The sequence below is a fragment of the Notolabrus celidotus genome, chromosome 8 (genome assembly GCF_009762535.1).
Source record: "Notolabrus celidotus isolate fNotCel1 chromosome 8, fNotCel1.pri, whole genome shotgun sequence".
NCBI classification, from domain to species: domain Eukaryota; kingdom Metazoa; phylum Chordata; class Actinopteri; order Labriformes; family Labridae; genus Notolabrus; species Notolabrus celidotus.
In genome coordinates, this window is record NC_048279.1 from 20,454,558 (window position 1) to 20,709,499 (window position 254,942).

The 254,942-nt window shown below is 42.1% G+C and overlaps 39 protein-coding genes across 58 annotated transcripts; all 39 read right to left on the reverse strand.

The window, feature by feature from the left end:
* Positions 1-4,268: 4,268 nt before the first annotated feature.
* On the reverse strand, positions 4,269-167,533 carry LOC117818002 (protocadherin gamma-C5-like). 20 transcript variants are annotated; one of them, XM_034690851.1, is made up of 5 exons: positions 111,708-114,092; positions 11,983-12,041; positions 10,986-11,039; positions 8,589-8,686; positions 4,269-6,923 (listed from the first exon to the last, which is right to left on the reverse strand). In XM_034690851.1, exons 1-5 carry the CDS (start codon positions 114,090-114,092, stop codon positions 6,643-6,645), a joined length of 2,877 nt encoding a protein of 958 aa, XP_034546742.1. In that variant the 3' UTR covers positions 4,269-6,642. The 20 variants fall into 20 exon arrangements, with proteins under 20 accessions (XP_034546742.1, XP_034546741.1, XP_034546734.1 ...); XM_034690850.1 differs by lacking the exon at positions 111,708-114,092 and adding an exon at positions 101,143-103,543 and having other exon boundaries at positions 4,269-6,926; XM_034690843.1 differs by lacking the exon at positions 111,708-114,092 and adding an exon at positions 75,947-78,361 and having other exon boundaries at positions 4,269-6,926.
* LOC117817515 (protocadherin gamma-C5-like) lies at positions 23,907-26,456 on the reverse strand. Its single transcript, XM_034690255.1, has one exon. It carries the CDS (start codon positions 26,448-26,450, stop codon positions 23,907-23,909), a length of 2,544 nt encoding a protein of 847 aa, XP_034546146.1. The 5' UTR covers positions 26,451-26,456.
* On the reverse strand, positions 27,498-29,972 carry LOC117817516 (protocadherin gamma-C5-like). Its single transcript, XM_034690256.1, has one exon. The coding sequence runs from the start codon at positions 29,961-29,963 to the stop codon at positions 27,498-27,500; it is 2,466 nt and encodes an 821-aa protein (XP_034546147.1). The 5' UTR covers positions 29,964-29,972.
* On the reverse strand, positions 31,035-33,512 carry LOC117817518 (protocadherin gamma-C5-like). Its single transcript, XM_034690259.1, has one exon. The coding sequence runs from the start codon at positions 33,504-33,506 to the stop codon at positions 31,035-31,037; it is 2,472 nt and encodes an 823-aa protein (XP_034546150.1). The 5' UTR covers positions 33,507-33,512.
* Positions 35,070-37,571, reverse strand: LOC117817519 (protocadherin gamma-C5-like). Its single transcript, XM_034690260.1, has one exon. It carries the CDS (start codon positions 37,569-37,571, stop codon positions 35,070-35,072), a length of 2,502 nt encoding a protein of 833 aa, XP_034546151.1.
* On the reverse strand, positions 45,595-63,153 carry LOC117817520. The gene is made up of 3 exons (XM_034690261.1): positions 60,740-63,153; positions 57,947-58,704; positions 45,595-48,080 (listed from the first exon to the last, which is right to left on the reverse strand). The coding sequence occupies exons 1-3, from the start codon at positions 63,151-63,153 to the stop codon at positions 45,595-45,597; spliced, it is 5,658 nt and encodes a 1,885-aa protein (XP_034546152.1).
* Positions 69,515-72,109, reverse strand: LOC117817521 (protocadherin beta-16-like). Its single transcript, XM_034690262.1, has 3 exons — positions 71,765-72,109; positions 69,728-70,480; positions 69,515-69,523 (listed from the first exon to the last, which is right to left on the reverse strand). The coding sequence occupies exons 1-3, from the start codon at positions 72,107-72,109 to the stop codon at positions 69,515-69,517; spliced, it is 1,107 nt and encodes a 368-aa protein (XP_034546153.1).
* LOC117817523 (protocadherin beta-16-like) lies at positions 72,654-75,147 on the reverse strand. The gene is made up of 2 exons (XM_034690263.1): positions 72,763-75,147; positions 72,654-72,677 (listed from the first exon to the last, which is right to left on the reverse strand). The coding sequence occupies exons 1-2, from the start codon at positions 75,145-75,147 to the stop codon at positions 72,654-72,656; spliced, it is 2,409 nt and encodes an 802-aa protein (XP_034546154.1).
* On the reverse strand, positions 82,288-84,869 carry LOC117817524 (protocadherin beta-16-like). The gene is made up of 2 exons (XM_034690264.1): positions 82,455-84,869; positions 82,288-82,308 (listed from the first exon to the last, which is right to left on the reverse strand). The coding sequence occupies exons 1-2, from the start codon at positions 84,867-84,869 to the stop codon at positions 82,288-82,290; spliced, it is 2,436 nt and encodes an 811-aa protein (XP_034546155.1).
* Positions 85,833-88,262, reverse strand: LOC117818010 (protocadherin beta-16-like). Its single transcript, XM_034690865.1, has one exon. The coding sequence runs from the start codon at positions 88,260-88,262 to the stop codon at positions 85,833-85,835; it is 2,430 nt and encodes an 809-aa protein (XP_034546756.1).
* Positions 93,912-96,320, reverse strand: LOC117818021 (protocadherin gamma-A2-like). Its single transcript, XM_034690874.1, has one exon. The coding sequence runs from the start codon at positions 96,309-96,311 to the stop codon at positions 93,912-93,914; it is 2,400 nt and encodes a 799-aa protein (XP_034546765.1). The 5' UTR covers positions 96,312-96,320.
* LOC117818016 (protocadherin gamma-A2-like) lies at positions 97,518-99,932 on the reverse strand. Its single transcript, XM_034690870.1, has one exon. The coding sequence runs from the start codon at positions 99,915-99,917 to the stop codon at positions 97,518-97,520; it is 2,400 nt and encodes a 799-aa protein (XP_034546761.1). The 5' UTR covers positions 99,918-99,932.
* Positions 104,773-107,183, reverse strand: LOC117818022 (protocadherin beta-16-like). Its single transcript, XM_034690875.1, has one exon. It carries the CDS (start codon positions 107,175-107,177, stop codon positions 104,778-104,780), a length of 2,400 nt encoding a protein of 799 aa, XP_034546766.1. The 5' UTR covers positions 107,178-107,183; the 3' UTR covers positions 104,773-104,777.
* Positions 107,383-110,660, reverse strand: LOC117818007 (protocadherin beta-16-like). Its single transcript, XM_034690862.1, has 2 exons — positions 108,282-110,660; positions 107,383-107,473 (listed from the first exon to the last, which is right to left on the reverse strand). Exons 1-2 carry the CDS (start codon positions 110,658-110,660, stop codon positions 107,399-107,401), a joined length of 2,454 nt encoding a protein of 817 aa, XP_034546753.1. The 3' UTR covers positions 107,383-107,398.
* LOC117818011 (protocadherin gamma-A2-like) lies at positions 115,499-118,053 on the reverse strand. The gene has a single exon (XM_034690866.1). The coding sequence runs from the start codon at positions 118,051-118,053 to the stop codon at positions 115,624-115,626; it is 2,430 nt and encodes an 809-aa protein (XP_034546757.1). The 3' UTR covers positions 115,499-115,623.
* LOC117817525 (protocadherin gamma-B5-like) lies at positions 119,410-125,250 on the reverse strand. Its single transcript, XM_034690265.1, has 5 exons — positions 124,563-125,250; positions 122,818-123,683; positions 121,832-121,893; positions 121,459-121,750; positions 119,410-120,174 (listed from the first exon to the last, which is right to left on the reverse strand). Exons 1-5 carry the CDS (start codon positions 125,248-125,250, stop codon positions 119,410-119,412), a joined length of 2,673 nt encoding a protein of 890 aa, XP_034546156.1.
* On the reverse strand, positions 125,971-128,403 carry LOC117817526 (protocadherin gamma-A5-like). The gene has a single exon (XM_034690266.1). The coding sequence runs from the start codon at positions 128,401-128,403 to the stop codon at positions 125,971-125,973; it is 2,433 nt and encodes an 810-aa protein (XP_034546157.1).
* Positions 129,247-131,705, reverse strand: LOC117818006 (protocadherin beta-16-like). Its single transcript, XM_034690861.1, has one exon. The coding sequence runs from the start codon at positions 131,703-131,705 to the stop codon at positions 129,249-129,251; it is 2,457 nt and encodes an 818-aa protein (XP_034546752.1). The 3' UTR covers positions 129,247-129,248.
* On the reverse strand, positions 132,457-138,383 carry LOC117817527. Its single transcript, XM_034690267.1, has 2 exons — positions 135,999-138,383; positions 132,457-134,982 (listed from the first exon to the last, which is right to left on the reverse strand). The coding sequence occupies exons 1-2, from the start codon at positions 138,381-138,383 to the stop codon at positions 132,457-132,459; spliced, it is 4,911 nt and encodes a 1,636-aa protein (XP_034546158.1).
* Positions 139,521-141,899, reverse strand: LOC117817530 (protocadherin gamma-A7-like). Its single transcript, XM_034690269.1, has 2 exons — positions 141,579-141,899; positions 139,521-140,297 (listed from the first exon to the last, which is right to left on the reverse strand). Exons 1-2 carry the CDS (start codon positions 141,897-141,899, stop codon positions 139,521-139,523), a joined length of 1,098 nt encoding a protein of 365 aa, XP_034546160.1.
* Positions 142,610-145,134, reverse strand: LOC117818009 (protocadherin beta-4-like). Its single transcript, XM_034690864.1, has one exon. It carries the CDS (start codon positions 145,132-145,134, stop codon positions 142,690-142,692), a length of 2,445 nt encoding a protein of 814 aa, XP_034546755.1. The 3' UTR covers positions 142,610-142,689.
* Positions 145,712-148,485, reverse strand: LOC117817531 (protocadherin beta-16-like). Its single transcript, XM_034690270.1, has 2 exons — positions 146,023-148,485; positions 145,712-145,729 (listed from the first exon to the last, which is right to left on the reverse strand). Exons 1-2 carry the CDS (start codon positions 148,483-148,485, stop codon positions 145,712-145,714), a joined length of 2,481 nt encoding a protein of 826 aa, XP_034546161.1.
* LOC117817532 (protocadherin beta-16-like) lies at positions 149,076-151,853 on the reverse strand. Its single transcript, XM_034690271.1, has 3 exons — positions 151,464-151,853; positions 149,403-150,170; positions 149,076-149,084 (listed from the first exon to the last, which is right to left on the reverse strand). The coding sequence occupies exons 1-3, from the start codon at positions 151,851-151,853 to the stop codon at positions 149,076-149,078; spliced, it is 1,167 nt and encodes a 388-aa protein (XP_034546162.1).
* LOC117817533 (protocadherin beta-16-like) lies at positions 153,151-155,736 on the reverse strand. The gene is made up of 3 exons (XM_034690273.1): positions 155,330-155,736; positions 153,269-154,036; positions 153,151-153,186 (listed from the first exon to the last, which is right to left on the reverse strand). Exons 1-3 carry the CDS (start codon positions 155,720-155,722, stop codon positions 153,151-153,153), a joined length of 1,197 nt encoding a protein of 398 aa, XP_034546164.1. The 5' UTR covers positions 155,723-155,736.
* Positions 157,289-159,676, reverse strand: LOC117817534 (protocadherin gamma-C3-like). The gene is made up of 2 exons (XM_034690274.1): positions 159,392-159,676; positions 157,289-158,098 (listed from the first exon to the last, which is right to left on the reverse strand). Exons 1-2 carry the CDS (start codon positions 159,674-159,676, stop codon positions 157,289-157,291), a joined length of 1,095 nt encoding a protein of 364 aa, XP_034546165.1.
* LOC117817536 (protocadherin beta-16-like) lies at positions 159,969-163,546 on the reverse strand. Its single transcript, XM_034690276.1, has 3 exons — positions 163,262-163,546; positions 161,201-161,968; positions 159,969-159,983 (listed from the first exon to the last, which is right to left on the reverse strand). Exons 1-3 carry the CDS (start codon positions 163,544-163,546, stop codon positions 159,969-159,971), a joined length of 1,068 nt encoding a protein of 355 aa, XP_034546167.1.
* A 172-nt stretch (positions 167,534-167,705) lies between the features above and the next one.
* LOC117817609 (protocadherin beta-16-like) lies at positions 167,706-171,277 on the reverse strand. The gene is made up of 3 exons (XM_034690360.1): positions 170,987-171,277; positions 168,932-169,699; positions 167,706-167,720 (listed from the first exon to the last, which is right to left on the reverse strand). Exons 1-3 carry the CDS (start codon positions 171,275-171,277, stop codon positions 167,706-167,708), a joined length of 1,074 nt encoding a protein of 357 aa, XP_034546251.1.
* Positions 171,278-172,780: 1,503 nt separating this feature from the next.
* Positions 172,781-175,349, reverse strand: LOC117817611 (protocadherin beta-16-like). Its single transcript, XM_034690361.1, has 2 exons — positions 172,938-175,349; positions 172,781-172,846 (listed from the first exon to the last, which is right to left on the reverse strand). The coding sequence occupies exons 1-2, from the start codon at positions 175,347-175,349 to the stop codon at positions 172,781-172,783; spliced, it is 2,478 nt and encodes an 825-aa protein (XP_034546252.1).
* Positions 175,350-179,090: 3,741 nt separating this feature from the next.
* LOC117818005 (protocadherin beta-16) lies at positions 179,091-182,610 on the reverse strand. The gene has a single exon (XM_034690860.1). It carries the CDS (start codon positions 182,606-182,608, stop codon positions 180,143-180,145), a length of 2,466 nt encoding a protein of 821 aa, XP_034546751.1. The 5' UTR covers positions 182,609-182,610; the 3' UTR covers positions 179,091-180,142.
* Positions 182,611-184,688: 2,078 nt separating this feature from the next.
* Positions 184,689-186,929, reverse strand: LOC117817612 (protocadherin gamma-A11-like). Its single transcript, XM_034690362.1, has one exon. The coding sequence runs from the start codon at positions 186,927-186,929 to the stop codon at positions 184,689-184,691; it is 2,241 nt and encodes a 746-aa protein (XP_034546253.1).
* Positions 186,930-191,525: 4,596 nt separating this feature from the next.
* On the reverse strand, positions 191,526-203,686 carry LOC117817613 (protocadherin gamma-A11-like). The gene is made up of 2 exons (XM_034690363.1): positions 201,320-203,686; positions 191,526-191,660 (listed from the first exon to the last, which is right to left on the reverse strand). The coding sequence occupies exons 1-2, from the start codon at positions 203,684-203,686 to the stop codon at positions 191,634-191,636; spliced, it is 2,394 nt and encodes a 797-aa protein (XP_034546254.1). The 3' UTR covers positions 191,526-191,633.
* Positions 196,058-198,451, reverse strand: LOC117817537 (protocadherin gamma-A11-like). Its single transcript, XM_034690277.1, has one exon. It carries the CDS (start codon positions 198,449-198,451, stop codon positions 196,058-196,060), a length of 2,394 nt encoding a protein of 797 aa, XP_034546168.1.
* A 2,730-nt stretch (positions 203,687-206,416) lies between the features above and the next one.
* On the reverse strand, positions 206,417-208,970 carry LOC117818015 (protocadherin gamma-A11-like). Its single transcript, XM_034690869.1, has one exon. It carries the CDS (start codon positions 208,850-208,852, stop codon positions 206,441-206,443), a length of 2,412 nt encoding a protein of 803 aa, XP_034546760.1. The 5' UTR covers positions 208,853-208,970; the 3' UTR covers positions 206,417-206,440.
* Positions 208,971-211,546: 2,576 nt separating this feature from the next.
* On the reverse strand, positions 211,547-215,027 carry LOC117818019 (protocadherin gamma-A11-like). The gene has a single exon (XM_034690873.1). The coding sequence runs from the start codon at positions 214,900-214,902 to the stop codon at positions 212,515-212,517; it is 2,388 nt and encodes a 795-aa protein (XP_034546764.1). The 5' UTR covers positions 214,903-215,027; the 3' UTR covers positions 211,547-212,514.
* A 2,743-nt stretch (positions 215,028-217,770) lies between these two features.
* LOC117817614 (protocadherin beta-15-like) lies at positions 217,771-220,218 on the reverse strand. Its single transcript, XM_034690365.1, has one exon. The coding sequence runs from the start codon at positions 220,216-220,218 to the stop codon at positions 217,771-217,773; it is 2,448 nt and encodes an 815-aa protein (XP_034546256.1).
* A 1,452-nt stretch (positions 220,219-221,670) lies between these two features.
* Positions 221,671-224,225, reverse strand: LOC117818008 (protocadherin beta-15-like). The gene has a single exon (XM_034690863.1). It carries the CDS (start codon positions 224,223-224,225, stop codon positions 221,778-221,780), a length of 2,448 nt encoding a protein of 815 aa, XP_034546754.1. The 3' UTR covers positions 221,671-221,777.
* Positions 224,226-226,502: 2,277 nt separating this feature from the next.
* Positions 226,503-229,362, reverse strand: LOC117818013 (protocadherin beta-15-like). Its single transcript, XM_034690867.1, has one exon. The coding sequence runs from the start codon at positions 229,344-229,346 to the stop codon at positions 226,926-226,928; it is 2,421 nt and encodes an 806-aa protein (XP_034546758.1). The 5' UTR covers positions 229,347-229,362; the 3' UTR covers positions 226,503-226,925.
* Positions 229,363-232,100: 2,738 nt separating this feature from the next.
* LOC117817618 (protocadherin beta-15-like) lies at positions 232,101-234,536 on the reverse strand. The gene has a single exon (XM_034690373.1). It carries the CDS (start codon positions 234,534-234,536, stop codon positions 232,101-232,103), a length of 2,436 nt encoding a protein of 811 aa, XP_034546264.1.
* A 2,836-nt stretch (positions 234,537-237,372) lies between these two features.
* Positions 237,373-253,751, reverse strand: LOC117817620 (protocadherin Fat 3-like). Its single transcript, XM_034690374.1, has 4 exons — positions 251,196-253,751; positions 246,249-248,694; positions 241,663-244,090; positions 237,373-239,813 (listed from the first exon to the last, which is right to left on the reverse strand). Exons 1-4 carry the CDS (start codon positions 253,621-253,623, stop codon positions 237,381-237,383), a joined length of 9,735 nt encoding a protein of 3,244 aa, XP_034546265.1. The 5' UTR covers positions 253,624-253,751; the 3' UTR covers positions 237,373-237,380.
* Between the last annotated feature and the right edge of the window lie 1,191 nt (positions 253,752-254,942).

The window sequence follows — 254,942 nt, forward strand, 5'->3', positions numbered from 1 at the left end:
TGCCCGCTCCCTGCTCTCCCCTTTTCCTCATCACTCAGATGGGGAATTTTGCGTTTCCATGACAACCACAGTGGTGGAGGAAAAGGATTAGACACTCTGCACTGTCTGTGCTGGGGGTGTGGTAACTGCATGTCCCTGTTGTTGCTTTATTGGGGGAGGTTATGGGCTTATGGGGTGTACAGCTTTTACATTTATGTGTTTGTGTGTGTTGGAGAGTGTAGAGACGGGGTGGGGGCAGGAGATGCCCTCAAACCACATTGCACCAGATGGTAGCTTTTTATCCCCTCAAAACACACACACCCACACACACACACACACACCCCCACACACACGTTTGAGTCTGCTGCTTTATTTTATACGCTTGACCCTTTCTGTACTTGCTACCTGTTAAAGCGGCTCCTGATAAGACATGCATGCATGAGGGGACTCTGCTTCTTCTCATCTTCTCTCCCTACAGCCTCACTTCAGCACAGTCACAGCAAAGAAATTAACCCTGCTTCTTTACCCGCCAATCTGACTCTCACTATTCCTCACTCTGCCTTTCCCCCCTCATTCCTGTCTCCCTCAGTCTCCCCTCTGTCTGATTTCCATCCTCCCAGCTGAGAAAACAGGCGCGAGAGCTCTTGGCAGAGGAGATGAGGCGAGAGAGAGAGAGAGAGAGAGTGGAGAGAGGGGCCTTTTCAGATGAAAAGAAAAAGGGTTTGCTGCTTTGAAAGGGAGCATTGTGTTCTTCTTCCACGTTGCTACAGCTCCATCTCTGTGATTTAGTCGAGCTAGCAGCCAGCACATTACTGTGTCTCTTTAAATCAGGCTACTGTTAGCCTTAGCAACGCTTAGGCTACAGTGCTACGGCTCAATGGCCGCCTCCCTTTCTTTCAGCCATAGACCTCTGAGCTCCCTGTTAACTCTGCGTGATAGGCACATTCCTCTGTGCTGAAATGTCAACAGGCTTGTGGGAAATTATGTCAGAAAAATGGAAAATGTAATTTGTTAAGCAGAGCAAAAAGAGGATGATTAGTAATCAAATACAATAATAGAACGTGTTCTCTTTTCTTGTCTGTGTTTATCAGTGCATTAGTAGGTATGACTTGATATTTGTTCCGCAGGATAGCAGGGTTTATTTTTAGAGCTGAGTGCAAACACGCACACAAGATTTCATTCCTTTCTCCCCCCTTAAATTTTTATTAGGAACATCCGTCCAAAAAGGCAGCAGAGTCTCATTCTCTATGCGCTGCAGTCTGTTTCTGGGTCTCTGAAACTTTCATGTCTTATCCTCACTAAGTGTGTCAGTGGGATTCAGGCCCTACTTAACCTCACTGAAAATATATACATTTCATCCTGGACTTATTCCCCAGTAAAGTCCACACTAAGCTGCTCTTTATCTCTACTGTGTCCATATCCACAGAGCAGTGCTCTGTCCTCCAACATGTGGTGACCCTACACAGAGCACAGACAGCTGCAGCATGAGGAAGGAGGGGGGGTGAAGGGAAGGAAGAAGAGAGGAAGTCAGAGGGGGAGGATCAGGGTGAAGGTTCCTGCCTTTTGCTGGACAACTGAGGAGAGGGAAAAAAAAGTGAAAGAGGCGCGGGAACTCACTTCCTATCCCGCCACAAGCAGCCGTTACATCACTTCCTGCTCTGACCTCACATGTGAGGCTCCCTGGTCTGAAATTAGATCCCCTTTTCCTCTCCCAATAAGTTGCTCTGTTTTACTTTGTGCTCAGCTGGATGATAAGTTAGACACATTACTGATTACATTGTATCTGTTGGTTTTCTGTCTGTCTTTCTCTTTCTGCCTCTTGCTCTGTCCCACTTTCTCAGTCAAGCCAGTTACAGCATGGCCAACGAGTCTAGTTCTGCTTGAGTTTTCTGCCTGTTTGAAGAAAGTTTAGCTTTGCCACTCTTTGCCACAATGCTTGGTCATGGTGAATTACTGTTGAGTCACTGTAAATGAAAAAACAGCTACTCTTTATGTGTAAGTTTTAACAGATAACTTTTTTTAAATATGGTGCTTTATGAATAAAAATACTTTGATTGAACTGAGTTTAACAGTGCGTCTGTGGGCTGCCCTCTGACATGTTAATGTGTCACATTCAGGACGTGATGATTCCTGTTAGTCTCTCTTGTGTCCTGGTCCTCTGACTAATGATATTACGTGCACAGGCAGTCCATTGTCAAATCCCAGTCTGCATCTGCTTCCCCTCCGTGGACATCACTGCTATACATCATTGGGTTGAAGTTTTGGGCCTGTGAGTGTGTCACTCTTTTGTGTACATCTCTGTGTGTCTATAATAAGTAGGAATGTGCTTAATTAGGCGAGATTGGGTGGGGGGGCCTAAAGAGGGCAATAAAAGAACAATCTCCCCATTCTGCTGGGTCTCCCCTCTGGGAAGTGGATGACAGCATGGGGACAGAGAAGACAGCAGGAGTCTCTGTGAGTCACAGGATGATAAACATAGCTGACAAAGACACTCTGAAACCACTTTAATGCCTAATGGTGTATGTTCTTATTATACCCACATGAATAATACTTGAATTTCCTTTGATTGTACACAGAGTCTGAAAAGCTTTCAAATGGTGGCTCATCCTGCCGCTCTCCCCTGAATCAAACTGGGACAAACTCGCAGTGGGTTATTATCTCTGACTCATGTGTTAGTGTGTGTGTGTGTGTGTGTGATATCCCCCCTGCTCAGCTCTGCCATGTTTCCTGCGTATGTCTCTCTCAGAGTTGCCAGGTTTGACTAATGGATGAATGTTTGTCTTCCTGCAGGTCATTCAACTCAACCAGGCCTGGTCATGTTCAGACACAATAATGGCTGCTGCTCAGGTATGTGATGAAGATGTGGAGACGAAGGGAGGGGAAAACATCCAGCGCTGGGACTGACAGTTGCTGTGGCAACTGCATAAAACACTGAGGGAAGTGTGAGAGGAGTCGGCCATTTTGGGCATGAATCTGTAGCTTTTGATGTGGAACGCGGCTGTTTGAACAACCAGATTGCCTCATTTATGGTTTTATATAATGGCTTTATTTTAACAGGTTTGTGATTGATAATTTTTTAATGTTTTGTCTTACACAAAAAAAACATGTGTAGTTGAAAACAAATGGAAATCTATTTTTAAACCAGGGGTCAGGATTTTTTTGAAAAATGAAGACTTTACATCCATGTGTTGGGGTTTTGTATAATTTTCTGGCAGTCTTGAGAATAAACATCACGCCTGATATGCTAACAACACTCACATCTTCTCTGCTCTTCCAGCCCCTCACACTCTCTCTATCCATCCCCCAACATCTGCAGCACAGAACCAAAGAGCCTGCTCCTTTTGTTTTGCGCTGTGACATCACATGGGCTATTTATAGGGACGTATGTTATTGTGTAAGAGCTTGTGTAAGGCATAAAGAGTCCGAGCAGGCTGCCATGTTCCCTGCATTGGCCCCAGGATCTTTGAGTGAAAAGCTACAGAACACGTGGCTCTACTGTGATGAGCTAGAAGAGGAGACAGAGAGTGGAGGAAGTAAATAGATGTTCTTCCCTTTGTCCTCATTTTCTTTTTATCATTCATCTGTTTTCTGTATTGAGCCAACAGCTGAAACATATGTTGTATCCATTTTTTAATCATCATATTATTACGCTTGTTTAGAGTAAACATCAGTGAGGAGCACACGTTTGAATCTCTGCCGTACTCGGTTTTCATCAGAAAATTATAATATTAAATCATATTAATCAATATTATATAGAAATTAAATAGTAATAACAGTCTTTTATCATGTTATTCGTGATTGGAATCAAAATTGTTCTTACATTACCTCCTACATAACTCATGTTTCATATCAGTTACAGTCCTGTTTGTAGATTTGATAAGATAAGATAAGATATACTTTATTTGTCCCTTGTTGGGGGAAATTCTTTTGTTGTTTGTTGTTTTGATGGTTACGGTCATAAATAATTTTAACTGAGACTTAACGTGTAAGGGTATTTAATGGTCTCCGATTTTGTATTCATTTTATGCTGTTTTCACAGCATAGTTTTTTATGCTGCTTCCACACAGGCCGAAATAACGCCTGAATTGGAGCAGGATGCAGCAAAGCTTCCTTAGGAGAGCTGCAGTACTGCTGAATGTGGGTCACACAAAAAAGCCTGAAGAAAGATTGTAGTTAATGCGTACACTGGAAAATCTTGTGAAGTTACAGTGTAAGTGATGCACAAAGTTAACTCATTGCAGTCTTTATAAAAATCCATATATTACAAAAGAAGAAACCACACAAACAAGTGTTTTTATATGATTTCTTTTTATTTGAAATGTCAGTGTTCAAGAGAAAATAAAACAGCAATATAAATATTAGCATAAAAATAAGAGTAACACAGGGGTAAAGCGTGGGGGCTAAGCATTTGATAAGAAAGATAATACAGCAGAATAGAGTAGTATTAATTCAGCAGCGGACGGACTTACACATATATATTTATAATCATTTGTTCATATGGACAGAAAGAGAATGAGAGGCATTCTTTCACAAATGCACAAGAGAAAATCACCGCAAAAGAACATCAGGAGGTTACAGAAGGATAGAAACATTTCCATATTTTTTTTGTTTTCTTTCTTTAGAGGGTGATAAAAGATAGTAGAGAGAAAATGAACACAAAAATATGCGCAACACATATCACAAGTTAACTAGTCTACGTGTGTCACTTTGTTTACTTATCTAAAGTTATCTTTAATTCTTTATTTACACTGAAGAGTTAGTTGGCTTCCATGGTGCTTAGTTACTACATTGCAACACAAACTGTTGAAGAACATCTCAGGTTTTATTCATTATTGATTTTTTTCAACTGTGGTTTTCTTAATTTTCTTGAAAAACAAAATGCAACACATTCCAGTAGTAGGCAGCGCCTTGTGAAGAGGGACTCTTATTTTGAAAATGTTGGACATGGTCCCTACTGTACAAACTGGCTCATACCATTGACAGGACTTGTGTTTATTTACAGTGGGGGAGAGCCTCGCAGGAACAGGGGGTGAGGGGGGAGGTGAGTGGTAGACAGGCTGAGGTTTCCCATTGGTTTACATGGAGGAGGGATGTTTCAGAGGGCTCTCGAGTGGTTTGTCCTCACCAGCAGGGACAGCTGTGTCGCCCTCTACCTGGGTCAGTGCATTAGAGAAAGGTGAAGGGATGGGCGGGTCAACAGTGGTTCCTCTGTACATTCAGTGGGTAGAGCCAGGGTTGTTTCCCACCCCTCTAGTGGACATAACCTCAGTTTGTTTACCACTCACCATACTCCTTTCAACCCACTGACCCAGCCTGCAAGCTGCCTTTTCTCATGCAGTTGTTTCTGGCCAAAGGCCTTACGGACAGATGGACGGCAAAGTAAAGACTTCATATCTTAAACAAACAACTCCCCTATGCTATCAACTCTTTATCTCCCAAAGAACAAAAAACATGTAACTGTGTCACATCAAGGAGTTTCTTCAGCACTTCAGGACAGTGAGGGGGAATACTCTGGTGTCTAGAAACTCCTCAAACACTTAAGTTTATCACATCTAAGACCCAAGTGATTACTACCCCTACTATCTAATCCTCAGCATATGGACAGTGCATTTCTCTTTGTTAGGCTCTCATTTGGGTAGTGAGTGCAGGAAGGACACAAGCTTGGTGAGAGGAGGGGGGAGGGTGGAGGATGCAGGGCAGCAGGACGTGTTTGTGCCCATCTGGAGATTGTTTTTACAAAAAGCTGGTCCCTGCTGCTTTCCCACCTGCATGGACAGCACAGCTCGAGACTCCTTGACAACAAGCCATGACACCCCACCCTCTGCCAGCCACCCCCTCTGGGTGCATGCTCAGGTCATTCAATTATCAGGAGAGTCAACTTTTTTTTAAAACTATGATTACAAAAGTAAATTTCATTTTGCGTCAAGTAAATGCTACATGTGCATTTTGTTGACCTGCGATTGGAGGGAGGATAACAGATTCAAGATTTCCTCCTCTTTGCTTTTGCAATGCATAGTTTGCAACTCTAAACTAGTATATGTGTTTTGAACCTTAAAGAGCATGCAGAAGAGCTTTTATACCTGTTTACCAGCAGCCTTATATGCACAGGACTTATGCTTTAAGACCCTGCAAGGCTGACCCTATATAAGAATCTAATGAATGGCGACTAGCGTACTTTACAATAGCGGACTTTCCTCCTCAGGGAAAGAGCACAATAAATCCAACATGAAAGACATTAACATTTCATCTCTGAATACATCACTGCGTATAGCCTTGGCATCCCAGCAAGGTTCCTTACACTGAATCTCTTAGTCCAAGTCCATTTGATTTTCCCAAAAACAAACAAACAAAAAAGAATCATTAAAACCCCCCATACCCTGCCAAAACAATCTACAAAGGCTACTTGAGCAATACACGACCTTTAGCACAGCACGGTTATCAACACCAGGTACAGCCTTCAGCACTTTCAGATTCCTTAGGATACTCTTTCAAAGACACATCAACATCGTCCATGTGGTCAAAGTGGTTTGCTGTCGTAATTTAGACCGTGGCTAGCATGAGTGACAGCAGAGCAGAGAGATACTTAATGGGGGGGTATGGGGGGTTGAATTTCTCATCAGGTCAGGCCGGGTTTGTCATTCCTCCACCTCTCTCTGTCCAGCTTTACTTCTTCTCCTTCTTGGTGGACTTCTTCTTGGAGGCGGGGGTCTGGGCGGCCTTTGGGGGCTCGGGTTGGGCCGAGACCTGGGGTGGGGGTAGTGCCTGTTGGGCGGCCTGCTGGGCGGTGGCCTGCTGCTGCTGGGGGTTGGAGGTGAGGGTGGCCGTGCTTCCGGGGATGTAGACGTTTTGACGGTAGTCAGGCACGTGCTGCAGGGTGAACTGGGGGCTGTAGCGGGTGCTCAAGCCCATGGTGCCGGGCCCCAGGGTGCCTGTAGCCTCACTCACTTCTAGGGGGAAGAGAGACAGAGTGGGGGAATCAGGGATGAGGAGGGAGAGGAGAGAGGGGTGAAACTTGTTAGACAACAGGAATCTGAAAGTTTTAGTGAGACAGTGTTATACTACAGTAAATGGAAAGAGGTCAAAAAAGAGAGCAAAGCAATTAATTTTTCTAAGCTTCCTACAGGGATTATGAGTTTGATTGAAGGAAGACTTCATTTACATGAAAACACAAAGTTGCAATGAGCTACGTTATCAGGATGAATAGACAAAGTATGAACAGCAGAGGCACCAAAGCTGTAAACACGGTTGACAGTGTGCAGTTATTTTTGTTTTTGTTATTAGGGATGGAGAAAATGTGTTTCTAATTTTCTATCACTCTGCCCTGACTGTGCATGCGCATGACAGAGCTGCTCCTCTCATAATTCTCTCACAGCCCCTGCATTGCAGGGCCAGAGACACAAACGCTCCCTCCCCCATCCCGTAGCTCTTCTCAGCCTATATAAACACACATATGCAGGCAGAACTGTCACTCTGACTGCACTGGTTTCCAGCCAAAGCACCGACTCGAGTCATAATTTTTCCATCCTGTCTGCTCTCACACTGCGCTCGATTCAGTTTTTTGCTCTTTTGTTGTGCTTCTAAACACATCACTTTTAGAAGCGAGACAATCCTTTGCATTTATCACATGCTCCATTAGTTCTGTCCTTCCTGATGGCACCAAATGTTGATTCTGTCTAACTCAGTGCTGACATGCAGGTCACCGCTATGCAGAGTACAGAGCCTTTCCTCTCTTAAACTCTTGGTTCACTCCAATGGAAAAATATCACACCATGTCCTGTGCAGCATCCAAGATGGGGGAGGGTTAGTGCGTGTGTGTGTGTGTGTGTGTGTGTGTGTGTGTGTGTGTGAGTGTGTGTGTGTGTGTGTGTGTGTGTAGAGGGAGGGAGGGAGGGAGGGAGATGTAATGTGTCAGTGGTTACGAAAACAGTGGAAACAATGACCAAGGTCTCTTTGGCAATAAATCCTGATCAGTTCGACCCCCCCATGATGTTTTTGAGTGTCACTTCATACAGTGTTAAGCAGCTTTGCGCTCAAGATAAAATGTGAGTGTATTTTTCCAAAAGATTACTAAGGTTTCCATTGCGACAGCCTGAGGATGAATCACTGTGGGTTTCCCTACAAATGCAGGAAACAGATAAAGGAAGGTAGTGGTGTTATGAAATATGGGAAGCATATGCATGAACCTGCAGGTTGTGTATCATTATATGACTGTTCTTATGTTTCCATTGGCCTCTGCTTATGATAACACACTGCATGTAATCAGTGTGTACAGTGGAAACATGCATCTGTCATTTAATTGACCCCAAAACATAAATCGGACTGTTTATATGAGAAACTGCGAGAGTATCGTCCACTGTCTAAATATCATCCCAGGCTTCCTCTGGATATTCATCACCACTCAACCTCTTCATGGAAACATCAATGTGGGCTCAGAGAACTACATCAATGAGCGAGTCTGGCTTGTTGCCCTCCAACTAAATGAGAACCTGAATAAACTGTACCTACCCACGCACACTCGATAAGCGTGAGAAGAGATAGTAACTGGTTTGGAAAAGAGAAGGTGCACTGACAGACAAATGGCAAAAAAGATGAGGAGGTATGGGACTCACCGTTGGCTGCTGCCATCAGGGCCTGGAGCTGTTCAGCCTCAGTTGGGGGCTGGGGCCAAGGGCCAGTTCCCATGGCAACCTCAGGTCCTCCGGCAGCCCTGTAGCAAAAACGAGGAAAGAGCACGTGTAAATAACTAGGACATCATCTTCTCCAGTATGTGTGTGTGTGTTTTTTGTGTGTGTTTAGCTGACTGGTTTGACAGTTGGTGGTTTATGGTGTAAAGGCAAAGCAGCTGACGGTGAAGTACACAGCCTGTGGGCAGCAAGGATAACAAGGAGGATGTATAGTTTACAAAACAGGGTGTGTCTCAAACAAACGCACACCTCTTGATACACTCTTTTTAAGGCATGTACAAATGTGCCTGCACACAGACACACAGTGGAAAGCGTGTTCGGCATTCACACACAGCAAACAGTGTACAACAGTCACACTCTCTGCAGTATAGCCATGAGCAGGTCTACTAAATATCACTAAATATTTAACCATCCCCCTGTAAAGGAAATACCTGTCTGTATAGTCACACACAGTGCTTGCTGAGCGCTGAACATTTCCATCTGGGAAAACTTCACCTTCAAAGGCGTGTTTATTTAAAGTTCGCAATTTGCATGCGGGAGAACAGAGGAGAAAGCAGACCTGGGATCTATTATGCTCACTAACTTATTTCCATTCCCACACCTGTAACAAACCAGCACAAGCTCTACAACTGAAAACTAGATCACCAAGCTTCAATCCTGGCTCTTCTTCTGTTCCCCAAAGTGATAATAAACCTCAATCTCTGGGTTTAAGAGAGCACTTTTCATACATAATGAAACTACAGTAAGGTATCTACATCATACGACTATTAACAATGACACTTTACTGCATTAAGACCTGCAACAGTCACAAAACAACCTCTAACGTCACACACAGTTTTCACTTCTCTCTAAACCACCTGATGCGTGTGTGTGTGTGTGTGTGTGTGTGTGTGTGTGTGTGTGTGTGTGTGTGTGTGTGTGTGTGTGTGTGTGTGCAATACAGGGATCACTTGACTGTTTAGGGCAATAACAAACCACCTGAGGTATCTGATGTAGGATCATTAGCCTACGGGGACATGGGTAAAAGCTTCTACTGGAGTGCTTTGCTCCAAAGAGGACAGTCAACAACACATCAGGGATTTAAAGAACACAGAGGCATCAAGTCCTCCTTTTAAGACAGTAGTGATTATATAAGGAAAGAAGCACTCACTGTACAGAGATAGAGGGTAAGGCTCTTTTCTATTTAAAAAGAACAAAAAATGGTCTTCTCCATAGAAATGAGGGAGTAAAAGACACAAGGGGAAGAGTGAGATAGGACTTTTAACAGAAAATGGGGATTTGTTGAAGAGCATGTAGCCAGACCTCACTGCCAAATCTCTAAATTGGTTTTGAGTTCAGTGCCAGAGAGACACTGACAGAGAAAAACATGTACATCCTGAGCAGGACAACCAACAAGAACCAGGCGTTCTCAGAGCAGCGACGGTACAGGCAGGGTAGCCATTTTGTGCCTTAACATATAGCTTAAGATAAAAAGAATGCCTCATTTGTGCTAAATTAGCATGTCTCTGTACTTATCACATCCTGTGGTTGTGTTAAGCCCTTCCTGTGGTCAGGATTATCACTTCCTGTGGGCAAGATTGCGAACTGTGGTCCAGAGAGATGTGCTTGGTTGGCTAGACTGAATTATCAGTTTTCCTCTGCAACCTTACATGACATGTTTTCTTCACAGATGGCTCTCCTTGCTGCTTTGCTAGACCTAAACTTCAAACTTCAAACTGTGCACATGCTGACATCTGTCTCATATTGATGTTGACCTCAAGAATAATAGAACTTTATAACCTCTGACAGGCATTTTTTAAGAACACACTGCCTGTCTTGTTCCTTCTTTGTCGTCACTCAGTGGATAAATCACATGAAAAAGCCATATGTGGTGATGTTGAGCTACAACCATCACAGACAAACATCGAAGGCAGCACTGTATGGTAAGGCAGTCTGTAGAAGGAGAGAAAGCAAGATCTCTCTGCCTATAATGACTTCATGTACAGCGATAGCACACATACAAGGCAGAACAAATCTACAAAAACACTGCACGCAAAATCAAAAGTGTAACAGTCCTGTCTATGCCACAGCAAGCATTGTGGCCTATGCACATCGATCAACAAACCCCATCAAACCTTCAGGGAGACTAACAGAAGCTATGGGTTAGGTACATCTACACACAGCACAGCACTCAACTGCAGTGCACTACCTAAAATATTCACAGCACTCTCTGCTCTTATCCGCTGATCTGTGATCAGACTCTTCTCTTTTCTGAAAAACTGAACACAGACCAGCAGCTAAGAACAGAAAGTGATCATACAGCGGCTAGGTCTAAGTATGTACCTTGTCCCATTCTTCGGCGTCCATCGTATGTGTGTACCGTATGGCATGTGGGGACTAAAAGCACAACAAGTTATACAGATTGAATGGAGTCATTTTGTTTTTGATTGAAATGTTGAGACATTGTGCTTGAATCTCAGCTGAAAACATGTGATGTTGTCTTTTTCCTGCACCACTAACATCAATTATATCCAATGTAGACATGATCTAAGGATTCTATTACAGCAGCGATGTGTGTTTGTATGTTCCTCTCTGCCCCAGCTGGTATTTTTCAGGGTGAAGCTTTGACTCACAGAATGTGTAGTGCAATCATTGTTGTGAAATCTCTTACTGCACGCACTAATTTTAAACCACACAATATGAGCATAGCAAACATAAACCATCGACACAAACGCTCACTAAAACACACGACTTAATCTATTGTGTGTCAATAATCCAGTCACTTGTGTCAGAATCATGTATAAAAAAACGGTGTGTACAATCTCCCCATGGCAAAACGTGAAGAGAGAGTGCAAGGATAAAAACAGTGTCCCATCCCCCCACTAGCTGTGGTCCCCGTCCCTCATCAGTAGTACTGAGTGATGGTGCACAGGCTCAGAGAGCGCAGAGAGGAGAGGAGCAGAGGGGGAGGGGGAGGGGAGGCTGCGGCAGCCATTTTATAAAGCAGCCTGCAACCAGGCAGAGATGCTCATTCAGGAGTGAAAAGCAAGATTCTGACTTCAGTGAGAGGTGTCATGGAGCAACATGCAGCCATACACAAAATCTGGACTACAGTTTATTTTAAAGTCAGACCCAGATGGTGATATTGTGTCTTTGATGTCATCTGTCATTTGTATTCAGCCTCCTGCAGGCAATGAATTCCTACAGCTACCACCCCCCTCCCCTTACTCCTCTTCCTCATCCTTCATCACTCCCGCTGTCTTCAAATCAGCTAGCCTTGTGCAGTACAACATTGCTGGGAGTTTAATCAGTATGTGTGTGTGATGCTCAATTTACTCACCCGCTAGGTCCGGGTCTCTGTCCTTGGGTGAAGCGCCAGTCATTGTTTGGGGGCTTTTGCTGTGAAGAGAAAAGAAGATGCAACATGAATGTTCTGTTTCAACAAAACTACAGCTGGAAGTGTCTCAGGTGTCCAGAGGATGTTGGTTTGATGCTAACACGTGTGTGTTTGGGTGTGTGTTATGATGTATGATTGTGATGTAGAAAACCTTTTCTCAACAAATATCACAGCTGGCAACAGATATGTGTGTGCTCAGGCATCCATGTTGTTTCCAACAGTGGAGCATAAATGCTGCAGAGGAGGAGCACACACATGCACACACACAAACAACTGGGGCTCTACTCATTAAATTAAATAAGACTCCAAAAAACACAAGAAGGAAAAGCAGCTATTATGAGGAAAAGGAATTAGATGTTCAAATAGCTGAACTGGCTTTATTAAAATGGTGTCATATGCCCTCAAAATCAACTATTTCAGCCAGTAGTGAAATCAGACATCCCAAAGAGAGAGAGAATTTGTACCTTTTAATGACTAACTCAACACATTAGGCAAACCTTGTTATACTTTTTGTTGAACAGATATCTTCAAAAAATATTTGCATAGATGCAGAGAGAGAAACAGTAAAGACAGTAAATGTCATTTTGAGCTACAAAGCTACCACTGTGGCTCCACAGCGATAAAAGCCACCCTCCTGTCTCTACATGTCTCTGCATCTCTCTATGAATGTCTCCAAGCCTATTGCAGTCTTGTCCCTCTCTACCTCACTGGCCATGCCACCACGTCTTTTCCATCTCTGTGGCTCATTCCCTCTCTCTCAGCCTCTCTTGTTGTGCAGTGATGCGGTGAATAGACCCCTGGCTTGGCTCCAGATTCTACCACCTAATCGACACAAGAGCTCCCCGGAGAGAGAGGCTAGCAGGACGAAGTGCTGCATTATTAAAAGAGCTGTTCTACCCGAGGGAATGGTGGGATGAAGCGAGAGAGCAGCACAGACAACCAGAAGAGAAAATTCCTTTTAAAATACTGACACAGGAGCAGGATTGTTTGTGACCATATCTGATGAGGCATCTTTTAAAACACAGATAAATGAGGAACACATGCACCAGGAAAAGGTGACTTGTTGAAGACAGTTTGTTGAAACACTGAAAAGGGGGAACAGAGTTCAGCATCTTTGTAAAAAACATAGTGGCATCAAAGAGACTCAAAAGAGGACTGACGACAGGAATTGTGCAATTTTTTTGCTGTACTGAGGACATGTGAAGGACACTACAAAATCTGAAAGACAGAGTGATGATAGCGTAAACAGGAGTTGCGTTGTTGTCAGTGCTTTTTTAACAATACAACACAAGTTTTAAGTATTAAGTAAGTATTAAGTGTTGAGTGGAAAAGCCTCCAGTGGATTGAATTCAGAGTCATCCCCCAAAAAGGTCTGTTTCACTCGAGTGGTCACTTAACACCATCAGTAGAGTCTTCAACACCCCGGGAGGAAGAAACAGAGTCAGATAAAGAGAAGACAAGTCTACTCAGTTATGTCCACATAACAAAAAGCAATGCCAGAACTCACAACTTTTTCATTACTACAATATTAAACTGTTACAGAAGACAAGAGGCAGGCATGTTTGACCTCTTATCAGAACAGAGCGTGGTTGATGTTGATCTAAAAATGGACTCAGAGATGTTTACATGTGCGTGGGCAAGTAAGTCTGTCTGAGCTTCAGTGAGGAGCCAAAAAGATCAGCACTGAGTGCAGGCAAACATCCACAGAGAGGCCCAGCATTCCAGCTGTGTGACTCGCTCTTACCACACTACCACTCACAGACACACGCTAGTCATTTCCAAGGTCAGGTCCCACTCCCGGCATGTGGAATAAAGGGTAACTGACTCTGAGATAGAATATTGGGCTCTACACCTCATGTGCTGTAATGCTGTAATTCTAAAAATGCATGCCTTTTTGCGTAGTGCAAGTTCATCTGAAAGTCGGAACATAGAGAGAGAGAGAGGTCAAGTAGACTACGGGTGAAGACTAGGCCAGTGGTGAGAGATGAAGGGATTACAGCTTTGTGGGTCTGAATCTCGGCCAATAGGAGTATTTTTATTCCACCCTGTACGCTTTAAATACTCAGTCTGCCTTCCTCATCTACAAAGTGAACCACCAAGTTTAGAGGGCTTGCCCGGTGAACTAAACCAGACTGAGGACACAACACATTTATCAGTTGAAGTACTATCATCGTACATGGTGAGATTAATACTTATTATGCAAGTACTTGATACAGCATCAGGTTTAAGCTGGACTGATCAACATGTGGGCATAGTTGGACTTTGTCTATCATGTTTCAAAGCAGCTGCTAAAAACACCTGGTTTACCGGTTCACATCTTCTCTATCATGATAAACAAGGATTTTTACAAGTTTACAAAATTGAATAAATGGTGTCTTGTTCCCCTCTCACCCTAACAGGAGTAAAAATACCTAAAGCACATGCAAACACTTCCTACACAAACAAAGGTCCATCTGGTGCTCGATGAGGAAGATTCAGTTTCCTAACTTGCACACAAATTGTACTGGTGTTAAGAGATCTGTGGCTGGACAGCACCTGGTGCTCTGTCTGAAAAAAGGAAGTGGTGCCTGTTCTGTTGTTCTGATAACCTTCAGTGTACACACACACACACACACACACACACACACACACACACACACACACACACACACACACACACACACACACACACACACACACACACACACACACACACAAACACACACCATATGAAATTCAGCACACATTCACTCCCTCATTACAGCTGTCCTACACTGTTTTTTAGAGATTCTTCAATGTTAAGCAACAATTACAACAGAGGAAATCTAAAAAGAAAAGGAAAAGCAGTATGTGAAATGTATAGAATGTCAATCAATAACACTGAAGAATCATTATAAAGGTAAAGTGTATCCCTTAGATGCTTGGTTTAAAAATTCCTCTCCTTTTAATTAACATCATAACTCAATTGAGAATAACCTCAAGGCTGGTGTTACTGAACTGCAGGAGCTAGTTTTTTGCATGTGCAGTTTTATCATCTATAAAAAGTATATCAACAAAACACTCTGCCGAAATCAGTGCATGTGCCAATCCTTATAACTTCCCGCTGACTCAGAGGCTGATTGACAAACACATGGTGATGGAAATACTCATGTGTCTAATGTGTCAAACTTATGATATCAGGATAACATGACATGTTTGTCCACTGAGGAAAAAATGTTTTTGGATTCAAACAGTTACATGTCCCTGACCAATTGTATGACAGCAAAAAATCCACTTCTGATTACATTTTTCTTCCTGTTTCAAACAGTATGTTAGAGTGTGCCAGAACGTCAAACTGCAAATGAATAGAGGATACAAAGAAGGCCAGTGGGAAGTGACAGATAATCGGGGCTAAGGCCCCTGGGTCCTGCTAGAATTACACACTACTAGAGAACTCCTTGTGCCCGATGTTTTGTAGACACAATCTCACACGCAAGCACATAAACACCCAGAGTGATGACTGCTGCCCTAAAGCCTTTATAGCCTGAGCCGTCTGTCGCTGTGGCACACGTGCGTAAAGCCATCCTTCCTGTCCCTTTATCCATCACTCGCTTTCTATTCCTCTGTTGTCCTCGTTGCACACGTGTCACTAGAGCAGAGAGACAGATGGTACCTCTGCTGACCTCAGGGACGACCTAATCCAGTGCACAGAGAGAGTTTCTGTGCAATACAGAGGCATGGGGATCCTTCTCTTACTAAAGACACACAAGGATAAAGAGAAAATTCCCCTTTTTTCACTCAATTCCCCTAAATGAATCATCCTTGTCAGAGCGTTTCCAGCCCTTCTCTATTCCTCACTGTGCTCATGTTGTATCAAACATGAAATAGGTTGTCAGTGTCTCTTGCATGTAATTATCTGATTTGCTTTTCTTCACACCACAGTATAAACACATGGAAAGGGGGGGGCATTCAAGGTCTAGGATCTAAGAGTGAAAATTAAAAATAACTGTTCTGAATAGATACACACAGCACAGCCTCACTCGTGGGATGTCCAGAGTCCTGGAACCAATCACCAAAGGTTCAGAGGACAGCAGGAAGTCAGGGGTCAGGCCACTGACCCTATGAATTCCTGTTTTTCAGCCACTGCTTTATTCTTTGACTCCTTCCCTTCTCCCCTCACAACATTTTGTTTCCTCAGCCCTTTTCCTCTCCTTCGCCCCACATCTCTCTCTTTCTCTGTGTCACCCTGTTCCCTTCTCTCTCCCAGCAATTTCCCTGAGCCAACACTGCAGGACACATTTTCATCTGTTTGTCTCCTCCCCTCCATCTGTTATAACCTTTTCTGTTGCTCCATTCCTCCTGTACTAAGCCAAACATTTAGTTTTCTCCAGCACCTTTGTTGCTGCATGACTCTTTATCTGTATCTTTTTTTAATCAGTTTATTTCTGCCATTTAGTTTCTGGAAGTTAGAGATAGTAACCACATTTCCTAGCCTCAGGTCAGATTAAATATGAAACCAAATCTTTGAAGTAGGACAACAAAGTTGTGAGAGTTTTCTTACCACACCGAGAGGGAGCATCCTGCTAAAACAACAGTGATCCCTGATAAAAACTGCAGAGCTAGGTAAATGAGGATATCTAGTTTTGACTCGTTCATTTTACCCTTAGACAATCACAACATCTGAGCAATTTTTTGAGATACCTTTTTTTGCATTTCTGAAACCTGTCTATAGATATTGAAACACCTGTGTTGGGCTTATCCTGCCATGGCATAGCCCACCATGCCATGCTTAATCTCTCACTTAATCCCTCACCTCACTGATTGAGTTCATAAGGTGCTTCCTGCTGAGTGTCATGTTGAGTGTGTTGTTGTGACTCAGCATGGGTGTCTTCATAAATACAAAGTCACTCCGGCTGGATAGGGTGGAGTAGCAGGGCCTGTAGGTGCGTGTGTGGGGCTCCTGAGTGCCTCCCACTACCTCCATGTAGCGAATTGGTCCATCAGTATTGAGCTGCAGGTGCAGATCTTTGCTGGGTCTCTGATGGTAGCGGCTGGACCTGTGGCGTCCATAGCAGCAGCAGTCAGAGTCTCCCAGCCCTGGCTCACGGTGCCTGAGGCAGCGTACCATGAGAACAACAAAAGTGATGAAGGACACCGCTGATACACAAGCTAGAGAGATGATGAGGTACAGGGTAATATCCGACATCCCTGTGCGGTGGTAGAAGGGTGTGTGGCGAGGGCGAGCAGGAGCATCAATGGTCAAGCCCTTCTCATCCACTGTTACTGTAATGTTCACAGAAGTGGACTTAGGTGGGTCGCCATTGTCCTGAATAATAACCATGATATCATATGTTGAGCCCACCTCCTCCTCGGCCAACTGGCGTGCTATGCGGACATCACCACTATGAGGTTCAATACGGAACATGCCAGCATTTGGTCCAGGGGCAATGGAGTAAAACAGCCATGCATTGTGCCCGCTGTCTGCATCCACCACTACAAGTTTAATTATGAGGTACCCTGGGCGGGCGGATGGGGGCACAGAGATCTCCAATCTTTTGTCTTTTGGGTATGAGGGGTGTACAAGCGCTGGTGCATTGTCATTCACATCCACCACAAACACATGCACAGTGACATTTGTTGTCCGAGGGGGCACCCCAGCGTCCCTGGCCTGCACCTCAATACGGAATGCCTTAAGCTGTTCATGATCCAGAGAGCGCATGCTGAAGATTTGGCCGCTCTCTGGATTTATGTAGACATAGGATGAGATGGGAGAGCCCTGCACCATGCTGGGGAGGACGGAGTAGGAGATACGAGCATTGTCACCTAGGTCTGGATCAGTGGCTGAAACAGCAGCAATGGGGGCACTGGGAGCATTGTTTTCAGGGACATCCACAGAGTATGAAGGCTGTGAGAAAATGGGGGCATTGTCATTTACATCAGAGAGTTTCACTACAAAAGTTGTTTGTGATGAAAGGGGAGGGGATCCAGCATCAGTGGCCTTGATAACCACTGTATACTCAGGGACAGTCTCACGGTCCAGGTTTCCAGCAGTGGTGAGGCTGTAATGCATGCCAAAAGCTGAGTTTAATTTGAATGGCAAACCTGGTTGGACCGATAGTTTAACCTCCCCATTCACCCCAGAGTCTAGGTCCCGGGCACTGATGAGGGCTATTACAGTCTCTGGAGCTGAGTCCTCCCTGATGGGACTTGTCAGTGACGTCAGTGTCACCTCAGGAGCGTTGTCATTTGCATCAATGATGTCCACTATGACGTTGCAGGAGCCCTCCATAGCTGGAGAGCCACCATCTCTGGCCTGCACTGTGATGTGGTAACTTGCGGCCTTCTCATAATCCACATCCCCCTTCACACGAATCTCCCCGCTTTTAGAATCCACACTGAAAAGGCTGAGGACGCGTTCCGGCGTGTATTTACTAAACAAGAAAGATATTTCGCCATTGTTACCCGCGTCCGCGTCAGACGCGTTTAATTTCGTTACTAAAGTGCCCCGTGCAACATTTTCTGAAAGCCGTACATTCATCACCGGTTCATCAAAGACAGGCGCATTGTCATTTACATCCAGAATTTTAATGAGCAGAAGTGTTGAGCCAGACTTCTCAGGCTGACCGCCATCAACAGCGGTGAGCAACAGGCGAAACGAGGCCTGCGTCTCCCTGTCCAAAGATTTATCCACTAATAGTTCTGGAAACTTGCTTCCATCACTTTTAGCTTCCACATTCAAAGTAAAAAAGTCATTTGCTGCGAGATGGTAAGTGCGTAACGAGTTAGTCCCAACATCTGGGTCGTGTGCGCTCTCCAGACGGAACCTTGTACCCGGCGCAGCAGCCTCTGATATCTCCAAAGAAATGTTGCTTGTTGAAAACTGCGGTGCGTTATCATTCACATCCAGAATGTCCACTACAATACGTTGACTGTCCAAAGGATCCTCCAAAACTATTTGAAGGTGTAGTGAACACGCTGAATTTAATTCGCACAGTTGCTCCCTGTCAATTTTTTCTTTAATAACTAACTCGCCGGTTGCTTGCTTTACCTCAAAATACTGCGTTGAGGGTTCGGAGACCACCCGCAACCTCCTCTGAACCAACCGCTGAGCAGTGAGACCCAAATCCTTTGCAATATTCCCGACAACAGAACCTGGGCTCAGTTCTTCCGATACAGAGTAGCTGAGCTGAGCTGACGCAGAGGAGAGGCAAGCCAGATAGAAGCAGAGCCTCCACAGCCTCCCTCCTCCGGGGCGCTTCCTCTGTCTCGAGTCCATTGTGCTGCTCTCCGGAGATCGGAGAATGGAAAAGTTTTCAACTCCTCTTTTCACCGTAACGTATCCATAGTAAAGTTAAAACGAGGCTGCCCGACTCGATGGAAAACATTTCCGTTTTAAAAACAGAGCGATAGGAAGTTTTGATGTGACCATGACTGCGTTTTTTTACGAGAAAACGAGACGAAAATCAAAGTATTTTCTGCCTCCTGTGAAACTCTGAGCTCTGTGTCCTCCGCCTCACTCCCCCCGTGGGCGGGGAAGTACCATGGAGGCCTTCCCTCTCATTGGAAGACAGGGCTGGACCAGCTCTCTCACACAGAGCTCACTCACTCACACACGTACACATACACTCACACACTATGAAAACTTTCCAGTGACTCCACTTCCACTGACAGGCAAATATCAACTCCACTCCCATGGCAAAACTTAGAGAGGAGAGAGATAGCGGAATGACGCAGGAGTTTTTTTGTTACGACTGGAAAAATATATTTTCAGCATGATTTTAAAAATGATCAATCTATTTTTTTAAGATCCTTAAAAATCAAGTCACGTGCTCCCATTGAAAAACCCCTCACACTCAAAACATAGCCACTAATGAAGCAGCTGTTATTTATAGCAGTACTATTTGTATCCGCAGGGGGGCGGGGTTTCCAAACTGCTTTCCCCATTCACTAATTCTGAAAGTTGATTTTTACAAAGGGCTCCATTATGAAATAAAGGGATTATACAAATGTCAAACAAGAAACAGAAAAGACGAAAATAGCATTTGGCCGAATAAACTTCAGATACAATGTACTGTTGCAAACATTAGATAATAATGTAAGGCAGATAAATAGTGATGAAATTGTGATGATTTGGTTTACATGACAAGGAAACAGTTGTCTACAACAATATCGCACACGGAACCAAAATATGGAGCATTTTGTCCCAATAAAGAGTAAAATAATAATAATAAAATACTTGTGGTTTCTATCAAGCCATAGTTTTTGTGATTCTAATAGCAGAGAGTGACGAATAAGCAATATGATGGTATCAAATTACAATATGTATTTAATAGGTCTGAATCCCTGAAAGGAAATATAAAAAACTACAGACAAAAAGCGTTAAAAAAACACAAAGAAATAACTGACTCATTACGATTTGGACAGTAAAACACGCCTGATTTAGATAGTCCATACACCTTGCAAAAATAATGTCCAGCTATACTACATAGCGGGAAGGTCGACTATGGTTTTTCTGCTCACCTGCTGGCTCTCAAAGGTCCAGGTGCTGTCAGGTAAAGACGCATCCAGGACACTGATGACCTCCTTAAAGTCAGTGGTGCTGCTGGGTTTGATCAGAGTGAAATCACTGTACTCTGACATGGGAGACATACAGGACCTGAACGACTGACTCTGAGACAACATGTCTCCTCCCAGGACCTCCACGTACTTTATAGGTCCATCAGTGTTCAGCTGAATCTGCAGGTTTCTGTTGGGGTTCTTGTAATCGTCACAGTCGCTCCGACTCGTGCAGCAACTAGCGCTGCTTCTGCTGTTCCTGATGCATTTCACCGCTAAGATGAGAAAAGTCACCACAGACAGCACGGACACCGAGGCCAGAGAGAGGATCAAATAAAGGGTGATTCTGCCGTTTTTCTTGCTGGGCTCGGACACTTTATGTCGCAGGTCTAAAATGGGCTCATGCAGGCCGTCCTCCATCAGGATGGACACCGTGACGGTGGTGGACTGGACTGGTTCCCCGTCGTCCTTGATCTCTATGAGCAGCCTCTGAGAGGAGTCGTCGTGCTCGTACACAGCGCGTTTAGTCCTCACCTCCCCTGTGTACAGATTGACAGTGAACAGAGAGGCGTCTGTGGCCTCCGCCACTTTGTACGAGATCCACGCGTTATGGCCCGAGTCTGCGTCCACGGCCGTCACTTTAGTAACCAGGTGACCCGCTTTTGCGGAGCGGGGCATCCTCTGATGAGAGAGGGAGCCCATGGCAGCGGAGGAGGGGTAAATAACAGCGGGGGCATTGTCGTTCTGGTCCAGGATAAAAACATGGACAGTGGCGTTGCTGCTGAGAGACGGAGAGCCCTGATCCTTTGCCTGAACCTGAATCTGAAACACCTTCAGTTTCTCATAGTCAAACGAGTGCATGCTGTAGATGCTGCCATTGTCTGAGTTAATGTAAACATAAGAGGACACAGACACGTCCTGCACTTTGGAGTCCAGTATAGAGTAAGAGATTTTGGCGTTTTCACCAAAATCCAGATCAGATGCTGATACTGAGAACAGTATAGAGCCAGCTCTTCCATTCTCTTTTAAATACACATTATAGGAGGGCTGAGTGAATACAGGAGGGTTGTCATTCACGTCAGTGATACTGACAGGTATAGTTTTCTTACTGGACAAAGGAGGAGAGCCTGAATCAGTGGCTGTTATCTCAATATTATACTGAGAGAAGTTTTCTCGATCTAAAACACCGCTGGTAACAAGAGCATAATTATTAGAAAATGAAGGCTTCAGAGAAAATGGGGAGCCAGTGGGAAGCTGTAATGTCACCTTACCGTTAACATCGGAGTCAAGGTCCCGTGCACTGATTAAAGCAACTACAGTACCACTCGGTGCGTCCTCGCGCACAGGCTTTGGTTGAGAAGTAAGGACAATTTCTGGAGCATTGTCATTAAAATCAATTACCTCAACTTGCACGCGACAATGACCCTCCATTTCAGGGCTACCTTTATCTTTTGCGGTTACATCAATGTCATAAGACCTGGTCGTTTCATAGTCTAACTCACCTTTAAGAGAGATTTCACCTGTTAATGGATTTATATCAAAGATTGACAGTAGTGAATCTGATGTCCGGGAGCCAAATGAAAATTGAATTTCTCCATTCAGACCTTCATCAGCATCTGTTGCTTTTGGCTTAAGAATAACAGATCCTATAATACTTTTTTCACCGAGAGATACTTTATAAACGTTTTTCTCAAACACTGGGAAGTTATCATTGTTGTCAAGCACGGTTACTGTTATTTGGGATGTCCCGGATCTTACTGGATTCCCACCATCTAATGCTGTCAGTAGTATACTGTGAACTCCCTTTTTCTCTCGATCAAGGGCCCTCTCTAAAACAAGTTCCGGAACAGTCTTACCCCCTTCAATTTCTTTTATTTTGAGTGAAAAACAATCGTTTTTACTTAGAGTATATGATTTGAGTGAATTGGTTCCTACGTCTGGATCCTCGGCACTCTCCAAAGGAAAGCGTGTACCAACCGCTGCTGACTCGGCTAATTTCAGAGATAATTCACTCGAAAGGAAATTTGGAGAATTATCGTTAATATCTCTTATTTCAACCTCTATTCGGTGCAACTGTAACGGGTCCTCAATAACAACCTGCAGAGCTAAAACACAGCTGGTGCGTTGTGCACATAGAGCCTCTCTGTCTATTCTGTCATTCACCACCAACTCGCCCTTCCCCGCATCCACACTGAAATACTGCTTGCCAGCCTCAGAGGCGACACGCAGCTTGCGCTCAAAAATGTCTGACAATCCCAAACCAAGATCTTTGGCTAGATTTCCTACCACAGAGCCCTGTTTCAGCTCCTCTGGGATGCTGTAACGAGTCTGTCCTTCTATTGTAATCCACAGGAGAAAGAAATGAAGCCACCAAAGCGCCAGCCATCTCCAGTCTCGGTATCCCATTCTCTTTGTCATCCTTGATTCAGTAAAATGCTTCACATCCAATCCACAAGAACGAAGAACATAATGTCAAAACCAATATTCCAAGTATGTGATATATTCCGTAAAAACGACGTCTGTGCATGGTCAAAAAATCGAATCGAGATAGCCAAATTTTCAGACTATATGAACCATACTCTCTTCCACTCAGAGCATTGTGATTTGGTGCTGAAGCTGCATGGGGGAGGGAGTAGATCTCTTTGTACAGTGCTGAATGCTATTGGTGCACAGCATCCACCTCATATCCAATAACAGACTAAGCAGCGCACTTAAAGACACACTTACCATTGAGCACAATCATCATAAAGGAATGCATACACTACCAGAGCAAGGCTTGTATTTCAATGATTAATAAGAAAATAAGTAAATATTTGAGAACATGGACTAAATCAATAAAAGACATGAAAGTATCATTGTAAACCTTAAACTTGAGAAGGAGAACTTTGTCTTTGGCTAACATATAATAGGCCTAATAGCCATTAATGAATTTTATATAAAGATCCAATGGTCCAATAAAATATACTCTATGTATAAATTAAGAGTCTCGTTTTTAAACAACAAAGAATGTAATTTGTTATTCGTTGAGAAAAGAGCACCACTATTAGACCATTAAAATGCCATCCTTATGTCTCAGGGTAAAAGTCGCTGTCCATCCCCCTGGTGCTGAAACGCTCAGCCCGAGATGCTATAATGTAGAACATAAACCCCATGTGAAATGATAAGGTTAAAGTTTATATGAGAGCTTAGCAGTTTTAATTCAGACTATTATTATATATATATATATATATATATATATATATATATATATATATATATATATATATATATATATATATATATATATATATTTGAAATGATACAATCAACAGTTAAAAACATGAAGATATGTAACACGCTTGCTGTGGTATTTTCTATTTGTGTTGATAAATGCTGTTATTGCTTTTATGGTAAGGTTCAAAACTGTGCATCTTATTATGTTTTAAACTCGATTTCGGGCTCACCTGCTGGCTCTCAAAGGTCCAGGTGCTGTCAGGTAAAGACGCATCCAGGACACTGATGACCTCCTTAAAGTCAGTGGTGCTGCTGGGTTTGATCAGAGTGAAATCACTGTACTCTGACATGGGAGACATACAGGACCTGAACGACTGACTCTGAGACAACATGTCTCCTCCCAGGACCTCCACGTACTTTATAGGTCCATCAGTGTTCAGCTGAATCTGCAGGTTTCTGTTGGGGTTCTTGTAATCGTCACAGTCGCTCCGACTCGTGCAGCAACTAGCGCTGCTTCTGCTGTTCCTGATGCATTTCACCGCTAAGATGAGAAAAGTCACCACAGACAGCACGGACACCGAGGCCAGAGAGAGGATCAAATAAAGGGCGATTCTGCCATTTTTCTTGCTGGGCTCGGACACTTTCTGTCGCAGGTCTAAGATGGGCTCATGCAGGCCGTCCTCCATCAGAATGGACACCGTGACGGTGGTGGACTGGACCGGTTCCCCGTTGTCCTTGATCTCTATGAGCAGCCTCTGAGAGGAGTCGTCGTGCTCGTACACAGCGCGTTTAGTCCTCACCTCCCCTGTGTACAGATTTACAGTGAACAGAGAGGCGTCTGTGGCCTCCGCCACTTTGTACGAGATCCACGCGTTATGGCCCGAGTCTGCGTCCACGGCCGTCACTTTGGTAACCAGGTGACCCGCTTTTGCGGAGCGGGGCATCCTCTGATGAGAGAGGGAGCCCATGGCAGCGGAGGAGGGGTAAATAACAGCGGGGGCATTGTCGTTCTGGTCCAGGATAAAAACATGGACAGTGGCGTTGCTGCTGAGAGACGGAGAGCCCTGATCCTTTGCCTGAACCTGAATCTGGAACACCTTCAGTTTCTCATAGTCAAACGAGTGCATGCTGTAGATGCTGCCGTTGTCTGAGTTAATATAAACATAAGAGGACACAGATACGTCCTGCACTTTAGAGTCCAGTATAGTGTAAGAGATTTGGGCGTTTTCACCAAAATCCAGATCAGATGCTGATACTGAGTACAGTATAGAGCCTGCTACTCCATTCTCTTTCAAATACACATTATAGGAGGACTGAGTGAATACAGGAGGATTATCATTCACATCAGTTATACTGACAGGTATAGTTTTCTCACTGGACAGGGGAGGAGAGCCTGAATCAGTGGCTGTTATCTCAATATTATACTGAGGCAAAGTTTCTCTGTCTAAAGGACCACTGGTGACTAGTGCATAATTATTAGAAAATGAAGGTTTGAGGTTAAATGGAGAACCCTTTGGTAGCTGTAATGTCACTCTACCACTATTACCGGAGTCCAGGTCTCGTGCTCTGATTAAAGCGACAACCGTTCCCTTCGGTGCGTTCTCGGGTACGGGACTTGGGTTTGAAGTTAAAACTATTTCTGGAGCATTATCATTTATGTCGATTACTGCAACTTGCACACGGCAGTGTCCCTCCATTTCAGGAACTCCTTTATCTTTTGCAGTTATGTCTAGTTCATGCAATGCACTTATTTCATAGTCCAACTGTCCTACTAAAGAAATTTCACCTGTACCTGAATCCAACTGAAAAATAGATAACAGAGACTGAGGTGTGTGCTCGGCAAAAGCATATTCAATTTCGCCATTAACACCCTCGTCTGCATCTGTTGCTTCAACCTTCACAATAACAGAACCAGTGACACTATTTTCAGGCACTGTAACATTATACAAAGGCCTTTTGAAAACAGGGACATTATCGTTGATGTCTAGAACAGTAATTATTATTTTTGTGGTTCCTGTTTTGACAGGATTTCCTCCGTCTAATGCTGTTAACAAAAACTGGTGGACACTTTGTGTTTCTCTGTCTAATGATTTCTCTAGAACTAGTTCCGGAACTTTTCTATTTCCAGGCAAATCTTTGATGCTTAAAGTAAAACAGTCATTTTTACTTAGTAGATAGGATTTTACTGAGTTACTACCAACGTCCAGATCTTGTGCTGTTTCTAGAGGGAACCGTATGCCTGTGGCAGTGGATTCTGCTATCTTTAAAGACTTCTCTTCCGTTAAAAATATTGGGAAATTGTCATTGATGTCCTTTATTTCCACTTCAATTCGGTGAAGCTGTAGTGGATTCTCTGTAACAACTTGTAAAGGCAAGACACAGCTCACGCTTTGTCCACATAGAGCCTCTCTGTCTATTCTGTCATTCACCACCAGCTCGCCCTTCCCCGCATCCACACTGAAATACTGCTTACCAGCCTCAGAGTCGACACGCAGTTTACGGTCAAAAATGTCTGACAATCCCAAACCCAGATCTTTGGCTAGATTTCCTACCACAGAGCCCTGTTTCAGCTCCTCCGGGATGCTGTACCGAGTCTGTCCGTCTATTGTAATCCACAAGAGAAAGAAATGAAGCCACCAAAGCGCCAGCCATCTCCAGTCTCGGTATCCTATTGTCTTTGTCATTCCTGGTCCGTTAGAAGAGGTTATTTTCCATCGAGATATTTGTCAACACAACCCAACACCTAAAGCCATTTCTGGAAAGGTATTCAAATAAAAACGTATCCTTTGAATAGTGAAAAATAAAATAGACTCCAGACGCTTTGTAAATCGCACATCTCCTCTCAGCTCTGTGCACTAAGAGCTATCGCACAGAGCCTGCATGGGGGGATGGAGTAGATCTCTTTGTACAGTCTCGCATGCTATTGGTTCACAGCATCCATCTCTGCTATCCAATCACAAAGACCTAACCCGGCAGATATAGCTGGTGTACTGCCTCAGTCACAATGCTTTGTGACACACGCAACGCTAAAGAAAGTCCAATTAACATGGTATGAGGGGGGAAAGGGCCAGTGAAACATCGTAGAGTAATCATTTAAGCTCTTTAAATCAGAAAGATGGATTTTTATATTGAAAAAAATTACAATTATTCACAATTTGTTTTGAAAAATCGGTTTTGCAACCTTATGAACACGCCATGAAATTGGGGGCGTCATATAAAAATAGATAATCATCACAAATGTAAATATATGCAGAATACATCATTCTGAAAGCAAGAAATTGTGATGGTTACAAACGGTCACCTATAGTTATTGTCTAAGTGCAACGTTTAAAAATAAAAATCGTTGATGTAGGCATTTGGACAACCTTGTTTCTTAAGAGAAAGCTACTCAAACGAAAAATAATGAACCTTCTGAAAAAGTCCATCATAGAAATAATTCTTCAATTACATAAAATGCGTTGTGTCTTTAATCACCAATTGCTATAGTAATGGCGATCAAAGAAAAAACAGTGTCTTTACATATCCAAAAACGTTGTCTTCAGTTTTTTTTTCTATTCTGTTGAGGCAAATAAGGGAACATGTATCCTGAATATTTAAGCTACCCAAAATATGATCACTTTTCCTTTGGATGCAGACAAAAAGGTTTGAAGCTAAATCCCATATACGAGTTCATAAATGTTGCATATTTCATTTGGAATGTAAAATGACAAAAACAAGTCATGAACCAGTGTTTAACTGCTCACCTGCTGGCTCTCAAAGGTCCAGGTGCTGTCAGGTAAAGACGCATCCAGGACACTGATGACCTCCTTAAAGTCAGTGGTGCTGCTGGGTTTGATCAGAGTGAAATCACTGTACTCTGACATGGGAGACATACAGGACCTGAACGACTGACTCTGAGACAACATGTCTCCTCCCAGGACCTCCACGTACTTTATAGGTCCATCAGTGTTCAGCTGAATCTGCAGGTTTCTGTTGGGGTTCTTGTAATCGTCACAGTCGCTCCGACTCGTGCAGCAACTAGCGCTGCTTCTGCTGTTCCTGATGCATTTCACCGCTAAGATGAGAAAAGTCACCACAGACAGCACGGACACCGAGGCCAGAGAGAGGATCAGATACAGGGCGATTCTGCCGTTTTTCTTGCTGGGCTCGGACACTTTCTGTCGCAGGTCTAAGATCGGCTCATGCAGGCCGTCCTCAATCAGGATGGACACCGTGACGGTGGTGGACTGGACCGGTTCCCCGTCGTCCTTGATCTCTATGAGCAGCCTCTGAGATGAGTCGTCGTGCTCGTACACAGCGCGTTTAGTCCTCACCTCCCCTGTGTACAGATTGACAGTGAACAGAGAGGCATCTGTGGCCTCGGCCACTTTGTACGAGATCCACGCGTTATGGCCCGAGTCTGCGTCCACGGCCGTCACTTTGGTAACCAGGTGACCCGCTTTTGCGGAGCGGGGCATCCTCTGATGAGAGAGGGAGCCCATGGCAGCGGAGGAGGGGTAAATAACAGCGGGGGCATTGTCGTTCTGGTCCAGGATAAAAACATGGACAGTGGCGTTGCTGCTGAGAGATGGAGAGCCCTGATCCTTTGCCTGAACCTGAATCTGAAACACCTTCAGTTTCTCATAGTCAAACGAGTGCATGCTGTAGATGCTGCCGTTGTCTGAGTTAATGTAAACATAAGAGGACACAGACACGTCCTGCACTTTGGAGTCCAGTATAGAGTAAGAGATTTTGGCGTTTTCACCAAAATCCAGATCAGATGCTGATACTGAGTACAGTATAGAGCCAGCTCTTCCATTCTCTTTTAAATACACATTATAGGAGGGCTGAGTGAATACAGGAGGGTTATCATTCACATCAGTTACACTGACAGTTATAGTTTTCTCACTGGACAGGGGAGGAGAGCCTGAATCAGTGGCTGTTATCTTAATATTATATTCAGGGAAACTTTCCCTGTCTAAAGGACCACTGGTGACTAGTGCATAATTATCAGAAAATGATGGTTTGAGGTTAAATGGGGAACCTTTTGGCAGCTGTAATGTCACCTTACCGTTATCATCAGAGTCAAGGTCTCGAGCACTGATTAAAGCCACTACAGTATCACTGGGAGCGTCCTCAGGCACAGGGTTTGGCTGGGAGGTCAGAAATATATTTGGAACATTATCATTTATATCTAAAACCTCAATATGGACAGTGCAATGTCCCTCCATCCTCGGAATTCCCTTGTCTCTTGCAAAGACGTCAATTTCATAATTTGAATTTGTTTCGAAATCTAATGTCCCTTTGAGGCGTATTTCTCCGATTACTGAATCAATATCAAAAACAGAAATGATTTTGTCTGGTGTGCGTGTTCCAAATGAATATTCAACTTCTCCATTTGGACCTTCATCAGTGTCGTTCGCGATAAGTTTAAGTATATATGCACCTTGTACACTATTTTCGCTTATGGAAACTTTGTAAATATTTTTCTCAAAAACCGGGAAATTGTCGTTATTATCAAGCACATTTATGGTTATCTGAGAAGTCCCAGTTTTTACTGGATTTCCCCCGTCCAGAGCTGTTAGTTGCAGACTATGTCTGGCCTTTTTTTCTCTGTCGAGAGATTTAGTCAGGACTAGTTCAGGAACTTTCCTGCCCCCGGAAACATCTTTAACCTTAAGAGTAAAAAAATCATCTTTACTTAGTGTATATGACCTTACAGAATTCACGCCAACATCAAGATCTTGCGCCGTCTCCAGAGGAAAACGTGCCCCTGCCGCTGTGGACTCTGCTATATCTAACGTTATATCTTGCGGAGGAAATTTTGGCGAATTATCATTAATATCTTGTATTTCCACCTCCACCCGGTGCAGTTGCAGTGGTTTATCAATGACAACTTGCAGAGTCAATACACAGCTCGCGCTCTGTCCACATAGAGCCTCTCTGTCTATTCTGTCATCCACCACCAGCTCGCCCTTCCCCGCATCCACACTGAAATACTGCTTGCCAGCCTCAGAGGCGACACGCAGCTTACGCTCAAATATATCAGAGAGTCCCAAACCCAGATCTTTGGCTAGATTTCCTACCACAGAGCCCTGTTTCAGCTCCTCCGGGATGCTGTAACGAGTCTGTCCGTCTATTGTAATCCACAAGAGAAAGAAATGAAGCCACCAAAGCGCCAGCCATCTCCAGTCTCGGTATCCTATTGTCTTTGTCATCCCCGGTCGGTTAAAAATATTTTCCACATAGGTTTCTGAAAAGATGATTATCACCATCCATTGTCTTAAGGCATCAAATTAAAACAAAGATCCAACATTTTTGCAAATCCACAAAAAAAGGTCGTTTCTTCTTCAACCCAGATAAAAGCATCCCTCTCTCTCACCCAGCTACTTGCAGTGCAAGTGTTAATGGTGGTGAGACTGCATGGGGGAGGGAGTAGATCTCTTTGTACAGTCCTACATTTCATTGGTGCACAACACACATCTCTGTCACCCAATAAGAATAGGCTAGGCAGTGCTTCTACATACACAGCAGCTCTTTAAAATATCAGCAGGCGTAGATTCAGAGTGAAGAAAAACGAAATAAATCAGCTGTAAAGACGTCGCCATCGATGTTATTACTCACAATTATAATTTGACGTAAAATCCCCCCACACCCACCCATTATGGTTTTTCAGTGACTCGGGAAAATGTAACTATTTGTACGATTTAAAACAAACAAGTGACGGTATTGTGCAGTTTCCCTGTTGTATGAGAGCCTCCTGCAAGTGTCGCTGTCCAGCTATGTGGTGCTGAACCTCAATGGATTTATTGCAAACACATGAAGCAATCCAAGAATCATAGTATCAATAAATTAGTGCTTGAGGAAAAAGTAACACCTTGTCACAATGTGAGTCCATGTAGCAGAAACAGATATATAATAAATAGGTTTAAAAATAACCCTGGCTAAAACAAACAAAAAATGGAATGTACATGAGCAAAAGTGTCGACTCGGAGAGGAAAGGAGATTACTGGGTTAAAATAAGGTCGTAGTGGTTAATAACACACTTCATTTGATGGTTTTAAAAGGACAGTAACGATTGAAAAATATATAATGATATCACAATATGTATTTGATAAACGTAACCCCGCGATAACAATATTCCGAGAACAGACATGAGAAATCACACAATAAGACACAATAAAAATACTGACTCATTGAGTTGAAAAACAATAACAAATCCAAGTTCCGTTATTGTTTAGAATTTCCAAAAATAATTTCCAGCGAGATTAAATTAAATAGAATGTCTTCTAAAGTGTTAAGCTCACCTGCTGGCTCTCAAAGGTCCAGGTGCTGTCAGGTAAAGACGCATCCAGGACACTGATGACCTCCTTAAAGTCAGTGGTGCTGCTGGGTTTGATCAGAGTGAAATCACTGTACTCTGACATGGGAGACATACAGGACCTGAACGACTGACTCTGAGACAACATGTCTCCTCCCAGGACCTCCACGTACTTTATAGGTCCATCAGTGTTCAGCTGAATCTGCAGGTTTCTGTTGGGGTTCTTGTAATCGTCACAGTCGCTCCGACTCGTGCAGCAACTAGCGCTGCTTCTGCTGTTCCTGATGCATTTCACCGTTAAGATGAGAAAAGTCACCACAGACAGCACGGACACCGAGGCCAGAGAGAGGATCAAATAAAGGGCGATTCTGCCGTTTTTCTTGCTGGGCTCGGACACTTTATGTCGCAGGTCTAAGATGGGCTCATGCAGACCGTCCTCAATCAGAATGGACACCGTGACTGTGGTGGACTGGACCGGTTCCCCGTCATCCTTAATCTCTATGAGTAGCCTCTGAGATGAGTCGTCGTGCTCGTACACAGCGCGTTTAGTCCTCACCTCCCCTGTGTACAGATTGACAGTGAAGATAGAGGCGTCTGTGGCCTCGGCCACTCTGTACGAGATCCACGCGTTATGGCCCGAGTCTGCGTCCACGGCCGTCACTTTGGTAACCAGGTGACCCGCTTTTGCGGAGCGGGGCATCCTCTGATGAGAGAGGGAGCCCATGGCAGCGGAGGAGGGGTAAATAACAGCGGGGGCATTGTCGTTCTGGTCCAGGATAAAAACATGGACAGTGGCGTTGCTGCTGAGAGACGGAGAGCCCTGATCCTTTGCCTGAACCTGAATCTGAAACACCTTCAGTTTCTCATAGTCAAACGAGTGCATGCTGTAGATGCTGCCGTTGTCTGAGTTAATATAAATATAAGAGGACACAGACACGTCCTGCACTTTGGAGTCCAGTATCGAGTAAGAGATTTTGGCGTTGTCCCCAAAGTCCAGATCAGATGCTGATACTGAGTACAGTATAGAGCCTGCTACCCCATTCTCTTTCAAATAAACATTATAGGAGGGCTGAGTGAATACAGGAGGGTTATCATTCACATCCGTGATTCTGACAGGTATAGTCTTCTTACTGGACAGAGGAGGAGAGCCTGAATCAGTGGCTGTTATCTCAATATTATATTCAGGGAAAGTTTCTCTGTCTAAAGGACCACTGGTAACTAGTGCATAATTATTAGAAAATGAAGGCTTCAGTGTAAATGGAGAACGTTTGGGGATTTCCAGCGTTACTTTACCATTATCACCAGAATCAAGGTCTCGGATGCTGAGTAAAGCAACGACTGTCCCACTACGAGAATCTTCGGGGACAGAAGTAGGCTCCGAAGTTAGAACAATTTCTGGAGCATTATCATTTACGTCTAAAACATCCACCTGTACACTGCAATGACCCTCCATTTTAGGGACTCCTTTATCTTTTGCACTTATATCTATTCGATATGAGGCTTGAGTTTCGTGGTCAAGTTTGTTCTTCAAATATATATCCCCTGTTAGAGGATCTATATGAAATAATGTCAGCACTGATCGCGGAGTATGAATACCAAGCGAGTACTCAATTTCTCCATTTGGACCTTCATCTATATCGGTGGCTTTTGTTGTTAGTACGAATGAGCCGTTTGCACTATTTTCTTGAACAGAAACTTTATAAAAGTTTTTTTCAAATAATGGAACGTTATCGTTATTATCAAGTACATTTACGATTATTTTTGAAGTTCCAGACTTCACCGGATTGCCTCCGTCCAAAGCAGTAAGAAATAAATTGTGAATAGCCTTTTTCTCTCGATCCAAGGATTTGTTTAATACTAATTCCGGTATTTTTCGTCCATTGTCAATTTCTTTAACTTTTAAAGTAAAGCATTCATCTTTACTTAGTGTGTAGGTCTTCAGCCCATTACCACCAACATCCGGATCCTCTGCACTCTCTAAGGGAAAACGCACACCTACAACAGTGGACTCAGCTATTTCTATTACATGCTCGTTTTTGAGAAAACTAGGAGCATTGTCATTGACGTCTTTTACTTCCACTTCAATTCGGTGTAATTGAAGTGGATTTTCTATTACAACCTGCAGAGGTAATACACAGCTCGCGCTCTGTCCACATAGAGCCTCTCTGTCTATTCTGTCATTCACCAAAAGCTCGCCCTTCCCCGCATCCACACTGAAATACTGCTTACCAGCCTCAGAGGCGACACGCAGCTTACGCTCAAATACCTCAGATAGTCCCAAACCCAGATCTTTGGCTAGATTTCCAACCATAGAGCCCTGTTCCAGCTCCTCCGGGATGCTGTAACGAGTCTGTCCGTCTATTGTAATCCACAAGAGAAAGAAATGAAGCCACCAAAGCGCCTGCCATCTCCAGTCTCGGTATCCTATTGTCTTTGTCATCCCCAGTCCGTTACAATTCGACCTTATTTCCCATCGAAATACAGTTCACAACAAGAAAATATGATGCGAAAGTCCAACAACAAAGACTTGGTAGTGCTCCAAGAACTCCAAACGTTAAACATCATAGATGCAAGTCCAATGTATTTCATTTAACCTGAGTGTTCAGACGCATCCTCCTCTCAGCTCGAGCACTATGCAATGTACTGGCTACAGTGGCGAGGATAGGTGGGGGAGGGAGTAGATCTCTTTGTACACCTCCTCATGCTATTGGTGCGCAGCATCAACCCTGCATCCAATGATCGTTACAAAGCAATGTGCTCCATACACAGCACTGCAAGTCACAAGGGGATGAAACTGCTCAGTTGTCGCGCTTATATCAACAACCATTTACACGAGAATGGACGAGTAGAATACTAAAAGACACATGCCTTTAATCGTTACTGAGATTTAAGTATATTGCCATTTGTGTCACTACAGTTATTCTTGTGGTGTTTTTTTAAAACAAAATCGAGAAATAAAAAATTGAAATAAATAGATGGAAGACCTTCATATTGGTACAATTTAACTGATAATTAAAATAGATACAATACGGTGAATACCTAGCATATCACTAAAATGATATCATATTTACTTATTAATTTGTCCTGGCAGTTTTAATTAAACTGCTATCTAGTCACCTCTATAAGACAGGCCCTCAAAGCAATTAAAAGCATATCCATGTAACTCTAGAAAACATTATGTGCAAAGCATCATCTGGCATTTATCAAGCTTAAAACACATTCCAAGGCAATGGACAAAAACAATTCATCAAATATTGAGAAGTGGTTTCTGATTCGTTTCTGACTCGTGTACTTTTATGTGCTTAAGCCAGCTGTTTCTGAAAGCGCAGATGTTTGTCATTGTGCAAGTGCTAAATTGTGTTACGCCTGTGAAGAAAAATAATTATAACCCATAATCCGAAGCAAAAGTCGTTGATGGGCACTTCTCTCAAGTAGAGAGTGGACACAGACAAAATAGGGACTACTGTTAAATTGTGCAAACAAAAGAATGATATATACTCAGTTCAACTGCTGGCTCTCAAAGGTCCACGTGTAGGTTAGTGTATACATTCGATATGTAATGCCTTAATGTCCGAATTTCTATTTAAATAGTAAGTCATGAAGTCTTAAAATGCAAAAGAAGAAGTTAAAAAATATGTTATTATTATAGATCTTTGCTGTTGTAAGTCATTAAATAAACACCATCAACATAGACTCAGTATCAAGAACTGTACACAGCTCATTTGTTTGAGTCGCTGTCCAATCCTGTGGTGCTGAAACACTCTGCTCGAAACGCCAATCCACATCCTGGACACACCTCAGGTCAAAAGATAGTGCTATTTTCCAAGAAAGTTAAGCATATGTATTGCGAGAAAAGATGTCGATTTCAAATTTGACAATTACTAAAGGTTAAAATATCTAGAAATTGACATAGTTGTCATTTATTTGTGATGTATAATTGTGCAAGCAAATGTGTGCTTCCATAAACGATAACTAAAGTTTCAGTGAAAAAAACAAGGGCAAGTCATTGTTTGTCTGACTCTCTGCTCACCTGCTGGCTCTCAAAGGTCCAGGTGCTGTCGGGTAAAGACGCATCCAGGACACTGATGACCTCCTTAAAGTCAGTGGTGCTGCTGGGTTTGATCAGAGTGAAATCACTGTACTCTGACATGGGAGACATACAGGACCTGAACGACTGACTCTGAGACAACATGTCTCCTCCCAGGACCTCCACGTACTTTATAGGTCCATCAGTGTTCAGCTGAATCTGCAGGTTTCTGTTGGGGTTCTTGTAATCGTCACAGTCGCTCCGACTCGTGCAGCAACTAGCGCTGCTTCTGCTGTTCCTGATACATTTCACCGCTAAGATGAGAAAAGTCACAACAGACAGCACGGACACCGAGGCCAGAGAGAGGATCAAATAAAGGGCGATTCTGCCGTTTTTCTTGCTGGGCTCGGAGACTTTATGTCGCAGGTCTAAGATGGGCTCATGCAGGCCGTCCTCAATCAGGATGGACACCGTGACGGTGGTGGACTGGACCGGTTCCCCGTCGTCCTTGATCTCTATGAGCAGCCTCTGAGAGGAGTCGTCGTGCTCGTACACAGCGCGTTTAGTCCTCACCTCCCCTGTGTACAGATTGACAGTGAACAGAGAGGCGTCTGTGGCCTCCGCCACTTTGTACGAGATCCACGCGTTATGGCCCGAGTCTGCGTCCACGGCAGTGACCTTGGTAACCAGGTGGCCCGCTTTTGCGGAGCGGGGCATCCTCTGATGAGAGAGGGAGCCCATGGCAGCGGAGGAGGGGTAAATAACAGCGGGGGCATTGTCGTTTTGGTCCAGGATAAAAACATGGACAGTGGCGTTGCTGCTGAGAGACGGAGAGCCCTGATCCTTTGCCTGAACCTGAATCTGAAACACCTTCAGTTTCTCATAGTCAAACGAGTGCATGCTGTAGATGCTGCCGTTGTCTGAGTTAATATAAACATAAGAGGACACAGACACGTCCTGTACTTTAGAGTCCAGTATCGAGTAAGAGATTTTGGAGTTTTCACCAAAATCCAGATCAGATACTGATACTGAGTACAGTATAGAGCCTGCTACTCCATTCTCTTTTAAATACACATTATAGGAGGGCTGAGTGAATACAGGAGGGTTATCATTCACATCAGTGATGCTGACAGGTATAGTTTTCTTACTGGACAGAGGAGGAGAGCCTGAATCAGTGGCTGTTATCTCAATATTATACTCAGGGAAACTTTCTCTGTCTAAAGGACCACTTGTAACCAGTTCGTAATTATTTGAAAACGAGGGCTTCAGAGTAAAGGGAGAACCCTTGGGAAGTCGTAAAGTCACCTTACCATTATCACCGGAATCAAGGTCTCGTGCACTTATCAAAGCCACCACAGTGCCACTTGGAGCGTCTTCACGTACAGGACTGGGTTTGGAAGTGAGGACAATTTCTGGTGCATTATCATTTATGTCCTCAACATCCAATTGTACACGACAGTCACCTTCCATTTCTGGAGTTCCTTTGTCTTTTGCAGTAATGTCAACCAGGAAGGATTTAGAACTCTCATAATCCAATGTTCCCTTTAAAATGATTTCTCCTGTAATTTCATTGATTTCAAATGTTGACAACACAAATGCTGGGGTGCGAGATCCAAAAGAATATTTTATCTCCCCATTAAGACCCTCGTCGGCATCTGTAGCTGTAAGTTTGATTACAAAGATTCCTTTGGTGCTGTTTTCCTTTAAAGAAACTTTGTACTCGTTTTCAGTAAATACTGGAAAATTGTCGTTAATATCAAGTACACTGATAATAATTTTGCAAGTTCCAGATTTGACTGGGTTTCCCCCATCTATTGCCGTTAACAGCAGTTGATGCTGTGCGTTTTTTTCACGGTCCAATTGCTTATCTAAAACTAATTCTGGCACAGCTTTACCATTTTTAGTGTCTTTAAATTTGAGAGAAAAATAATCGTTTTTGCTTAAAGAGTAGGTTTTCAAAGAATTACTCCCTACGTCAGGATCCTCTGCACCCTCCAAAGTAAAACGTTTGCCAAGCGCAACTGATTCTGGTATTTTCAGATTAACCTCCTTGGTTAGAAAAATGGGGGAGTTGTCATTTATGTCTCTGATTTCCACTTCAATTCGATGTGACTGCAAAGGATTTTCTACAACGACTTGCAGAGGTAGAATACAGCTGGTGCTTTGACCACAGAGAGCCTCTCTGTCTATTCTGTCATCCACCACCAGCTCGCCCTTCCCCGCATCCACACTGAAATACTGCTTACCAGCCTCAGAGGCGACACGCAGCTTACGCTCAAAAATCTCAGATAGTCCCAAACCCAGATCTTTGGCTAGATTTCCTACCACAGAACCCTGTTTTAGCTCCTCCGGGATGCTGTACCGAGTCTGTCCCTCTATTGTAATCCACAAGAGAAAGAAATGAAGCCACCAAAGCGCCTGCCATCTCCAGTCTCTGAATCCTATTGTCTTTGTCATCCTCGGTCCGCTATAATACATCTTTTCCAATAGACATCCTGTAACGAACAGTTATAAAATCCATTGCTGCAGATGGTATTCCAAACATAATGTACCAAAGTCAATGCACTTGGCCGTGGTAGTAATTACAAGTTCTCCTCATGACAAATACGAGCTCATTGTTATGTCTCTCCCCTTCCTTCGTGTATCGTTCGTGGTATAGCACTAAGGCTGCATGGGGGCAGGGAGAAGATTGCTTTGTACAGTTTTGATTCCTATTGGAGGACAGACTCAGCCTCCATCAGCCAATGAGAAGAGAACTGATCGACACTCTTAAAGCGGCAGTATCTATTCCATCTGGGAGCTTTCACTTTGTGTGATTTGAACAAAAATCACTGAATATCAAACACTGAGGAAAACTGAATCCTTACCAAACATAAAAACATACAAAGAGCCTCCTAAAAGCCATGTCTTAAAAAACAGCTGCAAATTTATGTTTTGCAAAAAAAGGTATAAAACTTGAATGTTATTTACAATGATAAAACCTATATAGACTAAATACATTAATTCCGGTTGAACGTCACATTATCCTTAGTTTTTTACTCAGTCGCTGAACACTATCGTGGTGCTGAATAGTGCAAATGGAATTGTCACATTGACAATACATTTGAAACGAAAATTGAGCTGCCTTTCAAACATTCAATGCATTAAATTATCTGAATTTGAAGTTCAATTTTACAAAAAATATGGAAAAGGTCGGTAGAGAAAATACTGGGCTTAACGGAGGGAACACACCTCCAATGACGTAGACACACCATGAGATTATTTTCAAAAAGCAGATAGATACATAGATAGATAGCTTTTTCACTGATAGTGACTTTCATTAAAAATTATGATCATGTCAAACCTGTTCTAAATAAACTATAAACGTTTTTTTTTTCATCAAAAAGTTACCATTAAATTATTTGGTGCTCACCTGCTGGCTCTCAAAGGTCCAGGTGCTGTCAGGTAAAGACGCATCCAGGACACTGATGACCTCCTTAAAGTCAGTGGTGCTGCTGGGTTTGATCAGAGTGAAATCACTGTACTCTGACATGGGAGACATACAGGACCTGAACGACTGACTCTGAGACAACATGTCTCCTCCCAGGACCTCCACGTACTTTATAGGTCCATCAGTGTTCAGCTGAATCTGCAGGTTTCTGTTGGGGTTCTTGTAATCGTCACAGTCGCTCCGACTCGTGCAGCAACTAGCGCTGCTTCTGCTGTTCCTGATGCATTTCACCGTTAAGATGAGAAAAGTCACCACAGACAGCACGGACACCGAGGCCAGAGAGAGGATCAAATAAAGGGCGATTCTGCCGTTTTTCTTGCTGGGCTCGGAGACTTTATGTCGCAGGTCTAATATGGGCTCATGCAGGCCGTCCTCCATCAGAATGGATACCGTGACGGTGGTAGACTGGACCGGTTCCCCGTCATCCTTGATCTCTATGAGCAGCCTCTGAGAGGAGTCGTCGTGCTCGTACACAGCGCGTTTAGTCCTCACCTCCCCTGTGTACAGATTGACAGTGAACAGAGAGGCGTCTGTGGCCTGCGCCACTTTGTACGAGATCCACGCGTTGTGGCCCGAGTCTGCGTCCACGGCAGTGACCTTGGTAACCAGGTGACCCGCTTTTGCGGAGCGGGGCATCCTCTGATGAGAGAGGGAGCCCATGGCAGCGGAGGAGGGGTAAATGACAGCCGGGGCATTGTCGTTCTGGTCCAGGATAAAAACATGGACAGTGGCGTTGCTGCTGAGAGACGGAGAGCCCTGATCCTTTGCCTGAACCTGAATCTGAAACACCTTCAGTTTCTCATAGTCAAACGAGTGCATGCTGTAGATGCTGCCATTGTCTGAGTTAATGTAAACATAAGAGGACACAGACACGTCCTGCACTTTGGAGTCCAGTATAGAGTAAGAGATTTTGGCGTTTTCACCAAAATCCAGATCAGATGCTGATACTGAGAACAGTATAGAGCCTGCTACTCCATTCTCTTTTAAATACACATTATAGGAGGGCTGAGTGAATACAGGAGGGTTATCATTCACATCAGTGATCTTGACAGGTATAGTTTTCTTACTGGACAGGGGTGGAGAGCCCGAATCAGTGGCTGTTATCTCAATATTATACTCAGGGAAACTTTCTCTGTCTAAAGGACCACTTGTAAGCAGTTCGTAATTATTTGAAAACGAGGGCTTAAGAGTAAAGGGAGAACCCTTGGGAAGTCGTAAGTTCACTTTACCATTATCACTGGAATCAAGGTCTCGTGCACTTATCAAAGCCACGACCGTGCCACTTGGAGCGTCCTCACGCACAGGACTGGGTTCGGAAGTAAGGACAATTTCTGGCGCATTATCATTTATGTCCTCAACATCCAATTGTAAACGACAGTGTCCCTCCATTTCTGGAGTTCCTTTGTCTTTTGCAGTAATGTCAATCAGGAAGGATTTAGAAATCTCATAATTTAATGTTCCTTTTAAAGTAATCTCTCCTGTAATTTCATTGATATCAAATGTTGATAACACAAAGTCTGGGGTGCGAGATCCAAAATAATATTTTACCTCCCCATTAAGACCCTCGTCGGCATCTGTAGCTGTAAGTTTGACTACAAAGATTCCTTTGGTGCTGTTTTCCTTTAAAGAAACTTTGTACTCGTTTTCGGTAAATACTGGAAAATTGTCGTTAATATCAAGTACAGTGATAATAATTTTGCAAGTTCCAGATTTGACTGGGTTTCCCCCATCTATTGCCGTAAGCATCAATTGATGCTGTGCATTCTTTTCACGGTCCAATTGCTTCTCTAAAACTAATTCTGGCACAGCTTTACCATTTTTAGAGTTTTTAAATTTGAGAGAAAAATAATCGTTTTTGCTTAATGAGTAGGTTTTCAAAGAATTACTCCCTACGTCAGGATCCTCCGCGCTCTCCAAAGGAAAACGGGTACCAACAGCTGCTGATTCTGCTATTTTTAAAGTTAGTTCGTTGGAAAGAAAACTTGGAGAATTGTCATTTATGTCTCTGATTTCCACTTCAAGTCGATGCGACTGCAAAGGATTTTCTACGACGACTTGTAGAGGTAGAATACAGCTGGTGCTTTGTCCACATAGAGCCTCTCTGTTTATTCTGTCATTCACCACCAGCTCGCCCTTCCCCGCATCCACACTGAAATACTGCTTACCAGCCTCAGAGGCGATACGCAGCTTACGCTCAAAAATCTCAGATAGTCCCAAACCCAGATCTTTGGCTAGATTTCCTACCACAGAGCCCTGTTTCAGCTCCTCCGGGATGCTGTACCGAGTCTGTCCCTCTATTGTAATCCACAAGAGAAAGAAATGAAGCCACCAAAGCGCCTGCCATCTCCAGTCTCTGAATCCTATTGTCTTTGTCATCCTCGGTCCGCTATAATACATCTATTCCAATCGAGATCTGGTTTGTAATAATGTTAGAATCCACGAGAGTAGGAAACACATCCAAAAAAAGATTGCCCCACGGTAGGAGCATGGCTAGTTAGGTAAAGGTAATTTTTTTCTTAAAAAATACGAGCTCAAGCTGTCTCTGTGCTCAAGCCCTTTCACGAGTGTTATAGCACTGAGGCTGCATGGGGGCAGGGACTAGATTGCTTTGTACAGTTCTGATTTCTATTGGTGCACAGCATCTATATCCCCTATCCAATGAGAGGCAGGCTGATCGACAGTCTTAAAGTAGCAGCATCCACTCTGTGTTTGAGCTCTCACCATAGATGGTGGGTAAAAGTACTATGGTTTTCAGACACTATAAAAAGCAGACACTGCGTAAATTAGCTTAAGCTAGGCTGGTATAATAGCTCAAATGGCTAATCTTATGATTACTATTGTATAGGGTCCCTTCACAAATAAATAGATTAAATTATTAAATTAAGAGAGAGAAAGCGTAGTTGAAAATGTGTTGCATGAAATGTCCAAAGGTAAATATAAAAACACGAAAGTGACCTAAGGTTATTTTCATTGTACCGAGTAAATAAATCAGCATAGTTAAATTACACAACATGATCCTGACAGCTCTTCACAGTCGCTGTCCACCATCGTGGTGCTGAATAGTGAAAACGTCAGGGTGTGAACAAAATATGAACTGACAGCAGATTAGAAATGTCAGACAGAAACTATAGATAGACAGATAGATAGATAGATAGATAGATAGATAGATAGATAGATAGATAGATAGATAGATAGATAGATAGATAGATAGATAGATAGATAGATAGATAGATAGATAGATAGATAGATAGATAGATAGATTTTTCACTGGTGATGACTTTCTTCGAAAACTAGGATAATGTGAAACCTGTTCTGAACAATAAAGAATTGCTTTCCTTTTTTAAAAATCAATAATGAACATACGAGTTCATAAATGTTGCATATTTCATTTGGAATGTAAAATGACAAAAACAAGTCATGAACCAGTGTTTAACTGCTCACCTGCTGGCTCTCAAAGGTCCAAGTGCTGTCAGGTAAAGACGCATCCAGGACACTGATGACCTCCTTAAAGTCAGTGGTGCTGCTGGGTTTGATCAGAGTGAAATCACTGTACTCTGACATGGGAGACATGCACGAGGTGAACGACTGACTCTGAGACAACATGTCTCCTCCCAGGACTTCCACGTACTTTATAGGTCCATCAGTGTTCAGCTGAATCTGCAGGTTTCTGTTGGGGTTCTTGTAATCGTCACAGACGCTCCGACTCGTGCAGCAACTAGCGCTGCTTCTGCTGTTCCTGATGCATTTCACCGTTAAGATGAGAAAAGTCACCACAGACAGCACGGACACCGAGGCCAGAGAGAGGATCAAATAAAGGGTGATTCTGCCGTTTTTCTTGCTGGGCTCGGACACTTTCTGTCGCAGGTCTAAGATGGGCTCATGCAGGCCGTCCTCAATCAGGATGGACACCGTGACGGTGGTGGACTGGACCGGTTCCCCGTCGTCCTTGATCTCTATGAGCAACCTCTGAGAGGAGTCGTCGTGCTCGTACACAGCGCGTTTAGTCCTCACCTCCCCTGTGTACAGATTGACACTGAACAGAGAGGCGTCTGTGGCCTCCGCCACTTTGTACGAGATCCACGCGTTGTGGCCCGAGTCTGCGTCCACGGCTGTCACTTTGGTAACCAGGTGACCCGCTTTTGCGGAGCGGGGCATCCTCTGATGAGAGAGGGAGCCCATGGCAGCGGAGGAGGGGTAAATAACAGCGGGGGCATTGTCGTTCTGGTCCAGGATAAAAACATGGACAGTGGCGTTGCTGCTGAGAGACGGAGAGCCCTGATCCTTTGCCTGAACCTGAATCTGAAACACCTTCAATTTCTCATAGTCAAACGAGTGCATGCTGTAAATGCTGCCGTTGTCTGAGTTAATGTAAACATAAGAGGACACAGACACGTCCTGCACTTTAGAGTCCAGTATAGAGTAAGAGATTTTGGCGTTTTCACCAAAATCAAGATCAGATGCTGATACTGAGTACAGTATAGAGCCTGCTACCCCATTCTCTTTTAAATACACATTATAGGAGGGCTGAGTGAATACAGGAGGATTATCATTCACATCTGTGATGCTGACAGGTATAGTCTTCTTACTGGACAGAGGAGGAGAGCCTGAATCAGTGGCTGTTATCTCAATATCATAATGAGAGAAGTTTTCTCGATCTAACCCCCCGCTGGTAACCAGCGCGTAGTTATGGGAAAAAGATGGTTTTAACGCAAATGGAGATTTATTGAGGATCTGTAAGGTAACTTTACCGTTAACACCTGAATCGAGATCTCTGGCACTGAGCAAAGCTACTACGGTTCCATTAGGTGAATTTTCGCGCACTGGCTTTGGATGTGAGGTGAGAATTATTTCTGGGGCATTATCGTTAACGTCTGAAACTTCAACATGCACAGTACAATGTCCCTCCATTCTTGGACTGCCTTTGTCTTTTGCAGTTATGTCTAATTCATAATTTGCAGTCTCTTCGAAATTGAGTTTGCCTTTAAGAAAAATTGTTCCTGATGTTTGATCAATAGTAAAAACAGAGAGAACAGCATCTGACGTGTGAGCTCCAAATGAGTATTCTACCTCTCCGTTATGCCCATCATCCATGTCTGTCGCTTTTGTTTGTAGTATCAGCGCTCCCTCTTCAGCATTTTCACTAATAGAGACTTTATACAACAATTTTTCAAAAGCTGGGACATTGTCGTTGTTGTCAAGGACTGTAACAGATAATTGAGCAGTCCCTGATCTAACGGGGTTACCTCCGTCTAGAGCTGTCAATAAAAGTTTATGGACAGCCTTTTTCTCTCGATCTAAAGTTTTTGCTAAAATTAATTCGGGGACTTTTCTTCCACCGGCCACCTCTTTAACTCTAATAGTAAAACATTCGTCTTTACTTAGAGTGTATGATTTAACCGAATTACTGCCAACATCTGGATCTATGGCGCTCTCTAAAGGAAAACGCACGCCTAAAGCCATGGATTCTGCAACCTCCAATGTAATATCATTGGATGGAAATCTAGGTGCATTATCATTAATGTCTTGAATATCTACCTCGACACGAAAAAGTTGTAAAGGATCCTCAATAACAACCTGCAAAGGTATAACACAGCTGGTGCTTTGTCCACACAAAGCCTCTCTGTCTATTCTGTTATTCACCACCAGCTCGCCCTTCCCCGCATCCACACTGAAATACTGCTCACCAGCCTCAGAGGCAACACGCAGTTTACGCTCAAAAATCTCAGAGAGTCCCAAACCCAGATCTTTGGCTAGATTTCCCACAACAGTGCCCTGTTTCAGCTCCTCCGGGATGCTGTAACGAGTCTGTCCGTCTATTGTAATCCACAGGAGAAAGAAATGAAGCCACCAAAGCGCCTGCCATCTCCAGCCTCGGTATCCTATTGCCTTTGTCATCCTCGGTCCGCTATAATTCATCTATTCCAATAGACATCCCGTAACCAATAGTTATAAAATCCATCGCTGCAGATGTTTTTCCATACAAAGAGTTCTTAATTTAATTAACATAGCTGTGGCGATAATTTTTTATTTTAACCATTATTTAAAATACGAGCTCATTGTTGAGCCTCTCTCCTACCTCCTTGTTTTCTACGCGGTATAGTACTGAGGCTGCATGGGGGCAGGGACAAGATTGCTTTGTACAGTTCTGATTCCTATTGGTGCACAGCTTCAACCTCCGTCATCCAATGAGAGGAGAACTAATCGACACTCTTAAAGTGGCAGCATGTATTCATGTTGCACACTATTACTGTTGCCAGAGGCATTCACCTATGAGACCAATGGGACGTTCATAAAATAAGGGTAACTGTCATTACTATGACTCTACTACAATTAAATACACTCTTTGACTAGAAAAGAAAAAGGAGGAAAGAAAAAAAAGATTGGAATGACACAAAACCAATACAAACACTTGGTAATATTCACAGTCACCAAAGTGAGAGCCTTTTAAATTTAACCATTGAATTGCTACCCGGGGACAAATACAAGTTTTTGAATTAGAACTAGAATTGTAAACATTAAGCAGATATGGAAAAGACGTTCCGTTGTTATGGAGGAGGTTATTACTACAAGAGACTAAACACTCTTATCTGCTCAACATTGACCATAGGCATTAAAAGCTTCATGCGTTCACAAGAATGTCGCTGTCCACCGTAACTGGTGCTGAAATGACTTTGGAAATGACTTTAGAAGTGCAAAATTCGAGATTACAGTGAAACCTTGGCAAAAACATAGTGACTAAGTTCAGTATTGGCTTCTGTATTAGCTGTAACAAAACCTATACTGATGGAAAAAAGATAGAGAGATAGATAGATAGATAGATAGATAGATAGATAGATAGATAGATAGATAGATAGATAGATAGATAGATAGATAGATAGATAGATAGATAGATAGATAGATAGATAGATAGATAGATAGATGTTTCAGTGGCGATAACTTTTATAGAAACATATGATCCTTAAATCCTGTTAAAAAAAATGTTTTTTTCCTCTCAAAATACACCAACACAATTCATTGTCTGCTCACCTGCTGGCTCTCAAAGGTCCAGGTGCTGTCAGGTAAAGACGCATCCAGAACACTGATGACCTCCTTAAAGTCAGTGGTGCTGCTGGGTTTGATCAGAGTGAAATCACTGTACTCTGACATGGGAGACATACAGGACCTGAACGACTGACTCTGAGACAACATGTCTCCTCCCAGAACCTCCACGTACTTTATAGGTCCATCAGTGTTCAGCTGAATCTGCAGGTTTCTGTTGGGGTTCTTGTAATCGTCACAGTCGCTCCGACTCGTGCAGCAACTAGCGCTGCTTCTGCTGTTCCTGATGCATTTCACCGTTAAGATGAGAAAAGTCACCACAGACAACACGGACACCGAGGCCAGAGAGAGGATCAAATAAAGGGTGATTCTGCCATTTTTCTTGCTGGGCTCGGAGACTTTATGTCGCAGGTCTAAGATGGGCTCATGCAGGCCGTCCTCCATCAGGATGGACACCGTGACGGTGGTGGACTGGACCGGTTCCCCGTCGTCCTTGATCTCTATGAGCAGCCTCTGAGAGGAGTCGTCGTGCTCGTACACAGCGCGTTTAGTCCTCACCTCCCCTGTGTACAGATTGACAGTGAACAGAGAGGCGTCTGTGGCCTTGGCCACTTTGTACGAGATCCACGCGTTGTGGCCCGAGTCTGCGTCCACGGCAGTGACTTTGGTAACCAGGTGACCCGCTTTTGCGGAGCGGGGCATCCTCTGATGAGAGAGGGAGCCCATGGCAGCGGAGGAGGGGTAAATAACAGCGGGGGCATTGTCGTTCTGGTCCAGGATAAAAACATGGACAGTGGCGTTGCTGCTGAGAGACGGAGAGCCCTGATCCTTTGCCTGAACCTGAATCTGGAACACCTTCAGTTTCTCATAGTCAAACGAATGCATGCTGTAGATGCTGCCGTTGTCTGAGTTAATGTAAACATAAGAGGACACAGAAACGTCCTGCACTTTGGAGTCCAGTATAGAGTAAGAGATTTTGGCGTTTTCACCCAAATCAGGATCAGACGCTGACACTGAGCACAAAATCTTCCCTGGAGAATGATTTTCTTTCACGTAAACAACATAATTAGGTTGGGAGAAAACTGGTGGGTTGTCATTTACATCTAACAATTTAACAAGTATCAACTTTTCACTTGATAATGGGGGTTTCCCAGAATCTATTACACTTATCTTTACACTGTATTGGTCATTCTTTTCACGGTCAAGTGGCCCATTTGTCACCAATGAATAATGGTTTGAGACTGATGGATTTAAGCTAAAGGGGGATTTTGAAGACAAGCTCAACGTAACCTTACCATTATCACCTGAATCTGGATCCTTTGCACTTATCAATGCAATAACTGTTCCTATTGCAGAATCCTCTGGAACAGGTGTTGTTAAAGACGTCACAATTATTTCAGGAATGTTGTCATTAATGTCCACTACTTTAATTTCGACGCCACAGTGTCCATCCATTTTTGGGTTACCTTTGTCTTTAGCAGTTATATCAAATCTATGTAAGGAGTTAGTTTCATGGTCGAGGTGTCTTTTGATAACGATTGCTCCAGTGGCAGGTACGATGTCAAACAGTGATAAAATTAAATCTGTGGTTTGCTCTGCAAAAAAATATTCAATTTCTCCATTTAGTCCTTCGTCTGCATCTGTAGCTTTAACATGTAATATTTCGGTTCCAGGTGTTGCCTCCTCGCTGACATTAGCCTCATACAGCTGTCTATCAAATTGTGGAGCATTATCATTGTTGTCAAGTACCACAACTGTAATTTCAGATGTCCCTGAACGTGCCGGGTCTCCACCGTCTACAGCGGTGAGAATAAGATTATGCACAGGCAGCTTTTCTCGATCAAGAGGTTTTTCAAGGACTAGTTCGGGGATTTTTCTGCCGTCTTTGTGGTTTTTTATGGTTAATTTGAAATTGTCATTTTTGCTTATGAGGTAAGAACGCACCGAATTCACACCGACATCTGGATCCTGTGCACTTTCCAAGGGAAATCGCGCGCCTGGGTTTACCAGCTCTGCAATACTAAGCACCTTCTCTTTTGTGAGAAAACTAGGAGAATTATCGTTTGTGTCCTGGATTTCAATTTCTACTCTATGCAGCTGTAGGGGGTTATCTATTACTAGTTCCAAAGGCAACACACATGAGGGTCTTTGTCCACACAGTTCCTCCCTATCTATCCTATCAATCACCACCAGTTCTCCCTTCCCCAAGTCTATACTAAAGTACTGCTTACCAGCCTCAGAGGTAATCCGCAACTTACGTCTATACAGTTCAGATACAACCAATCCCAGATCTTTGGCTAGATTTCCTACCACAGAGCCCTGTTTCAGCTCCTCCGGTATGCTGTAACGAGTCTGTCCGTCTATTGTAATCCACAAGAGAAAGAAATGAAGCCACCATAGAAACACCTGCCATGCAGCCAATTTGTTCCGCATTATTCCTCGTTCCATAAATCCCATGTCTTTTCACTCCAATCCCAGATTCTTCTCAGATCATATATGGAGGGTATAAATTCCAAGGTAGATGCGTCCTCATAGATAACAGTGACAGTCATGCTTTGTGTCTGCATATGCATCCCTCTCCTCCTGTGCAGAGCATTGTAGCGGGTACGACGCCGAAGCTACTGGATGAGAGGGAGTAGATCTCTTTGTACAGCTCTCGATTTCATTGGTGGACAGCCTTAACCTATTCTAACCAATCGAGGCATCAGTAAACGTCTACAGAGCAGTGACGTAAAATATGATTGACAGAAAAAGGATTCAGGTTATTGTGACTATCATATGACAATATAATTGTAGTTCTAATTAAAAAGACTTTGCATCACCTACAAATATTGTATTTAAAATATATTTTAATAGTTTTAAAAACAAAACCACAAAGATATCTCCAAGGGAAGTTTTGTGTAATTACGAAGTGTTTCATCATAAGTCAGTAAACATATGATGATCAATACATGAGCACTCTTTAATGCTTTGTGTTAATCTAGCTCTCCTTCTGCTTGCATGCACCTGCATGCATGCACAGCCTTTTGTGGCTGACAAGGCTCTTCGTTGCCTTCCTGTGGCCAGAGAAAGCAAATGCAGCTTGCATACGTCATTACGTTTTCACAGCCCTGTACCAACCTCACAGAAATTATTATGTCAGTAGACAACGTCAAATACCCGTATGGAGGTCTGTAGAGCAAATTAAATGGGAGGGGGAGCGCAGATGGCGTAAGAAGGCGTTTGCTCTAATTTCTCCTCTCTCTCTCTCCCCCTCCCTCCCTCTCTCTCACATATACACGCTCACATGCACAGACGTAGAGCCTCGTTGACCAACATTTCGCCTACCACTTATACACTGTTACTGTGTTATACGATGGGAGGAGATTATTAAATTGTGGTACGTCAGATATGTTTATTAAGCAGTTAGAGAGAAATCATTGTTGAAATCATGCACCATAATTTTGTACATCTCCCACGCATTTATTAGAGATGGGTAAATAATGCGTTTTTTTTATTTAGGCTTTATTTAATCAGGCAGTGATATGATAACGCTCTAAACGTGTCAAAGCTACAAATAATACATTAATTCTCACTTACATAAACTGATGGGATTTTTTTTATTTGCGTACGTTTAAAATGAAAACAAAAAAAAAGAAATCCTAAATTCAGTAAGTATTTGCAGTAGTGATGTGTTCGAAATAGAAGTGGGCGACAGAGGGAGATGTAGAGGCAGTGTGTGAGAGAGAGGCGGAGGGAGGGGGAGAGCGCAGTGAGATGCTTTCAGCACCACAAGAGTGGACAGCGCCACACAGGCGGCCAACTACTGCTGCTGCATGCTGCTGGAGAGGCACACGACCTCACAGGCACTCACTGAAGAAAGCAGGCAACCAGGAAAACAAAAATTCCCCTCTCTCAGTGTTTCTCACTCAATAGAGGAACAAATACGAAGTTTATCTGTTAAAGTCACAATAAATTAAGTTATACGTCAGGTTATGAAACTAATGAATGTGAACGCATTACATAAATAAATAACTACATAAATAAATCAATAAATAAATAAATAAATAAATAAATAAATAAATAAATGAATAGCAACCTCAGAAATGTGCAGTCCTAATTAATATAAACAGATTTATATCACATCAAATATATTATTTTGCTTCTGGTATGGTATCAGTGAGATGAAGCAATATTAAGAACTGTAAGACATGGATATTTTAGGGTAAAAATATAAAATTAGCACGTCTACATCAAAGTGGTGCATACCTCAGAGCTATTCTGGGGCTTTTGTTGGGGAGCTAATTATAGTGCAGATATTTTCAGTACTCAAAAAACAACACACAATGTTGATTTATGATACAAAAAAGTTGCAAGTACACACTGATCATTCACCTTTAAATTTAATTTAAACCACATGTCCGATGTGGTCATTGTCAGGTTTTAAGCTACTGCTACTGCTGTAAAAGGCGATTGATCAAAGCTTACTGACATTTGCACCCATCCATCTGTCTTCTGTACCCACTGATCCTGTGAGTGCTGGCATCTCAGCCACCTCACACAGGGCAAGAGGCAGGGTGCACTTTAGACAGGTTCAACACACATCAACAAACAAACAAACTGACACACACAGATTTTGTGGAACATTTACACTCCATAAAAAAGACCCAGAATCACTCACCTCATATGGCAGTTTCTCTGCATTAAAGTGACTATGAAGTAAATGCAAACTTTAAGTTTTCACACTATGCTGAACCACATTATCTAACACTTCATGATTATAAAGAAAGCAACACATGTGGGGTGTGAAGACTGTATTACAAGAGTTCTTTAAGAAACAAAACCCCAAAAGAGAATGTGTTTAACTTTTGCTGTGTTTCATCATGTATTTGTGTTTAAATTTGTTTAATGGTGTGTCTAAAAGCTGTTGTACATTATGTTAGTGTTACTCTGATATACAAACTTTTTTTCCCTAATATTTACCTCACTTACCTCATGAAAACAGTAGAGTTTGTTATGTTGGCACATTCAAAACTAGTTCAATATGGACCTCAATCATGCGTTAAATCCCTAGAGATCCTCACGTTTAGGTTTTGTTGAAACTATTTTATGAAGATGTTGATTGAATCGTATGGTCATTTTGGAGGCTATAGTTTGTGTTGCTGTTTATTTGTACTGTGTTATACTGACAGTGGTTTCTAATTAATCATCTATGTCCTTTTCAGCATTGATAGTAGGCTGTATAACATAAATACCTCAGTTATGTTACAATGCTGTGGATAAGCACATAAGCCTACTATGTTTGTGTCACAAAACTCTCTTCTTTCTGTTTTGATATTCATATTGTACTTTCTTGACTGACTGCATTGTGATAATTCTTTTCATGACTGTAAATCTATGGTCAATGATGAGCAATATAAACTGGTGTGTGGTCTGGAGCACTAAAATCCAAGCTATAGTGCTGGACTGTGTTATCAGTGCAACTTCAATTTAGCCATGATTTACAAAGCAGTTGGTACACCCTACTAAATCTTTCCTTAAACCATATAAGCCTGTTAGAAGGGAGAGCTGAGATTTTCTAATGTGTCCTTTGAATGTCAAGTACTTTTGCTCCCTTGAAAAGAAGGCATGAACAGGGAAGAGGGGACTCTGATTCAAAATATTCTGACTAAAAATTGCAGTCTAAAAATGTAGGCTTTAACTAAATATGCAGTGATAAGTAAGACTATTGAATATTAACCAACTATAAATAATTATACTGATGTCTGTGTCATATAATGAGCTTAATTTGGTTTAACAGACCTGCCATGTAAAACACATCATATCGTAACACAAGCATCAAGCCACTCACACTGTCACACATGATCTGTTGCCAGCAAAGTTTCTGTCAACAACTCACTGAAGCAATCATCAGTGGTGATAGATGTCTTCCAAGGTATGTGTTATATATTTTGTATATTTTTGTTTGAATCCTCTGAATGTATTGTGTTGGTCTAGACTATTAAATGTAGTCATCAGTGCTTCATCAGTGCTGTTGGTACAAACCATGACGTTCTGTGCTGTTGTATGTGTTAGTTGGTGTGAATAAAGCAAATGAAAACTATTTCTTACCTTATTTGTCGAGACAAGGTGCATCAGGGGTCAAGGAGAAAACAGGAACAGCAGCAGGCAGCAAGGGGACACATGAAAGAGAAAAACAAGACAGAGAGGATGTCAGTTAGACTGGTGGTCAGCATACACACTTTTTGGCTCTGGGAAGTACAGTAATCCAGCATACTTACCACCTGGCTCCAGAGAAAAGGGATGAGATTGTGTGTAGAGATTCATAGTGTTTGAAAAGTCTTGTGAATTGTGAATAAATGTATTAAGTGGGTAAAACTGGAAACAATATGTTGATGTGTGTGTAAGGCTTCAGTCTGTACAGTCACAATAACACTTAGCTCTCATCAACACATACTGTAACATAATGAATATGAAACCTAGAAAAAATATTTTGGCTAATTATAACATACAAAATAATGATGCAGGTATTTTATGTATTAGAATGAGAACACAACAGTAGTTTTATATTCAAACTATTCTGAACAGGGACAATTGTATTGATTGAAGTAAAACACATTCAAGTCACAAAGCCTGAAGTGTTACGTGGTCCTATATTGGTGTGTTTGTGAGTGTATGATGATGAGTGAGAGAAAAAAACTAGAGGATAGGGATGTAGAGAAACCTTGTTTCCTTGTTTGTAAAAGGGATGATAACAATGATGATATACAAAGAACTGCAATTGTTGAGACAAAAAATGTAGTTGCTTTACCTTGAGACAAAAAATTATATTGTACAGTCCAGAGTATAGGTCACTATAAGAGCTTAACCAAAAATATATATGCAGTCATGGTTCTGAGAATAATCTCAACAGCATTCAGCTGATCTGTTATGGTGTGCTACATTTTTTGTACAAAAATGATATACATTGATACACTACAGCAATATCAGCTTTACAGTAATTTCCCTTATAAAACAACCAATTGATAAATCGCAAGCACAATACTGCACTGCACTGCTGCAGTGAGACACTACTCTCAAATCAACAGCAGGGGGCCTCAAGGCGAAGCCCGCAGACAAATCCATGCCTTATTAATGAGGGTCTTTGCTCTGTGACCCTGTTTGTCACAGCTTGTGTGTGTATAGTGTCTATGCGGGGACAAATGTAAGCTTCTTAGACCGACCAAAGAAGCTACTCCTTCTATTGGACTGGTGTAATGATGATCAAAGTATACCTTTTGATTACATAAAAAAGGAAGTAGTAAAACATGATTGTTGTGTTGGTAAAGGAGACACATGAATGCAAAATAATCAGGTAAACTAAAAACACAAGGAGCAAGGGAATGAAAAACAGGATAGTCACTTGTAGGTTAAAGAAACAAAGTATACTTTAAAAATGATGTAATTGAAGCACACCCTCTTCACAATGATCCTGGATGTGCTTGATAAACAGAGGAAGGAAAAACAAATAGGGCAGCAGCCATCACAGAATCTATTAAAAGCAGCCATGATCGCACTCTACCCCTCCTCTTTCTTTATCACCAGCACCCCAGTGTCTGATGATGCTGCACCCATTTTCCCAAAACAGGGGGTTCTCCTGTCCTCTCTATCACAGATGCATAAAGCCACCATAGCTCTGAAGCTGTGTCTGTTGCTGACCCCCTGTGGCAAAATTGAAAATGGTACAGTCCTGCCAGTGAGTCAGCTTGTTGCTATGGTAACACAACCCACCTCCCTTGCTCTGCTTGCATCCCACCCTGCTTGATGTGAGCTGGATATGGTGCCAAAAAGGACAGCTCCAAAAACAACATAGAGCATCAAGACAGAAGAAAAGAAGAGACATGATGCTCATTTGGACACATTAAAACAGTGATGACATGTTGTCCTATCAAAGCATGTGTTGATGGGTTACTGGGCAATAAATGATATCTAAAGATGACTGAGAAATGGTACAAAGGAAATATTTGTGTTCGTTAAAAACATGTCCACCATCATAGAGATAAATGAAAAGTAGTGGCATAAAAATGGCTTTTTATAGACCGAACAAAATGTCTTTCACTGAGAAATCTCCTTCTTTCTTTCCTCCTTTCTCTGTCTCTTTCTCTCTTTGCAGCAGAGTGGTGCAGCTGGAGAGGGGGAGGGGAGGGATGCAGAAAATGAGATCAGGAGGAAAAGGGAAGGCTGCTGAAAACCAAGTGTGACTGCTGAACAGTGGCAACCCCGTTTTACATTCAATTTGTCAACTCCAAATGTTAATAAACAAAGCAGTCTTTATTTTCTCTCAATGCTTAATTAGGATGCGGTATTATAACACAGTAAATATAATCAATGATAATTAAATGGAAGCTATACAATATAGCTATAATATCAAAATTATAACACCCCAAGAAGTAAAGACTTAACCCTTCTTTGCAGTCATACGAAACATATTGAGGTTGGACATCTCATATTAATTGATCAGAGCTTGTGTGTGCTTAATGCAGAGAAAGAACACACATATTATCATGCATCTTCATATAAGTAAAATGAGGAATTTGATCTTTTTAGTAAAGCAAATGAGTATGTAGGAGTTTTCATGTGCTTGACACTACTTGGCCCTTGCCCAAGTTTACACTATTCTAAGTAATCCCTTGTGTAATCCTGCCAGAGACTCAGCTAGCACAGAACTCCACACATACATTTCAGGTACACCAACAACATTACAACTAAACAACTAATTTATTTGGAAAAAATGTGGCTGCTTGTCTCATAGGTACCCTTACTTAAACTTTGCATGTGCTTGCTTCTAATCTCTTCAAGTTCCATGTTTTTTAATCAACCTAATGCAACTCTCACATTATCATCAATAAAGCTGCCAAGCAATGTATCACTTATTATTACATGCAGAACATAATATTAACTAATAATGCACTGCTCACTTAATCTATAGTCCACTAAGAGAACATGTACTTTTTATTTGCTCCCCTATAGAGAGAGCGAGAGAGAGAAAATGAGGGTCAGCTAAGCAGAGTAGTTATGTATATTATCTTGAAACTTGATCATCATGCACACATAGTTTGAATGCAACCTTTTGCATAAAGCAACAAAACAATAGCCCCAGAGAGACATGCAGCAGCAGTCATCAGTTAGAGAGAGTGCATCAAGCCCACATATTAACCACATCCCCAAACATACACTGAGTGCAGAATGTTGATGAGCCCACAGGCATACACATGGGCACACTGCTGCCCACCAAATAGCCTGGTTAAAAAGGCAGGACACCAAAACAAGAGCATCAGACGATGGAAACCAAAGGCTTCTACGCATGATTATAGTTTTGTTGTCATTAACAAGTCAAGCAAAATGATTATTGGAACTGTTAGAAATCCAAAATAAATGGATGACAGCTTCAAGGTAGGATCCATTAACAACAAAGCACTGAGGAGGAACAGGATATAAAACAGGCTGAACCATTTAGCTGCTTGTAAAGACATTTCAGTGAGCTTTGACCCCTACGGAGAAAGTGACCAAAAGAATTTACGGTGCTCAGTAAAAACTTTCATCTCTAACAAACCTGAGAAAAGGAGACATAATGGCTTAAAGACAGCTGAAGCAGGTAAAGCAGGCACAGATGTGAGCTTATTATGATGATAAACTGCTTCCTGTGGATATGGGGGTTAACACAAATAACCCCAGTTAAAGCTTTGTAGTTTGTAAACTTCTGTTTTCACATGCACACATCCTGAACATCATGCAGGTTTTACTACCTCAACACATACACCACCCCGAGCAACCAGAGGAGGCGAATAGGGTGATAAAATGCTCCTCAGATACTAGACAAAGCTGAGAAAACATAACTGCAGACAATCACAAACATGTAACATAAGCCTTTACTTATAACATATGTAAAGATAGAAGTGTATGCTCTAAGACGCTTTTCATCTCAATAACATACTGTCAGAATGAAATAACAAAACAGACACACATGCCTATTTACCTGCACTACAGGCATCATTATGAACACAGGGTTATTTATGTCCAATTAACTACACCGCCACTTTAAGTCAGATGAGAAAACACTGTTTCCATGTTTGGGATATCACATAAATCTTCTTCTCACTGGAGCCTCTTTCATAAGGTATAAAAACCTTACTGCATGTGCAACTGTTATGGGTGGTTTATAAGTGGTGGTGTGCACTGCTAGATTTGACCCTAATCTAGGTTATTTGTCCTTTGTCACTACATATTTCAGTTCATACACATTCAGCCTCTGTCCTATTTTCTGACATCCCTTGGTATTTGTTATATAACTCATGCAGATCTCCACCTCCCTCCCTTGCTTTCTCCTGTTTTCATTCCTTTGTATTATTGTGAAATACCTCTCACTCACTATGAGCTCTAAAGGGCACTCACTAATATAATGTGAAACAACTGTTTTACACATATGACTTGTCTTAGCTGTGTATCTCAGCAGACAAAGAGGGCTGCAGATCAAAATGGCTGCCGTGCATCACTAACACAAATGCTTCACAGGGATGGTGGAGACTGTTCGTGTTACCACGTGTCTCTTCCCCTCCCCCGCTGCCTCTCTCTTCCTCTCCATCATGCTGCTGATCGCCCTCGTTCTCAGCCTTCCTACCACCAGCAGAGACTGTTCCCTCTCCCCTTCTACCACAATTTAAATATCTTTGGCCACATTTCATAGAGTCAGTCTTTGTTAGTTTTAATAGTTTGAATCAGTGGCTGCACATTTTGGTTGATTTATCCACCCTTGCTTCATTTCTGTGTGTATGTAGCCCTGATGCCTGTGGCTGCAGCATGTAACGAAGGAACTAGGTCACTGAAAAAGTAGTGCACTGTGTGGCTGTGTGATTCTCAGTGGGAGAAATCTGCAGCTATGCTTTAGCAAGGATGAAGCCCAGAATTTGTATCTTCCAATGTAGGTTATGCATAGTTGTCTTACACATATAGTCTGTCAAAGGGGAACGGTGCATTCACTATCCATAGTCTAACATATCAATACTGAGTTGCATATTGACATCATGTTGCAATGATAGATGTTACGTATAACTGCAAGAACATTATGGTAAATCAAGCAAATATCAAATAATGGAGCGGGTATATCATAAACAAAATTATGAAGGATGTGGTGTGACAGATCAAACATAACATGGGAGAGCTGTCCAAGATCAGCATCCTCAGCATCCAACTCTCCCCCTTGTATGTCTCCTCACTCACTATCCCACATCATCTCTATACTTAGCAAATAATGTGACCAAGAAAATCAGACTAATGCAATCAATAAGCCATTAGCTAAATCTTTTGACAGACCACATAACACAAAAGCGCTCACAACAACACATAATGTGCCTTGTGCCCTTTTCTGAAGTGAACCCACAGCTGATTCCTCTCTACACAACCTCTTGATCTCCCCAAACCCAACATATGACAGCTGTAACTGATAAAAACAACAATACGTGGGTCAACATTGACTATTGTACCAGGTATCTCCCTCCCCTTTGATGATGTTTGATTTGTTTGTTACTTTTGTCTTGCTTTTATAACTTGTGACAAAAATGTAAAGAGCCACACAGGCTGATACAAATACTGTCTTTGTACAAAGCATGCTTAAGGGTAAAAAACAACATTAGAGTGTGTGCATTAAGAACATACAACATACTGCAGCATTTTGAAGGTTAAGTGTAAAAAACACTAAATGAGAGAACCCGACTGACATGATATCTCAGTGACAGTGTTCATTTAAGTCTTAACTATTTACTTGTTTATTTTTGGGTGAACATTTAGGAGCAGGAAAGGGATAAACATAAACTATAATGTTGATATCAGCTGAAGTTGACAGAAAAAAATAGGCTGTATATAGTATGAAATGCCTGGCATACTTTTAGAAATATATATACCCCAATACAGCTCTCAGCCCAAAGATAAATAGGAAAAAAAGATAATACTTGCTACTTTTAGTGTAATAATATAGTTGAATAGATTAGACCATTCGGTGAGTACTTATTGTTATAATACCATACAAAGTCATGATTGATGATGATGATTGAGAGGTGCCAGGACAGAAAGCAGTTACTTAAATAGCAAACAAACAAACAAACAAACAAACAAACAAGGGAGCATGAAAGTGGGGCTCATCTCACCTCTGTAAGCATATTCTCTGAATCAACGTTATGTCTTGGCATTGTCCCGATAACACTATGGTCAACATTCAGAGTACTTTCACTGAAGGGTCGAGAACATTTGATATCACTCTTCCGGGAGTCGGTAGTTTCGTACACCTCATAACTGAACGCCGGTTTCAACGTACCGGTGCCTCCCACGTCAGCGTAAAGGGGCGGGTAATACGGAATGACCGGAAGATTCCCACTGGATTTATAAAACACACGCTCGTGCCTCCACCTGTAGATTTTCACTGAGATAATAACCACCAGACACGTGATGAAGAGGAAGGACACTACAGCCAAAGCCAGTACTAAGTAAAAAGTCAGGTTGTCATTGTACTCCTTGTCGTGTGTAAAGTCAGTGAACTCTGACAGCACTTCAGGGAAGCTGTCCGCCACCGCCACGTTCACAATGACTGTAGCTGAACGAGACGGCTGCCCGTTGTCCTCCACGATAACAGTCAGTCTTTGTTTCACAGCATCTTTATCACTCACTTGGCGGATAGTTCTGATTTCTCCATTCTGTAGGCCCACTTCAAACAGCGCCCTGTCTGTGGCTTTCTGCAGTTTATACGACAGCCAGGCATTCTGTCCAGAGTCCACATCAACAGCCACCACTTTAGTGACCAGGTAGCCCACATCTGCTGCACGAGGCACCATCTCAGCGACCACTGAGCCTCCAGTCTGGACTGGGTACAGGACCTGAGGGGGGTTGTCGTTCTGGTCCTGGATCACTATTTTCACTGTCACGTTGCTACTGAGTGGAGGGGAGCCTCCATCCTGCGCCTTGACACGGATATGGACCTCTTTTATCTGCTCATAGTCGAAAGAACGCACAGCAAGTATCTCTCCACTCTCTGCATTCACTGAAAAATAGGCAGAGGCTGACATCCCATTCATTTGGCTATCCTCAAGAAAGTAAGAAACACGTGCATTGTTACCAGAGTCTTTATCTCTGGCTTTGACAAAGAGAACTGACATACCAGGAGAATTATTTTCGGTTATAAATGCAGTCATAAATTGTTGAGGAAACATTGGGGCGTGGTCGTTCACGTCTGATATTATTAAATTAATGGTTTTGTTTGTAGAATAAGAAGGGACACCCTCATCCTTTGCTGTTATTGTTATATTGTATTCTGGGACTGTTTCACGGTCTAAAACATCGTCAGACATCAGGCTATAAAAATTAGTTGACGTTGACTTGATTTTGAAAGGTAAATGTGGACTGATGAAACAGTTGACTTGACCATTTTTGCCAGAGTCCAGGTCTTTGATGTTGAACATCGCTATGACAGTTTCTGGAGCTGCATCCTCTGGAATGGGGTTGGAGATGGAGATTATGCTTATTAAAGGGGCATTGTCATTAAGATCGGTCACCTCAATAAGCACCTTGCTTGTGTCTGCTAACCCTCCCTTGTCTGTAGCTCTGATATCAATCTCATAATGTTTTGCTTTTTCATAATCCAACACACCAATTACGCTCATTTCTCCGGTTTGAGGGTCTATATTAAAGACTGAACTATCGGTATTATGGGAAAAGGAATAAACAACCTCTTCGTTTGCTCCCTTGTCATTATCAGTGGCACTGGCTTTTAATATAACAGTGCCCTTCGACGCGTTTTCAGGAACTGTTACCCTGTAAACAGACTGACTGAATACTGGTGCATTGTCATTTGCATCCAAAACAACGACATTAATTTTGACAGAACCTGATTTCTGAGGAGTGCCACCGTCATATGCTGTCAGAGTTAATTTATGTTCCTCTTGTTTCTCTCTATCAAGAGGCGTGTGAAGAACCATTTCGATATATTTTGTTCCATCAGACCGAGAAACTATGTTCAATTTGAAGTGATCTGCAGGGTTCAGTTTGTATGTTTGAATAGTGTTTTGTGCCACATCGGGGTCTATTGCACTCTCAAGCGCATAGCGAGCCCCGGGTGAGGCTGATTCACTAACCTGGAAACTGTATTCCTTTTTCGAAAAAAAGGGAGCATTATCATTAATATCAGTAATCTCCACGTCTATTCTATGCAGCTCCATTGGATTTTCTAGGATGATTTGGAAATGAAGCGAGCAGGGAGACACTTGCTTGCACAATTCCTCTCTGTCCATTCTTTTTGCCACTACCAGAGTGCCCCTGTCTGCATTCAGACCAATGTACTCACTGCCGTCCTCGGTAAATATCCTAGCCCTCCCAGATTTCAGCCGTTTAACATCCATGCCCAGATCCTGAATTATATTCCCGACAACCGAGCCAGTCACCATCTCCTCAGGTATAGAATAACGAACCTGCCCAAGAGCGATTTCTGCGACGCAAATGCAGATGAGCAGCAACCACCATGAAAATGATTTTTTAGGCATAAGACAAATAAAATCCATAATGGCGACAGCTATGGCAATGAAAAAACACGGAATCAAAATCCTAGAAGAAATGTTTGATCACGAGCTCATCGGTGAATGCTGCGCGGCAGGCTTTGTCAGGCGAAAGTTCCGATTAAAATGGAGCTCCAGTAACGCATCAGCCACAAGAGGACCTCGCTCTGGAAAAGGACCTTTTTTACACACACTAACCAACAGCGGCACTTAGGGACGTAAAAGGAAACTGCAGAAGAGCTGAGTGGTATACAGATTGAAAATATACTGTAGTCATGATATTACTTGAAATTGTAGAAATTGAATTCTATAAAAATGGATACTTGTATAGGGAGGAAATATATATAACGATAGAGACTTAGAGACATAGAGAGAGACAGACAGGCAGACAGACAGACAGGGAGACAGGCAGACAGGCAGACAGAAAGACAGAAAGACAGGCAGGCAGACAGACAGACAGACAGACAGACAGACAGACAGAGCGATACATAGATAGACAGAAATATAGAGAGACATGGAGCTAAAGATATCTGTCTCTGTCCATGGTGCTGGACATAGTGATTTACGGGTCTCTGTTTCTACCAAAGATTCTAACCTCGAGAGGAGAGTCTGGCTCGTCCAGGATGCTCTTCTCACTCTGTATCCGCTGCATGGTCCCTGTAGAGCTGGGGTCCATGATCAGCACGTTCTGACTACCAGCTATGCCGAACTTACAGTCACTCTTTCTGGAGTCAGTCGTCCTGCACACCTCGTAATTGTACACGTGCGGCAGAGTCCCTGTGCCCATAGTGTCTGAGTAACGTGGTGGATAATATGGAATCACAGGAAGATTGGAGTGATACATGACACGAGACTGTCTCCATCTGTAGATTTTCACTGAGATAATAACCACCAAACACGTGATGAAGAGGAAGGACACTACAGCCAAAGCCAGCACTAAGTAAAAAGTCAGGTTGTCATTGTACTCCTTGTCATGGGTAAAGTCAGTGAACTCTGACAGCACTTCAGGGAAGCTGTCCGCCACCGCCACGTTCACAATGACTGTAGCTGAACGAGACGGCTGCCCGTTGTCCTCCACTATAACAGTCAGTCTTTGTTTCACAGCATCTTTATCACTCACTTGGCGGATAGTTCTGATTTCTCCATTCTGTAAGCCCACTTCAAACAGCGCCCTGTCTGTGGCTTTCTGCAGTTTATACGACAGCCAGGCATTCTGTCCAGAGTCCACATCAACAGCCACCACTTTAGTGACCAGATAGCCCACATCTGCTGCACGAGGGACCATCTCAGCCACCACTGAGCCTCCAGTCTGGACCGGGTACAGGACCTGAGGGGGGTTGTCGTTCTGGTCCTGGATCACCATTTTCACTGTCACGTTGCTACTGAGTGGAGGGGAGCCTCCATCCTGAGCCTTGACGCGGAACTGGAAGTATTTGATCTGCTCGTAGTCTAAAGAGCGCACTGCATGGATGACTCCACTATCAGCACTAACGGACACATATGAGGAGACTGGCACTCCGTTCACAGAGGAGTCCTCCAGGATGTAAGAAACACGGGCATTCTGGTTCCAGTCAGCGTCTGTGGCTTTCACTGTGAATACAGAGAGGCCTGGTGTGTTGTTTTCTACAATGTAGGCCTCATATGAGCTCCTCTCAAAGACAGGCGCGTTGTCATTCACATCAGAGATCTGTAAGGTGAGAGTGACGCTGCTGGAGAGGGAGGGCACTCCCTCATCAGAGCACGTCACTGTGATGTTATACTGAGACGCAATCTCTCTGTCTAAATCACTGTCTGTCACTAAACTATAGAAACTATTTGATGTCGATTTCATCACGAAAGGAATATTTTCATTTATGAAGCACTCCACCTTGCCGTTTTCACCGGAATCTGCATCTTCAATATTAATCATTGTAACTACAGTACCGGGCTTGGCATCTTCTGATATGATGTTTGATTTCGACATTATTATAATATCGGGTTTATTGTCATTTATGTCAATTACATCAATAATCACCTTACAGGCGTCAACCAGTCCTCCATCATCACTTGCTCTTATGTTTATCTGAAAGGATCGAGCTTTTTCGTAGTCAACATGTCCTTTTAGCCGGATTTCACCATTTTCATCATTTACTTCAAATAACCCGCGAGCATGATCTAATATGCTTGAAACTGAATAAGTTATTTTCCCATTAGATCCTTTATCTTTATCCGTAGCAGTTACAGTCACGACAGCTGTGCCTACAGGGGAGTTTTCTTTGATAGAGGCTTTATAAATAGGCTGTGTAAAAACCGGAGCATTGTCATTAGCGTCTAAGACAGTGATCAGAATCTGCATTGTTCCTGACATCTGCGGCTCTCCTCCATCCACCGCCGTCAGAATCAGAGATAGGCGTTCGTTTTTTTCTCTGTCTAGAGGTTTCTCTAGCACCATCTCGACATTTTTCGTCCCATCTGCTTGATCGTGTAATTTAACTACAAAATTGTCTGTGGGTTCAAGTTTATACGTTTGCAATCCATTCAATCCAACATCAGGATCAACTGCACGATCCAAAATGAATTTAGCCCCACTAACAGCTGATTCACTAATTTTAAATTTCACGTCGGTCTTATCAAATGTCGGTGGGTTATCATTAACGTCTGTGATCTCAACAGTCACACTGTAAAATTCCATCGGATTCTCTAAAATAATCTGAAAATGCAGAGCACAGGGCGTCGTTTGTCCACAGAGCGCCTCTCTGTCTATTCTCTCTTTGATGAGGAGGACTCCTCTTTCGTTATTCAGCTCAATATATCCGTCACTGTCTCGAGTGAAAATGCGAGCCTTACCCGATTTTAGTCTCTTTACATCTAAGCCAAAATCTTTTGCCATGTTTCCTACCAGAGAACCTTTTGGCATTTCTTCGGGAATGGAGTAGCTGACCTGCCCGAACACTGAGCCGACACAGAGGAGCGAGAAAAACAACAGTACTCGCCGTTGCATTGTTCTGTTCGAGGTTAGTCCTGTGGAAACCATGTCTGTTCCAATATTGTAGTCCACCGATTGTTGTAGTAACTGCAAGTTTTAAAGCATATCCCAAACACAAAAAGATGTCCTGTACTGAATCACTGGTACAATCCAAACAGCGTGTCTCGCCTCAGTTTCTTCCCCTCTCTAAAAATAAAGGCATGGTGGGAGGTACATTTGGTATGCGGTAAATCTACTACACACTGGCCAACAGCGGCACTGTGAGTTCACAAAATAAACTGCAAGCCAGTTGTTTAAGTCAAACTAGGGTGTTCAGGATGTGAATCAGAAATAGCAAAGAACATAGAATATTCCGTAAATGCTTGACGTTACAAACAATTTGCAAAAATAGTTAAAACAAATATAATGAATGGTGCAAAAACGTGTACACCTGTACTCTCTGAGAACACTAAAGCCACTTAAGAACAAACCAAGGAATAGGGAAAGTGAAGTTACGTGACGCTGTCCATGGTGCTGAAACGTACAAAACGAATGACTACAGTTTGAGAAGAAAAAAAAAAGACTTTCAATAAATTCTAACCTCCAGAGGTGAGTCTGGTTCATCCAGGATGCTCTTCTCACTTTGTATCCGCTGCATGGTCCCTGTAGAACTGGGGTCCATGATCAGCACGTTCTGACTACCAGCTATGCCGAACTTACAGTCACTCTTTCTGGAGTCAGTCGTCCTGCACACCTCGTAATTGTACACGTGTGGCAGAGTCCCTGTGGCCATAGTGTCTGAGTAACGTGGTGGATAATATGGAATCACAGGCAGATTGGAGTGATACATGACGCGAGACTGTCTCCATCTGTAGATTTTCACTGAGATAATAACCACCAAACATGTGATGAAGAGGAAGGACACTACAGCCAAAGCCAGTACTAAGTAAAAAGTTAGGTTGTCATTGTACTCCTTGTCGTGTGTAAAGTCAGTGAACTCTGACAGCACTTCAGGGAAGCTGTCCGCCACCGCCACGTTCACAATGACTGTAGCTGAACGAGACGGCTGCCCGTTGTCCTCCACTATAACAGTCAGTCTTTGTTTCACAGCATCTTTATCACTCACTTGGCGGATAGTTCTGATTTCTCCATTCTGTAAGCCCACTTCAAACAGCGCCCTGTCTGTGGCTTTCTGCAGTTTATACGACAGCCATGCATTCTGTCCAGAGTCCACATCAACAGCCACCACTTTAGTCACCAGGTAGCCCACATCTGCTGCACGAGGAACCATCTCAGCCACCACTGAGCCTCCAGTCTGGACCGGGTACAGAACCTGAGGGGGGTTGTCGTTCTGATCCTGGATCACCATTTTCACTGTCACGTTGCTACTGAGTGGAGGGGAGCCTCCATCCTGCGCCTTGACGCGGAACTGGAAGTCTTTGATCTGCTCATAGTCAAAAGAGCGCACTGCATTGATGACTCCACTATCAGCACTAACGGACACATATGAGGAGACTGGCACTCCGTTCACAGAGGAGTCCTCCAGGATGTAAGCAACACGTGCATTCTGGTTCCAGTCTGCGTCTCTGGCTTTCACTGTGAATACAGAGAGGCCTGGTGTGTTGTTTTCTACAATGAATGCCTCATATGAGCTCCTCTCAAAGACAGGCGCGTTGTCATTCACATCAGAGATCTGTAAGGTGAGAGTGACGCTGCTGGAGAGGGAGGGCACTCCCTTATCAGAGCACGTCACTGTGATGTTATACTGAGACGCAATCTCTCTGTCTAAATCACTGTCTGTCACTAAGCTATAGAAATTATTTGATTTTGATTTCATTAAGAAAGGGATATTCTCATTTATTGAGCATTGAACTTTACCATTCTCTCCTGAGTCAGGATCTTGGATATTTATCATGGTAACGACTGTGTCGGGGTTTGCATTCTCTGATATTGTAGCTGATTTAGACATGATTTTAATCGTTGGTTCATTGTCATTTATATCAATGACTTCGACCATAACTTTGCAAGTATCCGTTAGTCCTCCGTTATCTCTGGCCCGTACATTTATCTGAAAATGTCTTTTCTTTTCGTAATCCAGATGTCCAATCACCTTAACTTCACCATTTTCCTCATTAACTTCAAAAATGTGTCTGACATCATCTAAAGTATTCGTGATTGAGTACGTTATTTTACCATTTAAACCATGATCAGCATCTGACGCACTAACAGTGGACACGATCGTGCCTTTTGCAGCGTTTTCAGCGACAGTGCCTTTGTAAACCGGCTGAGTAAAAACGGGTGCATTGTCGTTCGCGTCCAACACTGTGATGACAATCTGCATTGTTCCTGACATCTGAGGCTCTCCTCCATCTACGGCTGACAAAGCCAAAAAAATTATCTCCTCTTTCTCCCTGTCTAGAGGTTTTTGTAAGACCATTTCCACATTCTTTGTGCCATCAGCTTGGTTGTGGAGCTTAAGTAAAAAATTATCACTTGGTTTCAGTACGTAACTTTGGAGATTGTTTACACCTACATCTAAATCCACAGCTCTTTCCAAGTCAAATTTTGCCCCAACAACCGCAGACTCGCTTATTATGAATTTAATCTCATTTTTTTCAAAGGTTGGTGCATTATCGTTGATATCTATGATCTCAACGGTGACACTGTAGAATTCCATCGGATTCTCTAACACAATCTGAAAATGAACAGCACACGGCGTCGTATCACCGCACAGCGCCTCTCTGTCTATTCTCTCTTTAATAAGGAGGACTCCTCTTTCGCTGCTCAGCTCGATGTATTCACTACTGTCACCGGAATAAACACGAGCGTTGCCCTGCCTCAGCCGTTTAACCTCTAAACCTAAATCCTGTGCTATATTTCCAACCAAAGAGCCTTTAGCCATTTCCTCAGGAATGGAGTAGCTGACCTGCCCAGAGACCGAGCTAAGAGAGAGGATCGAAATAAACAACAGTACTTGCCGTTTCATTGTTTAAAATTGTCTTGATAATAAGACTCAGTAACTCCGTACAAATCCGTCAGAGCAGTATTCAAGCATTCAATCAAAATTCGAAAAGAAAATAGTGGTCCATTTCCAAGCAAAAGAACGATAGCTGTGACTCGCCGTGAATGTCCGCTCCTCGCCCAAAGACAATGCGATATGAGCCTATCCTTACTCTAACACATCGAAGTGAAAGGCGGTACTGCTGTTAATACACTGCAACTGCAACAGACTAGGCAACAGCGTCCCGTTGAGTTCAGAGAGCAAACTGCAGAAAATCTGATGTAAGAGAAGAGGGGTGGGAGAGTAAAGATGAGAACTTAAAAAGGTGAAATGTATTAGTAAAAAATAATAAAGTATGGGGGGAGAAAACTATGTGAAAGTGCAAAAAAATATATATCATGGGATCTAAAAAAATTGCAAGGAATGGTGATGAACAGTTGGACTATTTCACTTGGCACAAAATGGTAAACAAGACTGTATTGCTCCCTGGCGCTCTCCAAGGTACTAAAAGAAAAATTACCAAACGAAGTTACCCAAATAAATACAATTACGGAAAAACAATTGCTAATGACTAGTATGAAGGCAACGACATAATCAAACCTCTAGAGGAGAGTCTGGTTCATCCAGGATGCTCTTCTCACTCTGTATCCGCTGCATTGTCCCTGTAGCGCTGGGGTCCATTATCAGCACGTTCTGACTACCAGCTATGCCGAACTTACAGTCACTCCTTCTGGAGTCAGTCGTCCTGCACACCTCGTAATTGTACACGTGTGGCAAAGTCCCTGTGGCCATAGTGTCTGAGTAACGTGGTGGATAATATGGAATCACAGGCAGATTGGAGTGATACATGACCCGAGACTGTCTCCATCTGTAGATTTTCACTGAGATAATAACCACCAAACACGTGATGAAGAGGAAGGACACTACAGCCAAAGCCAGCACTAAGTAGAAAGTCAGGTTGTCATTGTACTCCTTGTCGTGGGTAAAATCAGTGAACTCTGACAGCACTTCAGGGAAGCTGTCCGCCACCACCACGTTCACAATGACTGTAGCTGAACGAGACGGCTGCCCGTTGTCCTCCACTATAACAGTCAGTCTTTGTTTCACAGCATCTTTATCACTCACTTGGCGGATAGTTCTGATTTCTCCATTCTGTAAGCCCACTTCAAACAGCGCCCTGTCTGTGGCTTTCTGCAGTTTATACGACAGCCATGCATTCTGTCCAGAGTCCACATCAACAGCCACCACTTTAGTCACCAGATAGCCCACATCTGCTGCACGAGGAACCATCTCAGCCACCACTGAGCCTCCAGTCTGTACCGGGTACAGGACCTGAGGGGGGTTGTCGTTCTGGTCCTGGATGACAATTTTCACTGTCACGTTGCTACTGAGTGGAGGGGAGCCTCCATCCTGCGCTTTGACGCGGAACTGGAAGTCTTTGATCTGCTCGTAGTCAAAAGAGCGCACTGCATTGATGACTCCACTATCAGCACTAACGGACACATATGAGGAGACTGGCACTCCGTTCACAGAGGAGTCCTCCAGGATGTAAGAAACACGGGCATTCTGGTTCCAGTCCGCGTCTGTGGCTTTCACTGTGAATACAGAGAGGCCTGGTGTGTTGTTCTCTACAATGTAGGCCTCATATGAGCTCCTCTCAAAGACAGGAGCGTTGTCATTCACATCCGAGATCTGTAAGGTGAGAGTGACGCTGCTGGAGAGGGAGGGCACTCCCTCATCAGAGCACGTCACGGTGATGTTGTACTCAGAGGCTATCTCTCGGTCTAAATCACTGTCTGTTACGATGCTATAAAAATTACTTGATGTTGCTGTTATTGAAAACGGTATGTGTTTATTAATAACACACTGGACCTTTCCATTTTTTTCAGAATCGGGATCATTTGCACTCATTACTGCTACCACTGTGTCTGGACGCGAATCTTCTCCTATGAAATTTGATGAAGAGATCATATTTATGACAGGAGTGTTGTCATTAATGTCTCCTACGTCAATGACCACTTTGCTGGATTCAGATAAACCTCCTCGATCAACTGCCTCTATATCGATCTCATATTTTTTGGCCCTTTCATAATCTATAGATCCATTTAATATGAGCTCTCCATCCTTTGTAATGTGGAATAATTTTGAAATGCTCCTCATGCTGTTCCCGATTTCGTAGCTCACTTCTCCATTGGAGCCTTTGTCTGCATCGGAGGCACTGACTTTTGTTATAAGTGTTCCCTTTGGTGAATTTTCTTTTACACTTGCTTTGTATACGTTGTGCGTAAAAACAGGAGCATTATCATTTACGTCTAATACAGTAATATGTATTTGCATAGTCCCAGACCTCTGCGGCTCTCCTCCATCTACAGCTGTTAACAGCAATGAGGCAAACTCCTGTCTCTCTCTATCTAAAGGTTTCTGTAAAATCATTTCGACCTTTTTACCACCATCAGACTGACTGTGCAACTTAAGCATAAAATGATCATTGGGCTTTAGAGTATAGCTCTGCAGACCATTTAGTCCTATATCAGCATCTATTGCTTTTTCTAGCATGAACTTAGAGCCGATAAACGCAGACTCACTAATTTCAAACCTTCTCTCTTTTGTTTCGAACACAGGAGCATTGTCATTAATGTCTGTAATTTCGACGGTGACCGGGAATATTTCTATTGGGTTTTCTATGGCAATCTGAAAATGCAAAGCGCAAGGCGTTGTCTGACCACAGAGAGCTTCTCGGTCTATTCTCTGACTGGTAACGAGGAGCCCCTTTTCCTTGTTAAGCTGGATGTATTCTGTGCTGTCTCCTGTGTGGATGCGAGCTTTACCCGATTGCAGCCGCCTGACGTCTAGACCTAAATCCTGAGCTATGTTACCGACTAATGAGCCTTTTGACATTTCTTCAGGAATAGAGTAGCTGACCTGGCCGAGCACCGAACTCAGACTGAGGACCGAGAAAAACAACTGTACTTGCCGTCTCATTGTCCTTTCAGGATCACCCATCGAACAAATGTAACGTGTTATCCTTCCCACTAGATAAGCGTGCTGACGTCGGACAAATGAAGAATCCGGTCTGCTTATTTAAAAACTGATGATGAAATATATTCAAGTCGATATTCCGTGCATATTGTTTCTTCTACCATCGAATGTGCGCTGTGATTCGGAGTCCCTCACCCTTGTGAAGTGAGAGGGGATGGCCTAGTATATAAATACAAACTGAAACGCCAAGACGCTGGTAGACAGCGGCCCACTGAGTTCACAATACGAAACTACACGAGTTAGAAAGAAATACAGATACAACTGTGAGGACCCCAATGTGTGCTGTAAAACGTGCCACACATAAGGTATTAGAAATAAATAATTGACAAAACAATGATTAATAGCTCAGTATGTTTCTTAGAATGACTCAGAGACAAAAAATGAGACAAAATAAAATGATAATAATCTGCATTTTTAGAAGAAAAACGACATGAAAAGCAGAAAATGAATGTGAAGGTAAAGTTTTGACGCTGTCTAGGGCGCTGAAATGACATTGGCTACAAATGCAACTCAGGGAATGAAAAAACTGCAAAGAATTGGGGGTATATATGACAATTGTGGCATTCTAACCTCTAGAGGAGAGTCTGGTTCGTCCAGGATGCTCTTCTCACTCTGTATCCGCTGCATGGTCCCTGTAGAGCTGGGGTCCATGATCAGCACGTTCTGACTACCAGCTATGCCGAACTTACAGTCACTCCTTCTGGAGTCAGTCGTCCTGCACACCTCGTAATTGTACACGTGTGGCAGAGTCCCTGTGGCCATGGTGTCTGAGTAACGTGGTGGATAATATGGAATCACAGGGAGATTGGAGTGATACATGACGCGAGACTGTCTCCATCTGTAGATTTTCACTGAGATAATAACCACCAAACATGTGATGAAGAGAAAGGACACTACAGCCAAAGCCAGCACTAAGTAAAAAGTCAGGTTGTCATTGTACTCCTTGTCGTGGGTAAAGTCAGTGAACTCTGACAGCACTTCAGGGAAGCTGTCCGCCACCGCCACGTTCACATTGACTGTAGCTGACCGAGACGGCTGCCCGTTGTCCTCCACTATAACAGTCAGTCTTTGTTTCACAGCATCTTTATCGCTCACTTGGCGGATAGTTCTGATTTCTCCATTCTGTAAGCCCACTTCAAACAGCGCCCTGTCTGTGGCTTTCTGCAGTTTATACGACAGCCAGGCATTCTGTCCAGAGTCCACATCAACAGCGACCACTTTAGTTACCAGATAGCCCACATCTGCTGCACGAGGAACCATCTCAGCCACCACTGAGCCTCCAGTCTGGACTGGGTACAGGACCTGAGGGGGGTTGTCGTTCTGGTCCTGGATCACCATTTTTACTGTAACGTTGCTACTGAGTGGAGGGGAGCCTCCATCCTGCGCCTTGACACGGAACTGGAAGTCTTTGATCTGCTCATAGTCAAAAGAGCGCACTGCATGGATAACTCCACTATCAGCACTAACGGACACATATGAGGAGACTGGCACTCCGTTCACAGAAGAGTCCTCCAGGATGTAAGAAACACGGGCATTCTGGTTCCAGTCCGCGTCTCTGGCTTTCACTGTGAATACAGAGAGGCCTGGTGTGTTGTTTTCTACAATGTAGGCCTCATATGAGCTCCTCTCAAAGACAGGCGCGTTGTCATTCACATCAGAGATCTGTAAGGTGAGAGTGACGCTGCTGGAGAGGGAGGGCACTCCCTCATCAGAGCACGTCACTGTGATGTTGTACTGAGAGGCTCTCTCTCTGTCTAAATCACTGTCTGTCACCAAACTATAGAAATTATTTGAAGTTATTTTAATATCAAAAGGGATGTTTTCATTTATCACACACTGGACTTTTCCATTGGTGTCAGAGTCAGGGTCATTCACACTCATTAAACCTATTACCGTTTTAATGGCTGAATCTTCCGGTATTGAGCCTGAAGTTGAGATCATATTTATTATAGGGCTGTTATCATTTACGTCGACAATGTCGATTATTATTTTACTTGAGTCCGAGAGCCCGCCTAAATCTATTGCCTCTATGTCAATGTGATATGTCTTTTCTTTTTCAAAGTCAATTGGAGCCTCTAAAATCACGTCTCCTTCATTATTGATATTAAATAACTTTGAAACAGTGTCCATACTATTCCCGATGACGTAGGTAACCTCACCGTTTGAGCCTTTGTCTGCATCAGAGGCACTGACCTTAGTAACAAGCGTTCCTTTGGGAGAGTTTTCTGTTATGCTTGCTTTGTAAACGGGTTTACTAAAAACCGGGGCATTGTCGTTTACATCTAGTACAGTAACATGAATCTGCATAGTTCCAGACATCTGTGGTTCTCCTCCATCCTCTGCCGTCAAAACTAAAGATATTTGTTCCTGTTTCTCTCGGTCCAATGGCTTTTGTAAAATCATCTCAACCTTTTTGCTCCCATCAGACTGAGAGTGCAGTTTGAGCACAAAATTGTCACTCGGTTTCAGCGTGTATCTCTGAAGACCATTCAGCCCGATATCAGGATCCATTGCTTTCTCTAACATGAATTTAGAGCCGATGACAGCTGACTCGCTAATTTCAAACCTCCTCCCCTCCTTTTGGAAAATCGGAGCATTGTCATTAATATCCGTAATTTCGACTGTAACTGGAAACAATTCTAGTGGGCTCTCTAACGTTATTTGAAAATGCAAAGCACAAGGCGTTGTCTGTCTGCAGAGGGCTTCACGGTCTATTTTTTCTTTAATACGGAGGACTCCTCTTTCTCTGTCCAGCTCGATGTACTGCACGCTGTCTCCCGTATAAATACGAGCTTTACCAGACTTCAGCCGTCTAACGTTCAACCCTAAATCTTGAGCTATGTTGCCGACCAAAGAGCCCTTTCCCATTTCTTCTGGAATAGAGTAGCTGACTTGCCCGATCACCGTATTTAGGCAGAGGATGAAGATAAACACCAGCACTTGCCGTTTCATTGTTCTCTCTGATATCGCTGTCGCAGCAATGCCACCGTGTTGTATCCCGTTTTAGGAGTAAGATTCCGTACTGTGAATGTTACAATTCGAAGAAAAACATGTCCGTAATCCACATATCAAAGAGTTGCAGCTTCAGATGTCAGTGGAGACTATAGTCTGCTCCCCGAAATGGACATTCAGCGTATGAGATGTGCATCAGCACTACACCAAGATGTAGACTGTGAGAATCTGTGACAAAAGCAGTTCCTCACTGCAACATGTTAGGCAACAGCGGCCCGATGAGTTCAAAATGTGAAAGTACAGAAGAACAGCAGCAAAAAAACAAAGCAATAAATGTGATAAAATCAGAAAACTCATTCAAGGACAAATAACCTACCCAAAATGTATTTAAAAAAAACTGTCGAAATATACTATACAATTATTCTAATGTGACTCAGTAGTTGTATGTGACAGTTCAATCACTTTAAAGAATCAACTATTTGAAGAGAAAGAAAGTGAAAAGCATACACGAGGAGGATTATAAAGAGGAAGCATTGTCTAGCTGTTACAACGGTCGCTTTCCATGGTGCTGAATTTTTGTATGACACAGTTCGAAGAAGCACGTCTAAACCTCTTCGCCAAGATTAAAAACAAACATTCAACCAAAAACCCACCTCCAGAGGAGAGTCTGGTTCGTCCAAGATGCTCTTCTCACTCTGTATCCGCTGCATGGTCCCTGTAGAGTTGGGGTCCATTATCAGCACGTTCTGACTACCAGCTATGCCGAACTTACAGTCACTCTTTCTGGAGTCAGTCGTCCTGCACACCTCGTAATTGTACACGTGTGGCAGAGTCCCTATGCCCATAGTGTCTGAGTAACGTGGTGGGTAATATGGAATCACAGGCAGATTGGAGTGATACATGACACGGGACTGTCTCCACCTGTAGATTTTTACTGAGATAATAACCACCAAACACGTGATGAAGAGGAAGGACACTACAGCCAGAGCCAGCACTAAGTAAAAAGTCAGGTTGTCATTGTACTCCTTGTCGTGGGTAAAGTCAGTGAACTCTGACAGCACTTCAGGGAAGCTGTCCGCCACCGCCACGTTCACAATGACTGTAGCTGAACGAGACGGCTGCCCGTTGTCCTCCACTATAACAGTCAGTCTTTGTTTCACAGCATCTTTATCACTCACTTGGCGGGTAGTTCTGATTTCTCCATTCTGTAAACCCACTTCAAACAGCGCCCTGTCTGTGGCTTTCTGTAGTTTATACGACAGCCAGGCATTCTGTCCAGAGTCCACATCAACAGCCACCACTTTAGTCACCAGATAGCCCACATCTGCTGCACGAGGAACCATCTCAGCTACCACTGAGCCTCCAGACTGGACTGGGTAGAGGACCTGAGGGGGGTTGTCGTTCTGGTCCTGAATCACTATTTTCACTGTCACGTTGCAGCTGAGTGGAGGAGAACCTCCATCTTGCGCCTTTACGCGGAACTGGAAGTCTTTGATCTGCTCGTAGTCAAAAGAGCGCACTGCATGGATGACTCCACTATCAGCACTAACGGACACATATGAGGAGACAGGCACTCCGTTCACAGAGGAGTCCTCCAGGATGTAAGAAACACGGGCATTTTGGTTCCAGTCAGCGTCTGTAGCTTTCACTGTAAATACAGAGAGGCCTGGTGTGTTGTTTTCTATAATGTAGGCCTCATATGAGCTCCTCTCAAAGACAGGCGCGTTGTCATTCACATCAGAGATCTGTAAGGTGAGAGCGACGCTGCTGGAGAGGGAGGGCACTCCCTCATCAGAGCACGTCACTGTGATGTTATACTGAGAAGCCATCTCTCTGTCTAAAGTCACCTCTGTAGCTAAACTATAAAACCCGTTCATAGTATTTTGTATCTTGAAAGGAATGTCATCATTAATTTTACATGTTGCCTCTCCATTCCTGTCAGAGTCAGGGTCATTCACGCTCAGCATAGCAATGACCGTGTTCTCTGGAGAGTCTTCTAAGACGGTGTCTGATTTAGACAGTATTTTAATCTGAGGACTGTTGTCATTCACATCAGTGACATCAATAAGGATCTTACTAGAATCGGAGAGCCCTCCATTATCTATGGCTTCGATATCAATTTGGAAGAGCTTTGCTTTTTCATAATCTACTTCACCGATCAACACCACCTCTCCCGTTTTTCTATCAATCTTAAATAAGTTCGATAATCGACGTTTGCTATTTGAAATTGCGTATGATACTTCTCCGTTTGAGCCTCCATCTTTGTCAGATGCACTAACAGTTATAACGCTGGTTCCTTTTACAGAATTCTCCGTTATTGTTGCCTTGTATACCGACTTTGTGAAAACTGGTGCATTGTCGTTTGCATCTAAAACGTTTACAATTATCTGCATTGTACCTGACATACGCGGCTGTCCGCCATCTAGTGCAGTTAATAAAAGCGAAATCTGCTCCTGCTGCTCTCGGTCTAAGGGCTTCTGAAGAACCATTTCTACCTTTTTACTCCCGTCTGCCTGATTCTCTAGTTTCAATGCAAAGTTATTTGTTGGATTTAGCGAATAGCTCTGGAGATCATTTGTACCAATGTCAGCATCTATAGCTTTCTCTAGTACAAATTTAGACCCAATAACAGCTGACTCGCTGATTTCAAAACGTTTCTCGCTCGATTCAAAGCTCGGAGCATTGTCGTTAATGTCTGTGATTTCTAACGTAATGCGAAACATTTCCATCGGATTTTCCAAAATCATTTGCAAATGTAAAGCACAGGGCGTCGTTTCTCCGCACAGCGTCTCTCTGTCTATTCTCTCCTTGATAAGGAGGACTCCTCTTTCTCTATTCAGCTCAATATATTCTGCGGTGTCTCCCGAGTGAATACGAGCTCTGCCGGATTTAAGCCTTTTCACGTCCAAACCTAAGTCCTGAGCTATATTACACACTAAGGAACCAATCTCCATTTCCTCAGGAATAGAGTAGCTAACCTGCCCGAGCACCGAGGTGAGGGAGATAACCGAGAGGAACAACAGTACTTGCCGTCTCATTGTTTAGTCGCTGTATTCCAGTGTTGTCTAGATAAAAGTATAATCCATCAGAATATCGACATACAATTCCAGCCAGAGTCTCAAGGACAGGATAAAAAAGGAACAGCTTTCGATGTCCGTTAGCAGTTTTTCTTCTAACAATGATACGCGTTTCGTGCCTGTTTTATTGTCTCTCATGATACAGGGTGAGGGGGAGGTACAGTTTCCAGCCCTAGCAAAGACTGCCACACTCTGGCCAACAGCGTCCCTTTCTGTTCAACGTACCAAACAGCAAGAGGAGGATTTAGGTAAATGAAAAAAGCTGTGGATCATGAAAAATATTCCAGAACAATTTTATCGTCATGATGCGCGATAATTATATGATTCTAGTTTGAGTTATTTACAAAAGCATTTCAACTGAAATGCAGAACTGTACACGAAGAGGCGATGACGTTAAAAGAAAAAGAGTAAACAATAGGCATGCTGACTTTCACACAATAACTACACAAACTGACGCTCTCCGTGGTGCTGAATGGAAAGTGGGGAGACTAGTAAAACCTTATATGGCATAATTACAGCTCTGATCTTTTTCATATTTCTGTAGGGCAACTGCTTTGAGAAAAAAAATATGTACAATAACTCATTATTTGCATGAAAAAATAAAATATTAAAATTGTCACAGACTACCATAACCTCTAAAGAAAAGTCTGGTTCATCAAGGGTGCTGCTGAAATGATATGGATTACTGATACGACGGGGGAAAAAGAACAAAAAGTAAATATGTTGGGGGAATAATGTGGTATTTTCAGTAAATTCTAACCTCTAGAGGAGAGTCTGGTTCATCCAGGATGCTCTTCTCACTCTGTATCCGCTGCATGGTCCCTGTAGAGCTGGGATCCATTATCAGCACGTTCGGACTACCAGCTATGCCGAATTTACAGTCACTCCTTCTGGAGTCAGTCGTCCTGCACACCTCGTAATTGTACACGTGTGGCAGAGTCCCTGTGGCCATAGTGTCTGAGTAACGTGGTGGATAATATGGAATCACAGGCAGATTGGAGTGATACATGACGCGAGACTGTCTCCATCTGTAGATCTTCACTGAGATAATAACCACCAAACACGTGATGAAGAGGAAGGACACTACAGCCAAAGCCAGCACTAAGTAAAAAGTCAGGTTATCATTGTACTCCTTGTCGTGTGTAAAGTCAGTGAACTCTGACAGCACTTCAGGGAAGCTGTCCGCCACCGCCACGTTCACATTGACTGTAGCTGAACGAGACGGCTGCCCGTTGTCCTCCACTATAACAGTCAGTCTTTGTTTCACAGCATCTTTATCACTCACTTGGCGGATAGTTCTGATTTCTCCATTCTGTAAGCCCACTTCAAACAGCGCCCTGTCTGTGGCTTTCTGTAGTTTATAAGACAGCCAGGCGTTCTGTCCACAGTCCACATCAACAGCCACCACTTTAGTTACCAGATAGCCCACATCTGCTGCACGAGGAACCATCTCAGCCACCACTGAGCCTCCAGTCTGGACCGGGTACAGGACCTGAGGGGGGTTGTCGTTCTGGTCCTGGATCACCATTTTCATTGTCACGTTGCTACTGAGTGGAGGGGAGCCTCCATCCTGCGCCTTGACGCAGAACTGGAAGTGTTTGATCTGCTCGTAGTCAAAAGAGCGCACTGCATGGATAACTCCACTATCAGCACTAACGGACACATATGAGGAGACTGGCACTCCGTTCACAGAGGAGTCCTCTAGGATGTAAGAAACACGGGCATTCTGGTTCCAGTCAGCGTCTGTGGCTTTCACTGTGAATACAGAGAGGCCTGGTGTGTTGTTCTCTACAATGTAGGCCTCATATGAGCTCCTCTCAAAGACAGGCGCGTTGTCATTCACATCAGAGATCTGTAAGGTGAGAGTGACGCTGCTGGAGAGGGAGGGCACTCCCTCATCAGAGCACGTCACGGTGATGTTATACTGAGAAGCCATCTCTCTGTCTAAAGGTACCTCTGTTACTAAAGTATAAAATCCATTCAATGTATTTTGTATTTTGAAGGGGATATTGTTGTCTATACTACACTCTACCTCTCCATTATTCTCTGAATCTGGATCATTAACACTCAACATAGCTATTACAGTGTTTGGAGGAGAGTCCTCTAATATGGAATCAGATTTAGAAGGGATTTTTATGTGAGGGTGGTTATCATTTATATCAATAACATCGACAATGACTTTCGCAGAATCAGAGAGTCCCCCGCTGTCTACTACTTCTATATCAATTTCATACATTTTAGTCTTTTCATAATCTAGTTCACCGACTAGGTTAATATCCCCAGTATTTGAATTAATCTTAAACAGCTCAGTTAAAGAACGTTCACCTGTAGAAATCAGATATGATACCTCTCCATTCGAGCCGATGTCTTTATCAGATGCACTTACAGTCGTTACACTGGTGCTTTTGGGGGCATTTTCTGGAATTTTTGCTCTATATAACGGCTTAGCAAATGTAGGTGCATTGTCATTCACATCTAATACATGAACAAATATCTGCATCGTTCCTGACATCTGTGGCTCCCCTCCATCTACAGCAGTTAACAACAGTGATATGTGTTCCTGCTTTTCTCGATCCAGAGGCTTCTGTAAAACCATCTCTACTTTTTTACTTCGATCTGCCTGGTTTCCAGGCTTTAAAGCAAAGTTATCAGTTGGACTAAGTACATATCGTTGTAATCCATTCATGCCGATGTCTAAATCAATAGCTTTCTCCAACACGAATTTCGATCCTATCACAGCAGACTCGCTGATCTCAAAGCGTTTCTCTGCATTTGTAAAAGTGGGTGTATTATCGTTTATGTCAGTGATCTCCACTGTCACACGAAACAATTCCATCGGGTTTTCCAGAATCATCTGAAAATGTAAAGCACAAGGCGTCGTCTCTCCACACAAAGCCTCTCTGTCTATCCTCTCTTTGATGAGGAGGACTCCTCTGTCTTTATTCAGTCCGATGTACTCTACGCTGCCTCCCGTGTAGACACGAGCTTTACCAGATTTCAGCCTTTTTAGATCTAAACCTAAATCATTGGCTATGTTGCCGACTACAGATCCTTTGGACATTTCTTCAGGAATAGAATAGCTGACCTGGCCGAGCACGCAGCTTAGACACAGCACCGAGATGAACAACAGTACTTGCCGTCTCATTGTTCTGTTGGCAGTCGTGTCCTGCGCCATTAAAACAAAAGAACTGCAGATGCACACAAAGCGAAGGTAGATAACAAAATATAATCCGAAAAGAATGAAGTCGGAAAATATATCCAGAATAATAATCCCTTCAGTGCTCCTTTCAAGCGAGAACCCTGTCTTCTGCCTTTCTGCGTTTTATGACCAACGTAACTACACGGAGGGGAAGGGCACAGAGAAATAAACAAAAAATCTCGAGAAAACACAACAAGCTTGCCAACAGCGACGCTTCGAGTTGAAAATACAAATTACAAGTTAAAAATAATGTAACCACTGCAGTGCACTCACACTGAGGATCAGAGTGAACTAAAAAAAGAGACGATTACACAAAAAAATTACCATAAAGATAATTTCCAACGATTAAGATATTATTTTTCGTCCAGTAATATATATAGTGCTATGATTGTGTATCAGTTTTATTTTCTTATCAGAAGCAGTAAAGAGAACAAGATATAAAAAGCCATTGGACAAGAACAATTTCACCAACAGTGAGATGCTATGTGTCGCTAGCCGTGGTGCTGAAAAAGCTAGGTTGGACATCACCTAAATCAGCGGGCATCTTAATGTAGTGTACTAACACTGCGGATGAAAAATACTTCTTAATGAAATTGAAGCACCCCCCAAAATTGTAATACAATCATTTTAAAAATGATAAATTGTATCTTTATAGCCTCTAACCAAGAGTGTGACTAGTCCAAGATGCATAATGGTAAAGATGTGTATGACCGTACCGGCATTACCAATCTTGAAGGAAGAAACGCACACTGACATCTAAGCACATCTGCAGTGTGAAAGAATAGTTAAGGCTCTCACCATTACAAATAAAAAATAGAGACATGCTCAAGAACGAAAGTCCATGGCTCTGGCCATGGTGCTGATTGTAGTCGTACGATTAACAGCGCCTGCAGGTGAACTGATGATACACAGAAAAAAATAACAATATAACAGCTTCAGTTATCACATATGACCAACCTCAAGAGGAGAGTCTGGTTCATCCAGGATGCTCTTCTCACTCTGAATCCGCTGCATGGTCCCTGTAGAACTGGGGTCCATGATCAGGACGTTCTGACTACCAGCTATGCCGAACTTACAGTCACTCCTTCTGGAGTCAGTCGTCCTGCACACTTCGTAATTGTACACGTGTGGTAGAGTCCCTGTGGCCATAGTGTCTGAGTAACGTGGTGGATAATATGGAATCACAGGCAGATTGGAGTGATACATGACGCGAGACTGTCTCCATCTGTAGATTTTCACTGAGATAATAACCACCAAACATGTGATGAAGAGAAAGGACACTACAGCCAAAGCCAGCACTAAGTAAAAAGTCAGGTTGTCATTGTACTCCTTGTCGTGGGTAAAGTCAGTGAACTCTGACAGCACTTCAGGGAAGCTGTCCGCCACCGCCACGTTCACAATGACTGTAGCTGAACGAGACGGCTGTCCGTTGTCCTCCACTATAACAGTCAGTCTTTGTTTCACAGCATCTTTATCACTCACTTGGCGGATAGTTCTGATTTCTCCATTCTGTAAGCCCACTTCAAACAGCGCCCTGTCCGTGGCTTTCTGTAGTTTATACGACAGCCAGGCATTCTGTCCAGAGTCCACATCAACAGCCACCACTTTAGTCACCAGATAGCCCACATCTGCTGCACGAGGAACCATCTCAGCCACCACTGAGCCTCCAGTCTGGACCGGGTACAGGACCTGAGGGGGGTTGTCATTCTGGTCCTGGATCACCATTTTCACTGTCACGTTGCTGCTGAGTGGAGGGGAGCCTCCATCCTGCGCCTTGACACGGAACTGGAAGTCTTTGATCTGCTCGTAGTCAAAAGAGCGCACTGCATGGATGACTCCACTATCAGCACTAACGGACACATATGAGGAGACTGGCACTCCGTTCACAGAGGAGTCCTCCAGGATGTAAGAAACACGGGCATTCTGGTTCCAGTCAGCGTCTCTGGCTTTCACTGTGAATACAGAGAGGCCTGGTGTGTTGTTTTCTACAATGAATGCCTCATATGAGCTCCTCTCAAAGACAGGCGGGTTGTCATTCACATCAGAGATCTGTAAGGTGAGAGTGACGCTGCTGGAGAGGGAGGGCACTCCCTCATCAGAGCACGTCACGGTGATGTTATACTGAGAAGCCATCTCTCGGTCTAAAGTGACCTCTGTTACCAATGTATAAAATCCATTTAATGTATTTTGTATTTTGAAGGGGATATTGTTGTCTATAGTACACTCTACCTCTCCATTATTCTCTGAATCTGGATCATTTAAACTTAACATAGCTATAACAGTGTTTGGAGGGGAGTCTTCTAATATCGAGTCTGATTTAGAAAGAATGTTTATCTGAGGATTGTTATCATTTACATCAACAACTTCGACAATAAGTTTAGTAGAATCAGAGAGTCCCCCGCTGTCTACAACTTCAATATCAATTTCAAACATTTTAGCCTTTTCATAATCCAATTCACCGGCTAGGATTATTTCTCCTGTTTTTGAATTAATATTGAAGAGCTCTGTTAAGGCACGTTCAACTGTAGACATCTGATATGATACCTCTCCATTCGAGCCGATGTCTTTATCAGATGCACTTACAGTCGTTACACTGGTGCTTTTGGGGGCATCTTCTGGAATTTTTGCTCTGTATAACGGCTTAGCAAATGTAGGTGCATTATCATTCGCATCTAATACATTCACGAATATCTGCATCGTTCCTGACATCTGTGGCTCCCCTCCATCTACAGCAGTTAACAGCAGTGATATGTGTTCCTGCTTTTCTCGATCTAGAGGCTTCTTTAAAACCATCTCTACTTTTTTACTTCGATCTGCCTGGTTTCCAGGTTTCAAAGCAAAGTTATCAGTTGGACTAAGTACATATCGTTGTAATCCATTCATGCCAATATCTAAATCAATAGCTTTCTCTAATATGAATTTCGACCCTATCACAGCAGACTCGCTGATCTCAAAGCGTTTCTCTGCATTTGTAAAAGTGGGTGTATTATCGTTTATGTCAGTGATCTCCACTGTCACACGAAACAATTCCATCGGGTTTTCCAGAATCAACTGAAAATGTAAAGCACAAGGCGTCGTCTCTCCACATAAAGCCTCTCTGTCTATCCTCTCCTTGATGAGGAGGACGCCTCTCTCTTTATTCAGCCCGATGTATTCTACGCTGCCTCCCGTATAGACACGAGCTTTACCCGATTTCAGCCTTTTTAGATCCAATCCTAAATCATTCGCTATGTTACCGACTACAGATCCTTTGGACATTTCTTCAGGTATAGAATAGCTGACCTGGCCGAGCACACAGCTTAGACATAGCACCGAGATGAACAACAGTACTTGCCGTCTCATTGTTCTGTTGGCAGTCGTGTCCTGCGCCATTAAAACAAAGGAACTGCCGATGGACACAAAGCGAAGGTAGATAACAAAATATAATCCGCAATGAATGAAGTCGGAAAATATATCCAGAATAATAATCCCTTCAGTGCTTCTTTCGAGCGAGAACCGTGTCTTCTGCCTTTCTCCGTTTCATGTCAAACGTAACTACACGGAGGGGAAGGGCACAGAGAAATAAAAAAACACCTAGAGAAAACACAACAAGCTTGCCAACAGCGACGCTTTGAGTTGAAAATACAAATTACAAGTAAAAAAGAATGTAACCGTTGCAGTGCAAATTCACACACTGATGATCAAAGTGAACTAAAAAAAGAGACGATATTGCCAATGATTTACCATACTAGTAATTTCCCACAATGTCTTAAATAAATAAAGAAATTAGTACCTACTGACAGATTTATTGCTACGATTACAAATGATGCGATTAAAGTTTCAGTGTCATGAGTAGAAGTGAAGAGTACAAGATGCATATTGAAAAACATGGAACAAATGCGTGCTTACTTGAACCGGAATGTTTAGTGTCGCTGTCCATGGTGCTGATCAAGTAAATTGTTAGAAGACTCAAACTGGGCAGTAGATTAAATGTGGTCTACTAATAGTGCTTTTGCGGATGGACACTGGTATGTTAAATAAAAGAAAGGCAATATTACTTGGATTTGCATGAAATAAGCAGGTTTCTAACCTCAAGAGGAGAATCTGGTTCGTCCAGGATGCTCGTCTCACTCTGTATCCGCTGCATGGTCCCTGTAGAACTGGGGTCCATGATCAGTACGTTCTGACTACCAGCCATGCCGAACTTACAGTCACTCTTTCTGGAGTCAGTCGTCCTGCACACTTCGTAATTGTACACGTGTGGCAGAGTCCCTGTGGCCATAGTGTCTGAGTAACGTGGTGGATAATATGGAATCACAGGCAGATTGGAATGATACATGACGCGAGACTGTCTCCACCTGTAGATTTTCACTGAGATTATAACCACCAAACACGTGATGAAGAGGAAGGACACTACAGCTAAAGCTAGCACTAAGTAAAAAGTCAGGTTGTCATTGTACTCCTTGTCGTGTGTAAAGTCAGTGAACTCTGACAGCACTTCAGGGAAGCTGTCCGCCACCGCCACGTTCACAATGACTGTAGCTGAACGAGACGGCTGCCCGTTGTCCTCCACTATAACAGTCAGTCTTTGTTTCACAGCATCTTTATCACTCACTTGGCGGATAGTTCTGATTTCTCCATTCTGTAAACCCACTTCAAACAGCGCCCTGTCTGTGGCTTTCTGCAGTTTATACGACAGCCAGGCATTCTGTCCAGAGTCCACATCAACAGCCACCACTTTAGTCACCAGATAACCCACATCTGCTGCACGAGGAACCATCTCAGCCACCACTGAGCCTCCAGTCTGGACTGGGTACAGGACCTGAGGGGGGTTGTCGTTCTGATCCTGGATCACCATTTTCACTGTCACGTTGCTGCTGAGTGGAGGGGAGCCTCCATCCTGAGCCTTGACGCGGAACTGGAAGTCTTTGATCTGCTCGTAGTCAAAAGAGCGCACTGCATGGATGACTCCACTATCAGCACTAACGGACACATATGAGGAGACTGGCACTCCGTTCACAGAGGAGTCCTCCAGGATGTAAGAAACACGGGCATTCTGGTTCCAGTCAGCGTCTCTGGCTTTCACTGTGAATACAGAGAGGTCTGGTGTGTTGTTTTCTACAATGTAGGCCTCATATGAGCTCCTCTCAAAGACAGGTGCGTTGTCATTCACATCAGAGATCTGTAAGGTGAGAGTGACGCTGCTGGAGAGGGAGGGCACTCCCTCATCAGAGCACGTCACTGTGATGTTATACTGAGAAGCCATCTCTCGGTCTAAAGGTACCTCTGTTACTAAAGTATAAAATCCATTCAATGTATTTTGTATTTTGAAGGGGATATTGTTGTCTATATTACACTCTACCTCTCCATTATTCTCTGAATCTGGATCATTTACACTGAACATAGCTATGACAGTGTTTGGAGGAGAGTCCTCTAATATGGAATCAGATTTAGAAGGGATTTTTATATGAGGGTGGTTATCATTTATATCAATAACATCGACAATGACTTTCGCAGAATCAGAGAGTCCCCCGCTGTCTACTACTTCAATATCAATTTGATATGATTTAGCCTTTTCATAATCTAATTCACCGACTAGGATAATTTCCCCAGTATTTGAATTCATTTTAAACAACTGAGTGAAAACTCTTTTGCTTGGTGTTATCAGATATGATACTTCTCCATTTGAGCCGATGTCTTTATCAGATGCACTTACAGTCGTTACACTGGTGCTTTTGGGGGCATCTTCTGGAATTTTTGCTCTGTATAACGGTTTAGCAAATGTAGGTGCATTATCATTCACATCTAATACATGAACAAATATCTGCATCGTTCCTGACATCTGCGGCTCCCCTCCATCTACAGCAGTTAACAACAGTGATATGTGTTCCTGCTTTTCTCGATCTAGAGGTTTCTGTAAAACCATCTCTACCTTTTTACTTCCGTCAGCTTGATTCTCGAGTTTTAATGCAAAGTTATCAGTTGGAGTAAGTACATATCTCTGTAATCCATTCATGCCAATGTCGAAATCAATAGCCTTCTCCAATACGAATTTCGATCCTATCACAGCAGACTCGCTGATCTCAAAGCGTTTCTCTGCATTTGTAAAAGTGGGTGTATCATCGTTTATGTCAGTGATCTCCACTGTCACACGAAACAATTCCATCGGGTTTTCCAGAATCAACTGAAAATGTAAAGCACAAGGCGTCGTCTCTCCACATAAAGCCTCTCTGTCTATCCTCTCCTTGATGAGGAGGACTCCTCTCTCTTTATTCAGCCCGATGTATTCTACGCTGCCTCCCGTATAGACACGAGCTTTACCCGATTTCAGCCTTTTTAGATCCAATCCTAAATCATTCGCTATGTTACCGACTACAGATCCTTTGGACATTTCTTCAGGTATAGAATAGCTGACCTGGCCGAGCACACAGCTTAGACATAGCACCGAGATGAACAACAGTACTTGCCGTCTCATTGTTCTGTTGGCAGTCGTGTCCTGCGCCATTAAAACAAAAGAACTGCAGATGCACACAAAGCGAAGGTAGATAACAAAATATAATCCGCAAAGAATGAAGTAGGAAAATATATCCAGATACAATAATCCCGTCAGTGCTTCTTTCGAGCGAGAACCGTGTCTTCTGCCTTTCTCAGTTTCATGTCAAACGTAACTACACGGAGGGGAAGGGCACAGAGAAATAAAAAAACATCTCGAGAAAACACAACAAGCTTGCCAACAGCGACGCTTTGAGTTGAAAATACAAATTACAAGTTAAAAATAATGTAACCACTGCAGTGCACTCACACTGAGGATCAGAGTGAACTAAAAAAGAGACGATTACACAAAAAAATACCATAAAGATAATTTCCAACGATTATGATATAATTTTTCGTTCAGTAATATATATAGTGCTATGATTGTGTATCAGTTTTATTTTCTTATCAGAAGCAGTAAAGAGAACAAGATGTAAAAAGCCATTGGACAAGAACATGTTCACCAACAGTGAGATGCTATGTGTCGCTAGCCGTGGTGCTGAAAAAGCTAGGTTGGACATCACCTAAATCAGCGGGCATCTTAATGTAGTGTATTAACACTGCGGATGAAAAAAACTTCTTAATGAAATTTAAGTACCCCCAAAAAATGTATACAAATATTTTAAAAATGATGAATTGTATCTTTAAAGCCTCTAGCCAAGAGTGTGACTCCTCCAAGATGCATAATGGTAAAGATGTGGATGACCGTACCGGCATTACCAATCTTGAAGGAAGAAACGCACGCTGACATCTAAGCACATCTGCAGTGTGAAAGAAACGTTAAGGCTCTCATCATTACAAAGAAAGAATAGAGAAATGCTCAAGAACGAAAGTCCATGGCTCTGGCCATGGTGCTGATTGTAGTCGTACGATTAACAGTGCCTGCTGTTGAACTGATGATACACAGACAAAAATAACAATGTAACAGCTTCAGTTATCACATATGACCAACCTCCAGCAGAGAGTCTGGTTCATCCAGGATGCTCTTCTCACTCTGTATCCGCTGCATGGTCCCTGTAGAACTGGGGTCCATGATCAGGACGTTCTGACTACCAGCTATGCCGAACTTACAGTCACTCCTTCTGGAGTCAGTCGTCCTGCACACTTCGTAATTGTACACGTGTGGTAGAGTCCCTGTTGCCATAGTGTCTGAGTAACGTGGTGGATAATATGGAATCACAGGCAGATTGGAGTGATACATGACGTGAGACTGTCTCCATCTGTAGATTTTCACTGAGATTATAACCACCAAACATGTGATGAAGAGGAAGGACACTACAGCCAAAGCCAGCACTAAGTAAAAAGTCAGGTTTTCATTGTACTCCTTGTCGTGGGTAAAGTCAGTGAACTCTGACAGCACTTCAGGGAAGCTGTCCGCCACCGCCACGTTCACAATGACTGTAGCTGAACGAGACGGCTGCCCGTTGTCCTCCACTATAACAGTCAGTCTTTGTTTCACAGCATCTTTATCACTCACTTGGCGGATAGTTCTGATTTCTCCATTCTGTAAGCCCACTTTAAACAGCGCCCTGTCTGTGGCTTTCTGTAGTTTATACGACAGCCAGGCATTCTGTCCAGAGTCCACATCAACAGCCACCACTTTAGTCACCAGATAGCCCACATCTGCTGCACGAGGAACCATCTCAGCCACCACTGAGCCTCCAGTCTGGACTGGATACAGGACCTGAGGGGGGTTGTCGTTCTGATCCTGGATCACCATTTTCACTGTCACGTTGCTGCTGAGTGGAGGGGAGCCTCCATCCTGCGCCTTGACACGGAACTGGAAGTCTTTGATCTGCTCGTAGTCAAAAGAGCGCACTGCATGGATGACTCCACTATCAGCACTAACGGACACATATGTTGAGACTGGCACTCCGTTCACAGAGGAGTCCTCCAGGATGTAAGAAACACGGGCATTCTGGTTCCAGTCCGCGTCTCTGGCTTTCACTGTGAATACAGAGAGGCCTGGTGTGTTGTTTTCTACAATGAATGCCTCATATGAGCTCCTCTCAAAGACAGGCGCGTTGTCATTCACATCAGAGATCTGTAATGTGAGAGTGACGCTGCTAGAGAGGGAGGGCACTCCCTCATCAGAGCACGTCACTGTGATGTTATACTGAGAAGCCATCTCTCGGTCTAAAGTGACCTCTGTTACCAATGTATAAAATCCATTTAATGTATTTTTTATTTTGAAGGGGATATAGTTGTCTATACTACACTCTACCTCCCCATTATTCTCTGAATCTGGATCATTAACACTGAACATAGCTATGACAGTGTTTGGAGCCGAGTCCTCTAATACTGAGTCTGATTTAGAAAGAATGTTTATCTGAGGATTGTTATCATTTACATCAATTACATCGACAATGACTTTAGTAGAATCAGAGAGCCCCCCGCTGTCCACTACTTCAATATCCATTTCATACGATTTAGCCTTTTCATAATCTAATTCACCGACTAGGATTATTTCACCAGTATTTGAATTAATTTTAAACAATTCAGATAAGATTCTTTTGCTTGGTGTTATCAGATACAATACTTCTCCATTTGAGCCGATGTCTTTATCAGAAGCACTAACAGTCGTTACACTGGTGCTTTTGGGAGCATCTTCTGGAATTTTTGCTCTGTATAACGGCTTAGCAAATGTAGGTGCATTATCATTCACATCTAATACATTAACGAATATCTGCATCGTTCCTGACATCTGCGGCTCCCCTCCATCTACAGCAGTTAACAGCAGTGATATGTGTTCCTGCTTTTCTCGGTCTAGAGGTTTCTGTAAAACCATCTCTACCTTTTTACTTCCGTCAGCTCGATTCTCGAGTTTTAATGCAAAGTTATCAGTTGGACTAAGTATATGTCGCTGTAATCCATTCATTCCAATGTCTAAATCTATAGCTTTCTCTAATATGAATTTCGATCCAATCACAGCAGACTCGCTGATCTCAAAGCGTTTCTCTGCATTTGTAAAAGTGGGTGTATTATCGTTTATGTCAGTGATCTCCACTGTCACACGAAACAATTCCATCGGGTTTTCCAGAATCAACTGGAAATGTAAAGCACAAGGCGTCGTCTCTCCACATAAAGCCTCTCTGTCTATCCTCTCCTTGATGAGGAGGACGCCTCTCTCTTTATTAAGCCCGATGTATTCTACGCTGCCTCCCGTATGGACTCGAGCTTTACCGGATTTCAGCCTTTTTAGATCTAGACCTAAATCATTGGCTATGTTACCGACTACAGATCCTTTGGACATTTCTTCAGGTATAGAATAGCTGACCTGGCCGAGCACACAGCTTAGGCACAACACCGAGATGAACAACAGTACTTGCCGTCTCATTGTTCTGTTGGCAGTCGTGTCCTGCGCCATTAAAACAAAGGAACTGCCGGTGCACACAAAGCGAAGGTAGATAACAAAATATAATCCGAAAAGAAGAAATTGGGAAAATATATCCAGAAATAATAATCCCTTCAGTGCTTCTTCCGAGCGAGGACTGTATCTTCTTTCTTTCTCTATGTCATGAACAACGTAACTACACGGAGGGGAAGGGCACAGAGAAATAAAAAAAACACCATCTACAGCAATCGCAACAAGCTTGCCAACAGCGACGCTTTGAGTTGAAAATACAAATTACAAGTAAAACCAAATGTAGCAGATGCAGTGCAAATTCACACACAGATGATCAGAGTAAACTAAAAAAGAGACGATCCTGCCAATAATTTGCCATACTGATCATTTCCCATAGTGTCCAAAATAAATGAATTATTTCGGCCTTACTGACAGATTCAATGCTGTGATTGCAAAGATTTATTTTAAAGTTTCAGGGTCATGAGTAGAAGTGAAGAGAACAAGATATATATTGAAAAACATGGAACAAAAGCACGCCCCTTGGAACTGCAATGACCAGTGTCGCTGTCCATGGTGCTGAACAAGTAAGTTGTAAGCAAAAAACTAAAGTGGGAAGGCACTTAAATATGGTCTACTTATAGTGATGTTGCGGAGGGACACTGGTATGAAGAATGAAAGAAAAACACTTTTACTTAGATTTGCATGAAACAAGCAGGTTTCTAACCTCAAGCGGAGAGTCTGGTTCATCCAGGATGCTCTTCTCACTCTGTATCCGCTGCATGGTCCCTGTAGAGCTGGGATCCATTATCAGCACGTTCTGACTACCAGCTATGCCGAACTTACAGTCACTCTTTCTGGAGTCAGTCGTCCTGCACACCTCGTAATTGTACACGTGTGGCAGAGTCCCTGTGGCCATAGTGTCTGAGTAACGTGGTGGATAATATGGAATCACAGGCAGATTGGAATGATACATGACACGAGACTGTCTCCACCTGTATATTTTCACAGAGATAATAACCACCAAACACGTGATGAAGAGGAAGGACACCACAGCCAGAGCCAGCACTAAGTAAAAAGTCAGGTTGTCATTGTATTCCTTGTCGTGGGTAAAGTCAGTGAACTCTGACAGCACTTCAGGGAAGCTGTCCGCCACCGCCACGTTCACAATGACTGTAGCTGAACGAGACGGCTGCCCGTTGTCCTCCACTATAACAGTCAGTCTTTGTTTCACAGCATCTTTATCACTCACTTGGCGGATAGTTCTGATTTCTCCATTCTGTAAGCCCACTTCAAACAGCGCCCTGTCTGTGGCTTTCTGCAGTTTATACGACAGCCAGGCATTCTGTCCAGAGTCCACATCAACAGCCACCACTTTAGTCACCAGATAGCCCACATCTGCTGCACGAGGAACCATCTCAGCCACCACTGAGCCTCCAGTCTGGACCGGGTACAGGACCTGAGGGGGGTTGTCGTTCTGGTCCTGGATCACCATTTTCACTGTCACGTTGCTACTGAGTGGAGGGGAGCCTCCATCCTGCGCTTTGACGCGGAACTGGAAGTCTTTGATCTGCTCGTAGTCAAAAGAGCGCACCGCATGGATGACTCCACTATCAGCACTAACGGACACATATGAGGAGACTGGTACTCCGTTCACAGAGGAGTCCTCCAGGATGTAAGAAACACGGGCATTCTGGTTCCAATCCGCGTCTCTGGCTTTCAATGTGAGTACAGAGAGGCCTGGTGTGTTGTTTTCTACAGTGAATGCCTCATATGAGCTCCTCTCAAAGACAGGCGCGTTGTCATTCACATCAGAGATCTGTAAGGTGAGAGTGACGCTGCTGGAGAGGGAGGGCACTCCCTCATCAGAGCACGTCACTGTGATATTATACTCAGAGGCTATCTCTCTGTCTAAATCACTGTCTGTCACTAGGCTGAAAAATTTTTTCGACGTCGTCTTCATCAGAAATGGCATGTGTTCTTCGATATTACAAGTAACTTTGCCATTTTGTCCACTGTCTGGATCCTGAACATTAAATATAGTCACAACAGTACCTGGTTTGGAATTTTCTGATACTGAATTAGTTTTGGACATGATATTTATAGACGGATTATTATCATTCGTGTCGGTCACCTCCACAACAATCTTACACGAATCTGTCAGTCCTCCATCATCACTGGCTTGTACGTGTATTTCATAGTGGTGCATCTTTTCATAATCAAGATTTCCGGATAAAACTATCACACCATTAACTTCGTCGATTTTAAACAATGCAGGGACCTCGTCCAGAGTGTTTGTTATTGAATATGACACCTTACCATTCGACCCTTGATCTGCATCTACAGCACTAACGGTACTCAAAATTGTGCCCTTTGTAGCAGTTTCCACTACAATGACCTTATATACTTCCTGTGTAAATACTGGAGCATTGTCATTTGCATCTAAAACTGAAATCTGTATTTGCATTGTTCCCGACAGCTGTGGATCGCCCCCATCGGTGGCTGTTAGAGTTAAAGAGAGGTGCTCTTGAGCCTCTCTGTCCAGATTCTTTTGCAAAACCATCTCCACCTTTTTACTGCCATCTTGCTGGTTTTGGAGTTTTAGATGAAAGTTGCCAGTCGGTTTTAGAGAATAACCCTGCAAACCGTTCACACCCACATCCAGATCCACAGCTCGCTCTAACACAAATTTAGCTCCAATCACAGCTGACTCACTGATCCTAAATTTCATCTCTTCTTTTTTGAAATTAGGTGCATTATCATTTATATCATTTATTTCGACTGTAACTGTATAGAATTCAATCGGGTCTTCGAGTGTTATTTGGAGATGCAAAGCGCAAGGTGTTGTCTGGCCACACAGCGCCTCTCTGTCGATTCTCTCTTTGACAAGCAGGACTCCTCTGTCTTTACTCAACTCGATGTATTCCACATTGTCCTCTGTATATATACGAGCTTTACCCGACTTCAATCTTTTTACGTCTAACCCTAAATCCTGTGCTATGTTACCGACCAAGGAGCCTTTTGACATTTCCTCGGGGATGGAATAGGTGACCTGCGCGACCACTGAGCTCAGGGAAACAATCGAGATAAACAACAGTACTTGCCGTCTCATTGTTCTGTCCGACATTTTATCCTCGAAAAATACTGACGCTGAAAAGAGATAGTATATTCCTCGGCGTTACAGTGTCTTTACAAAGTATTCCAAGGAAAAAAATATGTAATCCTCGTTTTTGATTTTCTTGTATTTAGATCAGAGAGCAATAGACCTCAGCACAGATATCTTTCATGTTTCTGCATCGACGCTTGTGTGCAGTATGACTGTCTCTTTCTCTGTTCAAGGGACCAAATAACGAGCGGATGGCTCTACATTGGTGAACAGCGGCCCTGAGAGTCCAAACACTTGCACTGCAGTGAACTACACCATGCAGAGGGAGGTTCAATATGAGGAAAGAAATACGGTTTTAAGTCAGTAGAAATTAATTTAGCGACACGTTTACAGAAAAAAGAAAAAAGCTGCTGATTGAGTAAGACAGTTGAACAATAATTCTTCACTATAGCTCAGTTGTTAAAGCTGTTACGTAGATAATATCCTCATTTAAGAATGCATGAGGGATGCAATAGATAAGTGTACTGTTTGAAGCTGATCAGAAATAGATGAATCCAATAATATCACCCTATACTAATAAATGCTAACTTAATGGTAAAAAATAATTGACAAAGTAAAGATAAATCAAAACGTTTTCTGAATTTACTGGATGTAAAAGCTCTCATTCAAACCTAGGAAAAAAAATCTGTTATTTAATTTGGCACAAAAGAAGATAATCTAGCTGCTGAAAAGAGAGCCTTCATACAGCACATAAAACTTATTTTGCAGCTGAGATTTTTTTCTTGATCATTATAATCTGAGCAGAACTACACAGTGCAAATGTAATTGTGCAACTTAAAATATTTACTTTACTTTCTTATTAACTAAAGAGGTGAAAGAAAATATGACCGATTGTCACTTTAGAAGCAGAGAAATATTACCATCTGATACCTGCTTAATTTGTTTAAACATGTAAGTTATAACTGGAATCCAAGTTGCAATGTTAAGAGAAAACCACTGACTGTCTTCTGTTCACTCTCCACAAACTTTGTATCTTTGTTAATGTACAGAAAGATGATCTATCTATCTATCTATCTATCTATCTATCTATCTATCTATCTATCTATCTATCTATCTATCTATCTATCTATCTATCTATCTATCTATCTATCTGTGTGTGTGTGTGTGTGTGTGTGTGTGTGTGTGTGTGTGTGTGTGTGTGTGTGTGTGTGTGTGTGTGTGTGTGTGTGTGTGTGTGTGTGTGTGTGTGTGTGTGTGTGTGTGTGCTTTCAATTGCTCAAATACCCTAATGAAGTATGTCTTGGGATTAAGCTTCATCAGTAACTCATACAAAGGGACTTCTTTCACTTCAATGAAACATGTTTGTATATCCATACAGAACGACCACTGGGTAGTTACTCAGGGGAAGTTACTTGTACTCTATTGCAATGGTTGTGCCCCCAGTTGATGACAAAAAGGTCATGAACAAGAGCTGAATCGTGAAGAAAACATGCTCAGCCGGAATGATACTGGAAAATCACAAAAGATGATGCATTCAGCAACTCTACTGTATGAACAACTAGAGTATGACCCGAACAATCCTGTTCAAGGATGTGTATCAGCATACAATAAACCACTTTAGTATTCATCCTAGGATTAGTGGTTAGGTATCTCTAAAGCCAAATATTTACTGAACAAAATACAGAGATAAAGAGAAACTTCAAATATGAGTACAATTCAAATTATTTAAAACATAATCCTTATTAAAGTGAAGTAGCAAACACAATCACACTGATAGTCTGGAGAGTTTTTGACTCTTGTGCAATGTCACACCACCTTGCAGACTATTCCCTAGTTGTCTTTTTGTCATGGGATTCTAACACAATAACAATATGGCATATGTGAAAGTCCAGATGCCAATCATTGTGGAAACATTTCTGAAAAGTGACACATTAAATACGTGTTTTGGAGTGAATACACAAGTTTTCACCTCCAACACTGAAGTGTGCTTTCAGTTTTTACTCTCTGAATAACACTGTTCAGGACACTGGTGCAAAGTTCACAAAGACAGTATTAGAAAATGAATACAAGGGGAAAGGAAGAAGTGGGACTTTGTGAATCCTTTATGTTCATACAGCAGGTCAGCTATATGCACTACAAGCAACAACAAAAAAACTTGCTACAACCTATGAGGCATTCTCAGAGCTGTCATTTCCCTGAAATATGATCTGCAATGAAAGGTTCTGGATTTGTCAAAAACTCACTACTAGTTCAGTGGCTATACCAAAGCCAAAAATCTTTGAAATAAAAGATTAAGATTGAAGCAGTTTGACAAATGATTAATGGGACTGAACCCTATATGTGGCTGAGTTTCAAGCAGATTCAACTGCAGGCAGGTCTAAGGAAACCAAACAGCATAAAATGTAGAAACAAACCGGTTCATTGTAAGTAAAGGACATTGTTGGCGAATTGGATTGTATTGTTAAAATACAATTGGATTAGATGCATTATATTATGGTTCTGGGCTTTTCAAGAACCCTAAATAATATCATTAATAAAAGATAGAAAAAGAGTGCACCTTTTTGGTATCACAAATGACTAACCTCCAGAGGAGAGTCTGGTTCATCCAGGATGCTCTTCTCACTCTGAATCCGCTGCATGGTCCCTGTAGAGCTGGGGTCCATTATCAGCACGTTCTGACTACCAGCTATGCCGAACTTACAGTCACTCCTTCTGGAGTCAGTCGTCCTGCACACCTCATAATTGTACACGTGTGGCAGAGTCCCTGTGGCCATAGTGTCTGAGTAACGTGGTGGATAATATGGAATCACAGGCAGATTGGAGTGATACATGACGCGAGACTGCCTCCATCTGTAGATTTTCACTGAGATAATAACCACCACACACGTGATGAAGAGGAAGGACACTACAGCCAAAGCCAGCACTAAGTAAAAAGTCAAGTTGTCATTGTACTCCTTGTCATGGGCAAAGTCAGTGAACTCTGACAGCACTTCAGGGAAGCTGTCCGCCACCGCCACGTTCACAATGACTGTAGCTGAACGAGACGGCTGCCCGTTGTCCTCCACTATAACAGTCAGTCTTTGTTTCACAGCATCTTTATCACTCACTTGGCGGATAGTTCTGATTTCTCCATTCTGTAAGCCCACTTCAAACAGCGCCCTGTCTGTGGCTTTCTGCAGTTTAAACGACAGCCAGGCATTCTGTCCAGAGTCCACATCAACAGCCACCACTTTAGTCACCAGGTAGCCCACATCTGCTGCACGAGGAACCATCTCAGCCACCACTGAACCTCCAGTCTGGACCGGGTACAGGACCTGAGGGGGGTTGTCGTTGTGGTCCTGGATGACAAATTTCACTGTCACGTTGCTACTCAGTGGAGGGGAGCCTCCATCCTGCGCTTTTACGCGGAACTGGAAGTCCTTGATCTGCTCGTAGTCAAAAGAGCGCACTGCATGGATGACTCCACTATCAGCACTAACGGACACATATGAGGAGACTGGCACTCCGTTCACAGAGGAGTCCTCCAGGATGTAAGCAACACGGGCATTCTGGTTCCAGTCAGCGTCTCTGGCTTTCACTGTGAATACAGAGAGGCCTGGTGTGTTGTTCTCTACAATGTAGGCCTCATATGAGCTCCTCTCAAAGACAGGTGCGTTGTCATTCACATCAGAGATCTGTAAGGTGAGAGTGACGCTGCTGGAGAGGGAGGGCACTCCCTCATCAGAGCACGTCACTGTGATGTTATACTCAGAGGCTCTCTCTCTGTCTAAATCACTGTCTGTTACTAAACTATAAAAATCGTTTGTTGACGTTTTTAGAGTAAATGGTACATTTTCGTCAATGTAACATAGCACTTTCCCATTCTCTCCCGAGTCCTTGTCCTGGATGTTTATCATTGTAACAACTGTATTAGGTTTGGCATCCTCTGATATAACAGTTGATTTTGACATAATGTCAATTTCAGGTTTGTTGTCATTTACATCCTGTACATCGACTATTAACTTACAAGAATCAGTGAGTCCTCCTTCGTCACTTGCACGAACATTTATTTGATAATTTCGCGATTCCTCAAAGTCAATGTTTCCAATCAATTTAATTTTACCATTTTCCTCATCTACCTCAAATATTTTCCTGATATCATCCAATGTATTTGTAATAGAATAGGTTATCTTACTGTTCGAGCCTTGATCTGCATCTGAGGCTGTAACAGTGGCAACAACGGTGCCCTTAGGTGAATTCTCAGTAACTGTAGCCTTGTATGTTTGCTGTGTAAAAACGGGAGCATTATCATTAGCGTCTAAAACTGTGATGACAATCAGCATTGTTCCTGACATCTGCGGCTCTCCTCCATCTACGGCTGTTAACACCAGAGATATGTGCTCCTGTTTCTCTCTGTCTAAAGGTTTCTGCAGCACCATCTCAACATTTTTATTCCCGTCAGCGTTGTTGTGCAATTTGAGAGCAAAATTATCTGTAGGCTTTAACTCATAGCTCTTAAGGTCGTTGATACCAACATCCAGATCCACAGCTCTTTCAAGAACAAATTTAGCCCCGGTTACGGCTGATTCACTTATTTTAAATTTCATCTCACTTTTTTCAAAGGCTGGTGCATTATCATTAATATCTGTGATCTGCACTGTAACACTGTAAAACTCCATAGGGTTCTCTAAAATAATCTGAAAATGTAGAGCACAAGGCGTCGTCTGTCTGCAGAGCGCCTCTCTGTCTATTCTCTGTTTAACAAGGAGGACTCCTCTCTCTCTGTTCAGCTCGATGTACTCGTCGCTGTCTCTGGTATATATTCGAGCTTTACCAGATGCCAAACGTTTTGTTTGTAAACCTAAATCTTGTGCTATGTTACCGACTAGAGAGCCTTTGGCCATTTCCTCCGGAATACTGTAGCTAACTTGTCCCAGCACCGAGTCGACGGAGAGGAGACATAGAAGCAGCAGTACTTGCCTTGCCATTGTTCTACTCCAAATGTTTCCGTGTGATGCGTGTATTAAATCCCATCAATCTTATAGTGATTCCAGTATCGAAGAATAATTATTAACAAATTCATCCACGCAACGAGAAAATAGTCACAAATTCCAGGAGCCTTTTTAAAATATCCTGCACGAATCGAGTAGAGGTTCTTTCTCGTCGAGCTCTTTCTTTATTATGTCGATGAAACATGGGAGGTGCTGCTTCAGCTCCAGTGTCAGCCATTCACAGTCTGGTCAACAGCGGCCCTTAGAGTTCACAGTACAAAACTGCAGAAATAAAACACACACCTCTTTTCGGAACACCTACTCGTGAATTTCCCCGTTGGGGGATGAATAAAGGATTATCTATTCTTATCTTATCTTATCTTACTCACAAATCGAGAGTTCAGATAAAGCGATCTTCAATGTTAGAGTAAATATACATTCTGTATATATCTTTGTAATTTATGAAACTTTCCCCAACACACCTGCAATCGCTTGTAGTGTTATCGAAATGCACGTTGTGCATTAAAAGCCATATAATGTATCTTAAATAGTCAAACAATCTGTCCCAATCATTAAACGTCGAAAATCTTAAAGGTTTGTTTTCAATAAGACGGGAAGAGGGGAATAATGTAATATGAACGAAATGGACGGGGTGTGATTTTGAAGGTAAAGGGAGCTGATACAGTGCATGTCGCTCTCCGAGGTTCTGAAACAGATACATTCTGATAAACGACAAGATACCTCCACAAGCTGTCTAACAACACACGATCTGTAGTGCCAAAATAAACCAACATGTCTGTAACTGACGTCCACACAAATGAATCAATGCAAGCTAAGTGGTCAAGAGTGCTGAGCACATTTTAATCCTTCAAAGAACCCGTCCGTCTGTTTAAAGTCAGTATCCAAAGTAACAAAGAGTTTAGGTTAGCTTGCTGCATGGGCACAGAAACATTGAGCTGAGCGTTACCAATTGAGAGCAAGACAACATACAATCATGACAACTACTTATCAATAAGAGGGAGTTTTTCCGCCAAAACGTAATGTCATCATGACAGATCAGTCCTTACAAAAAAACAAAAGAGAGAAACATTTTAAGGTGAAACTGAAGTGTTGCTGTAACCTTGGTGTACAGAGTCTGTTCTATAACAAACAGTGGGTGTTTAGGTCTAAATAATATTATTGATAACGTGTGTAAAAACAATGTTAAAGCAGTCTAACCTCTAGAGGAGAGTCTGGTTCATCCAGGATGCTCTTCTCACTCTGAATCTGCTGCATGGTCCCTGTGGAGCTGGGGTCCATGATCAGCACGTTCTGACTACCAGCTATGCCGAACTTACAGTCACTCCTTCTGGAGTCAGTCGTCCTGCACACCTCGTAATTGTACACATGCGGCAGAGTCCCTGTGGCCATAGTGTCTGAGTAACGTGGTGGATAATATGGAATCACAGGCAGATTGGAGTGATACATGACCCGAGACTGTCTCCATCTGTAGATTTTCACTGAGATAATAACCACCAAACATGTGATGAAGAGAAAGGACACTACAGCCAAAGCCAGCACTAAGTAAAAAGTCAGGTTGTCATTGTACTCCTTGTCGTGGGTAAAGTCAGTGAACTCTGACAGCACTTCAGGGAAGCTGTCCGCCACCACCACGTTCACAATGACTGTAGCTGAACGAGACGGCTGCCCGTTGTCCTCCACTATAACAGTCAGTCTTTGTTTCACAGCATCTTTATCACTCACTTGGCGGATAGTTCTGATTTCTCCATTCTGTAAGCCCACTTCAAACAGCGCCCTGTCTGTGGCTTTCTGCAGTTTATACGACAGCCAGGCATTCTGTCCAGAGTCCACATCAACAGCCACCACTTTAGTCACCAGATAGCCCACATCTGCTGCACGAGGAACCATCTCAGCCACCACTGAGCCTCCAGTCTGGACCGGGTACAGGACCTGAGGGGGGTTGTCATTCTGGTCCTGGATCACCATTTTCACTGTCACGTTGCTGCTGAGTGGAGGGGAGCCCCCATCCTGCGCCTTGACGCGGAACTGGAAGTCTTTGATCTGCTCGTAGTCAAAAGAGCGCACTGCATGGATGACTCCACTATCAGCACTAACGGACACATATGAGGAGACTGGCACTCCGTTCACAGAGGAGTCCTCCAGGATGTAAGAAACACGGGCATTCTGGTTCCAGTCAGCGTCTCTGGCTTTCACTGTGAATACAGAGAGGCCTGGTGTGTTGTTTTCTGCAATGTAGGCCTCATATGAGCTCCTCTCAAAGACAGGTGCGTTGTCATTCACATCAGAGATCTGTAAGGTGAGAGTGACGCTGCTGGAGAGGGAGGGCACTCCCTCATCAGAGCACGTCACTGTGATGTTATACTCAGAGGCTCTCTCTCTGTCTAAATCACTGTCTGTTACTAAACTATAAAAATCGTTTGTTGACGTTTTTAGAGTAAATGGTACATTTTCGTCAATGTAACATAGCACTTTCCCATTCTCTCCCGAGTCCTTGTCCTGGATGTTTATCATTGTAACGACTGTATTAAGTTTGGCATCCTCTGATATAACAGATGATTTTGACATAATGTTAATTTCAGGCTTGTTATCATTTACATCTTGCACATCGATTATTAATTTGCAGGAGTCTGTTAGTCCTCCTTCATCGCTTACACGTACATCAATTCGGAAACTCCGCGATTCCTCATAGTCAATATTCCCAATTAAATTAATTTCACCGCTTTCTCTGTTTATTTTAAATAATTTTCTTATGTCATCAAATTTATTAGTGATAGTATAAGTTACTTTACTGTTCGAGCCTTGATCTGCATCTGAGGCTGTAACAGTGGCAACAACGGTGCCTTTTGGTGAATTCTCAGTAACTGTAGCCTTGTAAGTTTGCTGTGTAAAAACGGGAGCATTATCATTAGCGTCTAAAACTGTGATGACAATCAGCATTGTTCCTGACATCTGCGGCTTCCCTCCGTCCACAGCTGTTAATACCAGAGATATATGCTCCTGCTTTTCTCTGTCTAAAGGTTTCTGCAGCACCATCTCGACGTTTTTATTCCCGTCGGCGTTGTTGTGCAGTTTGAGAGCAAAATTATCTGTAGGTTTTAACTCGTAGCTCTTAAGGTCGTTGATTCCTACATCAAGATCTTCCGCTCTTTCTAGCACAAATTTTGCACCAATCACAGCTGATTCGCTTACATTAAATTTAATTTCGCCGTCCCCAAAGGCTGGTGCGTTATCATTAATGTCTGTGATCTGCACTGTAACACTGTAAAACTCCATAGGATTCTCTAAAATAATCTGAAAATGTAGAGCACAAGGCGTCGTCTGTCTGCAGAGCGCCTCTCTGTCTATTCTCTGTTTAACAAGGAGGACTCCTCTATCTCTGTTCAGCTCGATGTACTCGTCGCTATCTCTGGTATATATTCGAGCTTTACCAGATGCCAACCGTCTTGTTTCCAAACCTAAATCTTGTGCTATGTTACCGACTAGAGAGCCTTTGGCCATTTCCTCCGGAATACTGTAGCTGACTTGTCCCAGCACCGAGTCGACGGAGAGGAGACACAGAAGCAGCAGTACTTGCCTTGCCATTGTTCTAGTCCAAATGTTTCCGTGTGATGCGTGTATTAAATCCCATCAACCTTATAGAGATTCCAGTATCGAAGATTAATTATTCACCTATTCGTCCAAGCAACGAGAAAATAGTCACAAATTCCAGTTGCCTTTTAAAATATCCTGCACGAATCGAGTAGAGGTTCTTTCACGTCGAGCTCTTTCTTTATTATGTCGATGAAACATGGGAGGTGCTGCTTCAGCTCCAGTGTCAGCCATTCACATTCTGGTCAACAGCGGCCCTTAGAGTTCACAGTACAAAACTGCAGAAATCAAACACACAAACACACACCTCTTTTCGGTACACCTACTTGTGAATTTCCTCGTTGGGGGATGAATAAAGGATTATCTTATCTTATCTTATCTTATCTTATCTTACTCACAAATCGAGAGTTCAGATAATACGATCTTCTATCTTAGTTTACATATACATACTGTATCCTTGTAATTTGTGAAACTTTCCCCAACACACCTGCAATCGCTTGTAGTCTTATCGAAATGCACGTTGTGCATTAAAAGCCATTTAACGTACTTGAAATAGTCATACAATCTAATCCCAATCTTTAAGAAGCCGAAGATCTTAAAGTTTTGTTTTAAATATGAAGGAAAGGGAAATCATGTAATATGAACGAAATGGACGGGGTGTGATTTTGAAGGTAAAGTGAGCTGATACAGTGCATGTCGCTCTCCGAGGTTCTGAAACAGATACATTCTGATAAACGACAGGATACCTCCACAAGTTGTCTCACAACACACGATCTGTAGTGCCAAAATAAACCAACATGTCTGTAACTGACGTCCACACAAATGAATCAATGCAAGCTAAGTGGTCAAGAGGGCTGAGCACATTTTAATCCTTCTAAGAACCCGTCAGTCTGTTTAAAGTCAGTATCCAAAGTTACAAAGAGTTTAGGTTAACTTGCATGGGCACAGAAACCCTGAGCTGAGCGTTACCAACTGAGAGCAAGACAACATACAATCATGACAACTACTTATCAATAAGAGGAAGTTTTCCGCCAAAACGTAATGTCATCATGACAGATCAGTCCTTACAAAAATAAAAAAGAGACAAACATTTTAAGGTGAAACTGAAGTGTTGCTGTAACCTTGGTGTACAGAGTCTGTTCTATAACAAACAGTGGGTGTTTAGGTCTAAATGATATTATTGATAACGTGTGTAAAAACAATGTTAAAGCAGTCTAACCTCCAGAGGAGAGTCTGGTTCATCCAGGATGCTCTTCTCACTCTGAATCCTCTGCATGGTTCCTGTAGAGCTGGGGTCCATGATCAGCACGTTCTGACTACCAGCTATGCCGAACTTACAGTCACTCCTTCTAGAGTCAGTCGTCCTGCACACCTCGTAATTGTACACGTGTGGCAGTGTCCCTGTGGCCATAGTGTCTGAGTAACGTGGTGGATAATATGGAATCACAGGTAGATTGGAGTGATACATGACACGAGACTGTCTCCATCTGTAGATTTTTACTGAGATAATAACCACCAAACATGTGATGAAGAGAAAGGACACTACAGCTAAAGCCAGCACTAAGTAAAAAGTCAGGTTGTCATTGTACTCCTTGTCGTGGGTAAAGTCAGTGAACTCTGACAGCACTTCAGGGAAGCTGTCCGCCACCGCCACGTTCACAATGACTGTAGCTGAACGAGACGGCTGCCCGTTGTCCTCCACTATAACAGTCAGTCTTTGTTTCACAGCATCTTTATCACTCACTTGGCGGATAGTTCTGATTTCTCCATTCTGTAAGCCCACTTCAAACAGCGCCCTGTCTGTGGCTTTCTGCAGTTTATACGACAGCCAGGCATTCTGTCCAGAGTCCACATCAACAGCCACCACTTTAGTCACCAGATAGCCCACATCTGCTGCACGAGGCACCATCTCAGCCAACACTGAGCCTCCAGTCTGGACCGGGTACAGGACCTGAGGGGGGTTGTCGTTCTGGTCCTGGATCACCATTTTCACTGTCACGTTGCTACTTAGTGGAGGGGAGCCTCCATCCTGCGCCTTGACGCGAAACTGGAAATCTTTGATCTGCTCGTAGTCAAAAGAGCGCACTGCATGGATGACTCCACTATCAGCACTAACGGACACATATGAGGAGACTGGCACTCCATTCACAGAGGAGTCCTCCAGGATGTAAGAAACACGGGCATTCTGGTTCCAGTCAGCGTCTCTGGCTTTCACTGTGAATACAGAGAGGCCTGGTGTGTTGTTTTCTACAATGTAGGCCTCATATGAGCTCCTCTCAAAGACAGGCGCATTGTCATTCACATCAGAGATCTGTAAGGTGAGAGTGACGCTGCTGGAGAGGGAGGGCACTCCCTCATCAGAGCACGTCACTGTGATGTTATACTCTGAGTCTCTCTCTCTGTCTAAATCACTGTCTGTCACTAAACTATAGAAATTATTTGTTGACGTTTTTAAAGTAAAGGGTACATTTTCGTCAATGTAACATTTCACTTTCCCATTTTCTCCAGAATCTTTGTCCTCAATATTTATCATTGTAACGACTGTGTTTAGTTTGGCATCCTCTGATATAACAGTCGACTTTGACATGATTTTTATTTTGGGCTTGTTGTCATTCACATCTTGCACATCGACTATTAATTTGCAGGAGTCTGTTAGTCCTCCTTCGTCACTTGCGAGTAAATTTATTTGATAGTTTCGCGATTCCTCAAAATCAATGTTTCCAATCAAAATAACATCACCTTTTTCTTCATTTACCTCAAATACTTTTGCAATATCGTCTAATGTATTTGTTATCGAATACGTTATTTTACTGTTCGAGCCTTGATCTGCATCTGAGGCTGTAACAGTGGCAACAACGGTGCCCTTAGGTGAATTCTCAGTAACTGTAGCCTTGTATGTTTGCTGTGTAAAAACGGGAGCATTATCATTAGCGTCTAAAACTGTGATGACAATCAGCATTGTTCCTGACATCTGCGGCTCTCCTCCATCTACAGCTGTTAACACCAGAGATATCTGCTCCTGCTTTTCTCTGTCTAAAGGTTTCTGCAGCACCATCTCAACATTTTTATTCCCGTCAGCGTTGTTGTGCAATTTGAGAGCAAAATTATCTGTAGGCTTTAACTCGTAACTTTTGAGGTCATTGATTCCAACATCCAGATCAACAGCTCTTTTAAGAACAAATTTAGCCCCGGTCACTGCTGATTCACTTATTTTAAATTTCATCTCACTCTTTTCAAAGGCTGGTGCGTTATCATTGATGTCTGTGATCTGCACTGTAACACTGTAAAACTCCATAGGGTTCTCTAAAATAATCTGAAAATGTAGAGCACAAGGCGTCGTCTGTCTGCAGAGCGCCTCTCTGTCTATTCTCTGTTTAACAAGGAGGACTCCTCTCTCTCTGTTCAGCTCGATGTACTCGTCGCTGTCTCCGGTATATATTCGAGCTTTACCAGATGCCAGACGTTTTGTTTGTAAACCTAAATCTTGTGCTATGTTGCCGACTAGAGAGCCTTTAGCCATTTCCTCCGGAATACTGTAGCTGACTTGTCCCAGCACCGAGTCGACGGAGAGGAGACACAGAAGCAGCAGTACTTGCCTTGCCATTGTTCTAGTCCAAATGTTTCCGTGTGATGAGTGTATTTAATCCCATCAATCTTATAGCGATTCCAGTATCGAAGATTAATTATTAACCTATTCGTCCACGCAACGAGAAAATAGTCACAAATTCCAGGTGCCTTTTTAAAATATCCTGCACGAATCGAGTAGAGGTTCTATCTCGTCGAGCTCTTTCTTTATTATGTCGATGAAACATGGGAGGTGCTGCTTCAGCTCCAGTGTCAGCCATTCACAGTCTGGTCAACAGCGGCCCTCAGAGTTCACAGTACAAAACTGCAGAAATCAAACACACAAACACACACCTCTTTTCGGTACACCTACTTGTGAATTTCCTCGTTGGGGGATGAATAAAGGATTATCTTATCTTATCTTATCTTATCTTATCTTATCTTATCTTATCTTATCTTATCTTATCTTATCTTACTCACAAATCGAGAGTTCAGATAATACGATCTTCTATCTTAGTTTAAATATTCATACTTTATCCTTGTAATTTATGAAACTTTCCCCAACACACCTGCAAGCGCTTGTAGTCTTATCGAAATGCACGTTGTGCATTAAAAGCCATTTAATGTATCTGAAATAGTCAAACAATCGAATCCCAATCTTTAAAAAGCCGAAGATCTTAAAGGTTTGTTTTAAATATGAAGGAAAAGGAAATCATGTAATATGAACGAAATGGACGGGGTGTGATTTTGAAGGTAAAGTGAGCTGATACAGTGCATGTCGCTCTCCGAGGTTCTGAAACAGATACATTCTGATAAACGACAGTATATCTCCACAAGTTGTCTAACAACACACGATCTGTAGTGCCAAAATAAACCAACATGTCTGTAACTGACGTCCACACAAATGAATCAATGCAAGCTAAGTGGTCAAGAGTGCTGAGCACATTTTAATCCTTCAAAGAACTCGTCCGTCTATTTAAAGTCAGTATCCAAAGTTATAAAGAGTTTAGGTTAACTTGCTGCATGGGCACAGAAACCCTGAGCTGAGCGTTACCAACTGAGAGCAAGAAAACATACAATCATGACAACTACTTATCAATCAGAGGGAGTTTTTCCGCCAAAACGTAATGTCATCATGACGGATCAGTCCTTACAAAAATAAAAAAGAGACAAACATTTTAAGGTGAAATTGAAGTGTTGCTGTAACCTTGGTGTACAGAGTCTGTTCTATAACAAACAGTGGGTGTTTAGGTCTAAATGATATTATTGATAACGTGTGTAAAAACAATGTTAAAGCAGTCTAACCTCCAGAGGAGAGTCTGGTTCATCCAGGATGCTCTTCTCACTCTGAATCCTCTGCATGGTTCCTGTAGAGCTGGGGTCCATGATCAGCACGTTCTGACTACCAGCTATGCCGAACTTACAGTCACTCCTTCTAGAGTCAGTCGTCCTGCACACCTCGTAATTGTACACGTGTGGCAGAGTCCCTGTGGCCATAGTGTCTGAGTAACGTGGTGGATAATATGGAATCACAGGTAGATTGGAGTGATACATGACACGAGACTGTCTCCATCTGTAGATTTTTACTGAGATAATGACCACCAAACACGTGATGAAGAGGAAGGACACTACAGCCAAAGCCAGCACTAAGTAAAAAGTCAGGTTGTCATTGTACTCCTTGTCGTGGGTAAAGTCAGTGAACTCTGACAGCACTTCAGGGAAGCTGTCCGCCACCGCCACGTTCACAATGACTGTAGCTGAACGAGACGGCTGCCCGTTGTCCTCCACTATAACAGTCAGTCTTTGTTTAACAGCATCTTTATCACTCACTTGGCGGATAGTTCTGATTTCTCCATTCTGTAAGCCCACTTCAAACAGCGCCCTGTCTGTGGCTTTCTGCAGTTTATACGACAGCCAGGCATTCTGTCCAGAGTCCACATCAACAGCCACCACTTTAGTCACCAGATAGCCCACATCTGCTGCACGAGGAACCATCTCAGCCACCACTGAGCCTCCAGTCTGGACTGGGTACAGGACCTGAGGGGGGTTGTCGTTCTGGTCCTGGATCACCATTTTCACTGTCACGTTGCTGCTTAGTGGAGGAGAGCCTCCATCCTGCGCCTTGACGCAGAACTGGAAGTCTTTGATCTGCTCGTAGTCAAAAGAGCGCACTGCATGGATGACTCCACTATCAGCACTAACGGACACATATGAGGAGACTGGCACTCCGTTCACAGAGGAGTCCTCCAGGATGTAAGAAACACGGGCATTCTGGTTCCAGTCAGCGTCTCTGGCTTTCACAGTGAATACAGAGAGGCCTGGTGTGTTGTTTTCTACAATGTAGGCCTCATATGAGCTCCTCTCAAAGACAGGTGCATTGTCATTCACATCAGAGATCTGTAAGGTGAGAGTGACGCTGCTGGAGAGGGAGGGCACTCCCTCATCAGAGCACGTCACTGTAATGTTATACTCAGAGGCTCTCTCTCTGTCTAAATCACTGTCTGTCACTAAACTATAAAAATCGTTTGTTGACGTTTTTAAGATGAAAGGTATGTTTTCGTTTACGTAACATTGCACTTTACCGTTTTCTCCTGAATCTGCATCCTCAATATTTATCATTGTAACAACTGTATTAGGTTTGGCATCCTCTGATATTACAGTTGACTTTGACATGATGTTAATTTCAGGCTTGTTGTCATTTACATCCTGCACATCGACTATTAACTTACAGGAATCTGTGAGTCCTCCTTCATCACTTGCAAGCAGATTTATTTGGAAATGTCTCGACTTTTCAAAGTCAATATTTCCGAGTAAAGTAACATGACCATTCTCCCCATTTACTTCGAATAATTTCCTGACATTGTCCAAAGTATTTGTAATAGAATATGTTATCTTACTGTTCGAGCCTTGATCTGCATCCGAGGCTGTTACAGTGGCAACAACGGTGCCCTTCGGTGAATTCTCAGTAACTGTAGCCTTGTATGTTTGCTGTGTAAAAACGGGAGCATTATCATTAGCATCTAAAACTGTGATGACAATCAGCATTGTTCCTGACATCTGCGGCTCTCCTCCATCTACAGCGGTTAATACCAAAGATATCTGCTCCTGTTTCTCTCTGTCTAGAGGTTTCTGCAGCACCATCTCAACGTTTTTATTCCCGTCAGCGTTGTTGTGCAATTTGAGAGCAAAATTATCTGTAGGTTTTAACTCGTATCTTTGAAGACCATTAATTCCAACATCGAGGTCAACAGCTCTTTCAAGCACAAATTTAGCCCCGACAATAGCTGACTCGCTTATTTTAAATGTCTTTTCATTTTTTTCAAAGGCTGGTGCATTATCATTGACGTCTGTGATCTGCACTGTAACACTGTAAAACTCCATAGGGTTCTCTAAAATAATCTGAAAATGTAAAGCGCAAAGCTCCGTCTCTGTGCACAGAACCTCTCTGTCTATTCTCTCTTTGACGAGGAGGACTCCTCTTTCTCTGTTCAGCTCAATGTACTCGTCGTTGTTCCTCTTATAGATCTTCGCTTTACCAGCAATAAGGCGTTTAATTTCCAAACCCAAATCCTGTGCTATATTTCCCACTAAAGAGCCTTTCGCCATTTCCTCTGGAATAGAGTAGCTGACCTGACCGAAAACTGAGTCGACGGCAAAGAGGGTGAAAAACAGCAGTAGGTGGAGATTCATTGTTCTGTCCGATTTTCCCTCGAAGCCTCCCTAGCCTGCTTGTAGTCTTGTAACAAATACACATCAGATATCTATTTCGAATCTCCTGTAAACAGCTCCAGAAGCCACTATTTGTCCAAATAACTTGCCGGTCAGATATATTCCTCTTCTTTAAAAAATATAATCCGCAGCCAGGCTCGTCCGCTCTTTGCTCGTCGTGTTCTCTCTGTATTGTGTCGACGTTAGAAGGGAGGTGCTGCTGAAAACCAACTCTGTTTCATCGACACACTGGTCAACAGCGGCCCTAAGAGTCCATTCTGTAAAACTGCAGAAGACCAACTAAAATTCAGATGTGGAGAACTCACTTTCAACCATCTGTAAACAGAGTTAAGATGTTCTACTCAAGTCATATATTGGACTTTCATAAAAATGCAACATGAATATAATATCAAATTAATAACTTGTACTGCCTGAGTAACTAAAAATTGTGTATAAAGAGAACAAAAACACAAGTGAGATAACGTGTTGTTTTCTTTTGTGTGCCAAGGATCGGTGGATATAAATTGCAACAAAAAGACTTCAAAGTAATACAAGTCTAAACAAATCACATATCATGTTGATGGTGAAAGAATGAAAAGAGGACAAATTAGAATTAAAATCAAATCTGGAAGGAAAAAGTAAGAAAATAGATGAGTAGTATTTATGTCACTGTCCGAAGTCCTGAAATAAAACAGTTTACAAAACTGCAGAAACTCCAAGGCTTCAGACGCTGTTAGTGTAAAGTTATGACATAAAGCCAGTGATATGTGTGGAAGTAAAGAAACTCTTTTCTTCCATTATCACTAATACAACTGCTGTTGCTTCAGCTACTATTACAATAAGCGTTATAATGACTGCTATACAAAATATTCAAAGTGGGGACATTACGGTTGAAATAAAAACACAAATGCCAAAAGTGAAAGATTATGTTATGTAAATCAATATTGTCTGATCAATAACCACTTGAGAAGATCACATCACCTAAACATGAAATATCTATATGAATGTATGATCTGCTTTCTCTCACTTGGAAAATATGAATGATCAGTTTCAATAATTATGGACAAAATGCAACTGCATTCTAACCTCAAGAGGAGAGTCTGGTTCATCCAGGATGCTCTTCTCACTCTGTATCCGCTGCATGGTCCCTGTAGAGCTGGGGTCCATTATCAGGACGTTCTGACTACCAGCTATCCCGAACTTACAGTCACTCCTTCTGGAGTCAGTCGTCCTGCACACCTCGTAATTGTACACGTGTGGCAGAGTCCCTGTGGCCATAGTGTCTGAGTAACGTGGTGGATAATATGGAATCACAGGCAGATTGGAGTGATACATGACGCGAGACTGTCTCCACCTGTAGATTTTCACAGATATGATAACCACCAAACAAGTGATGAAGAGGAAGGACACTACAGCCAAAGCCAGCACTAAGTAGAAAGTCAGGTTGTCATTGTACTCCTTGTCGTGGGTGAAGTCAGTGAACTCTGACAGCACTTCAGGGAAGCTGTCCGCCACCGCCACGTTCACAATGACTGTAGCTGAACGAGACGGCTGCCCGTTGTCCTCCACTATAACAGTCAGTCTTTGTTTCACAGCATCTTTATCACTCACTTGGCGGATAGTTCTGATTTCTCCATTCTGTAAGCCCACTTCAAACAGCGCCCTGTCTGTGGCTTTCTGCAGTTTATACGACAGCCAGGCATTCTGTCCAGAGTCCACATCAACAGCCACCACTTTAGTCACCAGATAGCCCACATCTGCTGCACGAGGCACCATCTCAGCCACCACTGAACCTCCAGTCTGGACTGGATACAGGACCTGAGGGGGGTTGTCATTCTGATCCCGAATAACCATTTTTACTGTCACGTTGCAGCTGAGTGGAGGGGAGCCCCCATCCTGCGCTCTTACGCGGAACTGGAAGTCTTTGATCTGCTCATAGTCAAAAGAGCGCACTGCATGGATGACTCCACTATCAGCACTAACGGACACATATGAGGAGACTGGCACTCCGTTCACAGAGGAGTCCTCCAGGATGTAAGAAACACGGGCATTCTGGTTCCAGTCAGAGTCTCTGGCTTTCACTGTGAATACAGAGAGGCCTGGTGTGTTGTTTTCTACAATGTAGGCCTCATATGAGCTCCTCTCAAAGACAGGCGCGTTGTCATTCACATCAGAGATCTGTAAGGTGAGAGTGACGCTGCTGGAGAGGGAGGGCACTCCCTCATCAGAGCACGTCACTGTAATGTTATACTCAGAGGCTCCCTCTCTGTCTAAATCGCGTTCTGTTACAACAGTAAAGAAATTATTTGTTGTGGATTTAATGACGAAGGGAATGTTTTCGTTTAGAAGACATGTGACTTTTCCGTTTTCATTTGAATCTGGATCTTGTACATTTAACATGGACACAACTGTCCCAGGTTTCATGTTCTCAGAGACTGTATTGGAATTTGACATTATGTTAATGGCCGGAGGGTTATCATTTGCATCAGTCACGTCTACAATTACTTTACATGCGTCAGATAATCCTCCCTGGTCAGACACCTGAACATCCAGCTCATAAAGTCTCCTCTTTTCATAATCCACATTTCCTCTTAAGGTCAGTAGACCACTATCAGGATCTATTGTAAAGAGAGATGCTGTTCCGGATTTAGGGATCGTGTATGCTACTTTCCCGTTATTGCCTTTATCTTTGTCGGTGGCCCTGACGGTGGTTATTACAGTGCCAACAGCAGCATTTTCCAAAACACTTGCTTTGTATTCCGCTTTTGAACAAACGGGGGGGTTGTCATTGACGTCTAACACAGTTATGAGAATCTGCATTGTTCCTGAGAGCTGTGGCTCACCACCATCCAGAGCGGTCAGTATTAATGATAAATGCTCATGATTCTCTCGGTCTAATGGTGTCTGTAAAACCATCTCGACATGTTTTGTTCCATCTCCTCTACTGATGGTTTTCAGAGCAAAATTATCAGTTGGTTTTAGGGCGTAGCTGCTCAAGCCGTTTATACCAACATCATCATCTATAGCTTTCTCTAAGACAAATCGAGCTCCGTTAAGGGCTGATTCTGGAATTTCAAATTTCATCTCATTCCTCTCAAATGTTGGAGGGTTGTCATTTATATCTGTAATTTCAACAGTAACCGTGTAAAACTCCATTGGGTTTTCTAGGATCATCTGAAAATGAAGCGCGCACGGCATAGTTTGCCCGCATAGAGCCTCTCTGTCTATTCTATCTTTAACAAGGAGGACTCCTCTGTCTCGCTTCAGCTCAATATACTCCTCAGTGTTACCCGTATAAATACGAGCTTTACCAGACTTCAGTCTATCCACACTCAACCCCAAATCCTGTGCTATGTTGCCTATCATAGCCCCCTTTTTCATTTCCTCAGGAATAGAGTAGCTGACCTGTCCGTGCACAACACCCAGAGAAAGCACCGAGAAAAACAAGAGCACTTGCAATCCCATCATTTCGGTCGACATGTCTGTGAAGAAAATCAAAATATCCTTTGTTTCTTCGCTGTTTAGTTCGAATTTTGAGCAGTGACTACGCGGGTATTGTCCTGAAGAAGCCCCTTTCCTAAATTGTAGAACAAAGAAATCCCACCGTGCAGTCCAGGCTTGTGCTGTTCATGGCGGTCCTAGCTCTTTACTCTGCCTCTCTTTATCCGACAATGTGATGTGTCGAGGCATAGGGGAGGATCTGCAACAAATGCTTCAACATCAACTCGATGGCCAACAGCGTCCCTCTCTGTTCAATGGGCTGCACTACATGTTATATTACTGACGAAAACTGGACTCTCACTGACTAAAATATGTTTTGCTAAATAAAAATGTTATAAAACCCCTTCCATTCTGCTAATATTACTGATACACCATAAACAGACGACTCAGGCTAAAAAACACACACAAAAAAAGAATAAATCAAAACATAAAGCAACTTGACGAGAAAAGGTCAATGAACAAATCACATAAACAAAAAAGCTACAAGCACACACAAGTGACAAAACCATAGGTGAAGGGAATCAAATAGGTGAAGTGTACTATATTTATCAGGATTCCACAGCTGCAATGAAACCAAAAAGCACCAGCAGACTGTATGTTCAAAAAAAAAAATGTTTGTTATCGCCCATGTTGTTGTAATCAAACTTATTTTCATTACTCACACACAAACGCCCATAGAAGCCCCCATCCTACACACAAACACACACACACACACACACATGTGGCCGCGCACATGCCTGCGCGTTCACACACAAAGACACACGGAATAAAACTGGGGCAGGAAAGAGGAATGTGACAAACTGCAACCTTTGTGGCATGAGTAGCAAGACTATCCAATGCGCTGTCCGTGGTGCTGAACAAGTGCTACGTATGGGTCAGGAAAATATGTGACTGAAGTGCTGACAGTAAAGAGTTCAATATCTGGTGCTATCCATAAACCACAAGGAACATCAATATCAATAAATATAGCGGACATAAAACCTAAGGGACAGTCTAAATTTTTAAACTAACCTCAAGAGGAGAGTCTGGTTCATCCAGGATGCTCTTCTCACTCTGTATCCGTTGCATGGTCCCTGTAGAGCTGGGGTCCATGATCAGGACGTTCTGACTACCAGCTATGCCGAACTTACAGTCACTCTTTCTGGAGTCAGTCGTCCTGCACACCTCGTAATTGTACACGTGTGGCAGAGTCCCTGTGGCCATAGTGTCTGAGTAACGTGGTGGATAATATGGAATCACAGGAAGATTGGAGTGATACATGACGCGAGACTGTCTCCATCTGTAGATTTTCACTGAGATAATAACCACCAAACACGTGATGAAGAGGAAGGACACTACAGCCAAAGCCAGCACTAAGTAAAAAGTCAGGTTGTCATTGTACTCCTTGTCGTGTGTAAAGTCAGTGAACTCTGACAGCACTTCAGGGAAGCTGTCTGCCACCGCCACGTTCACAATGACTGTAGCTGAACGAGACGGCTGCCCGTTGTCCTCCACTATAACAGTCAGTCTTTGTTTCACAGCATCTTTATCACTCACTTGGCGGATAGTTCTGATTTCTCCATTCTGTAAGCCCACTTCAAACAGCGCCCTGTCTGTGGCTTTCTGCAGTTTATACGACAGCCAGGCATTTTGTCCAGAGTCCACATCAACAGCCACCACTTTAGTCACCAGATAGCCCACATCTGCTGCACGAGGAACCATCTCAGCCACCACTGAGCTTCCAGTCTGGACCGGGTACAGGACCTGAGGAGGGTTGTCATTCTGATCCCGAATCACCATTTTCACTGTCACGTTGCAGCTGAGTGGAGGGGAGCCCCCATCCTGCGCTCTTACGCGGAACTGGAAGTCTTTGATCTGCTCATAGTCAAAAGAGCGCACTGCATGAATGACTCCACTATCAGCACTAACGGACACATATGAGGAGACTGGCACTCCGTTCACAGAGGAGTCCTCCAGGATGTAAGAAACACGGGCATTCTGGTTCCAGTCAGCGTCTCTGGCTTTCACTGTGAATACAGAGAGGCCTGGTGTGTTGTTTTCTACAATGTAGGCCTCATATGAGCTCCTCTCAAAGACAGGCGCGTTGTCATTCACATCAGAGATCTGTAAGGTGAGAGTGACGCTGCTGGAGAGGGAGGGCACTCCCTCATCAGAGCAGGTAACTGTGATGTTATACTGAGAGGCTCTCTCTCTGTCTAAATCAGTGTCTGTTGTTAAACTGAAAAAGTTGTTTGAAGCAGATGATATTGTAAATGGAATATTCTGGGTTATGTAACACTGAACTTTTCCATTTTCCCCCGAATCAGGGTCCTGAATATTTATCATTGTTACCACAGTACCAGACTGAATGTCCTCTTTTATTGCACTTGACTTTGACATAACATTTATAGAAGGTATGTTGTCATTTGTGTCAGTTATTTCCACTATTATTTTGCATGAATCAGTAAATCCTCCCTCATCACTGGCCTGAACATGTATTTGATATTGTCGTTTTTTTTCAAAGTCAGTGTTTCCAATCAGCATCACTTCTCCTGTCTCTTTATTTATCTCAAATAATTCGGACACATTATCGAGAAGATTCAATATAGCGTACGATATTTTACCATTAGACCCTTCATCTAAGTCAGAAGCACTAACAATGATAACTTGTGTCCCCGAGGGAGTGTTTTCTGTGATGATGGATTTATACATTTTCTGGGTAAAAACCGGAGCATTATCATTACTATCGAGCACACTGATATGTATCTGAACGGTCCCGGAAAGCTGCGGCTCACCTCCGTCAACTGCAGTCAAAACAAGGGACAAGCGATCCTCCTTTTCTCGATCTAAAGGTTTCTGTAAAACCATTTCTACCATCTTACTTCCATCTGCTTGATTTTGTAGCCTTAAAACAAAGTTATCGGTTGGCTTTAATGTATAACTTTGTAGGCTATTAACACCGACATCCAGATCTATTGCTTGTTGCAACAAAAACACTGCCCCCGTAATAGCTGACTCACTAATCCTGAAATTCATTTCACCTCTTTTAAAAATTGGGGCGTTGTCGTTTATATCTGTAACTTCGACAGTAATACTATAAAATTCCATAGGATTCTCTAAGATGACCTGGAAATGCAGAGCGCATGGAGCCGTCTGAGCACAAATCACCTCTCTGTCTATTCTCTCTTTGACGAGGAGGACTCCCTTCTCTTTATTCAACTCGATGTACTCCGCACTGTCTCCTGTGTATATGCGAGCTTTTCCTGATCTCAACCTTTTCGCATCCAAACCCAAATCTTGCGCAACATCACCCACGAAAGAGCCTTTTGGCATTTCTTCTGGCATGGAGTAGCTTATCTGCCCAACGACGGAACTGAAACAGAGAGCCCAAAGCCACAGCAGCACTTGCCATCTCATTGTTCTTTCCGTCGTGTTCCTGTAAAATGAAGCCAGATGTATTCCAGTGAAAGGGATTGTTTTTTTCTTCAAACGTAATCTTGTTTCGTCCCAAGGTTGCATGTTATGTCCAAATCGGTCGTGAATTTCAGAATTCTAACAACTATGTCCTTTAAAATTAATGTTTGGAGCTCGGGTGTCCGTATCCAGTACTGCTCCCTCCGTTTCCCTCCCGTGATCTGATATATGGTGGGGGAGGTACTGCTGAATTCTCCTCCTGAACTAACACAGACTGGCCAACAGCGGCCCTATGAGTCCACTATGCTGAACTACAGAACACTGGGGAGGATGGAAAATAAAACCTGCCATCCTTTTGTTCAAGTCAAATATTCTGATGAAAATACATGTATTGACAAGTGTTTGGTGGATAGACGTTGTTGAGCTTCAAAAAACAGCCTCAATGATATAAAAAACAACGCACTATATGAATCAAGTACAAACAATGATTCAAATGATAATTTTATGTTACACATACACTCTTCTCTCTACACAGACAGACAGACAGACAGACAGACAGACATACAGACAGACAGACGCTACTGAAACTCACTGTGTGCACAGTTTTGTAATATCACGCTTCTTTAAACGCCTTTCGATAATTTGACACGTGGTTATCAAAATCAGAAGGTAAATTATTTACATTCATCACTGATTAGTGTGTTATTGACAATAAAAGCAAGTTATGCAATAATGTGTCATTATTCTAAGTTTAATAGCCTGCAAAAAGTATGCTTAATGCAACTCGTTGCGGATGGATGTATATTTGTTTGTACACACCATTCATACGAAAAAAACATGTATTTCTCAAAACAATCATAAGGACTATAAAGACTTGAAAATATGCATTTGTATTTAAAAAAAACAATGTTGAAACAGGTCACACTGTAGCAACGAGCTGTTTTGAGTCAGGCTTAAATAAACTTTTAGAAATGAGGACGACAGTGGCGCTGTCCAGGGTGCTGAATTGAAAAACAAAGGGAAAAAGGGGGACAGGCTGAAAGTATCAACAGAATCATCCTAAAACCCGAGAAATTGTAAATATAGAGTGATACAAAAATATCCAGTGTTCTGTTAACATAGCAATCCCCCAGAGGTACAAATCTTCAAAGAAAATCAAAGTTTAATAGAAAAGCTTGACCTACTTTCCAGCAAAATACACCCAACATTGTATTCAAAAGGCCAACATTACTGTGAGCAAAATTAAGTCGACTTAACGACTAACAAATGCACGACTCGAGACACAACTTGTTTACGTTCTACAACGCAAAGGCAAGGAACAAATGTGCGCAGTGTCACAAATCTCCAGAGCATCCAGGACTCAAACATGCATAGACCAAAGGAATACGTTGCAATGTTGAGCACAAGAACATATTCAAAATTATTTCAGATATACACTCAAAGCTAAAACATGAGTTGTCGGTGGAAGCTATTCAAAAGATTCATATAAACCATCGAATAAAGACAATCAACATTAGATGAAGAATGTATATGACTAAAAGGCAGAACTAAGACCAACCTCCAGAGGAGAGTCTGGTTCATCCAGGATGCTCTTTTCACTCTGTATCCGCTGCATGGTTCCTGTAGAGCTGGGGTCCATGATCAGCACGTTCTGACTACCAGCTATGCCGAACTTACAGTCACTCTTTCTGGAGTCAGTCGTCCTGCACACTTCGTAATTGTACACGTGCGGTAGAGTCCCTGTGGCCATAGTGTCTGAGTACCGTGGTGGATAATATGGAATCACAGGCAGATTGGAGTGATACATGACGCGAGACTGTCTCCATCTGTAGATTTTCACTGAGATAATAACCACCAAACACGTGATGAAGAGAAAGGACACTACAGCCAAAGCAAGCACTAAATAAAAGGTCAGGTTATCATTGTACTCCTTGTCGTGGGTAAAGTCAGTGAACTCTGACAGCACTTCAGGGAAGCTGTCCGCCACCGCCACGTTCACAATGACTGTAGCTGAACGAGAAGGCTGCCCGTTGTCCTCCACTATAACAGTCAGTCTTTGTTTCACAGCATCTTTATCACTCACTTGGCGGATAGTTCTGATTTCTCCATTCTGTAAGCCCACTTCAAACAGCGCCCTGTCTGTGGCTTTCTGCAGTTTATACGACAGCCAGGCATTCTGTCCAGAGTCCACATCAACAGCCACCACTTTAGTCACCAGATAGCCCACATCTGCTGCACGAGGAACCATCTCAGCCACCACTGAGCCTCCAGTCTGGACTGGATACAGGACCTGAGGGGGGTTGTCGTTCTGGTCCTGGATCACCATTTTCACTGTCACGTTGCTACTGAGGGGAGGGGAGCCCCCATCCTGCGCCTTTACGCGAAACTGGAAGTCTTTGATCTGCTCGTAGTCAAAAGAGCGCACTGCATGAATGACTCCACTATCAGCACTAACGGACACATATGAGGAGACTGCCACTCCGTTCACAGAGGAGTCCTCCAGGATGTAAGAAACACGGGCATTCTGGTTCCAGTCAGCGTCTCTGGCTTTCACTGTGAATACAGAGAGGCCTGGTGTGTTGTTTTCTACAATGTAGGCCTCATATGAGCTCCTCTCAAAGACAGGCGCGTTGTCATTCACATCAGAGATCTGTAAGGTGAGAGTGACGCTGCTGGAGAGGGAGGGCACTCCCTCATCAGAGCAGGTAACTGTGATGTTATACTGAGAGGCTCTCTCTCTGTCTAAGTCACTGTCCGTTACTAAAGTAAAGAAGTTATTTGATGTTGACTTTATTGCAAAATTTATATTTTCATTTAAAACACAATTAACTTTACCGTTTTCATTAGAATCTCGATCCTGGACGTTCATCATTGTCAGGACTGTGCCTGGATTGACATCTTCATTTATACTAGACGACGTCGACATAATATTAATTGTTGGTGGGTTGTCATTTGTGTCCAGGACTTCAATTATAACTTTACATACATCTGAGTTACCACCTTCATCTGATGCCTGAACATCTACCTCATAATGCCGAAATTTTTCATAATCTAGTTTTCCAACTAACGTGAACACGCCTGTTTCTATGCCAACATCGAATAAGTCTGATGCGCCATCAGGGACGTGAGAAATTGAATATTGAACGTGACCGTGCGGACCCTCATCAGCATCAGACGCGCTGATCGTGGTTAGAACGGTTCCTTTCACCGAGTTCTCTTTTACATTAGCCTTATACTCTGCTTGAGCACAGACAGGGGAATTATCATTAGCGTCTAAAACGTTGATTCCAATTTTTATAGTTCCAGATAACTGCGGGTCACCACCATCTGCAGCTGTCAATACTAAAGACAACCGCTCCGTTTTCTCTCGGTCCAGAGGCCTCTTTAACACCATTTCAACATTCCTACTGCTGCCTATTCTATATGGATTCAAAGTGAAGGCGTCACTTGAACTCAGAGAATAGCCCTGAAGGCCATTTACACCAACGTCGACGTCAATAGCCTTTTCTAGGACAAATTTCGATCCAATTTGAGACATCTCACTGATGTCAAATTTCATTTCACTGTTTTTAAAACCGGGGGCGTTATCGTTAATGTCTTTAATTTCGACAGTGACGCTGTAAAACTGCATTGGATTCTCCAAAATGATTTGAAAATCCAGGGCACAGGGCGTCGTCTGTCCACAGAGCGCTTCTCTGTCTATCCTCTCTTTGATTAAAAGGACACCCCTCTCTTTATTCAGCTCGATGTATTCCGTACCTTCTCCGGTATAAACACGGGCTTTTCCTGATTTCAGTCGTTTCACATCCAAACCCAAATCTTGTGCAATGTTACCGACTAAAGATCCTTTCGCCATCTCTTCAGGAATAGAGTAGCTGATCTGTCCGAAGACAGAGCCGAGAGAAGCAAACGCCATGAACATTAACAGTGGTCCTACTTGCAGTTCCATTGTTCTATCCGACATGCTCCCGTCCACAGAATAAAATGTCTTTAAAAAAAAACCTTATCCAGCACAGGCGGCGTAGATTAAAATATATATGATGAATAATCCACAATCCCAAGATTATTTGGTTACTATCTCCGTGTTCGATCAGCCCCTTCTCTCGAAATGTGCCCTTAAATCTTTCTCCTTCTCCGTAACATTTTAAATAGGATGAGGGAGGTACAGCTGCAATGAGCTCTGAAACCTCAGCAAACTGGTCAACAGCGTCCCTGTGAGTTGAATTCACTGAACTACACCCAATAATGTTTTTTTGTGGATTGTTATATGGTAAAGAAAAAAATTGTTCATAAACCAAGTTCTTAAATTAATGACAACTTGCTGTGCTGAGTGATATATTTATCTCTCTCTCTCTCTCTCTCTCTCTCTCTCTCTCACTCACACTCACACTCACACTCACACTCACACTCACACTCACACACACACACACACACACACACACACACACACACACACACACACACACACACACACACACACACACACACACACACACACTCTCTCACTCTCTCTCTCTCTCACTCACTCTCTCTCTCACAGACAGACAGACAGACAGACAGACAGACAGACAGACAGACAGACAGACACACACACACACAGACACACACACACACACACACACACACACACACACACACACACACACACACACACACGTAATAAAAGCTAACAACACTGACACAGACTGCAAAAGGGAAGGTTGCGCTCAGCCGACTCAGTTCTGCGCTGTCCATGGTACTGAAAGGCACTGACGAGGGGAAAAAAGGCAGGCCCTTTCTCGAAGTAAGTTTAAATCCTTGTTTGTGACGGATTAAGTGCGGAAACTTGAGAAAGCAAAAAGGAATAATAAAGTCTAGCACACAACAATCTCCCCGGATAATGAGTTCATTGATGACTAGTGTGTGAGTGACATGACGTCACTGAAGAGGTGCGCTTGTTCTGTACACCATTAAAGCTGCAACAACGTATAACGACGACAAATGATCCTACTAACATATCATGCAGGCTTTAGCGATGAAACTTTTCTTGACTGCTTGTTCTAAATTACCCACTCAATGGGATGTCAACGAAATGTGGAAAAAAGACTTAGGCATACCAAAGCAAGCACAAAAGCACAAGATAATATTTCCCTAAAGTATCAAATGTACATTGTTGGAAAGGTAGATGCTCGGATCTGCAAAATGTGTATTGTAACTGACGTGAAATCGTTTGTAGAGTCAATAGAGTTCATTTCAGCGACAGCTTATTTATATAAATTAATACAACTATAATGAAAAACAACACTAGATTAAAACTCCATTTAACACAAAATGCAAGACTTTAACCAACCTCAAGAGGAGAGTCTGGTTCGTCCAGGATGCTCTTCTCACTCTGTATCCGCTGCATGGTTCCTGTAGAGCTGGGGTCCATTATCAGCACGTTCTGACTACCAGCTATGCCGAACTTACAGTCACTCCTTCTGGAGTCAGTCGTCCTGCACACCTCGTAATTGTACACGTGTGGGAGGGTCCCTGTGGCCATAGTGTCTGAGTAACGTGGTGGATAATATGGAATCACAGGCAGATTGGAGTGATACATGACCCGAGACTGTCTCCATCTGTAGATTTTCACTGATATAATAACCACCAAACACGTGATGAAGAGGAAGGACACAACAGCAAGAGCCAGCACTAAGTAAAAAGTCAGGTTGTCATTGTATTCCTTGTCGTGGGTAAAGTCAGTGAACTCTGACAGCACTTCAGGGAAGCTGTCCGCCACCGCCACGTTCACAATGACTGTAGCTGAACGAGACGGCTGCCCGTTGTCCTCCACTATAACAGTCAGTCTTTGTTTCACAGCATCTTTATCACTCACTTGGCGGATAGTTCTGATTTCTCCATTCTGTAAGCCCACTTCAAACAGCGCCCTGTCTGTGGCTTTCTGCAGTTTATACGACAGCCAGGCATTCTGTCCAGAGTCCACATCAACAGCCACCACTTTAGTCACCAGATAGCCCACATCTGCTGCACGAGGAACCATCTCAGCCACCACTGAGCCTCCAGTCTGGACCGGGTACAGGACCTGAGGGGGGTTGTCGTTCTGGTCCTGGATCACTATTTTCAATGACACGTTGCTACTGAGTGGAGGGGAGCCTCCATCCTGCGCTCTGACGGTGAATTCTAGCTGCTTGATTTGTTCATAGTCAAAAGAGCGCACTGCGTGTAGGACCCCAGTTTCAGAGTTTATAGAAACGTAAGAAGAAACTGGGCTACCACTAACCCGTGTGTCCTCCAGAAAGTAGGAAATTCGGGCGTTTTGATTCCAGTCAGAATCTCGTGCGCTAATGCTGAATATTGAAATTCCAGCGATATTATTTTCAAAGATTGATGCAGAATAACTCGGTTTAGTAAAGAGGGGAGCATTATCGTTTACATCAGACATTCTTAGGTGTAAAGTTGTTTTTGTGGAAAGCGGGGGTGATCCTGAATCAGTTGCAGTTATGGTTATGTTGTAATCAGGATTTGTTTCACGATCAAAGGGAGCATCTGACAGTAAATTGTAGTAATTTGTTAAGGACGACTGGATTTTGAAAGGAAGACGAGAATCCATTGAGCATGTTATTAGACCGTTTCTTTCTGAGTCTGCATCTTTTACATTAAAAACAGCTATGGTGGTACCCGGAGGGACATCCTCTAAAATCAGGCTGGAGAAAGACATAATATTGATAACTGGAGAATTATCATTTATGTCAATGACGTCAATAACAACTTTGGTTGACTCACTGAGGCCGCCCTGGTCTTTAGCGATCACTCTTAATTCAAATTTTTTGTCTTTTTCGAAATCAATATTACCCGCAACAGTTATTTTACCAGATAACCCGTCTATTTCAAATAATTCACGAGACTTCCCATATAGATTGGAAAAATAATATGTTACTAACCCATTAGACCCACTATCTGCGTCTGAAGCATTCACGGTCGTAATATATGTTCCTACTGGTGCATTTTCTGTTACAGTAGCAGTGTACAATGACTGATTAAATACGGGACGGTTATCATTGACATCAATAACAGTAATATCTATATTCACTGTACCAGATCGCTGCGGTGTTCCTCCGTCAACTGCAATCAGCTTCAGAGTGAGGCGTGGAATCAACTCTCTGTCTAATGGCTTCTGTAAAATCATGACAGCGAGTTTAATTCCATCGGCGTTGGACTGTTGCTTTAACACGAAATTATCATTCGGAGATAAAACATAATTTTGCAGGCTGTGAATACCTGCGTCCGGGTCATAGGCACTTTCTAAGTCGAAATGCGATCCTACTGTTGCAGATTCACTAATTTCTAGATTAATTTCATTGTTTTTAAATGTTGGTGCGTGGTCATTCACATCTAATATTTCTATAGTCACTCGGTGCAGTTCAATTGGATTTTCAAGAATGATTTCGAAGCTAAAGCTGCACGGTGTCACGTCTCCGCAAAGCTCCTCTCTGTCGATTCTCTCATTCACAACGAGAATCCCTTTGTCCGTCTTCAGCTCGGTATACTGGTTATTTTCTCCTGTCACGATACGGGCCCGACCAGAACGGAGCCGTTTCAGATCCAAACCAAGATCTTGAGCAACATTACCAACAAGAGAGCCTTTCTTCATCTCCTCTGGGATCGAATAACGGATCTGGCCGCTGATGGTGGAAATCATAGAGACAAGAATGAACAATTGCCATGAACGTGTCTCAAACAACAGCCATGTTCCGCACCCGCACTGGCGTATCCCCATGGCGTTGGAATACAAATCCTTATAAAAACGGAAAACCAAGTCCCACGGCTACAAAGAAAAGCGAATTATATTCCAGGTAAACTGTGATGCATTAATTTGAAACAAAGTCGCTGATGACTGTATACCCAAACTGCTCGTTTGAAGCGTATAGATTTCCATCGAGTGCCTCCTCGTATGAAAACTGTTTTCCTCCCACCTCTTTCTCTCCTCTGTCCCAGCAAGAACACTAGCCTCTGTTTTACTGATCAACAGCGTCCCTTAGAGTTTAAACTGAGGAAGAGCCAGGCAAAGTGCAATACTGATGAAAACCAACTATTTTCCGTTCAATCTAAGGTGTTAACAATGTCGAGAGAACAATATAACCCACTATTCCTAAAAAAAATATAGAATAAATGAACATAGGAAGCACAATAAACTTACACTCACATGATTAAATGCACACATAGTCAACAACTTTCAACGATTTTGACATACAATTCTCAGTGTGTGAAACTACCCAGCACTGCAGCTCTGTCTCCAGGCTACAAGCCTGAATGAAAATGGTTTTATCATCAAATATTAAATACTTCCTTCAGATAGAGAAAGTCAGACCAAAAAATAACAGCCAGCAATGTGGAACATTAAGGTCATGATCGTAAAAATTTTAGGAGAGTAAGTAAAAGAAGAGTGTATTACCCCCTAATTATGCATCATGTTGCCATAAAAAAATATCAGTTCTCTTTAGCATCAAAAGAAGAAAATAATTAGAAAAAAAATTAATAAAATGGCAGTACAGTCCTTACACCTGTCAGTGAATGTTGGTCACCTTTTTTGTTTAGTTAAGTTGTGAACATGAAAACAATGAGTGATGGTAATGCAATCGCTGTCCCTGGTACTGAAAATGGAAGCTCATTGCGAGACGGTCCCCTGTCAACGACAATAAGCATAAAAGCAAAACCACGACAAATAGTAAGGTTTAATTCTTAAACTAACCTCAAGAGGAGAGTCTGGTTCATCCAGGATGCTCTTCTCACTCTGTATCCGCTGCATGGTCCCTGTAGAGTTGGGGTCCATTATCAGCACGTTCTGACTACCAGCTATGCCGAACTTACAGTCACTCCTTCTGGAGTCAGTCGTCCTGCACACCTCGTAATTGTACACGTGTGGGAGGGTCCCTGTGCCCATAGTGTCTGAGTAACGTGGTGGATAATATGGAATCACAGGCAGATTGGAGTGATACAGGACCCGAGACTGTCTCCATCTGTAGATTTTCACTGATATGATAACCACCAAACACGTGATGAAGAGGAAGGACACCACAGCCAAAGCCAGCACTAAGTAAAAAGTCAGGTTGTCATTGTACTCCTTGTCGTGGGTAAAGTCAGTGAACTCTGACAGCACCTCAGGGAAGCTGTCCGCCACCGCCACGTTCACAACGACTGTAGCTGAACGAGACGGCTGCCCGTTGTCCTCCACTATAACAGTCAGTCTTTGTTTCACAGCATCTTTATCACTCACTTGGCGGATAGTTCTAATTTCTCCATTCTGTAAGCCCACTTCAAACAGCGCCCTGTCTGTGGCTTTCTGCAGTTTATACGACAGCCAGGCATTCTGTCCAGAGTCCACATCAACAGCCACCACTTTAGTCACCAGATAACCCACATCTGCTGCACGAGGCACCATCTCAGCTACCACTGAGCCTCCAGTCTGGACCGGGTACAGGACCTGAGGGGGGTTGTCGTTCTGGTCCTGGATCACTATTTTCACTGTGACGTTGCTGCTGAGAGGAGGGGAGCCTCCATCCTGCGCTTTAACTACCAGTTCAATGTGTTTAATTTGTTCATAGTCGAAATAGCGCACTGCATGAATAGCTCCAGTTTCGGTGTTTATAGAGACATAAGAGGAAGTTGGGCTACCATTAATCTGTGTCTCTTCGAGAAAGTACGAAATTCTTGCATTCTGATTCCAGTCGGCATCTTGTGCTCTGACAGAAAATATGGACGATCCTGGAGAATTGTTCTCTGTGACATGAGAGACATAGCTACTTTTTTCAAATACCGGGGCATTGTCATTCACATCAGAGATTTTCAGACGCATTATTGTTGTACTTGATAAAGATGGCGATCCGGAATCTGTGGCCCTCACTGTTATGTTATATTCCGGAACAACTTCCCTGTCAAAGACTGAGTCTGTTACTAATGCATAGTAATTAGTTAAAGTTGATTTGATCTCAAACGGGAGGCTGTTGTCTGTCGTGCAAATAATTTGCCCATTTTGCTCTGAGTCTAAGTCAATCACATTAATTATCGCTACAGTTGTACCGGGGGCAGAATCCTCCGGCACAGGGCTGGAGAATGACATAACATTTATGACAGGTGCATTATCATTCACGTCGACAATTTCAATAAGCACCTTACTTGAATCTGTAAGACCTCCTTGATCCGTAGCCTCAATCATAATCTCATATTTCTTATCTTTTTCAAAGTCCACTTGCCCTAAGACTGTAACAGTTCCGGTCATTTCATCTAAATGAAAAATGTCAGACAGCTGCTCTTTCATGTTCGAAAATCTGTAAGTGACGAGGCCGTTTGATCCGCTGTCAGCATCGCTTGCATTCACTGTCGTGATATAAGTGCCCTTTAATGCATTTTCTGGGACCGTAGCCCTATAAAGAGACTGGTTAAAAATGGGTGGATTATCATTTGCGTCGAGAACAGTAATATCTATATTTACTGTACCAGATCTTTGCGGGTTTCCACCGTCGACAGCGATGAGCTTTAATGATAATCTTGGCTCGCTCTCTCTGTCTAAAGATTTTTGTAGGATCATCTCCGCATATTTTCGGCCATCTGGACTCGAATGCTGCTTCAAACCAAATATATCGTTGGTAGTAAGGATATATTTCTGGAGACCGTTACTGCCAACATCTGCGTCTTCAGCACTGGGTAACAAAAAGCGTGATCCCAGTGTGGCAGATTCGCTGATTTCAAATTTAATTTCCTCCTTTCTAAATGTAGGAGAGTTGTCATTAATATCGGTGATTTCTACTGTTACTCTGTGCAACTCCATAGGATTTTCTAAAATCACCTCAAAGCTGAAGCTGCACGGGGTGGCGTCTCCACAAAGCTGCTCTCGGTCGATCCTCTCATTCACGACTAAAACGCCTTTGTCTGTTTTCAGCTCGGTGTACTGGATGCTTTGCCGAGTCACGATACGGGCACGGCCAGAGCGAAGCCTTTGTACATCCAAACCAAGGTCTTGAGCTACGTTTCCAATAAGAGAACCCCTTTTCAGCTCCTCCGGAATTGTATACCTGATCTGGCCAGATACGATGTGACTGAAGGACGAAAGGAACAGCACGAACGGCCATATTGACCTGCTACACAAACGCCTCTCTCCGCAAAAAGGAAATTTTCCAAACGCCATTTCACCCATAAAAAATGTGACACCGACAGTCTGTTAGAGAAAATCCACTGTGAACACAAACAAACTTGCATTTAAAAAATCCTTTGAGTACTAAATCCTTCTTCTGGGTGAATATATTGTCGTATTCCTGATGGCAAACCTCACACTAAGCCTTATCCTCCTTCTCCTCAGCTGAAGCAGGGAAATGAGAGCTCTGCCTCCTCTCAATCAACTCTCAACACTTGTTTCACTGACCAACAGCGTCCCTTACTGTCCAAAGCCTGAATACCATGAGTACAACCAGAAATAAGAAAAAATATTACATTGGTGCAGAAGAGCTTGAATCATAGACCAGAGCTGCAACAATGTATTACTTATATGAGACAGCAAACCAAAACTACGTTTGGTTTAATGAAAAAAAATTGATAAATAAACAACATGTTAACCAAAATAATCATATGTCTGTAAAAAATAAGAAAATAACCTCTATTCTCCTTTTGATTTGAAATGAGTTGCATACCTAATATTATGTTTTATATGTAGGCTATAAGAATAATTTTACGAAAAAAACATATATACAAATAATTTCTTAAATGTTCAGTTTTCTGTTAATGGTCAAATAAGTAGCAGTAAATGAAGGACTTTTAAACACTAGAGGGTGGAGCTGTCCACGATAGAGGTTCTGAAACGCCAACTATATATTTTGAAGGACCAAGGAGACCACAGTGTAATAGAACATGATCATTTTCTCAAAGGCCTCACCTCCAAAGGAGAGTCTGGTTCATCCAGGATGCTCTTCTCACTCTGTATCCGCTGCATGGTCCCTGTAGAGCTGGGGTCCATTATCAGCACGTTCTGACTCCCAGCTATGCCGAACTTACAGTCACTCCTTCTGGAGTCAGTCGTCCTGCACACCTCGTAATTGTACACGTGTGGCAGAGTCCCTGTGCCCATAGTGTCTGAGTAACGTGGTGGATAATATGGAATCACAGGAAGATTGGAGTGATACGTGACGCGAGACTGTCTCCATCTGTAGATTTTCACTGATATGATAACCACCAAACACGTGATGAAGAGGAAGGACACTACAGCCAGAGCCAGCACTAAGTAAAAAGTCAGGTTATCATTGTATTCCTTGTCGTGGGTAAAGTCAGTGAACTCTGACAGCACTTCAGGGAAGCTGTCCGCCACCGCCACGTTCACAATGACTGTAGCTGAACGAGACGGCTGCCCGTTGTCCTCCACTATAACAGTCAGTCTTTGTTTCACAGCATCTTTATCACTCACTTGGCGGATAGTTCTGATTTCTCCATTCTGTAAGCCCACTTCAAACAGCGCCCTGTCTGTGGCTTTCTGCAGTTTATACGACAACCAGGCATTCTGTCCAGAGTCCACATCAACAGCCACCACTTTAGACACCAGATAGCCCACATCTGCTGCACGAGGAACCATCTCAGCCACCACTGAGCCTCCAGTCTGGACCGGGTACAGAACCTGAGGGGGGTTGTCGTTCTGGTCTTGAATATTTATTTTAACTGTGGTGTTGCTGCTTAGAGGAGGGGAGCCTCCATCTTGCGCTTTGACAAATATATTTATAGTTTTTATTTGCTCAAAATCAAATGATCGAATCGCCTGTATAACTCCGTCTCCTGCGTTAACGGATATATAGGTTGATATGGGGTTACCATTCAAATGACTTTCAATAAGCAGATAAGACACACGAGCGTTTGGGCCGGAGTCCAAGTCGTGCGCTTTCACAGAGAACACAGACAATCCTGGTGAGTTATTCTCCATGATATTAGCCTCATAATAACTCTGTTCAAACACGGGAGCATTATCATTGACGTCAGATATTCGGAGTGTTATTGTCTTGTTAGTTGACAGTGGTGGGCTCCCTTCATCTACGGCTGTGAAAGTGATGTTGTATTCAGGATCACGTTCCCTGTCAAGGACGCCGTTTGTTACCAGAGTGTAATAATTCTTTAGAGATGAGTGGATTGCAAACGGGATATTGCCATTAATTGAGCAGTCTACTCTGCCATTTTTGCCGGAATCTAGATCTTTCACGTTGATGATTGCCACAGTAGTCTCACTGGGAGAATCCTCTGCAATAGCATTGGAAAACGAGGTCAGTGTTATTACAGGGGGGTTGTCATTTACATCCGTAACCTCAATTATTACTTTAGTTGATGTACTTTGTCCGCCTTGGTCTTTCGCCTGCACACCAATCTCAACTATTTTATTTTCTTCATAATCGATGGCACCGTTTACAGTTAAATCTCCGCTGTTTTCATCTAGATTAAATAGTTCAGCTACATTACCTGACATACGATTAAAGTGATATGTAACATGGCCATTCATTCCTTCATCTGCATCCGTTGCGCTCACGCTCAGCACTAAAGTTCCCTTTGGAACATTTTCTTTGACGGTCGCCTTAAATAATGATTGCGTAAAAACCGGAGCATTGTCATTAGTGTCTCGCACAGTTACATGTATTTTCAGTGTCCCTGTTCGTTGTGGCTCACCGCCGTCCACAGCAGTCAATGTGAGGAGCAGCTTCTTCTCTTTCTCGCGGTCTAAAGCATTAGAAAGATACAGCTGAGCATATTTGTGACCATTTGGGCTTGACATGACTTTGATATTGAAATGCGTTGTTGGGTGTAATATATAGCCGTGTAAGGCGTTAATGCCAACGTCAGGGTCTGTAGCACTCTCCTGTAATATTTCTGTCCCTGGGAGAGCAGATTCTACTATTTCGACATGCACTTCTTTCTCGTGAAACACAGGGGCATTATCATTAACATCCAACACTTCCACTACGACGCTATGTAATTGCATTGGATTCATCATTATCATTTCAAAATTCAGGCTACAGGGCGATGTCTGCCCGCAGAGCTGCTCTCTGTCTATCCTTTCCCCCACCACAAGATTCCCTTTGTCTATATCCAGTCTTATATACTCGCTGCTATCGCTGCTAACAATCCGGGCACCGCCTGATACCAGTCTTGTAGCGTCGATGCCTAAATCTTCAGCTACATTTCCCACAAAGGAGCCCTTTCTCATCTCCTCTAGAACGGAGTAACGTATCTGACAGACAGCAACGTCAAAGAAAAAAACAAGGATGAAGGCCCTTACTTGCCTTTTTATCGTGGTTTTACTGCTGATTAAAGACATATTCCCGAAGCAATCCACTCAACTCCACAAAACATATGGCGGAAAAAATGGCATATAACCAGGTAAAATCCTGAAGTTGAAGTCGGTTTAATCCAAAATGAAACAACGAATACACAGGACTGGGAATCACAAGAAAAACACGACTGGATGCCCAGCTCTCCACAGCACTCTAGCAGAAGAACTGTGGGGTTAGCAGCATTTAAAAAGCCTCACGAGTGCTCCATAGACCAACAGCGGCACTTAGAGTCCAATATGAAAAGAGCAACGTCAATTAGTTGAAAGAAAAGAAAAAAGAAAAAGAGGATTAAAATTCTCACTGAAAAGCAGTTGTGAAACTGCTTACGTTTTATTTAACTTTAATTGCTGATTACAATGTGTGTATGTAAATTGTTTTAATTCAAATAGGCAGATGTAGCCAAAGCGTTGAAGTGACATACAGGTATTAAGAAGAAGAGAAAACTGCAGGGCAGCAAGGAGAAATGTGGTAAAAAGAAATCTTATTGTACTCGCAAATAATTATGTAAATGTTTTTCTCACTACAGAAACTCATGACCTGTCAAATAAAGACAATACATATTTGCACAGTGCTATGCTAAAAAAAAACGAGGACCTCGAGATAACAGGTAACCAGCAATTTATAAAACGTTACAAATTATTTTTATGCCTTCCCAGTGTGAACTTATATCACTGACTGAGCACAACGCAGCCAACTAGTTCAGACTCTTGAAGGAGCTGTCCATCTGTAGTGGTGCTGAAATTTAAATCTGGGCAGTCAGTGTGTCATCACGGTAAGAGGTTTTATGACAAAATAAAGCGGGAATAAAACATAAGAAGGTGGTGATAAATCAATTTGTTACAGGCCTCACCTCAAGAGGTGAGTCTGGTTCATCCAGGATGTTCTTCTCACTCTGTATCCGCTGCATGGTCCCTGTAGAGCTGGGGTCCATGATCAGCACGTTCTGACTACCAGCTATGCCGAACTTGCAGTCACTCCTTCTGGAGTCAGTCGTCCTGCACACCTCGTAATTGTACACGTGTGGCAGAGTCCCTGTGCCCAAAGTGTCTGAGTAACGTGGTGGATAATATGGAATCACAGGGAGATTGGAGTGATACATGACGCGAGACTGTCTCCACCTGTAGATTTTCACTGATATAATAACCACCACACACGTGATGAAGAGGAAGGAGACTACAGCCAAAGCCAGCACTAAGTAAAAAGTCAGGTTGTCATTGTACTCCTTTTCGAGGGTAAAGTCAGTGAACTCTGACAGCACTTCAGGGAAGCTGTCCGCCACCGCCACGTTCACAATGACTGTAGCTGAACGAGACGGCTGTCCGTTGTCCTCCACTAAAACAGTCAGTCTTTGTTTCACAGCATCTTTATCACTCACTTGGCGGATAGTTCTGATTTCTCCATTCTGTAAGCCCACTTCAAACAGCGCCCTGTCTGTGGCTTTCTGTAGTTTATACGACAGCCAGGCATTCTGTCCAGAGTCCACATCAACAGCCACCACTTTAGTCACCAGATAGCCCACATCTGCTGCACGAGGAACCATCTCAGCCACCACTGAGCCTCCAGTCTGGACCGGGTACAGGACCTGAGGGGGGTTGTCGTTCTGGTCCTGGATTATGAGCTTCACTGTGACGTTGCTACTAAGTGGAGGGGAGCCTCCATCCTGCGCTTTGACAACAAAAAACAGCTGCTTGATTTGCTCATAATCAAACGAGCGCACAGCATGCACCACTCCGCTCTCTGCATTAACTGAAACAAAAGCAGACACTGGAGATCCTCCGATATTTGTGTCTTCCAGAATATAGGATATTCGGGCGTTTTGGTTTTCATCAGGATCGTTAGCTCTCAGTGTGAGAACAGACACACCTGGAGAGTTATTCTCTGTAATAAACGCACTGTAAACACTTTGTGGAAATACTGGAGCATTATCATTCACATCAGAGATCTTTAAATGAAAGGTTCTCTTTGTGGAGAGAGGAGGCGTTCCTGCATCGGTCGCAACTACAGTGATGTTATACTCTGCAACACCTTCACGATCTAAAACAGTATCAGTGACCAAAGTGTAATAATTCCTTAAATTTGATTTGATCTTAAATGGTGCATTTTGTTCAATTATACAGTTTACTTGTCCGTTCTCACCTGAATCAAGATCTTTTACATTTATGATTCCTATAGTTGTACCTGGAGGAGAGTCCTCTGACACAGGACTAGTGAATGACATCACGCTTACAGTGGGCATGTTGTCATTTGCATCAATAACTTCAATTATGACTTTGCACGAATCTGTCAAGCCTCCCTGATCTTTTGCATCAAGTCTGAGTTCAAATTTTCTATCTTTTTCATAATCAACAGAGCCTTTCACTAAAATTACTCCAGTTTTTTCATCTATTGTGAACAAGTCACCGAGACCACTGTTAAGGTCTGAAAAATAATACGTTACCATACTATTTGAACCAAAATCTGCGTCACTAGCATTAACAGTTGTTACGTAGCTATCTTTGGGAGCGTTTTCCATCACTGTAGCTTTGTATATAGATTGATTAAATGCAGGTGCATTATCATTGGCATCAAGAACAGTGATATCTATATTTACTGTGCCAGATCTCTGTGGAGATCCGCCATCTACTGCTATCAGCTTTAGAGACAGGTACGGGTTTGTCTCTCTGTCTAAAGGCTTCTGTAACACCATCTCCGCATATTTCTTCCCATCTGCATTCGAGTTTTGTTTCAGAACAAAATTCTCATTCTCGGTCAGAAAATATTCTCTGAGTCCATTGACGCCCACGTCGGGGTCTTCCGCACTAGTCAATGAAAAGCGAGCGCCCGTATTAGCTGATTCACTGATTTCAAATGTGATTTTATCTCGCTTAAACGTCGGTGAGTGATCATTTATGTCTGTTATTTCCACTGTTATTTGGTGTAGCTCCATTGGATTTTCTAAAATCATCTCAAAGCTGAAGCTACACGGTGTGACGTCTCCACAGAGCTGCTCTCGGTCTATTCTCTCTTTCACGACGAGAGTCCCTTTGTCTGTCTTCAACTCGGTGTACTGGATGTTTTCTCCAGTCACGATACGGGCCCGGCCAGAGCGAAGCCTTTTCAGATCCAAACCTAGATCCTGAGCTACGTTACCGATTAGAGAGCCTTTCTTCATCTCTTCGGGGATTGAATATCGGATATGTCCGCTGATCACATGGTTGAGGTAAAAGAGGAAAAAGAGAACCATCCAGTTTTGTCCAAAGCAAGAGCGCCATTTCACACAGCGAGTGTAAGGTAATCCACAGGCCATGTCCCAAGAAAAAATACGGAAAATTACCTCACAGAAATCCAAGCACAAAACTTAAAGCAGTGCGCAAAATGAAACTCCAAATAGGGATGGCTTCCTAATTAATTGAAGGAGATAAATAATGGGAGTCAGTATTCGTCGAATATCAGCTCACATAATGCTCACGATCCCCCTCCTTTATAATTATCTGCTGGTTAAGGAGGGGACTGTGCGGTGATGCCTCACAGAATTTATGTTGAATTGACCAACAGCGTCCCTTAGAGTACAAAATGAGGAACACCATGCAACACAGATGTATTCCTGCAAATATCATGTTGTATCTTGCTAGATAAGAGCAGACAATCAAAACATCCACACATATTTCTCGAAAAGGCACACAAAAAAATTACATAATCCCATACTGATTTTAAGTGAGCAACTGTTCTTCTCTTTGCGTTGCAACCCTAGTCCATAATCAGATAAGTGTAAAAACAAATGCCACAACAAAACCACCATGGATCGCGGTAGCACCAGCATATAAAACACACTGAGTTTGGTAAAATGTAAGTAGCAAAATGTCAATCAGATATTAAAAACACACAAGATAACAATTATACAATGATGCAAGTAAGCAGACTCTGGGTGACCCTACTTATCAAAGCCTATAAAGTCACATTAAGTATACCCTATTTACACGATTCTGTAAGGGAGGTTGTGGTTAAGGTACAACGAGAGAAACGGCATCTAAAGTGTGAAAACAAGAATAAATACAAAGTTACTTAAGAAAACCAACCTCTAGAGGTGAGTCTGGTTCGTCCAGGATGCTCCTCTCACTCTGCATCCGCTGCATGGTCCCTGTAGAGCTGGGGTCCATGATCAGGACGTTCTGACTCCCAGCTATCCCGAACTTACAGTCACTCTTTCTGGAGTCAGTTGTCCTGCACACCTCGTAATTGTACACATGTGGCAGAGTCCCTGTGCCCATAGTGTCTGAGTAACGTGGTGGATAATATGGAATCACAGGCAGATTGGAGTGATACATGACGCGAGACTGTCTCCATCTGTAGATTTTCACTGATATAATAACCACCACACACGTGATGAAGAGGAAGGACACAACAGCCAAAGCCAGCACTAAGTAAAAAGTCAGGTTATCATTGTACTCCTTGTCGTGGGTAAAGTCAGTGAACTCTGACAGCACTTCAGGGAAGCTGTCCGCCACCACCACGTTCACAATGACTGTAGCTGAACGAGACGGCTGCCCGTTGTCCTCCACTATAACAGTCAGTCTTTGTTTCACAGCATCTTTATCACTCACTTGGCGGATAGTTCTGATTTCTCCATTCTGTAAGCCCACTTCAAACAGCGCCCTGTCTGTGGCTTTCTGCAGTTTATACGACAGCCAGGCATTCTGTCCAGAGTCCACATCAACAGCCACCACTTTAGTCACCAGATAGCCCACATCTGCTGCACGAGGAACCATCTCAGCCACCACTGAGCCTCCAGTCTGGACCGGGTACAGGACCTGAGGGGGGTTGTCGTTCTGGTCCTGGATCACGATTCTAACTGTAGCAACTGAACTCAGAGGAGGAGACCCAGCATCACGAGCAGTTACGTTGAATTCAAACCACTTGATTTGCTCATAATCAAACGACCTCACTGCATGAATGACACCATTTTCTGAATTTACTGACACTAAGGAAGACACGGCGACCCCATTTATCTCTTTCTCCTCCAGGAAGTAAGAAACACGAGCGTTTTGACCCCAGTCTGCATCACTAGCACTGAGAGTGAACACAGAAACTCCAGGAGAGTTGTTCTCTGGTAAAGTCTTGCTATACTCTGGTAGTGTAAATTTAGGGGGGTTGTCGTTCACGTCAGAAACTTTCACATTGAGGATCTTACTGCTGGACAGAGGTGGGGAGCCTTGGTCAGAGACAGTGATGGTGATATTATACTCAGGAACAATTTCTCTGTCTAAGAAATCTTCGGTTACTATGCTGTAATAACCTGTTAATGAAGACTCGATTTTGAAAGGGACATCAGATGTGATGGAGCACTTAATGACACCATCACTGTCAGAGTCTTCGTCGTCAACATTAACAACAGCTAGAGTTGTACCTGGCAGAGAGTCCTCGGAAATTGAGTTAGAAAATGACATCATCTGAATTGTAGGCACGTTGTCATTTTCGTCGATAATCTGAATAATAACTTTACACGTGTCGGTGTATCCCCCGTGGTCACTAGCCTGGACGTTAAGTTGATATGTCTTGGACTTTTCATAATCCAGTTTACCTGTTACTTTGATCTCTCCAGTTTTTACATTTACCTCAAAAAGCTGCTTTGCTTCTCGAGCTACATGACTTATGGAGTAAGAGACCTCTCCATTAACTCCTTTATCTTCATCAGTAGCACTGACTGAGGTCACCACTGTTCCTTCAGGAGAATTCTCCCTGACCTCGGCTTTATAAACAGGCTGGCTACATACTGGCGCATTATCATTAGCATCTAGCACAGTAATATGAATACGCACACTCCCTGATCTGTGAGGCTCTCCTCCATCTGAAGCGAGCAGCACGAGTGTGTGAGTCTCCTCTTTCTCTCGGTCCAACGGTTTCTGTAAAACCATTTCGATGAATCTTCCTCCATCGGGCTGATTCTGGACTTCTAATTTCAAATGATCTGATGGTTTGAGTGTATATTTTTGAATATCATTTATACCAACATCGGCGTCGTCTGCGCTCTCTAGAGAGAAACGAGTGCCTGATGCAGCATTTTCAACAATTTTCAAATTGATTACATCCTTTGGGAAGGAGGGGCTGTTATCGTTTATATCCACTACCTCCACTGTTACCCGATAGAGCTGGATTGGATTTTCTAAAATCACCTCGAAGCTGAAGCTACAGGGCGTCGTCTTTCCACACAGATCCTCTCGGTCGATTCGCTCTTTAATAATAAGGGTGCCTTTGTCTCGGTTTAAATCAACGTATTGTCGACTTCCCTTGGTAATAATACGAGCTTTACCTGATATGAGCCTCCCCACATCCACACCTAAATCTCGAGCTATGTTTCCAACAAAAGAGCCTTCTGCCTGCTCCTCCGGTACAGAGTATCGAGCCTGGCCTCTCACGGCGCTCAGCTCGAAAAGACAAAGAATGACAACCAGCGTTTGCCATGGGCCTCTTTGAGCGGTGATCCACATGCAAGCCATCATACATCCAGAGACACAGACGCAGTAATCCGTTAAGTGCAAAACTGGTGCAATTATATCCTCAAAAAGTGTAGGTGATGATAATTTCAGCTGAAACCGTCCACGATTAATACAGTTCTTTAAACCACCGCGGACCAGACCGTCTTCTCTCCAGGCAGTAAAACACTGGAATGATTACAAGGGGCGGACCACAGCTCTGTCGAGTTGGATATTTATTCAGTGATGTATCAACAGCGGCCCTCAGAGTCCATCCATGGTAATGTATGTGGAGGGCATATTAAAAGAAAGAGTTTCAATGTGCTGTATATTTTTACCCATTCATTTGTTTTGAATGATAGCTTAGTTTCAAACCATACAGGTGTAAAAGAAGGCACATTATCATTCTCAATCAGCAAGGGCTGTTCCAAAGCAGCTGTAAAATGTAACTGTAAACTCAAAATGACGCCATATATATCTATTTAATCTTCTTGATGATTTATAAATGATTGATGCCGAATAAATGACAACAACAAAAGGATCCAAAGCGTGCTATAATATTCTAACATGTAAAAGTGAAAGAACTAATTTGTTCCTAAAAAAAACTGTAATAGTGTTGTTGTGTTGTTTGTCTTGTTAGTTTGACTATTGCTTTCATTTCCACCAAGAAAATGTTGTTTAACTCATATTTCACACAACAAATGAATGTCCCTCTATTGATTCAGATGCCAAAGAACCAATTTATCAAGAGAGAGACTAAATCTACTGTTACGAATAAATGTCTCAACTTAGCTAAGCCATTTACCCTGGTACTGTTTTTAAAAAGAAACTGAAGATAATGTTAATATTAAGGGATACTACTGGGAGGAACAAAGGCCACGGTAGGGTGAGGGGTGTATTTCACTCACATTAAGCAATAAATAATCAATACAGATTCTAAATTAAAAACAACATTGCCTTTTATAACCTTAAACGACAACAACTTGAAAGTCATTCCATCGTCAATTTCAGCACCACGGACAGTTACCCTTAAGAGACACTCAAAGCTTTGCGAGTTGCAAAAATGCTTCAGAAACACAAGGAAAACACTCAAGTTAACAAAATAAAATATATATATTCGTTTAACTCACCAGGGTTGACATCTGAGAACAGGTGCCTGTAAGTTGCATTTCCACCTGTGGTGTTTCAGCTCCAGCTCCATCCACACTGACTAAACTTTGACTCATCGGCTGCATATATTTTATGTCACTCTTTCTGGAGTCAGTCGTCCTGCACACCTCGTAATTGTACACGTGCGGCAGAGTCCCTGTGGCCATAGTGTCTGAGTAACGTGGTGGATAATATGGAATCACAGGAAGATTGGAGTGATACATGACGCGAGAATTTCTCCATCTGTAGATTTTCACTGATATGATAACCACCAAGCACGTGATGAAGAGGAAGGACACTACAGCCAAAGCCAGCACTAAGTAAAAAGTCAGGTTGTCATTGTACTCCTTGTCGTTGTTAAAATCAGTGAACTCTGACAGCATTTCAGGGAAGCTGTCCGCCACCGCCACGTTCACAATGACTGTAGCTGAACGAGACGGCTGCCCGTTGTCCTCCACTATAACAGTCAGTCTTTGTTTCACAGCATCTTTATCACTCACTTGGCGGATAGTTCTGATTTCTCCATTCTGTAAGCCCACTTCAAACAACGCCCTGTCTGTGGCTTTCTGCAGTTTATACGACAGCCAGGCGTTCTGTCCAGAGTCCACATCAACAGCCACCACTTTAGTCACCAGATAGCCCACATCTGCTGCACGAGGAACCATCTCAGCCACCACTGAGCCTCCAGTCTGGACCGGGTACAGGACCTGAGGGGGGTTGTCGTTCTGGTCCTGGATTATTAGCTTCACTGTCACGTTGCTACTGAGTGGAGGGGAGCCTCCATCCTGCGCTCTGACAGTAAGCTTAATTTCCTTAATTTGTTCATAATCAAACGATCGCACCGCGTGTAATACACCTGTGTCAGAGTTTATGGAGACATATTTGGACATAGAATTGCCGCTGATCTGCGTGTCCTCTAGAAAATAGGAGACCCTCGCGTTTTTTCCCCAATCAGAATCCCGCGCTCTAACAGTTGTGATGGGCACTCCAGGGGAATTATTCTCTGTGATATAAGCAGAATATATTTTTTGGTCGAAAAATGGGCTGTTGTCGTTTACGTCAGATATTCTAAGTTGCAACGTAACAGAGCTGGAGAGAGGAGGAGAACCGCAGTCGGTTGCTATTACTGTGATGTTGTACTCTGAAGTAGTCTCTCTATCAAAAAGCTGATCCGCCACTAGATTATAGTAGTTTGTTAAAGAGGATTCGATTTGAAAAGGGATCATTTTGTCTATGGTACATCGTATCTGTCCATTTTTCTCTGAATCAGCGTCTTTAACATTGAGAACAGCTACTGTTGTGCCGAGACGAGAATCTTCTGATATGGTAGTAGAAAATGACATGATATTGATTACTGGGGCATTGTCATTGACGTCAATAACATCAATTATAACTTTACTGGTGCCAGTAAAACCTCCTCGGTCCTTTGCCTCTAATCTGAGTTCATATTTTTTCTCTTTTTCAAAGTCAATGAGTCCAGCAACTGTTATAACACCTGTGTTTTCATCAATGTTAAACATATGGACCGTGCTGCCTTTTATTTTCGAAAAACTGAAAATCATTTCCCCGTTAGTGCCAATGTCTGCATCGGTTGCGTTCACTGTTGTGATATATGTCCCCTTTGAGGCGTTTTCCTTGACAGAGGCCCTATACACTGACTGGTTGAATACAGGGGCATTATCATTTACGTCCAAAACTGATATATTTATATTCACCGTGCCAGATCTCTGTGGGTTCCCACCGTCAACAGCTATTACTTTAAGAGGAACACTGGAGTGTTCTTCTCTGTCTAATGGTTTCTGCAGCACCAGTTCAGCGTATTTAGTGCCATCTGGATTAGTATGTTGTTTCACAATGAAGTTGTTATTTGGGGACAGAATGTAATTTTGCAATGCGTTTAATCCGACATCAGGGTCCACTGCACTTTCGACTGGAAATTTCGATCCGAGTATAGCTGATTCACTTATTTCAAAATGCATATCTGCATTTGGGAAAAAGGGCGCATTATCATTTATATCCAAAATTTCCACAGTGACGCGATGAAGTTCAATTGGATTTTCAAGAATGATTTCGAAGCTGAAGCTGCACGGTGTCACGTCTCCGCACAGCTGCTCTCGGTCAATCCTCTCATTCACGACCAGAGTCCCTTTGTCTGTCTTCAGCTCGGTGTACTGGAGGTTTTCTCCACCCACGATACGGGCCCGGCCAGAGCGAAGCCTTTTCAGATCCAAACCGAGGTCTTGTGCCACATTACCTATAAGAGAGCCCTTCCTCATTTCCTCGGGAATAGAATAACGAATCTGTGCTTCCACCTCATTACCAATACAACAAAGCAATATGATAAATCCCACTTGATATCGCAACATAAAAGACGATCGCCATTTAACACCTTGAGATGGGGGTTGTACTCGGGTTGCCATATCAGAAACAAAACACGGTTCGTCCCCTTTCGAAGAAAAAATGAAGGGCTTTAGTCCAATTCACAGAGATTGCATAGCTACAAGAAAACAACGTGCTCCTGGAATATCCAAAGACGAATGTATGCAAAAGCAGCCTCCTCACTGCCTGTTCTCACACGAATGGCTGTATCTCTGCTGTCATACTACAGTGCGGTAAGGGAGGGAAATGGGCTGGGTGATGGCACTTAAATCTTTTTCCTGACCAACAGCGTCACTAAGAGTAAAAAACGTGAACTACTTCCACTAAGAGAAAAAACATGCATCATTCTTGATAAACACTCAGCTGATCATATGTGTTGTATGAACTAAGACTATATATTTCGTTTACATTACCTTGACTATGAGGGTGGTATGACTATGGAAATCAACAAAAAGAAGAACATGAACTTCAGGAAAAATCATTTCAGATATTCTTCCAGAGACATTTAAAGGCTTCTAAGAGAAAATAAGTGACTGCTACACTGAAGGTTCAGGACTGTCGCTGTCTTTGGTACTGAAACAAACAGCACGGCAAACACAGTCCAAGGAGCGTATGTACCAGGCCAAACGTGTGGAAATGACACGAAGACATATGATACAATAATTACGACATACAACTGTGTGCTGACAAAACAAATGGTTAGAATTCCTTTGTACCACGTGTCCACATTAGTCCAGTAATACTGAACCAATCTCAAAAAGATGATAAAAAAAACTGTAAATTAAAAATAATTTATATTATTAAGCAATTGCTGATGTGATTATAAGACACTGCTATTGTACCGTTAAAGTACTCAATACTAAACTTTGTCCGTCTCTCTGAATGCAATGAGACGGGAGTGAACTAAAAAGTCACGGATTTTGGGTTAAGACAGGTATTAAGCTGGCCAAACTTCAAGTGGAGAGTCTGGCTTACTTGGTATATAGCTCATCAAATAAGAGAGGAACTGCCCAGAAGTGGTGATGAAAAAACGGGCCATGTTTTCAAATCCACTGCAACAAAGTACCCATGTATTAAAGATTCACTGCAGACACACGAGTTAGAAAAGTATAGACATTGAGATTTCACCTCACCTCAAGAGGAGAGTCTGGTTCATCCAGGATGCTCTTCTCACTCTGTATCCGCTGCATGGTCCCTGTAGAGCTGGGGTCCATGATCAGCACGTTCTGACTACCAGCTATGCCGAACTTACAGTCACTCCTTCTGGAGTCAGTCGTCCTGCACACCTCGTAATTGTACACGTGCGGCAGAGTCCCTGTGGCCATAGTGTCTGAGTAACGTGGTGGATAATATGGAATCACAGGGAGATTGGAGTGATACATGACGCGAGACTGTCTCCATCTGTAGATTTTCACTGATATAATAACCACCACACACGTGATGAAGAGGAAGGACACCACGGCCAAAGCCAGCACTAAGTAAAAAGTCAGGTTATCATTGTACTCCTTGTCGTTGTTAAAATCAGTGAACTCTGACAGCACTTCAGGGAAGCTGTCCGCCACCGCCACGTTCACAATGACTGTAGCTGAACGAGACGGCTGCCCGTTGTCCTCCACTATAACAGTCAGTCTTTGTTTCACAGCATCTTTATCACTCACTTGGCGGATAGTTCTGATTTCTCCATTCTGTAAGCCCACTTCAAACAGCGCCCTGTCTGTGGCTTTCTGCAGTTTATACGACAGCCAGGCATTCTGTCCAGAGTCCACATCAACAGCCACCACTTTAGTCACCAGATAGCCCACATCTGCTGCACGAGGAACCATCTCAGCCACCACTGAGCCTCCAGTCTGGACCGGGTACAGGACCTGAGGGGGGTTGTCGTTCTGGTCCTGGATTATGAGCTTCACTGTGACGTTGCTACTAAGTGGAGGGGAGCCTCCATCCTGAGCTTTGACGACAAAAAACAGCTGTTTGATCTGCTCATAATCAAACGAGCGCACAGCGTGCACCACTCCGCTCTCTGCATTAACTGAAACAAAAGCAGACACTGGAGATCCTCCGACATTTGTGTCTTCCAAAATATAGGATATTCGAGCGTTTTGGTTTTCATCGGGATCTGTAGCTCTCAGTGTGAGAACAGAGACACCTGGAGAGTTATTCTCTGTAATAAACGCACTGTAAACACTTTGTGGAAACACTGGAGCATTATCGTTCACATCAGAGATCTTTAAATGAAAGGTTCTCTTTGTGGTGAGAGGAGGTATTCCTGCATCTGTCGCAACTACAGTGATGTTATACTCTGAAACACTTTCACGATCTAATACAGTATCAGTGACCAAAGTGTAATAATTCCTTAAATTTGATTTGATCTTAAATGGTGCATTTTGTTCAGTTCTACAGTTAACTTGTCCGTTCTCACCTGAATCAAGATCTTTTACATTTATGATTCCTAAAGTTGTACCTAGAGCAGAGTCCTCTGACACAGTACTAGTGAATGACATCACGCTGATGACAGGGGCGTTGTCATTCACATCAGTTACTTCAATAACGACATTACTTGAATCCGTCAAACCTCCTTGATCTTTTGCTTCGATTCTTAGCTCATATTTTTTATCTTTTTCAAAATCTATTGGCCCTGATACATATAAGGCACCAGTAACTTGATCTATGGTCAACAGATCAGCTATATTGCTCTTCACGTTTGAAATTGAATATGTGATGTAACCATTTGATCCACTATCTGCATCTGTAGCATTTACAGTAACAATAGGAGTGCCTTTTGCTGCATTCTCAATCACAGTAGCTTTATAAACGGACTGGTTGAATACAGGCGCATTGTCATTTGCGTCTAAAACCTTTATGTCTATATTTACTGTACCAGATCTCTGTGGACTCCCCCCATCGACTGCTATTAGCTTTAAAGACAGATGCGGAGCCTCCTCTCTGTCTAGTTGCTTCTGAATCACGATCTCTGCATATTTACTCCCGTCAGGATTTACATGCTGCTTTAAAACGAAATTGTCGTTTGAGCTTAGGACATAATTCTGAAGCCCATTAACGCCAACATCGGGGTCCTCTGCACCGTCAAGCACAAATCGAGCACCGAGGTTGGCTGACTCGCTTATATCCAACTTAATATCAGATTTCTTAAACACCGGGGAGTGATCATTCACATCTAACACTTCAATCGTTATGTGATGCAACTCCATAGGATTTTCCAGAATAATTTCGAAGCTGAAGCTGCACGGCGTCGTGTCTCCACAGAGCTGCTCTCGATCTATTCTCTCATTCACGACCAGAGTCCCTTTGTCTGTCTTCAGCTCGGTGTACTGGTTGTTTTCTCCTGTAACGATACGGGCACGGCCTGAACGTAGCCTTTTCATATCCAAACCAAGATCCTGCGCCACATTACCAATAACAGAGCTCTTCTTCATCTCCTCTGGTATAGAGTACCGGATCTGACCAGCAGCGATGTTAAAGGAGACAAGCAAAATCAGAAACATTATCCGCTGAGGTCCACCACGCCATTTACAGAGAGGCTGCCAACACGCCATTTCAAAAAGATCTGTTGTAGGAATATAAAAAATGACACTCGGATCCAAAATCAATAAAGTCCACTTTCCCAGATATGCCTCGTCATTATTCAATTAAGCAGAAATCAGGACAGCAGCTAGAATCCAAAACGCATTTCTAAAAACTGTAGGCTCCGCTCTTTAAGACGTCCCCTCAATGACTACGTCAGCGGTATGTTATAAAGACTACAGACAGCCCATAACTGCAGAAGGGACGTGACGCTTTCACATCATATTGTTGTTCAACAGCGTCACTCAGAGTCCAAAACGTGAACACCATATGTATTGGAAAAAAATCATGGATACCATCAGCATAAAAACACCTACTGATGCTTGTTACATGACTGTTATTAAATGATAAGGCAAAAAGTTGATAATATAATTTACTGTGCATGTTATATTACTATTGTAAATGTTAAGACACTTCCAAATCGCAAACATATTCTGTATTGAAAAATATGTAGAAACCTGACTTCAGAGGAAAAATGCTGTTTTCACTATATTCTTTACTTCAGAAAAATATAGAAACACGAAATTGTAGGTGGTTGAACATTATGATGAAAGGCAGACGTTTCCATGACATGACTCTTCAAATAAGAGATGAACTATCCGGATGCGTTGCTTAAAAGAGGAACCATGTTTTCAAACCCAGAGCAAAAGGTATTAAAGACTCACTGCAGTTCTCAAACACACGAGTTAGAAAAGTAAAGACATTGCAATTTCACCTCACCTCCAGAGGAGAGTCTGGTTCATCCAGGATGCTCTTCTCACTCTGTATTCGCTGCATCGTCCCTGTAGAGCTGGGGTCCATTATCAGCACGTTCTGACTACCAGCTATGCCGAACTTACAGTCACTCCTTCTGGAGTCAGTCGTCCTACACACCTCGTAATTGTACACGTGTGGCAGAGTCCCTGTGGCCATAGTGTCTGAGTAACGTGGTGGATAATATGGAATCACAGGCAGATTGGAGTGATACATGACCCGAGACTGTCTCCACCTGTAGATTTTCACTGAGATAATAACCACCAAACACGTGATGAAGAGGAAGGACACTACAGCCAAAGCCAGCACTAAGTAGAAAGTCAGGTTGTCATTGTACTCCTTGTCGTGGGTAAAGTCAGTGAACTCTGACAGCACTTCAGGGAAGCTGTCCGCCACCGCCACGTTCACAATGACTGTAGCTGAACGAGACGGCTGCCCGTTGTCCTCCACTATAACAGTCAGTCTTTGTTTCACAGCATCTTTATCACTCACTTGGCGGATAGTTCTGATTTCTCCATTCTGTAAGCCCACTTCAAACAGCGCCCTGTCTGTGGCTTTCTGCAGTTTATACGACAGCCAGGCATTCTGTCCAGAGTCCACATCAACAGCCACCACCTTAGTCACCAGATAGCCCACATCTGCTGCACGAGGCACCATCTCAGCCACCACTGAGCCCCCAGTCTGGACCGGGTACAGGACCTGGGGGGGGTTGTCGTTCTGGTCCTGGATTATAAGCTTCACTGTGACGTTGCTACTGAGTGGAGGGGAGCCACCATCCTGCGCTTTGACGACAAAAATCAGCTGCTTGATCTGCTCATAATCAAATGAGCGCAGAGCGTGCACCACTCCGCTCTCTGCATTAACTGAAACAAAAGCAGAAACTGGAGATCCTCCGATATTTGTGTCTTCCAGAATATAGGATATTCGGGCATTTTGGTTTTCATCGGGATCTGTAGCTCTCAGTGTGAGAACAGAGACACCTGGAGAGTTATTCTCTGTAATAAACGCACTGTAAACACTTTGTGGAAACACTGGAGCATTATCGTTCACATCAGAGATCTTTAAATGAAAGGTTCTCTTTGTGGAGAGAGGAGGCGTTCCTGCATCTGTCGCAACTACAGTGATGTTATACTCTGCAACACCTTCACGATCTAAACCAGTATCAGTGACCAAAGTGTAATAATTCCTTAAATTTGATTTAATCTTGAAAGGTGCATTTTGTTCAATTCTACAGTTAACTTGTCCGTTCTCACCTGAATCAAGATCTTTTACATTTATGATTCCTATAGTTGTACCTGGAGGAGAGTCCTCTGACAAAGGACTAGTGAATGACATCACGCTTACAGTGGGCGTGTTGTCATTTGCATCAATAACTTCAATTATGACTTTGCTTGAATCTGTTAAACCTCCCTGATCTTTCGCTTCAATTCTGATTTCATATTTTTTGTCCTTTTCATAATCAACAGAGCCTTTCACTAAAATCACTCCAGTCTTTTCATCTATTGTAAACAACCCACGGAGACCACTGTTAAGGTCTGAAAAATAATACGTTACCATACTATTTGAACCAAAATCTGCGTCACTAGCATTAACAGTTGTTACGTAGCTATCTTTGGGAGAGTTTTCCATCACAGTAGCTTTGTATACAGATTGATTAAATACAGGTGCATTATCATTAACATCCAGAACAGTGATATCTATATTCACTGTACCAGATCTCTGTGGAGATCCGCCATCTACTGCTATCAGCTTTAGAGACAGGTTAGGGTTTGTCTCTCTGTCTAAAGGCTTCTGTAACACCATCTCAGCATATTTCTTCCCATCTGCATTCGAGTTTTGTTTCAGAACAAAATTCTCATTCTCTGTCAGAAAATATTCTCTGAGTCCATTGACGCCCACATCCAGATCCTCTGCACTTGCTAGTGGGAAACGGGCACCAGAATTAGCTGATTCGCTGATTTCAAAACGTATATTATCTCGTTCAAATGTCGGTGAGTGATCATTTATGTCTGTTATTTCCACTGTTATTTGGTGTAGCTCCATCGGATTTTCTAAAATCATCTCAAAGCTGAAGCTACACGGTGTGACGTCTCCACAGAGCTGCTCTCGGTCTATTCTCTCTTTCACGACTAGAGTCCCTTTGTCTGTCTTCAGCTCGGTGTACTGGATGTTTTCTCCAGTCACGATACGGGCCCGGCCAGAGCGAAGCCTTTTCAGATCCAAACCTAGATCCTGAGCTACGTTACCGATTAGAGAGCCTTTCTTCATCTCTTCGGGGATTGAATATCGGATATGTCCGCTGATCACATGGTTGAGGTAAAAGAGGGAAAAGAGAAGCATCCAGTTTTGTCCGAAGCCAGAGCGCCATTTCACGCAGCGAGTGTAAGGTAATCCACAGGCCATGGCCCAAGAAAAAACACGGAAAATACCTCACAGATATCCAAGCATCAGACACAGGCTTAAAAATAAACGCAATAAAACGTAAGAAAAAAGAGCACGCTTTCTTTTCTTATATCTTAAGGGGGCTCAAATGATGCCAGTCGGGTTCCCTTGGATGTCAGCTCACATAATGCTCAATATCTGCTTCTCTCTCATAGGCTGCACTGTTTCGGGAGGGGACTGTACATGATGCTGCAGACATAATGTTTGATTGATCAACAGCGTCCCTTAGAGTTCAAAATCAGGAACACCATCCAACACATAACTAATGTTTCAAATAATAAGTGGTTGCTTGCATTTGATTTGTGGATTGCTACAATGAAAAATAGAATAAAATAAAGATAAATTAAAGAAATCCATATTGCATTCTTCAAAAAGGACCTTCCAACTATCAAGACAATCTTATTCTGAACTCAAGTCAGATGCTATGTTCTTGTCCATTGTGTCTTAAATGTACTCATGTGTGAATATCATCACCACATCACCATCAAATAAATACTCCAAATAGGTTTCAACTAAAAAAGATATCTTAACAAATCCATCAATAATCGCTGTTGTACTAAAACAGAAAACACGAGGAGATTGAAACAATTTGAGCAATAGAAGGAACATTTCAGTTTGTAGCAACAGTGTGTTGTAGATTATCTATTGACTGACAATCAACAACTGATGTATTTATGAGGAAAACCTGAGAATCATCCTCTCTATAAAGTCTTTTGAGAAAATATCCCTAACAAGAAAGGAGTAAAAAATGCCTCTGTCCAAGGTGCTGAATATGAAGGAAAAGCGTTGAAGCCATACGTCACACTGCAAAAACTGTAATTTAAAAACAGAAAGATAAACACCAGGAACAGCACACAAATATGTAATTTTACTGACCTCCAGAGGAGAGTCTGGTTCATCCAGGATGCTCTTCTCACTCTGTATCCGCTGCATGGTCCCTGTAGAGCTGGGGTCCATGATCAGCACGTTCTGACTACCAGCTATGCCAAACTTACAGTCACTCCTTCTGGAGTCAGTTGTCCTGCACACCTCGTAATTGTACACGTGTGGAAGAGTCCCTGTGGCCATAGTGTCTGAGTAACGTGGTGGATAATATGGAATCACAGGAAGATTGGAGTGATACATGACGCGAGACTGTCTCCATCTGTAGATTTTCACTGAGATAATAACCACCAAACACGTGATGAATAGGAAGGACACTACAGCCAAAGCCAGCACTAAGTAAAAAGTCAGGTTGTCATTGTACTCCTTGTCGTGGGTAAAATCAGTGAACTCTGACAGCACTTCAGGGAAGCTGTCCGCCACCGCCACGTTCACAATGACTGTAGCTGAACGAGACGGCTGCCCGTTGTCCTCCACTATAACAGTCAGTTTTTGTTTCACAGCATCTTTATCACTCACTTGGCGGATAGTTCTGATTTCTCCATTCTGTAAGCCCACTTCAAACAGCGCCCTGTCTGTGGCTTTCTGCAGTTTATACGACAGCCAGGCATTCTGTCCAGAGTCCACATCAACAGCCACAACTTTAGTCACCAGATAGCCCACATCCGCTGCACGAGGAACCATCTCAGCCACCACTGAGCCTCCAGTCTGGACAGGGTACAGGACCTGAGGGGGGTTGTCGTTCTGGTCCTGGATTATTAGCTTCACTGTTACGTTGCTACTGAGTGGAGGGGAGCCTCCATCCTGAGCTTTGACAACAAAAATCAGCTGCTTGATTTGCTCATAATCAAATGAGCGCACAGCGTGCACCACTCCACTCTCTGCATTAACTGAAACAAAAGCAGAAACTGGAGATCCTCCGATATTTGTGTCTTCCAGAATATAGGATATTCGGGCATTTTGGTTGTCATCGGGATCTTTAGCTCTCAGTGTGAGAACAGAGACACCTGGAGAGTTATTCTCTGTAATAAACGCACTGTAAACACTTTGTGGAAACACTGGAGCATTATCGTTCACATCAGAGATCTTTAAATTAAAGGTTCTCTTTGTGGAGAGAGGTGGAATTCCTGCATCTGTTGCAACTACAGTGATGTTATACTCTGCAACACCTTCACGATCTAAAACAGTATCAGTGACCAAAGTGTAATAATTCCTTAAATTGGATTTAATCTTGAAAGGTGCATTTTGTTCAATTCGACAGTTTACTTGTCCGTTCTCACCTGAATCAAGATCTTTTACATTTATGATTCCTATAGTTGTACCTGGAGGAGAGTCCTCTGACACAGGACTAGTGAAAGACATTACACTTACAGTGGGCGTGTTGTCATTTGCATCGATAACTTCAATTATGACTTTGCTTGAATCTGTCAAGCCTCCCTGATCTTTCGCTTCAATTCTGATTTCGTACTTTTTGTCTTTTTCATAATCAACAGAGCCTTTCACTAAAATTACTCCAGTCTTTTCATCTATTGTGAACAAGTCATCTAGACCACTGTTAAGGTCTGAAAAATAATACGTTACGATACTATTTGAACCAAAATCTGCATCACTAGCATTAACAGTTGTCACGTAGCTATCTTTGGGGGAGTTTTCCATCACTGTAGCTTTGTATACAGATTGATTAAATACAGGTGCATTATCATTAACATCCAGAACAGTGATATCTATATTTACTGTGCCAGATCTCTGTGGAGTTCCGCCATCTACTGCTATCAGCTTTAGAGACAGGTTAGGGTTTGTCTCTCTGTCTAAAGGCTTCTGTACCACCATCTCCGCATATTTCTTCCCATCAGCATTCGAGTTTTGTTTCAGAACAAAATTCTCATTCTCGGTCAGAAAATATTCTCTGAGTCCATTGACGCCCACATCAGGGTCGTCTGCACTCGCTAGTGGGAAACGGGCGCCCGTATTAGCTGATTCGCTGATTTCAAAACGAATATTATGTCGTTTAAATGTCGGTGAGTGATCATTTATGTCTGTTATTTCCACGGTTATTTGGTGTAGCTCCATTGGATTCTCTAAAATAATCTCAAAGCTGAAGCTACACGGTGTGACGTCTCCACAGAGCTGCTCTCGGTCTATTCTCTCTTTCACGACGAGAGCCCCTTTGTCTGTCTTCAGCTCGGTGTACTGGATGTTTTCTCCAGTCACGATACGGGCCCGGCCAGAGCGAAGCCTTTTCAGATCCAAACCTAGATCCTGAGCTACGTTACCGATTAGAGAGCCTTTCTTCATCTCTTCGGGGATTGAATATCGGATATGTCCGCTGATCACATGGTTGAGGTAAAAGAGGAAAAAGAGAAGCATCCAGTTTTGTCCGAAGCCAGAGCGCCATTTCACGCAGCGAGTGTAAGGTAATCCACAGGCCATGGCCCAAGAAAAAACACGGAAAACACCTCACAGATATCCAAGCATTAGACACAGGCTTAAAAATAAACGCAATAAAACGTAAGAAAAAGAGGACGCTTTCTTTTCTTATATCTTAAGGGGGCTCAAATGATGCCAGTCGGGTTCCCTTGGATGTCAGCTCACATAATGCTCACTATCTGCTTCTCTCTCATAGGCTGCACTGTTTAGGGAGGGGACTGTACATGATGCTGCAGACATAATGTTTGATTGATCAACAGCGTCCCTTAGAGTTCACAATCAGGAACACCATGCACGTTGAACTGATGTTTCAAATAATAAGTGGTTGCTTGCATTTGATTTGTGGATTGCTACAATAAAAAATAAAATAGAATAAAGATAAATTAAAGAAATCCATATTGCATTCTAAAAAAAGGACCTTCCAACTATCAAGACAATCTTATTCAGAACTCAAGTCAGATGCTAAGTTCTTGTCCATTGTGTCAATGTACTCATGTGTGAATATCATCACCACATCACAATCAAAGAAATACTCCAAATAGGTTTCAACTAAAAAAGATATCTTAACAAATCCATCAATAATCGCTGTTGCACTAATAGGCCTACAGAAAAATCGAGGAGATTGAAACAATTTGAGCACTAGAAGGAACAGTTCAGTTTGTAGCAACAGTGTGTTGTAGATCATCTATTGACTGACAATCAACAACTGATGTATTTATGAGGAAAACCTGAGAATCATCCTCTCTATAAAGTCTTTTGAGAAAAATATCCCTAACAAGAAAGGAGTAAAAAATGCCGCTGTCCAAGGTGCTGAATATGAAGGAAAAGCGTTGAAGCCATACACCACACTGCAAAAACTGCAATTTAAAAACAGAAAGATAAACACCAGGAACAGCACACAAAAATGTAATTTTACTGACCTCCAGAGGAGAGTCTGGTTCATCCAGGATGCTCTTCTCACTCTGTATCCGCTGCATGGTCCCTGTAGAGCTGGGGTCCATTATTAGCACGTTCTGACTACCAGCTATGCCGAACTTACAGTCACTCCTTCTGGAGTCAGTCGTCCTGCACACCTCGTAATTGTACACATGCGGCAGAGTCCCTGTGCCCAAAGTGTCTGAATAACGTGGTGGATAATATGGAATCACAGGCAGATTTGAGTGATACATGACCCGAGACTGTCTCCATCTGTAGATTTTCACTGAGATAATAACCACCAAACACGTGATGAAGAGAAAGGACACCACAGCCAAAGCCAGCACTAAGTAAAAAGTCAGGTTGTCATTGTACTCCTTGTCGTGGGTAAAGTCACTGAACTCTGACAGCACTTCAGGAAAGCTGTCCGCCACCACCACGTTCACAATGACTGTAGCTGAACGAGACGGCTGCCCGTTGTCCTCCACTATAACAGTCAGTCTTTGTTTCACAGCATCTTTATCACTCACTTGGCGGATAGTTCTGATTTCTCCATTCTGTAAGCCCACTTCAAACAGCGCCCTGTCTGTGGCTTTCTGCAGTTTATACGACAGCCAGGCATTCTGTCCAGAGTCCACATCAACAGCCACCACTTTAGTCACCAGATAGCCCACATCTGCTGCACGAGGAACCATCTCAGCTACCACTGAGCCTCCAGTCTGGACTGGGTACAGGACCTGAGGGGGGTTGTCGTTCTGGTCCTGGGTTATTAGCTTCACTGTCACGTTGCTGCTGAGTGGAGGGGAGCCTCCATCCTGTGCTTTTACCACAAGCTGAAGTTGTTTGATCTGCTCATAGTCAAATGAACGAATGGCGCTCAGAACTCCAGTTTCAGAGTTCAAAGACACATATGTGGAGACTGGACTACCACTAACTCGTGTGTCCTCTAAAAGATACGAGATTCTCGCGTTTTGACCCCAATCTGAGTCTTGTGCCCTCACTGCAAATATGAATATGCCAGGGGGATTATTCTCTGTGATGTAAGCAGAGTAGACAGTTTTATCAAATAATGGGGCGTTGTCATTTATGTCAGAAATTTTGAGGTGTAATTTTGTAGAACTGGAAAGAGGAGGAGAACCGAAATCTGTGGCTGTTATTGTGATGTTATATTCTGGGACAGATTCTCTATCAAAATGTTGATCTGAGATCAAATTGTAGTAGTTTGTTAGAGATGATTCGATCTTAAAAGGCAGTTTGCCGTCTGCGGAACATTTTATTTGTCCATTTTTATCAGAATCTGCATCTTTGATGTTTAAAATGGCAATTGTTGTTCCAGGAGGAGCATCCTCGGACAAGGGGCTTGAAAATGACATAATATTTATCACTGGAGCATTGTCATTAACATCAAACACATCAAATATAACTTTACTTGTTCCTGTCAAGCCCCCCTGGTCTTTAGCCACCACTCTCACCTCATACTTTCTGTGCTTTTCATAATCAATAAGGCCGTTCACAGAAATTGTGCCAGTTTTTTCATCAATACTAAATAAGTCTGCTGCATCAACCTTGGTCTTGGACAAACTGTAACTAATGAGTCCATTTGAACCAGTGTCAGCGTCTGTAGCATTTACTGTGATAACTTTAGTGCCTCTCATTGTGTTTTCCATCACAGATGCTTTATAAACTGATTGGTTAAAAACGGGAGCATTGTCGTTTGCATCTAAGACAGTGACATCTATATTTACTGTACCAGATCTCTGTGGTGTTCCTCCGTCTACTGCGATCAATTTTAAGGACAAGTGTGGATGTCGCTCTCGGTCTAAAGGCTTCTGAAGCACCATTTCAACATATTTACTTCCGTCTGGATTTGCATGTTGCTTTAACATAAAATTCTCGTTTGTCGATAAAATGTAATCCTGTAAAGCGTTTTGCCCAACATCCAGATCCTCTGCACTCTGCAAGTGAAACTGTACTCCTACCACGGCCGACTCACTTATCTCGAGGCTGATAGGCTTATCAGCATTTGGAAAAACGGGAGCGTGATCATTAATATCCAAAACCTCCACAGTTATTCTGTGCAATTCCATAGGATTCTCCAAAATCACCTCAAAGCTGAAGCTACACGGTGTGACGTCTCCACAGAGCTCCTCTCGGTCTATTCTCTCATTCACGACTAGAGTCCCTTTGTCTGTCTTCAGCTCGGTGTACTGGATGCTTTCTCCACTCACGATACGGGCCCGCCCTGAACGGAGCCTCCTCAGATCCAAACCTAGATCCTGAGCTACGTTACCGATAACAGAACCTTTCTTCATCTCCTCTGGTATAGAATAACGAATCTGACCGTCTACCACGTTAGTCACATGAAACAGGATTATCAGCATTCGTATTGTCAGTCCCAGTCCTTGTAATGCTCGCCATCGTGCGCATTTGGAGGTGAGAGATCCTCCGGGTGCCATCATAGCAAGAAAAAACAAAGAATAAATAGCGTGTATGTATCCAGTGGAAATATCGGTAAAGATGCTCCGGATGAATCCGTTTCCTGGCGAAATACAAACAGGTATTCGACCTTTATATGAAAATCTGTGAGACGATGTTCTCTCATATGTCTCTCAAACCTCGATAAAACACAGAGAGCCTTCTGTAGTCATCGGGGGACGAACTGAGTGACGACATTAGAGAGAAAAATTGTTTTGCTAACCAACAGCGTCCCTTAGAGTCTAAAATGAGAACATCAAGTGAAGCCATGACTGCAGCACTACAACTCTGATTAATTAACATGTCCATATATGTCCAATGATCTTAGTCAAGCTATTTTTTTTTAAAAGAATGAGTTAATTAAAGCAAATCAAATTACTTTACTAACAAACAACAATCTTAAGACAAGAAAAATCAGGTATATGCCAAACATTTTTACAATACACAGTCCAAGTGAAAGAGCAGTTGCATATTGAAAAGTGAAACATCCTCATGAGCTATTGATGTTCATCCTCCAAGTTTCCATAATAGAACGACAGCTCTGCAGCCCTACAACACATTTGCTTACTCTGTTTGATACATTACACTTGTTTGGAAATCAGAGCGTATTGTATTGTAAAATGGTGTGCTTATGTGTGTAGCATTTCCTATTCAATATATGCACTGCCTTTGAGGTTAGAAGGCTGTATGATCAGTATGTCGAAGATAAAGGAAGGATACAGAAGTGGGAGTTGGGCTGATAGATGTGCTTGTCTTAATACTGATACATCGACTAGTATAATGTTTTTATCACATCATAGGCCAACGAAACTGAAAACTCTACTACTAGTGCAATATCTATTACGTTATACTTAGTCAATGTTTTAACTTAATCATTCTCCTATATATATTCTATGAAAGCATTGTTCCTTTGAATTTAACCCTTATACACAGTATTATACAGCTCATGTTATTATAATCAATTTTGATATTGTATTGGCTATGGAGCTATCTGGGACATACTGTTTATAATTAAAGATTTTAAAAATGCATATTCCCTAATTATTATCTATATGTTAAAATTTCTCTTCTTGGCATTCAGCCTCACATAATTCTTCTTAAAACGGAGCATTAGTCGATATACAAATTGATTAAAAAAAATGAATGTTATTCATAATTTTAAAAAATATCGATACATATGTGATTATTTAGAGATGCAGCAAAATAGCTAACGTTGAAAATGTAATCATTTTAGACTCCAATAAGTAGATGGAAGTAAAAAAAAAAAACTTTGAAGACCTACAAACAACTGAGGTGCTGTCCATGGTGCTGAAACTGAAGCAACAAGCATAAGTTGCACAAAACGAATCACTTACGAAAAAACAGATAAGTGACAAAGTGCAGCTGTTGAACTAACCTCCAGAGGAGAGTCTGGTTCATCCAGGATGCTCTTCTCACTCTGTATCCGCTGCATGGTCCCTGTAGAGCTGGGGTCCATTATTAGCACGTTCTGACTACCAGCTATGCCGAACTTACAGTCACTCCTTCTGGAGTCAGTCGTCCTGCACACCTCATAATTGTACACTTGCGGCAGAGTCCCTGTGCCCATAGTGTCTGAGTAACGTGGTGGATAATATGGAATCACAGGCAGATTTGAGTGATACATGACGCGAGACTGTCTCCATCTGTAGATTTTCACTGAGATAATAACCACCAAACACGTGATGAAGAGGAAGGACACCACAGCCAAAGCCAGCACTAAGTAAAAAGTCAGGTTGTCATTGTACTCCTTGTCGTGGGTAAAGTCAGTGAACTCTGACAGCACTTCAGGGAAGCTGTCCGCCACCGCCACGTTCACAATGACTGTAGCTGAACGAGACGGCTGCCCGTTGTCCTCCACTATAACAGTCAGTCTTTGTTTCACAGCATCTTTATCACTCACTTGGCGGATAGTTCTGATTTCTCCATTCTGTAAGCCCACTTCAAACAGCGCCCTGTCTGTGGCTTTCTGCAGTTTATACGACAGCCAGGCATTCTGTCCAGAGTCCACATCAACAGCCACCACTTTAGTCACCAGATAGCCCACATCTGCTGCACGAGGAACCATCTCAGCCACCACTGAGCCTCCAGTCTGGACCGGGTACAGCACCTGAGGGGGGTTGTCGTTCTGGTCCTGGATTATTAGCTTCACTGTCACGTTGCTGCTGAATGGAGGGGAGCCTCCATCCTGCGCCTTCACCACAAGTTGAATTTGTTTGATTTGCTCATAGTCAAATGAACGAATGGCGCTCAGAACTCCAGTTTCAGAGTTCAAAGACACATATGTGGAGACTGGACTACCACTAACTTGCGTGTCCTCTAAAAGATACGAGATTCTCGCATTTTGACCCCAATCTGAGTCTTGTGCCCTCACTGCAAAAATTGATATTCCAGGGGAATTATTCTCTGTGACGTAAGCAGAGTAGACAGTTTTATCAAATAAGGGTGCGTTGTCATTTATGTCAGAAATTTTGAGGTGTAATTTTGTAGAACTGAAAAGAGGAGGAGAACCGAAATCTGTGGCTGTTATTGTGATGTTATATTCTGGGACAGATTCTCTATCAAAATGTTGATCTGAGATCAAATTGTAGTAGTTTGTTAGAGATGATTCAATCTTAAAAGGCAGTTTGCCATCTATGGAACATTTTATTTGCCCGTTTTTATCAGAATCTGCATCTTTGATGTTTAAAATGGCAATTGTTGTTCCAGGAGGAGCATCCTCAGATACTGGGCTAGAAAACGACATAATAGTTATCACTGGAGCATTGTCATTAACATCAAACACATCAAATATAACTTTACTTGTTCCAATCAAACCACCCTGGTCTTTAGCCTGTACCCTCACTTCGTACTTTTTTTCTTTTTCGAAATCAATGAGACCGTTCACAGAAATTGCGCCTGTTTTTTCATCAATGCTAAATATATCTGCAGCACTTCCTTTGGTCTTGGACAAACTGTAACTAATGAGTCCATTTGAACCAGTGTCTGCGTCTGTAGCATTAACTGTGATAACTTTAGTGCCTCTCATTGTGTTTTCCATCACAGATGCTTTATAAACTGATTGGTTAAAAACAGGAATATTGTCGTTTGCATCTAAGACAGTGACATCTATATTTACTGTACCAGATCTCTGTGGTGTTCCTCCGTCTACTGCGATCAATTTTAAGGACAAGTGTGGATGTCGCTCTCGGTCTAAAGGCTTCTGAAGCACCATCTCAACATATTTACTTCCGTCTGGATTTGCATGTTGCTTCAATATAAAATTCTCGTTTGATGATAAAATGTAATCCTGTAAAGCGTTTTGACCAACATCCAGATCCTCTGCACTCTGCAGAGGGATTTTTACTCCAACTGCAGCTAATTCACTTACATCGAAAGTGATAGGCTTATCAATGTTTGGAAAAACGGGAGCGTGATCATTAATATCCAAAACCTCGACAGTTATTCTGTGCAATTCCATGGGGTTCTCCATAATCACCTCAAAGCTGAAGCTACACGGTGTCGTGTCTCCACATAACTCCTCTCGGTCTATTCTCTCATTCACGACTAGAGTCCCTTTGTCTGTCTTCAGCTCGGTGTACTGGATGTTTTCTCCACTCACGATACGGGCCCGCCCTGAACGGAGCCTCCTCAGATCCAAACCTAGATCCTGCGCTACGTTACCGATAACAGAACCTTTCTTCGTCTCCTCTGGTATAGAATAACGAATCTGACCGTCTACCATGAAAGCCACATGAAGCAGGATTATCAGCATTCGTGTTGTCCGTCCAAATCCTTGCAGTACACGCCATCGTGCGCATTTGGAGGTGAGATATCCTCCAGTTGCCATCATAGCAAGAAAAACAAAGAACAAATAGCGTTTATGTGTCCAGTAGAAATATCGGTAAAGATGCGTCAAAATAATCCGTTTCCTGGCGAAATACAAACACGTATTCGACCTTAATATGAAAATCTGTGAGACGATGTTCTCTCCTATGTCTCTCAAACCTCGATAAAACACAGAGAGCCTTCCGTGGTCATCGGGGGACGGACTGAGTGACGACATTAAAGAGAAAAAATGTTTTGCTAACCAACAGCGTCCCTTAGAGTCTAAAATGAGAACATCAAGTGAAGCCATAACTGCAGCACTACAACTCTGATTAATTAACATGTCCATATATGTCCAATAATCTTAGTCAAGCTATTTCTTTTTTAAAGATTGAGTTAATTAAAGCAAATCAAATTACTTTACTAACAAACAGCAATTCTAAGAAAGGAAAAATCAAGTATATGCCAAACATTTTACAACACACAGTCCAAGTGAAAGAACAGATGCATATTGAAAAGTGAAACATCCTCATGAGCTATAAATGTTAATCCTCCAAGTTTCCATAATAGAACCACAGCTCTGCAGCCCTACAACACAAATGCTTACTCTATGTGACACATTAGTTTGGAAATCAGAATGTATTGTATAATACAATGGTGTGCTTATGTGTGTTTAGCGTTTTCTATTTAATAGATGAACTGCCTTTGAGGTTAGAAGGCTGTATGATCACTATGTTGAAGTTAAAGGAAGGATTTAGAAGTGAAAGTTGGGGCGATAGGTCTGTTCATCTATTACTTACTGTTAAATTGAAAAATATAATCGTTGTATCAACATCATTGGGCACATGCAAAGTTTCTGATCCACTACTTATGTCATATACACTAATTTTTTTCAAGTGCACCACTTCTCTTTATTATCATATCTACTAACATTTAGTTCATATACGATTCAATATCTGTTGCAATGTGCGTTTCTGCCATATCAGTGTAAAACAAAAATCTACAGCCAGTGTTAGTTCTAATACGTTATACTAAGTTCACATTGATAGTTAAACAACCTTATTTCTATTTCTTTTCTATAGAGGATTTGTTTCTTTGCATTTAACAATCATACACTTGTGTTTTTATAACTAATTGAGATATTGCATCAGCTTTAGAGAACTCTGGGAATACGTTTTATAATTAAAAGATTTAACAAAAAAGCCTATTTTCTCATTTTCAACTACAACTTCTTAAAAGTCATCTTCTTCTCATTCACACTCACATACTTTTTGTTAAAACAGAGCCTTAACACATACATTTTGATTGAAAAAAAAATGTAAATTTAAACAATGTATAAATAATGTATAAATATGTATGGATATTTTTGTGTATATATGTGTGTGTGTGTGTGTGTGTGTGTGTGTGTGTGTGTGTGTGTGTGTTTGTATATTAAAATATGCAACTATTTAGCTGACATTGAACATATAATCATTTGAGATTCTACTAAGTAGGTGGAAGTAAAAACAATTACTATGAAGACCTACAAAAAGCTAATGTGCTGTCCATGGTGCTGAAACTGAAGCAGAAGATAGAAGTTGCACAGAACGAATCAAATACGAAAGAACAGAGAAGGGACAACTGTTGAACTAACCTCTAAAGGGGAGTCTGGTTCATCCAGGATGCTCTTCTCACTCTGTATTCGCTGCATGGTCCCTGTAGAGCTGGGGTCCATTATCAGCACGTTCTGACTACCAGCTATGCCGAACTTACAGTCACTCCTTCTGGAGTCAGTCGTCCTGCACACTTCGTAATTGTAAACATGTGGCAGAGTCCCTGTGGCCATAGTGTCTGAGTAACGTGGTGGATAATATGGAATCACAGGGAGATTGGAATGATACATGACCCGAGACTGTCTCCATCTGTAGATTTTCACTGAGATAATAACCACCAAACATGTGATGAAGAGGAAGGACACTACAGCCAAAGCCAGCACTAAGTAAAAAGTCAGGTTGTCATTGTACTCCTTGTCGTGGGTAAAGTCAGTGAACTCTGACAGCACTTCAGGGAAGCTGTCCGCCACCGCCACATTCACAATGACTGTAGCTGAACGAGACGGCTGCCCGTTGTCCTCCACTATAACAGTCAGTCTTTGTTTCACAGCATCTTTATCACTCACTTGGCGGATAGTTCTGATTTCTCCATTCTGTAAGCCCACTTCAAACAGCACCCTGTCTGTGGCTTTCTGCAGTTTATACGACAGCCAGGCATTCTGTCCAGAGTCCACATCAACAGCCACCACTTTAGTCACCAGATAGCCCACATCCGCTGCACGAGGAACCATCTCAGCCACCACTGAGCCTCCAGTCTGGACTGGGTACAGCACCTGAGGGGGGTTGTCGTTCTGGTCCTGGATTATGAGCTTCACTGTAACGTTGCTGCTAAGTGGAGGGGAGCCTCCATCCTGTGCTTTCACAACAAGCGGAATTTGTTTGATTTGCTCATAGTCAAATGAACGAATGGCGCTCAGAACTCCAGTTTCAGAATTCAAAGAAACATACGTGGAGACTGGAGTACCACTAACTTGCGTTTCCTCTAAAAGATACGAGATTCTCGCATTTTGACCCCAATCTGAATCTCGTGCCTTTACTGCAAATATGGATATTCCAGGGGGATTATTCTCTGTGACATAAGCAGAGTACACAGTTTTATCAAATAAGGGTGCATTGTCATTTACGTCAGAAATTTTGAGGTGTAATTTGGTAGAGCTGGAAAGAGGAGGAGAACCGAAATCTGTGGCTGTTATTGTGATGTTATATTCTGGGACAGATTCTCTATCAAAATGTTGATCTGAGATCAAATTGTAGTAGTTTGTGAGAGATGATTCAATCTTAAAAGGCAGTTTGCCATCTATGGAACATTTTATTTGCCCATTTTTATCAGAATCTGAATCTTTGATGTTTAAAATGGCAATTGTTGTCCCCGGAGGAGCATCCTCAGATAAGGGGCTGGAAAATGACATAACATTTATCACTGGAGCATTGTCATTAACATCAAACACATCAAATATAACTTTACTTGTCCCTGTCAAGCCCCCCTGGTCTTTAGCCTCAACCCTTACCTCATACTTTTTTTCCTTTTCATAATCGATGAGACCGTTCACAGAAATTGTGCCAGTTTTTTCATCAATGTAAAATATATCTGCAGCACTTCCTTTGGTCTTGGACAAACTGTAACTAATGAGTCCATTTGAACCCGTGTCAGCATCTGTAGCATTTACTGTGATAACTTTAGTGCCTCTCATTGTGTTTTCTATTACAGATGCTTTATAAACTGATTGGCTAAAAACTGGAATATTGTCGTTTGCATCTAAAACAGTGACATCTATATTTACTGTACCAGATCTCTGTGGTGTTCCTCCGTCTACTGCGATCAATTTTAAGGACAAGTGTGGATGTCGCTCTCGGTCTAAAGGCTTCTGAAGCACCATTTCAACATATTTACTTCCGTCTGGATTTGCATGTTGCTTTAACATAAAATTATCGTTTGATGACAAAATGTAATCCTGTAAAGCGTTTTGCCCAACATCCAGATCCTCTGCACTCTGCAATGGAAACTGTACTCCTACCATAGTTGACTCACTTATCTCGAGGCGGATAGGCTTATCAATATTTGGAAAAACGGGAGCGTGATCATTAATATCCAAAACCTCGACAGTTATTCTGTGCAATTCCATGGGGTTCTCCAAAATCACCTCAAAGCTGAAGCTACACGGTGTCGTGTCTCCACATAACTCCTCTCGGTCTATTCTCTCATTCACGACTAGAGTCCCTTTGTCTGTCTTCAGCTCGGTGTACTGGATTCTTTCTCCACTCACGATACGGGCCCGCCCTGAACGGAGCCTCCTCAGATCCAAACCGAGATCCTGAGCTACGTTACCGATAACAGAGCCTTTCTTCATCTCCTCTGGTATAGAATAACGAATCTGACCGTCTACCATGTTAGAAAAATGAAGCAGGATTATCAGTATTCGTATATTCCGTCCCAGTCCTTGCAATACTCGCCATCGTGCGCACTTGGAGGTGAGATATCCTCCGGGTGCCATCATAGCAAGAAAAACAAAAAAGAAAGAGCGTTTATGTATCCAGTGGAAGTAACAGTAAAGATGCTTCGTATGAATCCGTTTCCTGGCGAAATAGAAAGACGTATTCGACCTTTACATGAAAATCTGTGAGACGATGTTCTCTCCTATGTCTCTCAAACCTCGATAAAACACAGAGAGCCTTCTGTAGTCATCGGGGGACGGACTGAGTGACGACATGAAAGAGAAAAATGTTTTGCTAACCAACAGCGTCCCTTAGAGTCTAAAATGAGAACATCAAGTGAAGCTATGACTGCAGCACTACAACTCTGGTTGAATCAACATGTCCATATATGTCCAATGATCTTAGTCAAGCTCTTTTTTAAAGAATGAGTTAATTAAAGCAGATCAAATTGCTTTAATAACAAACAACAATCTTAAGACAAGAAAAATCAAGTATATGCCAAAAATGTTTATAATAAGCTACACAGTCCAAGTAAAAGAACAGATGCACATTGAAAAGTGAAACATCCTCATGAGCTATAAATTTTCATTCTCCAAGTTTCTATAATAGAAGCACAGCTCTGCAGCCCGACAACACATTTGCTTACTCGGTGTGACACATTACACTTGTTTGGAAATCAGAGTGTATTGTATTGTACAATAATGTGCTAATGTGTGTAGCATTTCCTATTTAATAGATGCACTGCCATTGAGGTTAGAAGGCTGTATGATCACTATGTTGCAGATAAAGGAAGGATACAGAAGTGAAAGTTGGAGCGATACATGTTCTCATCTTATTACTTGCTGTTACATTCACAAGTATAATGTTTTTATCAACGTCATAGGCCAATGTAACTGAAAACTCTACTACCAGTGCAATATCTATTACAATATACTTAGTCAATGTTTTAACTTAACCATTATCTTTGTTTTATTCTATAGAAGCATTGCTCCTTTGCATTAAACCCTTATACACAGTATTATACAGCTCATGTTATAATAATTGATTTAGATATTGTATTGGCTATGGAGCTATCTAGGACATATTGTTTATAATTAAAGATTTAAAAAATGCATATATTCTCATTTTCAACTAAAATATGTTAAAAGTTATCTTATTAGCATTTAGCCTCACATATTTTTTCTTAAAACGAAGCCTTATTCTATATACAATTTGCTGACATTTTTTTTAAAATTTATTTTAAAACAAAATTTGTACACATGTGTAATTGTTTAGAGATGCAACATAGTAGCTAATGTTGAAAATATAATAATTTTAGACTCCACTAAGTGGATGGAAGTGTAAAAATAACTATGAAGACCAACACACTACTAAGGTGCTGTCCATGGTGCTGAAACTGAGGCCTATGACATAAGTTGCACAGAATGTATCAAATACGAAAGAACAGATAAAGTACAAATTACAGCTGTTGAACTAACCTCTAAAGGAGCGTCTGGTTCATCCAGGATGCTCTTCTCACTCTGTATCCGCTGCATCGTCCCTGTAGAGCTGGGATCCATTATCAGCACGTTCTGACTACCAGCTATGCCGAACTTACAGTCACTCTTTCTGGAGTCAGTCGTCCTGCACACCTCGTAATTGTACACATGTGGCAGAGTCCCTGTGGCCATAGTGTCTGAGTAACGTGGTGGATAATATGGAATCACAGGCAGATTGGAGTGATACATGACCCGAGACTGTCTCCATCTGTAGATTTTCACTGAGATAATAACCACCAAACACGTGATGAAGAGGAAGGACACCACAGCCAAAGCCAGCACTAAGTAAAAAGTCAGGTTGTCATTGTACTCCTTGTCGTGGGTAAAGTCAGTGAACTCTGACAGCACTTCAGGGAAGCTGTCCGCCACAGCCACGTTCACAATGACTGTAGCTGAACGAGACGGCTGCCCGTTGTCCTCCACTATAACAGTCAGTCTTTGTTTCACGGCATCTTTATCGCTCACTTGGCGGATAGTTCTGATTTCTCCATTCTGTAAGCCCACTTCAAACAGCGCCCTGTCTGTGGCTTTCTGTAGTTTATACGACAGCCAGGCATTCTGTCCAGAGTCCACATCAACAGCCACCACTTTAGTCACCAGATAGCCCACATCTGCTGCACGAGGCACCATCTCAGCTACCACTGAGCCTCCAGTCTGGACTGGGTACAGCACCTGAGGGGGGTTGTCGTTCTGGTCCTGGATTATAAGCTTCACTGTGACGTTGCTGCTGAGTGGAGGGGAGCCTCCATCCTGCGCTTTCACAACAAGTTGAATTTGTTTGATTTGCTCATAGTCAAATGACCGAATGGCGCTCAGAACTCCAGTTTCAGAGTTCAAAGAAACATATGTGGAGACTGGACTACCACTAACTTGTTTGTCCTCTAAAAGATATGAGATTCTTGCATTTTGACCCCAATCTGAGTCTCGTGCCCTAACTGCAAAAATGGATATTCCAGGGGGGTTATTCTCTGTGATGTAAGCAGAGAACACAGTTTTATCAAATAATGGTGCATTGTCATTTACGTCAGAAATTTTGAGATGTAATTTGGTAGAACTGGAAAGAGGAGGAGAACCGAAATCTGTGGCTGTTATTGTGATGTTATATTCTGGGACAGATTCTCTATCAAAATATTGATCTGAGATCAAATTGTAGTAGTTTGTTAGAGATGATTCGATCTTAAAAGGCAGTTTGCCATCTATGGAACATTTTATTTGCCCATTTTTATCAGAATCTGCATCTTTGATGTTTAAAATGGCAATTGTTGTTCCAGGAGGAGCATCTTCGGATACTGGGCTAGAAAACGACATAATATTTATCACTGGAGCATTGTCATTAACATCAAACACATCAAATATAACTTTACTTGTTCCTGTCAAGCCCCCCTGGTCTTTAGCCTCCACTCTCACCTCGTACTTTCTGTGCTTTTCATAATCAATAAGGCCGTTCACAGAAATTGTGCCAGTTTTTTCATCAATGTAAAATATATCTGCAGCACTTCCTTTGGTCTTGGACAAACTGTAACTAATGAGTCCATTTGAACCAGTGTCAGCGTCTGTGGCATTTACTGTGATAACTTTAGTGCCTCTCATTGTGTTTTCCATCACAGATGCTTTATACACTGATTGGTTAAAAATAGGAGCATTGTCGTTTGCATCTAAGACAGTGACATCTATATTTACTGTACCAGATCGCTGTGGTGTTCCTCCGTCTACTGCGATCAATTTTAAGGACAGACGTGGATGTCGCTCTCGGTCTAAAGGCTTCTGGAGCACCATTTCAACATGTTTACTTCCGTCTGGATTTGCATGTTGCTTCAATATAAAATTATCGTTTGATGACAAAATGTAATCCTGTAAAGCGTTTTGCCCAACATCCAGATCCTCTGCACTCTGCAAGGGGAACTGTACTCCTACCACAGCCGACTCACTTATCTCGAGGCTGATAGGCTTATCAATATTTGGAAAAACGGGAGCGTGATCATTAATATCCAAAACCTCGACAGTTATTCTGTGCAATTCCATGGGGTTCTCCAAAATCACCTCAAAGCTGAAGCTACACGGTGTCGTGTCTCCACATAACTCCTCTCGGTCTATTCTCTCATTCACGACTAGAGTCCCTTTGTCTGTCTTCAGCTCGGTGTATTGGATGTTTTCTCCACTCACGATACGGGCCCGCCCTGAACGGAGCCTCCTCAGATCCAAACCGAGATCCTGAGCTACGTTACCGATAACAGAGCCTTTCTTCATCTCCTCTGGTATAGAATAACGAATCTGACCGTCTACCATGTTAGAAAAATGAAGCAGGATTATCAGTATTCGTATATTCCGTCCCAGTCCTTGCAATACTCGCCATCGTGCGCACTTGGAGGTGAGATATCCTCCGGGTGCCATCATAGCAAGAAAAACAAAAAGAAAGAGCGTTTATGTATCCAGTGGAAGTAACGGTAAAGATGCTTCGTATGAATCCGTTTCCTGGCGAAATAGAAAGACGTATTCGACCTTTGCATGAAAATCTGTGAGACGATGTTCTCTCCTATGTCTCCCAAACCTCGATAAAACACAGAGAGCCTTCTGTAGTCATCGGGGGACGGACTGAGTGACGACATGAAAGAGAAAAATGTTTTGCTAACCAACAGCGTCCCTTAGAGTCTAAAATGAGAACATCAAGTGAAGCTATGACTGCAGCACTACAACTCTGGTTGAATCAACATGTCCATATATGTCCAATGATCTTAGTCAAGCTCTTTTTTAAAGAATGAGTTAATTAAAGCAGATCAAATTGCTTTAATAACAAACAACAATCTTAAGACAAGAAAAATCAAGTATATGCCAAAAATGTTTATAATAAGCTACACAGTCCAAGTAAAAGAACAGATGCACATTGAAAAGTGAAACATCCCCATGAGCTATAAATTTTCATTCTCCAAGTTTCTATAATAGAACCACAGCTCTGCAGCCCTACAACACATTTGCTTACTCGGTGTGACACATTACACTTGTTTGGAAATCAGAGTGTATTGTATTGTACAATAAAGTGCTAATGTGTGTGTAGCATTTCCTATTTAATTTATACACTGCATTTGAGGTTAGAAGGCTGGATGATCACTATGTTGCAGATAAAGGAAGGATACAGAAGTGAAAGTTGGAGTGATACATGTTCTCATCTTATTACTTACTGTTACATTCACAAGTATATTGTTTTTATCAACATCTTAGGCCAATGTAACTGAAAACTCTACTACCAGTGCAATATCTATTACAATATACTTAGTCAATGTTTAAACTTAACCATTCTCATTGTTTTATTTTATAGAAGCATTGTTCCTTTGCATTTAACACTTATACACAGTATTATACAGCTCATGTTAAAATAATTAGTTTAGATATTGTATTGGCTATGGAGTTATCTGGGACATACTGTTTATAATTAAAGATTTAAAAAATGCATATATTCTCATTTTCAACAAAAATATGTTAAAAGTTATCTTATTAGCATTTAGCCTCACATATTTCTTCTTAAAACGAAGCCTTATTCTATATACAATTTGCTGAAAAAAAAATGTAATTTAGATTAAAACAAAATGTGTACACGTGTAATTGTTTAGAGATGCAGCATAGTAGCTAATGTTGAAAATATAATAATTTTAGACTCCACTAAGTGGATGGAAGTGTAAAAATAACTATGAAGACCAACAAACTACTAAGGTGCTGTCCATGGTGCTGAAACTGAGGCATGAGACATAAGTTGCACAGAATGTATCAAAAAATACGAAAGAACAGAGAAGGGACAAAGTACAGCTGTTGAACTAACCTCTAAAGGAGAGTCTGGTTCATCCAGGATGCTCTTCTCACTCATTATCCGCTGCATCGTCCCTGTAGAGCTGGGATCCATTATCAGCACGTTCTGACTACCAGCTATGCCAAACTTACAGTCACTCTTTCTGGAGTCAGTCGTCCTGCACACCTCGTAATTGTACACATGTGGCAGAGTCCCTGTGGCCATAGTGTCTGAGTAACGTGGTGGATAATATGGAATCACAGGAAGATTGGAGTGATACATGACGCGAGACTGTCTCCATCTGTAGATTTTCACTGATGTAATAACCACCAAACACGTGATGAAGAGGAAGGACACTAGAGCCAAAGCAAGCACTAAGTAAAAAGTCAGGTTGTCATTGTACTCCTTGTCGTGGGTAAAGTCAGTGAACTCTGACAGCACTTCAGGGAAGCTGTCCGCCACCACCACGTTCACAATGACTGTAGCTGAACGAGACGGCTGCCCGTTGTCCTCCACTATAACAGTCAGTCTTTGTTTCACAGCATCTTTATCACTCACTTGGCGGATAGTTCTGATTTCTCCATTCTGTAAGCCCACTTCAAACAGTGCCCTGTCTGTGGCTTTCTGCAGTTTATACGACAGCCAAGCATTTTGTCCAGAGTCCACATCAACAGCCACCACTTTAGTCACCAGATAGCCCACATCTGCTGCACGAGGAACCATCTCAGCCACCACTGAGCCTCCAGTCTGGACTGGATACAGGACCTGGGGGGGGTTGTCGTTCTGGTCCTGGATTATTAGCTTCACTGTGACGTTGCTGCTGAGTGGAGGGGAGCCTCCATCCTGTGCTTTCACAACAAGTTGAATTTGTTTGATTTGCTCATAGTCAAATGACCGAATGGCGCTCAGAACTCCAGTTTCAGAATTCAAAGAAACATATGTGGAGACTGGAGTACCACTAACTTGCATGTCCTCTAAAATATATGAGATTCTTGCATTTTGACCCCAATCTGAGTCTTGTGCCTTCACTGTAAAAATGGATATTCCAGGGGGATTATTCTCTGTGATGTAAGCAGAGTATATAGTCTTATCAAATAAAGGTGCGTTGTCATTTACGTCAGAAATTTTGAGGTGTAATTTTGTAGAACTGGAAAGAGGAGGAGAACCGAAATCTGTGGCTGTTATTGTGATGTTATATTCTGGGACAGATTCTCTATCAAAATGTTGATCTGAGATCAAATTGTAGTAGTTTGTGAGAGATGATTCGATCTTAAAAGGAAGTTTGCCATCTATGGAACATTTTATTTGCCCATTTTTATCAGAATCTGTATCTTTGATATTTAAAACAGCAACGGTTGTACCAGGAGGAGCATCCTCGGACAAGGGGCTAGAAAACGACATAATAGTTATTGCTGGAGCATTGTCATTAACATCAAACACATCAAATATAACTTTACTTGTTCCTGTCAAGCCCCCCTGGTCTTTAGCCTCCACCCTCACCTCGTACTTTCTGTGCTTTTCATAATCAATAAGGCCGTTCACAGAAATTGTGCCTGTTTTTTCATCAATGTAAAATATATCTGCAGCACTTCCTTTGGTCTTGGACAAACTGTAACTGATGAGTCCATTTGAACCAGTGTCAGCGTCTGTAGCATTTACTGTGATAACTTTAGTGCCTCTCATTGTGTTTTCCATCACAGATACTTTATATACTGATTGGTTAAAAACGGGAGCATTGTCGTTTGCATCTAAGACATTGACATCTATATTTACTGTACCAGATCTCTGTGGTGTTCCTCCGTCTACTGCGATCAGTTTTAAGGACAAGTGTGGATGTCGCTCTCGGTCTAAAGGCTTCTGAAGCACCATTTCAACATATTTACTTCCGTCTGGATTTGCATGTTGCTTCAATATAAAATTCTCGTTTGATGATAAAATGTAATCCTGTAAAGCGTTTTGCCCAACATCCAGATCCTCTGCGATCTGCAAGGAGAACTGTACTCCTACCATAGTAGACTCACTTATCTCGAGACGGATAGGTTTATCAATGTTTGGAAAAACGGGAGCGTGATCATTAATATCCAAAACCTCGACAGTTATTCTGTGTAATTCGATAGGATTCTCCATAATCACCTCAAAGCTGAAACTACACGGTGTGACGTCTTCACATAACTCCTCTCGGTCTATTCTCTCATTCACGACTAGAGTCCCTTTGTCTGTCTTCAGCTCGGTGTACTGGATTCTTTCTCCACTCACGATACGGGCCCGCCCTGAACGGAGCCTCCTCAGATCCAAACCGAGATCCTGCGCTACGTTACCGATAACAGAGCCTTTCTTCATCTCCTCTGGTATAGAATAACGAATCTGACCGTCTACCATGAAAGCCACATGAAGCAGGATTATCAGCCTTTGTATATTCCGTCCCAGTCCTTGCAATACTCGCCATTGTGCGCAATTGTAGGTGAGATATCCTCCGGGTGCCATCATAGCAACAAAAAGCAGAAGCAAGAGCGTTTATGTATCCAGTAGAAATAACGGTAAGATGCTTCAAATAAATCCGTTTCCTGACGAAATACAAACACGTATTCGACCTTAATATGAAAATCTGTGAGACGATGTTCTCTCCTATGTCTCTGAAACCTCGATAAAACACAGAGCCTTCTGTAGTCATCGGGGGACGGACTGAGTGACGACATTAAAGAGAAAAATGTTTTGCTAACCAACAGCGTCCCTTAGAGTCTAAAATGAGAACATCAAGTGAAGCCATGACTGCAGCACTACAACTCTGACTGAATCAACATGTCCATATATGTCCAATAATCTTCGTTAATCTATTTATTTAAGAATTAGTAAATTAAAGAAAGATTCAACAAAGTCAACTACTAACAAGAAATAAACCTAAAAGAAGACAATCAAGTATATGCCTAAAATGTTTACAATACACAGTCCAAGTGAAAGAGCAGATGCATATTGAAAAGTGAAACATCCTCATGAGCTATAAATCTTCATCCTCCATGTTTCTATAACAGAATCACAGCTCTGCAGCCCTACAACACATTTGTTAACTCTGGTTGAAACATTACACTTGTTTGGAAATCAGAGTGTATTGTGTTGTACAATGATGTGCTAATGTGTGTAGCATTTCCTGTTTAATTTATGCATTACATTTGAGGTTAGAAGGCTGTATGATCACTATGTTGAAGTTAAAGGAAGGATACAGAAGTAAAAGTCGGAGCGATACATGTTCTCATCTAATTACTTACTGTTACAATGAAAAGTATAATGTTTTCATTACATCATGGGCCAATGTAACTGAAAACTCTGCTACCAGTGCAATATCTATTAAGTTATACTTAGTAAATGTTGTAACTTAACCATTATCTTATTTGTATTCAATAGATGCATTGTTCCTTTGCATTCAACAATCATAAACAATATTATACAGCTCACGTTATTATAATTAATTTAGATATTGCATTGGCTTTGGAGATATCTGGGACATACAGTTCATTAATTAAAGATAAAATACTGCATATTTTCTAATTTTCAAATAAAATATGTTAAGTTATCACCTTATCATTAAAACTCACAGACTTGTTGTAAAATAGGAGACTTAGTTGAAATAGAATTTGATTTAAAAAAATGTATTTTGGAATTTAAAAAAAAAATTTAAAGTTTCTTTTTGAAGAGATACATATTAATGGCAAAATTTTAAAACATAAAAATTTTATACCCTAAGTGGGTTGAAGTAAAAAAAAACACTTTGAAGACCAACAAATGATTAAGGTGCTGTCCATGGTGCTGAAACTAGGCAAAAGACATGCAGTAAAGTGCACGAAATGAAACATATACCAAAGACCAGAAAAGGGACAAAGTACAGCTGTTGAACTAACCTCTAAAGGAGAGTCTGGTTCATCCAGGATGCTCTTCTCACTCATTATCCGCTGCATGGTCCCTGTAGAGCTGGGGTCCATTATCAGCACGTTCTGACTACCAGCTATGCCAAACTTACAGTCACTCTTTCTGGAGTCAGTCGTCCTGCACACCTCGTAATTGTACACGTGCGGCAGAGTCCCTGTGCCCATTGTGTCTGAATAACGTGGTGGATAATATGGAATCACAGGCAGATTGGAGTGATACATGACCCGAGACTGTCTCCATCTGTATATTTTCACTGAGATAATAACCACCAAGCAAGTGATGAAGAGGAAGGACACCACAGCCAAAGCCAGCACTAAGTAAAAAGTCAGGTTGTCATTGTACTCCTTGTCGTGGGTAAAGTCAGTGAACTCTGACAGCACTTCAGGGAAGCTGTCCGCCACCGCCACGTTCACAATGACTGTAGCTGAACGAGACGGCTGCCCGTTGTCCTCCACTATAACAGTCAGTCTTTGTTTCACAGCATCTTTATCACTCACTTGGCGGATAGTTCTGATTTCTCCATTCTGTAAGCCCACTTCAAACAGTGCCCTGTCTGTGGCTTTCTGCAGTTTATACGACAGCCAAGCATTTTGTCCAGAGTCCACATCAACAGCCACCACTTTAGTCACCAGATAGCCCACATCTGCTGCACGAGGAACCATCTCAGCCACCACTGAGCCTCCAGTCTGGACTGGATACAGGACCTGGGGGGGGTTGTCGTTCTGGTCCTGGATTATTAGCTTCACTGTGACGTTGCTGCTGAGTGGAGGGGAGCCTCCATCCTGTGCTTTCACAACAAGTTGAATTTGTTTGATTTGCTCATAGTCAAATGACCGAATGGCGCTCAGAACTCCAGTTTCAGAATTCAAAGAAACATATGTGGAGACTGGAGTACCACTAACTTGCATGTCCTCTAAAATATATGAGATTCTTGCATTTTGACCCCAATCTGAGTCTCGTGCCCTCACTGCAAATATGGATATTCCAGGGGGATTATTCTCTGTGACATAAGCAGAGTAGACAGTTTTATCAAATAATGGGGCGTTGTCATTTATGTCAGAAATTTTGAGGTGTAATTTTGTAGAACTGGAAAGAGGAGGAGAACCGAAATCTGTGGCTGTTATTGTGATGTTATATTCTGGGACAGATTCTCTATCAAAATGTTGATCTGAGATCAAATTGTAGTAGTTTGTGAGAGATGATTCGATCTTAAAAGGCAGTTTGCCATCTATGGAACATTTTATTTGCCCATTTTTATCAGAATCTGCATCTTTAATATTTAAAACAGCAACTGTTGTTCCAGGAGCAGAATCCTCGGACAAGGGGCTTGAAAATGACATAATATTTATCACTGGAGCATTGTCATTAAAATCAAACACATCAAATATAACTTTACTTGTTCCTGTCAAGCCCCCCTGGTCTTTAGCCACGACTCTCACCTCGTACTTTCTGTGCTTTTCATAATCAATAAGGCCGTTCACAGAAATTGTGCCTGTGTTTTCATCAATACTAAATATGTCTGCCGCATCAACCTTGGTCTTGGACAAACTGAAACTAATGAGTCCATTTGAACCAGTGTCAGCGTCTGTAGCATTTACTGTGATAACTTTAGTGCCTCTCATTGTGTTTTCCATCACAGATGCTTTATACACTGATTGGTTAAAAATAGGAGCATTGTCGTTTGCATCTAAGACAGTGACATCTATATTTACTGTACCAGATCGCTGTGGTGTTCCTCCGTCTACTGCGATCAGTTTTAAGGACAAGTGTGGATGTCGCTCTCGGTCTAAAGGCTTCTGAAGCACCATCTCAACATATTTACTTCCGTCTGGATTTGCATGTTGCTTCAATATAAAATTGTCGTTTGGTGATAAAATGTAATCTTGTAAAGCGTTTTGCCCAACATCCAAATCCTCTGCACTCTGCAAGTGAAACTGCACTCCTACCACGGCCGACTCACTTATCTCGAGGCTGATAGGTTTATCAATGTTTGGAAAAACGGGAGCGTGATCATTAATATCCAAAACCTCGATAGTTATTCTGTGCAATTCGATTGGATTTTCTAAAATCACCTCAAAGCTGAAGCTACACGGTGTCGTGTCTCCACACAACTCCTCTCGGTCTATTCTCTCATTCACGACTAGAGTCCCTTTGTCTGTCTTCAGCTCGGTGTATTGGATGCTTTCTCCACTCACTATACGGGCCCGCCCTGAACGGAGCCTCCTCAGATCCAAACCTAGATCCTGAGCTACGTTACCGATAACAGAGCCTTTCTTCATCTCCTCTGGTATAGAATAACGAATCTGACCGTCTACCATGAAAGCCACATGAAGCAGGATTATCAGCATTCGTGTTGTCCGTCCAAATCCTTGCAGTACACGCCATCGTGCGCATTTGGAGGTGAGATATCCTCCAGTTGCCATCATAGCAAGACAAACAAAGAACAAATAGCGTTTATGTATCCAGTAGAAATATCGGTAAAGATGCGTCAAAATAATCCCATTCCTGGCGAAATACAAACACGTATTCGACCTTAATATGAAAATCTGTGAGACGATGTTCTCTCCTATGTCTCTCAAACCTCGATAAAACACAGAGAGCCTTCTGTAGTCATCGGGGGACGGACTGAGTGACGACATGAAAGAGAAAAATGTTTTGCTAACCAACAGCGTCCCTTAGAGTCTAAAATGAGAACATCAAGTGAAGCCATGACTGCAGCACTACAACTCTGAATGAACGAATCTGTCCATATATGTCCAATGATCTTCGTTGATCAATTTATTTAAGAATGAGTAAATTAAAGCAAGTTTCAGCAAAGCTAACTACTAACAAGAAATAAAGCTAAAAAAAGAAAATCAAGTATATGCCAAAAATGTTTATAATACACAGTCCAAGTGAAAGAACAGATGCATATTGAAAAAAGTGAAGCATCCTCAATAGCTATTAATGTTCATCTACCTCCAAGTTTCTATAATAGAACCACAGCTCTGCAGCCCTACAACACATTTATTTACTCTGTGTGACACATTACACTTGTTTGGAAATAAGAGTTATTTTATTGTACAAGGATGTGCTAATGTGTGTGTAGCATTTCCTATTCAATAGATGCACTACCATTGAGGTTAGAAGGCTGTATAATCACTATGTTGAAGTTAAAGGAAGGATACAGAAGTGAAAATTGGAGCGATACATGTTCTCATCTTATTACTTACTGTTACATTGACATGTATAATGCTTTTATCAACATCATAGGCCATGTACAATATTTCTGATCCACTACTTAGGCCATATGCACCATTTTTTTTTCACGTGCACCATTTCTCTTTATTATCATATCTACTTTAGTTTAGTTCATTTGATATTCTAGGTTGTTGCTACCATCTATTGTAACCAAAAACTCAACTGCCAGTGGAATGTTTATTATGTTAAACTTAGTTGATGTTTTGACTTAACCACAATTTTATTTCTTTTCTATAGAGGCATTACTCCTTTGCATTTAACCCTCATACATTTTATTATACAGCTTATGTTATAATAATTCATTTAGATCCTTGCATCAATTTTGGAGCACTCTTGAACAAAGGATTAAGAATACAGGGTTCAAAACTTGCACATTTCCTAATCATTCAACGTAAAAGCTTGAAAGTTCTCTACTTATCATTAGGACTCATGGACTTCTTGTTAAAACGGAGCCTTAGCAAAAATACATTTTGGTTGAACAAAATAGATGAAAATAAAAAATTTAAAAATACATGTATTTTTTTCTTAAAAGAGGTGCCACTTCAAAACTAACTTAGAAAATATAATAATTTTAGACTCTACTAAGTCGATGGGAGTGTAAAGATAACTATGAAGACCAACAAACTACTTAGGTGCTGTCCATGGTGCTGAAACTGAGGCATGAGACATAAGTTGCACAGAATGTATCAAAAAATACGAAAGAACAGAGAAGGGACAAAGTACAGCTGTTGAACTAACCTCTAAAGGAGAGTCTGGTTCATCCAGGATGCTCTTCTCACTCAATATCATCTGCATCGTCCCTGTAGAGCTGGGATCCATTATCAGCACGTTCTGACTACCAGCTATGCCGAACTTACAGTCACTCTTTCTGGAGTCAGTCGTCCTGCACACCTCGTAATTGTACACATGTGGCAGAGTCCCTGTGCCCATAGTGTCTGAGTAACGTGGTGGATAATATGGAATCACAGGAAGATTGGAGTGATACATGACCCGAGACTGTCTCCATCTGTAGATTTTCACTGAGATAATAACCACCAAACACGTGATGAAGAGAAAGGACACTACAGCCAAAGCCAGCACTAAGTAAAAAGTCAGGTTGTCATTGTACTCCTTGTCGTGGGTAAAGTCAGTGAACTCTGACAGCACTTCAGGGAAGCTGTCCGCCACCGCCACGTTCACAATGACTGTAGCTGAACGAGACGGCTGCCCGTTGTCCTCCACTATAACAGTCAGTCTTTGTTTCACAGCATCTTTATCACTCACTTGGCGGATAGTTCTGATTTCTCCATTCTGTAAGCCCACTTCAAACAGCGCCCTGTCTGTGGCTTTCTGCAGTTTATACGACAGCCAGGCATTCTGTCCAGAGTCCACATCAACAGCCACCACTTTAGTCACCAGATAGCCCACATCTGCTGCACGAGGAACCATCTCAGCCACCACTGAGCCTCCAGTCTGGACTGGGTACAGGACCTGAGGGGGGTTGTCGTTCTGGTCCTGGATTATTAGCTTCACTGTCACGTTGCTGCTGAGTGGAGGGGAGCCTCCATCCTGCGCTTTAACAACAAAATCCAGCTTTTTGATCTGCTCATAATCAAATGAGCGCACAGCGTGCACCACTCCGCTCTCTGCATTTACTGAGACATAATTAGAAACTGGAGATCCGCTAATATCACGCTCCTCCAAAATATAAGAAACACGCGCGTTTTGGTTTTCATCAGGGTCCTTAGCATATATTCTTAACAGGGATACACCTGGAGAATTGTTTTCTGCTACAAATGCAATGTAAGGGCCTCGGTGAAATACTGGAGCATTATCATTGACATCAGAAACTTTAAGATGAAAAGTTATTTTAGTTGAGAGGGGAGGAGATCCCGCGTCAGTGGCAACAACAGTGATATTGCATTCTGACAGATTTTCGCGGTCTAATGTTGCATCAGTCATCAATGCATAATAATTTCTTAAATTTGATTTAATTTTGAAAGGGACCTTGCCCTCGATTATGCACGTCACCTGTCCGTTATCACCGGAATCAAGGTCTTTAACATTAATTATGCCAATGGTGGTACCAGCAGGGGAGTCCTCTGACACAGGACTCGTGAATGACATAACGTTTATAACTGGAGCATTATCATTCACATCGATTACCTCAATTTCAACTTTGCTGGAATCTTTCAGTCCGCCCTGATCTTTAGCTTCAACTCTGAATTCAATCCTCTTGTCTTTCTCAAAATCTATTTCCTTTGCCACATAGATGCTCCCTGTAGTCTGGTCTATGTCGAAAAGATTAGCTATTCCTGCTTTTGATTTCGAAATGGAGTATTTTATCATTCCATTCGAACCGCTGTCTTTGTCGCTTGCATTCACACTGACAATATGAGTGCCTTTTGTAGCATTTTCAACCAACGTTGCTTTGTACAAAGACTGATTGAACACAGGAGCATTATCGTTAACATCTAGAATGTTTATATCTATAATAACCGTACCAGATCTTTGTGGATTTCCTCCGTCTACAGCCAGCAGCTTCAGAGACAGGCGTGGCTGTCCCTCTCTATCTAAAGGCTTCTGAAGCACCATCTCGGCGTATTTGCTGCCGTCTGGATTTACATGTTGTTTCAAAACGAAATTTTCGTTCTGAATAAGGATGTAGCTCTGCAGGCCGTTTTCACCCACGTCAGCATCGTCCGCACTCTCCAAAGCAAAACGGGAACCGAGAGCAGCAGATTCGCTTATTTCTAATTCCAAAAGGCTGTTTTGGAAAGTGGGAGTGTTGTCGTTTACGTCCAGAACTTCTATTGTTATGGGGTGCAGCTCCATTGGGTTTTCCAATAAAATCTCAAAGGTAAAGCTACACGGTGTCAAATCTCCGCAGAGCTCCTCTCTGTCTATTCTCTCATTCACGACCAGAGTCCCTTTGTCTGTCTTCAGCTCAGTGTACTGGATGTTTTCTCCGGTCACGATACGGGCCCGGCCAGAACGAAGCCTTGTCAGATCCAAACCGAGGTCTTGTGCGACATTACCAACAAGGGATCCTTTCTTCATCTCCTCTGGTATAGAATATCGAATTTGTCCACTGATCGCAGCCACAAAGCAGAAAAGCAAAATGGAGACTCGAAAATCCAGCGAGGAGCTTTTTGTCTGCAAAATATCCATTTCGTCCCATAGATAACAGATTCAATCCGCACAGAAAAATATGCCTCAAGTCCTGCTCTCGATATAGACCTTTAAACTGGTAGACATTCAGCAGTTTCATAAAATGCAACCGTTCTCGGTCCAATTTGAGCGAGTGTATCGCCTATTTCCTTCAGAGACGGGCGGTGACTTGGGATAATTCTAGTGTAAGACAAATGATCCGCTTAGGCAACAGCACCACCAGCAGTAGCAAACTGAAACAACAAGGTTATTTGTATGTGTGGACAGTGCATCAAACGACCCCCTCTCTAAATGACAGTTTCGGATCTACAGCATCAAAATCAAGAGAAAAACAAGAAAGAAAACAAATGAAAGTCTCAAAAGTCCCACTACTAGAAGACTGAATATCAAGGTCTCAAATCATTATGATGCTTAGTTTGTCATTATCAAGGGATACAATTCTATGATAAAGAAAAAACACAAATGTCGGAGAGATAGAAATATAGAAAGATAGATAGATAGATAGATAGATAGATAGATAGATAGATAGATAGATAGATAGATAGATAGATAGATAGATAGATAGATAGATAGATAGATAGATAGATAGATAGATAGATAGATAGATAGATAGATAGATAGATAGATAGATAGATAGATAATCCCTTCTCTTCCGATCCAATCTCAGTAATAAATCCAGTGACCTATATTTATGCAGTGGAATTAACGTCTAGAAGGGAACGGCTGCAACACACTTTTGGAGGCGTGAGTGGATATCTGCAATCTGTAAGTGGATATATGGACAATATATCACACATAATATGAGCCTACACTGTGGCACAGCACAACATCCTGCAAACCATGATGGTGCATTATTCAGACAATGACTCCGCAGCAGCAGCCGAGTTATTAATATTCATTCATGTTCAAGCCTCGGGAAGAATCACAAAGCAGACACAAACAAGGGCAACGCAGCTGCTTGTGTTACAAGACTGAAAGCTAATATTTCAGTTTCATAATATGACTTTAAATGAGTATTGGTGATGGTATGCAGCTTACAAATACTGCCAAATATATGTTTGATGGTTTCAATGCATGTTTTGTTCAGTGAAACAAAGAGACACTGCTAAGTAGAGAAATGAGATAGAAACGTATTTGGGTCAAGTGTGTTTCATAATGATTGTGGATGTTAGGTATGGCATTAATGAAGGTGCAACGCTCTTAAAACAGAGTGACCAAAGTGTTGTATAGTGTGAGGTTTAGAGGGAAAGGAAATGGAAATTATCTTACCTGCTGGATGGAGACAGGAGGTCAGGAGGTCAGCCAGAAAAGAGAAGAAAGAAAAAAAAAACCAATACAGTTAGTATTTCATTAAAAAAACACAAGTATCACATCCTGTAACATATTTTACATTCATAAGCATCACATACCCACAGTGGAATAACTAAATAATCATAGCAACTTTGTTTCATCTTGTGACATATCAGACTATTTGACTGTTTGTAACTGCCCTGAAAATGTTATCACAAACAAGGTGTCAAAAGAGAACTTCAAGGGCTGCTTTAACCAACATACATTCAAACTGTGTTGCATTGTAGTGGTCCACCGACATCAATATTTCAGCAGACAATGCCGATAATTAGAAAGCAGATTGGCTAATGGCCGATATATAATAAAAAATTAAACAAAAATGCTAAACTTGTATGAACACTTGTGTCCCTCCATCTGTAATAATTACAATCAAACAAATACGTAAATAGTCAGGTAAAAATAAAGGTCATGTTTAATTCCATTATTCAATGCACATTCTAAGTTTCTAGTCTAAGATAATTGTTATCTCAGCCAGTAACATGTTTTGAATGCATTTTATGGTAATTCATGAGATAGGAAATTATATTGGGTTTTGCTATAGATTTCAGAACATGACTGATATTTGTGTCAGAAGCAATATTAAACTGCATTATTCTATAACTGAGTCTAAACTAAACACTAACCGACTAATCAGTCCATCTCTACTGCATATCATACAAATATTCGAACATCATGGTCAAGTTATTATCTTACTGTACTTCGTTTAATCTGGACTTTTTAAACTCTTTTTCTGAGCCATTACTTCACATTAAACTGTGCTTCATTGATTCTTTAACCAACCAGACTTAGGGGGCATCCAAGTTAAAACGTGGTTACTCAAAAAAAAGTCACAGTGATCTTCTAGCTCCTGCAAAATACTTTTCAAACTCAATGGCAGTTTATTATATTAAAACCAAAGCATAAAAATCCTCTGCTTTGATGACAACATATCATCAAGTTAAACAATTTGAAAAACATGAAACATGAAACATGAAGTCTGTATGTTCAAAGTTAGTGACTTGTCACTGTGTTATAAACAAATCCACACAGAATTGCACCTTAACTGTGTAGTATAAAATTCCTACTTCTGGGACTATATATATATATATATATATGTTCTCAGTATGTAAAAATAGTGAAATGTGAAGCCAAGGTCATTTAAACTCAGCAACGCTGTTAAACTGACATACTTTTCAATCCCTCTCCAATGTTGTCATCCACACTGCAGTGTTCTTGTGACCCAGATAAGAAAGGGAAAAAAAATCGAGCACTTCTAGTTTCTCCCCCTCCCCTCCTTTTGTGGCTGAAATTAGGAGCACAGATGAGCCTGCAGCTGTAACACGAACAGGAGCACACATGAATTCACAGCTGAATTCTTTCGATGACAAAACCTGTCTGCTTCACCACCATGACACAGTCAGTGGCAGGCAGGAAAGTGCACACACAGACACTTTATGTGATACGAAAACACATGCACACACCACCATTTTGCTGTTGTATAAGACTCTTAAAATAACCTATTTGCAGCTTCAGTCTACATATAACACATTCATAGTCCTGCCTCTGCTTTCATCCTGTAGCATATTATGTTTAAGTATGCGTGTTTCTTGATGATAATAGAGGCATTAGAAGAGTTGAATTGCAGGTTGATATAAAAAATATGCATAAGAGTATCCTCCTCTGAGATGCCTACAACTCATGTTGTTTATTATGTTCCCTTGATTGACAGCTCTCCTCTTATCTGTCCTATCTGTTATGTCTATTTTGTACTGTATTTTTTTCTAAAATTAACCATTTTTTATCTAAATTTAAAACTGCTTATGTAAGAAAGTTAGTGAAATAATATTTTTGGCAGTGACACAGCTGTTAAAAATAATCGACCCGTCATCATAAGAAGTACTGCACAATAAAATGATATTAAGCATTGTTTCAATTGTCTTGAACTGCAGCATCTTTCTATCAGTAAAAAGTGTTGGATAAATGAGAGATGCCACTGTACTGTACTATACTATGTATCATTAATTGAAATTGTATATGTCCAAGTATCTGTCAACTTATATTTATGGTACAAACTCTGCAATAAGCAACAGATATTGTTTGGCATTAATTATGTACGATTGACAAGTACATTATAACAGTGCATTGTCCTTCTTTGAGGCCAAGCAGAAACTTCAGTTGATTTGAGTTTTATTTTATAGTATATCAAACCCCTTCTTGTCGTACATCAAGTGTGGCATGTTGTACTGATCACCCTGAATCCATGTAAGTCTTTGTAAAGGTGAATGTTTTGTTTTCCTGTTTTGCTGTTTTGATTTACTTTGACTTTAAGTTATGGGACAGGGTTTCTGTTTTCAAGGGTATGAGTGATGTGCATGTTCAAGTCCTGAGCAAACGGAGGAGTAAAACACAATCTTCTCTTTAAGTTTATTTTTTGTTATCAACATACAAGCATAGTTCATTTACATACTGTTGAATTCAACTCTTGTAGTGCAAAGCTTTTATTAGGTCTCGGTCACACAACAAACAATGTGTTATACTCTGACAAAAATTTGATCATATAAAACTTGGCAGCAGTGTGTTCTGAGTAAAAAATAATAGTTATGTAAATATTGTTTTAAAACATAAACTCTGTCAAAGTTAAACACCATCGATGATGCCAGCGATTAACAGTGAGGTCCAGATTTTCTGTATGGCTCTCAGAATACCAAAATACACAGTGATTAAGTTATCAGAAAGGTCTACAATGCACTTAAAATACAGGAAATTAGACATTTTAGTACTGTGCTTATTTATACCTCATTCTAAATAACGATGCAGTATTTATCTTTTAACTTCAAAACAGAACAAAAATAACTAAGCTGCTGTTGTTCATAAATGTTGTATATAAGTATGTTTTTGTAAACTATGAATAAGAAAAAACAGAAGGTTGTGTCTAAGTTATTCTAAAAAATACAGAAGAGACAATGGCGAGGAAGTAACAACTTACTAGTCAGAGAGTAGAAGAATAGAATAGGTAAAGCCAGGCAAAAACAAAAGGCCAAACTTAAGTTATTAGGTTTGTAGCAAACTTCTTCACTGATGAAACCAACCACAAACAAAACTGATAATAATAATAATGATGGTTTAATTTGTGCCAGGATACAAAAAACAAAACAAAAACAACAAAGGAGTTTATGTTAAGATTACCATCTATGATCAATATCAGATCAAAGGGTCAGAGGAGCTGAAGTTTGAGGTCAAAATGCAAACAGATTTACAAAAGATGTTTATCCACTGATAAAATTGTCATGCATGGATACTTGTGTATAAAATCGTTCACATTTTAGGCACAGACAACCACAATATGCATGTCTCAAGAAAATTCTTCACAACCATTAAATTATATTTGACAGTCAAAGGGCTCCAATTAAAATCACCACACAGGATCATTTAACAACCTATGTACAGGATTTATTGTTGGACCTTCATGTGATCACGTAACATGGATGCGGTCCACCTGCCCTGATCTTCAGACTAGCTCTGTCTGTGCTTGCGCGCCTCAAGGTGTTTTTCTGATAGGCAGCACTTCTTTGTTTCAATGTGTCTGTGTCTGTGTTTGAGCTGAAACGGAAATCGCCTCTCCAAGACCCAGTGGTCAAGAAGGAGTCGTAGCGATCGTCTTTCAGCAGGGTCCCACAACGGCTGAAATCGGTAAAACTGGGGGGGCAGTAGGCCGTGGGGAAAACGGGGAGACTGGCGGTGGTTGAACGGTAAACATAACCACGCCGACAGAGCTTAAAATAAAACACGCCACTGATTAAAAGGATTAAGAGAAAAGAAACTGCTGCCAGGGCAATGATTAAATAGAGCGTTAAATTATCACCGTCCTGTGAGTCATCTGCAAACTCAAAGAGTTCGTTTAAAACAGGCAGCCCGTCACCGATGACTATACTGACTGTAGCAGTGGCTGAGAGAGTATCAGGCCCGTTATCTGTAACCAAAACGACAACAGACTGTTTCGATTCATCGTCCTCCATAAACGGTCTCACGGTTCTGATTTCTCCTGTATGGAGGCCGACCATAAAAAGGTTATGCTGCGTTGCTTTGATTATTCTATAAGAAAGCCAAGCATTGTGACCGGAGTCTGCATCCACAGCTACAACCTTAGTAACCAGGTAACCTCTGGGTGCTTCAACTGGCACCACATCTTCAGCAATGAACCCTGGAGTTTGGACAGGGTACAGGACAACAGGTGTATTGTCGTTTTGGTCCTTAATAAAAACGTTAACGGTGCAGGTGGAGGAGAGTGGAGGGCTGCCTCCATCACGAGCTGTCACCTTAATTTGGAAGTGAACTGACTGTTCGTAGTCAAAGAGGCGTGACGTGAAGAGCTCCCCTGTTTCTGAGTTGATGGTAAGAAAGGAGGACACCTCTGAGTTTGTGTCCCTTGATATTTGGTACAGAGTTTTAGCATTAGATCCGTCATCAATGTCCTCTGCTTTCACTTTCATCACAAACGTGCCAACGGGTTGGTTTTCCAAGAGGTTGGCATTGTACTCTCTCTGCGTAAAAGTCGGAGGGTTATCATTTATATCATTGACCACGATTGTTAAAACCTTAATAGTAGAGAGTGAGGGAGAGCCTGCGTCAGTGGCTGTCACTGTGATGTTAAACTCGGGTTGAAACTCCCTGTCTAACATCCCATCAGTCACTAACATGTAATAGTTTTTGACCTCTGATACAAACTTAAATGGGACATCGTCTGCGATCGTACACGTGACACGCCCACTGTTCCCAGTGTCCAGGTCATAAACATTCATCAGAGCGACCATAGTTCCTGGTTTAGAGTCTTCAGCCACGTTAGCAGAGGCTGACTTAACCTCTATCACGGGCTTGTTGTCGTTTACGTCAATGACTTCAATTACGAGTTTACAGTGAGAGGATTGGCCTCCTCCATCTTTTGCCTGAACATCCAGCTCGTGCGTACTGGCCTCTTCATAGTCAATGGGACCTGCCACACGAACTTCTCCACTCAGAGGGTTGATTTCGATAACCCCTCCCATCTTGTCTGATAGGTGACTGAAAGAATAAGACACCTCTCCATAGACACCTTCATCGAAGTCCGTGGCATTCAGTGTTGCTATGAGAGTCCCTATGGGCGAGTTCTCGTGCACAGATGCTTTATAAACTCGTTGGCTGAAAACTGGGACATTGTCATTGGCGTCCAAAACACGAACATAGATAGAAGCAGTTCCTGATCTGACTGGATTCCCCCCATCAATCCCATTGATTTTCAATACATGTTCAGCTTGTGCCTCCCGGTCCAATGGCTTTTTGAGAACTAGCTCCAGATAGGCATTGCCGTTTATTTGAGTGCTCATTTCCAGTGCAAAGTGGTGATTCGGGCTCAGTTTGTATTCACGGACAGAGTTGGTTCCCAGATCGGGGTCATGCGCGCTCTCCAGTGGAAAGCGCCTGCCCAGAACTGTGGATTCGACTAAATCTAGTTTTATTTCCCCTGCAGCGAACACTGGGCTGTTGTCATTTATATCTGTAATGTCCAAAACCAAGCTGTATGCTTGAAGGGGATCTTCAAGTAAGAGCTGGTACTGTAGGGTGCAGACGCTGGCTTGCGCGCAGAGCTCCTCTCGATCTATCCGTTGGCTGATCAAAAGATTCCCTGACGCAGCGTCCAGTTCGCACAGCTGTCTCGTTCCCTCTGCAACAACACGGGCTCGACGAGCATTAAGCTCCGGCACTTTCATCCCCAGATCCCGCGCAACATTGCCGATTACAGATCCCCGCTGCATCTCCTCGGGTAGGACGTAGCGGACCTCTCCAGACGAAACACCAAAAAGGAGGGCAAGCAGTAAAAAATGCAGCCACCATTTTAAGTTTGTTCGATGGTCCATTTTTAAACATGCTTTCAGAAAAAGATTTGCTGTCGACATTTTGCTCAATCCGAAACAAATAAAGTAAAATGTCGAACTGAAAATGCTGCTGTAATCCAGCGATTCCCTGCGTCTCTGGCTGAATTAATCATGCTCTATTAGGGAAGCTGTCAGCTTGGATTCCTCTCTCTCTAGCCCCATTTCACTTCTGCGCTCTGTCTCTGTGTCTCTCTTTCTCTCCATCTCTCTCTCTCTCCCTCTCTCTCTCTCTGACTCACTCATATATGCGCGCGAGTACACACACAGACACAAACCCACCCACACTCAGTCTCTCTCTACTCTCTCTCCTTCCCTCCCTCATAAATACCTACACATACACAAACACGCATGCCTACACAGCTCTTGGCTCTAACCCAGTACTCCAGTTCCACTGACACAGATAGGGTGAGACACGAGCATCATTGAGTCAGGCGCTGTAAAAGAGCGTCACCAAGAGACTGAGAGGAAAATTACAACGGCGGTAAATATGCCAGTGAAACAAATGCAGGATTTTTGCTACCACTTCTGCCATATCCCCTGCTCTCTGACCTAGATTAAACAAGTGGAAAATATGGTTTTGTTACTCACTCAGGAGGAGCACTCACATTGTATGCAACAGGGGAGGGACACAGAGATAGCAATATTTGGACTATACAAATAAACCCTAGAAACTAAATTTGCAGCAGAATTTCCACTGTAAAGCAAACCTTTTCTGTTTGATATTTTCTTAAATGTGTTGATTCATCCCTGCAACAAATCTAATTTTTCAGACTATAGTTTTTGGTGCACTCATTTGTTTTACTCTAAAACTACGCACACTTGTGGAGAACTCGTGGATATTCAATGCACTTTGTTCCTAGAACAAATACACATATGCAAACACACAGACACCTTTAAATTTCTGGGATCTACATCATTCCATGAAATTGAGGTGCCATTGTCTCTGACTATAAAACAGTGCTGCAAGCAACTGCAAAACTCTCCCACTGTGTTATTTACCCTGGTTGGTGTTAGACAGCACAACACCCAAACAATTAGCATTTCAACATTTTCTTTAAACGCACCACAGCCACACGCATTAATCAATTAGGTGAGGTTTATCAACAATGTCTATGCTATAGCACAGCAAACCATAAAATACTGTATATCTTTATGTTGTTCTACTTGATTTGCTGTTCATGTAGGCTCATCACAGTATGCACAAACAAGACAAACACTGTGTTTGTGAGATAATAATGAGAAAGATGAATGAGGTTCTCGCTGAAGGAGTTTCAAAAAGGTAATTCAGCTGAACCAGAAAAAGTTTTTTTTTTTTTAGCTTTTTTAGCATCCAAAATGCTAAATTGAGTATCAGCACCAAGGACAGAGACACAAAAAAGCAAGTTTCCAAACTGAACAAGAAATAAAAAGAGCAGGGTAAAAAGATGCATACAATGATGTACTGGGAATTTATATCATGTGTTAAAAATATCGGTAAACTGATTCAAAACTATGAGGCAAAAATGTTATTATTTAAAGTAAAGCGCACCAATGACAGAACAATTAAATAGCAGAGGAAGTAGAAGGGCTAAAAGATAAAAAGTGCCTCATGACTGAAAATAAATACTACATAAAAGTCACCACACAGGTAGGAATCTCTGCATCAGAGCTTAAAGCAGCATTTGTAAAAGCTTTATAAAAGACAGCAGGGAATAATAAATCCATACAAAAATTATTTAAATAATCTAAGAAGGCCCTCATGTTTATAAGCACCATTTCAGGATGAATATATAATGCTTTTGTATCCACTGCAAAGAACACTGACCACTGACATTAGGCTTCTTCCAATCTCGGATGGTAAAACATCACAAAACCTGAAAATCAAACCATTATTTCACTTGTTAAAATGCATGTATCAAAACTAATTTGACTGAGCATAAGAAAACACTAACCCAACCAAGCCTCAAGTCAAATAAAATGTCAACTGTCCGGAGAAAAAGAAAAGAAAACAACAGCAAGTTGTAGCAACAAAGGAGACCAATAATGATCTGTCAATTTATGATGCATTGTTGCAATCTCTAAACCCGTAAAAACTTAATGTTACTTGTGGCAGTTTTGCCTGTCAGCAACACTGAACACAAGACACTAAACCGTATTTGGCATGTGGTCCTACCTCAGGAGAGTCATCACAGTCTCCAAACACTTCAGCAAAGTCTGATGGACTTTTCCTCAGAGTCTGGTCAGCAGGCAGTGTGTTGTCATTGTAAGATGACACAAACTTAAAGTCACTGGTTCGAGACCCTGTTGTCAGGTAGGCGTCATAATTGTAAGCGCTGTGTAAAGTTCCTGTGCCGTCAACATCTGCGTAATTAGGAGGGAGATAAGCACTGGGGATGGCCACTGCTCCATCAAACAACAGTCTGGGCTTTCTCCTGCGACAAAACCTCACACCCAGGATGATGATGATGAAGGTCAGGAAAAACGTAGACACACACACCAGCGCGATGATCAGATAAGAGGTCAGTTTGGAGTTCTTCTCGTCATAAGAAATGTCCTTCAGTTCTGGCACCTCGGCCAAGTTATCAGAAATCAGTAAATACATGGAACAGGTGGCAGACAGAGAGGGCTGTCCGTTATCTTTCACTGACACAATAAGGTTCTGTTTCATGCTGTCAGATTCAGAAATGTCACGCTGGGTCCTGATTTCTCCGCTGTGGACACCAATAGTGAAAAGTCCCGGATCAGTGGATTTCACTATATGGTACGACAGCCAGGCGTTCTGTCCGGAGTCCGCGTCCACCGCTATCACTTTGGACACCAGAGAGCCTCCGTGTGCAGCTTTGGGGACCAGCTCGGTCATGAACGAGTTGCCCTCCGGCCCGGGGTACAGGATCTGAGGAGAGTTGTCATTCACATCCGATATGAACACACTCACGGTCACGTTGCTGCTGAGCGGAGGAGAGCCGTTGTCTCTGGCCATCACGTGCACTTTGAAGCTCCTGAACTGTTCATAGTCAAACGACCTCACAGCGTGGATCACCCCCGTGTCTCCGTTCACTGACACATAGGACGACACCGGGGCACCGTTCACCTCACCGCCTAACAGAGAATAAATCACTGTACCGTTCTGTCTCCAGTCGGGGTCTCGAGCACTTACGGAACATAAAGTGGAGCCAGGTTTGTTATTCTCACTCACATATGCGCTGTACGACTGTTCCTCAAACACAGGTGGGTTGTCGTTGATGTCTGCTACAGATAACTGAACACTTTTAGAGGAGGACAGAGGTGGAGAGCCCTCGTCAGTGGCACTGATTGTGATGTTGTAATCAGACACTAGTTCACGGTCCAGCTGTCCTGTGCTCACCAGAGAATAATAGTTTTTAATAGAAGGAACCAACTTAAAAGGGACATTTTGCTGAATGGAGCAGCGGACCTGTCCGTTACTCTCAGAGTCTCTATCCTGCACGTTGATGATGCCCACCTCTGTACCAGGTGTTGTGTCCTCAGGTATGGGATTCATCAGTGATTTTAAATAAACAACAGGTGGGTTATCATTCACATCAGTGATGGAAATTATTACCTTAGCATAAGATGAAAGGCCTAACCCATCCTTGGCTTTAACGCGTATTTCAAAGGATGAAGTCATTTCATAGTCAACAGAGCCAATCAATTTTATGTCACCGAGTTTACGGTCAATAGTAAACTGCTTCTTCACATCTTCAGTAACATGACCAAATTCATATGTAACATCTCCATTGACCCCCTCGTCTGCATCAGTTGCACTCACTGTGACCACTACAGTCTCTAGAGGAGAGTTTTCAGGCAGACTGGCTTTATACACGGCCTGACTGAACACTGGGGCGTTATCATTAGCATCCAGTACAGTGACGTGTATGACTACTGTACCTGATCTCTGAGGAGAGCCTCCATCTAAAGCTGTGAGGAGCAAATTGAGCTCTTTTTGTTTCTCTCTGTCAAGCTCTTTATCTAGAACAAGCTCGATAGTGTTTCCATTAGCAGCCAAAATGAAATTATCGTTCTTTTTAAGGCTGTACTGCTGAACTGAATTTTGTCCTACATCCGCATCGTGCGCCTCCTCTATCACAAAACGAGCTCCTCTGTCTGCAGACTCTCGAATTTCTAAGCCAATTGACTCTTCCTTAAATTGTGGGGAGTTATCATTTACATCTAGAATGTGTAGAGTAATCCGATGGAGCTCGAGAGGATTCTCCAGCACAAGCTCCTGTTTCAAGATGCACGACGCCTTTTCTCCACACAGCCCGTCTCGGTCGATCCGGTCAGCAACAATCAGCTCTCCGTTATTCAGGTTTATGTCACAGTACCGTGTATCAGACCCATCCATGTCAATACGGGCTCTCCTGTTAGAGAGAGCGCCCGTCTGCAGCCCGAGATCCTTGGCTATATTTCCAATAACAGATCCTCGTTTCATCTCCTCTGGAAGAGAATAACTGAGGTCTCCATATGCGCCACGCGAGATGACAAGGAGGAAACATAAGCTGCACGTTTGAAAAAAAGGATCCATGATAAATTAGATAACCACAAAGCGAACACAGGCGATTTAAACACGACACATGAAGTGTGACTGCGAATCCAAACAGAATTCTCCTCTCTGGACACAGGAGCACAGGATTGTGCGTCCGCACCAAAGGACAGAGGAAGTCAAACAACGTAAGCCTGGTGTATAGCGCCACCGTGAGACCAACTTATACACATACATACAAGAAAACCTACTTTTAGAATTTTCTTTGGGCTGATTAAAATTTATATTCACATAAAAAAAGTAAACAATTGTAAGTTGGATTACTAATATTTGCACCTTCAGCTATATATGAGGAACAACTGAGGAAAAAGAAAAAAACGAAAAACCTCATTGCATGAATAACAGGAATAAGGATATAGATTGCCAACACATTTCCTACTTTGCATTAAAAAAGTGATGACTGGTGTTTATTGAACAATATGTGTTATCTCTCTGATATATCAAGTGTCTGTGTAAGACCAGTGTACTAGATTGCTGACCCTAATATAAATGTACAAACCTAGAAACAACGAATAATAAGTTGCTTGTGCAGTCCCCATTGATACCCAAAAGAATATCTGTTACTTCATCTAAAACACAAAATAAGCCAAACTGTCCACAAACCGACAGTTTCAGCACCAAGGACAGAGACACAAAAACAGACTAATCTGGAAGAATCTAAGGCTGAAACAATTTACCCAAGTCAGCTTGCAGACCAGTGCATTCACAAATATTTACTATACATTATTTCTTAATGTTGTTCTCTTTCTGCATATTCAGTTGCACTAACTTGACTGTGATCTGGAATTGCATATCTTCATAAAAGTGTGACATGCTGAGCACCGGTGCCTGTAGATGGATCAAAAAGTAGTTGTACCAAACAAGTGGTAAAGTAGAGTTTATGCTGTTATAGGTTTATGTTAAAGGGTCAGATCGAAGCAATAAACATACTTTGATGTCATTTGGTTTGCTTCAATAAAGACTTCAAGTTGTTCTACAACTTCTGTCAATACTGTAGTGGTGGTATTCACCCTTTGCTCGAAAATGTATTCAATCATTCATTTAGAAGGTAATGCATGATCATTAGAGGAATTGCTTATGATGTTCTAAAGTTTGCAAAGAATTTCAAAGAATTTCAGCAAAAAGGTTAGAAACTCAGATTTAGCCCTGCTGGCACTGATTCCTTGTTTTCTTATGAAAATAGAATTCCAAGCATGGTAACTTACACCAATACGGCAAAAATAAGCTCAGAAAAAAGTTATCAAAAAAGTCCCTCCTCACTTATTTCATTCAGGATGAATTTATAATACAAAGATTGTGTGCATGGAGAGAAATCATGATCTGTGGTGCAGAGTAAGTAAACGTTTCAAGTGAGAGAGTAAACAGATGGAATTTTCTGTTAAACAAGGCAGATGTGCAGATATTAGGTTTTGTGTTTCGAGTCTTGTTTAACTAAATGACACAAATAATGAAAACACTTGTAGCACATTACTACAAACTTGTATAATACTGCAGATCTACAAATACTATGATGGTTTAAAGGGATAACACTACCATCACACACAACAGTGGTTTTAGGCGGTGCCCACCGCCTTTTTCCTCTTCTGAAAAGTTAAAAATATTTCCTCCCAACATCACAGATTAGGGATAGGTGATAAGAGTTTTACATGGAGTAGAAACACAACAACTGATGTATTAGATCCACCACTTTATCTAAAATAAGAAAATAATCAACCAGACATAGCAGCAGAGCATAGACACAAAAAGTTAAAAAACGAGCACTTTCAATAATGGCAATCTGCAGAGAATCTGAACAGCTGTTATAACTTTTACCAGGAGCAGTATTTGAGTTAACACAAAGGTAAAGTCCCTCATTCTGTAAACATAACCTAACTAGACTACCTATATAAAACCCGGACTGTATTTTGATGAGCTAGGTGACTGATATTCTGTGAAGTTATAACAGGACTGAACAAACTGGTCAGGACGGCCAGTTCTGTCCTGGGCTGTCCCCTGGACTCCATAGAGGAGGTGGATGAGAGGAGGATGTTAGCCAAGCTGACATCCAACATTGACAATCCCTCTCTTCCCCTGCATGAGACACTGGGGTCCCTGAGCAGCTCCTTCAGCAGCAGACTGAGATACCCACTCTGCAAGAAGGAGAACTACCACAGGTCATTCATCCCATCTACAGTCAGGCTATTTAACTCCAGCACTCATCCATAATTAGTTTCTAAGTAAACTATGAAGACTCTGTAGACATCTGTTAATCACTGCTGTGCAATAATGCCATAATATCGTTTTGTCTTGTTGCTATGCTCACTGTACAATGTATCATTTTTTTTCTCTGTGCAATGACTCAACGTATGTATGTATCAGTAGAAATTGTACACAGAGTATATTTTCACATATAATATTATTCTATTTAAACACTGTAAGTGCATTGTCGTTTTCCCATTCATTAAAGCTGCTGTAAGAAAAGAATTTCCCTCAACGGGTGATGATTAAAAGTATATCTTATCTTATCTAATGAGAAAAAAACACCAAAATGGTGCAGAAAAAAAAATGAAACATATATTAGACAACAAAAAAATATGATTAATTATGTTCTGTGTGACAAAGTTAATTTGTTCAAAGCAAATCATTGAGGAAGCAAAATCACTGCATGAATATCCACAAGAAAGGCATCACGCTGCAAACTGACGGTCTGAAATGTAAAAGTAAAAAGTTTCTTCTTCTCTATATTTGTATTATCTGTGTGTCAAAATCAAAGTGGTTATACCAGAGAGGACTTACAGCAAAACTCAAACAAACTACAGCAGAGCAAACACGTCTGTCTGAAGCGACAACTTGATGATATGTAAAGAGCTCCAAACTAAAAGTGAAGCCGTCCATACAAAGTACCAGCAGCAGAGTAATGTGTCTGTAAGTAAGCTTTCAGGTTCAGATTTTCAAGTAAAAAAATGAGTCATCTAGATATCATTACAACATTAGATACCAATATGTAAGAGCAATGTATATATTTATAAAAGTAAATGTAGCAGACCCCTTTGTCAAATGCAATGTGCGAAGAGACACAAATCAAGCAAGATATGATAAAGAGAAACCAGTCATGAAGTCTTGCAAGCAAAAATCATTAAAATTTCACCTTAAAAACTATAATTACATATTAAGTAAGACATCAGAACACTTTCATGTTTTTAGTCTGTTGTTTTTCAGATGAGATGAATGGGTAACTGTCTGCCATAACCGTGTAGCAAATACCCTAAGCAATCATGAGAAACAACACATCTGTAGCAAGATGTTCCTTCCTCTGTAACAATGATTATCTCTGGAAGCTATACTATAACATAAGAAGAACCTTGAAAAATCAAACTCCATCACACTGTACCCTCTATGCTCCAGTCAGATAAGTTGCTATAATTGAACATGTTATATTTTTTCCAATACAGTTTTATTCAGTAGCTTATATTCAATGTGTTTAGATTTTATGGAAGACTACATGGGTGCAACAGTGAAGCCACTTTGTTGATAGTTCATGAAGTTCTGATAAAAATGGATTTTATATGTTACAATTTCCCATGAATTTTGAACAGACTTTTAAGCAGACAAAACACTTAACACATACACAAAAGATCAATCACTGAGGGAAAGTGTTGATACGTGCAGATTAGAACCAAGGACTTTTAGTAAGAGACTACTAGGCTAGACTAGTGTGTGGTGTCAGGAATGCATATCATGTAAAATGATCAACAATAAAATTGTGTGTGTGTGTGTGTGTGTGTGTGTGTGTGTGTGTGTGTGTGTGTGTGTGTGTGTGTGTGTGTGTGTGTGTGTGTGTCATTAAAAAACAGAAGAGGCCCAACTTTCCACAGAAAAACAGAGTTTCAGCACCAAGGACAGCAACATGGAAAAATATTAATATTGAAGCCTCCAAGACTGACAAAACATAGCAGCTGAAGAGAACATAAACAAATGGGGGAAACAGCACTAATCGTGACCCTATACTTTAATAACAGGGTAAATAGAGCAAGATGAGCAATGAGCAATAACTATTTTTATAGTCTGGGATTAAAAAAACACCTTAAACATATAAAAAAGACAAGAGGAGGGGGAGATGTAAAAGAAAATGCGATACAAAATCATCATGATTCAACAACACAAGTGTTTAGATGAGACTCGGTCTGCAGAACATCTTACTGATATTTGGTTAGAAAACCCCATGCTAAGTTATGAATAAAACTGATGGAACATGCAGATTTCTACTAACTCAATAATAGAGCATCATTCTGACAACAGCAGGACAACTACCATATTTTGCACAAGCTGAAATACACAAAACAATATTTAAATCCATGAAAGGCAAAATGAAAGTGTAACCAAGTACTGTTGAACACAGAAACTTAAAACTGGAGTTGATTCAACAAAAGACAAATAAAAATATCAAACTGTCTTTATCAGTATATCATGCCAGGAGACTTGTGTCATTTCATCTGAAACTGGCCAGATTACAGACGCAGAAAAAACCTAACAGTAGTTGACAGATGTTCCTACCTCAGGAGAGTCATCACAGTCTCCAAACACTGCAGCAAAGTCTGATGGACTTTTCCTCAGAGTCTGGTCAGCAGGCAGTGTGTTGTCATTGTAAGATGACACAAACTTAAAGTCACTGGTTCGAGACCCTGTTGTCAGGTAGGCGTCATAATTGTAAGCGCTGCGTAAAGTTCCTGTGCCGTCAACATCTGCGTAATTAGGAGGGAGATAAGCACTGGGGATGGCCACTGCTCCATCAAACAACAGTCTGGGCTTTCTCCTGCGACAAAACCTCACACCCAGGATGATGATAATGAAGGTCAGGAAAAATGTAGACACACACACCAGCGCGATGATCAGATAAGAGGTCAGTTTGGAGTTCTTCTCATCATAAGAAATGTCCTTCAGTTCTGGCACCTCAGCCAAGTTATCAGAAATCAGTAAATACATGGAACAGGTGGCAGACAGAGAGGGCTGTCCGTTATCTTTCACTGACACAATAAGGTTCTGTTTCATGCTGTCAGATTCAGAAATGTCCCGCTGCGTCCTGATCTCTCCACTGTGGACACCAATAGTGAAAAGTCCCGGATCTGTGGATTTCACTATATGATACGACAGCCAGGCGTTCTGTCCGGAGTCCGCGTCCACCGCTATCACTTTGGACACCAGAGAGCCTCCGTGTGCAGCTTTGGGGACCAGCTCGGTCATGAACGAGTTGCCCTCCGGCCCGGGGTACAGGATCTGAGGAGAGTTGTCATTCACATCCGATATGAACACACTCACGGTCACGTTGCTGCTGAGTGGAGGAGAGCCGTTGTCTCGGGCCATCACGTGCACTTTGAAGCTCCTGAACTGTTCATAGTCAAACGACCTCACAGCGTGGATCACCCCCGTGTCTCCGTTCACTGACACATAGGAGGACACTGGGGCACCGTTCACCTCACCGCCTAACAGAGAATAAATCACTGTACCGTTCTGTCTCCAGTCGGGGTCTCGAGCACTAACGGAACATAAAGTGGAGCCAGGTTTGTTATTCTCACTCACATATGCGCTGTACGACTGTTCCTCAAACACAGGTGGGTTGTCGTTGATGTCTGCTACAGATAACTGAACACTTTTAGAGGAGGACAGAGGTGGAGAGCCCTCGTCAGTGGCACTGATTGTAATGTTGTAATCAGACACTAGTTCACGGTCCAATTGTCCTGTGCTCACCAGAGAATAATAGTTTTTAATAGAAGGAACCAACTTAAAAGGGACATTTTGCTGAATGGAGCAGCGGACCTGTCTGTTACTCTCAGAGTCTCTGTCCTGCACGTTGATGATGCCCACCTCTGTACCAGGTGTTGTGTCCTCGGGTATGGGATTCATCAGTGATTTTAAATAAACAACAGGTGGGTTGTCATTCACATCAGTGATGGAAATTATTACCTTCGCATTAGATGAAAGGCCTAACCCATCTTTGGCTTTAACGCGTATTTCAAAGGATTTAGTGATTTCATAATCAACAGAGCCAATCACTTTAATGACACCGAGTTTACGGTCAATAGTAAACAACTTCTTCAAGTCCTCAGAAACATGCACAAAATCATATGTTACATCTCCATTGATTCCCTCGTCTGCATCAGTAGCACTCACTGTGACCACTACAGTCTCTAGAGGAGAGTTTTCAGGCAGACTGGCTTTATAAACGGCCTGACTGAACACTGGGGCGTTATCATTAGCATCCAGTACAGTGACGTGAATGACTACTGTACCTGATCTCTGAGGAGAGCCTCCATCTAAAGCTGTGAGGAGCAAATTGAGCTCTTTTTGTTTCTCTCGATCAAGCTCTTTATCTAGAACAAGCTCGATAGTGTTCCCATTAGCAGCCAAAATGAAATTCTCGTTCTTTTTAAGGCTGTACTGCTGAACCGAATTTTGTCCTACATCCGCATCGAGCGCTCCTTCTATCACAAAACGAGCTCCTCTCACTGCAGACTCCCGGATTTCTATAGAAATCAATTCGTCGTCAAATTGAGGGGAGTTATCATTTACATCTAGAATGTGTAGAGTAATCCGATGGAGCTCGAGAGGATTCTCCAGCATGAGCTCCTGTTTCAAGATGCACGACGCCTTTTCTCCACAGAGCCCCTCTCGGTCGATCCGGTCAGCAACAATCAGCTCTCCGTTATTCAGGTTTATGTCACAGTACCGTGTGTCAGACCCTTCCGTGTCAATGCGGGCTCTCCTGTTAGAGAGAGCGCCCGTCTGCAGCCCGAGATCCTTGGCTATATTTCCAATAACAGATCCTCGTTTCATCTCCTCTGGAAAAGAATAGCTCAGGTCTCCATATGCGCTTCGGGATACAACAAGGAGGAAATAGAAGCTGCACAGCTGAAACACCTCCATGGTTGAATCCAACGCTCGTATCAAGCGTTCTTTTAAGTCGACAAAGACTCGACACGGCACACACGGTGCTATCCAACAACACTATAATGCACAGTAAAACAGCGTAATGGTGCCTCTGGACGCAATGGGCGTACAAGAACGTCAGTCCACAGAGGAAAGACGAGTTCAACAGTTTTTAAGGCTGGTGTATAGCGACACCGTGAGTTTGATTCAAATATAACACTGTTAAAATTCCTCCACACAAACAGGTCAAACATTAAGTCTGAGTTTCAAAACTGTTTCAGCTATATTGCTCACAGTCAGTGCAAATCAGGAAACCAAGCTCAACAAGTACTACACCTACTCAGTGAATCAAAGACAAACTCACAACAAGGTTAGATAACAGCTGCACCTTGTCAAGTCAGACCTTTTAAAGTTACAGTACAGGTAAGATAGATAGTTATTTGATAGTTGGCATCGAATGATACACCTATAAAAGGGGAGTTGATTTTATTTTTCCTCATGTTATCAGAGGCATTCATCTGATAAGAGCTCACATGGTTCCAGTCAATATTTACTGCATGTTGGCTGGTAAAATATGTAAAACTAGTCAACATAGTCCAAATTACTGTACTGACTTTTTTGCTGTTGTTAAATTAGGCTCTGTTTAGCTGAGCTCGTATGTTGGTAAATAAACATTTAGATGTATGCCCTAATATGCCCTTTTCTGTTAAGTTAACATGCAGTCAGAATATAGTTGTCTGGATAACATTTCAAAGAGCTGCACATCACAGAATCAGAGCCATAGTGCATGTTTACAGTTCATTTTGCTATCAAATCACATGGTTCCAAGAACTCTGAGAGTTACATTGTTGTTTCCGGAGTCAATATTCCACCACATACTTATCACATTTTAAATGTATCTTTTGTGGAGGCTGCAGTTTTAACTCCAGATGCAACAATAATGTATTGTAATGTATTGAAATCAAGAGTTGATTGAACTTCACTGTGACTGAATTGAAAATAAGACTCATATCCCAAACTGCAGCAACACTACTGAGAGTGTGGAGCCAGGAACAATAAAATCCTGCAACATAATGCATGAACTTAAGTAACAAGTCTGATACCACATTTTGACAAAATAAAATGAAGTGACAATGGTTGAAACTAAAAAAACAGGCTATTGCTACAATGGATGGATAGGTCAGAGGGGATAAACAAATAGTAAGATAGACCAAAATGCAAGGCAACCTATTATTAACAAGGAAGGAAATAACTACTCAACAGGTAACGTTGAGCTGTGTGTGTGTGTGTGTGTGTGTGTGTGTGTGTGTGTGTGTGTGTGTGTGTGTGTGTGTGTGTGTGTGCGTGCGTGCGTGCGTGCGTGTGTGATCTAAAACAAAGAAGAGCCGAAGCTGTCTACTGACCAACATAGTTTCAGCACCATGGACAGAGACATAAAAAAGGTCCATCTTGAGGCCACTTAGGCTGAATCAACATTGCAGATGATGAATACAAGAACAACAAATGGAGGAAACAGCACTTATCGTGAACCTGTAATTAAATAATAGGACAAAAAAGATGAGCCATGGCACATTATTTTGATAATGTAAGATAAATAACCCTTTAAATTAAAAAAAAGACAAGAGAAGGGGGAGATGTAAAATTATTTGAGATGCAAAAAAGTCAACATGATTGAGCAGAAGAAAACAAAGGGCTTAAATGAGACTGTCTGCAGCACTTGTTAATGGTATTTGCTTATAAAACCCATGCTAAGCTAAAAGCAAAACTGCTGAAATCAGATTTCCTATGAACTAAAAAGAAGACAACAGCAGGACAATGTTGCACAAGCTCAAATACACAAAAAAAACCCACTGAAAACCATTCAAGTGAAAATAAAAATATAACCCAGGACAGTTGATAGCATGAACTTTTAACTTGAACTGATTTAACCAAAGACAAAAAGTTCTCAAACTTTCTTTATCAGTATATCATGCCAGGAAACTTTTGTCATTTCATCTGAAACTCCAGATTACAGACGCAGAAAAGACCTAACCGTATTTGGCATGTGGTCCTACCTCAGGAGAGTCATCACAGTCTCTAAACACTTCAGCAAAGTCTGATGGACTTTTCCTCAGAGTCTGGTCAGCAGGCAGTGTGTTGTCATTGTAAGATGACACAAACTTAAAGTCACTGGTTCGAGACCCTGTTGTCAGGTAGGCGTCATAATTGTAAGCGCTGCGTAAAGTTCCTGTGCCGTCAACATCTGCGTAATTAGGAGGGAGATAAGCACTGGGGATGGCCACTGCTCCGTCAAACAACAGTCTGGGCTTTCTCTTGCGACAAAACCTCACACCCAGGATGATGATAATGAAGGTCAGGAAAAACGTAGACACACACACCAGCGCGATGATCAGATAAGAGGTCAGCTTGGAGTTCTTCTCATCATAAGAAATGTCCTTCAGTTCTGGCACCTCAGCCAAGTTATCAGAAATCAGTAAATACATGGAACAGGTGGCAGACAGAGAGGGCTGTCCGTTATCTTTCACTGACACAATGAGGTTCTGTTTCATGCTGTCAGATTCAGACATGTCACGCTGGGTCCTGATCTCTCCGCTGTGGACACCAATAGTGAAAAGTCCCGGATCAGTGGATTTCACTATATGATACGACAGCCAGGCGTTCTGTCCGGAGTCCGCGTCCACCGCTATCACCTTGGACACCAGAGAGCCTCCGTGTGCAGCTTTGGGGACCAGCTCGGTCATGAACGAGTTGCCTTCCGGCCCGGGGTACAGGATCTGAGGAGAGTTGTCATTCACATCCGATATGAACACACTCACGGTCACGTTGCTGCTGAGCGGAGGGGAGCCATTGTCTCTGGCCATCACGTGCACTTTGAAGCTCCTGGACTGTTCATAATCAAACGACCTCACAGCGTGGATCACCCCCGTGTCTCCGTTCACTGACACATACGAGGATACCGGGGCACCGTTCACCTCACCGCCTAACAGAGAATAAATCACTGTACCGTTCTGTCTCCAGTCGGGGTCTCGAGCACTAACGGAACATAAAGTGGAGCCAGGTTTGTTATTCTCACTCACATATGCGCTGTACGACTGTTCCTCAAACACAGGTGGGTTGTCGTTGATGTCTGCTACAGATAACTGAACACTTTTAGAGGAGGACAGAGGTGGAGAGCCCTCGTCAGTGGCACTGATTGTAATGTTGTAATCAGAAACTAGTTCACGGTCCAGCTGTCCTGTGCTCACCAGAGAATAATAGTTTTTAATAGAAGGAACCAACTTAAAAGGGACATTTTGCTGAATGGAGCAGCGGACCTGTCTGTTACTCTCAGAGTCTCTGTCCTGCACGTTGATGATGCCCACCTCTGTACCAGGTGTTGTGTCCTCAGGTATTGGATTCATCAGTGATTTCAGACTCACTACAGGGGCGTTGTCATTCACATCAGTGATTGCAATTATTACATCAGAATAAGATGAAAGGCCTAACCCATCCTTGGCTTTAACGCGTATTTCAAAGGATTTGGTGCTTTCATAGTCAACAGCGCTAATCACTTTTATGTTACCCAGTTTACGGTCAATACTAAACAGCTTCTTCACATCTTCAGTAACATGGCCGAAATCATATGTAACATCTCCATTGATTCCCTCGTCTGCATCAGTTGCACTCACTGTGACCACTACAGTCTCTAGAGGAGAGTTTTCAGGCAGACTGGCTTTATAAACGGCCTGACTGAACACTGGGGCGTTATCATTAGCATCCAGTACAGTGACGTGTATGACTACTGTACCTGATCTCTGAGGAGAGCCTCCATCTAAAGCTGTGAGGAGCAAATTGAGCTCTTTTTGTTTCTCTCGATCAAGCTCTTTATCTAGAATAAGCTCGATAGTGTTTCCATTAGCAGCTAAAATGAAATTCTCGTTCTTTTTAAGGCTGTACTGCTGAACCGAATTTTGTCCTACATCCGCATCGCGCGCCTCCTCTATCACAAAACGAGCACCTCTCACTGCAGACTCTTGAATTTCTAATCCGATCGATTCTTCCTTAAATTGAGGGGAGTTGTCATTCACATCTAGAATGTGTAGAGTAATCCGATGGAGCTCGAGAGGATTCTCCAGCACGAGCTCCTGTTTCAAGATACACGACGCTTTTCCGCCACAAAGCCCCTCTCGGTCGATCCGGTCAGCAACAATCAGCTCTCCGTTATTCAGGTTTATGTCACAGTACCGTGTGTCAGTCCCTTCCGTGTCAATGCGGGCTCTCCTGTTAGAGAGAGCGCCCGTCTGCAGCCCGAGATCCTTGGCTATATTTCCAATAACAGATCCTCGTTTCATCTCCTCTGGAAAAGAATAGCTCAGGTCTCCATGTGCGCCACGCGTTAATACGAGGAGGAAATAGAAGCTGCACAGCTGAAACACCTCCATGGTTGAATCCAACGCTCGTATCAAGCGTTCTTATAAGACGACAAAGACTCGAAACGACTCTATCCAACAACACTATAATGCAAAGTAACACAGCGTAATGGTGCCCCTGGACGCAATGGGCGTACAAGAACGTCTGTCCACAAAGGAAAGCAGAGTTGGACAGTTTTTAAGGCTGGTGTACAGCGACACCGTGAGTTGGATTCAAATATAACACTGTTAAAAAACCCGTAGGACCACTTATAAGATACCTCCCCACAAACAGCAAGTCAAACGTTATTCACAGCCAGTGCAAATCAGGAAAGCATGATCAACCTGTATAACAGTGTACTTAGCTCAGTGAACCCAAGATAAATTCACAACAAGGTCAGAAAGTACCTTGTCAAGTCAGACCTTGTAAATGTTACCACACAGGGAAGAAAGGTAAGTATTAAATAGTTGGCATCTAATAGTGCACCTATAAAAGGGGTGTTGATTTTTTTTCTGCTCATTTTATCAGAGGTATTCATCTGATAAGAGCTCACGTGGTTCCGCTCTATATTTACTGTCTGTTGGCTTTTAAATCATGTAAAACTGCAAGCGGCCATAATCCAATTAACAGTACTAACCTTTTTTGTAGTTGTTAAAATAGGCGCTGTTTAGCTGTGCTAGTGTGTTGGTAGAGAATAATTTAGATGAATGACATTTTATGCCATTTGCTTTTAAGTTAACATGCAGTCAGAATATAGTCGCACAGATAAGACTTCAAAGAGCTGCAATCACCAAAATCAGAAACATTGTGCATGCAGTTAATTTTGCCATCACACCAGACAGTTGAACAAATCTGGTGAGCGTTGCACTGATGTCTCTAGAAAAAAAATTCCACAACATACTTATCAGGATTCAAATGTATTCTTCATAGAGGCTTTGGTTTTAACTCCAGACACATCAATAATTTAGGGTAATATACTGAAATCAAGAGTCCATTGAACTTTATTGTTACTAAAATATCAGTGATCTAAATCCATGTCTGAAGGCTACAGGAATCAACACGTGTAGAGCTCTTTATCCCCACAAGCAGGGAAACAACAGTAACTTTTATCATAAAGCTATTTCTACTAAATGTAATTTTAAAATACCTCAAGCAACGCTGTCTACCTGTGGCTTTATAACAATAGCATGTCTAAACAGGTTTTACTGTCAGACTCCACACCTGCATAAAGCACTTTGCACAGCTAGATGAAGTCAATCATTGCTCATGATAAGTTAAATGAGGCTGCATCTTCTTCTGCAATGTACATGCTATTGCATGAAGGAAATTGTTAAAAGAAAGTCTATAACAGGCAGCTGATTATTTATCACAAAGACTCACATTTTACGTACGTGTTGATATCAAGCTGTTACTGATGAAGTTTCTATTTTGTATCATCATTCTAGCATGTTTTGACTTAGTGTGAATCATTACAGAGTAAAAAACAAAGGTCATAAACAACCAACATTAAATGAAGTGAAACTTTTGAAAAGGAACACTTTTTATCCTTCATACACTCAGACATAAATACCAACACAACAATAAGGAACGATTAATCACAATCCAGTACTGGCTCAAACACAAGCTTCAAATCCAGAACAAGTTAAGAATATATTTTGAGAGAATAACCAAGAGAACAATGCATAATCCTAATAAGCCACAATTTTCAGATCAATAGTCCATGACTGCAATATCATAGAAACAAGCATTATTTCAAAAACTATCTGAATTACTTTTATACTAAACTGATCAAAACCAGCATATAATATTATGTCTCTTAACAATTTCCCCTGTTAATGACTCATGTAATATCTTGACTGTTCTGTGGGGTAATGCATTGTGTACTGTAATTGCAAGGAGTGGGAAAAGCACTTGTTAAGTTTGCTACTATGTCGCCAGCACTGTGATTAAAAAACTGCAGTTTGTGAACTCGAAATTAACAGGAAAACAAAGGAAACAAAGGATAGAATATGAAAAATTATAGCAGTTTAGATGTTAAATGATTTAATAAACTCAAACATAAAATCTCAAAAAACATATTTCAAACAAGACAAAAAAAATGCACAGTGTTTGGCATAACATAACTAACACTCTTAAAAGAAAATATGACATAAGAGATATAAAGATGGTAACAAAAACACAACCAGATAACAGGAAGGTTCAGCACCATGGACAGGGACAAAATCTCTAGATGTTGGTCCACACACAAAGACAACCACAACAGTGCAGAGTAAACAGAGAAACTAACAAATGGGTTAATCTTGAAGTTTCCAGCAAAGTTAATAATATATATAAAGCACAGTCAATCTAGATAAGTTGAGGTTAAATAACGGAGACAAAGACATGAAAGGGAAAATAAACACTTAAAAGGCCTTGTGTTTTAAAAAAATAAACAATCAAGTGCTCAAAACTGAGACTTTCTCTGGACAACAACCTAATGCCTCACTCTAGGTAAACCAGAACAAAATCTAAGCAACAAAGCAGACCAAACATATGAACAAAAAACTTGCAGGTTCAAAAAAAAGTGTAAAAAACTGCTCATGTTTGAAAGTAAGTGCTGGCAGCACAACTAAGATACCGTAACTGATAACCCAACAAAAAAGTTTAGCGGAGTAGATTTAAGATGGAATCAGATTTTCAAATAACTCAAAGGAATCAATGCAACACCTGAACACTAAAATAATACATGCTTTAAAAGTAAAAAGTTAAAATACACTAGCCATTGAAGCATGTTTGCGATTTAAGACTGACTTGAATATATAAAACAAACTTAAAGATCACAAAGGTCTTAACCACTGTGTCCTACCAAAATGCTGTTACTGCACCTGATACTGCAAACTATATTCAGCACATGTTCCTACCTCAGGAGAGTCATCACAGTCTCCAAACACTTCAGCAAAGTCTGATGGACTTTTCCTCAGAGTCTGGTCAGCAGGCAATGTGTTGTCATTGTAAGATGACACAAACTTAAAGTCACTGGTTCGAGACCCTGTCGTCAGGTAGGCGTCATAATTGTAAGCGCTGCGTAAAGTTCCTGTGCCGTCAACATCTGCGTAATTAGGAGGGAGATAAGCACTGGGGATGGCCACTGCTCCATCAAACAACAGTCTGGGCTTTCTCCTGCGACAAAACCTCACACCCATGATGATGATGATGAAGGTCAGGAAAAACGTAGACACACACACCAGCGCGATGATCAGATAAGAGGTCAGCTTGGAGTTCTTCTCATCATAAGAAATGTCCTTCAGTTCTGGCACCTCAGCCAAGTTATCAGAAATCAGTAAATACATGGAACAGGTGGCAGACAGAGAGGGCTGTCCGTTATCTTTCACTGACACAATAAGGTTCTGTTTCATGCTGTCAGATTCAGAAATGTCACGCTGGGTCCTGATCTCTCCGCTGTGGACACCGATAGTGAAAAGTCCCGGATCAGTGGATTTCACTATTTGGTACGACAGCCAGGCGTTCTGTCCGGAGTCCGCGTCCACCGCTATCACTTTGGACACCAGAGAGCCTCCGTGTGCAGCTTTGGGGACCAGCTCGGTCATGAACGAGTTGCCCTCCGGCCCGGGGTACAGGATCTGAGGAGAGTTGTCATTCACATCCGATATGAACACACTCACGGTCACGTTACTGCTTAGCGGAGGAGAGCCGTTGTCTCTGGCCATCACGTGCACTTTGAAGCTCCTGAACTGTTCATAATCAAACGACCTCAAAGCGTGGATCACGCCCGTGTCTCCGTTCACTGACACATAGGAGGACACCGGGGCACCGTTCACCTCACCGCCTAACAGGGAATAAATCACTGTACCGTTCTGTCTCCAGTCGGGGTCTCGAGCACTAACGGAACATAAAGTGGAGCCAGGTTTGTTATTCTCACTCACATATGCGCTGTACGACTGTTCCTCAAACACAGGTGGGTTGTCGTTGATGTCTGCTACAGATAACTGAACACTTTTAGAGGAGGACAGAGGTGGAGAGCCCTCGTCAGTGGCACTGATTGTAATGTTGTAATCAGACACTAGTTCACGGTCCAGCTGTCCTGTGCTCACCAGAGAATAATAGTTTTTAATAGAAGGAACCAACTTAAAAGGGACATTTTGCTGAATGGAGCAGCGGACCTGTCTGTTACTCTCAGAGTCTCTATCCTGCACGTTGATGATGCCCACCTCTGTGCCAGGTGTTGTGTCCTCAGGTATGGGATTCATCAGTGACTTCAGACTCACTACTGGGGCGTTGTCATTCACGTCAGTGATTGAAATGAATACATTGGCATAAGATGAAAGGCCTAACCCATCTTTGGCTTTAACGCGGATTTCAAAGGATGAAGTGATTTCATAATCAACAGCACCAATCACTTTTATGTCACCGTGTTTACGGTCAATAGTAAACAGCTTCTTCACGTCCTCAGTAACATGGCCGAACTCATATGTTACATCTCCATTGACTCCCTCGTCTGCATCAGTAGCACTCACTGTGACCACTACAGTCTCTAGAGGAGAGTTTTCAGGAAGACTGGCTTTATAAACGGCCTGACTGAATACTGGGGCGTTATCATTAGCATCCAGTACAGTGACGTGTATGACTACTGTACCTGATCTCTGAGGAGAGCCTCCATCTAAAGCTGTGAGGAGCAAATTGAGCTCTTTTTGTTTCTCTCGATCAAGCTCTTTATCTAGAACAAGCTCGATAGTGTTTCCATTAGCAGCCAAAATGAAATTCTCGTTCTTTTTAAGGCTGTACTGCTGAACCGAATTTTGTCCTATATCCGCATCGTGCGCCTCCTCTATCACAAAACGAGCACCTCTCACTGCAGACTCTTGAATTTCTAATCCGATCGATTCTTCCTTAAATTGAGGGGAGTTGTCATTCACATCTAGAATGTGTAGAGTAATCCGATGGAGCTCGAGAGGATTCTCCAGCACGAGCTCCTGTTTCAAGATACACGACGCTTTTCCGCCACAAAGCCCCTCTCGGTCGATCCGGTCAGCAACAATCAGCTCTCCGTTATTCAGGTTTATGTCACAGTACCGTGTGTCAGTCCCTTCCGTGTCAATGCGGGCTCTCCTGTTAGAGAGAGCACCCGTCTGCAGCCCGAGATCCTTGGCTATATTTCCAATAACAGATCCTCGTTTCATCTCCTCTGGAAAAGAATAGCTCAGGTCTCCATAAGCGCCACGCGTTAATACGAGGAGGAAATAGAAGCTGCACAGCTGAAACACCTCCATGGTTGAATCCAACGCTCGTATCAAGCGTTCTTATAAGTCGACAAAGACTCGAAACGACGCTATCCAACTACACTATAATGCACAGTAACACAGCGTAATGTTGCCTCTGGACGCAATGGGCGTATAGAACGTCTGTCCACAGAGGAAAGCAGAGTTGGACAGTTTTTAAGGCTGGTGTATAGCGACACCGTGAGTTGGATTCAAATATAACGCTGTTAAAAAACCCGTAGGATCTCTTATACGATACCTCCCCACAAACAGCCGGTCAAACGGTTAGTCTGAGGTTAAAAAATGTTCCAGCTCTATTATTCACAGTCAGTGCAAATTAGGAAACCATGATCAACCTGTATAACAGTGTATTTAGCTCAGTGAACCCAAGATAAACTCACAACAAGGTCAGAAAGCACCTTGTCAAGTCAGACCTTGTAAATGTTACCACACAGGTAAGAAGTGTATGTATCAGATAGTTGGCCTCTGATAGTGCACCTATAAAAGGGGTGTCGATTTAATTTTTCCTCATTTTATCAGAGGAATTCGTGGTTCTAGTCAATATTTACTGCATGTTGGTAAAGAAGAATTGAGATTTATGACAATGGATGCCCTTTTCTTTTAAGTTAACATGCAGTCAGAATATAGTCGCACAGATAAGACTTCAAAGAGCTGCAAACACCAAAATCAGAAACATTGTGCATGCAGTTAATTTTGCCATCACACCAGACAGTTGAACAAATCTGGTGAGCGTTGCACTGATGTCTCTAGAATCAAAATTCCACCACATACTTATCAGGATTCAAATGTATTCTTCATAGAGGCTTTGGTTTTAACTCCAGACACATCAATAATTTAGGGTAATATACTGAAATCAAGAGTCCATTGAACTTTATTGTTACTAAAATATCAGTGATCTAAATCCATGTCTGAAGGCTCCAGGAATCAGAATGTGTATACAACAAGTAGAGCTCTTTATCCCCACAGGCAGGGAAACAACAGTAACTTTTATCATAAAGCTATTTCTACTAAATGTAATTTTAAAATACCTCAAGCAACGCTGTCTACCTGTGGCTTTATAACAATAGCATGTCTAAACAGGTTTTACTGTCAGACTCCACACCTGCATAAAGCACTTTGCACAGCTAGATACCAAAGTCAATCATTGCTCATGATAAGTTAAATGAGGCTGCATCTTCTTCTGCAATGTACATGCTATTGCATGAAGGAAATTGTTAAAAGAAAGTCTATAACAGGCAGCTGATTATTTATCACAAAGACTCACATTGTACACGTGTTGATATCAAGCTGTTACTGATGAAGTTTCTATTTTGTATCATCATTCTAGCATGTTTTTGACTTAGTGTGAATCATTACAGAGTAAAAAACCAAGGTTATAAACAACCAACATTAAATGAAGTGAAACCTTTAAAAAGGAACACTTTTTTATCCTTCATACAATCAGACATAAATACCAACACAACAATAAGGAATGATTAACCACAATCCAGTACTGGTTTAAACACAAGCTTCAAATCCAGAACAAGTTAAGAATACATTTTGAGAGAACAACCAAGAGAACAATGCATAATCCTAATAAGCCACAATTTTCAGATCAATAGTCCATGACTGCACTATCTTAGAAACAAGCATTATTTCAAAAACTATCTGATTTACTTTTATAATAAACTGATCACAACCAGCAATATAATATTATGTATCTTAACACTTTCTCATGTTAATGACTCTTATGTAATATCTTGACTGTTTTGTGGGGTAATGAATTATGTACTGTAATTGCAAGGAGTGGGAAAAGCACTTGTTAAGTTTGCTAATATGTCGCCAGCACTGTGATTAAAAAACTGCAGTTTGTGAACTCGAAATTAACAGGGAAACAAATGAAACAAAGGATAGAATATGAAAAATTATAGCAGTTTAGATGTTAAATGATTTAATAAACTCAAACATAAAATCTCAAAAAACATATTTCAAACGAGACAAAAAAAATGTACAGTGTTTGGCATAACATAACTAACACTCTTAAAAGAAAATATGACATAAGAGATATAAAGATGGTAACAAAAACACAACCAGATAGCAACAGGAAGGTTCAGCACCATGGACAGGGACAAAATCTCTAGATGTTGGTCTACACACAAAGACAGACACAACAGTGCAGAGTAAACAGAGAAACTAACAAATGGGTTAATCTTGAAGTTTCCAGCAAAGTTAATAATATATATAAAGCACAGTCAATCTAGATAAGTTGAGGTTAAATAACGGAGACAAAGACATGAAAGGGAAAATAAACACTCTAAAAGGCCTTGTGTTTTAAAAAAATAAATAACCAAGTGCTCAAAACTGAGACTTTCTCTGGACAACAACCTAATGTATCACTCTAGGTAAACCAGAACAAAATCTAAGCAACAAAGCAGACCAAACATATGAACAAAAAACTTGCAGGTTCAAAAAAAAGTGTAAAAAACTGCTCATATTTGAAAGAAAGTGCTGGCAGCACAACTAAGATACCCTAACTGATAACCCAACAAAAAAGGTTATCGGAGTAGATTTAAGATGGAATCAGATTTTCAAATAACTCAACAAAGGAATCAATGCAGCACCTGAATACTAAAATACTACATGCTTTAAAAGTAAAAAGTTAAAATACACTAGCCATTGAAGCATGTTTGCGATTTGCGACTTGAATATATAAAACAAACTTAAAGATCACAAAGGTCTTAACCACTGTGTCCTACCAAAATGCTGTTACTGCACCTGATACTGCAAACTATATTCAGCACATGTTCCTACCTCAGGAGAGTCATCACAGTCTCCAAACACTTCAGCAAAGTCTGATGGACTTTTCCTCAGAGTCTGGTCAGCAGGCAGTGTGTTGTCATTGTAAGATGACACAAACTTGAAGTCACTGGTACGAGACCCTGTTGTCAGGTAGGCGTCATAATTGTAAGCGCTGCGTAAAGTTCCTGTGCCGTCTACATCTGCGTAATTAGGAGGGAGATAAGCACTGGGGATGGCCACTGCTCCGTCAAACAACAGTCTGGGCTTTCTCCTGCGACAAAACCTCACACCCATGATGATGATGATGAAGGTCAGGAAAAACGTAGACACACACACCAGCGCGATGATCAGATAAGAAGTCAGTTTGGAGTTCTTCTCATCATAAGAAATGTCCTTCAGTTCTGGCACCTCAGCCAAGTTATCAGAAATCAGTAAATACATGGAACAGGTGGCAGACAGAGAGGGCTGTCCGTTATCTTTCACTGACACAATAAGGTTCTGTTTCATGCTGTCAGATTCAGAAATGTCACGCTGCGTCCTGATCTCTCCGCTGTGGACACCAATAGTGAAAAGGCCCGGATCAGTGGATTTCACTATGTGATACGACAGCCAGGCGTTCTGTCCGGAGTCCGCGTCCACCGCTATCACTTTGGACACCAGAGAGCCTCCGTGTGCAGCTTTGGGGACCAGCTCGGTCATGAACGAGTTGCCCTCCGGCCCGGGGTACAGGATCTGAGGAGAGTTGTCATTCACATCCGATATGAACACACTCACGGTCACGTTGCTGCTGAGCGGAGGAGAGCCGTTGTCTCTGGCCATCACGTGCACTTTGAAGCTCCTGAACTGTTCATAGTCAAACGACCTCACAGCGTGGATCACCCCCGTGTCTCCGTTCACTGACACATAGGAGGACACCGGGGCACCGTTCACCTCACCGCCTAACAGAGAATAAATCACTGTACCGTTCTGTCTCCAGTCGGGGTCTCGAGCACTAACGGAACATAAAGTGGAGCCAGGTTTGTTATTCTCACTCACATATGCGCTGTACGACTGTTCCTCAAACACAGGTGGGTTGTCGTTGATGTCTGCTACAGATAACTGAACACTTTTAGAGGAGGACAGAGGTGGAGAGCCCTCGTCAGTGGCACTGATTGTAATGTTGTAATCAGACACTAGTTCACGGTCCAGCTGTCCTGTGCTCACCAGAGAATAATAGTTTTTAATAGAAGGAACCAACTTAAAAGGGACATTTTGCTGAATGGAGCATCGGACCTGTCTGTTACTCTCAGAGTCTCTATCCTGCACGTTGATGATGCCCAACTCTGTACCAGGTGACACGTTCTCAGGTATGGGATTCATCAGTGATTTTAAGTTAATAACTGGTGGGTTGTCATTCACATCAATGATTGAAATTATTACCTTCGCATAAGATGAAAGGCCTAACCCATCTTTGGCACTAACGCGTATTTCAAAGGATTTAGTACTTTCATAGTCAACAGCGCCAATCACTTTTATGTCACCGAGTTTAGGGTCAATACTAAACAGTTTCTTTACGTCATCAGAAATATGTCCAAAATCATATGTAACATCTCCATTGACTCCCTCGTCTGCATCAGTTGCACTCACTGTGACCACTACAGTCTCTAGAGGAGAGTTTTCAGGCAGACTGGCTTTATACACGGCCTGACTGAACACTGGGGCGTTATCATTAGCATCCAGTACAGTGACGTGTATGACTACTGTACCTGATCTCTGAGGAGAGCCTCCATCTAAAGCTGTGAGGAGCAAATTGAGCTCTTTTTGTTTCTCTCGATCAAGCTCTTTATCTAGAACAAGCTCGATAGTGTTTCCATTTGCAGCTAAAATGAAATTCTCGTTCTTTTTAAGGCTGTACTGCTGAACCGAATTTTGTCCTACATCCGCATCGTGCGCCTCCTCTATCACAAAACGAGCTCCTCTGTCTGCAGACTCTTGAATTTCAATATTGAACGATTCTCCCTTAAATTGTGGAGAGTTATCATTTACATCTAGAATGTGTAGAGTAATCCGATGGAGCTCGAGAGGATTCTCCAGCACGAGCTCCTGTTTCAAGATACACGAAGCTTTCTCGCCACACAGCCCCTCTCGGTCGATCCGGTCAGCAACAATCAGCTCTCCGTTATTCAGGTTTATGTCACAGTACCGTGTGTCAATCTCTTCTGTGTCAATGCGGGCTTTCCTGTTAGACAAAGCGCCCGACTGCAGCCCGAGATCCTTGGCTATATTTCCAATAACAGATCCTCGTTTCATCTCCTCTGGAAAAGAATAGCTCAGGTCTCCATATGCACCACGCGATATAACGAGGAGGAAACACAAGCTGCACAGCCGAATCACCTCCATGGTTGAATCCCTCGTCAGATGTAAACTCCTTATATGTTTAAGAATCGGCAAGCAAAGCTCAACAACATAACACGAACAGCAATAGTGAAATGGTGTCTATATCTAGACCTAGACCACGTAATGGGCGTAGGAACCTCTTTCCACAATGGATAGAGGATTCAAACTGTAAGGCTGGTGGATAGCGACACCGTGAGTTGAGTTCAATAATAACACTGAAAAAACTGCAATGGGACCACAACCTGCTTCGGATGTTTTTTTCCTTATTCCATGTTTAATTGATTCTCTGCATAAACAGAATCGTTGAATTTTCGGTGCATTAGTTAAGAGGAACAACGACAGGTCCAAAAAGCAGCATGCACCTTCAAGTTACATTATATCTGTCACTTACAACTGCACCTGTGTTGTAAGTGGGCGGCTATTTTCTGATTATCCTCTTAGAAGGGGTGTTGATTTAGTGCTTTTTTCACGAGAGACACATCTAAAAGGAACAGACAAGCATCCAGACCATCTTTACTGTACGTCCTCTGAAATATACAATAAACTGTAGTCCCCATGAGTAATACCATCAACTATCAAATATTTTTCTTGATAAAATCTGGTTTTGTTAGGCTGAGTTGAATTGCTTACACAGAGATATTTGGATGTACTATTGTCTGAGTGCAGACTTCCCTAAAAGCACAGCAGTTCGGAATGCGAGATGTTAATTCAGTTAACAAACAGAACATTTATTAAATTCAGCCTTTGAAACAGCTTTTACTATCACTGTATATCAGGACAAGCAATTGCTGACTATTAAAAGAAAACTAAATGCCAAAACAGTCAGAATAGTAAATGTGGGAACAACTTTCTGTCAACACTACTAACTTCAAGAATCACCGTTCATTAAACTACAACAGGATGAGTGGAATTTGAAATACAAGCAACTCACTTTTTTCTCAAAATGCACTGCCACATTGAGTGGTTGCCCATTCAGACAGTAATGGAACTAAAAGAAAGCTTGAATGAGAGATTCAGCAGAAATAAAAGTCCATAAAAGGAGGAAGACCATCGGCTTTGACTTCCTCCTGGGGTGTAGACACGCTGCTATTGATTTACAATAATATTTTCTACAGGTCACCTAACTCTATATAGCAGCCTGCTAGATTTCATACGACTTAATTGCTTTAGATTATAGATAAAGATCAGTTTTGGCAAGCAATGCAGTGTTAATGTCAATCAATTTATATGACAAGTAAGAAACATCTCCAATACAAACATTTTGACTGCATTAAAGACCTGTTTTATTACTGAATGTCTGTACATGGTATCTGAAAAGACTTTTGATTGCAAAGATGCAGTGCTGCTGTACATTGTGCATTGTTATCAAGCTCATTACTGATTTAGATTTAATTTTGTATTGTTGATCATGGAATCAAAACAAAGCCAATAAACAACCAGCTGTAGAAAATAAATGAAATTATGAAATTGACAGCTTGTTATCCTTTATGTAGGCCAAATACACACACTAACAGCAACAGATCATAAATTGTGTAACTGAGGAGTCAGGTGACCCACAGAAAAGTTAGAAAACTATCTTTTTAGATAGAAATACAATGATAACACAAATCCAACAGAAACTCACAATAGAGGGATTTAAAGCCTTTTGCAACTTCTAGGTATTCATGGTTAACTGAAAATGCTTCACCTTATAAGTTCTGAATAACCTAAAACCCATCTTTCAAACAGGAAAAAGATGTGATGAACCTGTACATAAACTGAGTCAGAAATAGTGAAACTTCGACAGTCAGGTTTTCACAAAACAGTAACAAATAGACAAACAAATCGGACACCTGCAGCACAACCAACATATGTTTTAGTGGCTCAAACACAATACTTCATGCCTTTAAAGAAAATCATAAAACCCCAACTCACTAAGACTTTTAAGAACTAAGAGCATTAGTTAGATTAACCAAGGGCACTCAAAGTGCTGGTAAACTCTTTACCAGTGAAACCTTGCAGGACACCTGTGCTGCTTCAACTCAAACTAACCAGATACTGACACAAAAAGGCTGAGCAGTAACTGACAAAACCATCTAAGGAGACTCATCAGTCTCCAGATACAAGATCAGTTGGACATTTCCCGAGAGTTTGTGAGGAGGGGGTGTGTTGTCATTGTAAAATGACAAAAACTAGTTCTAGATTCTGCTGTCAGGAAGACTTCATAATTCTAAGCTTGGCAGCAGTTTCTCACAAAAACAATCAAGCAAACATTTTATACACCTAAGTAAGCAGGGATCCAAAAGCACAACAAACTAAAACCAAGAACCACATCTCAAATGTCTTCATTCTGCTTCAACTCATTGATCACTGGTGATAAAGTCAAAGCAGTTGGAGATCTAAGAATCATCTTACAATAAAGTCGAAATTAGAGCTCCCACACACTCATATTAAAATATAAAGCAAAAAAAGTAAAAACAACTGATCGAGAAAAACTCATCACAATAACACATGTCCTAAAACAACCATTGAGCAAAAGGAAATATCAAAGTGGAAGAAAATAAATTCAGTACAAAGGAAAGAGAAACAATTAACCACAGCAAGATTTATTTCATCAACTATGAGAAAAACACAAAATGGTATCAACAAGGGACAGAGCTCTGTAAAATATTATCTGAAAAACTACCAGGAAAGACCTGTTGGTAGAAATTCCAGGAGCACAAAGGTCATGTCTGTGTGTGATACATACAGAGGGGAGGCATGATGTTCTTATGAAGCACTGCAAAACTTGTTTTAACAAAAGGTCCAGTAGATTGTTATGTTTTAGATGACACAACGTTTCTATTTTAAGTCTGTTGTGTCTAAGCTGTACAATTCAACTTAAACTAAGATTATCATTAACAATAGAAAAAACGTATAAAGAAAAACTGAAGTATATGCATTTCAGCAACCATCATGACTTACCTAAAGCCTGGACTATGTTAAACTATACTGAACACTACCAGCACGACAGAAATTAATCAGAAATCAGGACCCTGTCTAAACAAAACAAAGAAGGGGTTGTCAAGATATGAAATATTTCCCTTTCTAAAGAAAGCTTTCAGAGTTTTCATGTATTTCAGCAAAGTCTGATGTACTGGTCTTCCTGGTCTGAAGTTATGCGAACACTTCACAGACCTATAATAATCCTTGATTTAGAATACAACAGAATAGATGTAATGTTTACCACAAAGAAGCATGCAGAGAGCAAAAGGGAGATTCAGCACCAAGGACAGAGACAATAAAAAAATCTAGATTCATCCAGTGCAGACAAAACTGAAAGAAATACAACCACAAACAGGGAAAACTGCACCTATTAAAGTAACTTTTAATTAGCGAACCCACCAAAAAATAATAATTGGAGAGCAGATTCCAGCCTCAGATATTCTTATAACTTGAGAAAATAATGAACTATTCTGAAACCTGAAGGACAACAATGATTGAGTATGTGTGTAATTCACCGGCTAGACTACACAGTATCACATTAGTTTGAGAGGACAGCTGAAATAAAACAACCCATGAAATTTAAAGCTTGACTCGAATCTATCAAAGAAACACATAATTCCAAGAATCTTGACCACTTTATCCTAAAGGCAAGCACATTTTCTTTTGTTTGAAACTGCATGGATTGCAAACAAAGAGGAAGCCTAACTGTGTTTGGCAGATCTTCCTACCTCGGGAGAGTCATCACAGTCTCCAAACACTTCAGCAAAGTCTGATGGGCTTTTCCTCAGAGTCTGGTCGGCAGGCAGTGTGTTGTCATTGTAAGATGACACAAACTTAAAGTCACTGGTTCGAGACCCTGTTGTCAGGTAGGCGTCATAATTGTAAGCGCTGCGTAAAGTTCCTGTGCCGTCAACATCTGCGTAATTAGGAGGGAGATAAGCACTGGGGATGGCCACTGCTCCATCAAACAACAGTCTGGGCTTTCTCCTGCGACAAAACCTCACACCCATGATGATGATGATGAAGGTCAGGAAAAACGTAGACACACACACCAGCGCGATGATCAGATAAGAAGTCAGTTTGGAGTTCTTCTCATCATAAGAAATGTCCTTCAGTTCTGGCACTTCAGCCAAGTTATCAGAAATCAGTAAATACATGGAACAGGTGGCAGACAGAGAGGGCTGTCCGTTATCTTTCACTGACACAATGAGGTTCTGTTTCATGCTGTCAGATTCAGAAATGTCCCGTTGGGTCCTGATCTCTCCGCTGTGGACACCAATAGTGAAAAGGCCCGGATCAGTGGATTTCACTATATGATACGACAGCCAGGCGTTCTGTCCGGAGTCCGCGTCCACCGCTATCACTTTGGACACCAGAGAGCCTCCGTGTGCAGCTTTGGGGACCAGCTCGGTCATGAACGAGTTGCCCTCCGGCCCGGGGTACAGGATCTGAGGAGAGTTGTCATTCACATCCGATATGAACACACTCACGGTCACGTTGCTGCTGAGCGGAGGAGAGCCGTTGTCTCTGGCCATCACGTGCACTTTGAAGCTCCTGAACTGTTCATAGTCAAACGACCTCACAGCGTGGATCACCCCCGTGTCTCCGTTCACAGACACATACGAGGACACCGGGGCACCGTTCACCTCACCGCCTAACAGAGAATAAATCACTGTACCGTTCTGTCTCCAGTCGGGGTCTCGAGCACTAACGGAACATAAAGTGGAGCCAGGTTTGTTATTTTCACTCACATATGCGCTGTACGACTGTTCCTCAAACACAGGTGGGTTGTCGTTGATGTCTGCTACAGATAACTGAACACTTTTAGAGGAGGACAGAGGTGGAGAGCCCTCGTCAGTGGCACTGATTGTAATGTTGTAATCAGACACTAGTTCACGGTCCAGCTGTCCTGTGCTCACCAGAGAATAATAGTTTTTAATAGAAGGAACCAACTTAAAAGGGACATTTTGCTGAATGGAGCAGCGGACCTGTTGGTTGTTATCAGAATCTGCATCCTGCACGTTGATGATGCCCACCTCTGTACCAGGTGATACATTCTCAGGCACTGGATTTGCCAGAGATTTCACATAAATTACTGGTATGTTGTCATTGACATCGGTGATATCAATGGTTACCTTTGTGTATGAAGATAACCCTAAACCATCCCTTGCTCTAACCCGCAACTCATATGTCGGAACATCTTCATAGTCAACAGCGCCAATTACTTTTATGACACCGAGTTTACGATCAATACTAAATAGCTTCTTCACATCTTCAGTAACATGTCCAAATTCATATGTAACATCTCCATTGACTCCCTCGTCTGCATCAGTTGCACTCACAGCGACCACTACAGTCTCTAGAGGAGAGTTTTCAGGCAGACTGGCTTTATAAACGGCCTGACTGAACACTGGGGCGTTATCATTAGCATCCAGTACAGTGACGTGTATGACTACTGTACCTGATCTCTGAGGAGAGCCTCCATCTAAAGCTGTGAGGAGCAAATTGAGCTCTTTTTGTTTCTCTCGATCAAGCTCTTTATCTAGAACAAGCTCGATAGTGTTTCCATTAGCAGCTAAAATGAAATTATCATTCTTCTGAAGGCTGTACTGCTGAACTGCATTTTGTCCTACATCCGCATCGTGCGCCTCCTCTATCACAAAACGAGCTCCTCTGTCTGCAGACTCACGAATTTCAATGCTGAACGCTTCTTCCTTAAATTGTGGGGAGTTGTCGTTGATATCTTGAATGTGCAGAGTAAATGGATGTAATTCCAGGGGGTTCTCCAGCACAAGGTCGCGTTTTATAACACATGACAGCTTTTCGCCACAAAGCTCCTCCCGGTCAATCCTTTCAGCAACAAACAAATCTCCAGTACTTAGATTGATGTCGCAAAAGCGTTTACGTTTCCCTGCTGCATCAACGCGGGCGTTTCTAGCAGACAGCTTTTTCGAGTCCAGGCTGAGATCCTTTGCGATATTTCCAATGAGAGATCCGCGCTTCATTTCCTCCTGTACGGAATAGCTCACGTCTCCATACACGGTGTGCCACATAAAGAAGCAAACGACAATATGCAGCTTGAGTCCCATAGCGAAAAATATAGCTATAACAAGAATCTGCCCACTTCTGATCACTAATATTGTTTCATTCAGTCTAAAGAGAAATCGATTGCAGTCCACAGTTACAACGGCTTCATCCCAGGAACAACGGCAGCTAAAGACTACCCTTTATTTGTCTGTGTAAAAGAGGGTGGAGTGGAAATGTTGAAGGTAGATTGGCCAATAGCGACACCATGAGTGAAATGAAGAAATTACAGGTTGGCCAAATACATCATACAAATATTATTGGTATAAATATTGAGCGTTGTATATTATTATCTTGACATTACAAGAGGAATCTTCAAACTAAATTAATGATATAGTTGCCACACCATCAAATACTTCATCATATCATATGGGCTGCAGAAAGCACTTTACTTATGATTGCAGATGAGTTGAAATGATTACAGTGAAATACTTAAACGTATCGCTAAAGGAGTACAATAATGGGGTATTTTTGAAATAAATGAAAGCATAATGCCTGTAAAGAAAATCTTACTTGTAAAGGTATATCTGTGACAGATAAATTATCTGACAAATGTTTGTACTTGATCCTTTTATGAATATAATACTTTCTCAGAAATTATCAAGATTTAAATCCAAAACTGATTCATACAGAAATGTTAGTCTGTTGAAAAGTGCACTTGCACTACAACACTCTACAACATGTGAACATTCTGGGAGGATACTTTATGAAATCAGAGCATACTCAGAGGCAGATAGCAAGACAGACATACATGTCCAAACAAGTGGAATGCATAAAACATGGTTTATCTTTTGGATATCCAAGCATATTTATTTTGCAGGCCAATAATAAAGACATAAACCACAAAAGCAGCGTCAGAGACACTAACATTTCTACTGACTCAGCTGGTCAAACTAAGAAACCAGATCGCTGAAGTTTAACACCATAGTTGTGATGTTTTTTGATTCATTTAAATGTTTAACTCAATATTATACACTGAAGTAGAATATGTGACAATAATATATTTGTAACCTTAATGACATAACGGCCTGTTCAACAGAAACCTCTCTGACTATATTATTTATCAGTTAAGAATGCCAAACAAAAGTGACTCATAGGAAAATCAAGGGTCTTCATCCATCAACCACAAAGTGTGCCCTGAAGTGACCTGTCATATCCTCTCCAATAGATTATGAGAGTGCAAGCCTGAGCGCATCTGAACAGTTGTTCTTTCTTCAGCAATCAATCTGTGCAAAGGTGTAACAACCTTACCATGATCGCCTCAAAAGTTTAAAAGCCAGCTGGAATTCAAATTAAACTATTTGGAGACTTCTTGAACACCTCAGTACAGTTAAGAGGGCAGAATTAAAATCCTAAAAGAAATATGCAGATTCCAACTTCTGCAACTTTATGCACTCCATAAGAAATGAAGAGTTAGCCAACAAGATCAAACTTTCTTTATACAATTCCCAAAGTAAGCACATCTAATTGTACAGACAGACAGACAGACAGAAACAAAACAAATCAAACAGTTATTAAGTGCACATCCAACTTAGGTCAGAAGGAGTCCACAAGCAGAACAAAAGAAAATCAGAAGCTTTATTTTCATTGCCTTCATTGTGCTCTGATAAGCGTCATATAAGTCATGACTAGAGATGAACCCCTCATAAGGAAAGATCCAGGAATAAATATAGAATAATACCAGATTGGATCACCCACAGACTCCCAGACAAACAAAAACTCAACTGTTTAAGAAAAAGTCTTAATGTTAAAAATGTACTCTGAACATACACACCGATTGGTAGGCAATAGAAACAGGAAAAAAGAGATCAGCACCATGGACAGAGACGCACCTGACTTCACTGGGTTTTTCACAATAAGATATGTAAAAACAAATCATGCTGCTAGGATGAATGGTCTTAAAAAATCATTGTACAAGATCACGTTCTCACAGTTCATGCCTGTGTAGCGTGCATGTAGGATAGATGAGAGGGAAAAATGTTCTTAAACAAGCGCTAAAACTTTATCTAACTAGCCAGGTTCAGAAACTGATTTCACTTGGGGTTAAATAAAAGAGGGTACAGTACTTTGATCTGCGGTGTCAAGAGTGATACTTTAAAATATAAAATACAGAAAAACTGTAAACCGGGAAAAGTGAACACTTAACATGTTTGTATATGAAATGATCATCCTCAAAACTATAAACAAAAAAAAAAAAAAGCTGAAAACTAGTGAAGATATACACCAAAAGAGATTCTTTGAGACTCCACATTCAGTGATATGAAGCATGTCTTACCTCAGGAGCAACAACAGTTAGTAACCCATTAACCAAGCAACAGGGTAAAACTAATGAAAACATATTTGCTCCTACCACAAGTAACATGTAAAAAAGACACTCAGTGACACATTGACAGTGTAAGAGAGGATGGAGAATGACTGAAAAGAAATACTAATATCTAATATCACACACATAGGGCACAACCTCTGCATCAATGCTTAATGAAGCATGCCTTGTAAAACTTTTCAAAAGAGCAACTGTGGAAAAACAACTCCAAGCAAAATGTATTGCAATAATATGACAAAATCTAAAAAAGTGCTCATATATATGATAACTTTTTGACCATAACTAAATGATGCTTCTATATCCCATGCAAACACCAAGCTGTAGAGTAGAGAAAAACCATTGCAATTATTAAAATAGAATCTCAGGAAAAACTTAAGAGATCCCAAAACCTCACACCTAAATGAAATATATTGAAATACAAAAACTATTACTATATTGATGCAGCATGAAATAAAACTCCTAATCACGCTTGCAGTTATGGGGACAATACAAAACCCTGAGGTCTTGTTAATCCGTTAACCAATTTAAACTATGTTTGACTAAAGGTATGTCAACTGTCCAAAGACTGAGAAAAAGACAATAAACTGTGTTTGGCACATCTTCCTACCTCAGGAGAGTCATCACAGTCTCCAAACACTTCAGCAAAGTCTGATGGACTTTTCCTCAGAGTCTGGTCAGCAGGCAGTGTGTTGTCATTGTAAGATGACACAAACTTGAAGTCACTGGTTCGAGACCCTGTTGTCAGGTAGGCGTCATAATTGTAAGCGCTGCGTAAAGTTCCTGTGCCGTCAACATCTGCGTAATTAGGAGGGAGATACGCACTGGGAATGGCCACTGCTCCGTCAAACAACAGTCTGGGCTTTCTCCTGCGACAAAACCTCACACCCATGATGATGATGATGAAGGTCAGGAAAAACGTAGAAACACACACCAGCGCAATGATCAGATAAGAGGTCAGTTTGGAGTTCTTCTCATCATAAGAAATGTCCTTCAGTTCTGGCACCTCAGCCAAGTTATCAGAAATCAGCAAATACATGGAACAGGTGGCAGACAGAGAGGGCTGTCCGTTATCTTTCACTGACACAATAAGGTTCTGTTTCATGCTGTCAGATTCAGAAATGTCACGCTGGGTCCTGATCTCACCGCTGTGGACACCAATAGTGAAAAGTTCCGGATCAGTGGATTTCACTATATGATATGACAGCCAGGCGTTCTGTCCGGAGTCCGCGTCCACCGCTATCACTTTGGACACCAGAGAGCCTCCGTGTGCAGCTTTGGGGACCAGCTCGGTCATGAACGAGTTGCCCTCCGGCCCGGGGTACAGGATCTGAGGAGAGTTGTCATTCACATCCGATATGAACACACTCACGGTCACGTTGCTGCTGAGCGGAGGAGAGCCATTGTCTCTGGCCATCACGTGCACTTTGAAGCTCCTGAACTGTTCATAATCAAACGACCTCACAGCGTGGATCACCCCCATGTCTCCGTTCACAGACACATAGGACGACACCGGGGCACCGTTCACCTCACCGCCTAACAGAGAATAAATCACTGTACCGTTCTGTCTCCAATCGGGGTCTCGAGCACTAACGGAACATAACGTGGAGCCAGGTTTGTTATTCTCACTCACATATGCGCTGTACGACTGTTCCTCAAACACAGGTGGGTTGTCGTTGATGTCTGCTACAGATAACTGAACACTTTTAGAGGAAGACAGAGGTGGAGAGCCCTCGTCAGTGGCAGTGATTGTAATGTTGTAATCAGACACTAGTTCACGGTCCAGCTGTCCTGTGCTCACCAGAGAATAATAGTTTTTAATAGAAGGAACCAACTTAAATGGGACATTTTGCTGAATGGAGCATCGGACCTGTCTGTTACTCTCAGAGTCTCTATCCTGCACGTTGATGATGCCCAACTCTGTACCAGGTGACACGTTCTCAGGTATGGGGTTAGTCAGTGATTTTATATAAATCAAAGGGGCATTATCATTCACATCAGTTACATCAATTATCACTTTTGCTTCTGATGAGAGACCATAACCATCTTTGGCTTCTACAAACACTTCATATTTAGGTCCCTCTTCATAATCGATGCTACCTGCTACACTGATCACTCCAGTTTTCTCATCCAGTGAAAACAGCTTTCGTGACTTATCAGAGATTCGACTAAACTCATATGTGACCTCCCCGTTGACACCTTCGTCTGCGTCTGATGCACTCACAGTGATTACAGGTGTATTTATAGGTGAGTTTTCTGGTATCGTTGCTGTATACACGCTCTCAGTGAACACTGGGGCGTTATCATTAGCATCAAGTACAATGACGTGTATGACTACAGTCCCGGATCTCTGAGGAGAGCCTCCATCTACAGCTGTGAGCAATAATTTAGTTTCCTGCTGCTCCTCTCGGTCTAACTCTTTATCCAAAACTAACTCCCCGTATTTACTTCCAGCACTTGTGGTCTGAATATTGAACACAAAGTGTGGATTTTGTTCCAAAATGTAGCTCTGAACTGAGTTCTTGCCTATATCTGCATCGTGAGCTGCATTGATGCGATACTTAGCTCCTTTGTCAGCTGATTCTCTAATCTCTAGCTTTATAGCATCCTTCGGGAAAACTGGCGCATTGTCGTTCACATCCTGCACCTGCAGAGACAACCGGTGCAACTCCAACGGATTCTCCAGGAGCAAGTCGAATTTGAGAACACACGAAGGCTTTTCTCCACAATGCTCCTCTCGATCAATTCTTTCAGACACGAATAAATCTCCACTTTGAAGGTTAACCCCGCAGTATTGTTTGTCGCTCCCCTCCACGTCAACACGAGCTTTGCGAGCAGACAGTCTGCCCACCTCTAGGCCCAGATCCTTGGCGATATTTCCAATAACAGATCCGCGCTTCAGCTCCTCCTGCACAGAATAGCTCAGGTCTCCGTGAGCGTAATGCACCACGACAAAGAAAAATACAAAGCCGAAGCTCTGAAAAACGTCCCGTGTATCCATCATCCACAGAGGGTACTTCTTAAATAATACACACAGTAGTCTTTTCATTTAAATACGTTATTGTCCAATGGACTTTTCCTCCGAGTAGGCTATATGCCGTCTGCATTGAAGGTTACAAAGAACACAGGGTTGGTCAATGGTAGGATGGGTGGTGTGCAAAGCAGCCTGAACATCCGACTCCTACGCTGGTCTACAGTGACACCGTGAGTCCAAATCAAACATAGCAATTCATTTGAAAATCCACAATCCGATACAATGACTGTCACTATGTAAATACTCTGTTCAATAAGATATTCAACAGTTCGAGAGGGGAGTCTCGTGTGTCTTCAAATTCCTCCTTAACAAAAAGAGGCAGCTGCTCATATGACAGACTTTTTGCAGAACAACTAAAAGTCTCATGTTTGGAAAACCCTTAGAAAAACTAACAACACAAAATTTAAATATAAATAGATGAAATCATTCATGTTATAAATAACTTATACAAAAGGTGCTCACGTATATGATTCATTGTTAGCAGAATGGCTAAATGACATGTGTGTAGTTAAGATATATTAGAATTGCATGGTTGAGTTAAACCACTGGAATGGGATTTTCTCATAGCTCAGGAAAGACAAAGAAAAAATGAAATCAGAAATAGAAACAACTTCAACTAATATTCTGCAAGCTCAAATACACATGACCATGGTCAATTCAGGAACAAATGTAACAGCAGCCCATTAAAGTTTCCAGTAGCCATTAACTTTGACCTTTAACTCACAAAAGAGGGCACAATTATTTAAAAGTCTTCACTTTTGAAACCTTAGAGCACAACTATGTTATATCTGAAGAGTTCACATGGGGCATAAGAGGTCAAGTAGTATGTGGCATTTTTTCCTATACATCAGAAGAGTCATCACAGTGTCTAATACAACAGACAATCTTAACTACAACTCTAAGCCCATGAGAGCATGGGAACAAGTTGAAACTTCCCAGCAAAAGTTGTAGATTACTGAACCCAGGAAAGTAGCATCCAGTTAAATGTTTCAAGCCTTAACAGGGCAAACTGAACTGAATTGTGATGTCAGAGAGTTTGGTCGGAAAAAGTAAGCATTGTTTGAGAATATGTGAGAGACATAAAAACTGAGTATGAGCAGGAAAGTTTTTGATCCTTCCATGACTGCTACATGGAGTATCAGCACCATGGACAGCAACACAAAAAGGAAAAAAACAACAACTTTCAGATCTGAACAAGAGAGACCCTTTGCAGAGGAAATAAATACAAACATTATGTATATATTCTTCATATCATGCAGCAACCAAGCAATGGAGTAGACTACTAATCAGATTCACTCATATCTCAGGGAAAAAACAGAGAACCAGGAACCTTAAAGAACAGATAGCACAAACATTAAACATGTTGATAAGCACAAACTATTACTCATTTAAGAAGACAAAACAAAACAAGAGCCAAGTTTAAAGTTACGTGAAAATGTAGCCATCCTTAATAAATCAAAACACCGCCAGGGACTGGTGATTCCCTGAACAAGAGGAAACTTCAGGGTTTTTTTGTATGATACCATCTAGAACAGTCCACTTGACTGAGCAAAAGACACTAAACTGTATTTGGCATATGGTCCTACCTCAGGAGAGTCATCACAGTCTCCAAACACTTCAGCAAAGTCTGATGGACTTTTCCTCAGAGTCTGGTCAGCAAGCAGTGTGTTGTCATTGTAAGATGACACAAACTTAAAGTCACTGGTTCGAGACCCTGTTGTCAGGTAGGCGTCATAATTGTAAGCGCTGCGTAAAGTTCCTGTGCCGTCAACATCTGCGTAATTAGGAGGGAGATAAGCACTGGGGATGGCTACTGCTCCGTCGAACAAAAGTCTGGGCTTTCTCCTGCGACAAAACCTCACACCCAGGATGATGATGATGAAGGTCAGGAAAAACGTCGACACACACACCAGCGCGATGATTAGATAAGAGGTCAGTTTGGAGTTCTTCTCATCATAAGAAATGTCCTTCAGTTCTGGCACCTCAGCCAAGTTATCAGAAATCAGCAAATACATGGAACAGGTGGCAGACAGAGAGGGCTGTCCGTTATCTTTCACTGACACAATAAGGTTCTGTTTCATGCTGTCAGATTCAGAAATGTCCCGCTGGGTCCTGATCTCTCCGCTGTGGACACCAATAGTGAAAAGTCCCGGATCAGTGGATTTCACTATATGATATGACAGCCAGGCGTTCTGTCCGGAGTCTGCGTCCACCGCTATCACTTTGGACACCAGAGAGCCTCCGTGTGCAGCTTTGGGGACCAGCTCGGTCATGAACGAGTTGCCCTCCGGCCCGGGGTACAGGATCTGAGGGGAGTTGTCATTCACATCCGATATGAACACACTCACGGTCACGTTGCTGCTGAGAGGAGGAGAGCCATTGTCTCTGGCCATCACGTGCACTTTGAAGCTCCTGAACTGTTCATAATCAAACGACCTCACAGCGTGGATCACCCCCGTGTCTCCATTCACTGACACATACGAGGACACCGGGGCTCCGTTCACCTCACCGCCTAACAGAGAATAAATCACTGTACCGTTCTGTCTCCAGTCGGGGTCTCGAGCACTAACGGAACATAAAGTGGAGCCAGGTTTGTTATTCTCACTCACATATGCGCTGTACGACTGTTCCTCAAACACAGGTGGGTTGTCGTTGATGTCTGCTACAGATAACTGAACACTTTTAGAGGAGGACAGAGGTGGAGAACCCTCGTCAGTGGCAGCGATTGTGATGTTGTAATCAGACACTAGTTCACGGTCCAGCTGTCCTGTGCTCACCAGAGAATAATAGTTTTTAATAGAAGGAACCAACTTAAAAGGGACATTTTGCTGAATGGAGCAGCGGACCTGTCTGTTACTCTCAGAGTCTCTGTCCTGTACGTTGATGATGCCCACCTCTGTACCAGGTGACACATTCTCAGGTATGGGATTGGTCAGTGATTTTAGGTATATCACTGGGGCGTTATCATTTATGTCTAAAACATCAATTATTAGAGTGGCGTGTGACGCCAACCCTAGTCCATCTTTTGCGCTGATCTGCAATTCATAGGATGACTCTTTTTCATAATCAATAGATCCAGCCACTATGATCTCTCCTGTTTTAGAGTCCAGAGAGAAAATGTGGTTATCATCTGAGACATGGTCAAATCCATAGGTTATTTCACCGTTTAGGCCGTCGTCTGCATCGGTTGCACTCACTTTGATCACCAATGTATCCAGAGGAGAGTTTTCAGGCAGACTGGCCTTATATACGGTCTGACTGAACACTGGTACATTATCATTAGCATCCAGCACAGCGACGTGTATGATAACAGTGCCTGATCTTCGAGGAGAGCCTCCATCAAATGCAGTCAGCAATAACAGGAGCTCTTGTTTGTCCTCTCTGTCTAATTCTTTGTCCAACACCAATTCACCATATTTCCGTCCACCTCCTTTCGTGTTTACATTTAATTTAAAATGATCATTCTGCTGAAGAGAATAGCCCTGCACAGCATTTTCCCCGATGTCTCCATCGTGTGGCTCATCTAAGAGAAAACGCGCACCCTTGTCTGCCGATTCATGAATATCAAATTTCTGTGATTCCTCTTTAAATTGGGGTGAATTGTCGTTGATATCTTGAACGCGGATATTAATACGGTGTACCTCTAAAGGATTCTCCAGGACGAGTTCCTGTTTCAGAACACATGATGCTCTTTTAGCACAAAGACCTTCTCTGTCGATCCTTTCCTGCACGATCAGTTCTCCGGTGTTGAGATTCACACCGCAGTACGTCACACTGTTATCCTCGGTATCAATGCGGGCCTTGCGAGCAGACAGTCTTCCCGATTCAAGTCCCAGATCCTTCGCGATATTTCCAATTACAGATCCACGTTTCATCTCCTCTGGAATCGAGTAGCTCACGTCTCCAAAGACGGGGTGGAGGGCGAGAAAAACAACAGCCAGGCCGGAATGCAGAGTGAATCTGACAAATCCCATTTTTAAGGCGAGAACGATCACCTACAAATAAAATATTCTCACTACAAATCAAAGGATATCAACCGTGGACTTGTTATGTCTATTGGAAATCAGTTGCATCGCAGTCCATCACGGAGTGGTGCGTTACAAAAGCAGAGTCAGGCTTTACTATCGTTGAGACAGAAGGGTGGAGAAAGAACGTGCCCTCTCGTTTGCCAGTACACACTGACACCATGAGTATTTGTCAGGTATAACAGGGACATGGATATTTTTTGTGCAAACTAAAAAAATAAACTAATTGACTCAGAAAAAACGTGACATTGTTCTAACTGATTCTCAAGAAGCACCTTCATGTGACTATTAGACGTCGTAAAACACAGGCCATCACAAAGTAATATGCTTACACTGAATGCACTGCATTCTCATACTGGTTAGATTCCATCAACTCAGTACAGACATCTCTCCTCTTACAAGGTTCATGGCATGCTTGAAGGTAATGTCCGCAGAGGAACACAAGTTTTTTTCAATATGCCAGACTGTGAGAGATGCTTTAGTTTAATAATCACTTTTGAATATGATGGAGCATGTTTATTTCTGTTCAGCTTTGTGACCAAATGCATCCACTTTGTGCCAGTGTCAACAGGGATTATTAATTTAACCTTTAAGGCATATTCATCAAACACGTCAATTCAAAAACAATACAAGCTGGCACTATTAGTTATGTACTCTAAAACAAAGGCTCCATTTGTATCTTATCATCCTTCAAAAATATGTCCATCATAAGCAATATACAAAGATAGAATTCTGATAACTATCAATAAGGTGGCTGAACTTACAATGACAGAAGATTACTAACTCATGTCATACTAATTCAGAAACAAGCAAAATTGAAACTGAACTGTTTGTGAGAAATATGTACTGTAACTGATTCAGTGAGATCATGTTGGAAATAGGGTGAGTGGGGGTGACGGAATAAACAGTAGCAACCTATCTCTACAAGGCATCAGAAACACAAGATAGTTCAGTATCAATGAAAAATTGAGTGCATCATAATTAAGTTTTCTTATTGCTCAAGGTAGGTAAGAAAGTATTACTATGAGGAATTTGGCAAAAGGAATTAATGCAGAAAAACACTTAAGTAAACTTCCTTCAAAAAATGTAAAAAATCAAAGTTCAGCACCAAGGACAGCGACTCACTCACTGTATTTTAAATGGCAAAGCAAATGTTGAAAAAGTGGTTAAAAACCAATGAGGTCAAAATGATCTAAAACAAGGTAAAGTCAAGGACTGTGTAAATGTAATTAAAAAGAGCAAAAAGGAGTACAGAGACATGATGAACCAAGAAAATTGAGATTTAAGGTTGAAAAAGACAAGTACATAACGATTCAAGAGGTTGATGAAGAGAAAAAAAGATTTAAAAAACACATTGTTTCTAAAGCAATACTAACTGAGGTCTCATGAGATGCTCTTCACAGCACAGCTTAATGCCACGTGCTGGGTAGATCCTTATAAATGTTAAGCCATTAAGTAATAGAAACAAATTGTTGAGTTTTAAAAGATACTGAAAAGGAACGCTCACATGACAAATGTTTGTCAGCACAGCAAGATGATGTGTGAATGATAAACAGGTAAAAAACAATCCACAGAGTAGACCAAAGCTGCTGAAGTAAGATTAAGTCTAAAACACAAGATCAAGATGGAGAAAAGTAGCCTGCCAACCAAAGGAAGACTACTATTTCAAAAACTCAACATTATAACAGGCATCTCAGAGCTGAGACAGAACACCACTCTACTGAAGCTCAAAGACCCTTTAATGAACCAACCAAGAAGACACAACGTTTTTTAAAACTTTTGACATTGGAAACTTAAAGGACACATATCTTACATCATCAAATACTGATCAGAGTACCGACCAAGGAGAGACCAAACTGTATATTTTCCAAGACTGCTGGACTCTTACTCAGAGTCTGCCCGGTGTTATATTGGAGGACAAATACCAGGGACAGAGACATACAAACACAGGTTTCAGAATTGAGAAGAAATAATAAAAAAATAGCAAGCTACAGAGAGATAAATGCAAGATGGACCAGTGAAATTCTACACATAATATATGGCGTTAAGAGTACAAATTAAAATGATATACAAATATGAAGCCTTAGTATCATTAGGTTGAGGTAAATATAGAAATTGCAGAACAATTAAAGAGCAGCGAGAGTGGAGATGGATTAGAGAAACACTGTACCAATGACTGACAATGAAATACTAAATATAAGTGATCAAGCACAAGTGAATGTATGAATCAGGGCTTAAAGCTTCATGACTTGTAAACCTAACAAAAAGGCAGCAGAGAAAAATGACTCCATACAAAGTTTTTGAACATTTTGAGCATAACTAAATAATACTTATGTATCCCATACAAATACCAAGCCAGAGAGTAGAGGAAAATCAATGAAATCAGACCACCTCCCAGCTCATGAAAAACACCAGAAAACATAAAACCTCACACAAACATGTATATTCCAATAGTTATAATGCTCAAATCATCCTTAGTTTGATGCAGCATTAGAAAAACACTGACTCCTCCAAGCCTGAAGGCAAGGGACATTTCAACAGTCCTGAAACAAACTAAAGAAGCCCAAGGTCATACAATCACTTCATTGTATAAAATACACTTTTCTTTGAACATTACATTTCCTTTCCACCAGACTGAGTAAAAGACATTTAACTGTATTTGGCATATGGTCCTACCTCAGGAGAGTCATCACAGTCTCCAAACACTTCAGCAAAGTCTGATGGACTTTTCCTCAGAGTCTGGTCAGCAGGCAGTGTGTTGTCATTGTAAGATGACACAAACTTAAAGTCACTGGTTCGAGACCCTGTTGTCAGGTAGGCGTCATAATTGTAAGCGCTGCGTAAAGTTCCTGTGCCGTCGACATCTGCGTAATTAGGAGGGAGATAAGCACTGGGGATGGCTACTGCTCCGTCAAACAACAGTCTGGGCTTTCTCCTGCGACAAAACCTCACACCCAGGATGATGATGATGAAGGTCAGGAAAAAAGTCGACACACACACCAGCGCGATGATCAGATAAGAGGTCAGTTTGGAGTTCTTCTCATCATAAGAAATGTCCTTCAGTTCTGGCACCTCAGCCAAGTTATCAGAAATCAGTAAATACATGGAACAGGTGGCAGACAGAGAGGGCTGTCCGTTATCTTTCACTGACACAATAAGGTTCTGTTTCATGCTGTCAGATTCAGAAATGTCCCGCTGCGTCCTGATCTCTCCGCTGTGGACACCAATAGTGAAAAGTCCCGGATCAGTGGATTTTACTATGTGATACGACAGCCAGGCGTTCTGTCCGGAGTCCGCGTCCACCGCTATCACTTTGGACACCAGAGAGCCTCCGTGTGCAGCTTTGGGGACCAGCTCGGTCATGAACGAGTTGCCCTCCGGCCCGGGGTACAGGATCTGAGGAGAGTTGTCATTCACATCCGATATGAACACACTCACGGTCACGTTGCTGCTGAGCGGAGGAGAGCCGTTGTCTCTGGCCATCACGTGCACTTTGAAGCTCCTGAACTGTTCATAGTCAAACGACCTCACAGCGTGGATCACCCCCGTGTCTCCGTTCACAGACACATAGGAAGACACCGGGGCTCCGTTCACCTCACCGCCTAACAGAGAATAAATCACTGTACCGTTCTGTCTCCAGTCGGGGTCTCGAGCACTAACGGAACATAAAGTGGAGCCAGGTTTGTTATTCTCACTCACATATGCACTGTACGACTGTTCCTCAAACACAGGTGGGTTGTCGTTGATGTCTGCTACAGATAACTGAACACTTTTAGAGGAGGACAGAGGTGGAGAGCCCTCGTCAGTGGCACTGATTGTAATGTTGTAATCAGACACTAGTTCACGGTCCAGCTGTCCTGTGCTCACCAGAGAATAATAGTTTTTAATAGAAGGAACCAACTTAAAAGGGACATTTTGCTGAATGGAGCAGCGGACCTGTCTGTTACTCTCAGAGTCTCTATCCTGCACGTTGATGATGCCCACCTCTGTACCAGGTGACACGTTCTCAGGTATGGGGTTAGACAGTGATTTTATATAAATCAGAGGGGCATTATCATTCACGTCAGTTATATCAATTATAACTTTTGCTTCTGATGAGAGACCATAACCATCTTTGGCCGCAACAAGCACTTCATATTTAGGTCCCTCTTCATAATCGATGCTACCTGCTACAATGATCACTCCAGTTTTCTCATCCAGTGAAAAGAGCTTTCGTGACTTATCAGAGATTCGACTAAACTCATATGTTACCTCCCCGTTGACACCTTCGTCTGCGTCTGATGCACTCACAGTGATTACAGGTGTATTTATAGGCGAGTTTTCTGGTATCGTTGCTGTATACACGCTCTCAGTGAACACTGGGGCATTATCATTAGCATCAAGTACAATGACGTGTATGACTACAGTCCCGGATCTCTGAGGAGAGCCTCCATCTACAGCTGTTAGTAATAATCTCATTTCCTGCTGCTCCTCTCGGTCTAACTCCTTATCCAAAACTAACTCGCCGTATTTACTTCCAGCACTTGTGGTCTGAACAATGAACACAAAGTGTGGATTTTGTTCCAAAATGTAGCTCTGAACTGAATTCTTGCCTACATCTGCATCGTGCGCTTCATTTATGCGATACTTAGCTCCTTTGACAGCTGATTCTCTAATCTCTAGCTTTATAACATCCTTCGGGAAAACTGGCGCATTGTCGTTCACATCCTGCACCTGCAGAGACAACCGGTGCAACTCCAACGGATTCTCCAGGAGCAAGTCGAATTTCAGAACACACGAAGGCTTTTCTCCACAATGCTCCTCTCGATCAATTCTTTCAGACACGAATAAATCTCCACTTTGAAGGTTAACCCCGCAGTATTGTTTGTCGTTTCCCTCCACGTCAACACGAGCTTTGCGAGCAGACAGTCTGCCCACCTCTAGGCCCAGATCCTTGGCGATATTTCCAATAACAGATCCGCGCTTCAGCTCCTCCTGCACAGAATAGCTCAGGTCTCCGTGAGCGTAATGTACCACGACAAAGAAAAAGACAAAGCCGAATATCCAAAAAACGTCCCGTTCATCCATCATCCTCAGAGAGTGCTCCTTAAATAATACACACTTAGTCTTTACATTAAAATGCGTTATTGTTCAATAGATGTGTCCTCCGAGTATATGCCGTCTGCAAGGAAGGCTACAAAGAACACAGGGTTGGTCAATGGTAGAAGGGTGGTGTGCAAAGCAGACTGAACATCTGACTTCTACGCTGGTCTACAGTGACACCGTGAGTCCAAATCAAACATGGCAATTTATTTGAAAACCCACAATCGGATACAATGACGGTTACTGTGTAAATACTCTGTTCAATAAGATATTCCACAACTAAAGAGGGAAGTATCGTGTGTCTTTCTATTCTTCATGAACAAAAAGATGCAGCTGCTTTCTATTCCATAAATGAACATAAAGATATGAACAAATTATACTTTTTCAAATTGAAAAAAGTAAGACAGAAAATGTTAATGCTTAAAAATATCCAAAGACAGGTTATGTCTGTTACAAGTTAAATACTCTGAGATCAGTCTTCAACAATGTTCATTTTGTAATTAAATACCATTTCAACAAGGTCCCGGATAAGTCTGTCTCTCTCTGTTTGTCTCTCTCTGTTTGTCTCACTCTCTGAGAAGATGCTGCATAAAGGAGAAGCAGTTTCAACAAAGGTTGGTGATGGACTTCCAGAAGAACTTTCATCAAATGCAACTGCATTACCTCTCCAAAATTACAGAATCTTCATAAAGCTGTTCTTCAGATTGTCCTAATGTAGTTAATGTAATTTTTAAAAAGAAAATAAAGTTGTCTACCAGGGGTGTTAGTATATGACCTGTAAAACATATTTATATGGACATTTAAAAGGATTGCAGCCAAGTGAAAGAAAATGTATGCTAAATGCATCAAAGAGGTATTCAATCTAAGCACGAAATAGCACACAAATGAACTCCTATCTTAACTGATAGTGTTTTTCACACAAAGGCATCCACTGTAAACGTATAACCTGAGTGAAAACTGGATACACTATGCTTCAATTAAGGAAAGGCACAACTTAAACATGGGTCATCTGATGTACACTATTCAACAAATATATCAACAAGACAAATGTTATGTTGTACTAAAATATACATCCAGAGAACCACAGGGAGATTCAGCACCAAGGACAGAGGCACAAAAATAAATTAGCTCTACTTAAGAAACAAAGGTTCACACAATCAATTTAAATAAAACACTAAATAGAGAAAAATATGTGGTCAATTGTTGTTATATTAGTTTATCCAGAAATCAACAGTTATGTTGAACCAAAAATGATATATCTCTATTGAAGTTTGTAGCAAAGAATGCAAAAGAAGAAAACGATATGGAAGAGGGAAAAAAGAAAGAGACAATAAATGCAAATGCTCTCTACATTTAACAGAACTATTAAAAGGTGCTCATATAGGAAAAACTTTTTGAAGCACAGCTAAAAGTCTCCTGCTTCGAAAGCCCTTATAAAAACTAAGAACACAAAATCATACAAACAGATGGACATATTTCATACGAAAGGTGCTCATGTATACGATTCAGTGTTAGCAGTATGGCTAAATGACATGTGCATAATAAGATATAATAGAATTGCATGGTTAAGTTAAGCCAATGGAATTAGATTTTCTAATAGCTCATAAAAGAGAAAGTGAAAAGGAAATCAGAAAACGGAACAACTTCAATTAATATTCTGCAAGCTCAAATACACATGACCATGGTCATCTCAGGAACAATTGAAACACTATCACATTTAAGTTTGCAGTAGCTACCAACTTTGACCTTGAATTCTCAAAATACAGCACAGCTCTTTAAAGTCTTCACAATTGTTACCTAAGAGAACACATGAGTTTTATCTGAAGATTTCACTGGGTCAAAAGAGGTCAAGTAGTTTGTGGCACGTGTTCCTACAACAGAAGAGTTATCACAGTGTCTAATACAATCATTAATCTTAGCTACACCTTTAAGCCCCTGAGAGCATGGGAGCAAGTTGAAACTTTCCAGCAAAAGTTGAAGATTACTGAATCCAGGAAAGTTACATTCATTTAAATGTTTTTCAAGCCTTAACAGGGCACACTTAACTGAATTGTGATGTCAGGAAACATGGGGGGAAGTAAGCCAATTTTGAAAATGTGTGAGATATAGAAATTGTTTATAATTAAAAAAGTTATTTTCCTATCCATGACTGTGAAACAGAGTATCAGCACCAAGGGCAGTGACAAAAAAACGGAAAAAGAAACAACGTTTCAGATCTGAGTAAAGGACAATATGTGCGAAGGAAAGACATACAAAGATGAACTGGGAAACATTTACACACCAAAAGTCTGAGACCACAGCAGTCAAGTCCTTTCAGTCCAACTCTGTCTACTATGCTAAAGAGTGACTATCTGCATCGAAGCTTTATGCAGCACACCTTGAAAACACCTTAAAAATGCAACCCTGAACTATAACTTCATATTAAACTCTGAAAGTGGAGAAAATTTTAGTTTAGATTCTTTATAGCATGAAACAACCCAGATACAAAGGAGACCACTAATGAGAATCCCAGCTAACTCAGGACAAATACCAAAGAGCACGATACTTGAAAAAAACAACTAGCAACAATAATTAACATGTTAAAATGCACAAATTGCTACTTGTTTAAGGCTGAAAAAGACAACACAAGAGCAAAGCTGAAAGTCCAGTAAAGACGTAGCCATTTTTTAAATAAATGAAAACAACACCAAGGACTGGTAAATCACTGAGCAAGTGTTAACTTAAGATTTTGTAGGACATCATCTATACCTGTTCACATGACTGAGCAAAATACGCTAAACATGTTCCTACCTCAGGAGAGTCATCACAGTCTCCAAACACTTCAGCAAAGTCTGATGGACTTTTCCTCAGCGTCTGGTCAGCAGGCAGTGTGTTGTCATTGTAAGATGACACAAACTTAAAGTCACTGGTTCGAGACCCTGTTGTCAGGTAGGCGTCATAATTGTAAGCGCTGCGTAAAGTTCCTGTGCCGTCGACATCTGCGTAATTAGGAGGGAGATAAGCACTGGGGATGGCTACTGCTCCGTCAAACAACAGTCTGGGCTTTCTCCTGCGACAAAACCTCACACCCAGGATGATGATGATGAAGGTCAGGAAAAACGTAGACACACACACCAGCGCGATGATCAGATAAGAGGTCAGTTTGGAGTTCTTCTCATCATAAGAAATGTCCTTCAGTTCTGGCACCTCAGCCAAGTTATCAGAAATCAGTAAATACACGGAACAGGTGGCAGACAGAGAGGGCTGTCCGTTATCTTTCACTGACACAATAAGGTTCTGTTTCATGCTGTCAGATTCAGAAATGTCCCGCTGCGTCCTGATCTCTCCGCTGTGGACACCGATAGTGAAAAGTCCCGGATCAGTGGATTTTACTATGTGATACGACAGCCAGGCGTTCTGTCCGGAGTCCGCGTCCACCGCTATCACTTTGGACACCAGAGAGCCTCCGTGTGCAGCTTTGGGGACCAGCTCGGTCATGAACGAGTTGCCCTCCGGCCCGGGGTACAGGATCTGAGGAGGGTTGTCATTCACATCCGATATGAACACACTCACGGTCACGTTGCTGCTGAGCGGAGGAGAGCCATTGTCTCTGGCCATCACGTGCACTTTGAAGCTCCTGAACTGTTCATAGTCAAACGACCTCACAGCGTGGATCACCCCCGTGTCTCCGTTCACAGACACATAGGAGGACACCGGGGCTCCGTTCACCTCACCGCCTAACAGAGAATAAATCACTGTACCGTTCTGTCTCCAGTCAGGGTCTCGAGCACTAACGGAACATAAAGTGGAGCCAGGTTTGTTATTCTCACTCACATATGCGCTGTACGACTGTTCCTCAAACACAGGTGGGTTGTCGTTTATGTCTGCTACAGATAACTGAACACCTTTAGAGGAGGACAGAGGTGGAGAGCCCTCGTCAGTGGCACTGATCGTAATGTTGTAATCAGACACTAGTTCACGGTCCAGCTGTCCTGTGCTCACCAGAGAATAATAGTTTTTAATAGAAGGAACCAACTTAAAAGGGACATTTTGCTGAATGGAGCAGCGGACCTGTCTGTTACTCTCAGAGTCTCTGTCCTGCACGTTAATGATGCCCACCTCTGTACCAGGTGTCACGTTCTCAGGTATGGGATTGGTCAGTGATTTCAAGTATATCACTGGGGCGTTGTCGTTGATGTCTAAAACATCAATTATTACAGTGGCATATGATGCCAATCCTAGTCCATCTTTTGCGCTGATCTGCATTTCATATGATGACTCTTTTTCATAATCAATAGATCCAGCCACTCTGATCTCTCCGGTTTTAGAGTTCAGAGAGAAAATCTGATTTTCATCTGAAACATGGTCAAATACATAAGTTATTTCTCCATTCAAACCGTCGTCTGCATCAGTTGCACTCACTGTGATCACCAATGTATCTAGAGGAGAGTTTTCAGGCAGACTGGCCTTATATACGGTCTGACTGAACACTGGTACATTATCATTAGCATCAAGCACAGAGACGTGTATGATTACAGTCCCTGATCTTCGAGGAGAGCCTCCATCAAATGCAGTAAGCAATAACAGGAGCTCTTGTTTGTCCTCCCTGTCTAATTCTTTGTTTAACACTAATTCACCATATTTTCGCCCAGCCCCTTTCGTGTTTACATTTAATTTAAAATGATCATTCTGCTGAAGAGAATAGCCCTGCACAGCATTTTCTCCAATGTCTGCATCGTGTGCCTCATCCAAGGGAAAGCGCGCACCCTTGTCTGCCGATTCATGAATATCAAATTTCTGTGATTCCTCTTTAAATTGAGGTGAATTGTCGTTGATATCTTGAACGCGGATATTAATACGGTGTACCTCTAAAGGGTTTTCCAGGACGAGTTCCTGTTTCAGAACACATGATGCTCTTTTAGCACAAAGACCTTCTCTGTCGATCCTTTCCTGCACGATCAGTTCTCCGGTGTTGAGATTCACACCGCAGTACGTCACACTGTTATCCTCGGTATCAATGCGGGCCTTGCGAGCAGACAGTCTTCCCGATTCAAGTCCCAGATCCTTCGCGATATTTCCAATCACAGATCCACGTTTCATCTCCTCTGGAATCGAGTAGCTCACGTCTCCAAAGGCGGGGTGGAGGGCGAGGAAAATAAAAGCCAGGCCGTAATGCAGAGTGAATCTGCTGTATTCCATCGTTACTGCCAGAAAAATCATCCACATACAAAGCTGAACCAGGGGTCAAAATATAACAAGAACGATCCTTTCCAGCGATCAAGAAAAAAAAAGAATCCTAAACACCCGTACATCCATGAAGCGGTTTTTCTCAACTGTAGTACAAAAGCAGAGCCAGGCTTTACTATCGTTGAGGCAGAAGGGAGGAGAATGTCCGTGCCCTCTCGTTTGCTAGTACACACTGACACCATGAGTATTTGTCAGGTATAACAGGGACATGGAAAGTTGCGTTTCTATGCATATCATAACAATATTCCGTGCTCATTATTTACCAGAAATAAACACGGAATTGCTCCTACTGTGTCCAAAAAGCACCATCATTTGCCTGCTTCTGATTTCCAAAAAGCGTGTTGGACGTTTTCAAAAACCGGCTCTCAAAAATGTATGTTCTCACATTGAATCCACTGGAGACTGTGAATATTCTGTCAACTTGTGGGGAGAGATCAAACCTCTAACAAAGGTTAGTATGCTTTGATGTAACGTGAGAAGACGAAAATATTGTTTCTTTTTTAACTACTTCAACTTTAGGAACAGAGAACATGTTTCAAGATTTACTTTCAGATATAATCCAGTAAGTTTGCTACTGTTCAATTATACTTTTTGACCAAATACGCCCTCTCCATGTGAGGGACAGCACAGTTTATTAATTCAACTACTGAGGCAGAGGAGAAACTAACCATCAAGACACTAGAGCACCAACCAACTCTGACAACATGAAACCATGAACAACTGAGACGTTTAAAAAATTATTAAACATATTAAGACCACAATTTAGAAAAAAAAAAGGGGGTGGCGGGTATACGAAAAAAGATAAGTAATTTATCCTTATAAGGAATCAAAGTTTTAAAGGTGCCCACCACCAAGGTACGACATTTTTGTGAAAGCTAATGAGCATAGTGAGTAACAGATGCAAAACAGACAAAGGTAAACTGCCACTAAGATACATCACAACATCAAAAGGACACCAAGGACAGCGAAACTCACTGGACATTAAAAAGAGAAAGCATTTGCCCAGGGAGAAAATGGGGTTGACACTATGATGAACATGACTAGGAGTGGACCATATTAATACACCAGACAAAAGTATCGAGAGCGTTCATGACAGTTTGTTGTCTTTATGTTTCTTGCAGATGGGTTCCAGGGGATAAAAAGTTAACGTGCTGTGAAAAGGTAGTTCTATTTGGTTTGCATCACTGAGCAAATCTTGAATAGAAAACGGAACAAACAAAAGGGCTGCTATGTTTGAATGTAAAGGTTTAAAGTATAAACAGATTACCAAAAATGGAAAGAGGTAAAGCTGAAAAAAAGTTCTTCAGAAACCACCTTCAATTCAGACAGAAAAGAATATTAATTGAATATACGTTTAATTGTTGCCAAAAAAACGACACAGAAGTCCTGATGAGAAAATCTGAATAACCACAAGAAACGCTTCTTTAGGATGTGAACAAAAGGTTTACTGTTACGGAATAGATTCCTGAATTACTACAGTCCCCACAGGCATAAGTAAAGTCTGTTGAAATAACCCTTAGTCTGTTCAGCAGACAGTGTGTCGTCATTAAACGATGACACACACTTAAAGTCACTGGTTTAAGACCTTGTTGTCAGGTAGGCATCAAAACTGTAAGCCCAAGAGTGCCCAAGACACAAAAGCACACACACCACTGCAGAGAAAACAGATAAATACAAAGACAAACAGGGAAAACTGCATGTACTAAAGGGTTGTCTTGTTATTAATGGTAAAACTGACCCCAAATCAAAAGCAAAGGAAAGACAAAACATTAGGGAGGGAAGAGTAAGAATAAAATAACATGAAGATACACAAAATACTTAGTGATTCCAGAGAAAGACATAACACAAGCTTATGTATTTTTATGAGCATACCGCATCAAGTGAGGACATTGAGATGTGCTGTATGGGTGACACCATTGTATTATTTCTGCAGATAATAAAAGTGACAATCTTAAATAGCACAAAGTTCTTACTTATTAAACAGACAAAACAAAGAGACTGCTGCTTTGTGTTCTAGAAAACTGCATCCACAGGGCAAAGGAGAGGTTCAGCACCAAGGACAGAGACCAAAAATAAATGATTAAGCTGCACACAAGAAACAACAGCATGCTAAATAACTACAAAGGCAAAGACTGATTTCAAAATTGAAACCGACGAAAGCGTGAAAGCATGGGCTCCCTACAAGTTAGGGGTTAGGAAACCTGAGGACATAACAGTTGGGGAGCAGTGAAGAAGTAACAGGACAAGATATTTAAAAAATCTCTTCAAGTTTCAACGGAAATGCAAAACTTTGCTCACATATATGAGACAATCACTGCATCAAAGATGAATGTCTTATGACTGGAAAACATGTACAACGACAACTGATAATAAATTATTTGTGTGTATATATGTTGTATATCCTTTAGATTTCATAGCAATTCTAAAAAGTTATCATACAGTTGATACTGCTTGCATCATGGCTAAATGATATATTCTAATTTAAAGTACATACAAACCAAGCTACTGAAGGAGAAACCACTGGAATGAGAATGCATCCAAACTCAGGAAACCGAATTAAATAACATGAAATCTCAAGGACAGCTACCATCATTATTTCATGTTCAGGTGCAGTCTCTCATACTGAAAACAAAGAACTTTAACTGGACAACACATTGGAAATTCAAATCCAAGGAAGATTACACTTTCTCTGAGGGCAGGAAACTACACAACAAGTTCTTGCAATTCCTAGAGTTAACTCTAGTTTGCAATTGGATTTTTCTCTACCTGTCAATGAACCAGACACAATATAATAAACTATTTGGAACGAGTTCCTACCTCAGGAGAGTCATCGCAGTCTCCAAACACTTCAGCAAAGTCTGATGGACTTTTCCTCAGAGTCTGGTCAGCAGGCAGTGTGTTGTCATTGTAAGATGACACAAACTTAAAGTCACTGGTTCGAGAACCTGTTGTCAGGTAGGCGTCATAATTGTAAGCGCTGCGTAAAGTTCCTGTGCCGTCAACATCTGCGTAATTAGGAGGGAGATAAGCACTGGGGATGGCCACTGCTCCATCAAACAACAGTCTGGGCTTTCTCCTGCGACAAAACCTCACACCCAGGATGATGATGATGAAGGTCAGGAAAAACGTAGACACACACACCAGCGCAATGATCAGATAAGAGGTCAGTTTGGAGTTCTTCTCATCATAAGAAATGTCCTTCAGTTCTGGCACCTCAGCCAAGTTATCAGAAATCAGTAAATACACGGAAAAGGTGGCAGACAGAGAGGGCTGTCCGTTATCTTTCACTGACACAATGAGGTTCTGTTTCATGCTGTCAGATTCAGAAATGTCCCGCTGGGTCCTGATCTCTCCGCTGTGGGCACCAATAGTGAAAAGTCCCGGATCAGTGGATTTCACTATTTGGTACGACAGCCAGGCGTTCTGTCCGGAGTCCGCGTCCACCGCTATCACTTTGGACACCAGAGAGCCTCCGTGTGCAGCTTTGGGGACCAGCTCGGTCATGAACAAGTTGCCCTCCGGCCCGGGGTACAGGATCTGAGGAGAGTTGTCATTCACATCCGATATGAACACACTCACGGTCACGTTGCTGCTGAGTGGAGGAGAGCCGTTGTCTCTGGCCATCACGTGCACTTTGAAGCTCCTGAACTGTTCATAGTCAAACGACCTGACAGCGTGGATCACCCCCGTGTCTCCGTTCACCGACACGTACGAGGACACCGGGGCACCGTTCACCTCACCGCCTAACAGAGAATAAATCACTGTACCGTTCTGTCTCCAATCGGGGTCTCGCGCACTAACGGAACATAACGTGGAGCCAGGTTTGTTATTCTCACTCACATATGCGCTGTACGACTGCTCCTCAAACACAGGTGGGTTGTCGTTGATGTCTGCTACAGATAACTGAACACTTTTAGAGGAGGACAGAGGTGGAGAGCCTTCGTCAGTGGCAGTGATTGTAATGTTGTAATCAGACACTAGTTCACGGTCCAGGTGTCCTGTGCTCACCAGAGAATAATAGTTTTTAATAGAAGGAACCAACTTAAAAGGGACATTTTGCTGAATGGAGCAGCGGACCTGTCTGTTTCTCTCAGAGTCTCTGTCCTGCACGTTGATGATGCCCACCTCTGTACCAGGTGACACGTTCTCAGGTATGGGATTAGTCAGTGATTTCAGATATATCACTGGGGCGTTGTCGTTTATGTCAGTCACATCTATTATGACTTTGGCATATGAGGTCAATCCCAAGCCATCTTTTGCTGTCACACGCAGTTCAAACGAGGATGCAGTTTCAAAATCAACTGCTGTTGTCAATTTAATTTCACCTGTTTTACGATCTATGGTAAATATTGACTTCATATCTTCTGAAATGTGACCAAAACCATAAGTAACATCTCCATTTAATCCCTCATCTGCATCAGTGGCACTCACTGTCAGAATAACAGTACCCAGTGGAGAGTTTTCAGGCACACTGGCTTTATAAACGGCCTGACTAAACACTGGTACATTATCATTAGCATCCAGCACAGTGACGTGAATAACTACAGTACCAGACCTTTGAGGAGAGCCTCCATCCAGAGCTGTAAGAAGTAGATTCATTTCTTTTAGTTTTTCACGGTCAAGCTCTTGATTAAGAACAAGTTCCACAGAATTTGTTCCAACGCCCAGAATAAAATGATCATTCTTCTGGAGGCTGTACGTCTGAACTGCATATTTGCCTACATCTGCATCATGAGCTTCTTCTATTGGAAAACGAGCACCTTTAACGGTGTTTTCACTTATATCTATTTGTATCAATTCATTATTAAACTGAGGAGAGTTATCATTTATATCCTGGACATGCAGACTAATTCGATGCAGTTCTAACGGATTCTCTAACATGAGTTCCTGTTTCAAAACGCAGGATGCTTTGTCTCCACAAAGGCCCTCTCTGTCGATCCTCTCGGCAAGAATCAGATCCCCGTTACGGAGGTTGATGTCACAGTAACGTTTGTCGCTCTCTTCAGTGTCAATGCGGGCCTTCCGAGCGGACAGGCTGCTCGTTTCAAGACCCAAATCCTTTGCGAGGTTCCCAATCACAGATCCGCGTTTCATCTCCTCCGGAAAAGAAAAGCTAATATCTCCATTGGTGACATGCAAAGACACGAGCAGCAAACCGACAGCGCAGCTTTGTAATGCAAGTCCCAAGAAAGCCATCACGAATTCAATCCGAAACACAAATTGTTTTATCTAAAATGCCCACGTCACGAAGCCAAAAAAGACTTACTCCAATACAATACGATAAAATACAGATTATGTGTCTCTCTGGACGACCAACTGCAGAACACTGAGTCTCGTTAGGCGTCGGTAATAGTGGGTGGATGTTGACACACATCTACCACAGCTGGTGCACAGCGACACCGTGAGTCTCTTTGGGAAATTACATACTTTAACTTGCAGCAGGCCCATAACAAACTATAAATATGGAAAAAGATTTGCAAAGCATAAAGTTATTTAATTGGGGAAAATATTCTATGGAAAGGTGTTGAGACGTGTTAGGGGATCAAACATGAAAGATCTCCTCTAAAATATCACCACGACTTTGAAATTGGATCTGTTCCTAAAAAATGCTTCATTCTTTGAAAATTCACATTGGTGTTTTATTGTATACAGCTTTCTTAAACGAAAATATCCTTATGATTTACTGACAAATGCAAAAATCGTTGTACCTAGTTAAATAAATGACCAAGTAACTGTATAAATGATGCAAAGACTTATTCCAACCTAATAAGAACGTCTTACTGCCATTTCATTCAAACATTGATACTAGAAATAAATAGTTGACTGCAGAAACAGATCAGATTATTTGAGCCAGAACTCAACTCATTTTTTTCTGAAAAACATTCAAATGTTGCACACCAGGCTCCTATACATATATATCATTTTAAAAGTTTAAAAAACAGCCAATATTTTCTATGAAATCCAAAAGATAATGCAGACAGGTGTGGATAAGGTCAAGCAGGAGCATAAAGGTATGGGATGTGGGTGGTCTTTTATGGGGGATAATTATGACAGTCAGGCAAGAAATGTATCAATGGGCATCTAAGATTGGTTATATTTGAACTGAGGATCATTCAAATCTAACTGCATGTACTTTTAGAAACAGTGCATGTATTGTAGGGAAAGATGATGCCGGACCTCAAAAACACCTGACCATTATCTTTTCCAAATGTGACTTATTATACATTAGATAAACAATGAGTATTTGAATGTGTTTTTTGCTCATCAGAATACTAGTTCTGATCTGAGTTTTTTATTTTATTCAGGATTATAATCTTTACATTGAAAACTTGTTATCTGGGTATTCACATCGCTGTTTACAAGATCATTACTGTAAATATGATCATCTGTAATAAGAAGTATATTCTTCTCTCAGAAAGAAAGCCATCGTGCAAAGTACAAAAAGGACAATGTTAAGAAACCTGAATAAAGGGTTTACATGCCACAAAAATCTTGGAACTGAATGCTCCAAGTTGATTCAATGTTTAATCAAAACCTGCACAAGGGCTTCTACATATATCTAATTAGTAGATTTACATGCACATGAAATCATGAGGACAGTCAAAAGCCCCATCACAACAAGGATACTAGTGCACATGTATGAACTCTCTGAACAATCCTTCTCAGAACAACAAGATACATGACCAAGAGGTACATATTTAAAGATTATGTCTTTAGGAAAAATTACAAAAATGAAGGGAAATCGTTAACAACTGAGGATTTGACATGTTAAGGGGCATATTTCAATTGACTTTCATGTCTGAAAGAAGGGGAGGAATAAATACCACATCAAGGTTAAGTAACTGAAACATGAGTCAAGAGAGTAGGAGAAAAATGAAATCAAGGCGATAGCATAACACTTCATGAAATGTATGTCTATTCCATTTTCATATGATGTTCTTTCAGCAAAATAAGATGACCTATGACGTACCAAAGTACAAGCAACTTTAAAGTAATAAAAAATTCTAAACAAGAAACACCGAAACAAAATCAATTTCACATTGCCAAACGATAACCTTAAATAGACGGGGGGCGTTTATAAGCTCGAACAAAAATACACGTTTGCCGCTCTTACCTCAGGAGAGTCATCACAGTCTCCAAACACTTCAGCAAAGTCTGATGGACTTTTCCTCAGAGTCTGGTCAGCAGGCAGTGTGTTGTCATTGTAAGATGACACAAACTTAAAGTCACTGGTTCGAGACCCTGTTGTCAGGTAGGCGTCATAATTGTAAGCGCTGCGTAAAGTTCCTGTGCCGTCAACATCCGCGTAATTAGGCGGGAGATAAGCGCTGGGAATGGACACTGCTCCGTCAAACAACAGTCTGGGCTTTCTCCTGCGACAAAACCTCACACCCAGGATGATGATGATGAAGGTCAGGAAAAACGTAGACACACACACCAGCGTGATGATCAGATAAGAGGTCAGTTTGGAGTTCTTCTCATCATAAGAAATGTCCTTCAGTTCTGGCACCTCAGCCAAGTTATCAGAAATCAGTAAATACATGGAACAGGTGGCAGACAGAGAGGGCTGTCCGTTATCTTTCACTGACACAATAAGGTTCTGTTTCATGCTGTCAGATTCAGAAATGTCACGCTGGGTCCTGATCTCTCCGCTGTGGACACCGATAGTGAAAAGGCCCGGATCAGTGGATTTCACTATGTGATACGACAGCCAGGCGTTCTGTCCGGAGTCCGCGTCCACCGCTATCACTTTGGACACCAGAGAGCCTCCGTGTGCAGCTTTGGGGACCAGCTCGGTCATGAACGAGTTGCCCTCTGGCCCGGGGTACAGGATCTGAGGAGAGTTGTCATTCACATCCGATATGAACACACTCACGGTCACGTTGCTGCTGAGCGGAGGAGAGCCGTTGTCTCTGGCCATCACGTGCACTTTGAAGCTCCTGAACTGTTCATAATCAAACGACCTCACAGCGTGGATCACCCCCGTGTCTCCGTTCACGGACACATATGAGGACACCGGGGCACCGTTCACCTCACCGCCTAACAGAGAATAAATTACTGTACCGTTCTGTCTCCAGTCGGGGTCTCGAGCACTAACGGAACATAACGTGGAGCCAGGTTTGTTATTCTCACTCACATATGCGCTGTACGACTGTTCCTCAAACACAGGTGGGTTGTCGTTGATGTCTGCTACAGATAACTGAACACTTTTAGAGGAGGACAGAGGTGGAGAGCCCTCGTCAGTGGCAGTGATTGTGATGTTGTAATCAGACACTAGTTCACGGTCCAGCTGTCCTGTGCTCACCAGAGAATAATAGTTTTTAATAGAAGGAACCAACTTAAAAGGGACATTTTGCTGAATGGAGCAGCGGACCTGTCTGTTACTCTCAGAGTCTCTGTCCTGCACGTTAATGATGCCCACCTCTGTACCAGGTGACACGTTCTCAGGTATGGGATTGGTCAGTGATTTCAGATATATCACTGGGGCGTTGTCGTTTATGTCAGTCACATCTATTATGACTTTGGCATATGAGGTCAATCCCAAGCCATCTTTTGCTGTCACACGCAGTTCAAACGAGGATGCAGTTTCAAAATCAACTGCTGTTGTCAATTTAATTTCACCTGTTTTACGATCTATGGTAAATATTGACTTCATATCTTCTGAAATGTGTCCAAATTCGTATGTAACATCTCCATTTAATCCCTCATCTGCATCAGTGGCACTCACTGTCAGAATAACAGTACCCAGTGGAGAGTTTTCAGGCACACTGGCTTTATAAACGGCCTGACTAAACACTGGTACATTATCATTAGCATCCAGTACAGTGACGTGAATAACTACAGTACCAGACCTTTGAGGAGAGCCTCCATCCAGAGCTGTAAGAAGTAGATTCATTTCTTTTAGTTTTTCACGGTCAAGCTCTTGATTAAGAACAAGTTCCACAGAATTTGTTCCAACGCCCAGAATAAAATTATCATTCTTCTGGATGCTGTACGTCTGAACTGCATATTTGCCTACATCTGCATCATGAGCTTCTTCTATTGGAAAACGAGCTCCCTTATCAGCCGACTCTCTTATATCTATTTGGATCAATTCTTTATTAAACTGAGGAGAGTTATCGTTTATATCCTGGACATGCAGACTAATTCGATGCAGTTCTAACGGATTCTCTAACATGAGTTCCTGTTTCAAAACGCAGGATGCTTTGTCTCCACAAAGGCCCTCTCTGTCGATCCTCTCGGCAAGAATCAGATCCCCGTTACGGAGGTTGATGTCACAGTAACGTTTGTCGCTCTCTTCGGTGTCAATGCGGGCCTTTCGAGCGGATAATCTGCTCGTTTCAAGACCCAAATCCTTGGCGAGGTTCCCAATCACAGATCCGCGTTTCATCTCCTCCGGAAAAGAAAAGCTAATATCTCCATTGGTGGCATGCAAAGACACGAGCAACAAACCGACGGCACAGCTTTGTAATGCAAGTCCCAAGAAAGCCATCACGACAAGGAAACAAAACAGTAAAACAATCCAAGTCAGAGTTCAGGATTAGAGCCAAAGAATGAACGACCCAAACCGGCCTGAAAAAGAACACTAAAAACCAAGCCAGTGTCTCAGTCGATGGTCAACAACAGCGCCTCAGTACCATTATACGCTGGCAACACTGGGGTGGATGTCGACACACCACGTACTATAGATGGTGCACAGCGACATCGTGAGTCTCCTCTTGAGACTGCATACTGCAACGGCATGAAGTCTGAACGAACTGCACACATATGATCAACATTATAACAACAGCAGAGAGAGTATTGTCCTTTCAGGGAAAATTCATGTAACGAAAAGGACTGTCACATGTTTGGAGGATCAAGCACAAAAAGCTCCTTTAAAACCAACAGTATAATATCACCAGGTCATCTAGTTTCAAGCACTACCTTTTACTTAGGAAAGGAACATATTTCATCTTCTCTTAAAACTAAACTTAACAGTGAACTTTAATTTTTTGCCAAAAACCCTCATGATCAATGTTACTTCGAAAATAAAAAAAAGGACATCCATACTAACTGCTTGGAATGATTCATCACATTATGTCTGTAAAATTAGATCAAGCAACAACCTGGGAGAAATCCTCCCAAATGAAGATGAAGTAGCAGGAATAAGAAACTAATCATTCAAAAGGTCTTAGGGATGTTTTCAGCGTCATGAAATACTCTCTCACAAACATATCATTCCACTGTAATGATTAACAACAATACACAAAAACTTGAGCATGTCAAACGAGCACTGATTTAGTTGCTGTACTCACAACCGCTAAAAATGTGCACAATTTTTATACAAAAATGAAAACTCAGGCCTTACTACAAAATCCAACCTAAATGACAAAAATGTGTACTGAACTCACAAACCAGGAAATCAAATTGGCATTTAAGTAAACGTCAAAAGGGGCGAGTTTATCTTTGACAGTAATCACAACATCTAATCTCATATTTACTGAGCAATCATCACAGATGTGTTAATAATATAGACCACAGGAATCCGAGATAAATACTTAAACTACTATAAGGGGGATGGCAGAGAATGACAGGCAAAAGCCCTGATCCCTGATACCAGTGACCATATTTGGATTGACAAAGTATCAAACACTTAAAACTGACTTAGACAGGAGTAAGATAACTATGACTACTGAACCCTGGACATAAGCAGCAGTTATAGCGTTATCAAATGCTAATAGTAAGTAAACTAGACTGTGATTACATTGAGTATAACAGTAAAAATGGTGCTTCTTTAAGAATGTGAGAGAAAATAACAATGCATTGCAGCAGGATTCTTCAAAAAAATCGATTAAAATTAGTTCCTTGAAGTGACCACATACAAATAAAGAAATTAAGAACCAAATTAAGGTAATTAAAGAAACCGTCAGTGCATTGTGCTACAAGTTAAACTTATACCTGAACTGCCACAGAGACAAGTTTGATTTAACTTCACAATTGAAAGACCAAGAGAAAAACTGCAGCATACATGTTAAAACTAACATGTTTCATTTTGTAATCTTGATATGCTTGTGTCCCCTTAAGTGTTACATTAGAGAGCAAATTACAAAATATGAAACACCTATACACAGGTTATTCATACTCTTGATTATAGATAATACAAATTCTACTTTATCCCTGAGAACCCAAACGCCTCAGCACCAAGGACAGAGACATACAAACTTAGAGATGACTATTCAAGACCCAAAGAAACACTCAGTGCAGAGCAAAACGATAAGCACAAAGACAAACTGGGAAATTTGTCTTGAATACTTCCGTGAAACGGATGAAAAATCTATACCACAAAAGCCTTCAACAATAGACGTGACGATATAAAGAGCGGTAAGGAAATAAGAATGAAGATGGTTGGAAAATAAGTTCAGATATACCTCATGCTTCGACAGACATACCCAAATGTAAGTGATGTATGTGGACACATTGTAAATCAAAACAAAATGCAACAATTCTCGTAGGTGTCTTCCCAAACTCTGCAATAGATATACGCTAATAAAGACAATTCAATAATCAAATTCTGCCCAAAGTTCAGGGGTATTTTAGATTTCATTGGCAAATCAAGAAAGACAACAAGCTCTTCCAATCTCTTGAATATTATAAAGTATATTGCCTGTGATGTATCGTTTATACCTTTCCATGACACAACAAAAAGAGACCTTAATGTATTTGGCACATGTTCCTACCTCAGGAGAGTCATCGCAGTCTCCAAACACTTCAGCAAAGTCTGATGGACTTTTCCTCAGAGTCTGGTCAGCAGGCAGTGTGTTGTCATTGTAAGATGACACAAACTTAAAGTCGCTGGTTCGAGACCCTGTTGTCAGGTAGGCGTCATAATTGTAGGCACTGCGTAAAGTTCCTGTGCCGTCAACATCTGCGTAATTAGGAGGGAGATAAGCACTGGGGATGGCCACTGCTCCGTCAAACAACAGCCTGGGCTTTCTTCTGCGACAAAACCTCACACCCAGGATGATGATGATGAAGGTCAGGAAAAACGTAGACACACACACCAGCGCTATGATCAGATAAGAGGTCAGTTTGGAGTTCTTCTCATCATAAGAAATGTCCTTCAGTTCTGGCACCTCAGCCAAGTTATCAGAAATCAGTAAATACATGGAACAGGTGGCAGACAGAGAGGGCTGTCCGTTATCTTTCACTGACACAATGAGGTTCTGTTTCATGCTGTCAGATTCAGAAATGTCCCGCTGGGTCCTGATCTCTCCGCTGTGGACACCAATAGTGAAAAGGCCCGGATCAGTGGATTTCACTATTTGATACGACAGCCAGGCGTTCTGTCCGGAGTCGGCGTCCACCGCTATCACTTTGGACACCAGAGAGCCTCCGTGTGCAGCTTTGGGGACCAGCTCGGTCATGAACGAGTTGCCTTCCGGCCCGGGGTACAGGATCTGAGGAGAGTTGTCATTCACATCCGATATGAACACACTCACGGTCACGTTGCTGCTGAGCGGAGGAGAGCCGTTGTCTCTGGCCATCACGTGCACTTTGAAGCTCCTGAACTGTTCATAATCAAACGACCTCACAGCGTGGATCACCCCCGTGTCTCCGTTCACTGACACATACGAGGACACCGGGGCACCGTTCACCTCACCGCCTAACAGAGAATAAATCACTGTACCGTTCTGTCTCCAGTCGGGGTCTCGAGCACTAACGGAACATAGCGTGGAGCCAGGTTTGTTATTCTCACTCACATATGCGCTGTACGACTGTTCCTCAAACACAGGTGGGTTGTCGTTGATGTCTGCTACAGATAACTGAACACTTTTAGAGGAGGACAGAGGTGGAGAGCCCTCGTCAGTGGCAGTGATTGTGATGTTGTAATTAGACACTAGTTCACGGTCCAGCTGTCCTGTGCTCACCAGAGAATAATAGTTTTTAATAGAAGGAACCAACTTAAAAGGGACATTTTGCTGAATGGAGCAGCGGACCTGTCTGTTACTCTCAGAGTCTCTGTCCTGCACGTTAATGATGCCCACCTCTGTACCAGGTGACACGTTCTCAGGTATGGGATTGGACAGTGATTTTAGGTATACCACTGGGGCGTTGTCGTTGATGTCTAAAACATCAATTATTAGAGTGGCATATGATGCCAATCCAAGTCCATCTTTGGCGCTGATCTGCATTTCATATGATGACTCTTTTTCATAATCAATAGATCCAATAACTCTGATCTCTCCGGTTTTAGAGTCCAGAGAAAAAACTTGGGTTTCATCTGAAACATGATCAAATACATAAGTTATTTCTCCATTCAAACCGTCGTCTGCATCAGTTGCACTCACTGTGATCACCAATGTGTCTAGAGGAGAGTTTTCAGGCAGACTGGCCTTATAGACGGTCTGACTGAACACTGGTACATTATCATTAGCATCCAGCACAGTGACGTGTATGACTACAGTGCCTGATCTTCGAGGAGAGCCTCCATCAAATGCAGTAAGCAATAACAGGAGCTCTTGTTTGTCCTCTCTGTCCAATTTTTTGTCCAACACTAATTCACCATATTTCCGTCCACCTCCTTTCGTGTTTACATTTAATTTAAAATGATCATTCTGCTGAAGAGAATAGCCCTGCACAGCATTTTCTCCGATGTCTCCATCGTGTGCCTCGTCAAGGGGAAAACGTGTCCTCCTCTCCGTCGATTCACGGATTTCAAATTTAATTGATTCTTCTCTAAATTGAGGTGAATTGTCGTTGATATCTTGAACGCGGATATTAATACGGTGTACCTCTAAAGGATACTCCAGGACGAGTTCATGTTTCAGGACACATGATGCTCTTTTAGCACAAAGACCTTCCCTGTCGATCCTTTCCTGCACGATCAGTTCTCCGGTGTTGAGATTCACACCGCAGTACGTCACACTGTTATCCTCGGTATCAATGCGGGCCTTGCGAGCAGACAGTCTTCCCGATTCAAGTCCCAGATCTTTCGCGATATTTCCAATCACAGATCCACGTTTCATCTCCTCCGGGATGGAGTAGCTCACGTCTCCAAAGACGGGGTGGAGGGCGAGGAAAATAACAGCTAGGCCGTAATGCAGAGTGAATCTGCTGTATTCCATCGTTACTGCCAGAAAAAATCATCCACATACAAAGCTGAACCAGGGGTCAAAGTATAACAAGAACGATCCTTTCCAGCAAGCAAAAGGAAAAAGAACCCTAAACATCCGTACATGAAACGGTTTCTGTCAACTGTAGTACAAAAGCAGAGCCAGGCTTTACTATCGTTGAGGCAGAAGGGAGGAGAATGACCGTGCCCTCTCGTTTGCTAGTACACACTGACACCATGAGTATTTGTCAGGTATAACAGGGACATGGAGGGTTGCGTTTCTGTGTATATTTCTAGCATTTTATTTATCAGCAAACAACACGGAATTTTCATACCGTGTCTGTGGAAGCACCAACATGTGACTGCTTTGAATTCAGATTTCAGGCTATCTAAAAGGGATATTCTCAGACTGAATGCGCAGCATCAAGATACACATGTATTTTGGTGACAATCAGGATTCTGTCAACTTGTGGAGAGAAATCAAATCTCTAACAAACGGCTTAGTACGCTTTGATGTAACGCGAAAAGACAAAAAATACTGTATTTTTCTACAACTTCAACCTTAGGAACAGATATTTTATTTAATATTTGCTTTTCAGACATGATGCAGTATGTTTGCTACTGTTCAATGATACTCTTTAAACAAATATACTCACTTCATGTGATGGACAGGAGCATCATTAATTTAACTAATTAAAATGAAAAACTAACTATAAAATTACAATAGAGCACCAACAAACCGATCTGGAAATATGAAACCAAGAACAACTGAGCTGTTTTAAGAACATTTGTCAGCCAACACATTTTCTGAGGCCACTTTATTTATAAAGGATGGAGGTGCAAAAAGAAGAGGAATTTAATATACAAAGTGAATATGAATATTTATAGTTCAGCACCAAGATCTACAAATATTTTGTGAGAGCGATTGAGCAAAGTGACTTATAACTGTAGCATGAGAGACAGATGAAAACTGCCTCTAAAATACATAACATCATAGAATAGATTTCAGCACCATGGACAGCGACACTTGCTGGTCACTAAGAGAAAGCATATCCCAAGTAAGGGAAACCATGGTGTTCATGTTGTTCTGAACAAGCCGACCTGTCTTCCATACTAATGTAATGTAGTAGATAACACTATCAAGAGTGGTCATAACTGTTGGTGTCTCTATGTTTCTTGGAGATGGAATAAAGGGGATAAGAAGTTGAGCTGTGATGAAAAAGTTACTCCATGTCTTGTAAACCCATACAAAAAACAATCAATGGATTAGAGGCCAGTAGCTATAATCAATGTTCCTTCAAACTTAGGGAAAGGATCATTTAACAATACACTTAAAGGAAAAGGAAAACCTTAGTATATAACATGTTTAAATACACAAGACCTCATATGTTTGAGGGGGGGAAGGCAAGTTTAAACATCAACACAATACAACTTGAAGGAGCTTTAAAGCTTAATTTGATTCAACCAAATAACTTATAGTACTTATTGAAAACTCAGGACCACTATTGTCTTACAGCATAGCTGTGTTACTTGATCGAGAAAGGATAGATCACTGCTGCAAAATAAGTGCAATGATGTTAAGGAAAATTTCCTTCCTCATGAATGTCATCACAGTCCCTAACTACTGCAAGAATGAAGACCGCCAATATCATTTAGCCATTATCATTTCTGCAAATAAAGAAGCTAATCTAAGACTTAATAAACCTTTTTAAGTACTCTAAACCAAACAACAACAAAGACTGAGGTATTTGTGTTCTATGATAATGTATCAAAGGCAAAAGACAATTTTAGCACCAAGGATAGAATCAAAAGAGCACATTCAGCTCAACACAAGAAAACAAATGAAAAAGTCAATCAATGCAGAAGAAGCAGATAAATACAAAGACAAGCCTCGAGATAAACATTCACACTCACTAAAACAATTGAAAGCTTGAGGCTACTACTACTGTTAGGTCCGGATAACTGGAGATATAACAATAAAGGAGCAATGAAGAAGAAAGAAAAATGATATTAAATATCTCATCATGTTTCACTTGGAATTTAGGAAAAGTTCTCATGTGAGACACTTGCTGTAACAAAGCTAAATACTTCATGTCTGGTAACTCCTTAAAAAGGCAACAGACATGAGTATATTTTGTACACAAAGTACCTAAGGTTTCAAATGAAGCAAAGAAGAATTTGAAGCAAGGACAAATGCTTTTCTAAACTATACAATAAGAAAGTTGTGACCAGATTTGTTTGAAATGCAGAACCCATAAAAGAACCTGAAACTTCAAGGCACACTAACATCACATTTATTATGTCCAAATACATTCCACTAATACAAATTATGGGAAACTAAAACTGGATAAGATTTTTAATCTTGAAGTCCATGCAGGGAAAATTAAGCTTCCCTTGAAGGCAAAATAAGACACAGCAAGTTCTCCCAATTCCTTGACCAGAGTTAACTTTACTTTGCATTTGAATTTTTCTCTACCTGTCCAGGAACAGGACACGACAAGCTAAACTGTGATTGGTACATGTTCCTACCTCAGGAGAGTCGTCACAGTCTCCAAACACTTCAGCAAAGTCTGATGGACTTTTCCTCAGCGTCTGGTCAGCAGGAAGTGTGTTGTCATTGTAAGATGACACAAACTTAAAGTCACTGGTTCGAGACCCTGTTGTCAGGTAGGCGTCATAATTGTAAGCGCTGCGTAAAGTTCCTGTGCCGTCAACATCTGCGTAATTAGGAGGGAGATAAGCACTGGGGATGGCCACTGCTCCGTCAAACAACAGTCTGGGCTTTCTCCTGCGACAAAACCTCACACCCAGGATGATGATGATGAAGGTCAGGAAAAACGTAGACACACACACCAGCGCGATGATCAGATAAGAGGTCAGTTTGGAGTTCTTCTCATCATAAGAAATGTCCTTCAGTTCTGGCACCTCAGCCAAGTTATCAGAAATCAGTAAATACATGGAACAGGTGGCAGACAGAGAGGGCTGTCCGTTATCTTTCACTGACACAATAAGGTTCTGTTTCATGCTGTCAGATTCAGAAATGTCACGCTGGGTCCTGATCTCTCCGCTGTGGACACCAATAGTGAAAAGGCCAGGATCAGTGGATTTCACTATTTGATACGACAGCCAGGCGTTCTGTCCGGAGTCCGCGTCCACCGCTATCACTTTGGACACCAGAGAGCCTCCGTGTGCAGCTTTGGGGACCAGCTCGGTCATGAACAAGTTGCCCTCCGGCCCGGGGTACAGGATCTGAGGAGAGTTGTCATTCACATCCGATATGAACACACTCACGGTCACGTTGCTGCTGAGCGGAGGAGACCCGTTGTCTCTGGCCATCACGTGCACTTTGAAGCTCCTGAACTGTTCATAATCAAACGACCTCACAGCGTGGATCACCCCCGTGTCTCCGTTCACTGACACATACGAGGACACCGGGGCACCGTTCACCTCACCGCCTAACAGGGAATAAATCACTGTACCGTTCTGTCTCCAATCGGGGTCTCGAGCACTGACGGAACATAAAGTGGAGCCAGGTTTGTTATTCTCACTCACATATGCGCTGTACGACTGTTCCTCAAACACAGGTGGGTTGTCGTTGATGTCTGCTACAGATAACTGAACACTTTTAGAGGAGGACAGAGGTGGAGAGCCCTCGTCAGTGGCAGTGATTGTAATGTTATAATCAGACACTAGTTCACGGTCCAGCTGTCCTGTGCTCACCAGAGAATAATAGTTTTTAATAGAAGGAACCAACTTAAAAGGGACATTTTGCTGAATGGAGCAGCGGACCTGTCTGTTACTCTCAGAGTCTCTATCCTGCACGTTGATGATGCCCACCTCTGTACCAGGTGACACGTTCTCAGGTACGGGATTGGTCAGTGATTTCAGATTAATAACAGGGGCGTTATCGTTTATATCCGTAATCTCAACAATCAATGTTGCATATGAAACTAGTCCAAGACCATCTTTCGCGCTAATTTGCATTTCGTAGGACAGCTCCCTCTCATAATCAACTACTCCAGCAACTCTTACCTCTCCAGATTTAGGTTGTAAAGTGAAAACATTGTTGTTTTCATCTGAAACATGATCAAATTCATATGTTATTTCACCATTTGAACCTTCGTCAGCATCAGTTGCGCTCACTGTGATCACCAATGTGTCCTGAGGAGAGTTTTCAGGCAGACTGGCCTTATAGACGGTCTGACTGAACACTGGTACATTATCATTAGCATCCAGCACAGTGACGTGTATGACTACAGTGCCTGATCTTCGAGGAGAGCCTCCATCAAATGCAGTAAGCAATAACAGGAGCTCCTTTTTGTCCTCTCTGTCTAATTCTTTGTCCAACACTAACTCGCAGTACTTCCTCCCACCTGCTTTCGTGTCAATGTTTAATTTAAAATGATCATTCTGCTGAAGAGAGTAGCCCTGAACAGCATTTTCTCCAACATCTGCATCGTGTGCCTCCCCTAGAAGAAAACGCGCACCCTTGACTGCCGATTCTTGAATTTCAATCTTAAGAGACTCCTCTTTAAATTGAGGTGAATTGTCGTTGATATCTTGAACGCGGATATTAATACGGTGTACCTCTAAAGGATTTTCCAGGACGAGTTCCTGTTTCAGAACACATGATGCTCTTTTAGCACAAAGACCTTCTCTGTCGATCCTTTCCTGTACGATCAGTTCTCCGGTGTTGAGATTCACACCGCAGTAAGTAACACTGTTATCCTCGGTATCAATGCGGGCCTTGCGAGCAGACAGTCTTCCCGATTCAAGTCCCAGATCCTTCGCGATATTTCCAATCACAGATCCACGTTTCATCTCCTCCGGAATAGAGTAGCTCACGTCTCCAAGGACGGGGTGGAGGGCGAGGAAAATAACAGATAGGCCGTAACGCAGAGTGAATCTGCTGTATCCCATTGTTACTGCCAGAAAAATAATCCACATTCAAAGCTGAACCAATGGACAAAATATATCAACAATGATTCTGTCCGGCAATCATAAAGAAAACAAGAATCCTAAACATCCATCCATGAAGCGGTTTTGTCAACTGCAGTACAAAAGCAGAGCCAGTCTTTACTACCGTTGAGATAGAAGGGAGGAGAATGACCGTGCCCTCTCGTTTGCTAGTACACACTGACACCATGAGTATTTGTCGGGTATAACAGGGACATGGAGGGTTGCGTTTCTGTGTATATTTAAATACATTTTGCATGCTTTCTGTTTATCAGCAAACAACACGGAATTCTTCTTATCATGTCTGTGGAAGCACCATCATGTGACTGCTTTGAATTCAGATTTCAGGATATCAAAAAGGGATATTCTCTCACTGAATGTACTGTGACTGTGAGGATTCTGTCAACTTGTGGAGAGAAATCAAACCTCTATCAAAGGGCACAGTACGCTTTGATGTAATGTGAAAAGACAACAAACACTGTATTTTTCTACAACTTCAACAATAGGAACAAATAGCATATTTTAATAGTTGCTTTTCAGACATGATCCAGTTTGCTACTAAATGATAGTCTTTTACCAAATACACCCACCCCATGTAATGGACAGGAGCCACATTATTTAAATAAGTAAGGGAAAAAACTAACTATAAAATTACAATGGAGCACCAATAAACATTTCAAGAAATATGAAACCAAGAATAACTGACCTGTTTTATGAACATTTGTTAGCCGACTTTTTTCTGAGGCAACTTTATTCATAAAGGAGGGATGTGCAAAAAGTAGAGGTTGTTCATATAAAAAAGAAATCTGAATATTGAGAGTTCAGCACCAAGATCTACAAATATTTTGTGAGAGCTATTGAGCAAAGTGACTTATAACAGCAGCATGACAGACAGATGAAAACTGCCTCTAAAATACATAACATCATAGAATAGATTTCAGCACCATGGACAGCGACACTTGCTGGTCACTAAGAGGAGAAAGCATTTGCCCAGTGAGTGAAAAAATGGGGTTCATGTTGTTCTGAACAAGCCGACCTGTCTTCCATACTACTGCAATGTAGTAGGTAACACTATCAAGAGTAGTCATAACGGTTTGTGTCTCTATGTTTCTTGTAGATGGAAAAAAGGGGATAAGAAGTTGAGGTGTGATGAAAAAGTTACTCCATGTCTTGTAAACCCATACAAAAAACATTCAACGGATTAGACGCCAGTAGCTAGAATCAATGTTCCTTCAAACTTAGGGAAAAGTTCAACTAACCATAGACTTAAAGGAAAAGTAAAACCTTAGTATATAACATGTTTAAATACA

Excerpts from the sequence above, each read along its gene's own strand:
- LOC117818002 (XM_034690837.1), bottom strand. The coding sequence starts at position 19,273 with ATGGACTCGAGACAGAGGAAGCGCCCCGGAGGAGGGAGGCTGTGGAGG. Across the intron at positions 11,040-11,982 it reads CAGAGACCCGGACCTAGCGG|TCCCCACATGCCATACGGTA; the intron begins GTGAGTAAATTG and ends TTGTGCTTTTAG. Across the intron at positions 6,927-8,588 it reads CCTGATGGCAGCAGCCAACG|AAGTGAGTGAGGCTACAGGC; the intron begins GTGAGTCCCATA and ends TCTTCCCCCTAG.
- LOC117817618 (XM_034690373.1), bottom strand. The coding sequence starts at position 234,536 with ATGGAATACAGCAGATTCACTCTGCATTACGGCCTGGCTTTTATTTTC.
- LOC117817620 (XM_034690374.1), bottom strand. The coding sequence starts at position 253,623 with ATGTGGATTATTTTTCTGGCAGTAACAATGGGATACAGCAGATTCACT. Across the intron at positions 248,695-251,195 it reads CTCTCCTGAGGTAGGAACAT|TAACGATGGAATACAGCAGA; the intron begins GTACCAATCACA and ends TTTTTCTGGCAG. Across the intron at positions 239,814-241,662 it reads TGTATTTTTGTTCGAGCTTA|ATAAAACAATTTGTGTTTCG; the intron begins TAAACGCCCCCC and ends TGGGCATTTTAG.
- LOC117817611 (XM_034690361.1), bottom strand. The coding sequence starts at position 175,349 with ATGGATATTTTGCAGACAAAAAGCTCCTCGCTGGATTTTCGAGTCTCC. Across the intron at positions 172,847-172,937 it reads AACCAGACTCTCCTTTAGAG|CACCATGGACAGCACCTAAG; the intron begins GTTAGTTCAACA and ends CCTCAGTTTCAG.
- LOC117817527 (XM_034690267.1), bottom strand. The coding sequence starts at position 138,383 with ATGTTGCGATATCAAGTGGGATTTATCATATTGCTTTGTTGTATTGGT. Across the intron at positions 134,983-135,998 it reads GTTCTCAGATGTCAACCCTG|CTGAAATTATCATCACCTAC; the intron begins GTGAGTTAAACG and ends GGACGGTTTCAG.
- LOC117818008 (XM_034690863.1), bottom strand. The coding sequence starts at position 224,225 with ATGGGATTTGTCAGATTCACTCTGCATTCCGGCCTGGCTGTTGTTTTT.
- LOC117818011 (XM_034690866.1), bottom strand. The coding sequence starts at position 118,053 with ATGTCGGATAGAACAATGGAACTGCAAGTAGGACCACTGTTAATGTTC.
- LOC117818006 (XM_034690861.1), bottom strand. The coding sequence starts at position 131,705 with ATGGCCTGTGGATTACCTTACACTCGCTGTGTGAAATGGCGCTCTTGC.
- LOC117817523 (XM_034690263.1), bottom strand. The coding sequence starts at position 75,147 with ATGAGACGGCAAGTACTGTTGTTCCTCTCGGTTATCTCCCTCACCTCG. Across the intron at positions 72,678-72,762 it reads AACCAGACTCTCCTCTGGAG|CACCATGGAAAGCGACCGTT; the intron begins GTGGGTTTTTGG and ends ACAAAAATTCAG.
- LOC117818010 (XM_034690865.1), bottom strand. The coding sequence starts at position 88,262 with ATGGCGCAGGACACGACTGCCAACAGAACAATGAGACGGCAAGTACTG.
- LOC117818005 (XM_034690860.1), bottom strand. The coding sequence starts at position 182,608 with ATGTCGACAGCAAATCTTTTTCTGAAAGCATGTTTAAAAATGGACCAT.
- LOC117818013 (XM_034690867.1), bottom strand. The coding sequence starts at position 229,346 with ATGATGGATGAACGGGACGTTTTTTGGATATTCGGCTTTGTCTTTTTC.
- LOC117817526 (XM_034690266.1), bottom strand. The coding sequence starts at position 128,403 with ATGTCTTTAATCAGCAGTAAAACCACGATAAAAAGGCAAGTAAGGGCC.
- LOC117817534 (XM_034690274.1), bottom strand. The coding sequence starts at position 159,676 with ATGGTAGACGGTCAGATTCGTTATTCTATACCAGAGGAGATGAAGAAA. Across the intron at positions 158,099-159,391 it reads TGGAATTGCACAGAATAACT|CTCATAATCCAGGACCAGAA; the intron begins GTCGAGGTTTTG and ends GTTACAGTGAAG.
- LOC117817515 (XM_034690255.1), bottom strand. The coding sequence starts at position 26,450 with ATGACAAAGACAATAGGATACCGAGACTGGAGATGGCTGGCGCTTTGG.
- LOC117817519 (XM_034690260.1), bottom strand. The coding sequence starts at position 37,571 with ATGTATTATAGCGGACCGAGGATGACAAAGACAATAGGATTCAGAGAC.
- LOC117818021 (XM_034690874.1), bottom strand. The coding sequence starts at position 96,311 with ATGGCAAGGCAAGTACTGCTGCTTCTATGTCTCCTCTCCGTCGACTCG.
- LOC117818019 (XM_034690873.1), bottom strand. The coding sequence starts at position 214,902 with ATGGGACTCAAGCTGCATATTGTCGTTTGCTTCTTTATGTGGCACACC.
- LOC117817612 (XM_034690362.1), bottom strand. The coding sequence starts at position 186,929 with ATGGATGGGTCTGATACACGGTACTGTGACATAAACCTGAATAACGGA.
- LOC117818015 (XM_034690869.1), bottom strand. The coding sequence starts at position 208,852 with ATGGAGGTGATTCGGCTGTGCAGCTTGTGTTTCCTCCTCGTTATATCG.
- LOC117817518 (XM_034690259.1), bottom strand. The coding sequence starts at position 33,506 with ATGACAAAGACAATAGGATACCGAGACTGGAGATGGCAGGCGCTTTGG.
- LOC117817609 (XM_034690360.1), bottom strand. The coding sequence starts at position 171,277 with ATGGTAGACGGTCAGATTCGTTATTCTATACCAGAGGAGATGAAGAAA. Across the intron at positions 169,700-170,986 it reads TGCACAGAATAACTATCGAG|CTAATAATCCAGGACCAGAA; the intron begins GTTTTGGATATT and ends GTCACAGTGAAG.
- LOC117817530 (XM_034690269.1), bottom strand. The coding sequence starts at position 141,899 with ATGTTTCTGATTTTGCTTGTCTCCTTTAACATCGCTGCTGGTCAGATC. Across the intron at positions 140,298-141,578 it reads TGCATCACATAACGATTGAA|CTCATAATCCAGGACCAGAA; the intron begins GTGTTAGATGTG and ends GTCACAGTGAAG.
- LOC117817516 (XM_034690256.1), bottom strand. The coding sequence starts at position 29,963 with ATGACAAAGACAATAGGATACCGAGACTGGAGATGGCTGGCGCTTTGG.
- LOC117818009 (XM_034690864.1), bottom strand. The coding sequence starts at position 145,134 with ATGGCCTGTGGATTACCTTACACTCGCTGCGTGAAATGGCGCTCTGGC.
- LOC117817613 (XM_034690363.1), bottom strand. The coding sequence starts at position 203,686 with ATGGAGGTGTTTCAGCTGTGCAGCTTCTATTTCCTCCTCGTATTAACG. Across the intron at positions 191,661-201,319 it reads ACTGTGATGACTCTCCTGAG|GTAGGAACATCTGTCAACTA; the intron begins GTAGGAACATGT and ends GACTCTCCTGAG.
- LOC117817614 (XM_034690365.1), bottom strand. The coding sequence starts at position 220,218 with ATGGATACACGGGACGTTTTTCAGAGCTTCGGCTTTGTATTTTTCTTT.
- LOC117817537 (XM_034690277.1), bottom strand. The coding sequence starts at position 198,451 with ATGGAGGTGTTTCAGCTGTGCAGCTTCTATTTCCTCCTCGTATTAACG.
- LOC117817533 (XM_034690273.1), bottom strand. The coding sequence starts at position 155,722 with ATGATGGCAACTGGAGGATATCTCACCTCCAAATGCGCACGATGGCGT. Across the intron at positions 154,037-155,329 it reads TGGAATTGCACAGAATAACT|CTAATAATCCAGGACCAGAA; the intron begins GTCGAGGTTTTG and ends GTGACAGTGAAG. Across the intron at positions 153,187-153,268 it reads AACCAGACTCTCCTCTGGAG|TTTCAGCACCATGGACAGCA; the intron begins GTTAGTTCAACA and ends TTGTTGCTTCAG.
- LOC117818016 (XM_034690870.1), bottom strand. The coding sequence starts at position 99,917 with ATGGCAAGGCAAGTACTGCTGCTTCTGTGTCTCCTCTCCGTCGACTCG.
- LOC117818007 (XM_034690862.1), bottom strand. The coding sequence starts at position 110,660 with ATGGGATTGCAAGTGCTCTTGTTTTTCTCGGTGCTTTCTCTGGGTGTT. Across the intron at positions 107,474-108,281 it reads AACCAGACTCTCCTCTTGAG|AATGGACTCTTAGGGCCGCT; the intron begins GTTAGAATGCAG and ends GCAGTTTTACAG.
- LOC117817520 (XM_034690261.1), bottom strand. The coding sequence starts at position 63,153 with ATGCAACGGCGAGTACTGTTGTTTTTCTCGCTCCTCTGTGTCGGCTCA. Across the intron at positions 58,705-60,739 it reads TTTGGTAGAAACAGAGACCC|CCAAATGAATGGGATGTCAG; the intron begins GTAAATCACTAT and ends TCTTGAGGATAG. Across the intron at positions 48,081-57,946 it reads CGCTGACGTGGGAGGCACCG|ACATGGGATTTATGGAACGA; the intron begins GTACGTTGAAAC and ends TGGAGTGAAAAG.
- LOC117817521 (XM_034690262.1), bottom strand. The coding sequence starts at position 72,109 with ATGAAACGGCAAGTGCTGGTGTTTATCTTCATCCTCTGCCTAAATACG. Across the intron at positions 70,481-71,764 it reads TTACAGTCGAAATTACGGAT|CAGAACGACAACCCCCCTCA; the intron begins ATTAATGACAAT and ends GTGATCCAGGAC.
- LOC117817525 (XM_034690265.1), bottom strand. The coding sequence starts at position 125,250 with ATGGCGTTTGGAAAATTTCCTTTTTGCGGAGAGAGGCGTTTGTGTAGC. Across the intron at positions 123,684-124,562 it reads TGGAAACCCGCAAAGATCTG|TGCGCTATTTCGACTATGAA; the intron begins GTACAGTAAATA and ends CTATTCATGCAG. Across the intron at positions 121,894-122,817 it reads AACCAGACTCTCCTCTTGAG|CCGTGGGACTTGGTTTTCCG; the intron begins GTTAGTTTAAGA and ends TTTTCTTTGTAG.
- LOC117817536 (XM_034690276.1), bottom strand. The coding sequence starts at position 163,546 with ATGGTAGACGGTCAGATTCGTTATTCTATACCAGAGGAGATGAAGAAA. Across the intron at positions 161,969-163,261 it reads TGGAATTGCACAGAATAACT|CTTATAATCCAGGACCAGAA; the intron begins GTCGAGGTTTTG and ends GTCACAGTGAAG.
- LOC117817524 (XM_034690264.1), bottom strand. The coding sequence starts at position 84,869 with ATGGCGCAGGACACGACTGCCAACAGAACAATGAGACGGCAAGTACTG. Across the intron at positions 82,309-82,454 it reads AACCAGATTCTCCTCTTGAG|CACCATGGACAGCGACACTA; the intron begins GTTAGAAACCTG and ends TTACTTGATCAG.
- LOC117817531 (XM_034690270.1), bottom strand. The coding sequence starts at position 148,485 with ATGGCCTGTGGATTACCTTACACTCGCTGCGTGAAATGGCGCTCTGGC.
- LOC117817532 (XM_034690271.1), bottom strand. The coding sequence starts at position 151,853 with ATGGCACCCGGAGGATCTCTCACCTCCAAATGCGCACGATGGCGAGCA. Across the intron at positions 150,171-151,463 it reads TGGAATTGCACAGAATAACT|CTAATAACCCAGGACCAGAA; the intron begins GTGGAGGTTTTG and ends GTGACAGTGAAG.
- LOC117818022 (XM_034690875.1), bottom strand. The coding sequence starts at position 107,177 with ATGAATCTCCACCTACTGCTGTTTTTCACCCTCTTTGCCGTCGACTCA.